Here is a 288358-nt window from a genome sequence, read left to right as displayed (position 1 = left end):
CTCGGGCTGACTGTTGAAGATGTCAGAGAGGCTCCAGAACCACACAGCCCACAGCCGCTGTGGCGGGAAGCTGAAAAAGGCCGGGGGGAAGGAAAGGAAGAATGGAAGGAAGGAAGCAAGGAAGGAAGGGCCGGTTGCTGCCGGCTGCTCCCGCCCTGTCCCTGAGCCCTGCCTCTGGGCCCTGCCCCTGGGCCCCGCCACAGCGCCCCCTGGCAGTGACAGCGGCAGCGTGACCCTCAGCCCCGGCGTGTTATAGCAAATAACCGTCCGCCACCCCCAGACAAGGGGCGGAGCTACCTGCTAATTTAAATAACTCGGTGGCTCATTTGCATGCCGCCAAGATGGACGGCCCTGGGATTGGCCGGCTGCGAGGCAGCCCCCACTGCCGGCCCCTGTGCCCACGGAGGGGGCGGGGTCACCCGAGAGAGGGGAGGGGACATTGGGCTTATTTGCATAACGGCCCCGCGCGTGCGACGGTGGGAGGCGGCGTTGGTGCCTGGAGCGAGTTCCGATTTTGAATCTACGGCGGCAGCACCTGGAAGGCGGGAGCTGCGGCAGGCGCCGAACGCAGAGGCAAGAGCTGCTGCGGGACGCGGGAGCACAGGTACCGCTCGCCCCCCGGGGCCGCGCGCGGCCGGGCAAAGCAGCACTCGGTGCGGAACGCTGCCCCGCGCGGAGGTGGCGGCCGCGGCGTGCGCATGCTCCGGGGCCGCAGCTTTGCACACGCGCCGCTGCGCGCACCCACGCTCGGTCGGAAGCGCAGCGCAGTTGGGCGCGCGCTGCATGGGAGCACGTGACCCGGCTCCAGTGCAGGCGGCGGCGCGCATGCGCAGTGCTGTTTTCGCGCAGAGGTGGCAGCAGGTGGGGAGCGGGGAGCGGGGAGGCGCCCTCCTTTGCTCCCCACGTGTGGAGGGATCCCCGCGGCAGCTGCTGCAGCTCACAGGTAGGTCTGGTGTGGGGCAGGGCACTGCTGGTGCACTCTGCTGAGTCCTGCAGGCGCAGAGAGCAGAGCATCAGCAAGTTGTCTGTGTTCCATATGACGCATCGGCGAGGTGGAGGCGCCACCTGCACCGCGCTGGGCAGGTGTTTGGGTGGGACAGTGGTGTGGCTGGCTGGCACCTCAGAAGCATTTCCTTCCTCTCTGCCTGGACTGGGGATGGTGTGGTGGATGACAGCGGTGGTGCTGCGTGCCACCAGTGGATCTCCTCACACCTGCAGCGGGTGTGGATGTTGAGTGTTGCAGTGGATGGGGTGTAGAAGCAACGAGGAAAAAAACATTTTTTTTGTTACTGTGCTCAGTGGTGCGCTAATGAACTTTAGATTACAGTTTCTGAAGCGTATGGGCATGCACATCTACTATAAAGGAGGGTGTTTGACGGGGGAAGACCTAGCTGTGCCTTATTTATGTGATGTCATCAGTAATCAAGGCCAGAGTGGCTTCTCCAGGTTGTCGTGGAGGCCCACATCAAACAAAATGGCAAAAGTTAATAGGTTAAGTAGTGTGGTAGTGTAAAGAAGGTATGCTTGAACTTCTGATTTTCTTTGAACTTAAGCATTATGAAATGTAGTGTTCATGATTAAGTGCCTCACATTTTAATTCATGTGACTTTAAGGCCTGTTAGAGGTGTGGCACTGTCCTCAAGAGGTTTTTTCGTTTAACACATATATATGCTTCTTAGTAGATCTCCTAATCTTTGATAGATACCCAGTGGAAATGCCTACATTAGATTATATTGTTGCATAATAGTAATATTGAAATAAATCTACATGTTGTAATTTGACCGTTAACACAGATTTGTTGAATGGAAAAATCAGATGGAATTGTTGATGGAAAAATATTATCTCAAAGGAGCAAACAGCTCAACTGTTCTAGGCAGCAGTCAATAACCTTACAAATGCAGCCATCATGCAGTCACAGAAAAATAACACTTGAACATCTAGAGAGCTTATTTAACATGCTAATTTGTGGAAGTGAGAGTATGTTAATAAATACATTTGGTCAATACCCCAGATTGTACAAGAAAATACAATATAATGAATAAATTTATTGGGATTCACATCTGCAAGATAAAGATAATCTGCAGGCATGATGTTTGGCTCTCTTTTGCAAGTTAAAATGTACTTGGGGCCAGTATTTGTTATACCAGTTTGATCTAGTTACAATTATTACAGTTATTAATATCTACTTCATGTTTTTTAAAATAAAAATGTGAAGAATGCGCTTACCTTCTGTAAGCTCTGCAGAAACAGCAAATATCAATGTGAGAAATACGTTTTTCTGATTAGGTACTGGTTTGTGCAGTCCTGTGGAAAGGTATGAAGGAGAGTATTACCTTGAATATGCAAGAATTCTTTGGAGGGGAAAAAAACTAACACAAAACTTACTGCTATTAGATATGTGAATTTGGGTAGGTAATTTCTGTTTCCAGGTCCCTGAAATGAGACTAATGTTACTGTCAGACCTATCATAAAATGAATTCACTAATGACTGCATGAGGGCTTCTGCAATTCATGAATCATGGCAAATACTCCCACTATTTATTCCTCGAGTTTGGCAGTTATCTTATTTTGTATACTCCAGAGGTATCAAATCAAGTTCCTATGTCTATATAATCCAGAAAGGAAATGCACTAATAATTTTGAAAAGCAACACATTTTTTTGATAAACGCCAAATAATTAAAATACAGAAAATCTTGTGTTGTCACTAACTGTTGTAAGTGCTCATTGTGTGTTCTTTTTCAAAGACTCTTAAGAGGTCTTTGTGTTCTCATAGTTATTTTCTCAGTTTAGGAGACTTAATATGTTGCTTGGAATACAAGGCGCTTTATCAGCTGTAACCTTGCTACCAAGTGTAGCAGTGTTGAATCGATAGTTCCTGTGATATTGCGGAACAATATTGTAGTTTGCTTTACGAATAATTAATTTAACAAGACTATCTTGAATGTTGTGTAGGCTTGAAACTGATCATAACAGAGTTGATTCAAATAAGGATATAATAATTACATAAATCACTTGAAACAGTCATTTTGATGCTCTTATTGAGGGACTTCTTAAATCTGATTTTCTATCCATTACAAAGTCTGTTTTCAAGAAGATGCTAATCCCAGTAGATAGGCATACATGCCATACTCTGCCAGGTTTGCTGATACGTCCTGCTTTAGCTTGTATTGCTATGCCGATTTCAGGTATTTAGGAGATCAACATTAACTGTAGTATGTTAGTTTTCCTGTAAAGGCTCTTTTAGTAATGCTTCTGTTCAGGACATAGAGACAGGAAATATGCTATAATATAGACATATGCTTTTCTCCCAGCACAGGAGTTGATCTTGCTAACCAAGAGGCTGAACAACCAATGAACAAAAATGGTTTAATTTTAAATACTACTGATTTTACATAATCTGTTGCAAATAGAAACATTTTACACATTAAAAATTTAAGAAATCTTATTTTAGTAACTGATTCCTAATTAGTAAATAAATACTCATTTTTATTGTGTTTGATTGTGGGTTTTGGGAGAAGGCATTTTTTATGTTACAAACGGACAATATTTCCACAGTGAATAGCAGTTGACTAAACCGGATACTGATTTTCTTTCCAAAATGAAAAAAAACCACCCAAGTTTTTCCCCATCTAGATTTTTTTTAATAGTATAATCACTAATTAGGATTATCTGGGCTTACTGTCAGAAATTGTATTTATGCCCAAAATCTCAAGATTATTCATAAAATGGAGATATTAAGGCCAAAAGACCCTTCACCAGTATGTTGCTCTTCCTTAGTTTGCAGGTTGAATGCATTTTTTTCCATTTCCTCTCCACTTGATGTTTTTCTGTGTTGTGGGCTAGTTATATGTTTGTTATGAGTTTATTTTGGAAATTACTGCAGTGACACAGATGTACATCATAGTTTTCGTAAGAGTTATTAGATGAGGAAAATGAGTTGCAAGTTATAAAACTTACTATGGTATGTGAATGTTGTGGGGGTTTTGTTTGGTGGGTTTTTTCCTCCCCAGTGTATTTTAATGTAATATTTCTCTTAAATGCAGTGAGAGCTAAGATTGTTAATATTTTTCAGTTAAATCTGCAACTGGGCTCTTTACTTCTCTTCAGTACATGTCATTACTTTGAGATTTACCTACACAAAATGATTGGGAACTCATAAGTTGACCAACACAAATGATGGTTTCATGATGTATATTCATCATTCTGGTATTTCAGATATACTTACTGCACTGTGCTCTACTGAATGAAAAAAATGCTCTCCTGTTTCCACCATACTGTAAGAAACTGTTCATCAAGCAGCAGTGACTTATCCAAACACAGAGATAGGATTGTTGTGGAGGAACAAAAAACTAGATTTTTTTTTTCCTGACAGCTCATTAAGAAGCAGAGAGAAAGTTAGGTTGTTATCTGAAGTGATCTCTGTAATCAGCTGTTTTTGTCAAGTTGGATAGTTGTAGAGTGTCTTAATATCCGAATAAAGTTTAGATGTGAAATGGGTAATGCTATTTAAAATTTCTATAGCTCAGTCTTGTTTTGGATATTAAAGCCTGATGTCTGATTGCAAAGAAGATAATTGTAAAGTATTCTAGCTTTGAGATTTTTAGTCAGGAGGATCTGGAGCATAGGTTTTGTCAACCTTTGAGTTCTGGTTATCATTTTAAAAGCAAAATTTCGCATGATGTGCGACTTAATTTTCATTTCCCTGAAGAGATTTTTTTGCGTCATTTGTGGTGTGTTTAGGTATCTTACCTTTTTTGTTTGGGGATTTTTGTTACTTTAATTTTCCAATAGGGGAAATAGGGGTCAGAAAATCCTTGAGTTCCTATGTAGAATGTTTAAGTCTCTGGAAGTGTCTGATCATTAAAGTTCATTGTCAGTAAACAAAGCATAATACCTTTAATCTTCTGATAACTCATCATATGGTGCTGCCTCTTGGATACAAGCCATCTCCTCAGGCAGTGCTCCAAAATCTCTGCCTTTTGGCAGTCCATGATTTTTTCCAAAATTCCTGGGAGCTTGTTGCATGATGAACGCTACTCAGTTACTCTATATAGCAGTGGTTGCTAGAGGGGATGTGTAGAGAGGATGTTTCCTTTGAACATCCAGTGTAGCACAGGCAACTGTGGTGCCAAAAGGAGATGTGCTCCTGTAACAATAACTTCTGAAGTATCTCAAAGCCCCTCCTATGCTGGTGGTATCTCTTTTTTCACTTGAGATGTAGTGGGCATCTGTTCTTTGATACCCTCAGCTCCAAAACCCTAGTAGTCAATCTTGAGTTTCTTCTGATGTTTTCTGCCAGAGGCTCCAGGTGAGGCCATGCTCCCCAGCTGCAGTGTAGAGTATATTTTGCACAGCTGGTCCTGTCCTGACAGGCCCAAGAGTTACTGCATGAGTTATTTCCTGTTTGATATGCTCGAAGGCTTGTTGTTGCTCAGGGTCCCACTCAAAATCATTCTTCTTTTGGGTTACTCAATGGAGAGGGCTCAAAGCTGACCCTAAGATGGAATATGCATTCTGCAGAACCCCACAAGGCCTAGGAAAACTTGTGTTTCCTTCTTGTTAGCTGGTAGAGACACAACTGCTATCTTGTCCACATCCATAGGCAGGTGATGGTGTCCATTCTGCCATTTCATTCTCAAGAACTGAATCTCCTGTGCAGGTCCCTTGACTTTGCTTTTCTCTATGGTGAAATCAGCTTTCAGAAGAACGTAAATTACTTTTTTTCTCAAATACTACTTTTGTCTTGTTGCCACACACAATGACACCATCAGTGTATTGTAGATGTTCAGGGGCATCACCCTTTTCCAGTGCAGTTTGGATTAGTCCATGAAAAATGGTAGGGCTGTGCTTCTACTCCTGGGGCTGTTGATTGCAGGTGTGAATCATCCCTCCATGTGAAAAAAGACTGTGGCTTGCACTCTGCTGCCAAAGGGATTGAGAAAAATGCATTGGCAGTGTCAATTGTAGCATACTACTTGTCTGCCTTTGACTCCAGTTCATATTGGAGCTCTTAACATGTCTGGTACAGAAGCACTCAGTGGTGGCATTCCTTCATTCAGGCCACAATAGTCTACTGTTAACCTCCACCCTTCATCAGACATCATCAGACTGTTGCACTGGCTGTATGGGACTATTAAAAGGTGAGTGAGTCTTGCTGATCACTTCTTGGCTCTCCAGTTGACGAATCAACTCATGGATGGGAGCCAGGGGGTCTTGGTTTGTGCAATATTGCTGCTGGTGCACTAATCCGGTCGCAGTTGGCACCTCTTTTCTTCAACTTGGAGCAGCTCCACAGTGAAGGGCTCTTCTGAGAGGTCAGGCAGGATAGACAGCTGTTTGATTTTTCTCTGTATTCACAGTGTCTACACCAAAGCCCATCAGTACCCCTTTGGATCCCTGAAGTACCCTCTTCTGAGGTAGTTGGTGCCAAGGATACAAGGGTCCTCTGGGCTTTTCACAATAGAGTGCTTTTCCCACTTGTCCTGTTAAGTTCACTTCAGCCTCCAATACAGCCAATTCTTGGCATCCTGCTGTAACTCCAGAAATCTGGATGGGTTCTGTGCCCCTGTACCCCGATGGCACCAGCATACACTGCACCAGTGTCTACCAAAGACTTAACATTTCTGTGGGTCTGAAGTGCCAGGCCATCAAATCCACACAGTGCAGTATACCCAGTCATCCCATCCTTCCTCCTGGCTGAAGGCAGGGACCCTCTATTCCTGTTCCTGGTCAGAGCATTCATTGTTTGACCCTTGCAGTGCCAGACCAGAAGTCCCCTCACCAGGAGCAAGTGAGGTGATTTCAGTTCTTCTGTGTCTGGTAGAGGGTTGATTGCCACCTTGTGTCTCTACAAGCACTGTGCTGACATCTTTCTTGACCCTTTCTTAACGCTGTCTTCCCTCTCAGTCTGCATACACAGGCTTCCAGCTTAAAGGTGGGTTCTCCATCCCACTTACTCATGTCCTCCCCCGTTTACACAGGAAGAACCACAGTGCACCATGCAGCATGTGCTAGGGGCCCCCTTTCTCTCTGACTGGAGCAGGAGAGGACTGATTTCCTGGGGCACCCCTGACAGCCAAGGTGCTGGCCTGTGGGTATAAGGAGGTACAAAGACTTTCTTCAAAGTTTTGGAGCCAAGATGACACTTTCTCCACAATTGATATATCTGTATCCAGGCAATACATTGCTGCCAAGGCGTTAGAATATGATGGGGCACTTCAAATCAGATCACCTTCCTCCACATGGCTCACGTGCACAGGACATCCTATGGATCTTTGGAGACCTCATCAAAGTCTAGATCACTGCAGATAACTTCCAGTATCACTATTTCTCTCAGGTACTGGATGCCTTCATCTGCGGTAGTCTGTGTTCCTGGGAAGTTCACAAGATCTTCCTTGAATGGATACCATGCCCTCATACTTGAGAGGAGCTGTCTCCAGAGACTGCATATTGCTGCATCTTTTCCAATTTTTCTCTCAGTTCCCCAGTTTCTAGCAAGGAATCTTGGCTGTTGGGCTTCGTTGCCTTCTAGTTGCTGACTGTTGGCCCCATCATTGGGGCAGCCAGACAGCAATCCACTCACCTGGATGGTGGCTGTAATATTTCCACACATCTTGAAGTTCTGAGGAGGTCAGGGACTGGGTATTTTCTGCTTCCTGTCTAAATTCTGTCACTCCTTCCTCCTATTTGTTGAAGGACCAGCCTCTTGATCAAACCTTTCCTCCTCTTCCTCCTCCCTTATTAATCGATGATACGGACCCATTGTTTTTCTTGTCCACTGTTTCTTTTTCACTCCTGGGCAATTACTCTAGTTGTTTGTGTCTCTATCTCAACCATGGTGACCTCGGATCCAGTTTGGGTCCCTGTCTCAAGCACAGTCCTCTGAGAGTACTGAACTGTGGCTTGATAGGCACAGGCCAGGCCCATTACAGTACTAAAAGCTGTTGGTTTTCACTGGGGTAGACAAGGCACCCTTCTGTCAGGTGGCACGTCTGTCAGTGTGCCAGGGTTTCTTGCCTGTTCAGGTATGTGAAATCCCAGGTTATGGGAGGTGATAACTGTCCTAGGAATCTGGCCAAATACTTCCACACATCCTAGACCCTGGGACCAGCTGCCTCAGGGCAGATTTCAATATTGCCTCACCTAAAAGTTGCCTTCTCTTACACCAGGATGAGACCAAATTCCCCAAAACCCATAATATGCCAACAGTATTAATTAATAGTATTAAACAGGTCATGTAAGGGTTAGCAAGGACCTTGGGAGCCTACATAACAAAACCATCCACGTCAATCCTGGGCAGGGAGAGGAAAGTGTATTCCCTCATCCTCCCCACAAAATAGCTCCCCCACCACAGCAAGGCCATCGATGCCAGGGCAAAGCACATAGCCATTATTTCTATTAACATCTTCCCAAGCTTAGCAAAATAGAGATAAGCAGTTCAACCAACAAACTCCATGACCCACCCAGCAGCTTGCCACTTAATAACTACTATAGCTATAGCACACTTAATATAAAACTGCTGTTGTCTCGTGCCCCTTGTTGGGCACCAGAAAGGACTGTGGTGAGTTGACCTTGGCTGAACTCCAGGTGCCCATCAAGCCTCTCATTCCCTCCTCCCCTCAGCAGAATGGGGTGGCTGGGGGGCACGGTGAGTAAGATTAAAAAACTTAATGGGTCAAGATAAAGGCAGTTTAATGAAGCAATACCAAAGGTCACGTGTGTGGAAGCAAAGGAAAAGAAAAGATGTTATTCTCGACTTCTCATTAGCAGGCAATGTTCAGCCACTTCCTGGGAAGCAGGGCTTCAGTATGCATAGTGGTTGCTCCAGAAGATGTCATAAATAATAAATATTTTTTCTCCTTTCTCACTTTCTCCTCCTTTCTTTTGGCTTCCATGTCTAAACAGACATCATATGGTATGGAGTATCCCTTTGGTCAGTTTGGGTCAGCTCTGCTGGCTATGTCCCTTCCCAAGGTCTTGCCCACCCCCGGCCTACTGGTGATGGGGGGAATGTTGGAGGGGCAGCCTTGATACTCTGCAAGTGCTGCTCAGCAGTAGCCAAAATGCTGGTGTGTTATCACCCCCTTTCTAGCTACCAGTACAAAGCACAGCACTATGAGGGCTGCTGTGGGGCTCAGACAGACCCAATACATTGATGTTCATGAGAAGGTTGGAAAATGGAAGCTCTGTCTTCAATTTTCTAGTCATAAGTTAAAATTTAATTTGCTGAGGTGATACTGCATTGTGTTGGCATGTCATCAAAAGAGGGCAGAGATAAGCTTGTTCGGAGTTTTTATTACGTGTTTAAGAGAAATCTAAACATAACAGGTTAGGTTTAAATTCTGTTCTGAATCTTCTTAAAATGCCTGGTTTTCTAACTTACTTTTTATTTTAGCTAGCCTATATAGCTGCCACCTTAAGCAACAATAAGAAATTGTAGTCCCATGTAAATACAGGAATTCCACATTAGTGGAGGTTAATTAATATTTTCTTGACCAAAGCCTTCTCAGACGAGTTATTTCACTCCTAATATTGTGTTTAATTAAATGTCATTAATTAGTTTGGTTGGTATTTTTTAACATATTAACACACCTGTGTATGTTAACTGAAGTACCCTGAAGCGAACTCAAGTAAAGGCATATGGTTTCTTACCATTCAGCTAGACTTTTTGCAACTAGGTGTCTGTAACATGTCAGTACCTCTGCATGTTCATGAAGCTTTCTGACAAGGTAAGAGGACTGACTGCTGCAACTGGAGTGTGACGTGGATTCTGTTTCCTCTGGCTCGGTGAAAGTGTTCTCTGATTTATTTATTTTTTTTGCCAAGTAGTTATGCCTATTCAAACCTATTTAAGTCATTGAATTTCCATATATCAAGTTCCAAGATGGAATTTTAGAGAATGTGGTGGTGTAGAAGTGCAGATCTTGGGTTCTGGATTAGAACCTCCCTAGGTTTTTGTTGAACTTCTAAGACTGGACATCAGAATTAACCTTCTGATATAGGAACCTTGTAGGTGTAATAAACATAGAATTCTATTCAAAACATTGCTACTGTGGAAATGAAAATATATGTATGTTTGCATACAAATGAAATATTAAGTTTGGATTTTGAAATGTTAAAAGTTACTGTCAATCCCTGTAAACTGAAGGTGTTCTATGTATTAAGTTCAGAGTAAGCAACATGGGATTGTAACTGGCTAATAGAAAACATTTCTTTTGAACTTGTTGTAAACTTGATTTCTGATTTAATAGTAGTTCTTGGTGAAGAAAAGCTTTAGTGTGGTGGGTAATTTAAAATTAATTTTAATGAAGTTGTTCTCCAGGCTTCACAAATTTGAACTTGTCTTTTGGACATTTGAACTTCAAGCATACTTTAATTTAGTCCTCTACATCTGTGCAGTATTATCAAAGATTATAATAATCAGTGTAGCTGTTTACATGTATGTGTCATGCGCTGCTTCTTGCATTGAAGATCATCCTAATACAAGGACGAAAGGAAAAGCCAGATGGTGCATTTCAACATTTTTAAAGTTTGAAATACTGTGGTGCTGATAAGTCTATCAGACAACTACTGCTGGCATGATTAATCAGTCCTGAAATAACCAACTACAGCTGGCAACACACATGCACAGTTATATAAGTTTATAGATGTTTTCATAAAAGAGGTAGATTGGAGGGCATATTTTCCCACTTTGGGGGGGGGGGGCTTACCATGTTGGGTTGATTGTGGGTCATAGGCTGTATTGTGGTAGAAGGTTAGAAATAATTGAACACTAATTCAGTTCAGGATCACCCCATGTGCTCTTGCAGGTACTTTGTTTTAAAATAGCCATACTTGTTTTTTGTAGAAGAGGTGTACATGGTGAAGTGAGGCAGGTATTGAAGAGTTCCCTCTAGAATTGATCCACTGTTGCCTAGAGAAGAGCACATGATTTGTATTACTGAACAGATATTAGAGATGAACCTGTATCATATTTAGTCTGATTCCATTAAAATTGTATATTTGTTTGATAACCCCCCCCCTACCCACCCCACAGATTCCCAAACCACTTATTTAGGAACATACTACTCAGTATAGTTACAACAAGATTCCAGCAAAATTCCGGATGGGATTCTAGATATGTCTCTTCTTCAAAAAAATAACATGACATACCATATCATTTATAAAGAATGCTATACTTGATTTCTGTGGGTGCTGAAGTTCTGGAGTGTTCTTGAGGTTTTTTTGCTAGCTTCCTTATTTCTAAAGTGAACTTCCTTCCCCCACCCCCCCTAAGTAAAACTGTTTTATTGGGCAACTAATATTACACAGTTTTTCAAAATAGGTGGTGCTGTGAAAAGGTATAGATCAGTTTCTTAAGGGTTGGGTTTGTTGGGGTTTTTTTGGGTGGTGCTGGTGATTATTTTTTTAAGACTGAAATGAGGCTGCTTTTAAAAAGTATTCCCTAACGTTTGTTAGTTCTATGCATGATTTGGCTCTGTATCTGTGGCTGTTAATATGTGACATAAATTCTGAACTGCCTGGAGTCACGAGGGATTTGAAGTATGGGATACAAATCCTGCATCACAGACCTAGCAGGGCTGCCTCTCTGTGGTTTCTGGTTTATTTTAGTTTTCTCTTTACCAGCGGTGCTCCAAGCAGCTGCAGTGTTGCAGCTGTGCATTAACAGTTTCCTGCCTGTCAAAGAAACCATGCCTTTGCCGCCCCTCTGCCTGTGCAGTTTGTTGCAGTGTGGAAGAGAAGGAGGTGCTTTGCTGTGTAAATATTTTATCCACTGCTCAGTTGTCACTGGGGCTGGTCTTCAGTGCACAATGCAGCCATCTTAATCAGATTTTCAGTGCAGCTGAGACAGTGCAGTTTCAAAATGGCTGACAAAGTGCTCTTCATTGCAGCAGATTAGCTTGACTGTATGCAAATGAACAGAGCTGTTGGCATCATATGCTGCAGACCTTAGAGGTAAGCACCAGCTCTGCTTTGCTAAGACACAATTTCAAACTTTGTTTAGGCAAAACTAACCACTTCTAAGCTGTATAAAATACCTTAAAACTATTCTTCTTTTGTCAACCGGAGGGTGGGTTTGGTGGGTTTTTTGTTTTGGTTTGGTGGTTTTGGGTTTGTAGGTTGGTTTTTTTTTTTGTTTTCCCTCTCATTGAATTAATTCGTACACCTTTATCCTTTCTCACTTACAGGGTAGGTTGGGTGGGACCAGAGAGGTCAAAGGTCATACGCATGTCTTGCAAATCAGTTATTGAATTTTGGCTTACTTCCTTACCAGGCCAGAAGAGCTCTCACTTTATGTTGCCCTTTTTCAAAAAGCTCACCTCAAACATAAAATAATTTTTTTATAAACTTTGTTACATTTTTGCAACCAGGTGGTTAGATTTACATTTGATCATCATATTTTCAACATGTAACGTTTTCCAATGATAGGTAAGAACTACAAAACCTGTGTTAATACATTGGAATAGCAATGATTATGTAAATTAACTATTGTGCAGGTGGCAGTTATTTGCTGCTCAAGGGTAGCACTACTATAAATTCTGCAAAAGTACTACAAATGATACAGTGGAAGCTTCAAGGTAAATTATTCTTTCATTTCTTTTGTATAACTTAACTGAAATCTGCATTTCAAAGTGCTGGTGGTTTCATATGGCCTAGTGCAGGGGTCCTCAAACTACTGCCTGCGGGCCAGATACAGCCCCCCAGGGTCCTTAGTCCAGCCCCCGGTATTTACAGACACACACACACACCCCGCCGGGGGTTGGGGGTGAACCAAGCAGCCGCAGATGACTGCCTGCCACTGCATCCGCGCGCCGCCCCCCTGGTTAAAAGGTTTGAGGATCCCTGGCCTAGTGTTTCCTGTGCATGTTACTGGTTGGTGGCCTAGCTACCTGTCATGCTCAGCACTCACTAGAAGGCAGTTCATAAGTGTCAGTGGCTAAGGGTGAAGTACTGCTCAACTTCTTTCCACTGGGGAGGAGGAGAAGAGAAAAGCAGCAGGAGAAAAAAGAAATTTTTCTTCACAATTGACTCATTTTCTTGTTTTTTGTCTGTCTCAAAAAGACCTAGTTAAGGTCTTTGTGGGATCTTAAGCTGGATATGAGTTAATTTGAGGGTAATTAGAGAGTTACTTGAAGTTCTTCAGAAAACTATCAGGAGCAGAAAAGAGTTGGATAACTCACAGGATGTAGCTCATAGTATTTTCCTGTCTGAAGCTGAACTTGGTGCTAAGGATGTGTAAAAGGCAGTACTAACCGCCTAAAAGTTTTTAGTCCTTCCTCAATGTTTTTGCACAGGAATTTGATGCTCTTAGCATACTCTCTAACAAAGCACTTGATGGTTAATTTAGTTTTTAAATGTTCCTGTAACTTACCTGCTATAGTTAATGATGGAACGCTGTTTATAAAGAAACAAAGTATTCTGGATAGATAGCGCACATCAGGTTCTTAGGAGACCCGGTTTCTTCATGTTTACCATGTGCATTTGATATGAAGAAACAACAACAACAAAAAGTAAAATACAGAATTTAAACCCCAGGTGGACTGCTGACTTCAGCTACTTGTAAATTTGTAAGTAATTGGTTATAGGATTTTCCTGCTTTAGAATAAAAAATCAGTGGCAGGAATAATGTGAATGTGTGGTCGCAGGTAATGATGAAATGCAGGTACGTAGGTAGTTTTATTACTTGCTTTATTGCTAGTAGAATTTTGTTTAGTGGATTTGATTTAAGGCAGATTTTAGTTCATAGTGGCTTTTCTTGATTGGGTAAGATTAGTTACAGATCCTGAGAACATTTGGGCACTTTGAAATGTTGGAAAACTCTTGACAACAAATTCTACTTCAATGCATTTGTCTTGATGTGAAGTTTTGCCATATGTTCAACTCATCTAATGAATGCAGATTAATAATGTAGTGAGATTTCATTCTTCCCATCCTCCAAACAATATTTCTGGTTTGCTGCAAGATATTCTGAGTCAAGTCATCTTGACCCCAGTCTTATAAATGATTACAGAGGTTTGTGTGGGTTTTAGTAAGTTATTGTTGTTCATTAATTCCAGATGTTAATAACTCGTTGTTCAAAGCAAATAGAAACATTTTTTTATAATGAGATCCCTGAGCTACTTTGTAATCATTGAAGGGGATGAAATTTTATGTCTAAAACCTATTTACCATACACAACCAATGGTGGTTCTGCTCTTGGCTTTTTCTTGGTTTTGTGTTTTTTAGTTGTTTTTTTAAAATGGTGCATATGAAAATGTTTTTATAACATTTTCATATTGTCAAGTGCTATTGGTTCTGTTGGTTTGGTGGGGTTTTTTAACCCCTTTAATGGGAACAGAAAAAGGAAAAGTAGTGTAGCTTTTGACATTCACATGTCATGTGAGGAGTACACACACATGTAAGGAGTGGTTCTTCGCATGTATTACGTTTGAGTAAAACATTGCATATGCACACCACATCTTTCACACAGTCCTTTTTGTGCCTTTTTTGTTGCCCATGACTTTTCCCTGTGAGCTGAGTAAGCTTACTCCCATTTTACAGAAGAGGCTTGGAGACATTTTCCAGGGTTCAGAGGAAAGCTCTTGTCTTGGTGCCTTCCCTTCCCTTTCCTTTGGTTTTGGTTTACTTGGCTCTTTAACAGGCAGTTCTCAAAACAGCATCGTTCTTGGAAGCGGTGTACAGAATGACTGGCCGAGCAGGGAGCTGCAGCGTTTTGTTCTGTGAGGTGGGTGGGTGGTGTGGTTTGGGTTTTTTTATTTGACTGGTTTTGGTTTGGGTTTGTTTTTTGGTTTTTTTTTTTTTTTTTTCTTTCCTGAAGTGGGTGTTGGAATGCATGAAGTATGGTAGGTTTTGAAACCTGTGTTGCATATGGAATGTGTCCTTGTTTCCAAAAGTCCAAGTAACTCTAATGTTTGCTGTACCAGTAGTACTGATAGCTGACAGTATGATCTCTTCTCTGTTCCCTCCCACGGTGTTAATAGCGTGTTCTTTAGCAGTCAAAAAGAAAACTAAAAGCACTGATTTACCTGCATGGAAACAAGGCACTTCAGTGGATAAAAAACCCCCACCAACCTACCAATTTTTTATTAAATACATAAATTAGATGTTAATGACTTAAGTTAGAAATAGTTGTGTATAATGAATTAACGACTTCAACTGAATTGATAATTATACATTTTTAATGTGAGATGCATTGTCAGACTCTGCTCACTGTTCTTGTATCTGCATTTTCTCCACTTCTGACATGTGCTGCATTCTAGAACAGTTAGCCTTTGTACTACTGATAGGTAAATTTGAAGGATAGGTTTTCACAAGTAAATTGCTAATAGAGTAGCAGTCTCAAATACATGTGACTTTCAAAGAGAAATAGCCAACAATAATTTACTCTGAAGGAGTGTATAGAGTCACATTTTTTTCAATTCATTTTTTGCATTTGGTGTATTTGATTATAAGGAAACAATTCTACTATATTTTCATTTGTGCTCCAACTATTTGGATAGTTGTCATTACTAAATCATACTTGCTTGGATCCATTCTAACATGTCTTGATTATTTTTTATGTTCCTCTTAAAACAGAATTGTCTCAATTCATACAGCTGCATCTTCTATTTTGGTAGATATTTTGGGAGCAAACAATTTCAGGCAGGATTCAAAACAAACTGGAATGGACTGCTGCATTAACGCAATACTGCTTAATGCATGCAAATCACTCTCAAACAGCTGACTTGTTTAGTTCCCTAGGTACTAGAAATAAATGGTTACCAAGCACTTAGAACTGTTTGGAATCTTAAATACTTAATCACGTTATGACTACTGTTAAACAGTTAAATTAGACCTTTATTTTTAGCTTTAACATTTACTGTGTTTTACTGAAGAATGTACTGTCTTCAAAGAAATTATGAGTAAGGCAAGCATTTAATTTTTGTTTGCTGCAGTGTCTCGATTTGCAGGTTAAGATCTGTCAGGTTTGCAGTGTTTGTTTAGTAAGTGACAATTCTTCATGTAAATTTAAGTGAGCAAAACATGTTTTTTCTGAAGTTGATAAGGAGACAAACAGTATTTCCCTTCTAAAAGAAAGGGAGTGCAACATTAAACTCTGTTACTGGCTGGAAGCTACCCGTTTTAGACACTTTTTCACCCCTTTAAAGCAGATATAACTAGTGTCAGCCATCAGCTCCCCCCTTCCCCCCCCCCTTCCCTGCCCCTTCTGTTGATACATGCTTCTGCTGTAAAATATCTTGAAATAAACCACACTGGCTAAGGTAACGGCTTGATAGACAGTTCTCTATTTCAGAAATGAACATAATTTTCTGTGCCTTTCAAAAACCAGTGTGAGAAAAACTTGGGAACTACCAAACTTCTGGCTGACTTCCATGAATAAAATTTGTTCCGTTTCATGCTTTGGGGAAGAGAAGTCAGAGGGGAAGGGGGTATTTTGAACTCTGTGTGTGTTGCCTACAGAAGGCCCAGGGCCTTTTATTTTCTTTTGCTCTGGGTGTTTTCTTTAGATCAAGCTACTAGTGACAGATTTTATCTTGTTTGTTTGCTTGGTTGGTTTTGGGGGGTGTTTTTTTTTTTTGTTTTTTGGTTGTTTTTTTTTTTTTTTCTTTTTTTACAAACTTCGTCAATTAAATGCTTTCATATTTGAAGTTGTGTCTGAATTAGGCAACTTATTCCGTGGCAGATTTTTCTTACCTTTCTATTCTGAGATGAATCAACTGGCATTTAAGATTTGAGGGTGTTTTCTTTGATACATACCAATGAAGCCATACAGCTAATAGTAAGGCTGGTTGCATTTGAAATAATTACTAGTTTTTGACTGTAACATTTGCTTTTTAAGGTTGGCTCTGATGAGAGACTAGAAAATTCTGTGTGTTGGAAGAAGAGTCCTGTTAACTGGCTTTGAGAAAGCAGTTATAAAAGCTCTCAGGTGTTTCCACTGACTGCATGCTGAATGTGGGAAAGGCAGGCAGACATTCTGGCTTTTTCTGTAGTGGCAATCACTAGAGAATATAATGGAGTATGCCATTGTTTATCCTCCCAGGTTATGCTCTTGCATTAAAAAAAAAAACAAAACACCCCTAAAACCCAAAAAAGACATGCACACACACAGCCCCCCCCTTCCCCTCCCAACACCCCCCCCCCCCCCAAATAAAAACCACAAACAAAACTAAACCAACAACCTCAAACCCAAACAAAACTGGAAACAAAGATCCCCAAATATCCCATCTTGGAAGCAGCTTAAGAGGTGCCTGTGCTAGCTGTCAGGGTGGGCTGGTCAGCTCGTACATGGCAGGAGGATGCTGCCCTTGGTGGGGGCTTAGCAAGTCCTCCACTGGCTTGGCCCACCTTGCACTACGCGGCAGCCCTGTGCCCTGTACAGCTGAGTTGGCGCGTTCCTAACTACTCAGCCAGCTGCGCCTCCTCTCCGTAAAAACATTTTGTATTTGAAAACGAGCTTTATTATAGCTAGTGGTGTAAGAGGCAGGGAAAGCACAGAGAGGAAGGTACAGCCTAGGGAGTGTGGGTGACTGCGGGAATGTTCTGGAAGCGAGGTGGTGCCTCCCCCAGACGGTAGGTTGAGAGCTCCCCCTCGGGGCTGCCGGCAAGCTCTGGCTTGGAGTTCCCTGGGCGGACTGGAGCCAAGAATAGAAAATTCTCCCAAGTACAGTCTTTTATTTTGCAGTTTCTGTTTTACTGTGGTGAGAATCGTGCTGTTATTCTGGTATTTGTGCACAAGGCTGTAGAGCTGGGGCAGGGGGTGGCCATATGTGGGGAACACAAAGGTTTTTTGTTTTTGTTTTTTTAAAGCAGCATTGGTGCCCTTTATTTTTAAGCTCAGGGGCTATTCATCTGATGATTCATTCTGCAAATGACAACAGCATCAATAAAAGATATGTTCTGTAGAGTGCTTAAATGTGCTAACATACACAAATCTGTCTGAAAGTAAGATAAATCAAAAGATACTGTGACATAAAAGAAGAACAGTACCAGATCACTTGTATAGTTAATGACTGTCATTTTAATGTGGCAGTCATTCAGGAAAAATAATTAATTTTCCCTTACACATCACTTTAGGCTTTTGGATGCAACAGCTGAGGAGGAACTGTAACCACCAGTGAAAATTAATTTGCATTACTAAATACTTTCAGACACAAAATTGCTATCTTTTTGACATTACAGATGAGCAAATTGTGTTACGCTCAAATAACCTAGAACCAGCCATACAGCAAATTAGGTTCACAGTGGAAAAGGGGGCATACAACATAATTTGACTATATATAGCCTTGACACTGTTGGCGTTCTAAAGAGGAACAATGCAGGGAACCGGAAGAGATCGGTGGTGAAAAGCAGGCTCCTCTGGTCCTGAGGGGTTCTGCCTTTGCAGTGCTGGAATCAACAAGCATCGGTGTCTACATCACTTTCCTTTTCCACTGAATGGTGCCAGGCTGCAACTACAGCAGTGTTGCTAGGTGTGTAGCTAGCCAAACATTACTGAGGATTTAACTTGATTTTATTTAGGGTTTCACAAATTGGTTTTTATACTTGCTGTACTAAATAGTATGTTTATTTGCTTTGGGTGGTCTCATGCTCTAAGAGTTTCTTACAAGGCAGCAACTGAGGGGAAAAAGGTTTACATCCTTTACATACACACACTTAATGGTAAGCAAAGCCTGGCTTATTTTTTTCCTCAAAAGGTAAAGTGACTTTTAGAATAAACATTTGTAAAATGTAATTAATTAATGTAATTGGCCTTTTAACTGGAAGTACAAAAGTAAGAATTGGGAATTAACTATTTGAAATCAGAGTGAGGCTGAAATCCAAGCTTCTGCTTCTAATTTTCACTGTATCTGTTAGGTACTTGAAAAGTTAAAGTCCATAGCTCTGGATGGGGGATTTTTTTCTCCATCTGCCTAATGAAGAAAAATTAAATGTGAAGTGGAAACAGCATATTAAATGGCCAGACATGTTACCTGTCAGCATTAGGTTAAATATGGGTCTGCCTTACTTGGAGCTGATACTTGTTATTGGTAGACTGTGAAATATTGGAAATGCCAGTTTAAGAAGAGTGGGTTGCTGAGCATTGAGCATACTCATGTTTTTGGTGTTAATTGCTACTATGTAGGGCTCGCCAGAATCACTGTGAACACTGCGGTGTGAAGCATCCTACTAGGACAGGCTTCAGGGTGAAATTTCTTTTGTAGAGACTGTTGTCAGTTTTCATTTATATAAATAGTAAGAGCAGCACTTGACTTCTGACAGGGATCTGGATTATTAGTAAGCAAATAACTAGATGATATATTCTAGAACCCGTAGTAGTCTGGTGGGGGCAGGGGGAAGCTTTGCTCAGCAATATCCTGATGTAATGTAGTCTTGAAATGAGGCCCCCTTTATGCAGATTTTTACTGGACCAGCTAGCTGTAACTGCAGTCTGGCTCCCCGTCGGCAGCAACTAACATGTGTCATGGACTTCTGTGTACAGATTGCAGGAGCACTCTGGTTTCTGGACTGAAAAAACAGCACTGATGCATGTGAAAAGATGTACAGGGAACCTAGGTGTAATTAGATTGCTAGTACGTGAAAATACTGAGGACATTTCAGCTTCTTTTTTTTTGTGTGTGTGTGCTGTTCTGTAATAAATTTATGCTTGTTGGTACTACCGTGTGGTATGTGGGAGGTACTTCACTGCACATAGTTGCTGCAGTGCTAATAGTTGGCAGCACAGAAGGCAGCACAAAGAGTCCGACTGAAGGCACTTGCAGTTGCAAGGTTCCCTTGGAGGCTGTGGCATGCTCAGTGAGCTGCAGGGGCACTCCTGACACTTGAGCCACTTGTGTGGAGAAGTGGGAGTTCCAGCAGGCTTTAACAAGTAGAGGTACAACAGCATAGCTCAGACTGGCTAAAAAATAGTACTCATTCTGCTATGTAAACAAAACAAGTTCTTAGTATCAAGATGGCCGACCTGGAAGTCTACTTGTAGCGCGTGATATGCAAATGAGCTACATGTCAGTGGCTTACTCAGAGGAGGAAGCTCATTTTGCACATGCCACCTTCTCACCAGGTAAGAGAAGTAACTAATTTTCTGCATTAATGTTGTAGAGGCCTTTGAAGTTATTTTTCCACTTAGGTGCCCATCCCCCACTTTGGCATAATGCCAGGAATTAAATTTAAATATGAGGCATTTTCTGGGAAGCCTGGAAGTCATCTGTTCTTGCTGTGATTATTTTTGTGTTGCTGTTGTTACAGGGCACATGAACTAGCAGTTACTGTGAAATGTTTATTTAACTAAAAATGAAGACTTTAAAAAATACTATAAATTTGAGTATGTAGGTTTTGCTGCTGATGTTACAGGTTTTGTTTGGTTCAAACCTCTACTGTTTTGCCACTGTTATTTTTGTCTCTATAGTGACACCAGTTGATGCACGTGGAGGCTTAGCAATACTTTAGCTTATTCCTGAAAAGGGTGCGGAGCTAAGAAGGTAGAATACATGCCAGTAGCAGGGGTTTTGGCTTCATGGTCTTATGAAGAAGCTTCGTTATCCTGGTTGTGGTTTGAATTTTCTTCTTTTTGAGGTGGTAAAGTTGTTAAAACTATTGGACACTGAACTGTTGTCCATGTATCTTTTAGTATAAACACACATTCTCAGGTGTATTTATATGACCTTTTAAAAAGTGTATTTGTAAATAGGGTAACAGATCAGAATGTGATATTTATCTGATCTCCTCCTGAGAAGAAATTAAGTTTGCCTTAGAGCACCAAATATTAACAAAATGACAGTGTTGTTAATTACCTAATATACTGTATTGTATTGTGGTTATGCATGCAGTGCGTGAAATGACAGCATGGGTTAGATGTGCTAGTTCTGTGCAAATGTATTTGCGTTGTTTCTATTTTACAAGTCAAAAAAGTTGTGAAAGGGTGGGAGACTAGAAAGGATTCATGGTGAAAGAAAATGACTGGATCTGGGAGGTCTCTGAGCTAGAAAAAAGAGATTAATTGGAGATGCATGAACAGGCCAAGGAAAACAAGGTCACTTAAAGGTAGACAGCAGCTCCACATAGGGATGTGCAACTGGCAGTAGACAGGCCTGGTTCAGTTAAAGGAATAATGAGATTAATCGAAGAGAATAAAACTAAAAAGGTAGAAGGGCAAAGCAGGCAGGTAGATTATAGTCCCTAGCACTGCCATTTTAAACTCAAATAAGTATTGGAGCCATTCTGAAATAGACTATGAATTAAGGCCAATAGAGAAGATGTAAATATGCTAGGAAGGAGAACTCTTTAACGGGTTGATATTGAGGAGGGGCAATTTTGGTGATAATAGAGAAAGGTATACTTCTGCATTGACATGGCACAGTAGAATGCTGCATGCCAACAACTTAGACCAAATGAGCCTTTTTTGGGGGTATGTACTTACTTTGAAACCTTTGATAACTCCTTTTTTTAGTGATAACTTAAGATTTGACATGAGTGGCAATTTTGCTTGTCATTTAGAAGTCTGGTTATATGCATGTCCAGACTAAAACCAGTACAAAAATGATACGTGTGTGAGAAAGTATGTAAATAGGTATATGGTAGATTTCCACAAATTGCATTAGAAATCACAGTTAACAACTATAAAGGTTGTCCGTAAAAGACAAATTTTGTTAAAATCAGTCTGTTTTCATTGTAATGTGAAGGAAGCAATTCAGGGCCCCTCCTTTTCTGTAAAGTGTAAGTGCGAGGATGGTAGAGGAGACATGGCGTTGAGTGGGGCATGACAAATGTAGAAAACTGATTAAAAGAAACAAGTGTTCCCGAGACAAAACCTTGACTAGTAAAGCAAAGGATAACAAAAGTGAGACAGAATTCTTTCTCAGTTTTTAACAAACAGTAATGTATGTGACAATGATAACATAATTCATAGTGAAAGAGAAAGTATAAGATTACAGTAAACGTTTTGGGGTTTTTTTAGATAGAATTGAGATTACATTATAATATCTCACAGGTGACTTAAGTCCTTAAAAACTAGAAGTTACAAAGACGATAAAGATTCAATGATAGACGTTTCTTAACAAAGGCTATAAGTAGGTCCTTGTGATCTGTACCCAGGAGTTCTGAAAGAATTGAGTGAGAATCTGTTTCTTTTCTGACATGTCCCTCCCAGTAACTTTAAAATACATTGAAAATTCCAGAAGACCTTGAAGACTTCTTATTTAAAAAGATCAGTCAGGATGATCTAAATAACTATTTAGCTTCACCTCAGTTCTGGGGAAAAATAATGGAGGGACATCTGAAGGATTCAGGAAATGCAGAAGAATAGTATTAGAATTAACGCTGAGGTGGTTTTATGGAAATAAAACTATTTTTGAAAAAATCCTAATGTAATCAGTTTTAGAACAAGCTTCCTTAATGTAAATACCTGCAATGTATAGTGCAATCATGACTTGATACAGTCTTTTTCTTAAATACCACACAATTCCCCGCCCCTGCCACCCCAAACCCTGTATCAGTTAAACATTAGATTGATTTAAAAGCTTCTTAAACCTTTGGAAGGGGAGAGGGGTAGGAAACATGCTCCAAGTAAAGTTTCTTTGACTGGTATTGTAAAGCAGTTACTTTTACAGAGGTCAGAAAGATCGACTCTGCCAGAATCATCTGGATCATGTGCTCAGTGGGACCCACTCAGTTACTATTGCACAGCAAAATCTGAAGTTGTACATTTAGAAACCATCTGTTATATGACGTATCTGTTTAACAGAAAACCGTACCCTGAAATTAAGTAGGGATCATAGAGACAAGAAAGTGAGCTAAAGTCCCAAATAGAAAGTTTATGCAGGGGGGCTAAAATTCTGTTGAATACAGAGGAAGACTAAGGAAGTCGTACACTTTATTAATCTGCCTTGAATATTTATACTGATGATGCGAATTCTTCATTAATAAAGGTTACAGTCCTGTTGTCCATAGGAGTGTTTTTTTACAATGTTGAAAAATTAGGAAGGCTACTGGCAAAAGGCACAAAAATCTCTCTGGCTCAAGAACACAAAACTGTAAAATACTGTAAAAGTTAAACTGTTAATTTATGTTGGAAGGGACCTCTGAAGGTCATCTAGTCTAACATCTTCTTCAGAGGAGAGTAACTTCAAAATTAGACCATGTTGCTCCAGGGTTTGTCAAAGTGAGGTTTGAAAATTGGTGAGGATGAAGATTCCACAGCTATTCTGGAGAAGCTGTTTCAGTGTTTGACCATCCTTGTGGTGAGGAATTGTTCTCTGTATCTGTCTGGAATTTCTCATGATGCAAGCTGCATCATATTTTATCTTGTCAGTGTGCTGTGCATCTCTGAAAACAGTCTGGCTTTGTCTTTTCTATGAATGCCAATTAGGTTGTTGAAGAGAGCAATTACTTCTCAGCTATCTATTATTCATGCTGTACAGATTCACCTTGTTAGTCTCACCTTCTCTGTCATGTTCTCCAGCCCTCAACCATCTTGGTGGTCCTCCACCTGCTTATCAATATCTCTTTTGCATTCAGGGTCCCAAAACTGCATTCAGGTCCTGTACTTCAGATGTAGCTTCACAGGTGCCAAGCAGAGTGGAATAATAATTTCCTTTGATGTGCAGGCTATGTTTTTGTTTATGCAGCCCAGTCTTGAGCTTTAAAAGAAAGAATTAGTATAAAGCAATAATTCCATTGAGTATGTTCCTTCAGAAGGCAAAAATGACTAATAAAATAAGCTATACAATCATAAGTAATGGGAAGCTGGAGGCAGACCAACTAACTAATATTTAAAAATGGTTTGTTTGGTTGGTTTTTTTAATTATGCTGTGAAGTAAGGGAAGCAGTGAATTTTGCTTCTTTGTGTTTTGTCTCTTTTGAGAAAGACATCGAATCTTGATTTGAAGACAGACTTAAAAGAATGGTCAATCTGTGGCACTTAGATGGCATATAGATTTGGAACAGCAGCTAGGTTATGTGGAATAATGCTGGCATGAAGTTTTCTACCTAATCTGAATTTCTGGTTATTTGATACAGATACCTAGTAGGGACTGTTTTTTGACTCGGAGCTGGTTACATGTTTAGTCAAACCATACCTAGCCTTACACTGATGTGATGAGACCCCACAAAAGCTGTTTACATCTTCTGTCTAAGAATAATTTCTGGACCATCTCATCTTGTGGCTCTTAGCAAGGTAAGTTTAGATGATGAGGTCAAGAAAGTTAGCCAGCAGAAAGTTAGTCAGGTGCCTTTCTGGTTCCAACAAATGGATGGCTAAGGGCGTTTAATGGTCTGAGACTAGAAATGGTTCCTTTTATTGTCATGCTTTACAGTGTCTTCCTTAATTCTAGCAGTTTAGAATTTTTCACCAGATCTGTTGCAATGATTCTGGATACTTTTGTTGTTTCCCCCCACCAGCTTCATTCTGAAGGAACAATGGGCAAGGCTTAACTCCATGCAGCAAAACTGTTGAATGAAAACCCTTATGGTCCAGAAAAATAAAATACCTAATAATAATCAGTCATCCTAGTGGTGCATAGTCTGTGACTTTTATCTTCCTTTAATTTACAATTGTATTTCTCTTTTGTTGTGGGTCTTTTTCTCAATTTGTGGTCAGACCTACTCTAAAATTTCACCTTCTGTGATGTTTTCCTTTTGCACTTAAATCTGCTTTGTTTCGTGTTGTGGTGGTGGTTTTTTTTAATCAAAGAGAACAATATTTAAAGCTGTGGATGGTGCAACTTTTATACTGCCTTGTTCTAGAACTTCAATGACATGATTAGTCACAAGTGTTAGCTATCAGTTGTAGTACAGGCCTGCACTCTGTGAGTGTTGGGGTGGGAGGGGAAGAACTCTAGTAGATCTGAACTCTACTTAGGAAAGATCAGTTCATCTATGCTGCAAACAATATCTTACCTTTACTGAAAATAGTATACTCATGAAGTTTTCCAGCTTTGGTTGAAATACAGCATCAGCAATTTCCAGTGCCTGTAGTTGGTTTCAGTATGGGGCCAGGAAGGGGAAATTACGACGCTCTGTCACACATGGATTTGCCAGCACAAGGTGTGATGGAAAGAGAATTCTGAACATGCTGTAGACCAGGATTTTGTGCTGGCTGTCCTGATGGCATCTATTACATGTTTGACAGCAGCAGGGTGAATGAAACTAATGTCTCGTGAGCTAGTTCTCAAAGTGAGAAAGCTGTAGAATTGCATCTGCTTTCTTTTATTGGCTAGGCTAGGATAATTTGAGTATCAATGCATGCCAGCACAAGACCTGCGTCTGTGTTCCAGGAAGCACTGCTGATGGTAGAAGGCAACTTTTGTAAATAGGTTGTATTCTCCAGGCTAGGAAATGATCAGTCAACTCAATAAGGGAGGAGAGGCATTGGAAAACCAAGTCCATGACTGTTCATTTGGCACAGAAAATCCAGCAATCATAGCAACTGTCACAGTTAAAATGTTAAAACATTAGTGCCCCTTAAAGTAGATGATGCAGGTTATCAGTTGGTTTGGACATGCTGTTCATTATTTCTAACTTAGAATGGGAAGTGAGCTTCCTCTAGCGGGAAGGCTTTGCTTCCATAGTCTAAAGAGAACTGATTGTTTCTCAGAAAGAACTAGCATTCTTTCATGGAACAGCAGCCTGCAGAATAATGAAAGTACTTCAATGAATACAAACCTGATAAAACACTGGCTAATACATGAGCTGGGAAAAGCTAACATTATTTATCCCTTAATAGCTACAATGCTGTTTGCTTGTATGCAAAATCTGACCAGTTTTTAATCTCTTTAACACAGTCTTTTGGTTTGGTTTGTCTTTAATGAAAGCAGCATGTGTCCCTGACTTATTAGTCCCTGTTTGTTGCTGATTTTTCTTAGAGGAGGATGGAAGTACTTTGGTGATCAGTACTCTAGTTATGGTAAAATGGAGGGGAGAGAGAAAAAAAACCCACCACAACCAGCTGGGTAATTAACAGTTCTGTTCCAATGCAGCATATGTAGTAGTTTGAAAAATGTTACTAGGATCTTTTTCGTCACACGTTGAAGGATTGCTGTAATACTGCTTTAGCTTCTGCATCCTTTGGGAAGGCTTATACTGTTGGCAGCAGCGCTCTGTTTGAGAATTGTGCACTTTGAAAACAAGATGGAAATTCTCAGCATTCCTTGACTACTTAAAAAAAAAAAAAAAAAAAAAAAACAAAAAAACCAAACATGTTAGTACCTGTGCTCAAACTTATAGCTGCAGTTGGTTCTGAATAAAAAAAAAGAGCTTGTAATTGTTTGAGAAATTATTTGGGTGTCCAACACAACTGTCATGATGCTCAAGAGGGCTGGTCCATACAGAGTGCCTGCACGGGTACCGAGGTCAGTGAGCACTGTGAACCCGAGTCAATACTATGAACCTGAACCCACAATACTAGTATGTTAAGATGTGGAGCCTAGTGCTTTGAAACTTTAGCATAAGCATACTAGGGCTACCCAAAAACACAACAAGATGTAATCCTAAAATTACAGGGTATCCTTAACATGAAAGGCCAAATGCTTTAAATGGCAGCATCTACTTGTCAGACCTCTTTCGCATTGTGCTGTGCTATATGACTAGTCAGTCAAACACATACATGCATATGTATTGTGGTCTGCATATAATGTCAAGAGATTTCACTAAACTTTTGCATGTGGGTAAATTGTTGTGGGTACGAGAACATTTCTGTGGACAACAAACTAAGCAGACGTTTTCTAAGCTATATAGCTTGCTCAAAGAATTGCTTCCTGATTTGCAATATGCTTTAAGTTCTAAGGAATAGAGATGGCTTTGATATAAAGCATTTCCAAGTTGAGAATAACTTATAGCTGGATTCCTATGTATGATTCACAGGTAGATTGTCATATGTTCTCAGAACATGACAATGTCATGTATTTTACAAAAGATGAAAAGAGGTAGCAGAAAACAAGCTGCTTATCAAGCAGGTGTTTTGTTTTATGAATCACTTCTATTACAGTGCATCAAATCACTTTTTTGGGGGGGGTGGGGGGAGAGAACAATCACCAGCTTAAAAGTGTTACACAATTAAAAATATATCATTGAAAGTAAAGTATTCCAGATGAGTGGTTTCTCAAGGTCAAGAGGTAATTTGTTTTCAATTTTTAGTAGAAATGTAATGAAAATCCTTTAATTCTGTTTCAGAAAGATAGGGGACTTTGACACCTTAAAGATTTTAATGCAAAATCTTTTTCTTGGCTCTTCTGAGCTATCATTGTAGAAATTAGATGGAACAAAACTGTAGTGGTGGTGTTTTTCATTCATATAATATGAACTTTGCATGTGAGAGTCCAAGTCGTTGCCCTGCAAAACTGGGCCAGGCTGATGATACTGATCTGCTGAATAGCTTTTCATCCCAGTCCTTTTCAGAGGTTTAAATGAGCCTTCCTTTATGTACAGCGTGAAACTTTCATTCACTTGTAACTGTTGCCAAGCTAGTACAGCCCATGTAATCTCTGCCCTTTGATGAAGCACAGGGATAATTTTGAATTGGACTTCGCTTTCCATGTATTAAACATATGAAGAAAATGACATTTTAGGGGTTTGGGTCACTTAAAAGTATACCACAAAATATTAGCTTTATTACATGGCTTAGATAGTCCCCAAGAGACTTTCTCTACTGCAGTCAAACCATTTGCTGGGAACTTGGAGAAAGCAAGCAGGCATTTGCTGTGAGTTTCCTACACTTCTGTAATTTTGCATCAGTTAGTTTTCAAGGGTAGGGTTCACTTCACAGGCATAGTCATGTAGAGCCGTTTTAGGTGCTCTAGAATGTATTTCTGCATCTCAGCTGTGATTCCAGGAGGGCACTGGCATCTCTGGTTCCTGTGTTATGTCTGCTAGCTTCATGCAGATTCTTGAGCATCAAAACCAGCACTAGTTGCCTGTTGTTAGGCTACTGAGTCTCATCCTTTGTGTTCCTGAACTTTTAAATTTACCAGTTTACTATAATCTCCATCTCTGCATCCTGTTTTCCTTAAAAGTTGGAAGGACTGAGCACTTCAGAACTCTTCAGGTGAAATGCAACATTGTAATTCGCTTAAACTAAGATGCATGTGTTTGGGTAATGGAGCACAAGTAGTTCTGTTTTTCCCCATCACTGTGCTCTCATAAATTTGAACGATTTGATATAGGAAATGGATTCTAGAAGCACTGTCTAAAATTTTTGGTGATTGATGTTTTCTAGAAACTATTTTCAAAGGAGCAGCATTCTGATCCTCAGCAAAAATGCTGAAGACCTGAAATAGATCTTTTTGCTTTGGTTATTTGGGGGGTTTGGTCATGTTTATTTAAACATCCTTATGAAAAAAGACTACACAAACAGTGGCATTTGGAATGAACTTGCAACTTGTGGAATTTCCTTAGAAGCAATGGATTTATTAATGAAAACTTTTCAAAATTAATTCACTGTCTAAATAATGTTCTTAAATAATAGGATAGTCCCTTACTTGGTAAAATACGTCCTTCACAGTGTTACAATGGCCCTAGGATCAAGAATTAAACCCAGGATATTCAGTCTCAATGTTAAGCTTCACAGAATATTATGCCGGATTTGACAGTCATCTAACCTTACCTTTTCCCTCAAATAATACCATGTACTCTTACAAGAAAAGCATTTCGTGTAGTTTTGTTCCAATATTACATAATGTGTATTTTCAGATATGAGCAATCTTTCTGTCATTCTTTATATTACTTGAAAAGTAATGATTTTGTGAGGTGTAGATTTTAAGATTATGAAATATGTTCCATATCCATTGTGAACTGGAAATACATTGTCTTCCTATAAAAGCATAAGCTAGATAAAAGCTGTATTCAAAATAAATTTATTTGCTTTTGTATTTACTTACATTTGTTACTGAGTCTTCTGCTTGTACCTGCTGACTAGCTAAAGCTTTTTTCCTAAGAAAATCCAAGAGATGAGACTCTTCTACATGACTCTGTCATGATTCCTGACTTCTGGCAGTAAAGTTTACAGAAAAAAAACTCATCTCTATCTCACTTTACAGTCAATAAAAAACTGAGGCAGGCGATAATTCTGATTTGATGAGGCTAAACTATTGATCAGTAGTGGAACTGAAATGGAAACATGCTCATCATCAGCACCAGTCTGGTGCTTTATTCTCCAGGTCGTACTACCTTGTACTGAGGGAAACTACACATCCTCCTCCATGGTTTGTCGTTGTACATATGCATACACACACAAACAAACATACATGCACTGTGGGTACAAAACAACTATTAGGGTAATCCCAAAGTGTTACTTTTGGGTTGTCCCCACCCCCTCTGCAATTTTATATGATTGTGAGGAACAGTCATTTGGTGATTTTATTTTATTGTTTTGTTTTGTCCAAAGTCATATTGCATCCATAGGGACATGTATGTGTTGTCCTGCAGCAAACAGGCAGACTTTGCACTGAAACTACATTGTCTAGCAAGGCGTAGAGAGTTTGTTGCTACTGCGTTATAGTCCCAAAGATTTTTCTTTTGTTCGCTCGTTTTTTTTTCTTTCAGTGCCTCTCTGCTTTTACAGACTGGTAGATCTTTGGTAGTGACGTTTTGCTCATGTTTTGCTCAAGTTTGGCATATGGAGACTTTGGAAGCTCCAGGCCTTTGGCCTTCACTGTACCTGGGATCTAATGTAAATCTTTGCACATTCTCCCTGACTTGACAGATGATGAGAATGTATCTGATTCCACTCAGAGCTGAATTCAGTATGCACACTATCTGCTTCATACCACCTTCACTGCCAGGGTAACCTGGAAGATTATGGACTTAGTAGTATTATGGATCTTCATAAGAAATTAAAGCCCTTCCTGTGGAACACCAAATTTGAAGAAGTCTTGAATAGAGAAGCTGAAAAAGCCACACCTTCAAAAGCAGAGAACAGTTTTCCAGAACAAGATGATCATGCAAGAGTCTGCGTATTTTGACTTAATTTTTGAGACTGCCTCTATGCCTAGTCTGTTTATTGATTATCTTTCTGGGAAGTGTAACTTTTAGAAGTGAAGGAAGCCTTATAAACAAAATAGTTATAATCTTTCATGTTAAATGTTCTGTTGTTTTTTAGGATTTGATTCTTGGCATGGGAGACTGTTACTTCCTTAGGTGTTCTATGAAATATTCTGACTATTCCACTGCCCATGTGACTTTGAGGCAGAGAAATGGATCACACCCATATAGTGTCTTGATACCCACCTTAAAACATGTTTCAGATGTTCTTCAGAGTTACGTTCAAGGATATCTTTTAGGATGGTCAGACAAAGGACATGCATCACTCTCAAGTGAATATGTGGTGGGGATTATGAGATACTGCTTCAGTCACAAAGAAACTGCCCTTCCCACATGAGAGAAAACCTGCTTCAGCTTGTCTTGTCCCATTTTGTAATTTTCAATGGCACCATCCTCAACCAGAATTGGAGGGGCAGACATGCGCTACCAAGACAGGTGTATGTCTCTTTCAAGCCTTCAAACAGATTTTCTTACCTCAAGGTAATTCTGATAGGTATAGGAAGTTTTTTCCTGTTACTGTGCAGATGAACACATTTTCTGGACAATGCCAGAGGCAAGGCCTGTCCTTGCTGTCCTCAGACAATGCAGGAGATATTTTTTTTATAGCAGACAGCTGGTTTGGGTTCATTGCTTTATCACAGGAGCAGCACAAGCACCATGCTGCTTTTTCAAAGGCAGACCAGCTTGCTGGTACTTCTGCCTTGTACTTTTAGCTTAGATGTTGGGAAGCTTTTGGCAATACAATGGACAGAAAAATAACAGTGGACATTCCAAGATGAAATATTTGGTGTGCTGCTGTGATAATCCTATCCATCATAATTTTTCTATTTTTCTCAAATTACTTGGTAAGCCACAGCAAGTTATCCACATTGTTTTTAAAAAAATATGTAACTGCCATGTTATTTGTCAGCCTATAGAAGAGCAGTTCTTTTCTACATGGTGTTGAATTGCTTTTGTGTATTTAATTGATCTATTTCCTCTGCTCTATTTGTGATGGTGTAGTAGAGATGTAAACTCTGTCTCTGCCCTAATAGCTTAGCTTGAGTCCAGATCTTTAGATGAAGTCTTTTTTTGTGTGGCTGTTAGTTTGAGGAGTGGGGGAGGGAGAGTTATTGAAGAGGGTCCCCTGTGGAGAGTCGGCCAAGTCACGACAATCACACCAATATGGCTACATGCTGTGCTCACTTTATTAAACAAACAGGTCATATTTATAACTTAAACTGACCGCTCACCAGACTTTACACACAGGTGATTGGATAAAAGTCTCTAGGCCACGTGGGGTCCGTGTCGCTGACTGGTGAGCATGCTGCAGGCGCCTTAGAGTGTGCCGATGAGAGCGTGTTGATTTCACGGTTCCCAGGACTTGCTCTGCACCTGGCTTCTTGTTTGTGCATAGCTTGTTTTCTTTCTCCCACTGCTTGTTCCCAGGACAATTTGAAGCTGCTCTGCAGCTTCAACTAACAGGCCTGGGTTGTCCAACCCAGACAATGGTAACATATGTCTTTAAAAATCCCTCTACAAGTTATGGCAGGCATATATGTAGTTCAAGTTGTGTTTTCACTGACTAGGATCTCTGAAGAATTATTCTAAGTTTTCTTTCTTCTTGGTCACAGTACTTAACCTTATTTGCAATGTTTCCCTTGATATTTTTTTTTTGAGCAATTAGTTTCAAGTGCTGAGGCATCTGTACATATATTTGTTTGAGTCTTAATTTTTATTTGTGCTGAACCAAAACTTCATGGATGTTTTCTCAGTGGGTGGGTTTTCATTAGAAAAAACCCCACAAACATTGCATCTACCCAAGAACATCCAAGTTGAATATTGGATTGTTCCAAAGCTTGCAAAGGTGAATCAGTTAAGGATGGTCGTAGCCTCTCTGTTCAGTAGAAGCTGGATCCATTTTCTGGAGTATGTCTCTCATTAAATATTTTTTTCAGGGCAGCCGTTTGGAATTAGGTTAAATATCAAATGTCTAAAGAAGATACTGTGATGAGTAGAACATGATTCTTTTCAGAACCTCCCCACGTAATGTTCTGAAAGTAGTCCATTGGTGAAGTGAGGTGACTGTGGACTTCTTCAAATATAAATCTATAACCATTTAGAAAAGTTTTATCAGTAAGTGAAATTTGTTCAGATGCAGATTTTTCACCATCTCTGGCTTAATTTTTTGACTTTCTAGCAGTTTTAAAGGAAGACAGAGGTCACTGATAGACCTAGGATGGCTTAGCTTGGGACAGCTTGTGTATTCACTGTTGTTCAGCTGCACAGATTTTTGTGTAGCTTTCTGAATTTTTCTGGTTTGCAGTGACACTTCAAGACAAATTTTTTGCTAGTTTTGGTTTATCATTAAATACCTCCTAATATTGAACAGCTCAGACACATTTGTGGCAGTAAAATTGCCCTGATGAGCCAAAAGCATGAGGTTATTTTTAAATTATTTGTTGTTGAGCATGGAGAAGGGGGTGTACAAGGACACAGAAACTGAGTTCAGTTTTGAGTATGTGGGCATACATGATGGAAAATGCATCTAGACAGCTTAGCTTAAGGAACTTCACACATAGGTAGGCCCATACCACACACACATAGTTGTGGCTTGAGTAGACAGAAAATTAGCTGGAAATAATCTAAGCTATGAAACCAACATTGCTTAAGGAGCCCTTGTAACTTCCTAGTTCTAGCTGTTTCTTCCTAGCCTTTGCTATTCTATTCATGATGTTGGCACAGCAAGAAACTGGATCAGAAAACTGGTATGAAAGGCTGCTGGGGGGAAGCTGGTTCAGTGGCTCACTGCTGTGGGTTTTTTTCTGGTTTTGGCTGGGACAGAGTTAATGTTGTTATTAGTAGCTAGTGCAGTGCTGTGGATTTGGTGTAAGAACAGTGCTGATAGCAACAGCTGAAAACATCAGTGTGCTAGGTAGTGTTTGTACTAAGTCAAGGAGTTTTTAGTTTTCTTAGGCCTTGCCAGTGAGAAGGTGGGAGGGGACACAGCCAGGACAGCTGATCTGAACGAGCCAAAGAGGTGTTCCATACCATGGTATGTCATACAGAGTATATATAAGCTGGGGGAAGAATAAGGAAGAGGACGTTTGATGTTAGGGCATTTGTCTTGCCAAGTAACTGTTAGGTGTGATGGAGCGCTGCTTTCCTGGAGATGGCCAAGCATCTGCCTGCCGATGGAAAGTAGTGAATGAATTCCTTGCTTTGCTTTGCTTGTATGCGTGGCTTTTGCTCTACCTATTAAATTGTTCTTATATCAACCCTTGAGTTTTACATTCCTTTCCCAATTCTCCCCATCCCTCTGGGTGAGGGGTGGGTGAGCAAGCGGTTGTGTGGTATCTAGTTACCAGCTGGGGTTAAACCACGATAGTTTTACAAACTGTTCTGTCACCATAGTAGAAATAACATGTGGGTGGAAATGAAGGGCTGAGGAATATGGGTGTAGGATTTGTCACTGCAAGAACATGCATTGATCCTTTACTTCAGTGTCAACAATCCTGTAAATACGTGTGGTAACTGTAGAACAGAATTTTCAGTGGTTTCGGGGAAGGGATCTTATTTTATGGGACAGAAAAATGAATTCTTGGTTTCCAAGGGCATTAGATAATTTTTGTGTGTTGAAGCTTAGCTTTTGGTTTGGAGGGTGTTGGAGTCTAATCTCTCTTCATGAATTTGGAAAGTAGTATTTTTATGTTGGCTTTGCAGAAAGCTGTGTCCATGTAGAATTACAGTGAGAAAGACCTATAAATGTGTGGAAGTTGTGGTGGTAATGTGAGGTGGTTCTTTCTCACACTGTCATTTTGTCTGACTGAATAAACACTCTTGTATTTCCAAGTCTTGACTTCTGTTGAAATGCTTCTTGCCTTACGTCTGTCTTCATTTCCTTAGCTTACTCAAATACTTTGTAGAACATGAAGAAAGCCGCAATCAGAGAAGCAAACTAGATTTTGTCTATTCTTAAATTTGAGCACGTAGATGATTCTTCTTTTCTGTTGTTGAAGTCTCAGGTCCTCTAAAGGGTTCTAACAGAAGCAGAATTTTTTTCAACCTTTTTGAGGAAGATCTTCCAAGAAGTGCTGGTAGACCCTCTGTTGTAAACCTCCTCTGCTTAAGAGAGAAACAACTCTTCCTTGCCTGAATAAGAGTAGAAAGATGGAAGAACTTGAACAGAATGAAATAGTTACTCAGCTCTTCTGAAGCTAATTTCTCATTAAGGTGCTGATCAACAGGATTCCGCGGCAGAGTAAGAGGCTGTAAAGCTCATTGCTTACTCTTCCTATTAACCTTCATCATCTTTGTGCAGTTTCAAAGTGAACCAGAGCTGTGTCATGCCAGCAATGTCAGTCCCGTTGCATCCCATTTGAGAAAGAACTCTGACGGCTAGTTTTGGATCTCATGGTTTAGAGTCTGGTACTCTGGTCATAGGCTGAACACACTCCGACTCTGACAAAGGATCTCCACTGAACAAAGCAGAGGTGTCTAGGAGCCCCTTGTGAAGTCAGTATTTTGAACATGCGTAAGTCTTCCAAGTTAAAAAGAGCGCTTGAAAGAATAAACCCAGAGTCCTGTCATCAGAGAACTCCTATCTCAAATTCTGCTCTACATGATAAAAAGAACTGGGAAGGACTAAATTTGGATCTTGCTAAGAAGCAAAAAATATGCAGCCCCAGTGTTGCGATTTAACCCCAGCCAGCGACTAAGTACCATGCAGCTGCTTGCTCACTCCCCCTCTCTACAACACACCCCCCCACCTGGTCGGATGGGGAGTGGAAGAGGAAAAAGGTAAAACTCATGTGTTGAGATCAGAACAATTTAGTAATTGAAATAAAGCAAGGGGAAAAAATATAATCAAATGATACACAGAACAGTTGCTCACCACCTGCTGACCAATGCCCAACCAGTCCCTGAGCAGCGATTGGCCCTCCTGGCCAACTCTCCCCCAGTTTATATATTGAGCATGATGTTCTTTAGTATGGAATAACCCATTGGGTAGTTCGGGATAGCTGTCCTGGCTGTGCTCCCTCCTGGCTTCTTGTGCATCTCCTTTTTGGCAGAGCATGGGAAACTGAAAAGTCCTTGACTTGTTTGCCAAGTAATGCTTATTCTAACTAAAACATCAGTGTGTTATCAATATTAGTCTCATACTCAATCCAAAACACAGCACTGTACCACCTACTAAGAAGAAAATTAACTCTATTCAAGCCAAAACAGGACACCCAGCAAAAAGGATAGAAAAAGGATTGTCCCCTTCTTCAGCTACTCTGCGATGGAGAGTGAGAAAATCCACCAAAGTCTGATTGACAAACTCAATGAGATAAACAGCAAAAGAAGCAGTTTTCTGTCACTGTCATGAGGATTTTGCTAAAACATGCTAAGCGGACTCTGTTTCTCTCTATTAGCATCTTGGAGAGAATATCCTAACACTGTCCATCAAAGTCTACCTCCAGTTCTGATCCAGTTCCAGAGAGAAAGGTACTTGGCAGGGCAGAATGTGTCATCCTTATCAAACTATTCAGTATTAAAAAAAAACCAAAACAGTGTTGGTAAGGACGTATCTGCAAAAGTGGAAAAGCATTCTACTCATCCAGTTGGTGGTAGAGTCCTCATTCAGTATCATTCTTTTTTAGAATAAAAAAACTTCACATTTGGCATGAAGGCTTCTTCCAGGCAAAAATGAAAGACTGATATGTATTATAATTATACTCTTTAATTCAAAGTAAGATTCTTTATCCCTCCACAAAATGTATGTGCTGATGCAGAAAAAAAGACCTATTGCCAAGCTACCTCATAAACAGAATAAAAAACTGGTATTTTTCATTATTTCAAGGGTTATCTGTGATTTACACTATTGTAGCCACATTTAGTATTATAATCACTTCATTTTTTGGACTTAGCATACTAGCATAAATAAGTAATCCAGCATCTGCTAAAAGGTGGGGGGAAATTTAACCATTAATCTAGGCTTGATGCCAGAAAGGAATCCTCAGATTCTGTATTTATAGTCAATTCAATTTTACACTAGTTCATTGCCATGATCATACCTGTGAGGTCTTGCCATTTGAGGAAGAATACTGTGAGCATTTTAGGTTTGCTGTATTGTTAATTAACATCTTAATGTCATCCTTTTGGATGGCTTATTTTTGAAGGGTTTTTTTGGAATCAAAATGTCACAGGTATAAAGTGTTCCATTAACAGTTTTCTCATAAATGGGTGTGAGGGGTGTCTATCCACTATCCTGGCATACTGTCTCCAGTACTCACAGAAGACTTCACAGAAATGTGTATTATTTTCAAGGGAGAAAACAGAACTTACCAGGAAAGTTGTCTGCTCAAACCAAATAGTTGGTTTTTTTTAAATGACCATTCAAGGATCAATAGTTTCTTGTGCAGACGGTTTTTCACTGTACAAGATTTTAAAGAAGCTAGTAACAGCTTCCAAAGAAAACTGATTAGAAGGATTCTTGGGAGGTTATCCAGTTCAATCTTCTGCTACCCACTCCTCAGTGTTCTATTATTTAGCAAAATTCTTCCCCAAGAAGGTCCCAAAGTGACAAATTAATACGACCTGGTTAATAGTCACCTTTTGGTAAGTAAGATAGTTTTGTCATCACAAATACAAAGTTGGAGAGAGATGGTCACATATACAGAATCATCAGGAGAGTCTGGAGTTGGTCTGCAAAATGATCAGGAAACAGCTCAGCTATGTTATGTGCCAGCTCGTGAAGAAAGGCTGTGTACTGATGTCTTCAGTCATTCAAAGAGAAATTTAGCCTTTGATTTTTTTTTTTTTAGGATAAGGTGAAACTGCAGGCCTTTATTTACAGGAAACAAGCAAACAAGCATTGTGGCTTGCTGGTTCATCAGGCGAAAGTCAGCCTCTGGAGGAGCTATACTCAAGGTATTACTTTTGTTTTTAAAGGTTTCAGAGTAGAACCTTTGTGGAGGTTGAGCTATTACAACTGAACTTAAATGGTCAAAATTTAAGACAGCTTTCCTTCGAAGTTTTTATACCATTTGTCAGTAGAGAGGTACTCCTGAGTATAATTCATACTGTATGCTTCTGGCATCCAACTCTGGGTGGCATTTGGGAAGCATTGTAGACAAGAAAAATGAAGTTTATTGTAGGTGATCAGAGTGGCTCTGTGCAGATATATTTTTTTCTGTATAATTTTCTATGGAGTTTGGGAAGGCAAGCAGTCTAAAACAGCTGTATAAATTCTACATGTACTTCTGTGTTTGGAATGATAGTGCTCCTGGATTGTTGCTTCATCAGCTGCTTTTCTCACTCCTACAATGGTAAGATTAAGGATGTTTTTTGTAGAGCTATTTTGAGCTCTTCAGACAGCAGTTTGGAGAAGTCTTTTATAGACCAGGTATTAACCACTACTGAACTTGCTGGCAGTATCACTATAGCCTGGCCATTGTTTTTTAGGTCCAGGCTCAAAATATTTGTAGATGGTAGATTTGTAATGTAAAATCATTGTCAAATAATGTATCAATTAAGCTAAACTTGCAGCTTCTTTTTTTGGTATTGTATACTACTGTGAACGCTAGTTTGATCTTTTATGCAAACTGTCAATGCTTTGTGATTTCATAATGTTGTCTTGTTTTCTTTATTTTTTAAGATTTGCACTAGCAAGCAAAACAATTACATCATTACTAGAAGAAATGTGGTTTGCTTTAGTTTACTTCCATCTTTTCCACTTAGGAATGCAACACTGGTATTGGAGGTGTCTCTAGACCTGCCCTTTCTGAGCAGGAGGAAGCAATGGTCCTAGGAGGACTGTATTTCTAGATGTATTTCTCTGGTTCACTAGGCTAGTATCTATGATCTTCCCAGTCAGCATCAACAAAACGTTGCTGGCTGGCTACTTCTGTCCCCAAGTTCACTGCCAGCTACCATGCACAGTTGATGGTGTTGAGTGACTGCAAACTGAGACTCATAGCTGTCTTTGAAAATAATTCCACAGGGAAAAAACTTAAAACTCATCGTCCTAGGTGTGAAGTTTAAAGCCAGGAGTGCCTTTGAGCATGTTTCTTGTGCGTCCTGCATAATTGCAAGCCTCATTGGTGTCGTTAGTCAAAAGCCTTTTAACTCAAGACATAGAAATACTTCTGGAAGTCTAAGCTGATCTTAAGCTGATCTCATTTGAGGCCTGTATCTTATTCTAAAAGGCAGAGGCCTTCATTTTTCAGGTGGAAGATCACTGCAGTCTTCTCCTTTTTGTTTGTTTTTTTTGTTGTTTTGTTTTTTCATTTGTATCCTGTAAGAATCCAAGCCCAAGAAAACCTGCAGCCTGCTGTGTTTGAGAGGACATTTTACGTACAACATTTTTCTACTTTCTTCTTCAAGGACCTTTGTCTAAGAAATTGAGGAAACACAAAGATGGATTCTTTCTTGGTCATAGAGAAGAGATGCCTTCAGACTATAGATTTTAATTTCATTTTCTTATATTTAAAAGTCCACGTTCTTTTGTAATATTAAAAGTAAGCTGTAATTCACAGAAAACACTTCAGAATCCTAGTACTACTTTTGCTACAGGTGTGACTGTTGACATTTGATCATCCTGCAACAGAAAATGATAAATGCAAGCTACTTGGTAGCTAGAGCACCTTGTTTGTAGAGGCTGGTGATTGCAAGGTTAATCCAAGTGACATAAGCCTTGTAAGTAACCAGCTTCCACTGAATAATTTTAATGATCTTTATGGTTTAATGATCACAGAAATCCAGTCTTCAAAGGGACCTGTGTCAATATGAATTTGCAAGAAAAATGACTAACTGAAGGAAAGCTTTTTAATAAAGAGATAATACCAAAAGTATACTTAATTTGCTGGACTTACACATGCAGCTGAATGAAGCAATATGCCGGATTTCAGAAGTCCTCCACAGAAGTACCTCCATGCAAAAAAAATTTTTAGAGTGGATTTTATCTAGACTAGAGACTTTAAAATGTCAGCTGCAAGCATCCCATCAAACCCTCTCTTGTCAAATGGGTGAAAAAATAACACATGTAACATTAGCCATCCTTTACCCTTATCAAGGCGTTTGGGAAGGACACTTCCAGCTAGAGATGGGCAATGTAGCTATATCATCTTTAAAATCATGGGATTTCTTTTTCCCTGAAGATGCTTAATAATGTTCTGGGAAATAAGGTCCTCTAACTGATCTGCCAGGCAATCCTGCCTTCCTGTGAGAGAGCTCAGGTAGTGACAGCAAAACAGCAGTGGGGTTTATATATTCATGGAAAGAGAAGAACCAAGTCCTTCTTTCAGAAAGCCATTATATCTGGATCGTGAAGCAAGGTAGTGTTCTCTGACTGGTATTTCTGGGAGGTTATCCAGAAGTGTCTCTGAACCGTCGCTTTCCTTGAAGACTACAGTTCATATATGCCTCTCAACCCAGAAGATCCCAAAACAAAACAAAGGCTGCAATAAACTTAAAATTGGTCATGCAGTTTCTGTACAGACAAATTAACCACTTCTCAGTGTCTGTCTGGTTGATGTGGTCTGGCAGTATCCACCAGAAGGGTCTACTGTAAGTCCTGAACTAGACTTAATTATATAAGAAATAAAAATTGAAACCCTCTTTCTCTGCAGTGTTTCCTTTGTCAATCTGATACTGCTTTGAAATGTTCTATGACTTTCAACTTGATAGCACGATACAAAACTAGTAGTTGACTTTATTAAGATTTGTATTGCAAGTTGAGGAAGTGCAATAGCTGGATCACTTTTGTCTAAATTTTTTTTACTCTGCATCCTTGAGACATCTGTGTAACATTAGTTGGATTTGTCATCTATTTCAAATGGTTAACTAAGCAGTTGCTTTTTTCCCATGATCAATTTAAGGCTGTGATTTGATGAGCCTAAAGTGCACGCATGATTCCACTTAATTTAGTATTTCATAAAAATACAGCTATGTACAGTTCTCATCCCAAAAGCCTACACCTAATTATTAGAACTTCATCCTCTCCTCTTCAATCCTTACTGAACCCAAAGGGAAATGTCATGGCATATAGTTCACGTAACAGAACCGTTACTACAAGACAATCTGTGGAATACCTAATGCTTAAATGCTGCTTAATAAGGTCAGGAGAGAGTTTGTGAGAATGGGAATCTGTATGAATATTGACTATAAACTATTTGAAATGGTGTTGCATAGCAATGGTAGTGCTTATTCTGCTAGAATTCTAGAAAACTCATTGCCTCTGAATACCATTACTGTATTCAAAGTCTGCAGAATAACCGTACGGGGCATAGGATGCTGTGCTGTAAGGCATTGTTCAGTAAGAAGCCTCTCTGGGTTAGATGACAATCTGTGTGGACAGTCTCTCAAGGAGCAGTTACCTCACAGCAGTATTATCTGCAGAAATACACTGACTGCATGGATTTTTGCAGTCTCTTTTCTTTTTCCACCACTGTGGAATCTGCTGCTTGATATCTGCATGTTGGTAGAGTCACTGAAGATTATTTGGATTGGTCTTTTTTTTTTTTTTATAAGATAGGAGATCATGTATAGGTTCATGTGTGATATTCTTTGACTGAGAGGGTTCAGTCTCATTTATGGACTATATGTATTCTATAAATAGAATAAATGTAGATAATATGCTAAGTGCTCTGGGGTTTGAATTTTTTTATTATTGTTGTTACTATGTAAGGCTCTAATTTATGTTCTTGCTTACCTTATAGTGGAGAAACTAGAAATCAGAAAAGGAAAGACAGTTGCTGAAACTGAGTGGGGTTTCTGTAGCACTACTATAACTTTTTTGCCACATGAAAATATTCTAAGATATTTTATCTGCAGTAGATACACATGGATATTTACAAAAGCATAGCAGACAAGAGGTTTTTCCCTCTTTCTGCTGCTTCCCCCCCACCTCCCCCATTTTGCTCTGCCTTTGATTTTTTTTTTTTGACTCCCTAATGTGTAGACTTGGGGGAAAAGTCTGTATGGGAGAGGATCACCAAAACAGAATTGCATAGGCAGATTCCTGTACATAAATAAAAAGCACTCACCGGTGCCTGAAAAACCAATTCAATTGCATTTCATAAAATGGTTGTGAAAACTTCGTTTTTTTCATTTGGTATCTGATGTTACATAATCAGTACATTATAGATCTTTAGAAAGGGAGAAGAATGAGATGGGGTTATTAAAAGACTGTTAGGTTCTGGTGAATATTCCCAAATGGCAAATGTCAAAATTGAGATGAAGCTAAGAGATGTTGCTTAGCAACTGTGGTAGTCTCTGGTGGCCACAGGTGAATACAGTGAGTGTTTACAGCAGCAGTGCTGCTGTAAAGTTGATTGTGAAGAAGGATTTCTAAAAAAGCTTGTTTTCCTCATGAAATTCAGTAATGACTTCTTCCTCATTCCGATGAATCTTCAAACTGCCTTTGTCAGGGATGGGAAACAACAATGTGGCAATAAATGTGATTTTGCAAATTGATGATTTCCTAGTGGTAAACAACACTCTGTATAAAGTATGTTGGTATTACGTTTTGTAATATCTTAGCAGTAAACTCTAGTATTTCTGTTCCTTGACTTGTCCTTCAGAATTAGAGGCAGGATTATACTGGATTACTTGTACATAGGCTATTGTAGCAGAACTGGGAGAAAAAAATATTAACTGTATCAAAGGATAAATTGCTTTCAATACCTTTTTTTCCTGTTGCATCAGCTGTAGTATCCTCTGTGACCCTTGCAACGCTCCCTGCTGCGTATCTATTCAACTGTATTGTGTAGTCTTAGAAGTTCAGCAAACCCTACTGGCAGCAGCTTCACTTTCTCTCTCCCTTCACTTAAAGATTTCCTAGTGCAAACATATTTTGAAATAGAATTTCTTACTTAGGCAGCTTGTGAACTGTTTTGAACATTATTTGGAAATGAAATTTTGCAGGTGGAAGATTAATATGAGTAAATGGAATGTGAAGGTTGAAACCTATATGTGAAAGTACAGTCTAAATTTGCAGAAATGTTAACAGTACTCATTTTAATCAAGTTTTGTAGGGGTGAGGATCTGAATCAAAAATTCATTGCATTACGTTGCACTTCCAGTTCATCCTGATTTTTTTTTTTGCTTCAGTTCTTTGAATTTTTTAAAAAACAACAACAAAACAACCAAAAAACACGCAAAGAAGTGCTATGTTTTTGACAGGCACTTTGAAGTCTGTGTCAGTTGCTCAGTATCTTCTAGTCTGGACTTGTGAAAATACCCTTCCCTTTGCAGAATGGTGTCCTGGTTTTGGCTTAGAGTTAATTTTCTTCTTAGTAGCTGGTACATTGCTGTTTTGGGTTGAGCTTGAGAATAACTTTGATAGCATAAGGATGTCCTAGTTGTTGCTAAGCAGTGCTTACTCTAAGTCAAGGACTTCTCAGTTTCCCATGCTCTGTTGGTGAGCAGGTGCACAATAAGCTGGGAGGGAGCACAGCCAGGACAGCTGACCTGATACCCAAAGGGCTAGACCATACCATGGAACATCATGCTCTGTAAAAATTGGGAGGAGTTGGCTGAGAGACATGGATCGCTGCTCTGGGAGTGGCTGGGTATTGGTCAGCAGGTGGTCTGCAGTTGTACTGTGCATCACTTGTTTTTCTTGGGTTTTATTCCTCTCTCTCCATTTTCTCCTTTTTCATTATTATTTTTATTTTAATTATTAAACTGTTCTTACCACAACCCCAGGTTCTACCTTTCTTCCTGTTCTCCTCCCTGTCTCATGGGGGAGGGGTGGTGGTGCAGCAGGAGAGCAGTGAGCAAGCAACTGCATAGTACCCAAGTTCCTGGCTGGGGCTGAACCACAACAAATGGGATCTTTTAAGCCTTGCAGTGTACCTTGCCCTTAAAACAATGACATTCATAGTAGTGTTTATTTGACATCCTGTTTAGCTACATTTTTATGTAGGGTATTCCTAAATAAAAACAAATTCTGCTGCATACCCTCTCTTCATCACTTCTGCTTCACCCTCAAATATTAAAAACACTGTCTTTGTCTACTTGCATCTTGTAGAATTTTGTAAGATCCTGTTAAACTTGGTATTCCTTGAAATGTCTTCAGGTATATTTCTCTATATTTTTATCAACAGCATTTACTGAATGAATGGCTTATTTTATCTCACCATGTCACAACAGTACACAGTCAAAAAATGAATTCAAGAAGAAGATGCTAAATGAATCTCTAATCATATTGGTTGACTAAAGAAATGGAAATCGGGTACTTGGAATTCAGCTCTCAGGTCTGATAGAAGTCTTGTGTTATATCCTATAAATTATAAATTACATTTCGGAAGCAGAGTCTTCAGTTTATCAGTGTTTTGTGTATCTGACCAGAGGTGCTAAACAACCTGAGGTTTTTTTTCCAGGGAGGAAGCTGGCTAAAGATAAGTTCACTGCTGTTTATTTCAGTGTGATCTCATACTGACTGCATATTGTTTTTAAGCTTCCATATACAAGAATTATATTTAAAACCCTATGTAAATAAAACTAGATCCTTAAGTTCACAACCTAATTACCATCTTCTAGACTTTCTATTATAAGCCAACTGATCACATTTGCTCCAACCATATATATCTATATAAATACAAATATATGGAGTATATAAAATATATGTGTGTGTATGCATATAACATAATCAGAGTAGAACTTTTAAAATGGTTTAGCTTACTAGTAGAAGATTGTGTAGCTTGAAAGGTATCTTCTTAATTCTGCAGCTGTGTCTCTCTTACTGAAGGTGTAGCATTCCTGCAGAGGACTGGTGGACTAGTCATCTGTCCATCTTCTAAAGGTCCCATTTTAGAGGGTTTTTTAATGCCTAGCAGCTAATGCTGATCTTTTGGTCACAAAATCAGTCCTAAGGCAAAGTTCATAGAATAGCCCAGGCTGGAAGTCATCTCAAAAGATCATCTGGTAGGGAAGCCTAGATGCGATACCTAACACCCTGTCCAATCCCTTGAAAACCTCCAGTGACGGGGATTTTACCACACACCTGGGGAGGCTGTTCCAGTGAATCATTGCTCTCCCTGTAACAAAAAAAAAAAAAACAAAACAAACAAAAAAAAAATCTATCTTGTATTGAGACACAAGTTCTTCCTTTATATGATTTTGTTGTTGTTACGCACCAACTGATTTCAGCCAAACTTTGAAGGTCTCAAAACTGTAAAGTTACCTCCTACAAGCTGTATGAGAATTGTTGGTTGGATAGAAGTAGAAGGAATCAAGTCAGTGTTCCTACTGAGGTACAGGTAGGGCTTTTAGACAGTCACTTCTGTTTAGTAGCAGCTGGCTCATCAACTGGCACATGTATAACTTCATAAAAGTCAGAGGACATGCTTTCTTTTCTTTCCTGAGAGAACTCCAAAGCCTGTATTGACAAAAGTAAGTTATGCAGAACTGGAAAAATCTCCTATTTTCTACTTTTGTTTGCTATTTTTTTAATGTGAAAATATGTAGAAAAGAATTCCTGATTTTCTGTGTATGTATGTTTTTTTCTGCCTGCTTGTTATTTTTTCTTACTCATAACCACTTTTTGAAGGTGGTCTGCAATGGTATCAACAGAAATAAAGCTTTTCCATCTTGCCTTTTTGTTCTGGACAATACCAGAGAGTAGAAGTGTAAATGCTTACATTGCATCTTTTGGAGTCATTACTTATTTCTTCAGATAATACCAGTTTCCTTTAGAATAATCTAACCTCATGCAAGACCTGCCATTACAAACAGAGTCAGTTTGGCAAGTAACTAATTTGCTCGTGTTTTACTGTTATTTTTGATCAAGACACAGCATAAATGTAATGAAGGTAGGAGAGACTCGAGAATCGCACATTGTGTGCGGGTTCTTACTGTTGTGCTTGGTTGGTTAGGTTTATTTCTAGGCTTTTCATCAGATCTTGAGTAGGCCAGTTAGCATGCCTTCTCTATGGCTCAGTTCTCCATCAGTAAAGTAAGTGCAAAATGTATGCAAGCAGTAGAGAAATAACCCAGGTCTTTGTTTAGCAGAGGAGTCAGAAAGTATCAAGCATAATAAAAGTTAATTTAACTGCTGGCTCACTCTGGTCAGAATTTTTTTCATAATGCAGTTGGAATTCAGATTCCTATCTCCCATCTGTCTCTTTCTGTCCTGTCCATATCTGTGTCTCCCCTCCACCATGGTTTTTACTTCCCCTACATGAACTAAGTGTTTTTCTTTCTCTGGCAGCTAAGTCTAGGAAATACTGGTGTTCTCAAGGAAGTGTGTGCAAGGACAGAAAAAATAAACAGGGTAAACCAGCTTTGTTTACAATTGGTTTTGGAGGGAAATTTTACTGGCTTTTTGTATGCATTAAAATTTATCTGTTTAAAGGCATTACTGTTGAATTCATGCATAACTTATTTTCTGTACCTGGTTTCAGATTTGGTACTTCAGTGTCTGAAATTCTTCTTTAGGGATTCAAGGAGTGAATGCAATCAGTTGAGATCAGAATGATCATATCTACAATATTTATTGAAAATTATTTTAGTATTATGTGACAGAATTTATGCATGCCTTGTTCAAGATCAATATTTGATACCTGGGTTGAAGACAGGTGTGACTGCAGGTAACCAGTCAAAGAAGAGACTCATCTAATCCAAACTGGTTTGCCAGTAGGTGTATTTGAAGTGCTGTGCTCCAAACTTCTCTACTTTTATGTGCTATTGTTTGAAGCTTGTGTCCCCAGATGGTTAGATGGGTCTTTGAATGGTCAGCTCTCCTGAGACACGAAAGCTGCATCAAATTTGAATTCCTACTGTGTTTATACATGACTTTGGCAACTTAGTACAACTATATTATAGTATGCTTAGGTTAGTTTCATTGTTGTTCTGTGTATTTTCAAATTATCTTGGACGTTACACACTCTAGAAGTTATTTTAATCCCAAGATACTACATGCTGATAAGCTGCACAGGAAGGTAAATTTATTATTGGTATGTACTGTGGAGTCATACTGTACTATGTAATGAAAAAACACAAATGATTACCTGTAAGCTGGCTTTAATACTTAGTGAAGATGTTTAGATAAGCAAAATCTCCAATTGTTTGGTATGTGCCAAGCAGAGCTAGTGTTTGGGGAGTTTTATTCTGTGGGGTTTTTTCCTAATACTGTTTCTCAAATTGTTGTTTTTTTTTTTAAATCGGTTTTCTGTCTTTGTAGCAAAAATGACTGGGGGGGGGGGCAACACACACTTTAATGCTGTCAACCTCTGCTAAAGATCAGAAATTTGAGTATTGAGATAATCTGTGACACCTTAAGGGGTTACTTCTCCCTGTTGGTCCTTGTCACAAATGACTATTCTATTTGATTGTCAAATGCAGACACATGAATTTTGCAAATCATGTTTATGTAAGATGTAATTGGTTTTAGGCTAAGTCATTTCAAGCTTCAATAGTTATATCCCTTAAGGATACTCTGCCACACTAGACAGGGACTTTTCTCAGCAGTGTGACCTTTTTAGTTGATGCAATACTCACTTTGTGTTTGTTTGGGATAACTGAATATTAAGTAGAGCCATCCAAACCAGCTGTAGGTTATAAATATACTCTTCCTTAATTCATTTTCCTGGTATGTTTAAAATAGATACCAGGTAACTAAATTAATGGGTAATTCAAATAGATATGTGAGTAGAGAATTTCCACAGAAAATTTCTACAGCTCAAATGCATGTAACTCTGGCTTTATGTGACCAGAAAATCTTGAAAAATATTATGGAATAAAGTTGGTCATCCAGTTTAAAGCACCAAAGTAACGTTCACTAATAACGTACTTCATGGTAATAAAGTCAGTTGGCAAAAAGCTTAGTGTCTATATATATTTATATGAGCCAGCATAAATAATTTTTTTCTGTTTTTTTAATAGAGATTTACACATACTGCAGGATGTTCATGGAAATGTTTTTAAAGGGATGGGCTAGTATGGATTTATGTATTTTCTGTACTAATACACATGGTATTGAATTCATAATACTGAGTATAATCAACATTTGTTATCTGTAATTGAGCATATAGGCCTGGAAATATTTAAATAAAATTGCACATTAAGAGCTTGGTATTGTCCACAGAGCAGAGGGTGATTTTGTCTCCATTTCTTAATACTCTGTCCAAAAGCAGTGTGTGTTTTGAAGTCCTTCCACCACTGTATAATCTAGCACAGCTCAAAACCAGAGGTTAAATTAGATCTTTAATCTGCTTCTTTACTTTATTTTGGAAGCTTTTGAGAAATAATTACCTAATTATTGCACCTGTTGCTTTTTTCAGAGTAGTAGTGATGAGCATTTAAAAATAATAAAGACATACACTTGAAGATATGAAATACTTTTTTCATTATGGGAACAGCTTCCTTGCCCTGTCCCTAAAAAGCCTGAATAACCAGATGAAGCTGACTTTATGGGACATCTGTAGTGCTTTGTCAACCTCTGGGTCTCCCATCCATTACAGCAAGCCCTTGACATACATTCACACCCAGAAAAACCAGGGCTGTTCTGTTGCACGTTCTGGTGCAGCAGCCCTGATGTTCCTGTGATTGTTTTGTCAGCCAGTTCAAGGAGCTGAGTTTAATAAAGCACTGATCCTACCAAACATAGCTCAGTGCTGTAGTTGTACAGGTAATACAAGTTGATATTGAAAGACTGATATGCAACACACTAGTCTTGAAGCTGTTCTCTGTTCCTCCTTCCGCCCCATCTTGTGCTGGCTTAACTGTTAAAAGCAGCTTCATGGTTAACAGCATCAGACAACTCATCTGGGCTGAGATTTATTTTACTTGCTGGGTTGTTTTGTATTTGCTGGGGTAAACTAAAAGGTTAGCTTCAACATGACTGAGGTCCCTAACCTGAATTCACATGCCAGTGCTTGCTTCATATTCTTGCTTTATTTCATCCTTCATATGCAAACGTGACTGCATACTGTGTAATGTAATAACATACTTTATGTGGAGTGAACGCAATTTTGTTCTTAATGTTCACTCAAAAACATTGATAGGAAGAATAAACTTTAAAAAATTTTAAAAGCCAAGGACATTTTCCCATCAAGTGAGTGATTACTTTCAGAACATTCCTCTGGTCCTCCTTCTGTTCAGAAATCTTTGTCTTGGAGTGTATAACTGAGTTGACATGAGTATATTAGCATTAGGTATGCGTCAGCACCTCAGAAATCAATAGGGCATCTCATGCTTTGCTGCTTGTTTAAGGTGCTGCTGATGCAGATAAATACAACTGTGCCACATACAACTAATGTGACATTATTTCGAAATCTGTACCTACTTGCATTGAATTTTAAGTGTGGCAAGAAGATACCAATGAGAAAAGAGTCTCTCACATGGTAACAAATCTTAAGATGTTGCATTTGGTCTCAAAACAACTTGGGTAAATGGAGTATAGCGAAATCATTAAGTCATCTGACTATGCAGCAAGTATAGTGAGAAAAGGGAGGGGGTATGTTGAAGGTTCTAGAAAGGAAGAATACAGCAAGAATCAATACCATTTCTGGCTACTTTCTGTCATCAAAACACCCTTCAGAACTAGTTCTGTTGTTCTTAACATTTATGTCCTTGATTGGAACTACATAAAGAAACCATCTTGGCGATTGTTGGCTTTCTGTTTCCTGTTCTTTGGTCAGTTTAGCAGAGAATTGAAGTCTGCCAATCTGTGTCTGCAGAACTTGTCCGAAGCATGCTGAAGTTGAAGAATCATCTATGCTATGATGACTTTTGGCTTCCTTCACTTTAACCTTCCTATTGGGATTTCTAGTTAATTTTTGTGATTGTTTTGTCAAGTCATTCAGAAGCTATCAGCCATTGTCAGTGGTCACTGTGTGACCCATCAGTGTTGGCCACTTTTCTTCCATCTCACCTTATTTAATTGTGACAGCTTTGTAGAAAACACATTTTTACATACCAGAGGTGCTTATGTATACTTTACATATCAGATGGTGCTTTTCCTGCTGCTGAAGTCCTGGATTAGGCAGCCATATATGTCCCATGTTGCACTGGGTGCTGCTGTCACCCATCTCGCTGCCTTGGCTTTCCACTTGCCTTTGACCCGTTCCATGAAATGGAAACCTGGGGGCAGATGTGGTCAACAAAAAAGCCTGAAAACCTCTTTATTTGCTTCTGCTGCAGTCAGAAGAGTTTATGCTGTCAGTTCAGTAGTACTGAAAACCAAACTTGTGTAGGCAGTATCTGTTTTGTAGGTTGAAAATGGTAAAATACTGTACATGTAAATCACTGCCGTAGTTATTCATAATAGAACATGTATTTACATAATAACTCTAAAATGGTGTGCTGTACTTACCCCATTTTGTATGTAGGTTTTATTCTCAAGATGTCTGATCTGTTTACAGAGCTTCTTTTCTCGGTTCAGTTTACATGCATTCCCCTCCCCCCCCCCCAGTTTGAGCACACCAGTTACACGGGTGTGTCTCTGGTGACGCACCATTTAGCAAGGGGTAACTCAGAAGCCAAGAAGTCTGTAACTTCCCGTGTTTGAGTCCACATGTGATGACAATTCAATGACATCAGTTGCGGGTGAGTCAATTTTCACCTCACCAAACTGACATGGGATACCAGACAGATCAAGAAAAATTGTTTCTGCTCCAGCTCACTTTGAAATGAAGGTGAGACCGAAAGATGTGCAGATTATAATAGTTAATATTTAGATTTGAAAATGGAATTACTTAATATTTTTTCTATTAAAAAAAAAAAACCAAACACACACCAAAGACCCGTGAGAGTTCAGTGTGCCATACCCGCACATAATGCCTCTGCCGTTGGCACAAAGCAGGAAGCTTGGGCGCCCCTTCGTTCCTCGTGTTTGCAGAGTGACCGTTTCCGGCGCCGCGCCGGCAGCTGCAGCGGCGCGGCCGCACGTTCCGCGGGAGGGGGCGGGCCTGTAAGTGCGTCTCGCCCGCGCCCGGCTCGCTGACGCCCTGCGGCGCTCGGTTTATTTTTAGTCTGTTGCCGGGTGGATTTGCACGGGCCCCCTGGCGTGGCTCCGCCTCGCGGCGGCGGATTTGCTTATGCAAAGCAAGTGTCCTGTAGCCAGTCCCGAGCAGGCATGCAAATTCCCCGTAGTCTGCAGCCATGAGGCGAGAAGTCTGTCTGTGCTGGTCTGGGAGCTGGTGAGGGGCAAGATGGCCGCAGGGGCTGCCTGCTAGCCTCCCTCCCACCGTCACAGGAGAAAATGTGGCCTTTCATGTGAGAAAAAGGCAAATTGCCTTCTTGCCCCCAAAATCTGAAGATTGTAGAAAGTCTCCACCAGGCTTCAATTAAGTGAATTTATGAAACTGTTGGTTGCATCACATACTGAAGACCAGCCTCCACCAACCTGAGGCGATGCGCCGGGCAGGAATTCAGCAGGGACTTCTGTATGTGGAACTGGTCTGAGCAAGGAACAAGCAAGCAAGGCAGCAGGTGCACCACACTCCCTTGAGAAGGGATATCTTCCCTAGAGGAAATACTGGTAATATTTTATGAAACAGCAGGTTCCTACAGCCAACTAATCAACTGCTGTTTTAGTTCCATTTTAAATTGTTGCTTTTTTGTTACTTCTAAAAGGCACTTGTGTATGCATGACAAAGTTTTAATGCAGCATCACCTTTTTTCTTGCAAGTTTTTTCACTTTTGTTTCTTCTGGCATTTGAGAAGTAAGCTCAGGGTACCACTGTTAGCATTCGATAGCTCACCTCTGAAGTCTGATGTCACCAAGTTGCAAGTGTTTGAAAGCTGAAATTACATCACAGCAGCTACTTGCATATGTAATATGTGAACCAGTTTAGAAAACACTTTCCAGAATGTTATGGGGAAATATATAATTTTTTTCATTGGAATAGTGTTATTCTACATCTTATCTAACAGAACACTTGTATTAAGAGATCTGTCTTAAAAGGATGTAGTTCTGCATACGTGAGTGATAACTTGCTACAGCTGTAGCTTGTTGAAGTTTCACATCAAAATTTCACCTATAAAAGGGAAAAAATGCTGTATTTTACAATGCACAGAAAACCCTAAACATGAGCAGAACATCTTGCCTTTTAATGATTTTTTTTCAGTTTCTCATTTTTTGATTTGCTTGTACGTGAACAGTTAATTCAGGTTGTTGAGGTTTTAAATTTGGAATATCAGAAGTCAGGTAACTTTTTAGTTGTAGATGTGTTCTGGAAGTTAGTGTCCACTTCTATAGAAGTATTAGCTCCTCTTACTTAAGGATTATGGTAACTGTTAAACCTGTTCCAAAGGTGGAAAGGCAGTATAACATCTAAACTGCATATAATAGAAGTACTCTACAAATATTCAGCTTTATATAAACTTTAGTAAATCCTTTTTTTTTCTTTACAGAAAGAAACATACTTAGTCCTTTAGCTTGTGCTAAAAAAAAAAAAAAAGGCAAGAAAGCTGAATTTTGCTTTTGTTACAGATTATTTCAAACAGCAGTACTTGTTTAGTGTTAGGAAACGTCACAGCTGAATTGAAAGCTTATGTTTTGAGTTGTTGATGAAAGTTGAAATATGACACTTGTGGGAAGTACCACAGTTGCTCCAGCTGAGCTCCACTCAAGCAGTTAACTGATGTAATGACCTAAATGGCTGTTAAAATGTAGTTTACAGAAAAAAACAGAACTCTTCTTGGAGAATGAGCTTAAACTTCACTTGCTAAAGACTGGGTGTTTCTAAGGCACTTGAGTTGTTTGTTTTAATGAAGCATTGTATAGGAAAGATTCTTGCTTGTTTTCCATTCTTCCATCTTCAAAAGTATGCGTTTTATGTATAGCAGTTATCAAGGCATAAACTGATGAGCCATGTAAGGACAATTCTGCAAAGCCACCATCAGATGAAAGATCTAAGTTGTGTAAATAGACCTGACAGTTCTTTTTTCCTATGAGGAATCAGTTTTTTCCACAAGGCATGGTAGCCTCATGGGAAAAGAACTCTAAAGTGACTATTTTAATATGAGAAACACGTTTGTGAGCCAAAGTCAAAGGTGCTATTAGTCTTTGGAGGCAGAGAAAACACAGGACAACTGCTTAATTCACTGTGATGCCAAAGTCGCAAGAGTGTAGTTTGAGTCTGTACATAAAGTTACCAATCAAGTACAGTACACAAGACCACATAACCTGTTTGAAACCTCTACTGTGAAATTACTCTGGTTTACCAAGCCTGTAACTGTGCGTTCAGGGTGTTTTTCTTCAGTGTAGATACACATGTGGACTTCAGAAGGCGGTTTGCAAGGGTGGGAGAGAACGGCCTCTGTTTTCAAGGTAGAAATCATATTGCACTCCTGAAAAAATACTGATTTTTTGATGCTTCTGTTGGGACACTAGAAAAGCATGGGTGCTGCACATTATGTCAGAAAAGGAAAGGTTACCAGCTGGCGTGCTTGAATCCGGGTTGAAGCTCAGTAGTGGTTTTGATTCAATATTTAACATCGTATTAATTCAGTGGTTTTAATTAACATAGACTAAAAATGCACCTGCATGTTAAACACTGCACTGTTCTTGCGGCCGTGCACCCCCTGTGCACTGCACTCGTGTGTTTGTGCTTTTGTGCAGCTCCAGCTTTTAAAGTGAAAACCCATAACTCATTTCTTACGTCATTTACCAGCAATTTGGAAAATGTTGATGCCGCTCGCCTGGGCCGTGGGCCCCTGTGCGCGTGTTTGTGTCCTGGCCGACCTGCCGATGGCCTCGTGGGGTTTGTTGCTGGGCAGAATTTAAGGGGCTGCTGTGTGATTGGCTGTCGTGCAGCTGCTCCTTCCAGCCAATCGGAGGCGGGGGTCGAGTCCGCGCTCCCGCAGCGCCGAGGCGAGGGCTGCGGCCCGGCACGTCCCGCGGGGAGAGGAGGGTGCGGGGTCGCAGCGGGCTCCCCTTCGGGCGCGCTCGCGAAATTACAGGGCACTGCTGCAGGGAAGAGTGCTGCTTGTTTGTTAAACCGCAAACATCAATAATGGATATTAAACACAGGGGGGAAATAGAAGCTAAAGTTTTGGATCTTTTTCTTTTAAATTACAGTGGACCTTGTTTTGCTGTTATGTGCGCTGCGTGAAATAGGACAGGATGGTGGTGTAATTTTTTCTTAGAAAATGGCATGTTCGTCTTGGCTTTGTTCAGCCAACACTAACATAATTCTAGTCTGAAAGGAAAAATCACTCAGGTGTGCTAGAAGAAATATAATTTGCACTTATCATATGTTCTGTTTATTAAATTTTAAAATAAAGGTATATTTGTATGTGGATCTCAGTGGGCTGGTGGTTTGCGTCTTGCATTAGTGGTAGGAAAATTATTAGCACACTATTTCCACGCATATTCTGTAAGAATAGATCACAAATGGAGGGTTTTTTTCAATTTGAAAACAGTTTTTAAATTTTTGACAATTTATATCGACATTTCTATAGAGGACTTCAACTGGAAAGTGCTTTTTATGAATTACTACTTAAAAGGTAGGTTCTGTTCACCACTTTCATTCTCTGGGACTGTCCATCTAGAACAAAATACTCCTGACCATTTGCTGCCTCACTTGCTTGATTTGGCTATGCTACATTATAAGCAGACATGCATATTGAAGCAGTGTTTTTCATGATTCAAGGCTTTACTTCCTTCATGTAGTTAGTGTGCTTTGGCAAACGTGTCATGCTTGCGCTTTTGGTTAGCACTGCGTGCACTTCAGGAACCCTGCGCCAATGCTGTTCTAGACCGGTGGTATTATGCAAACCCCATTGTGCGCTATTGTTTAGATTGCAACTACTCCCTCCCCCCCCTTCCGCTCCCCCGCCGTTTCCGTGATCTTTTCTTTGTCTGCTGCCTGTTACCGGGCAGGATTCAGGCAGCTGCTTGCTGATTGGCTAACATTTCCAGAGGCTCTTGGGTTGCTCATATGAGCACACGGTTATAGGCTAATCCGTAGCAGCTAAACTAATACCTTCCCTTGTAGTTTCACAGCAGTGATCTCTCTACAGACTAATAATATTAAAAAATAAATAAATAAAAAATAGTGGGAATACTTTTTAATTGGCTAAGAGAGGAGTCCTTTGCATATTCCTAGCTACACTGGGTACATTTTGGTTTTACCATGTAGAACACATTTGGTCAAGGGAAAGAAATCTCCAGGTATTACTGGAGGGAGGTGCCTATTGATGTGTTTGTGCCTCTCCTGCTGAAGTATCTATGACTTTCAAGCTTTAAATGAAAAAGGGAATTTTCCTAAACTATATCTAAACAAATACAATTTGTGTGGTGGTCGTTGAAAAAATTATTATTCAAAGCAAAAAAAGCAACCAGAAACCTACCAGCTACACACTTAACTCTACATACCGGAGTAATTTTATCTGTTCCATACAAATGCCTTTCTTTGAAATAAAAATGCCCCTCATTGGCTTGAAGCCTGGACCTCTCACTTCCTCCTTGTGACTTGGTCACATGATGAGTAAAAACTGAAAATACCCAAGCATCAGATGAGGGAAGTGCATAGCAAATGTAGTTAAACATTGTTTTAATTGTTAAGTGTAAAGGGAGATTACCAACATACATTCATTTAGCACAGTACTAATTTTAAATGTTTTATTTGTGCAAGACTGAACTCGCGAAACCGGCTCTGGAGTTGGTCTCTGAAGGGCAACTTCCTTACCCCTTTGAAAGACTGGAAGGCAGTATTTATCAGATGGCTGCTGATTGGCTTGCACCGGTATGACCAAACCTGTCTGGACTGGTTACCGATTTATTTGTTTCTTTTACTCTGATCTCACATGAGATCTGTTACTGGCTGCAGTGTGCTCCCTTGTGGGTATGGGCTGGAAACACTTTAAGGCTGTCTGCAGTGATACATGATATTTAGCTGTTAACCGGTGCTTGGTATTCATGTTTTAATTTTATCTGTGCTTGTAATTTTGTCACTTATGGTCGCTTTTATTTGATATTGTTTGGTTGCAGGAGATTGTGGGATTGAGCTGAAAATATGCATGAGTTACTCAAATAACCATCTAACAATGGAATTTTATGAGAAGCCTTTTTTCCATATAGGTTCACTGTTGAACTGTATCAGAGCTTTGTTCTTAAACTAGATTTTGGATAATATCCTAAGATACAAAGTAAATGTAATTTTGGAATATATTAAAAATTCAAGCTTATTCATTCAGTATTTTAAGAAAAAAAGTAAGGATGCATCAATATAAAGGTATTCTGATGTTTGATTTTTTTGAAGACTTGGCAAATTTAAGAAGGAAGTGCCCTTCATTGTGCTCTGTATTTATGATATTTTATGTTAAAAATATGAATGAAAGACTGCCTAGATAATTAAGGAAACTAGAGCAGAAAATACTTGTTTATAAAGTTATATTTTGTGATTACTCAAGTGATGCAACTATTAGTTTAATTTTAAGTTGTCTGAATATTTTATTAATCTATTAGTGTATCTTCAGGTCATAGGAAAACAGGATTGTGAATTTTGTAATATAAGAACTTTTACATTCTGGGTAATGCTTATAAAAGAAAGCATTGCAGTCCAGGACATCAAACTACTTGTCTGTCTTAATTTTGATACAAAGGCCCTGTATCTTTGTAGAGTATTAACAGAAGACTGGTCAGCTATTACGACATCTTTCAATTGTTCAACATTAGTCGAGCCTGGAATTTTCTGTTTTTTTCCAAATTGGCTCTACATCTGTAACAGCATGCATGTTGCTTGTAGGGGATTACATGCATGGAATGCAAATTGGATGATTAGTACTGTTACATGACAGTCTGATATATGCGTTTATAGTGACATGAAAAAACATGCTTTACATTCCAGGTTCTTGGGAAGAAGGAAGGGATGTGCTTTCAAAAACTGCATGCACATTTCTGAAATACTAGAGGTTTTTATATGCTGCTTCTAACTTCAGGACTAGAATTACTGTGCTAACTGTATTATCTTCTGGAGGAATATGAAGACAAGAAGATGTAGCATGTAGATAGCTCTGGAAGGTTGTTAACAGCTCACCCTGGAGTTTGTATTTCAACTGACTGTAAATGGTTATGTGATGAGAGCATTTTCTGAAAACAAATAGGTGTTTCAAATCAGTGTTTCTGTAGGTGTTATATTTTGCTCCTACTAGTGGCAATGCAGTAACAGGCAATCCTGCTCAGAAAATGTAGTTCAGACTAATTCATTTTGTATTGGTATTATTGAGAGTCTGTAAATAGAGCTGATACAACCTTTTGTTCATCTGTTCCTGAGGTGTGAATTGAAGTGTTATTTAAGCACCATCAGTTACTGGAGTAGAAGGATTCAGAACTGAAGTGGAAGGGAATCTCAATGTTATGTTAAAAGGAAATGCAAAACGGGTAGAAAACCCACCGTTTTAAAAAAAAAAATGTTTATTTCTATTTTGCTCATATTTTTATCCGTTTATGTTAACTAAGTATATAAGAAGCCTTTTGTAAAATACAGTATGTCATGATCGTAAGGTATAGAGTTGTCTTGGTAGTTGGATACATATTGTACCTTGGAATACAAATTCATATCTTACTGTATAAAATTTTAGTTGGGCAACGCATAAATATTAAATAATGTCCTTCATAAACAAACTGTTCCAAGTAAGCTAGGAAGGATCCAGCAGAGAACTACCAGAATGATAGGAGGCTAAAGCACATGACTTACAATGAGATGCTGAGGAAGATTGACAAGTTTAATCTGAAGAGAAGGCTAAAGGGTAATCATAGGGCTGCCTAAATAGAACTTGTAGGCAAGGTTAGTTACAAAGAGGGTGGAGTCATTAGAGACAGTGGAGTATCTGTTTTGTGAATTTTATGGCTTGGTTATACAAACCCATTGTTGATCTAAGATATGTTGGTGATAGTTCTGCTTTTTTATATATTAAAAAAAAAAAAACCAAGAAAATATATCCCATCTGAAAAGACAGTGTGGTTTACTAATTAATTTCTCAGCTCTGTGAATGAAAGTAGGTTGGGGAAAGATGCAAAATTAACTGTATTAAATATTTAAAATGCATCCTTTGTGTAATAATTCTGCTATATCAGTGATATAAACATTTGCTTATCTGGTGCTTGTGGAAAAAATAAAATTCATATAGAGATAACTGCCTCAGTCATTTTCTTTATTTTTTTCTACTTGCTGTAATAACTTTTAACTACTATTACCTAAGTGACTTTTTGCATGTTTTGTCAAACTTAAGGCGTAACTTATGGTGTAGTAGCTTCAGTAGAGTTAAATTTGTTAGCATCAGCTGATTCAAGATCATAGTTGCTGAGTTTCATTTAGGATATACTCAGTTCCTTAACTGCTTTCCGCTTCTGAACAATATTACCATATCTAATTCTTTAAAACTGGGTCCGAAAACAAGACCACATGGGGGAAAAAATATAGTTAAAGAATCCCTATGGATTTCTTGGTTTTGGTGAATGGAAACAAAGAAATAAGATTTTTGTTTTATTTCAACAGAATTATTTTAACTTCCTAGGTGATGCATGATTTAAGTCTGTTCGTTTGATAAAGTAAATTGTCACACATAATTTTTCTTAATTTTTTAATATATTATTTATCTTATTTTTCTTGATATTTGCCTGGGTGGATGGAATAAATAAAATTACATGGAGGGCAAAAACGTCATTTTTCCTTGAAAAAGGAAATTGTTCTAAAGGGAGGTACAAAATCATAGTTTATATGAGCACAACTGATCTAGAGAAATATTATTGCAAATTGAATGAAAATGCTCTGAAATTCCAAGTTCAGTTAACCATTGTATTAATATGGAGGATGAAGGTCTATTTTACCTATACAGGAGAACAAAAGTATCTTAATGACACATGCAGAAATTCTTTCAATATATTGAAGTTTTCTTAAAAGTTACTTGATATAAAAATCTTTTTATGTACCTCAGTTGTTAATTCTATTTGAAACATGAAATTACATGGGTTTATGAAGATAAAATAAATGTAAACTGGTGGACTAAGACTATTTTGTACTTTTTTACAAGAAGAGTGGCTGCTGGCTCTTACATTAGTATAATTTCTGTTTCTAGCTAGAAAAAACTCATTACGGCACTTTGCTATAATAATACAAGATGCCTGGTCTAAAATGTGTAGTTGGAATATTACTACATTATGTTATAGTATAATCTCAGTGGTCTTTGCATACATGTGTTTGTGCAGCATACATAGAAACTTGTATTTGTTTTTCCTGAGGACACACAAAATTTAAGTCTATTGTGGGATGTTTGTAGGTACAGTTAAACCAGTTTCCTTGAAAACATGCTAAATGCTACTACAGTCTTTTTTAGGAACACTGTAATATGATAATAAAATATTACCTTGACAATTTTTTCTGTACTTTGTTTTTAAGGGTCAAGATGGATAGCGCAGATGAACCTCAGAAAAAAGTCTTCAAAGCACGAAAAACAATGAGAGTAAGCGATCGACAACAACTTGAAGCTGTCTATAAGGTTAAGGAGGAGCTGTTGAAGACAACTGAAGTTAAACTGGTAAATGGAAAGCACGAGAATGGAGATTCTGATTTAAATTCCCCTTTAAGCAATACAGACTGTATGGAGGACAAGAAGGAAGTTAATGGCCTAGTGGACTTGTGTGTTAATTCTGAAGAAGGAAAAACAGCTTATGATGAAAACAGTGAAGCCAAAAGCCCTGAAAGTAGGGCAGGGAACATAGTTAATGACATGGAACTCAAACCTCCAACACTGTCTGCAGAGAAGTCTGCACTGTCTCCTGAGCAAGATAAAGATACTGATACTGCTTTAGCTTGTGAGGCTGAAACTGGAGTGCTTGCTAGCAATAAAGATAACTTCCATGAAGAAAATACAAAAGATCATTTGGACCAAAGAGAGAGTGACAGCCCATCAGAAGGTGGAAGTAAATCAATCTGTGTTACTAGTGACCCTTCTGAAGAGAAGGGAGAAACATATGATGTAACTGTTAATTCCAATTCATCTGGTGAGGAGAAGAGGACAGAAGTAACTGTTGAAGATGCTGTTGGAGAAGAAGCCATCTCTAGCAGTATCGAAGCTGACCAGGAACCAAAGGACAAACAGGACGGCACTGCTGATCTGTCAGAAACCACTGTTCAGAAGACAGTAGATGAGCCAAGTGAAGGTATCTTGGACAATGCTGACTCTATGGAAACAGATGAAATTATTCCAATTTTGGAAAAACTAGCCCCTGCTGAAGACGAACTGAGCTGTTTTTCTAAAAGTTCTCTGCTTCCAGTGGATGACACAGTCCCAGATTTAGAAGAGAAAATGGACAACAGTTTGGGTTCACCATCCAAGCAGGAAAGCAATGAAAGTCTGCCAAAAGAGGCTTTCTTGGTACTGTCTGATGAAGAGGAACCCTGTGATGAGAAGGAGGAATGTGCTGAAGCGATACTACCAAACAAGTCAAGTCTTCCAGGTAAGAATTTTCTAAATGGGTAGTTTTGATTCAAGTCTGGGACTTTGTTCATTTCTTGGAATGACAGACCTGTGACTTTTTTTTAAATCAAAAAGGCAGTCTTACCCACCAATTCTGTGTTACATAGTCTTGCAGTTTTTAAGGATGGAATTTGAGGCCCAGAAAGAAATGAAAGTAACACCAAAAAAAAGTCATCTTCAAGATCTGGTTTGTTTTGGGGTGGTTCTTCTTTCATACTCTGCAGACTGGGGTGGGGTGGCGGATGGAAGAAGAGGAAAGAAGAATAATTGCCAGACATGGAACAGAAAGATTTGTGGGAAGAAAAGTGTCTTCATTTACTGTTCTTGAGGGGAAGAAAGAATTTCAGCTTTCTTTAACATGTAAATAAATAGTAAGAATGAAAACATGCTGATAATCCAGGTGTGCCACAAGTCCCATTTGTTTCAAATTTCTCTTTGCCAAAAGACAGTATTGGAAAGGTTTAATGAATAACACAAGTCATGTATAGTTTTCATGTCATATAGCTTTTATTCATTTAACTCATAGTAGTTTTTCTCCAACTTTCATCTGGTCACTATGCAAACTGGTTAATGTTTGAAAGCCTTAAATGTAGGAAGCTGGTAAGCTGGTACTTCAGTCTCTTCACGTAATTATCAGAAGAAATTTTTTTTTTGGTATTAAACTGAATGGATGTCTTCTACATTATCGTCATACAGTTTTGTAAGCATTTTTTTTTTACATAGAGCACTCATTGTCATACTTATATATATTATGTATATATACAACTACATGTATTTCTGAAAAATAAACCAGGTGAATAATTTACAGGTAAGTTGACGCTGCTCTTCTATCTGTAATTAAGAAAGCTGATGTTTCAATGATCTTGGGGTTTGTTTCTCCCCACCCCACCCACCCCCCTAGTTTTTTATGATAATGATGACCATGCTACCCCAAATGTGTTTACACATGCTTGACTGGGTGGGAATTTCATAGGTTAAACAAGATCTAGGTGTCTTTCAGTCTCTGGGATGTTAGTAACTATAGTTTCTCAACTCTTGTTTAACTAATCATGAAACTATTTCACTAATTTGTGATGGCATTCTGAGTCTTCAGTCTCTAAACAGCTAGAGAAAGAGAGAGATAAGAATGTGTCTGCTAAGCCATGTTCTGACTCTTCTGTCTTTTCTGGTATTTACTTTTAAATTTATGCCAGTTAACCAGGAAAAGGGTAGGTTCCATAGTTCCTTCTAAGGATCTTATTTAGGTGTCAGGTGTTGCACTGAGATTGCAAAAGTAATACCATTGTTGTGCAATTAAAGTTTTCCAGAATTTATCTGGATTTGGAGGGTGGCAGGGAGAAAGAACATTGTATGTACACGTGTCAAAACTGGAGTGTATTATTAATTCCTTTTATAAAATGTACATTACAAACAAATTGATGATCCTTGTTCTTAGGGCAGTTTTAAGGGTTCTTTAATTGGACGTGAATGAAATTAGGATATCAAGGTTGCTTTTTTCATCTTGCCCAATGAGGAAAACACAGTGTGGGTACAGAGGAATTTTTATTCCGGTACAAAAAGACCAAAATGAATATTAAACATTGGACTATAGTTGCAGAAGTCTAAAATTGTGTCTGGTGATATTATTTTTTTTCTGATTTTCAGTTCTGGTGATGGGAAAAATTCCTTTAACTTATTGTTTTATTTATTGGCTATAACAGTTTGACTTTTACAGTTGCATGGCTGTAACTGAGACTGTTCAAGAAAACTGGCCACTATGAAATATATTCTGTCCTTATCCAGTAGTTACCTGTTAATTTCTGCATTCTAAGTTTCATAAAGCTTGCCCATTAAGTTGCGGAGAATGGAATTGTAAGTTTTTCTGAATAGTACATTCTGTGTGAAATAATTAAAGCAAATCTTTTGGGACCCATTTTGTACTAAATTTAACATGGTATGAATACAAAAATTTTGCAGTCCTTTCACCAATTTTAATCTTTCAATAACAGATAATAGCAAAGTGGTTGCAGGGGCAGGAAACAATTATATGAGAAAACAGGTAGAGTTGTCTTAGAAGATAAAGGTTAACTTTTAACTTTTAGAAAGAGTTTGAGAGAATTAAATCTGTGGAGGCTGCATGGAGATCATTTGAAGGTGCTGTATTGGAGGGAGGCACAGGTGCAAGCTGTTTGATTAAAAGTACAGTTTTCAAAAAGCCCAGATAAAAACTGGCACGGTTACCAATGATGTAAAGAATGACACTAGAAGACTTTCTTCAAATGATCAGATCAATAGAATCTTTTTCTCAAATAGAATTACTAAATATAACATCTATGTTGGCACTTAAGATTTTTGTAATGAAAGGTCATGCATTAGAAAATCTTGGAGCTCTTTGGGTAAGTAAACAAGCACATGCAAGGAAGACCTGATTGATGTATTTGAATTTTTTGGATATCCAAACACAAGTGATTTCTTATGAAGAACTTTTGGAAACTGGACTGTCTTCAGGTAAGTTGGAAAGTCCTTGTGAAGGAAATGATCATTTGAAGAATGGAAATCTACATTGATCTGTTCCAGAGGCTACCTGTCCAACAGAAGTAATAATTTACCTAAAGTGAAGGGTGACTAGCAAGGTGACAGTTTGTTGATGGTACTATGGTACTGATGGTACTATGAAGAACTGTAGAAGAATCTTAAAATGCTGAATGACTGGGGTATAAAAATGGCAGATGAAGCTCATTGTGGTTAACTACAAAGTGGTACAGATGAGTATGAAAGTGTTCATAACTTGATAGGAAGACAGAACTGACTTACTATTCAAGAACAGTTTTCCATTATAATAGGTATTTTTGTGAAAACATTCGTACAGTAGCAGTTGAAGAAACCAAATAAAAAATGCTGGAAGTAAATTAAGAAATTGAGGAAAACTTCACTTATGGGACAGCAAGCTCTTAAGTGTTTTGTATAATTCTGTTTCTTTCCCCCTGCTTATATTAAAGAAGACGTCACAGAACTGGAAAAGGTACATGAAAGAGTAACAGGGAAGATGATGGAATTGCAGTGTAATTTTAATTCAACCCTCTGATGGTCTTTATTCCAACCTCCTACTCAAAGCAGGTCCAGTTATATCGGGTGGCTCAGGAACCTTGGCAGTTTACTTCTGTGCATCTCCAAGGATGGATATACCAAAGCTGCTTCTTGGGTAGCCTCATATTTAACTAAACACAATAGTGGAAAACTTCCTTCTGAATTGGAATCTTCTGTGTTCCAACTTGTGTCCGTTGCCTCCTGTCCGGTTGCTGTGCACTGTAAAGGGTCTCTGCCCTCCCATTATGTAATGGAAGGCAGTGATCCAATCTCCGGTTAAGTCTTCACTTGCTAAGGCTGAGCAAAGCCAGTTCTGTCATCTGCTCCTCATATAGCATGTACTTTATCCCCTTGACCTTTCTGGTGACCCTTTTACTGGACTTGTGGTGTTGCCAGTGCCTTTCTAGGACTGGGGATGCAAAAACTGGACATAGTGCTCCATATGTGCATTTTTCAAGTGCTGAACAAAGGAGAACCATTTCTCTTATCCTGCTGGACGCATTTCTTGTTAATACGGCCTGAAATACTATTGAACTTACTTCGTATTGCCAGCTAATGTTCAAATTGTCTTCCACCAGGAATCGAGGCCCTGTTCTACAAAGCTACATTCTAGTCAGTCAATCACCAGCCTGTCCTGTTGCATAGGGTTATTCTATCCCAGATGTAGGAGCTTCACATTGGCACTTGCCGCACATTGCGTTAGACCATTTTTCCAGCCTGCCAGTGTGCTTCTGTATAGCAGCTATGCACTGCAGAATATTTACTGCCACCCCTCAGTTTGTATCTACAAACTTGTCAAGTGTGATCTCCTGCCCACTGGTTCAGGTCATTAGTAAATACGGTAAACTGTGTGAGCCCAGTATGGATCCCTGAAGACTGCCTCGAGTGCCAAGTCACCAGGTAGAATATATACTATTAATGTCAGTTATTTAAGACCATTGTAAAAAGCTATTAGGTCTGTCAGGCATGATCTGCTGTTACTAAATCCAAGCTAACTACTGGTCACCTTCCTCTCCTTTGTGTGCTTGGCAGTGTCTTCCTGTGAGTCTTTGGAGTTTTTTTCATAACCTCCCCAAGATGCCAGGTGAGACCATCCAGACTGTAGTTTCCCTGACTTATCCTCCTTGGCTGTCTTGAAGATGACTCTGACATTTCCCTTTTTCAAGTCATTGGGAGCTTCCCTTGGTTGCCATGAAGATGGTAGAGAGAGGCCTCACAATGCCAGCAACCTGCCTCCCTCCCTCAACGTGCTTGGGTACATCTCATCTGTTCCTGTGGAATTCTTTATACCCACCTGGTTCAAGTGTGCCCTAGCTTTATCTGCTTGACTCTGGATAGCACTTCTGCAGACTGCCAGGGCCTCCCTCTGCTCTCAGGCACTTAGGAGGGAAGCTTGCCAGTGAAAAATGGAGACTTCAGAAAAATCGAATACTTCAGTATTTTCAGTGTCCTCAGTCATTAGGTTGCCTGCCCCAATGAGCAGTGGCCCCACAATTTTCCTTAGCCTTCCTTTTGCTGCCATTGTAGTTACAGAAGTCCTTCTTGCCCTCGATATCCCTCACTAGCCCCAATCCCTGTTGAGCTTTGACTTTTCTTACTCCATTCCTGCACAACTGGACAATATCCCTATATTCCTCTTACTTCCTTCTCCTGTGTAATTTTTCTTTACATAAGATCTCTCTCAGGCGGTCCCTGTTCACCCATACTGGCTCTACATTCTGCACATGGAAATGAACTGTTCTCATGCTTCAAGGAATCTGTCCTTGAAGAACAGCCGGGTCTCCTGGGTCTGTTTGCTTTCCAGGGCAGCTCCCTTTGGGATACTAGCAAGTAGGTCCTGAACAAGGTGAAATCTGCTGTGCTGAGGGCAAGGACTATAATTATATTTGTCCTGCTGACCTATTGCAGATTAATTCCACAGTCTCATGGTTGCTGCAGGTGAACCAACTCTTGACCTTCATGTCCCAGACCACTCCTTCCTTGTTTGTGGATAACACACCCAACAGAGCATCCCCCCTAGTTGACTCGTCAATTGCCTGTTTCAAGAACTTTTTTTGGCATACTCCAGAAACCACTTGGATTCTGCCCAGTCATATAGTCCTTCCAGTTAAAGTACCCTGAGTCAATCCTAAAGCTTGTGATTTTTTAAGATGGCTGTATTGACTTTCTCTCCTTAATCCTAAGTAGTCTGTAGTACCTTACACAACAGCCTGTGTTGCTTTGCCACCTTTCCTTGCCCACAAGCGCTCAACTGGCTCATCACCTGTCCCATGGCAAAGCTCTGGGTACACCTCTCCATAAAGCACAACCACTTTTCACCTTTTCCACCCTGTCTTTCCTCAAGAGACTGTGTTCATCTGGTGCAACACTGAAGTAATTTTGGCTGTCCCACCATGTGTCTCTAATCCAAATGAAGATAGAATTTTGCAGTTGTATGGACTAGTAATTCTTCTTATTTCTTTTGCTGCATTCATTTGTTTACATATATTTGAGATGGAGCCCTGTGTCACAGTGCTTTCACAGAGGACAAGCAAGTACCTTCCCTGTCATGCTGTTCCCCATGTGTTTCCTCAGTATATCCCATACCTCAATTTCAGGTTATGACAACCATTCCCTACCATACCTAGTTTCAGGTCTTCCTCATTAGGTTAGCAAGTCTGCTTGCAGAACTCTTGTTCAGCTTTGTCAGATGGATTCAGTCCCTACTCAGTAATTCTTGATCATCAGAGATTACCACAGTGGAAGGTATGAAAACCTTGCCTGCAACATCTGTCATTCAGCCAGGTGTTCATGTTCTGGGTGTATGCACTGTTACTAGAAGTCTTTTGTGTGTGTCCCGGTTCATTGGGAGGATTGGTGATTTGGGCCCTTATGCCCTTCACCTGTTTCTGCAGAGATCCATTGTCACTCATGGTATGCTTAGAATTGCTTCTGGGTAGTATTGTTGATGCCCATGTGGATAAGCACAAGGGGTAATAGGCTGAGGACCAGATGAGCCTTTGCAGTCTCTTTGCAACACTGGAGATGCAGGCTCTCAGCAAGAAGCTAATGTCTTGAGGCATCAGGCCAGGTTACTAGGTGGGTACCTCCTGTGGGAGGGAGTCCCTGGTGACAATCACCGGTCTCTCTTTCATGCAGGTGGTTGGTTCAGACTCAGCTGGCTTTGATGTCTCCATTAATAGAAGATTTTCCTCTTAATGTGTTCTATCAGTGCTATACCTGTTCAATAACTGCAGATTTGCAGGTAGAGGAGGAGTCTTTGCTCTGTTGCTGGAAGTCACAGGCTGCTTACCTCCTCCATTTGTAGCCATTTTGGATATAGACTCTAGTTGTCCCTGTTTCCTTTCACTGTGGGATTTGGGGTTTTGTCTGTGCAGAATCATAGTTTATCTCCTCTTTGTCCATTCTACGGTCAGCTCATCGCCTCCTACAGCTTCTTCACTTTCTGACTCTGATCAGAGAGAGAACTTTTAGACAAGGAGGGACTGTATTTTATAGTAGGATCTTTCAGTGTGAAAAAAGGGAGGAGAGAGATGACAAAGATCTGTAGACAGTAAGTGGTATGGAGAATGGGTATTTGCTGTCTTCCTTTACAAGAGCATCATGTATCAGATGGAAGAAAGGAAAAAAACTGTGAGGCAGGATCAAGGCATGGAAGAAGAGAGAGTTTTCCATGTGGAGAACTAGAGCTCCTTATTAGCAGCATTGTGACTGCTAAAAGTTTACCTGTATTCATCTCTGGAAGAGCGATTTTTTTGAGGGCTATCAATTACAGAAGCCCTGAGGCTTTGAAGGTCATTCACCAGCAATTTTTCAGAAAGCTGAGGAAATTCTCTGGGACTGCGTAACTATGTTCTTTTCACCTTATATTCTTTCCTACTTGATCATCTACTGTTGACATGAAAGAATCGGAGATAGTATCTTGGATTAGATGAGCTGTTGGTTTTACCTAGTGCAGCTGTTGCTATGTTCACTCTCTGTGCACTCAAGTTTGACCAGATGAGTATGTCTGCCAAAGCAAATGTGAAGTCTTTCTTTCTCAGAGTTGCTAGCACCTGGACTGCATTCTAGACACCTTGATTCGAGACTTCTCTACAGCAATGGCATTTCATGTCCTCCAGGGATAGTTTGAAAGAGAACTTGTTACTGATCTTTGTTATGGGAGTCTGAAGTCAAGCAGTACATCCAAGTACAACCTGTTAAGAATAAAGATTGCAGTTAATATTTAAGAGAGTACAACTTGTCTTCTAGAAAGTAGTGTTTGAAGAGAACTTCAGAGCATGTGAATGGCAGATAAACAATTAAACATGAACTTTTGTTTCTGTGTTGTGATAGAATTAGCCGTCAAAATTCTTGAATTAACAAACAGGAAAATAAACTATACCTAAATGGCACTGATTAAACTACTTGTCTGCAATAATATTTCTACTTCTGATTTTTCCTTGAATAAAGGGATAATGAAAGGCTTTCAGACACTTGCTGCAAAAAAATATTACATCATTTGGGAAGCAAACTTTATACTGGAAAGCTTAAAAGAATATAAGTTTTGTTTACCCAATAGAAGATTAAAGAGGTCTAAAATATCTGCAAATAGGTGCTAAATAATGGTGGAAAGAGGTTTATTTAATGTAGCACACAGACACAACTGCAGCATTTTTGATCCACTGGATTTTGCAAATGAGAAATGAGGAACGCTTCTGCCCAACAGGCTTCGGAGAACCAATTGATGGATGTTGGATTTATCAGTTGCAATCTTGAAAATCTTTAGGGATTTTTTTTTTCCAACTAAAATGTGGTAATAAATAATTTGTCCTGGTTTTGGCTGGAACAGAGTTAATTTTTTTTTTTAGTAGCTAGTACAGTGCTGTGTTTTGGATTCAGTGTGAGAACAATGTTGATAGGACACTGAAGTTTTTAGTTGTTACTGGGTAATGTTTATACTAAATCAAGGATTTTTTAGTTTCTTGGGCCCTGCCAGTGAGAGGGCTGGAGGGGCACGGGAAACTGGGAGGGGACACAGCCAGGACAGATGACCTGAACTAGCCAAAGGGATATTCCATACCATATGACATCATGCTGAGTATATAAACTTGGGGAAGAAGGAAGTGGGCACATTTGGCTTTATGGTGTTTGTCTTCCCAAGTAACCTGTTACATGTGTTGGAGCCCTGCTTTCCTGGGGATGGCTGAACACCTGCCTGCCAATGGACAGCAGTGAATTAATTCCTTGTTTTGATTTGCTTGCATATGCAGCTTTTGCTTTACCTATTAAATTGTTCTTATCTCAACCCTTGAGTTTTACACTGCTTTCCAATTCTCCTCCCCATCCCTCTGGGTGAGAGGGAGTGAGCAGGTGGCTCCGTGGTGCTTGGTTGCCAGCTGGGGTTAAACCACGACATAACTGAAGAAGAGAATACTGTGCTTTGTGCTCAAATCACTTGATAACGTTATATATGTGTATATATATATATTTTATGATAGGCAGGAAGGAGTTGTGACCAAATAGAGTGGTTCAGGTTGGGAGGGACCTCAAGAGGTCTGTAGTCTAGCCTCCTGCTCAAAACAGGGTCAGCTGTGAAATTAGACAAGATAGCTCAGAACTTTATCCAGATAGGTCTTGAAAACTTTCATTGATGAAGACTGGACAACTGCTCTGGACAACCTGTTCCAATGACACTCTTCAATGTTGGAATTGGTTTTCTTTCTGTCAGTTGGAATGTTTCTGCTTACATGTGCTGTCTCTTATCCTTTGCTATGCACCTTTACGATCAGTCTGGCTCAGTCTTCTCAGAAGCCACCTTACAGGTATTGGAAAGCTGTTTTTAAGTCCCCATTAAGCTTTATCTTCTGCATGCTGAACAAGCCCAGCTCCCTCAGCCTCTCTTACAGGTCATGTTCACCAGCCCAGTAGCAGTCTTTTGCTCCTTATTGAGAGATGGCATAATGGGTGCCAAGTAAAGGACAATAACCACTTCTTAAGATATACTGGCTCTGTTCCTGTAAATGTAGCTCAGGATGCTGTGGTTCTCCTTTGCTGCCAGGGCACGCTGTTGGCTCATGTTTTCCTTGGTGTCTATGCAAGTCCTCGAAGTAGAGCTTCTCCCCAGCCATGTGGACCCTAGCCTGTGTCATTGCAAGGGCTCTGGCTTCGCAGGTGTAGAAATTTTTTATCTGTCCTTGTTGAGTATCACATAAAGCATTTGTCTTCCCATTCCTCCAGCTTTTCAAGGTCCTCATGATTCCTTCGAAAATATGTGAATCTATGGTTTCTTCCTGAACAAAAATAGGCAGATCCCGTTATGTTTGATGGGGAAAAAAATATCTGTGTTTCTGTTTTATAATAACTTTTCGGTTAAGTTTGATCAAAACTTCACTGCTCACAAAGGCTGTGGTTTTGTACTTTCTTGTGATTACTGTCTGTGCACATCAGTTCTAGCCAATGTATGAGGAGAATGTTGCAGTGACAGGATTGTGGAATTGTGAAGGTATGACTGTGTGGTCCAAAGTAACTTGCAGATACTGTTCAGATGTTCTTAGGCTTACTCACTATTTTTATTTCCATTTATATGTATATTTTGGCAGAACTAACATCCAAATGCATATCCAGTCAGTCACTAAGCAGATCTAAATGTTTGCAGCTGTAGAAATTATTAAAAGCTATTGTCGACTGTTCAGTGACAGGAAAACACCTAGTTAAAGAAAAAATAAACATCAACAAACACCTGTGCATTCAGATCCACAGCTATCAACATGACTTAAGACAACTCTGATAAATATGGTGATAACTTAATATTTTTTCCCAAGTAATTGCATTCATTGCTTCTGCCTGTCTAGTAGCAGGATAACAAGATCGCACCTAATCAGTGAAAAATAAACTGATAACCAATTGTAAAATTATCTCTGTATTATGGTTCAAACCTTCTTAACTAGAGAGGTTTAGCTGGCCATCGTTTTTAGTTAAACAAGCTAAATTTGTTCACAGAGTGCTGGAAGTTTGTAAGGGAGGAACTTCCTTGTCCATGAAATTGCTTTGTTCTCTGCATAGAACTCAAAAAGCTCAGCTTTGAAGCTTGTAACGTGGTATTTTAAAGATCTTCTAGGTATGTGTATCTTTCCACAGAATATTAGTATCCTTCAGTTGAATATTTTAAATTTGTAAATTGTGGAAAAAGTACTCTTAAATTTAACAACTCTCCTTTAGATTCCTAAGTAAATGAGTCCTTTTAATTGATAACAGTTAAATACATGAAGCTCATCTATAAGTCTTAAAAATCAGGTGGTATAGGCAGTATGCCCTTTTATTACCCTAAAAGTAAATCAGATTGGGTATGAAGAATTTTATTAATATTATTTATTGCATATGAATATTATTTCTTGCATAAATTAACAAAATTTAAAATCTTGTAATTTGGGGGTTTGGTTTTCTGACTCATTTTTTCTGATTAGGTGACTTAAATTATTCAAATGTGCTTCATCATAGAAGTAAAATTTAGTGTTAAGAGAGCATCAAACATATTTTCATGGCTAGAACTTTCTCTAACAATGCTAGTAAACTGCTGTAATAGCCAAATGAAAATAGGAAATTGGAGAAGTGTACAGATCAAGACGTGCATGACTTCTGACTTATTCTGTTGTGTTTTGAAGAGATTTTAATGTAATAAAATAAGTTTTATCTAGCGAGCACAGGAGGTGACAAATACAGCCTGTATGAAACACGTAATGGAAGCTCATGGAATGTATAATAAAAGTTTTCAGGAAGTGTTGCATTTTTTCATTTTAACCTGTGTGCATTTGAGGGTGTTATTTCAGACTTTTCTTTATTTAAGAATTTCCTTAACTGTATGTTTTTAAATGACTAATCTGAAATTGTGATACTTTAAATGAAAAGTCATATCTGTTAAGAAAATAAGAATCCAGGCCTTTTCTGTCATAAAGGTTATGGGTGAATTTGCCAGTTGTAAATACACAAAAATATTAGTATTTTGTTACTGACATTTTTATGCTTTTTCTCTAGGTGAAAAAACTAAATTTATTGAGAACTAAGTACATAAATACATAAATAAAAAATTATTTCATTTCAGAGGTAACTTTAAGGTATTCTGTTGATTTTAAAGCTAAACAAATCCACAAGTGAATCTTACTGTGTTGTATGGTAGTTCAAACTTTTGCTCTGAAGCTATCTTCTCATTTTTTCATCTCTGCATTCAATCTGTCATACTTACTTCTCCCACCTTCCCCAACATGGTTTTTCGTAAGTATTCTAAAAGTTTGCTAGTCAAAGTAGGATGCTTATGAGACTTTTGTAGGTCCAAGTAACACGTGGACTTTTTTTCTTCTATTTGTAGAAGAGGTGGAGGAGGAGAGAAGAAAGGATTGCGAGGAGTATAAAGAAGGAGAAGAGGCCCATGGAGAAGGGGAGAAACACACAGAGAGAAGTACGTAATGTTAAAACTAATATGCTTCACTGGTGCCATATGTTAAAAACACAGAATAATTGAGGTTGGAAGGGACCTTTGGAGATTATCTAGTCCAAATCCTCTGCTCTAAACCAGGTCAACTAGAGCAGTTTGCTCAGAACAGTGCCCAGACAAGTTTTAAGTATCTCCACAGAAGGAAATTCCACAGCCTTCCAGTGTTCCACTTCCAGTGTTTGACCACGTTCGCAGTTAAAAGTTTTGATATGTTTGAATGGAATTTCCTGTATTTCAATTTATGTCCAATTCTTTCGTCTTTTCACTGGTACTCACTAAGAGTCTTGTTCTGTCTTTTTTTACTCTTCATCCTTCAGGTAATATACTCACATTATAAAATCTCCCCTAGCAGCCTTCTCCAACTGAACAGTGCCAGCTGTCATTTCCTCATATGAAGATTTTAGTGTTGGTACCAGTATAATCTGCTGGTGTATGTTACTAGTGACAAGCTCCAAATGGACTTTGTGCCGCTAATCACAGCTCTTAGAGCCCAGCAGTTGAGCTAGTCCATTTATCCAGCCCATACATGAGTTCATCTCTGAGGATGTTTTGGTGTCAAAAGCATTACTAAAGGTAAAGCATCCACTGCTCTCCCCTCATCCACCAAGCCAGTCATCTCATCATAAAAGGCTGTCAGGCTGATGAAGCGTGATTTCCCCTTTATAAATCCATTCTGACTCTTCCCCAGTGCCTTCCTCTTAATATGTTTAAAGACAATTTCTGGAATTACTTGCTTCATCATGTTCCCAGGGATTGAGTTGAGGCTGACCATCGCGTAATTCCTCAGGTCTTTCTTGCCCTTCTTGAAGATTAGAAGAAAGCAGATGTCACTCCAGTCCTCAGGATCCTTCTGCTATTGCCACAACCTTTCAGGGATTGAGAGTGGCCTTGCAGCCACCTCAGCCAGCTCCCTTGGCACTTGTGAGTGCATCACTCTGGCTTGGATGGACTTGTGTATGTCCAATTTGTTTAAATGTTAACTCTGCTTCTTCACTGAGAGCAAGTCTGCCTTTGTTCCAGACTGTCTCACAAGTCTCAGGGAGCTGGCATTGCTGAAGGCAAGTCTTCTCATTAAAGTCTGATGCAAAAAAGCATTGAGTGCCTGGGCTTTTTCTGTGTCCTTTTGTCACTTGCTCCCCTGCTTCATTCAGCAGGGGGGATGTATTTTCCCTAGTTTTCCTTTTGCTGATGGTATACTAGTAGAAGCCCTTCATGTCCCTCACCAGATTCAGCTTAAGGTGAGCTTTGGCTTTTCTAACCCTGCTCCCACCCATGTAGTGCCTTTATTTTTCTTGTAGGTCACCTGTCCCTAGCAGATGGGGGCCTCCACCCCCTACAGGCAGGGAGCCACTTGCTACTGATAAACGGTGCTACTGGATGGCTCATGCATGGCCAGTTCAGATATTTCACTGGGCACAGCTCTCAGCCCCATATCTGCTGTGAGGACACTGAACTAAATCTGTCATTGTCCTGTACATCTGCAGGCAGAGCGGGAGCTGCTGTCCTGGTGCTTCCAGCCCTTGTCATCACGGGAGTCTCCACTTCCCATCTGGATAAGCTCAGGCTCTGACTGTACCTCCTTTGGTACAGCTGGGGCTTGCAGTTCTTGAGGCCTCAGGATCTTGGGGTATATCCAGTCAGTCTGTCTGTCATCATTTCTGATGCTGTGCCATCCCCTGACCTCCTTCCATAGCTCTTCTAACTTGGCAACACAGCTCTTTCACTAGGTTGCATCTTCTGTAGCCAAGAAGCTCATCTGTCAGCCAGAATGGGCAGCCCTAGATAATCCCTGCAGCACAAGACTTGCAAAACCATATCTTCCCCCAAAATAGCTCAGTGTGGGTGGAGTCTCTGACATTACCAGTAGAGTTGTTCTGTTCCACTGGCTGCTGGGAGACCACGCCATGTGCCATGTCACCACTATTACTGAATGCAGGGACCATTCCCCTTCTGTGCACCCTACTGTGCAAAGGCCTATGTTTGTTAGTTGCTCTTTGAGAGCTGCACTCTAGCCCCAGCAGTAATACAGGCCTCTCATCGTACCTACTGAAAGGGTGTTTGAGCATCCATAAGGAACCAGCTGGAACTGAAGCACAGAGCACCCTTTGATTAAGAACAGCTGATGCAGCTCATCAGAAGCTGCTGGAGTTTTGTAGAAGTCACAGCCTTGTTTAGGTGTCCTTTCCACTAGTAGTAAGCAGCCTGAAGCTCTTCAAAGAAAATCTAGCTGCAGTAAAATTAGATGTTAGCATCTGCTTAAGAACAAATTAACTTGAACATTAAACATGTTCTGTAAAATATGTAAATAGCTCTTGCATGTAACAAACTATTTGTATTATTCAGTGGTTAGGCATTTTCTAAACAGACTGATTGGAAGTAGGAAAGAATTGTATGGAAGATCCTAATAAATTTGTCTTCAGTAGTCTGGGACTAGTGTTCTAACTACTCAGATTTTTCCTTTTATTCCTGCAAGTTTTTCTGATGGATGGAAGAAAGCTGGAGATGTAGCTTTTTTTCCTACCCACCCCCCTTCATTTTCACACTGTCTACTTGAATTCTGGGTAAAAAAATGAAAAACTCATACCTTAAACATTTATACTTTTTTCTTAATAAATATGATTTGTAAATATTTAGCATTCTGCAAATGTTTATGAAGAGCCCTATGGCCCTGTAAAACTTAACTAACATTTAACCATGTATGCTTTCACAGACTTTTAAAAATAACGTAGGTTGTCATGCAGATTTTAAAATACTACCTTTAACATTTAGTACATTAGTGCATTTTAGTGCAACTCTTAAAAACAACAAAGTCTGAAAACATCAGAAAACCAGATCAGACTGAAGCCATCAGAAATCTAACCATCAAAGTAATCAGATTATAAGAAATTAGTGAAGTTAGAAATAAGTCTTGCAGTGTATGTAATACAAGTAAAGAAAAAATGGCAATGGAAGATAACTATTTGTTATGCTGTTTCAGTCTCCAGTGAATCTTCATTGATGTACTACTAATTCTGTCTTTCTGTATCATCCTCAAGTTTGGGGCTGGGGGCTGTGGTCTTTGTTTTGGTGGTGGTCAGGTTCCACAGTATGCTGTGTAGCTCCCTTCCTGATAATGTACCTCTCCTTCTTGTTTCGTATGTGGACCTCTAGAGGACACACTGCCAGGAGCTAGAGGAGGTCTCTTTTGTGCTTCATCGTTGTGTTGAAAATGACTTTTATAATATAGTTCTGTTTTGAGCTGGTTCTTTTGTTAGATTTCTACTTTCTTTCTTATCCAAGAAGTGAAAAAAAAAGGTTTGAATGTTTTTTCAGTCAGGGATTGGATGTATAGGTTAAAACTTTATGGCAGATAGAGAAAGTTCGTTGCTGACACAGCCAAAATGAGATGTAGTCTTACTTGGCTGTAATCCTGAAAAGAGGATTTCTTTTTCAGAGGAGGGTTTTGTTTTTCTTCTCAGAAGCCATATTTCATTATAGGATGGTGCTGGTAGGTGCAGGAAGAACAGGAGGCAAGTTCTGGGGAAGGGAATGGTGGTACTGGAGCTATTCTGCATTTGGGGTGATGATTTGCTGAATCATAAAGCAAACTAACTAATGAAGCAGCAAGGACCTGTTGTTCTGCTTTGATGTCATCAAACATCATGTTTTCCCAAAGGCTTTCTTACTTGTTTCATATGGAAAAACTTAAACTGGGGACAAAAGAAACTTCATAATAATCACAGCATTCCTCAGATACCTGTCTTTTTTCAAGAGTTCCTCACAAGCAGTTGTATCCAATCGTTCCAGGTGAAGTGTCAAGGAGAAAGCGTTCCAAATCTGAGGATATGGACAGTGTTCATTCTAAACGTCGTCGGTACATGGGAGAAGATTACGAAGCAGAGCTCCAAGTAAAAATTACAGCCAGAAAGGATGTTGACCAAAAATTACAAAAGGTAGAATGGATGTGCAGAGCAAAGTTGGCAAGCACACACCTGTCATTTGTCTTACTATGTATGAATTTAGCTATCCTTCCCCCACACTCTCCCTGCCCCTCGCACCCCCACCAAACACTTTCTCTTTTTTGTGGTTGAAAATTGAACATAAATCAAATAACAAATGTGACTTAATTCATATAAAGTCCTGTATAGCCCTACTTTCAAGAATACACCAAATATTACATTTGAAATATGTTACGTTTGAAATGCGTTAAATATTTAAACTCTTCAGTCTTATGTGACTATAGATTGAGAATCTTAGCAAAGGAGGTGTTTCAGCATGGTAGACATTTATATGTGGCACTTTATGTCCCTAGGCAGAAAATCTGTCTCCAAACAAGTACAATTGACATACATTTTGCAGATTTTTTTATAGAGCTGTTATAATTGCCTGATTGCACTATTGGCATGTAAAGAAACTTACGGTCTTGAAAAAAAAATTGTTCCATTCTTCCATTAGGTAGTTAGCTAGTGTGTGTTGTAATTTCATTTATGTAGGATGCAGAAAAATGAACCATATTTGTTTTTTGTTTATTTTTGTTGCCTAAGGAAAAATTTTCACTGCAATCAGTAGAGGGTGGGAGAAGAAATTTAAATAAGTTATCAAGTAAATTTTGTGGCAGTCGGTCTCTTTCCATTTTTAGCTTCTGCAACAAAAGCAGTACTGCATTTCTGCCACAGGAAAATGTATCTCAGAAATAAAATTTTGATGAATGTCTTTAGTTTCTGTTCTTTGAATACCAGTGTCCCTCTCGAGAACAGAAAAGTAAGAGGAAAAAATAATTTGTATGAGCACAGCACTTCATGAAAATCTCTTCTGTTGTTAAGGTTCTTACATGTAATAAAGTTTTGTACACTTACCATACTGCAATGAAATTAAATTCTTGAATTAATGGCAAAGAGGGACTATTTATATTTGCCAAAATCAGATGTAGAAACTTTCCTTAACTGCAACCACATGCTTATTGGTGACTATAGATTCATTTGATTGACAGGGCACAACCATTGTCATTGTTCTGTTTGTAGCAGGATACTTGTTGAAGAGTTGAGAATGTTTTCATAGATGATCTCTCAAATTCTGGGATTGCATTGGTTTTTTTCTTTTTTTGTTTTATAATGATTTTGCAGGTTATCCAGAGACTGTTAGAAGAAAAACTTACTGCTTTACAGTGTGCTGTATTTGACAAGACTCTGGCAGACTTGAAAACCCGAATAGAGAAAGTAGAATGTAACAAGAGGCATAAAACTGTGCTTACTGAACTACAAGTGAGTGTTTGTGTGTTGAACTGCATGCTGGAGTCAATTTAAAAAAATAAGCTCCTTAACATCTAGTAGTAAGTCTCTTGTAGTTGTCGGTAGGGAAGCTGTTTTAACTCCACAAAGGAAAGGGAGGGAGAGCAGCAAATACTAATGTTGCTTTTGAGTCGTAAAATTCTCTTCCCTACTCAGAAAGAAGCAAACAACCAATGAATCATCAAAAAACTTGAAAGCAAATCTTCCTTCTGGCAAACTGAATTTTTAGCTGTTAGGGAACTGCCTTTCCACTCTTCCATTCCATTTAGACATTCTCCAAATTTAGAAATTCTTCAAAGATACTTCTTCAAAAATGTATTTTTATATTAGATTTTAGGTACTAGAAAATATTTTAGATGCTAGAAAATATCTACTGCCTCTATGAAGCTAGAAATGTGCTTAAAAACAAAAAAGTGCAGAAAGGAGAGGACAATAGCACTGGATTTTATAGAATGTTCAAACAAGGAAACATCACGTGATACTTATACTTACCTCCAGAAACTGATTTTGTTCTAGCAAGGAAATAAATAGCTAGTGTTGAACACAGTACACTTTCTTGCTTTCTTTGTAGCAATGAACGTATGTAGTGGTGACATGTGGAACATCACAAAAATAATTTTTGAGGTGGCAAGGACAATTAAGAGCTTATGTCATAACTAATTCAAACAAGGCCATTTTACTTACAACATAAAGTGGAGTTTGCCAGACCAGTTTGTACTGCATAGCTCTTTCCCCTTGCTACCCCAGACATTTTATGTTACTTTTGTTAACAGCTTAAGACTTTCAGTATACTTGTTTGTCAGTGTCTTTAGCCGTCTAACATCTAGTGTCAGATTAACATCATAGAAGGCTGTGATTGTGTTGATGTTAATATAGTGGCAGTCTAAGCTTACATGGTTTTATTTGCAAGGTGCTCCAAAACAGCTCTAGGTTGTAAAAGGTAACAGAAATTAAAATGTAATTAAAGGCAGACTATAATTGTAGCCTGTCATGTTGCTTTGTAAAAATGTGAAAGAGGTGATATTTCTAAATGGACCAGCTCCTTTTAGATAAAAAGTTCTGAAATCATGGTATATGAAACTTGCCAATTTTTTTTTTTTAATTCCATTCTGCTAGTGCTCACCTAGTGTTTTTAGGAATTCTTAAAAAGAATTTAACTTCTTTCCATGGAGGAGAAAAAAAAAAAAACACCTGCTTAGAACAAGTGGCACAGCTACTGCCTCCAGAGTAAGTAAGCCATCAGAACTGCAACCTAGACAAGGTACATTAGGATCTTGTAATGCTGAGGTAATTACTGAAAGAACGGTCACCAAATAGTGTATCGAGGGAAGCACAAGAGGTAAAAGACAAGAGGTAGAAACGGTGCTTAAGAAGATAATGAACCTGACAGCTAAACATCAAATACCTGACAGTAAGATGTGTGTGGTATGTAGTGTATCTCTGAGAGGCAAAAATAGGATAAATGGGGGAAGACAAAATAACATAAAAAGCAAAAAGGGTTGCATTTTTCAATATGGTTGATACAAAAGGCATTAAAACAGGTGCTCACAGTTGCCTTAATTCTTGCAGAATATTGCGTGAACTTCTGAAAGATGGATTGTTTGTGCAGTTGTGAATAGGAAGGAAAATAATTAAAGTTGTCTGTAAGATACCTTGTTTGTGATACATGTGTATTTTTCTGTTGCTCTGAAGTAATATAGTTGTACTGTATTTCAGAGAAGAGTTACTTCCCCTGATATGAAAATAGCCTTTGACTTGATTTCTTAATTATGTATCTCTCACTTTGTATAATCTTTTTGATGGTTCTTGGGGAGGATATTTATGAGTTTTTCATCTTCTTCCCATTTAGGCTAAAATTGCTAGATTGACGAAGCGGTTTGGAGCAGCCAGGGAGGACTTGAAGAAAAGACAGGAAGTAAGAACTAGATTTGTTATGTTTGTTTTTCTGAGTTAGCCTAAACCTTGTGTGAAAAACGAAGAAATTTTACATGCAGAAATAAATGACCTGGTTGTTCAGTGGCATTCACAAAAATTTGTCTTGTTTGATTAAAGGCAGTGATATGAAAGAATAGTCTTAACATCTGTTATGTAATTTTGAATTGTACAGAAGGTTTTTTAGGTATCATTGATGTGAAAGCACCATAAATGGTATGTAAATAAATCTAACTTAGTGCAATATGAAGAGTGCAGAGTAAGTAAGAGTGAGTCCCAGTTAATTGCATTTTGGAAGGGGAGGAGGGGAGAGGAATGGATACAAACAATAGTATTTCTCTATGTCTAGAATATTTTGGATTAATTAATGTGAAGAAGTGGAAGCTATAAGTCCATTAATGTTCAAGAAGAAATTTTTACGCTCATGCTATACAAACCTGAAGGCAAGTGACTTATAAAAGGGAGGATGTAGGAGTGGGAGGCACATAGGACCAAGGAGGTTTTGAGGAGTTCTAAAACATGTCAAGTTCTCCTGCAGTAGTGGCTCCAGAAAATCTGTATCTCACACACAAATGGATGAATATGAAATACAATGAAAGCATACGTTTGCAAGTTGACTTACGGTTGTTTTGTTGTGGCTTCTCTCCCCTTGGTGTTTGTGGTTGTGTTTTGGTTTTTTGTTTGTTTTTTTTGTTTGTTTGTTTTTTTTAGAATTCACCAAATGCACCTCTGTCTCCAGGGAAAGCAGCAACTGACACTGCAAACACAAATAATGTGACATATCGGTAAGCAAACCACATCACTGTGACCATGTTAAAAATCTGCAGTAGGACACTTGAGATACCTGATGTATCCCTATATTTAATACAATACCCTATATTTTATATTTTTAATTAAAATGCTTTTCCTTCATTGCTTTTCAATTGTAGAATTCTGGTTTCTTTCACAGAAGTCATAAATAGACAGTATTGAATCTATTCTTAGGTAAAGTGAGATGAGCGGTGTTTCAGTAGTTAAAAAATAATAGATAAAAAAGGAAGTTTAATTGCAAGGAAGGGAAAATTGTCATGGTGAAGGCAAACTTGGTTCAAGCGCTTAAAAATTGACAAATAATTCTGCATAATTTTTTTTTTGTAGGGGAATATCCAAAGTTAACTTGCATGGGGGGCAGAAAATAAGTGGGTTTAGAAAAGCTTGGTTAAAAGAATAGCTGTAAAATAAGGGGGGAGTTCATCATTGTACTGTTAATAGTTATGCTTGGTGTGGCTCATTGAGAAATGCTAACTGTATCGTTTGTTCCCTAGACATGCTGGCACAGTGAGACAGATGCTAGAGTCAAAGAGGAATATAGGAGAGAGCACACCGGGAACTTCTCAAGCCCCTGTGAACGCTGGTAAGAAACTGCCTATGAGCTGTAAACACACTTAAAAGTTTTATTGGTTCCCATTAAATAAGTAACTAGTGGAGCAAAACTGGGCTTGATGATTTTTTTTTTCTTTTCTGACATCAAAAAACATTGGTTTTATCTCCCTACCACGTTACCAGTTTATATTTGTGAGGTGTGCTTACTGCTTGCTGGGTATGGCAGCAAAACTTGCATCTTTTAGTTTCTGAGAGATGAAACACATGGCTCATGGGCCATTTTTTGTACTTGATCATAGTAGGATGCTGATATCTTCCCCTCTGCCTAATGGCTACAGAAGTTGGGAGGGGAACTAAATGAAGTCATAAGCCTCATTTCTTTAATGGAATCTAGTTGGAAATTGGTATTTCTAGACTAGAATTTTATAAGGAATGTAGAATCAAACCCACTATTAATGACATTAATTGTGGTCATACCATCCTTGCTTTTAAAAATAGTTTACCTAACACTGAATGCTGAATCTCTTCGACTGAATCATCTAATAGTAGGCATATCCTGACTTTCTGTAGTGTATTATGCTTCTGATCTTTTGATGTAATCCAGGAACTTTGTCACATAAAAGCGAGTATCTTCTCTAACACATTAATCCTTGGTTTCAGTAGAACCTTCTGGCTATAGGTTTCTACCTATACAAAGCAAGTTAGTCAAAACTGACTTGGCTTTTCTTGTGTCAAAGGACCAGTTGTTTGATCATTTCTGTAACTAGTGTTTAAAATGCTATATTTCGTGTGTTTTCAACAGTTAAATCTTGGAGTCTTCAAACCTGTTTGTGTCACAGTTCTTTGTATATCGTATTTTTGGGGCATATATATATATATATATAGTTCAAACAGAAATACGTTATTGACTGTGTCTTTAACTAGGCTTTTGAATTTCAGAGTACTCACCAGAAAAAGAGTATCTGTAGCCTTTCTTTTCAAAAAAAGTTAATCATTATACCATGTGTTTCACAGAATCATAGAATGGTTTGAGTGTGAAGGGACCTTTAAAGATCACCTAGTCCACCCCCCCCGCCATGGGCCAGGACATCTTTCACTAGATCAGGTTGCTCAAAGCCCCATCCAGCCTGACTTTGAATACTTACAATGATAGGGCATTCAGACTTCTCTGGACAACATGTTCTGGTGACTTACCACCTTCATCATAAATCATTTCCATTTGGAGTGTTGGAGTGAAACTTCCCACTCGGTTCAAATACTTTTTTTTTTTTTTTTTTTTTTTGTGTAGTGCCAGCTTGTACTCTTGCTGCTCCTCCAGCAGTTGCCAGTGGACATCCTAAGCCTCAGACTCCAGTGACTTCCACGAGTTCTTTGACAACAGTTCTTCCCACAGCTAACACTGCTACAGTTGTAGGCACTAACCAAGTGCCCAGTGGCAGCACTCAGTCAGTGTCTGTCTCGTTGCAGTCTTTGCCCGTAATCTTGCATGTACCTGTTGCAGTGTCATCCCAGCCTCAGCTCCTGCAAGGCCACACAGGGACTTTGGTCACTAACCAACAGTCAGGCAGCGTTGAATTTATATCCGTACAAAGCTCATCCACAGTTGGCAGCCTTACCAAAACTACAATGTCTTTGGCACCAGCTAACCCAACTAAACCAAATAACAGCCCATCTGTGCCCAGTCCTGGTATTCAGAGGAACTCTCCAGGCAGTGCTGGGCCAGTAAGCACAACGTTGGCAGTACAGGCTGTTACTACTGCACATGCTGTTGCCCAGGCCACAAGGACTTCTTTGCCCACAGTGGGTACTTCAGGACTTTATAATGCTACCAGCAGTCGAGCCCCCCTACAGATGAAGATTCCTCTCTCTGCATTTAATAGTACAGCTCCTACTGAACCTCCCACCATTACGGCGCCCAGAGTTGGTAAGTTATGCTTGAATGTTGACACTGGGAAAGGAAAATAGTTGTCAAAGGGAAAATTGCACTCCTGTGGAAATCTGTGAGCTTATTTTACTGATATGTTTCTCCTGCGTTGCCTTTCTGTTGAAATTGTCAAGATCAAAATCATCTGTCATAGATGTGTCTCAGCCATTGTTGAAAATAATCTCTCCTTAGAAGGAGTCAGCAGTGTGGCTTTGTAAGCTTTTGTTTTATTTAGAACTTTATTTATATAATTCCTAGCACGAAGTCAGAAACTCCTATTTTACCATTAACAATTTGGCATTTATCTTTAATACAGTCTCTCAAAATAATGTGACTGCCTTGCTAAGCAAAGACATACTGAAAGGAAAGTATAATCACTAACTTTTTTTTCATAATGCTTAAAAGTAAATAAAATGAGAGCAAAACGCAACTGAATACTAACCTAATCCCAAAGTAGTACATTTATTGTACTTAAAATTAAGTCTCTGAACACAATGAATGTTCAAATAACAGTATCGAGACTTAACTATTTTAAAATACTTTCTTTCCATCTTTGGCCATGCCGTGATGATTTTCTGCATTTCTGATTGTACATATCTTGAAAATTTTTTTCTAAGAGGTCCTTGAGGTTTCTAAGTGAATCGGAATTACAGCAAGTTTCTCACTGGCACAATGTAATGTTAAAATGAACTGAAGCAGAGCTTGACATCAAAACTAGTTTTATTTCTCCTTCCGATTTCTAAGTTACCTGTTTTAAAATGTCTTCTGTAGAGTTGGACAGCTTTGTATTGATTTTTAGCTCTAAAGCTAATATAATCATTTAACAAAACATAAAAAGGGTTGTGACACATGAGGCACAGTGACCAAAGGAAGGGCCTATGTGCATCTAAAAAATGTGCCTCATTTTATGCAGTCCACGTAGCCTTAGTGTATACCCTAGTGGTTTTCTCATCAGAATTTTGAAACACTGCTTTGAGCCAGCACTGTTGCTCATAAGCTCTGGTTAAACTGAAGTGAGAACAGAGAATTTGGATTTAGATGTCTACATCAAATATTCAAGCAACTTCTGTTTAAACTGCTAGTTTAGATATGTGACTGAGCTAATAAATATACTCAGTCTGTCTGGATAAATTCTCAGTTACGTATTTTGCAGTCTGTTTAACTATCCATTGTTCAGTCAATTCTTTGTACAAAAATGTTGAAAAATTTTAATATTTTTCAATTTAATATCTTGTCAGCTTACATAGGGAGGAGAGGTTGAAGTTACGCTTTGTCCTCAGATAGGCAAGGAAAGTGATCATAAAGTATTTTGAATACACTGTATTCTTTCAAGGAAGGGAACGTACACTGCTTCTAGGCTGGAAAGTGCTGTTTTGGTTTTCTGTATCGTCTGTTCCCTCTGAAAAATTATAGTATTCAAGCTTTTGAATACTTACAATTGAAAATTAGGGCTGAAAAATGTTAAATGTGCCACATACTGAATGTTTAGTATCAAACAATTTTGAATATTGGCTCCAAATTTGTATAGTGGATAGCAGTATTAAGTACTGATTAGATACTGCAAATGAACAATTTCTTGACCCCTCAGAAAACCAGACAAGCAAGCCACCAACAGATACTTCGGCAAACAAGCGAACTGCTGAGGGAACAACACAGGTAGGTTGCTGATTTTTTTCTATATAAAATTCTAAAGTTACAATCCACAGGAGAAAAGGTCTTTACCTTTATTGCTCATAATGAAACAATTTTAGTTTCTTTTTTTTGTGCCATCCTTTCTAGTTTCTGTCCATTTGTATTTTTCTTCTTCCTCTGATCCAGAGTATTACTTGAAGCATGAGCTTCTGATAGTCTTTTCAGAAGTTTTCTGATGGGGTTTGTGTAAGCAGATGTGTTAGTAATTCGGGAGCACCCTAAAAACTTGTCTGATAAAACAGAGCAAACGTACAAAAGAAAATTCTGCCCAGTTTTTGTCTGAAGGGCTCGAACTTAAAGCTGTACAAATATTTTGTAAATTATTGCAGTGCTCTCATTTCCACACTAATCCAGAAGTTAAGAAGTATTTGAGTTCTAATATTGCTTTGCCGTATGTCATAGAAAAAAGAAAAGGAAAAGAAACTTTCTACAGGAATAACTACTTCATGATAAAAGAGAACTTGCATTACTTCTGGATTGCTCTTCTAAAATTTGTTGCACTTGCTTTGAAATTAAACTATTTATAATTATTATAATAAATTTTCTTTCTGCGTACAGATATTTCACAAAGCGCCTCATACTTACATTGCTGTTAACTGGCAGTCATTTTATTAAGGAGAACAAAACTAATTTCTTCTAGCCAAAATTTCAATATTTAATAGCGTTTCAAGGTACAGTTAAATCTGAATTGTATTTTAAAGCAAGAAGAAAACATACTGGACAAGATTCTGTCTTTCACCTGTCACGGAAATAGTCTGGTAAAGATAACCAGTATTGCAGAGTCTAAACTATGCTTCACTCTACCTATTTATTAAGGCATTTCATAAAGAATGGCCGTTTGGAACTTCATTTTTCAAAGATACCTGTGGATTATAGCTATTAAAACGTTTGTCAGTACTTGATATGTAGGAAATTCAGTACCAGAATGTATGACAGATGTACAGTTTTAAGATCTAATTTTCAGTATAGGATGCGTATTTTGGGATTTTTCTTCTTCGGTAGAGCCTGAAACCCGGAAAAGATTTTGGAAAAACATGATTGTGTGTGATAGCGGTACTTAGCAATGGAAGGTGAGCAAGGAGGAGGGAAATAAAAGACACATGATGCTTTCCGGTTTTCAGTCTTCTGTTACAGCATATGTTTCTAGGTTTGCTTTAAGTCAAATCAGTTAAAGCATGTGTAATGCCATGGTTAATAAAGAAGGACCTGATGCATTTTAATTGGCTAGTGAGGTATGGAATTGTCATGCCATATCATATGAAAAATCCAGTTAATGCCACCTGCTTTTTGTTATGTAAAATCCAAAATATTATGTATTACTCCGCACTTCACAGCTCTCAGATCAAAAAGTAGTTCGCTGTGTGCCGTATACCTGTGGCATATTTGATGGTACAACTTTGATCAATTGTTTCAAAAAGCAGTTGAAACAGGAAGAGACTTCATCAGAAAATAAAGAAGCAGTAGAAGCAGCACAGACGAATTTTAACTTCCCCGAGGATGTCCTTTTTGGCTTGGAGGAAGAGGAAGAGGATGCTAAGAGCATCAAAAACACCCACAAGCAGACTGGCTGGGCAGCTAACCTATTAAAACAATGGCTGGCCAAAAATGGCAAGGATCCTAGCTTTGAATTGGTCCCAGTAAGTGAACTCAATGATATCTTAAGAGAGTTTTATTATACAATAAGGAATCACGATGGGAATACCTACAGTGTGGCAAGCTACAAGTCCATGCGTGCTGGCTTAAACCGGCATCTCAAAATGCCACCTTATAATCGTCAGATTTGCTTAATGAAGGACAAAGAGTTTGCTAGTGCAAACATGGTATTTGTGAGCGTGCTGAAGATGCTACGCATGCAGGGAAAGGATGAGACTCACCACCATCCTCCTATAGCTGCTGAGGACTTACGTAAGATTAAACAGTCTGGTGTGCTGGGATTGCACAGTCCACTGGCGCTCGTCAACAAGGTGTGGTTTGATTTGCAGTTGCATTTTGCCAAACGAGGGAGGGAAATTTTAAGAGATCTGGCTCCAGATGCTTTTGTTGTTGAGAAGGACAAGAATGGGCGTCGATATGCTATGTTTAGGTATCCTGGCAAAGGAAAAAATGGAGAAGATCCTCATAAAATGGGTAAAATGTATGATATGCCAGGGGACCCAAACTGTCCTGTTTTATCCCTGGAGCTTTATTTGTCTAAGTTGCCTCCGGAGCCCCCTGCCTTTTACCTGCATCCTTTAAAGCTAACGTCAGAGCAAATGCAAGAACAGCCTGTCTGGTACAAAAGAGAACCGATGGGTGTGAACTACTTAGGTACCATGATGCCCAGGATAAGTGTGGCAGCCAGGCTCTCTCAACGATACACCAATCATTCTCTCCGAACTACCACCATCCAGCTACTGTGTGAAGCAGGACTGGGGCCTAGAGAAATAATGGCAGTGACAGGCCATCGCTCAGAGTCTGCTATTAGACACTACTGGGGAGCTGCAGAAGTACGCTACAGGGCTTGGTCAGATACAATGGAGAATAACACCCCCAATTACCTATATAGCAAGATCCCAAATGAAGTGATAAAAGAATCACTATCTGGTGCCTCCACCTCTTCTATAAACCATGTTGTTCTAGAACAAAGCAAAATTTTATTCCCTAAGAAATCTGTGGTACCACCTGGCACTAATTGTGTGACTTTAGTCCCTGAGGGACACCCAGCTCTGAATTTCAAAAGCCCTGTCCCGGTGAACCACAGTTCCAAGGTGTTTATCCCCAAGAACACGGCCAGTGGGAGCCTAACTGCCAGTCCCCTTCAAGGCTGTTGTAATGAACCTGTCTTTATAAAGCAGGTGATAAAACAGGAACCAATGACCTGATGCTTCTGTAATGGAACTGATTTCAAATGAATTGCTAAAATGGAAAAATTAACAGATTTGGTTTTTCACTTGGTCTACTAAGAAAATTTCTTAATGGTCTAGTTCAGCAAGAAGTATCCTGTTCACACTCCTGAAGTGAGCTATGGAACAGAAACTTAAACAGAGTAGGGCTTGGAGTTTGTATGACACTGTGGCAGCTGGGACTCTCCAAGTGGCTGTGCAGAGCTATTTTAAAAAAAATTAAAGAAAGATATTGATTTCCACTTAGCTGAAGAGCTATGCTTTCTTCACTGAGTGCATGGCTTTTATATTTTGTGAAGAGTGTGTTTATTATAACATTCTGTGCCTGCTGGCACTAATGTAGCATCCTACAAATCAAATACTTGATTACTAAAGAGCACGGAGAAAGTAGAAGCTGAATGAAGTACGCAGATACACTACAAATACATACATATGCATGAAAACACCTGGAATTGCTTGACTGCTGTCACCCTCTCTGTTCAAATTATTATCGGACCTACCAGAGAATTGTGCCTTTTTTTGTTTGGTTGTTTTTCTCAAATGTTCTTCTAAATTGATTCTTTCTGTGAGCTACAAATTTTTATTGCAGGTCTTTCCTTTTCCTATCTAATATTTCTGGCTAAGATTTTAGTCATTCTGTTCTCCAAAGGCACTAGTTGATACAAATTATATTAAAATTGGGATCTCCAGTTGTGCACGAAATGGGGAAAATGTTCTCAAAAGAGTTGAGGACAGGTTTGTTGCTTAAATGGCAAGTAATTAGAGTTGAAGTGTTGTCTCTGTATGTTCTTAGCTTGTGAGAGGATTTTTTTGTATTTCCTCTCACCTACCCTTTCCATTACATTTCACATTGTCTTTGCAGTATAGTCTTTGTCAGTATAGTATGATTCACAAGCAGCACATCCTGTTCTTCCACACCAAACCCGATCCAAATATTTTGAGCTTTAACTTCTTCAGATTAGTTCCCTGTAGTAAACTGATCCTATCACTACATTTTCCATACGAGATTTTTACAGATCAGAATTTCTCAGGATAGTGGATGTGAATTTTGTCAGAGAAATGAGACTGTAGTTTTAAAGGCTCTCTAATGAAAAAAAACCAGAACAACCTAGTTTGTCTGCTATTCTGTGCCATATTTTTTGTCAGATTCTGACAAATCGAGTATCTTCCTGTAAATAAAAATGGAAAACTGGTCATCAAATCACAAATTATGGTAGGTCCACTTTGGAAGAAGAAAGAGTGTAGTATTCAAACCTGTTTTCCATTATATTAATTAAAAAAAAATAAGAATGGCTTTGTCTTTTTGAAATCTGTGTGCATGTGTGTGTACACACATGTCCACACACACACAGTTTGTCACACTAAGGACTTCACTGGAAGTGTTCATGTTGCTCAGCAGTGGACAAAATAGAGAAAAATCCCAGCTGAAATAAAAAGTGGACAGTGATAAACTCTTTAATTCTGTGGAGGACTTCCTTGCTGGGAAAGGCTTTCAAATAATGAGATTTATCACTTTGTTATAGTCTGAACAGAGGACTTGATGCCTGAACTTTAGTTTTGATCTTGGCTGATAATGTTTACCTTTGTGGCCTTGGGTAGGTTATTCATACTTACTGCATCAATTTTCCAAAGTATGAGACGAGCACAGTGTTCCATTTTTTGATGAATCATGTTAATGATTAAAAGGATTTGAAAGTGCTATATTCATCGTACATATTGTGTTTACAGGTTTTTATTTGCTGATATGATGATTGAGGTAGTTGATCAGATAGAATCGTTAATATAAAAATTAATTCTGCACAATCCTGTAATTTCTTAGTTGCAGCATTAAATTACAACATTGATGACTACAGGAAGGAAATCATGGATCCAGGATTATCACTTTGTCAAGCCTAGAGTAAATCAAATGGAAATGGTAAAGAAAGTAATCCTTTCTAACAGCTATAAAGAAGAAAAATTGAAAAAAACAAAGGGCAGAAGTTCTCAAAATACAGGAGAACTATGCAGTAACTTATTCTAGGATATTTTAAAGTAATGTAGTTTTCCAAATTTCAGGATTTATAGAACTCAGAATTCAGCCAGACTGGCAAATTTAATTTCTTATTTGAAGAGATTTATTCCAAACTCCACAAAATATTCCCATCTTCATCTCAGGTGATTGCTTGTTCAGGCATACTGGCATTGAACATTTATCCTGCAGAAACAAGAAAAGTATTTTGCCAGAAGATGATTCTATTTTGTTGCCTCTTGCTGCATACTTGGGACCAGAGCATGCCCTGCTGTGGTCCCAGCTGCATCTAGGTGACTTAGTGCAATAGCATATTGCTAATTGTTTCATTCCTTAATGCAAATCTAGTTGGTGATTTAAATGGAAAAAAGGACTCTTTTGGCCAATCTGGGCATGTCCCTGATGCTTTTTAATTATCATTTGGCTTATAACTTGAATTTCATTCTGTTGGCTCATGATAGGGTATTTTTGGCTTCTCATTTGTTAAATGCTAATTCTGTTGGCACCATTTATACAGTGTTCTCTTACGACCTTCACCTTCATTTTGAACCTGATACTTCAAAGCTACTGACTGCAGTATTACTACCTATTTATTTTTGTATGGGAGACATTTTTTTTTGAAAATGAGAAAAAAGCATTCCTGGTGTGGGCTGGAAGTGTTACTGCTTCACAGGAGCTGGAGTCAGTGTTCACTAAGCTTTCTGCTAATATCTGATTAATTGTAATCAATAGAACATATTTCTAACCTTCCAGAACCAAAAAATCTTTCTCCTGTTCCCACTCCCACCCAAAGTGTTAAATGACTCTTTCCTACACGTATTTTCTTTCTAGAAGTGCTGAAGCAGGCAAGCAGAATGGGTGTTTTGCTGCTTTTGTAAAGTCAGCTTTGGTTATGTGTACAGTAATATGGGGAGCAGGGGGTCTTTTGCCCTTTTTTTCCTCCTTTTTTTCTTTTTTTTTTATTTTTTAAACTGTGAAATAAGATTTCAAGTCAGTCCTGTTCATTGCAGTACACATTATGCTGTATGAATATTATGAATTCTACCAAAATGGACATGCGTCGGACTCCTTAGTGGCAGTATAAGCAGAGAACTTCAAACAGCAGGATAACTGAGTTTCTGAGTGTGGTTTTGTTTTTTTCCTCTTTCCACTATAGGTAAGGCATGTTGGTGAACCAGCAGGTTAAGTTGGTTAAACAGTTAAGACAAACTGTTTGTCTAAACTTCAGTTTAGATTTAAGCTGTAAACTTAACACAAACTTGTTAATCATTTAAAATTCACTTCAAAAATCTGAATAAAACAAATACACTTTGAAAGAAATCTATCATCTGTCACTTTTGATTTTTCTGTTTAGATCTTTTCCTAAAATCGTCCATTTCAGTTGGGGAGAAAAAACCCAACCACCAGTACTTAGCCTTAACTAAGTCAACTAAACTAATTTTTTCATTAATGACTACCATACATTGATTAAATTCCATTTCTCTTGATGGAGATTACTCTGAAAACAGTGGGGAATGACTGGAACCTAATATAATACAACCATATGTTTAGCTTGGCATCTAATTTTCATAGTGAAGCTTTGATATTGGTGCTGTAAATCTAGAACTTGTATTTTCTGTGCTTTTTCCTGGTAAGTTTGGAAATCTCTGCTTTTACTTCAAGGAGTACCCTAATTACTTTTTATTTTTATGAAGTTGGCACAGTATCTTATGGTATGTTAATTATTTTTTTTATTCTTTTATTGCTATTTAAGTAATTCATCCCCACCATAAGGTACTGTGATCTACAGTGCGGGGGATCTGGAAGGGTAAATGTTTTATACTATGTGCACCTTCTCTGTGACCCTGAAGAGCTCCATTGTGCACGGTGTCAAGTAACTGAAGGCACTGGAAGATTGCTTTGAAACTTAATGTTGTCTTGGTTTTGTTTTGGTTTTAGTCTGGTACATCTCTTGGGTTATCCTGAACTATACAGCTTCTAAATAGTTGTATATTGTTTAGATCAGTATGCTCAAAGTTTTCAGTAAGCAGCTTGAACATATGATTTTGCTGTATGACTGCTTCTCCTTTTTCAGCCTTCCTCTGCTTCTTGCTCCAGAAGGAATGGCTACAGGGATGCAGGAGGGGACATCTTACTATGTTTGTGTTAGTCTCTCAGCTTCAGCTTTTTTCTGCATACACAGAAATTTAAGGTTTATTATTCAATCCCAGTCATTTTACCAATAGCCATTCCAGTGCCTCGGGTCCTAGAATTGCATTTCTGAAGACATGACAAGGACTTTTAATGTGTTGGGGTAAATATTACTGTTACAGAGGCAAAGGTGTTTTTAATTATATAACAGATCTTTAGAATGGTTTTTAAGTATTTTATTATGAATCCCAGTTATAGATACAGGATCTATATATATTATATATGATATATAAATATAGCTATGGTATACCGAGAGACTCTATGAAAGCAATTTTTATTACGTTGTGACATAAAATAACTGAACACATTTGAATGGGGTTGGATGTGTTAAAAATGGCTGGCATAAAGTCAATCTGTTCAAGAATGATTACATTATATTTACTAAAACACCAGGTCAGGTGAATAGTATTTTTTTCCCTGTTCCCCACTCCAGGTGCGCCTTATGCTCTTACAGAGTAAATCTTTTTTCAGTCTAAATTTCATCTGTGCATTTTGCCTTTTCAGCTAATACTAGTTTTTAAAAAAAAAAAAGTAAATCCACCAGTGTTGTATCCATTTCTCATTTTCTGACATGCCTTGATTTGTTTGGTTGAACTACAGTTTAATTGAAGCTATTTTGCTGACTTGGAAATTCGTCTGGTAAAATGTTAATCAAGTACACTTATAACTCCTATCCCTTTACTTTGTAATGTGTAATAAACTTTGTGACTGTTGGGAAACAATGTGAACAAAGTGGGTATGTCAGCCTACAATTTATAAGCAGCTATTAAGTCTATGTTGTTGAAGCATTCTTGATTAATATGTTTCCTTGCATTTCATGGTTTTGTCACTGAAAATAAACATGCATAATTATATATGTAAAATGGGCTACTTGATTTTTGTCTCTGACCCTGGGGTTATGTTTGTGCTGTTTAAAATGCAACTAGCTGTCATCCGTGAGGTGGAACCTTTGCCTGAGACTAATTGTAAATCTAAATTACAAAGATGTTAGCAGGAGGACAGTTTAAAAGATAAATTAAAAAAAAAATAATAATAATCTGAAGAATTCCCAACAGGACATCACATAGCTGAATTGGGTAGTTGTTGTAAGGAACAAAATTCAAGTGAATCCATTCTTGTATGACTTCTAAAGTGATTTGGCTGTCCCTGAGAGCTTATCTATGTTACCTAAACCACTTCCAGTTACTATGAGCAGCTTTCAGTAAGTAAATATACTTGTGTTTTGTAGGCTTCAATTTGTCATTTGGAGCAAAAAATTGGAAAGGAATACTAAAACAATCTGATGATGTCATAACACCAGATGTGGATAATAGCTTTTAAAAGCTACATTAAACTAATTAGGAAAGGAATATAAATATATTTGCTGATTAATAAGATGATCTTCCATCATCCAAGATGGGCATCCCCCATAATACTGTTGGGAAACTGTCAGTGGGCTTTGGGGAAACAAGGTATATGTCTCACCTTAAGAGTAAAAACCAGTAGATGTACATGTGTGTGCATGCATGTATGTATGTTTATTATATACCCTTTCAGCTGTTTGAGGAAAAACAAAATCACAGCAGTAGATAAATACTTCAGGCATTTTATCATGTTTCTTTATAGCTTTTAGTTGGAATTATGATTGGTGGAGCCTAAACACGAATCTCTTGATAGACTTCTGAATTTATGAATCTTACTAATAGGGGTAGCAGAGCCAATATCTACTCTTTGTACTAAAGTAATGAGAGGGTATATAATACATAGGGATTACTAAGACTGGTTATTCTTTTTTTTTTTCCCATGCTTGTATTGTTCTTGTTCTGTAGGAAGTGTTGCACAGTACCAGTTAAGGATAAGTGGAACAGAGCAATCTTGTAAATGCAATACGTAAAATGTCTGTTAATAGTGTTTGAGTGTAATACAAGTATGCAATCACACACTTAGCAAAACATATATTGCAGCCCTGTGAAATTTTGCTTGTGCAAACTATGATCTTGGTAAACCTCTAACTTTATTGCATTAATGTTTTCATTTTTATTGTGGTAAGACATGGCAAATACATTTGGTACGTGTTCAAATAAATTTTCATGACAGCTTTTCAAGGCTGGGATAATTATTTCAATTCTGTGGGAGTTACTGCATTGGAAAAAAAATAACTGTTGAGGAGTGATAAGTCTGACATTAAGGCAGTTAATGACTGGAATATACTCAAAAATGTGTTCAAAAAATTTTTTTCCATAGCTGCTTAGACTGCTTGAAATTTGTAGTTCTGTGTATGGGTGACTAAAAACATAATATGGGCCTTATAATTATGCATATAAACACAATATCACTACCCTCCCCAAACACACCCCATTCCCAGAACATTTTTTTAACATTGCTTTCCATAATTTAATATCAATTTTGCTATTATATAACGCCTTGGTGCGTCATGTATGATTGTGGTGGTGTGATCCTTCATGGACTGTCTGTTTTACAACCCCCAGAATTGTTTCTGTTTTGATACTGTAGAAACTGTTAATAATAAAATTGTCTGCACTGTGTCATTGTACCGCACATGATCTTCAGAATTTTGATCTTTACTACCCAGGAATTAATTTTTATTTTGCACTGTATTTTTTGTTGCATTTCCCCACACACACTTCATTTGTCACTTCTACATACTGAAATTTGCCTTTTTGAAAAGCAGGTGGCATTACAATGAATAGCATTGCTATCTCTATGTGATGAACTGAACCATGGCGTTATATAATACCAAACCCTTTTTTTTAATTGTATGTATTATATATGAATAGAGAAGAGCATACTCGGAACTTTCTCCAAAATACCGACATACACCTTTTGGTTTTTCATGTTGTAGAATACATGTGCGTGTTGGTGTATGTGTGCTGTTACACAAAATGATGTAACAGGTAACATTTGCTGTTCAGTTTGAGTTTTAGAGATTTCCTTCCCAATTTTGTTCAGTAGTTTGCTGTTGACATGTATATGCTGTGGTGATGTAACTACTACTTCCTGTGTGAAATTTCAAAATTTTAGGTATAGTGGGAGAGACCTCCTTTTCTCAACATGATGTCTACTGTATGTGCTTTGGCCTTTAAATTCAGTCTCTTTGCTTGTATTTGTTTTCCTCATGGAATTGGACTAGCTTTTTTTCCTCCCATCATCCCCAACCCTTTTTTCTTTCTCTTTCTTTTCGAAATTACAAATTATACATCAACCTAATCGCAGCAGTGCTGATCTGAAAACATTGCTTGATAGCAAAACTAAGATGATATTCTTTCTCTACTACAGGGTGTTTTACAACAGTGTAAAATGGTCTCAGTGCATGGAAAAACATAAAAAGATAGTAGCTGGTCTCAATCTCCCTACTTTCCCAGAGGCAGACGAGTAAACTGCTTCAGAGTCACTTCAACACCAGAGACAGCTCTTTATTTTATTAAGAGGCTGATTCCTTTCTGGTTTTTCTTTTATTAATTTAATGTTGACTAGTGTGTAGAATAATTATTAGATACTGAAGTCAGTGACATATGGGACATAATGACAGTCTTCCAAAAGAAGAAAGTTCGTTCTTAATTATAAAGCCTTTACATCAGTTTTACTGCAAATCTTCACTGTGACTTCAGATTCAGGTGACCCTGTTTCACTGTGTTTATGCACTTTTAACAAGTTTCAGGATTTTTATTACCTCTAAGAACTTTTTTCTATTACACTTCTTTTTTAAATTTCTCTAATACCCGTATGGCATTGGTTCTAGAAAGTCACTGTACCATTCTTTTCTTCCTCAAGGGAAAATGTATTATTGCTGATTTTTCCTAGCACTTCCTCCCATAAGTATATCTTACTTGTCAGTGCATCTATTTCTCAGCACTTTCTTTAATTGTTAAAAAGACTTTAGTGGTTGGGATTGGAAGAAAGGAGCTGTTACGTTGTTACAATATGTGCAGTAGAAAATGCATGAAATTCCGAGTGTAGGTCATTTTTACCAATCTTTTGTAGAAAGCCCGGAACTGAAGCATAATTACTGTAATATGAATAGAGATTTTATGTACAAAAATCAAACAAAGTCTGTTTCTAGTAGTTTTCATGGTTAAAAATAATCTGAAAATATTACTGAGAAGAATCAGTACTATATGTCACTTTTCAGCAAAAATGTTGCAACTACTAGAACACGCAGAAATACCAATTTCTAATACTAATTTAAGTGAGAAAAATGCACAAATATGAATAATTGCATCAAACATACTTTTCATTATTTTATCTTCCATATGCACTATAAAGCAGTTTACGGTCTGATTGATTAAGTGGTGTTTAGAAGATGTTATGACTTAGCCTCTGTTTCAGGACTTAGCAGGTTTCACTTCAGATATTTGAAAGGGATGAGGATTTACTTTTTTGGTTTTGCCCCTGTTGCAGGATCTTTTAGTCACTGTTTTCACAAGTTACATGCTTGTCATTAAAGTACGTTTCCTTCACACTTGCCAAGTGAGATGCTTGCCTGGGGCGTTTGGCATACAGACAGAGCCCAGGGATAGTTACATATTGGTAAATGTGGTAGGTGTGAACATTACTTTGCAAACTGAAGAAGCTGGGGCAGAGGGCCTGCAGTTTTTCTTCAAGATCTTTCAAGATTTTCTTTAAGAACAAACTTTTCAAAACAGATCAAGATTGTAAATGCAAACCATCTTCTCCTTGGCTGGCTGTTTGAGGAAAAATGTGCAGTGCCGGGTGAGACTAGCAGAGCAGCATTACAGTACTTACACCATCCTTCCATATGTATGCTGGTGCCCATTTAGCTGTAATTTGCTTTTCCCCTGCTGCCTTTTTTCCTTCCCCTGCTTCCTGTTCCCACATTTGTTTCTGCTCTTAATCATACATTCCATTCTTCTTTCCCCTACTTCAGCTAGTGTTTTGCCTTTCGACACCAAGTTGGAATACATCTTCCAGAGCTGGATCTACATTAGATTTTAGTATGAAATGTCCAGCAACAGCACACATTGTTTTTATGCAGAACATATTAATTACAAATGGAAGTTCACCAACAAGATGAAGAATAAAGATGTGGCTGTATTAAAATTAGGAAGTCAGGAAAAGATGAAGTCTTGTATTTTTCTTGCTTTCTTCCTAAAAAAAATTTGTGTGTGTTTATCTTTAAAAGTGTGATATTTCAGAGCAGTATTTGGTAGGTTTAGGTTTTTTATTCCATTTTAAATATTTTTGTTGTTGTTGCATTGTTTTGTGTTAAGATTGTTACACTGCTGGCTGCTGTGTGAAAGCAGAGAAAGATGTGAAATAAGGCAGCTCAGGTACAGTTGTGGTTAACTAAATGGTTCAGTTCATGATGTTGCTCCTTCCAGGTTGCACAAAGTTACCTCATCAGCTATGGACAAAAGAGGTCCAAAATGGCAGTGTGAATGACAATATTTTGGAGGATTTCTGCTTACTTGGAATTTAAAGGCATATACGTTCAGATATGTGAGCAGTTAAGGAGGATGGAAAAGGGAGTTTGGCAGTTTGTATTTCTTTTAAATCTCAATATAAACTTTCTTCTGTTTGATTACTGGAATTACCTAGATGCTGTTGTAAATAATCAGATTTAAGTGCTACTTCTGCTCTTACTGGACACTGGTGCTCTGGTTCTGACAAATGATGAAAAGGTGGTTTTGGGGGTTATGGGGGTTTTTTGCATTGGGTTTTTTGTAACTGTGATCTTTAAATAGAGAACCCTTTATATTGCTGTGGGTATTTTGTGTCTGTTCCAGCTTATATGATATTCTAAGGTGACTGAGTCTTCTGTTACTCAGACTTGCTAGGCAATATGTGAATGAAATCGCCAGGCATGTTTTGGGTTCTCATTAAATGGTTTTATTTCAGTAGCGTGACTATGCTGATGAAAATGTTACGATTGCATCATCTTGCTCTTCAGCAGAGATCAGCTGAAGCAGGTTCAGGCTGTTGGCTTCCTGTGTTTGGAGAAAGCTGAAAACTGATAGCAGATCAGAATGCCTTGACTTTGCTTTCCTCCGTTACCTGTTTCTGCCCAGATGCTTGCTGAAATCTGATATTAGGAGCTGAAAAACTTGTTCTTATATTTCAATTTTTGACATAAATGTGACTGTTGTTCATACATGACTGAAAGTCCAACGTCAGGCTTCCCTTTGCCTTTACCAGGGCTCAAGTCTTCTTAAGCTGGTTTCTAATTTTGCTCAGAGCAACACATCTGAATCTTCTCTTCTGATGTGTGACATGGCAATCTCCTCCTCAGAATCCCATTACCTTCTGTTTACAAAAGCAATAGCAGTTGTTTCTGTCTGGCCTTTCCTCAAACATAGCTCTGTTGTAAACTGGAGTTTTCACAAGTCCTTTGAAATACTCCTGAATTTCTGAATAACATAGTCATGATACTCAAAAGGAGTGTTTTTATTTTCTTTATGAGTTGGGCACAGGATTTTCTGAAAACCATATATTACTTGCTTTTGGAAGGGATAATTCCAAATGGTTCCATTTGTAGGTCTTAACCATTCAGGTGGTCCAGAAACACCTGGGACTGGGAGATAAAGCTGCTGTCTCAAATCACGGAGATGCTTAATTTCACCATGAGAAAGTAGTATGGACCAGTCTTCTAATACCTGATTCCCAGTTCTTCCTGAATCTTCTTTTCTTTCCTGGATTTCAGATACATACAAGTACCTGGAAACTATGTGTCAACACCACAGGATATAGCAATGGATACTCCCCCTCCTGTTGAACGTAGGTGGATGCTCTGAATAGTCAAAATCCTGACCTTTATGGCAGGCATAATGAGCTGTCTGTTCTGTATGGGGGATACTCTAACTACACCACACACCCCTAGCTAAGAAACACGAGGTGCAGTGTTTTCAGTGTTTCCAGTTCCCTTAAAATTTTCCTGTACTCCTAAATTTCATTCAAGGGAGATGCACGGTTGGTGAACTAGGGGGATCTGGCTGGGTAGGCTGGGGAGTCAGGACTTCAGGGAGTGCTGTGTGTGGAGTACCACATCTTCTTGGACTAGCTGGAGTGTGTGCCCTGGAACCAGGACCGGGGGATGTACCACAGAGCACCACTCAAGACACTGCCCTACAGATCTGCAACTTCTAGTGTGAGCTGTGGAAAGAACTTCACTACTTACAGATAGTTCCTGTTGAGGAGATTGCTACCAGGGTTGTTTAGTAGAAAACATTGATTAGTGTGGCTAACTAGAGGTTGGTCTTCACTCCTGAGAAGTGCAGGTATGAGACCTTGTTGGCTGATTTGATGTATCGTTTCATAGTTGCCTGTTTAACTCAAGATTTTGGCCTTCCAGGCACACCAAAGTAAAAAAATGCATGCAGTGACACTTGCTGACTTGGAAGTTCGATGAACTTTCTCAACTGGTGTAGTTAAGTAGGGATTCAAAACAGTTAGCTCTCATACAGAGTATTTTTCTAAGGATTTAGATGTCCCTGCAGAGGAAGAATTGAAAGGAAATTATACTCAGATTAATGTATTTTATAGTGGGGATAAATGAATAGCTTAGTGTTTTTTCTTTTTCCAGTTCTTTATAAATCTCCCCCTCCATTTTTCAATCTGCTTTCTGCTGGCAGAGCGCACCATATTTCAAAATACACATTGTTGACTGGGAAGATTATCAAATTGGAATGATATTCCTCTTGACTTCATGCTAATCAAGTAATCATTGATTATTTGATTGGGCCTTTTATCTTAAGCTTCAAGTGGGTAAATCAGCTCATCATAATAAGAAAACTGAAGCTGGAAAATTTTAAATAGAAATCACTCAACAGAATTCCATGATGAACAAATCTGAAAGATGTTTCTCTGTATAGCAAAGATAGAGTCCTTATAGAGGTCTCTTCTATTGCCTGTGAACATAAGTAGTTAGATATTTCTTACTGAAATTGTGTATCATGTAGGTTAATAGCAGAATTTCATCAGTGGCAGCATCAGAACTTAAGGCAAGAAGAAATCAGGTTGTAATAATGCATAATGAGGATATCAGTCGTGTCAGGCATTCCACATTCAGTGACTGATAATTTGGAGACAGCTTTTGTTTGCATTTAGTAATCACGTATCTTTTTTTCTTCTCCTCAAAACCTTGCCTGTGTGAGAATTGTCTTTAGGACCTCCTTAAAGGCTTAGTTTTACCCAAATGAAAGGTCATAGAGCAGTCTCAGCGCTTAGGCTTTTTGCATCTGTCCCCATGTGACTGCACAGAGAAACAAGTAATCTTCCTAGGTTTTATCATATTGGCATTTGTACAAGGCATGTGGAGCTGGTAACTATTATGCTTTTTTCATGTTAGTTGTTAAGAGATGTGATAATTATATTGGCTTTCAACCTTTAATTTTCCTAAGGAACCTGATTTACTCTAATCCATAAATTGGTAGCAGTTCAGTTCAACAATGAATTATCATCTCTTCTACAAAACCAGAAAAACCCTAATTTTTGCAGGAAGCTTAAGGAACTAGAAATTGACATAATTCAGGATCTTTTTTCTGGAAAGTACATTTAAAAGCCCAGAAATATATAGGACCTCCCCCAGTATTTTTTCCATCACCTAAAGGAAAATGTTGGTCCCTTCAGTCTGAACAGCCAAGGGACAGCAGTTGATTCAGAAGATAATACTGTTTGATGGTACTCTAGGGGTGTTTTATAACATTTAGTCCTCTCAATAGCTTGAACGATCCCTATATCCTCTCTAAAGAGACGGTTACAAACGTAGAATAATAGAATGCTAAAACTTATGATGAGGGATGACAATTCTTTGAAGAGCTAGAGAGTTTTTTGATGGCTTTTGATGACACGTTTTAGAAGCACACAGGTCCCAGTGTAGCTTGCTTTCTTCATTACTGTGAAGTCAGTTTCTTTATAGGCACTTAGGCTGAGCTGTCTCAAGATAAGTAATACTGTTGTCCTGGTGACTGTTCTGCCAAAAGGTTGTACTACTATAGAGGAAAGCACAGATTACAACCGGAATGAAATGTTAAGAGTCATGATTGAAAGATACTCTGTAACATCAAATTTTTACTTATTTACCTGTAAAATAACAATATGCTATGGGTCATCAGGGTTTTTTACTCCTTACAAAGCTAAAAATAGTCTAATATTTGATACCACAATACAGTCATTTGGTTATTGCCTCGTTTTCAAGTCCTGGGAAATTTGTCTGAAGTTTCCTCCTCCTGCTCATTTCATCGGTTCCTTTCTAATAAGTGTGTCAGTTCTGAGACCTGTCCTTCTGAATGTTCAATTTGTACCCCTTTTCCACCTGTGTTCCCCTGGATTTGCTTTTGCAAAATGAAGGAGTTTTGTCTTTCAGAGCGGGAAGGTCACAGGAAGTGATTCAGGAGGTGTCATTGATCTTACACTGGATGAAGAGGATGATGGTTCTTCTCAAGGTAGGTGAAAAATACTTTGCTAGCTGCAGAGGTAATTGAGCTTCAAGTATTACTCATCCTGTGAATGACAGAAAGGAAAAAAATTCTGTTTCAGCTTAGTGTATTTTATTCTTTGGTGTTTCAGTTAACAGGATTGCTGTTAAAGAATTCTTATAGGCATTAAATAAAATTTATTATTAACTTGCTTTTTTACTGTAAAACAGTTTATTTAGATTTTTACCTTTCCCTTAATGTAGGCATTGTCGCTGTCTATGCGTAAATCTGTTAGGCTTGGGAAAAAACTGGAAACATTTGAATTCTTTATTATATTTTGGAAAGTTCTTCCAGATGTATTTCACTTTTCTGTTTACTGATTAATTAAAGACCTTTTAATGTTACAGATGTTATTCAGGCAAGAGATTACTACAGCTTCTGATCCTTTGTTTAACTAAAAAAACCTTGTGTGCAAGCGTTTAAATACCAAATGCCGATCTGTTCTTTGCTTTAGGACTGTATGCCAAGATTAAATATAGTTGTGCTCTTACATCCTTTGGCAGTTCAGATGCACTTCATCTTTTAAAAGAATACTTTTTTTTTTATACATCTTGTGTAAATGTAGGCAGGTCTTATTATAATTAGCATTGGTTTAACGAAGAATCACAGTATTTCAGAGATGTAATGAGCCTGTACTTAAGACCATGTATTGCGCTGTCATCTTAACTGAAAATTTTATATTTCTTCTATTAAGAGATAACATTTTAGTTCTGCATGGTTTCTAAATGCATGCCCCTGTGCTGCATTCTGAAGTCCAGTCACCAAGAAGTTTCATTCCTCTATAGAACCTCAGTAGCACTCTCTAGCTAGTGCATTCATGTTCTACACATACATTTTTTAATAGCTTCACTTGTTCTGCATTTGTATTACACAAATGTAGAAAAATCGTATTGGCATGTTGTAGCAGTTCTTCCAGTGAAGAAGAAATGTAATATTACCAGCAAAAGTAGGGGCTGCATGTGGTATACATGTATTAGAGACGCATGATGCAATTCAGGTAGCTGACAGTCCTGTTCTTTTGCCAGTAGAGGTTGTATGGTGGACACTGGATTGATCATGAGACAACAGCGTGTTCTCATTTAAATTTAAGTTCGTATTCCCCCCACATTGATGCTAGTGGGACCACAGATGAAATACAGTGTCCAATTTTGGTTTCCCCTTCCTTGAATTCAGAACAATTGTGGTAGCACTGGGGAGGGCCCAATAGGTGGTGTCAGGGTGGTTGGGGCCTGGAGTACGTGACCTGTGAGAAGACATCAACAGACCATGGCATGTTGGGCAAAGAGTAAACTGAGAGACAGTGGAATAGCAGCCTACAACTGCTTGGAGGATAGTTATAAAGATGATGGAGCAGCAGTGCCAGATGATGTATCGAGGGGCAGTGGCCGTGAATGACAAGTTCAGGAGGTTCAAGTTGAACTTGAGGGGAAAGCAAATCACAGTAGGAAGGTAGTGGAGCACAGAGGGATGGTAGAAACTCCTCTTTTGAATATTTTTAAGATTCAGCTGTGCAAAACCAGAACTCATTTGAATTAGAGTTGGTGACAGTCCAGCTGCAGCAAGAGGTTGGATTACGTGACCACCAAAGATCCTTTTAAGCCAGGATTTTGATGGTCTGCGAATTTTTTAGCTGAGTGTCAGAATAACATAGGGAATCAAGATTTTACAGCTGTCATCTCTTCTGAGGGTTAGTTCTTAAAAAGATGGCTGCACTTGGACTGTGGAAATTTGTCACGTAAGGTTAAACTCCCCAGTACTACTAAATATTCTGTAAAAGACACCCACAGATCTAAATGGATTTATATGTTCTAAAGTAGTATGTCACAGTATTGTAATGTATTTCAGATAATCCTTTTCTGTCAAAAATAACATTTTCCAGAGAGTTTTTTCCTCCATAATAGTATAAAGTATGTCTTCACCTCACAATGACCATAAAAGATCGACACCTCGGTTGCATGGGCAGCTATAAGAATGCTCCTCTAGATAGAAGTGCTAGCAGCCACGGCAGAGTTGTAGCTGCATTACAGTGTGGTAACTTAATTCTTTCTCTTGCCTTTTTTTTAGGGGCTTGAGCCAATATCTTAACAGTTTTCTCCTGTGGGATATTCTGAGATTCTTTCTCCTTAGTTGTCGCGTTTTAGAAAATTGTCCTTTCATTAGGAGGAAGGTTAGTGGGGTACTTTCAGGCTGGGTTAGTTCCTCTGTGTCTTTTCACTGCAAAGCAGAAGTGAGACTCTAATAGTCTGCAGCCTTGCAGATTAGTTTGTGTTTAGAGTTTGTGTGGGTTGTCAGTACCTTTCATATAAGCTGTATAGACTAAAACCCCAATAAAAGTTTGAATTTCACCATGCAGTAAAAACACCTCTAGGATTTTTCAGCAAGTGTCTTGGGAAATAATTCATGTTCTGATAATAACATTCAGGTTAAAAAGAGGAAGAGTGCACTTCTGACAGTTCTTGCATAATCATGTGCATGTTTATACCTTTTGCCAAATATTTTTTTCACTGCACTTTGTTTACAGCAATTGTGGAGCAAGTTTTACTTTGTTCTGGATTTATTGGCACAACCTCAGAATAGAAAGTACCTCCAGCGTTATGGTGTTATGCTGGAATACCAGTTCAGTACTAATTCAAATAGAAGGGTAACACTTCTATGGTGTTCTTGGGAGCATCAGATCCTGATTATTTTGCTTAAAGCACTGTCACCCACATACTAAGTAAACCTAGTTCTGGTACTTACAAAAGGTGTTTAAATAGATGTTAATATCTGAAGAGATGTCTGTTATGTGCTTCCTTTTAATTGTCTTCTGGTACAACTAGGAAACAAAAGTCACGCTGTTTTGGTAGTACACAGCTACGATGTGTTTCTGGTTGAAATCACTAAAGATTCAGGTTGAGAGTAAATATTAACATTGTGGTAGATTTTTAACCTTGTTCATTTAATTACGCTCCGTCCCTTCCTTTTTCCAATGAAGTTCCTGTTTGGATCAATAATTAGTATCTGTAATACTGTCTACCAAAGTATGCATAGAGGGCAAATTAGACTTAATCTTTAGGTTAAGAATAATGGAATTTTTAGGTGTTTTGTTTTCGTGAGCTTATTAAACTGAAATCACAGTTTCTGTATTGGATCATGGAAGAGCAGACCTGTATAGACTGTCATCAAGCCTAGTCTTCAGTCATGGTAGAAGACAAAACCCTGTGTGTTATTTTTGAGAGCTAATCATGTTGGGGGAGAAGGGGGCACAGATGGTATTTGTTTAGTTGTTTTTCAAGGTGGATTTTTTGTTTGTTTTTTAGTGTCACAGTGACTAGGACCTCTAATCATGTGTTTGAGCCCACAGTACTCATACAAAACAGTGTACCTGTCCTTCAACAGCTGTTGGTTTGGCATTTTGAAACTCTTAAACACAGAAACACCAACTTCCAAGCCCTTTTTTACAGCACTTCATTCAAATAGTGCTTCATGTAGTGGGGAAAAAAAGTATTACTGTCACATTGTGGAAACACCTATTACAACCTAGATGCGAGTTTTCTCTCTTTATCAGACAAGCAACACACAGATGTACCATAATTAACAACATATGCAGGTTTTCCTGATGATCTTCACTGCCCCACACGTGATTTCCTAAATTAATAGTAGAAGTTCTTATCAATTCCTAAACGGCTGATGTTGCACTCTCTACTATCGTATTCTTTTTTATAGCTCTCAAGTCTTAGCTTTGTTCCTGTGTGATACTTTGATGCACCTCCATACTGGTGGCATCTTCCAGTTTAGTACACTGGCAACTGAGTTCAGTGCACACCTTCTGACATGGCAAAAATTATGAATGAAAATGTTGTGTAACAGTTGTGAAACAGTGTTGTTAATTTCTGTTCAGAACAGATGATGTCATCCTTTTATCAGAGAGTAATCTACTTTCCTGTTTACAAGTACCTTGTATAGTCCCCTTGCTGTCCTTGTTATTAAATACTTGTGTAGCACACTGCATCAAATTATTTCATAAAAATGCTAAAACAACTAATAGATTTAGCTGATGCCTATCCCTAGTCTAAAGTGGATTTGTAATCCAAGAAAGATACACAAGTGTACTCTTCAAAAACAGCCACGTTCCACATTTTTTTATCTTTTTTAGAAAAAATATTACATACATACAGTATCGTTATTTTATAAGATGTCTTGTCCGATTAACAAATCTGTAGTTTTCTGTATCATTTTTTGTCTTAAACTTGATCATGCATATGGTATGTTTGCTGTTCTGTAATCCCATTATACCACTTCTGAATTAGTATGCTGATTAAAACTCCTTCCTGGTATAACTGCAGTGTTGTAGGCCCATTTTCTGGCATGGAAATTAGCCCCTCTTTTTTTCTATTTTCTGTATTAGATTTGGAGTTTTGCTTATAACTCCAGTAGTAATTATTTCCATTTTATGCTCATTTCTGTAAGTCAGATTGTCCTGTCTCCTCCAGGTCCAGATCTTCAATGAGTGTGATGCTATGTTCATTTAGCTTTGGACCTGTTCCTGTATTACTTTTAACCTTAGTCCTGTGCTTACTGTGCACCTAGTCTTCCTGTTTTCCTTGCTGATTTGTTACTTACATAGCTAAATTAGCCTTTTCTGTTTGTTTCCATTTATTTAGTGAAGCCTATTTGGTTATCTTTCATCATTTCTTGCAGCTGTTGCAATCCTGACCTAGTTTTCAGCAACTGGAATCTCAGCCAGGCTTTTGATTTCTCAGGGACAAATGAACTTGCTTCTATGTGACACTAAAAACAAAACCATAAAAGCTCTCACATTTGTCCAGACTGTCATTTTTTTTACTTGAACTACATTTTTACAGCAGTAGTGTATCTGGGTTTTTACTAGTTGGATCATGAGCACACCTTCTCTAGGTCATGGCTAAGAATGCATTTGCATCATTTACGTTATCCAATAGCAGCTGAAATGTGCATCAGTCTGTAAATATTCAAAGTAAACAGGTGTATGCATCTCTGTAGGAATCTCTTCAGAGACAAGTGATTTGTTGGAAAACGGAAAAGTCTCATACTCGTACAACATAAAGGAAGCTTGAACTTATCACAAGACCTGTTAGTTGATGGAAGAGCAGAAAACATCTCACCTTTTGTTTTCAAAATGAGCATCCTTTTACTGCTCCTTTTATAGACTTTAAAAGAAGAAAGGAAAGAAAATTATGTTTAAGAAGTTTCTCCACCCTAGGTATCCTGTAGCAGAGTCTCGGGTAGAATCCAAATTAATTTATTCAGTTAAGCAGTGTGATGGAGCTCAAGCTGGGTGCCTCTGGAGAGGGACCCCAAAGAAAGAAATCCCTGGGTAATTGTATCCTTACAATCTAAGTTTTCCCACCCCTCACATGACAGTTCAGTCCAGTAATAAAGTTAGTGTCTGGGATCTCCTTGGTCTTCATTGGGTCTCGTCATTGTCTCTAGGCAGGCCATTTCTTCTCTTATCTCTGAGGTTGCAGCTTCTGCTAGCAGCAGTAGTGGCCTTCCTTGCTTCCTTATCTCTCACCGTGAACCAGCTCTGAGGCCTCCTTTTACTTAAGCAGACACAAGTTTCAGCCTGTCTAGGTGAAGGTTTGCAGCTTGCAGCCTAAGGCTTCAGCAAATTTAGCTTCTAATGCTAAGCCATTAACTCCAGCCAGTTTCAGTCCAGTATTACTTAACAGTTTTCATCAAATTACATCAGTGAAGTATCTCAGCTATTCAGTCTACAGAAAGACAATAATGGTCTGCAGTTTATATTGTATTTTATTTCTGAGGTCTTTAATTGTACTTAATTTATCATATAGCAGTTCATGAAGGATACTGCTACTTCAGAATATTATTAGCTGGTGTTAAAGACAGCTCAGTGAGACCATCAAAATAGTCTCCACCTGCTAAAAAACCCAACACTTTGAGCTACGCTGCCATTACCCCTGTTCTTAGTGCTTTGAAATCTAGTGTATGTAACAGTTTCTAAATGTGTTCTTCAATATAGTGTTGGTATGTTTTCTCAAGAGTAAAATACATATTAACATCTTTTTTACATTATGTGTTCTTTTACTAAATCAGTAGCTGCTCCATGGACAATTTTATTAGGGCAAATCTTTTTTTTGAATGAGTGCCCTTAAAAACTACTCTTATCTTGTATTTTTTAGTTTTTGGTGGTGCCTCCTCTGCCTGCTACTATTCTAATCTAGCTGAAATATCTGGGAAAGAGCGTCTCAATTCTTCTTTACTCAACTTGTGCACAGGCTTTATTACATACAGACTTGCACTTGAATATTTTATGTTGTCACAAATAAACTAAAGCCGGAGGAGAATACTGCCATAGTAAACTACAGATACAGACACTATTTGTTACTTCTCACAAGTCAGTAAGTCAGTTGAGGAGGGTGTCAGTGTAAGAAAACAAGTTCTTAAAGTTTTCAAATAGTAAGCGATTCCCCTTTTTTAAGAAAATAGCAGGAAAATTCAAAACAGCAACAAACAGTTTGAACAAAGTAAAGAGTCACCAAATAAGAAAAGGGTGTAAGTATCAACAGTGGTAGACAAGATATATTTATGCAGCTCTGTCACAAATTGAGTACAGCAGTGTTTAGGCCTTTTTAAGGTTTTAGGCTGTTTTTTTGGTTTTTTTTTGGCATAGTGTTCCATTAAATTCAGGTTTCCAAATTTTGCTGAAATATGCAGAATTCATTATGATAGAATGAAATGTTACGGAGTATAGAGAGGGTAGATTGAGATGATGAAAGTGAGGGGAACTGAATGAATTTTCTACAGTTTTGTTTGCGGAATGAAAAGATCAAAGAAATCTCATGCTAGGAGATATTCTTTGCCACTCTGTTAATGGCAAGGGGAAAAATTATTTAAAAACTCTGTGCTGTTCTAATTTCTGTTTGCAATTGTCTATAACTTTATTTTGTTTTAAAGCAGATAGCAAGAAGCAGAACCAGACACCTGTTACAGGATTGAGCATATCTACCCAACCCTTGGCTCAACCTTTGCAGCCAAACCCTGTGCAGCAGCCAGGTGTGCCAACAAGTGGACCTTCCCAGACCACCATACATGTATTACCCACAGGTAACTCCGTTTTACATCATAATGTGAATGCAGAGACTGCTTTTTTTTCTTAAACTAGACTCTCGTGTGTTCTACATTGTGGTAATCTTTCAGGTGAATATTTAGAACGTTTGAGTCACTTTTTAATCTTCCACTCCAGTCAGTTTCCCCTTTTTTTTTTTTTTTTTTCCTCTTAACTGATAAATTATAAGGAAAAGATAGTCCTGTTGGTTTGGAAAGAATTCAGGATCAAATTAATTTCATGGAGAGGAAGAAATCCTACTAAGGATGGTCATGGAAATTATTAAATATACTGTTAGTGAAGAAACCTGTAGCAGTTGCATTATTTAAGTAATAGGGGGAAAAAAAATTAGCAACATCACTCCTAGCTCGGTCCACCTGCACTTGGCAATTAATCTTTTTGGCAGAGTGAATGGCAAGGCTGACACTGCAGTTCCATCCCTAGTTAAATGTTATTTTGCCTGTGGTGTGACTTCCCCCCCCTTTCCTTTCTAACATTTTTTTTTCTTTATTTTACTCTCTTCTTCTGTAGATGATTGCTGAAGATTAGTTGGCATTGGAATTGTCTTGTGACTGATCTGTTTGATAGACTCTTTTGTGGCAGGTTTTATATTCTCCACAGCTGTTGCTTACGTTCAGAAACTTTTTTTTCCTTTCTTTCTTCTCTTTTTTTTTTTTTTCTTCCCCCAGGGGTGTGTATTACATTTATTTTTTCTGTTTGGAATTTGTATATTTATAGGCATTGTTATTTCTGGTGAAAATTACTGTTTGGTTAGGCTGGGTTTTTTGCGTTATCAAAAGCAGATAGAATTTCACAGAGACAGTTTTCCAAAGGAGGTATGTACTCTGGAATAGGCATATCAGCTTAATGTCATGGAATTCCATTCTAGGTTGTTGTCTGTCTGTCTTTTTCCAGCTGTGACAACAGTGAATGTAACTCATCGACCAGTGACTCAAACTGCTACAAAACTTCCTATACCAAGAGCCACTGCTAACCATCAGGTGGTCTATACCACTCTTCCTGCACCACCAGCTCAGAATCCTGTAAGAGGAGCCATCATGCCAAGTCCAGGTTTAAGGCCAGTCAACCCACAAACTGGAGGTAGAGTTGCTTTCTTCATGCACATTTTAGTACAACACAGCTTGATATGATCTGCGTGATGGATGTGTGATTTGCTTTTCTGTTTTGGGTTTGTTGGTTGTTTTTTTTTTTTTTTTTTTACAATACTCATGCAAATTACAGAAGTTAGGGGTTTTTTCCAGCTTACAGATTTGGGAAAATCTTAGGCTTTTAAGTAATCATTCCCCCTGCAGCCATGTGGATGAGGAAAAAGTGCATTTAAGTCATTTCAGGCACTAGCTCTGCCAATTAAGTATCTCTGGATGATACGTCCAATACTTTACAAGGCAGCAGAAGGTAGTATGATCGGATGATGAGCACCACTGTTTTGTAGAAAGGTAGTTAGAGACCATTTTGTTACTGTGGAGTAAGATTAAAACACCTAAGCACGTAATAAGTCATGATTGATTTCATATCTAAAAGTTACATTTGTATCAGGCATCCTAATGTAATTCCTTAACAATTTCTTTTGTCCTGTGCCCAGCAAATCTTGTTTTCTCTAGGCCTGGACAGATGAAATTTCTCACCAAATGTATCAGAAATTGATGCATGCTTGAGTTTCCTTGATTAGAGATGTCAGCAAGTTCATCTTGACTTTTGCAAATGTGTAACTGGAATCTTCCCATAGCAGTAAACTCGTTTTCTGAAATTAGTAGTAGATGTCAAAAATAAAGACCTTAAAGTTAAATGATAGTTCACATTTTGTTACGAAGCAGTGGATTTTAACTATTCTTTTAGCTACCCATAATTTCTACACTATAGTTATTTTAACAGCAGTATGTTAAACATTAATTTCCCTGTTGTAGTGCACTGAGTATGAGCCTACTTCTGTGATGTACAGGTAGTGATTTTTTTTTTTTAGATGCTGTCTGTATAAGCCAGACTCGCAACACTGCATGCTTGAGCCATGTAAGACTGTATGTATGTAGGTTCGTGCAGAATTGATTTATTCAATGTTCTGAAATGATAGTTTTTGGAAAGGAAATATCCATGTATGTTTGTAACAATTTAATTCTAAGCACGTCTTGCTACTGGATTCAGGTACAAAGCCATAGGCTGTGAAAAATGAGCTGTGCTAGCTTAAACAGAAGTTGATCAGACAGTTTTTGAGCTCTCTCTATGAAACATCAGGGTGTACAGAAATTGCTGTTCTTTTTGGAGTACTTGTTCATATTTCTTAAAAGTTCTTATACTCCTGTGCCACATGCCACAAGTTCAGGTTCTTCTGACCAGCAGTATCTTCTGAGGGGCATGTCTGCATCTTGTGTTCCTGTTGGCAAAAGGCCATAAAAAGCAAGGTTACTTCAGCCCATGCTTAGTATTCGTCAGCGTTACCCTTAGCTACAAGTTAGGGGGGTGTGATCTACCTGTTGTTTTGGAAGGAATTTTGACTACTTAACCATGCGTTCACTTACGTTAATTATTTCTGATAGTATTTTCTTCTTTTTGTATCAAAATACATGTTTTCGTCAGAATCTACTACTTGTTAGAGCAGTTACTATAACTACACATCACTAGTGTTAATATCTACAGAATACCTTTTAGTGTTAGACATGCAAGATCACCGATTGTGTTGCTGAAGAACATATAATAGATAATGTGCTATTTTAAGGCCTTCTCTAGGAGAACTCAATAAGGTAGGGAATTCACGTGGTTTTTGGGCAAGGTCACCCAACAACAGATCTGTGTAATGTGCATCAGACCTGATGGTCCAATGATACAATGAATGCTTATCCCTCAGTTATCTGCTTACAAATTCTCAGAAATCAAGGCAGATTTCCACCAAAACAATGAATGCAACTTGACCAGGCCCTGAGTAACCTCAAGGAAGAGCATTCATTCAGTAGAAGGTTGGAGCAGATCATCTCCAGAGGTCCCTTCAAACCTGGACTTTCCTGTGATTCTTTTACAGGCAGTTCTGTTAGTCTGGCTTGAAAAGTACGTCTGTATGTTGTACAGAACTGTTGTCTGACAGGCCCCATAAAACATTAAGAAAGTGATGATATTGTGCATTCCCTGTACCTCAGGACAAGGAAGCCAGATGGTTAGCCCGAGTAGGTAAAAGACTAGTTTCATTAGAATACAGATTATTTCAAGGCTTCATATTTGCATACTGGGTAGAGAGTTTTCACAGGTTGTTAACAAAAAAGCAGTCTGTTTCTCGATCCCTTTTAGATCTAGTGAGTTTTCGTCTTTCAGTCAGTCGTCTTTGTTATACAGCTTTCAGAAGTGCTGCTACTGATGTGCATTGGTTAATACTATCGTAGAAACAGTCTTTAGTGTCAGTAGCCGATGCTTCAGGAGTAAGATCTCTGCACTTGGTCTTTGGAAGATTAACTGTGAGAGCTCATCCAGAGTTCTTTGCAAACTGTAGTTTTGTACTTCTGCCTCAACTTAGTAGCATGCCTACCTAGAAACAATGCTGAATTTGTACCTTGTATCTTACTGAGGCATTTCTGTCTGTCTGTCTTCAGGTTGTTGTAACTTACTGAGATAGCATCACAATCATGCTAAAACAGCATATCTGGTTGGATTCTTATAGATGACAAATAGCCAGTTTGTGTGACTGTCCTACAGGAGTTTGCACATCTTCATTAGCTTGCTAGATAGATGTGCCAATAGGAAAAAGATGTGGAGCAGCTACCTAGAGTTCAGCACTTTATAATAAAAGCATTAAGATTTAGCCGTCTGACCTCCCTGCCTCAGACTCACAAATTACATAGACTTCTGATACTCATCACCTATGGTCATAGCTTGATGGCTGTTTATATAGAGAAGAAATTACCATACAATAGCTGTGGTTTCCTGACACGTGTCACGGTGCAAGTTTCTCTTCTGGAGTATTAGAATGATTCAGCCTCATACAAGTGTGGAACTGGGGGGGGGGGGGGGGGGCGGGCTGTCGGCGAGGAGGTTGCCCTAAGTCTTGTATTTCTAGACAGAAACAGAGGGACACCCTAGGCAACCCATAACAATGAGCAAAAGCTTTGAGCCCACAGAACATATATGTTCCAGCAGTAAAGCTTGGTAGTTTGCAAGAGTTCCGGATTTTACCTAAAAAGCTATAAAATTACCTAGTTTATTCCTGCCAGTCACGTCAGTTTGTTGTGGGAATGAATGAAATGGTAACACCTGTGAGTAACATCCATTGTGGTATCTGTTCTGTGAGGGAAGGCAAGCTTCTTATACAGTGACAGCTTTTTTGGGTTTGGTGCCATGTGCAGCCTTCTGGCATTTGAATACTGAGTGGATATCATTCTGCTGCAGCAGCATTTATCTTTTCCTTTCTGAATTCCAAAGTGATGTGATTTTTCTTTTCATATTTAACCTCCCTGTATCTCCCACACTTCCTCTCCCCACCTGTTTCTTTCATGCTACAAATTATTAAAACATCATTCTGTCTCCTCTGCAGACAAGCACTTGCTCTCTTTCACTTTTACAGCTTCAGAGGATGGGAGGTGGTTTTGTTGTGCATTTCTTCATCAGTCTGCTGGCGATTTGAGGAGAGTGTCAGTTTGAAATTTGGTGTCATCCTGCTGAACGAAGGAGCTGGTCTTCCAGTGTTCTGTTTAGCTGATTTTAAGTATTGAATACTCAAAGTATTCACTGTGCTTCTCGTATAGGTATGACGGTACGAATGCCTCAAACAACTGCATATGTTGTGAACAACGGACTAACCCTTGGATCTGGAGCACCTCAGCTTACAGTGCATCATCGACCACCACAAATGCATGTTGTGAGTAGTCCTTTGAAATAACTTAATGCAGTTTACAAGCTTGTCTCTGCATTAATGTCTTTAAGGTTGCTTCTTAGTGTGGACTCCAGAATAGTGAAATGCTTGTAGACACTTTGCAGCCAGTTCACATGCATAGCACCACTCTATCACCTACAGCAACTTCTGCCAAGAATGGTAAAAGCTGTGCAATCTGTTAGCTTACCTCAGAGCTCTCCAGATCACCAGTAGCACATATTAAAAAATGGTGCGTGAATGGTCTGCACGCAGAGTACCCTTGTGGAGTCAGGGATGCAGAAGAACTGCCACTAAAAGTTTAGTCATGGTTTGGCTACAAATTAGATGACTAGTTTCTCAGTACAGCTGTTTGCAAAACTGAGGTAGGAGAACAAGGTACAGACAATATCCTCAGTGTTGCCAGCTCCCAAATTTCAGAGGGTGTTGCAATCACTGTTGGGAATGATTTACTTCTGCAACACCTCAGACCCTTTTTTGTAAGTATTTCAGAATTATTGCTCTAACTCTTTTCATATGGTTTTGTTGCTGAGACCAAACCAAACATACTGCCTGCATACTCACTGTTGAGCAGTCACATCACTCATGATGTCCTGAAATGGTGAATATATTACCAACAAGGTGGCTCACCATTCTTTCAATCTAGACACCATTCAACTTAATGCATTATTCAGTGATAAATAATGTGAATAAATCAAGCCAGTATCACACAGAACACTTAAGATGGCAAAAACTGCTTCAGATTCCAACCTGAAAGGCCCCTGGCTTGAAGAATTAACAAAATTGTATACTCACGGTAACCGCATTCCTAAATTCATCTGAACTAACATAAATGAGAGATCTAGGACTGTTTCTGTAGTATAGGGGGGAAAATATCAATGGAAAGCCACATTTGCACCCTTATTTAAAAATTTTCTGGAAACTGAGGCTGAGCTTCTGTGATCAATTTAAAGTGGTAAAATCCATGTGGCACTGTTACCCATTGTTCCTTTTGACTGAAAACCTGCCTGTTGAAAACGATGAGTTATCAGCTTAATCTACTGTCTGGGGTGTTTTGGGAATGTAGGAACAGCAGCTCAGATGTAGATCAGCGCAAAGTCATTGTGAACTTGCCTGCTCAGCCTGGCAAAGGGCACAGTATTCAGTCTATCACCTCCTGGGTGGGAAGCAGAGGATATAGTAACTATGGCAACCATCATCTGTACAGCTAGGGATTTGTATATGAATACTAAGAACTTACGGCATCCTTGGTCCCACCCTTTCTCACATTTGCTGCCAGTCTCTTGCCTGTGCACACAGGACTTAAAATTGTGGTGGCTGGGTGATTGCAGGCTCATTTGCTTCCATTTGCCCAGGGAATGATGAATTAAAGCCTCCTTCTACTGCTGTAGACTCTGACCTTTCCCTTAACTGCTCTTACATTGCTTAGGAGCCACCACGCCCTGTACATCCTGCCCCACTCCCGGATGCACCACAGCCACCACGTCTGCCCCCTGAAGCTGCCAACACTTCTCTGCCTCAAAAGCCACAGCTGAAGCTGGCACGGGTACAGAGCCAGAATGGTATTGTGCTGTCATGGAGTGTCATGGAAGTGGACCGGAGCTGTGCCACTGTGGACAGTTACCATCTCTACGCCTACCACGAGGACCCGAGTGCCACTATGCCGTCCCAGTGGAAGAAGATCGGGGAAGTGAAGGCCCTTCCACTGCCTATGGCATGCACTCTTACACAATTTGTGTCTGGCAGCAAGTACTACTTTGCGGTCCGTGCTAAGGACATCTATGGACGATTTGGACCCTTCTGTGACCCTCAGTCCACAGATGTGATCTCTTCCCAGAGCAGTTAAGCTAGAGATCTTTGGAGCCTTTAAACCTGTCCTGCTACCAAGAATTACCCCAGTTTTGGGGGGTTGATCCCATGCATGAAATTCACTTTGAAATCCACTCTCTGCAGGATTATTTTAGACAGTTGTGTGATACACTACATGCATTCAGAACCAAAAGAAAAATAAAGTATCGCCTGCGGCAAGAGAACCTGTTTTTTCTGGATAGCTCGAGTCATGGGCCATTTGAAAATTCCATTTTCCCTTCCGTGACAGCTGTTCCACCTAGATACCTACGTACCCTTTATCCAAGGGCACCCTGTATGCCTGGGATTCTGCTTCAGAGTGGGAACAATAATAAATTATAGTTTGTCTGAAGCAAAATATACACATCTGTAATATCTGTCAGGGCACTAACATGAGGGCAACGACAGATTTGCCTCTTCCCCCCCCCCCCCACTCTGTGAGCAGGCTGTGAAGTGAAGGGTGATTTAGGGTACCACTTCTGTACTGGAACATTGAGTGGTCTGGTCTTATTTTACAAACTGTAATGAGCTCTCTGAGGGGACCGAAGGGAACTTGAGTCTGGCCGAGGAGCCAATATGTGTGTAAATTTGGAGGTGCTGGGGGGGAAAAGAAATACATCACTCCACTACCTCCTACCTCTCCTAAGTAAAAACACTCCTCTACTGTCACCATCCTCCCCCATTCACACTGGGAGCATTCCCAAGTCAGATGTGAAACTGGATTGTAGAGACTGTATTCATACCTCTCCAGCTCAAGATAATTTCTCTGCCCCTCCCCTCGTACATCCAGCCCTATTTTTTAGATTTATTTTGTGCCTTAAAGAATAATTCCAGAAATAAAATGTAGCCAGATACCTTGTGGTGTTCTTTTATTTGCTTGGAGTTACTGTTCCCTTTACCCTTCAAGCCTTTCATTAGTGCTTCTCGTTTTCCTGGTCTGCAGTAACTATTATTTCTGTAAAGACCAGGAAGTGTAACATCTGCTGATACCGGATTTGTTTATATCTGCTGCATCATTCAACCCTTTCCTCACTGTAATTCTTGAGTAGTTGGTTTTGTCCTGTCAATAATCTTAGAGTATACAGACAGTATTTTCCACGAGAAACTTTTGCTGTTCTTTTGGAAAAGCTGTATGCTGCAGTTCAGCCAAAGAAGAAACCTCTGTGTTGTGGCACCATGGAAGCTTCTAGCTGTTCACACTCAGTTTGGATGTTCAGTTAGTACAAAAAGATAACCAGTTGGCTTCCCAGTGTTAGTACAGAAAGTTAAGAAGTTGACTTCCCTGTCCTCTCTCTCATCGCCTGCCTGCCTCTGCAGAAAGCTGACATATCTGAAGCAGTGTCTATTTTAGACACTGGCCTAAAAATTGTGAGCAATTGCAAATGTTAATAGATGCTTTCCTGATGCTTCTGAGCTGAGAAAAGAAATGGGTATATCTACCCCACTGTTGCAGTCATGTTAAACTTTTTGCAGAACCAAATAGTAACACACCTGGACAAGAAAGTATATGTAAGCTTTTTATTTTGGCACTTTTCAGTCGCATCCCTGCCCAGCAGAACAAAATAGTGGATTTAGAAGGGAAAGTCTTGGGTTTGGTGTTTTTTTCATCCACTTTGCCACATAGCAAAGCTGTGGAAGATGACATTTTTTCATTTCAGTGCTTGCTTTCTTAAAACCAACATTTTTAAATATAAAGCAAGGTTGAAAAGGGGCAGGAAAATTAAGTCCCAAAACATGGCTGGTGAAATATGCTATGAGATTGTGGGTTCTTTAGTTCTGTTCCCTTTGAGAACTTTTGCAGTGCAAGAAACTACATTGCCAACTTTTGTCTATGCTATTTTACTGCACTCCATGTAGCTGGGTTTGTCACTTCTGTCAGGAGAGTAACATAACCTTCCCTTTGAGTAACAGTTGTCCCTGTATTACTGGTGCCAATAATCAATAATGCCTTGAATTTTTCTATGTTGAATTAAATGTCTTGTCTGGCTATTTCAAGGAATAATTACTTAATGCATTTAGTCTACTTATGGAAAGTTGCGTCCTTACAAAGCCAGTTCTGTAGTAGAGGTTAGAGCAGTTCATTCCAGTTGATGGCTGTCAAGTCCTCCTCGGGCAATTTTTTTAATGTGTCTTTGAGATGGTACCAAAGGGCCATTGGCCGTACCAGTACATTGAGGTTTTACAGTTTGAAAGTTAAAATAAATATTAGAATACAGCCTAGAACTTACACTGCTTATTTAGCTGTGATTCCAGCCCAAACTATACATGAGCTTTTCTACGGTTTGTGCGTAGGTCAGGATTGTTTTTAGCTTTGTCTTGCTTGGGATAGGCAGGGGCTGTGAGGGTCCTGTGTAAGGTGGTGGTGGTGGTTTTCTTTCTCCAAAGGAGGCGTTAGGGTTGGTCTGGGTATTGTGTTTGGAGGTCTTACAGGCGGTATCTTTACAGAAAGACTCTCGTCTTTATTTGCAGAAGAAAGATACAGTTCTCAACTGAACTGATTGTAAAAACTGGTTTCTGGCTTCATAGATCCATTTCTGCTGTGTATGGCAAAGTGTGGTTGATTTTTTGTGAACAGATTAAATAAGCCACCTACTGTTGTTGACTGACCCCATCACAGCTGTGGGGTGAAAGCTGCTTTCTCTTTTGTTTCATGCTAGCAGAGCTGTTAAAGGTTCAATTTCAGAATATTAAGCAAGTAGTGGTGGCAAAGTATGTGGTAAAGCACGGCCTGACCTTCACATACCACAGCTCTGTTTGAAGCTCTTAACGGTCCTTAAATCAGTGAAACACAAAGAGAGAACTATGCCGTTTCTGCAAAATCGTGTCCATGGTGGAGCAGATCTCTGCAGTGAGTATTCACCCCTTACACTAACAAACCAGAGTATTGTTTCATTCCTCAACTCATGGCACTTTTCCCTTTGTTGTGGGGTGACTGGTTGTTTTGCTGTCCTTTACCTCCCAGAAACAGTAAAACTATTGAGATGCTAAATTTCTGCTAGCAAAAAATATTCAGAAATAATTGATTTCATTTAACAGACTTTATTTGAAAGGATTACCAAAATATCTGGGACCATTCAGTACAGGTCTGTTAACACTGTGCTTCTAGACTGGACTCCTCCAATAATCCACTTCTAAATATGCTAAAAACTATCTGGCTTTTAAGTGGAGGGGTTTGTTTTCATTTCTACTCTGTACTTGGTCCAAGTTTTTCCATCTTACTTTCAGTAGGCTGGTATAAAGTTGTTTCTGACTTAGTGTTTTGCTGTTGCCACAGGGCACATGACATTTCAGCAGTACCACCCTCCCCATGTTTTAACAAACACGGCATTGATTCTACAGCTGTTTTTCTATCCTCGTTTACTCTCTGGGTAAGTTTGATTTGTTTTCTCTGTGGGATACAAGGGCATCAGGATGTCCACTTAGCTCAGTTTCTGGTTGGAAAGGGGCCTTGCTCTGGAGTGCTGATGGCAAAACACCATTCCTTTCCACTGCCGCCCTCCGAGTTACAGCTCACTGGCCTCTTTTATTTCATTATATGTCAAAAACGCTTTATTGGATTCAAATAACTAAACCCTAGGAAGGGGGCAGACTGTAGGTATAGCTATGTGTGCTGCATCTGCAGTGGCAGCTTCAGAAAACACGAGGGTGCACAGGCACATTCCCCATAGCTTGTACTTATTTCAATGCTCTGACCAGTTTCCTTAGGAGTAGTAGCTGCTCTTAGACTTTGCTCCTTTCAGTTATTTGTGCTACCATTGGCCGCGTTAGATCATGGAGCACAAGCACCAAGACACCCAACCCAAAGTTTTTAGCACAAGGCTGGAAATGGAAATGCCCATGGTGTCTTCCCTGTAAAAATAAGGTGTCTTAACATTGCTTCCTCTGAAAACAATGGCAAAACCCCTCGTGCCTTCAGTAGGAGCGTGATTGGACCCAACAGCAGGATCTGAGCACCATTTTGTACTGTAACAAAAATAGTCACTTCAGCCCTTCCTTTATGCTGTTTGTCTTAAATGTCCAATAAATTAGAACCTGTATTATATGTAGGGACAAGTCAAATCCGTTCCTGCTCCCCAAACAGCCATTCCCCAGTATTAAAAGTATTGCATACACCATACAAAATGAAGCTGTGGTTCTGCCTTCCTATAAACTCTTAGTATTTTTATTTAGTTAAAAATACTTGTCTAGGTTTTTCTAAACAGAAGCTTTATATATTAAATACATATTTTTAAAATTTGTTGGTTTGGATAGTGGTGAGCATTGTAGGAAAACACTGGAGGGAGAGGAGTTCAAATGACACTGAGCCAGCCCTGCCCCCAAAATCTGTATTCCCTTCCAAACACCTTCTGAGGGGAGAAAGGAAAAATAAGGCTAGCTAAGAGAAAGCAAATGTATGAATTTTCTTTTCATCCCTTCTAAGTACCTGTTAAAATGCCTCTCTATTTCTCATTGTGATTACGCAGGCTGAGCATTGTTTTTTTCCTTTTTTTTATATATATACACACACACATATATATATACTTGAAGCGCTGTCTTAATTTAATGGGGTATAGCTGTAAATAAGATAACTGGGTAGTAGCTGTTTGGGGAATCCTGTTCAGCTTTAGTAATTTATTGGCCGTTGGAAGTCAAACATGCAAAATCCTTTGTTAGGAAACTCAAAATCTGATGTCTTGTTTTGTTTTGTTGCTGGACTTGTAAATACAAAAAAAAAAAAAAAAAAAAAAGGTAGGACTGATTTACTGTCCAATTAAAACTGGGCAGTTACAAGCTTCCCCCATTTTTGTATGTACTGTAGATTAGTGTGTGTGTCTGTGTTAACTGTAGTGGGGTTTTGTCTGACAAGCCTGAAATTTATACTTTGAAATAAACTACTGGGTTTCTAACTTTTTGAGTCATATGTGCTTAGTTCCAGACATCTCAGAAGACAACTGTTTTTGACAGAGCCCATTGCGTGCTCCTCCTCTCCAGAAGCATTGCAGTCTTGCTCAAGTAATGTTGTGCAGCAGCAGTCAGTCCCAGAAAGCCAACTGCGTAATGCTGCCCTCTCAGCCTTTTCACAGAAGCAAAAAATAAAAGCAATGCAGTAACTTCTGGAAAGTCTCCTTCCAGGCACTTGTGCAAGCAAAGAGGGACTCTGCATCCTGGACAGACAGAATTAAGTAATTTGTACCCCAAAATTACCCCAGAGGAGGACAGAAATGGAAAACAAACTACAGTGCTACTCTCCTCTCCTTCCAAGGGGTGGGGTTTGGCCTCTGAAAAAGATGGTCATTCTTTAGGGAAGAGGCTTTGGACAAAGTACAGGAGATGACTTTGGTTTTTCAGAGCACCCTTAAGCATTAGAGCCTTGCGCCTGCAGCAGTGGTCCCAGCATGCCCAACCAGCCATGCTTCTAAAGCCGGGGGCAAGCTGGTGTGCACAGAACCAATTGCATCAGTCAAGGGTAATGAAATTAGGAGTAATAAAAAGGGTGGTTTAGTGCAGGAATCAAGAAAGTCTCTGCCTTCCACAGGTGCTTTTCAAGGGTAGTAGCCAGGTACAGCACCATGAAATGCACTGTGCAACTTGGTTGAAAATGAACAAATCTGCTTTACTAGAAGGCAGCTGTGCTGCCAAGTTGTAGAGAATTCAAAGTAATTAACACCTGGAGTTACTGACATGCCTACCCTGAGTTAGTCCTGAGCCTGTACATCAAGGTCATATAATTAATTTGTAATGGTAGTAATTAGCTTCCCTGCACTTATTAAACTTGCCAAAAGACAGACTGCAAAGCGATGCCTGAACAGAATCACACTTGAAAGTCCTCGGTTTCTTCAGAGTGCCTGTTTAGAATAAGTATACATACTGCACATAGTTTAGACCATTAGTTTTATTATCAAATACAGCATAGCCAACTGCTGTGCATAAGTACCACTGTAACTGCGGCTTGCACTGGCATAAAACAAAGTGAACATCCAGAGCACTCACCTTTTGGTGCAAGGAAGCTTTGCCATACACGCAATGGCATGTCTGGGAAGATGTGCCACAACCCCTGAGCGAAGCACACCTCTGTAGCCCACTGGTGCTTCTACTGTATAACGTAAGGAAAAATTAAAAAATAAACCAACCCACCCACCCCCAAAACTAACTACACAGAGGAATGGGCTGAGAAGTAACCAGACCCAGCAGCACAGCACCAGGACGCTGACACAGCAATGAAGCTGGTTGCTCCCTCGGCAGTACTGTGTAGTCTTGCCTGGACGGGCACTGGTTAGACCTTGCATGGGTGCCTCCTACTACAAGGGCAGAGTGCTGCTGCCAGACCTTGCCCCCTGTGAGAGCTAAGGCCATGCAGGGTACGACCAGCCGTGTTTATGTGCTGCCCTGGGAGGGGTGAGCAGGGGTGAGTTTGTTACTGAGTTTCAGAAAAGGGAGATGGTAAAGGAAGCAAAATCTTGCATTAGTTGTGGTAATTCTGGTGGTCTGACTGATTTCCTCTTCACTTTTCATTATTGCAAGAGAGGTTTATTGCAACCCCCTTACAATTCCATCTCCCCATCAAGTAAGTCCCTCTCCAGCCAAGCCTGAAAACCTTAAGTTTAAAAGGCAGCACCCATAGGACTTGGAAAAGTGGAAGCAGCTCATCAGCCCAGGCTGGCCTGCTGGCAAAGGAAGCACAGAGGACAGCACAGTAAGGAATGCAGTGAGCTTTGGCAGTTAAAGGAGGGGGGGAAGCCATATGCGGTCATATGGATTGGAGTCTTAAAGCTCCTAAGATGCCCTTGATGTAAACATTTACTCATGGAAGAGGGCTCTTAAAAGTAAGAACTGCTTTCCCACAACTCTGGGTTTGAGCAGAAAGCATGTCATGCCTCAGGGCAAGAGGCTCAAGGCAGGAAAAAGGCAGATCTCCCGTGGTAATGCATATTTACAAACAAGAGTGTCACACTTGCTGCAGCCTCTGCTCCCCACAGGGGGTAGCATCCAGGTGTGCCCCGGATCAAGAACACTGCCCAACCCAGTAATCAACTGGCAATTTCCTGGTCCCTGGGAATGAACTTTTAAACAATACTTTTCCATTAGTATTTTTTTATGTAAGATCAGGTGAAAAGGCAGTAAATACAACCTGTAACATTGCAGTGTTGCCTAGTAGTGGCAGCCCAGTAGCAAACAGCCAACCATCCTCCAGCCACTCTGTACTTCCAGTCTCAAACAAGCAGCTGATGCTTGGTTCTCTGCTTGCTGTCAGCTCAGATCCCTGTACTGCCTTTTGTGACTCAGCTCCATTCCTTCTTTTAATTAGGTATGGTCCTCAATGCCTGCTACAGCCTGTCCAATCTGTGGCAATGGCTCTGTAGCTGCCAGTCCTCAGTACAGGAGTTTAAAACATGCCTCTGAAGGCAGCGATCAGCTGCCAGCACCTGAGGGATACACAAAAAGTGCTTAGTTCACATTTAGTGCTTAGCCAAAAAAGCATCGAGACTGCTGCCCTGTAAGGCTGAAGCTGCAGAGTCCCCGTGAGAGCTCACAAAGCTGACAAACCAGGCCAAGGGTGAGCCACCCTTGATGACCGGCTGGCAGGAACAACAAACAGGCCTTCACAGGCCCCAGGCAAACAACACAAGGTAAGTGACACATGGCAGGTAGAACTTCCTTGCACTTGGAGCTACCATGGCCCAACACAGAGGTAGTGCTGTTTCATCGAGTGCTGCTGTTCGTGCTCAGGGGGTCATCATGCGTCCCTGGTGTCCCACTGCCCTTCATTCAGCACAGCTGGAACAGGGCAGGAAGGGGTGGCAGGATTGCAAAGCATTACATGGAGATGGTCTATAAACACAGAGTTTGGGGTAAGGATGAGCTACACGGGACAGGGCTCACACAGGGGCCCATGTCCCTGCAGTCCCAGCTGTGGGTGAGCAAAACACCTTCACTAACAGAGAACCTCAGGGGCAGGAGTAAAGGGAGGGGGTGCAGTGTTTAAAACTCTGTGACTAGGGATGCTTCTTCCTCACCGCCTCTGGCAGAAAGCGCCTGTGCAGCACCATCATCTCTTCTGGCTCACAAGCAGCACCAAGCAAACATCACGCTCATCCTCCTCTAGCACAGGCACAGCTGTAACTGGCACACAAATGCATACACTTACAGTGTGGCTGCGTGTGGCTGGGTACCACAGCTGAGTAATTCTGCCCAGTGAATTTCACCCAACAAAGAGCTGTACTGCAGAGCAAAAGGCAGCTCTGTGGCAAGTACTTCAGCAGATAAGTCATTTTACACAGTGCTCTCCAGCCTCTCACACTTACCTCTTCCTGCTCCAGCAAACAAATTGCTTCAGTCCCTGCATGGATTTTTCATCCTCAGCAAAAGCTTTGCTGTAATTTCTGTCTCCCTCTTCCCTTGGCAGAAATCAGCCCTATCATGACAACCAAATACTTAGGGCAGAACCTCACCCATGGGGCAGGAACTTATTCCCTTCCTCATCACACAAGCTAAACCCTAGGGTCTTGATCAAAACCTCACACTGTTAAGAATTCTTTACTTTAAAGAAAACAAGGAAGAATTTGAAAAACAGAGCATGTTAATCTACCCACACAGTTAACGAGACATGGCCTTGGGAGAAGGAATAGACACCATAAATATGTCAAGCCAAGAAGATCAGCTCAGAGAGAACCAAATGGTTAATGAGACCAAACAGAAAATTACTTAACTATGTATGAGCTATCCTAATTGGCATACTAAAAGATTCACACTCAAGCAAAGAGAGCCCCCTACTAACAAAGCCCCCTCCCCATAGAACGTGCACAGTGAAAAGAAAAAATACTGTACCTTTAAATAGACAAGGATGGTAAGAACCAGCAAGAATTAAGTGTGACTAAATGTAATTATAAACAATTGTTCAAAGTGTACAAAAAGTTTTACCATGTGTTAAGAAATGTGCTAGCTTTGTGGATTTACCACCTAGCACCCATCTCTGCGCAGACATGCAACAAACTGATGTCTCTGCTCTGTGTGTGGATCAGCCCTTACTCACCAGATGAAGAACCTGGATTTGGGATAACAACACTGCTCATTCTTCACCTTCGGAACAAAGGGCAGTGCTGTGCACTGTTGTGCTTGGACCATCAAGGCCATGAGGTAAGAGCTGTTAATTTTGTTTTACTTCATTACATGTATTACATCTAGCACAAAACAGCCCACTGACTTGATGCCTCGGTGTAAGCACAGGTAACTAAGAATAATACATACAGCCCTGGCTCTCACAGCCATCCCAGTGTCACATTCCACCTCCACAGCTGAGGGAGCAGGCAAAGAGGTCACTGAACAATGGCATGGGCCCTCAGCAAGAGATCCATTGCGCAGACACACACACAGTTCTGCTGCTGCTACACTGCAGCCTTTGGGCGTGTGTGTGTGTGGGTGGGTGTGTGTGCGCGTGCATGTGACTTGTACCTTTCCAAAAGCATCAGGCTGCTTTCAGCAATCAACAGGCACATCCCTTCACTCCCTTTTTGCAGCCTGACCATTTCATGCTGCTTTGGTGAGAGACAAAGGAAATGTTGCAAACAGCACTTGAAAGCCATGCCCTGTAGAGCTGGCACACCAATCCCCCGCAGGGCATGCAGCCTTTACTCTCTCCACTGGTGACATTTCTTGATGAGAAGCAGTTTGCAGCACATCTTGCAGGCACTACTCAGACAAAAAGCAGACATCAAGCTAGTGCTGAGATAAGGCCGCTATACACCAAAGCAGCCCCCTGGCTTGGCCCAGCCCTGCAGGCAGGTCTCATGTTGCTACTAGAGATAGATCACTCTCATTGATGACGTTGCAGTCTACTCTTGCTCTGGGCACAGCTGTGATGATGGCTCAGTTCACCAGGAAGCAGTGCCATGCCTGCTTTCCATCAATCCTAGTCAAAGGAAGGGCCACCCAAAATGCTGAGAAGAGTGGAACATGCACTGGGCTGCACGGAGGTGGCCAGTATCAGTACACGGTGCCTGGCAGGCAGGATAGGAGAAAGCAGGTAAGGCACAAGGATGTGGACATCCAGGTCTATTTATTACACACAGGAATGAAAATTTCAATTAAAAAAATATCCATTTGGGAATATTGATGCTGGTTTTACAGAATCGGCCTCATGGTGACAAAATTAAAGTTGTATGACTCTGGCAGGCCCTGATGTCGCGTGTGGTTAAACCGTCTCCAGGTGAAGACAGGGAGACCACCCTGTACTGGGGGGCCATTGATTGCAGTGGCTGTGAACAATGAAGCCAGGCGGAAATCTGACACCTGCAATAAAGGACAGGAGTTCAGGGCAAAAGGGTTGCCTGGTGTTTGACATGCATCCATAATCCCACAAAGCAGAAACAGCTCCAGAAGAGTTTATAACAGTAAGGTAAAAATGAACAACGGGAAATGCATGCTGACCAGGCAGCATTCCTCCCCTGCACAGGGGCACCTTCAGCCACAGAAGAGGCAGCTCTGAAGGGCAGTAGCAAAGCACAAGCCCACACCGCTCTCTAGTTCTCCAGGATGAGAGGCAGCACACCTGCCTTCAATCCTCCCTGCGTTTGCACATCTCAGAGCTGGAGCTGCAGCAGACAGACTAGAGGGTCTGACCTAAGCTTTGCTGCATGTTAAGCACTTGGGCTGTCCCCTGGGGCATGTTAGGGTAATTCAGGAAAGGACAAAGGTAGCACAAAGTTAATATTGCTGCCCAGGCTCTGCCCTCTCCCTTCATTACCTCCCAAAAGGTCCCCAGCCTGCTCCATCTTCCCAAAATCAAAGACACCACAATTCCCCTTACTGTTCACAACTGCCAGGTTTTGCCTCTGCTCTGGGCTATTTCTCTCAATATCCCTCTTGGGTCCCCTGTTCTCTCCAGCCCAGCCCACTCCCCTTGCCCAGCTGTCCTGGAAAAGGTATGTCAACCAGCATGCACTGACCTACTCCCTTACCAGACACCTCTACACAGCAGTTTTCTGCATTCATCTCTGACTAACCAACTCTGGGAGCTCCTGTTGGCTCCTACTGCAGGCAGCTGGCCTGGTCCTGTACAAGCCGACTGGACACACAGCGCTGGCAATTCCAAAACAGTCTCCACAGGGCCCATCCTAGCAACCAAACTCATAATCCAGAATCACAGCAGGCTGGGTCCCACAGGATAACACACTGTACGACTTCCCAGCACACCTGGGCTGGACAGCTGCTTACCCAGGTATTGCCCCCCACAGTGAAAATACTACACAAGCTGCCTAGAAAAAGCGCTGCTTTCACCAGGATGGTGAGTCTAAGGGTTTTCACACACACCCCTAGAAAGCAAAGTGATCTTCACCAAACTTTGCTCAAAGCAGTTTCACAGAGAGGTGGAGCCCTGGAGCCGGGTGACTTACTACAGCCAGGCTTTTGTAAAGGTAAAGCTAAAATGAGGCTGAAAACACATTCCTGTGGGCTCTGGGGAGGCACCCATACAGCCCCCACCAACCGGAGGCTGAGGCTGTAAAACAGTCACCTTCCCAGTGATGTGAAGACTCATTTCAGCCTCAGGCTCCTCCTGCTGCAAGGCTTTGGGGTTTAACCCCTGAACATAATTCTTTCACACACCTCGCCCTGTATCCTCTGCCTTCTGTCACTGTACCAGGACTGGTGTCAGGGACAGGAAACAGGACTCTGCACAGAATTACCGTCTCAGGATCTGCCCAATCACTGCGACAGCATGAAAAGAGAGGACAGGCCTGGACAGGCCCTAGTGCAAGGAAACAGGCTACAGGTCCGATAGGAGCACAAATCGGCTGCAACAACCATTCAGTGGGTATTGAAATTGAGGTAATTTACCTTGGAGTCATAGCAGCCTGCAGGCACTGGAAAAGAAGGATTCAGGTCTTCCCGGCAGCAAATGGTGTTGCAAGGATTGTGTTCAGCATAAGGATCATGCTGATAGTCTGGGGAGAAACGCGGTAGGGAGGGAAGGAAGGAAGGAAAGAAAACAATTTAGTCCTCTTACAAAAAGCTGATGCAAAGTGACCGAGCTACTAAAATTAAGTGCACTGGCAGAAATGCAAGTCTATCACACTGATCTCACACTCCTCCCCAGGTACCAGCTAGAAGGCAGTGCTCAAGACAGAACATTAAGTAGACAAGCTCCTAATCCAAGTCCATACAGCTATTTCTTCATGCCAGGAGCACTGCTGCCAACTTCTAACCACAGACATCTGCAACTTGACATGATGAAAGTTTGCAGGAATTTTGTCAAAGAGAAAAGCAGAAGAGCAGTGAGAACCTTTGTTTTCCTGTTGTGGACTAAAGTAAGTGGCAAGAGGCAAAGCCTTTGAACACCCACTGTAGCAGCTGCAAGCCAGGAGGGGAAGGTGGACAAGCCTCAACACCTACGAGCGTGCTGCTACCCCACCCTGGGAGAGGTCTCCCAAACCTCAAGCCCGGTAATCAGCATGCTCCCTATAATTGGCAAGAAAAATAGAGCATCTAAAGCAATCTTTACTTAGAGATGGGCTTAGCCAAAAGCTAATTAAGCTGGTTTTAATCCACTTAAGAACCCCCCTGTCAAGGAAAAGTGGAGTAGAGCATTACCTACCAAAGATCATTTGCCTGAATAGGGAAAAAAGACCGGAAGCTTTACACTAAATTTTCTGGTCTGATCTGACTTAACTGTTGCTTGGAATTTAAGGCTTTCAGGTTTGACAGGCTGTAGATGTATTAGGTAACAGCAGTCCACAGAGTCTCTTGGAGCACAGGAAGCTCTCTGGAAAGGTCAAACAGCAAGCCCAAGGGCCCCTGTTCTAGAAGGAACCCAGTCTTGTTTCTGTTAAGAGTAATTTTAGCCTGGTTTCCCACCTTGACAGTAAGCTTGTGTTATCTTTTTGCTTTGTGTGTACTCTACACCTAATATAACTGATCTGAATGTGAGACTGCAGTTTCCCCCATAATCCAAGAAATAAAAGTAACAACACTTTATTAAGATCAGTTCCACAGTACATAAACACATGTCTTACTATTGTATCTCATGATGTACTTCATGCTTTCCAAGCTGGTCACCTTGCCCTGGTCTCGACGGAAGATTTTTGCTCTTGGAGCAAGCTCATAAGAGAAATCCATGCCATACTTCTCAACATATGACGCATACCCACTGAGATTGTATATCTTCTCATGGAAAGGGATGTTGTATGAAGGCCAGTAACCTGCCAGAGACAAAACGTAATCTCTTAATCACTTAGAAAAGCTGAACACTCTTGCTTACATGAAAAAAGAAAAATAAGCCATTTTCTCTGCTGTATTGCCTTAACTGCATGTCGAGGAATAACATGTCTAACTGGTTTGAACACCAGAAAATAAGGCAACAGTCTCTGGCATGACGAGGGTTGACTCCCAGTATAACACCACTGTAGACTGTACCCAGGCAACCCGCCCCCAGATTTCCACCCTGAGGACTCATCCTACAAAACAGCTGAGACCAGACTCGCAGGAGTCTGACATGAACATGCAGAGTGGCCACAGCCCTCCTGCAGAGGTTTCCCTGCTCAACCTTAGAGGAGTGTAAGCTCACTTACTTCCACCAAGCTTCCCAGCAAGAGGATTGGAGTCACTCCCTTTTCGACCCCCTTCCCATCTCACCAAGGAAGACTGATAGACCATGCCAAGATGTCAGGGACATATGGACACACACAAACACACGCGGACCACAGCACTACAGGGGTGAACAGGAGGCAGGTTAGCAAAGAATATATGTGCTTTGTGCAGTGGTGGCTGGAAAGCTGTGGTTGCACACAGCAATAAGGAAGGATGGGGGAATAGCCATACATTTGCCTTTGAGGGTTAAGAAGTGATTGAGCAGAGCAGAGCCAAGCCCTGCCCTAATTTTTCCAAAAGCAAGTGTGAATTTTTTTTTTTTTTGGTGCAGTTTTGTTAACTAAAGAGCAACCCAGAACTCCAGAGTGTGTTTTAGGCAGGCAACATAAAACTGCCTGAAACAAGACCAGTGTAGAAAGCAGAAAGGCTTGTAAAGAATCAGGAGATCATCCAGGACAGAATCTGGGTACAGCAAGTCCTGGAAGAAGTAAGAATAGATACTCATACTTTAACACTTTTTTTTTTTCCCAAGGCAGGCACCAAGAAGTGTTTAGGCAGACAGTATATAACATGAGCTAGTCCCAAGAGCAGCATACTTTTAGTTTCTCTCCAAAGCACTAGCATTCCTGTTCTCAGTGGGGAATGTTGCTTCTAAAAATCACACACACCAGGTTTTGGCTTACAGATTTACTATCTAGACACTGGTAAATGAAGGACTGCATGTATTAACAGCTGCATGTATTAACATCAGCCCAGCGCAACACAAGGTGTCTGGCTACAAGATGGTCAAGAAAATCATCTGGGACTTGGAAGGAATGAAACACTCTGGGAGTTTGGTTTCTGTCTGTAGGACAGATACGCAGACAGTATAAGCACTGCAACACTGCCCGAGTAGAGGCCTTAGCAGCTTGGGTCCTGCCTAGCGTGCAGCAGACAGGAACAACCTGTGTGCTGGCATTTGCTTACATGACCTAGAGCCTACCTGAAGGAAACAGGTTGTGTACTTGTTGTGTTGTAATACAGGCAGTCCTCCAGAAACGAGCGCGCTTGCCAGCCACTGATGATGCAGGCCAGAGGATACAGACACATCAGCTTCCAAATCAGTAGGGTTTAGTTGTGGTTCATAAAGATGCTATTGTCTGAAAATGCAGTGCATACAGACGACTCCCTTTTCCCACCTGGAAAAACTTTTTGTTTAAATTGCCAGAACAGGGGAAGCTATTGAAGGTCTCTTCCAGCAAGAGCTCTCCTGTGTCTCAGGCTCTGCAGGACTGAAAATCCCATGCAGACACTGCAGTGCACAACCTAAGGCAGCTACCCAAGGGCTGTTATAAGCCACTGAAATCTGCCTGTTAGGCCTGGCAAGGTGCACCCAACCAGAGACTGGATGCTGCGTTATCCAAAACATACAAGGTGCATTTAGATACCTGGGAAAAGCCATATTTTAAGTATAAAAGAATATGCAATTTCTAATACATGCTGCCACCTTCAAGAACAGAGCAGCCACCCGATCTCCTAGGGGGGAATAAGTGGTCACTGTGCACCCAAGCCCAGGGGTTGGGCTCAGTCCTACAGGGAATCCCACACAGTAGCCCTCAAGTCACTGCTGGAAAGGAACTTGGGAAACTCTCTAAGCCTGGCCTCTCTGCACAGCTGCAGGACTGCCATGACATGGTTGCATTGCTTCAAGTGCCAAAGCTAGAGGGTCTCTATTAGCTTGTTTGTCTGCACCACAATCCACAACACAGCGCAGAGAAGCCCAAGACATTTCACCATCTGAACTACACACAAACACAGGAAGATAAGGTGCAACAGCCTACTTTCATATCTTCAGTGGATAAAGGAGCCAAAGCATAAGGGATAGACTGAGATTTTTCCAAATTATCATTAAGAAAGATCTCATAAAACCATATTGACATCATGCAATCCTCAAAGGAAGCTAGAACTTTCCAAGGAGCCAGACACAAGGAAAAAGTCCAAGGGAAACTACCCCAGCTGCTAACATAAATGCATTTTCAGTCATTCTGATGATGAAAAGCAATTCATCAATTCACCTCCTCAGCATGTGATTAGAGGAGAGAGCACAAAGCACCAAACATACACTTAAATTTGTGGCGTGAGCTCAGGCTTTTGGATGCTGACAAACTGTCTCGGAAACACTTGTGAATCAAATCTGACAGTGGGTGTTTTGCCTCACCCTAGATTTTTGTTTGTTTGTTTTCCATCAAGTGGTTGCTAGTCTTCCTAGGGGATTAAGCAATCTTTTAAACAGCAAATATTTATCAGATAACAGAGCTCCAGAAAAGTTTAGGAGCTGAATCTAACATAGAACTTCTCTCATATTGAACAGCTCACCTCATCATAGGGTGACCCACTCACCAAACATTTCAAGTAGCCCACAGCACCACTGTTACTTAGTACTGCTTCAGACTCACCGTTTTCCTCGTGGGTCTCTAAGACGGGGCAAAATAATACCAGAAAGACAGCACAAAAGCAAAGTTTATTCTTCCCTCCCCTGATTTTAAGAAATACAGATATTCACCACACTTCTGCCACAGCATGCAGGAGAATTGAATGCAACATAATGGACCTGACAACAGAGGGATCCTCACACAAAGCTTTCTAACTTGAAACTCAGCACTAGTGTTCAATAAACCCTTCCTAGGGACAAAGAACAATTCTCTATCAGCTGGCCCAAAGAGATGGCTTTCCTAAGCCAGCAACTGCTATAGGAGCTATTACCTTTCCGGAGAATATTTGTTTGATCAGAGTACTCCACAAGGGTTGGGATCTGCTCAACAATGTACAGTGTACCTTCATCCAGGCTCTTATGCAACTTGACCTTCTTCAGGTCCAACACCATGTACTGATTGTTGTAGGTCCCTAGGTATGAGAGCAAAGAGAGTTACATGTCCTGCCTGGGGAAGGAAAAGAGTACAAGGGAAAGAAGGAACACATCCTTTTTTCCAAGATTCATGTGAAATTGTACTTACCAGAGTTGCACCTCGAGAAGGTTTCTGCCCACGTTTTGCCACCATCTGCCATCATGTTAGCAATGCGGACCCTCTGCCAAGCTAACAGGGATTCAGGCACCACTTGTTTAATGAGGGTTTGGTTGAACACGCTGTTGGTAGTCTGCAGCATTACCAAGCCACTGCCTAGTATGTAAAAGTCATCCAGGGACACCAAAAAGCCTTAAACAGCAATAGTACAAAATTTGTTATCTTTGTGAACCTTTTACATACTCATAGAACAAAACAGAGAAACAAGCCAAGAGGATGTTAATGAGTAAACGTGTGTGTTTGAAATCAAATTGTACAAAATATTAAAGATGAGGTGGAGACTTTTGTGAGTGCTTGAAGTCCACTTGCCAGCAAAGTTTCTCGTTTATCATGCTGTCAACACACAACATGTTCTTTGTTTAGAACATGTTTGCATCCCAAGCTTGGAAGTCTCTCCTTATGTAAACCTATGTCTTCTTACGCTGAAGGATTACATACACTCACAGGCACTTAAAGTTTCTAACAAAGAAATTCCTTTAAGAAATACAACAAAGAAAACCAGAACAGAAGTACAAACTCCAAAGACATTTTCATCAACCAATTTCAATTTTAGATTTTTATTCTGTAAGGACAACAGTTATTATTTTAAATTAATCCCTTCTGGACTAAATCAAGCCAGGCAGAAACATCTTCCTTCCAGTTTAATCTCTTCCAGTCTAACTATTATTAAAAGCATCTCCGAGAAATGGGCACCTCTTAAATCATAAACCACATCCTGTATATAAGAGAAAGTTTTACCTACTCCTCTTTCTGACATGTTGTCATTTGGGGGTTTTATGCCTATCAGCCCTGCAAACGCAACACAACAGTGGATCTCTGGGCATGATTCCCTTCCAGGTCACATGCCAACAGAAGTACTAGGTCCAATTGCAGATCCCACGCCAGGAGGTGCTATACAGAGCTGCAAAGGTCAGCTATAATGCCACGGATAGCACAGTGACTACTTACAAAGCAGAAATAACTTGACTTTGAGATTCCCCAGCAGATACAGGGCTGCCAGGTTGGGAAACGTCTCTTCTTAATGAGTTTTTAACAGTATCATTCTTGAAAGAGTACAAAATGCCAAAATGCAGCGCAACAGTCTAATAGTTGACTTCCACTATGGTATCTTCTACAGCAAGCTTTATTAATGCACTCCACAAACGAACTAAGGTCAGCAACCTGTAACAGCCAGAAAGACAACTCGGCTCTATCTCCTGTTCATGGGCTTTCATCAAAAGGCAAACATCACTTTTGCTTGAAGGAGGTCTAAGGGCTCCATTTCAGCAAGATTTCTTTAAAGTCTCAAGATCTCAAATCAGAATCAATCCAGGAAAATACACTTTGTGGTTAGTTGTTTTCTAAAAATATGTCAATATAAAACAGGCAGAGCACCCTGCCATTTTGTTGTTCCTAGAATTTTATTCTTGGAGACAGAAAAAAAAACGTCAGTAAGTTATGTGTATCAACAGCACAGTTCTCTCTCCAATAAGTAAAGACAAGAAAAGAAACACTCTAAACCTGGCTCTGTCAGTCTATTTTATACAAAGACATGGGATACTCCAGCACTAAGCAGTTGTGTAACAAGTCAAGTGCTTGCCCAAACTTCAACAATTGTGATTCCAATTGAATGCCAATTCCCACATGGGTGCCAATGCCAAGTGCCCTACTTCAAGATAAATCTAATAGTTTTTTCTTCTTTTTCAATCAACAGCCGAGATAAAACAGAAAAACTCAACTCAAAGCAAGTGTCAACACAACAAATGACGCTAAATTAACTGAAGTTTGAACTTTGTAATTCAAATAAATTGCAAAGCTCAGCTAAGCTGAAAAAAAGCCGATTTCCTTCTGGGCCTTAGTATTTACCAAGTTTTATTCTAAGATGTTTTATAATACAGTGTGTCCTTCATGATTCTCCACATCATTACTAGCCTAATTATTCCAAGGCAAGATATACCATTTTAACTTAAGGCATAAACACCCATGAAACAATGGGAAGTTAAAACACATACAACAGTTTATCCACAGCAAAGACATCCACAAAAATAAAACCCGGGTGAAGCCTAGATATTTGATGTCCTCTTGTGTCACTCCTGTCTTTTTAAGTATGCATGAGAATCTGTTGTAATTGAAAATGCCCTTTATGTCAACCATTATCTTACTGTACAGTTCATCTACTTTTTTCTGTAAACCTGTCTCCTGTTTTTACCAGCAACTATCAGTCTTTTTTTAATTCCCTCCAATGAGCCTGACTCTTCCTACGTAGAAACAAACAAAAGCACTTCTGATGGCATCTTCTGGGTCTGAGCCATTTAGATTCAGTTTCCAATCACCACTGGAAAACTGACATTTCCAGAGTATGGAGTTTCATTCATCATGACAATATTAATTAGGCAAGCAAAACAAAATGTTTTTGAAATCCGAGCCACACTGTTCTGCAGAGTCAACACACCAAAGAGTATGTGGAGGGGTAACATGGTCCTGGCAGCTATTGTTCCTGAAGAGGTAGGCTGCTGTTTTCTGAACCATCTGAGATGGCATCTGCCTTTTTGGTGTTTTAAAAGGCCATTGTGCTCATTCAAGTACAGAAAGGGTCAGTATTACAGACTGGAAGTCAGAGCCATGAGGTCTAGCTATCACCTCACAGAGATTAACGTAGCTCCTGGCTGAGATGCTCCATGCTCCGGGCTATAAACACACTTGACAATGGCAATGGACACGTCTTCTCTGGATTAGTTTTCTTAACCCCATCAGCAGCTGCTTCCCAGTCAAGACTGAACTTGACCAACCATCTTCCTTCCACTTGCAGACGTCTCCTAGGCTCTAAGAAATAGCACGTCCTACACTATAGCTCTGGCGCCTCATCTTCAGACACTTTCCCCTGCTTCCCTCCAGGTTTTAGACAGATATAGGAGGGAGCAGGGAAGCAATAATTGGTCTGGCAATACCTCCTGAACAAGCTGGTCCTCTGAATATAAGGGCTACTGCCCTTTCCATATTTTGTTCCTCCTAGCTCTTGCTCAAACTGCAGGGAAGAATAACCCTGCACTAACACCAGACTACTTCAAACCAAGAGATACGTTACTTCTCTCTCCTGCCTTAGCAACACATATATAGCCATCCATCAAGACAACCCGTGCCATCTTGTTCCCATGTCACAGCCTGTATCAATCAAGCAACATCCCGACAGCAGACCAGACGAGCAAAGGTGCCAGTGAAGATCTTCTCAACTGTTTTGCTTTAACAGCTAAAAACAGAGTAACATGTGACACCACTATATAGATACCACTGTATATACTTTTATGTCAAAGTATTCTCTTAAGGGAAGGTTGATGGCTCAGCAAGGGCACAAGATGTCTAAACTCCTGAATTACCAAACTCTGATTTAGTATTTAGCCATATGTTAAAGAAATCTGTGCACAAAGTTTAGGCCAAGCTGACTCTCTAAAGTGATGAATGCAGGGACTTCTAATCAAGGGAGTCAGCTTTGGGAAGGACAGGGACAAAGAATGGATGGTGAAAAGAACACCATTATCTTAAGTTATGCAGAAAGAAGCTTCCAAGTGAGGAAGTTCTGTCACCAAGAGGAGACAGGTTGATAAAGTATTACAATTCACAGAAAGCTGGTTGAAAGTAGGACAAAGGTAATTGCTGCAGTGGAAGACAGCAACCTCTGACTCAAATAGCCCCCATGAAAGAAGGCAAGCCCCTGCTTGGGGAGCACATGTAGTGAGTAAAAAAAATCAGCAGTTCTATCTGAGGATGTGCACTAGTTTGCACTAGAAACAAGAAAATTGTAACCAATCCTATATGTGAACGAGTATGTAATACACTATGAATGTGCAAATACTCTGCTGTATATAATGCGTACCCTTAAGTAACTTGGTGAGCACACCCCAAGGAAACATTCCCCCATGCTCCCAGCACTGTACTAAAGAATGCCTGCCTTCTAAAACTTCAAATCAAGTCTTAGAGGGTTTTTCTCCATGACCAATTTTATGGAATCACATACTTAATGAGACCGGTTCAGCTCAGAGAAAGTAGGTCACTACCCAAAGCAGAGTGCTTGGGCCCAAATGGTAGATTCCCTTTCTTAAATGGAGTTAAAACTGTTCAAGAGGTCCATCCAAATGGACATAAATCTTCAAGAGCTGCAACCTCTCTGCTGTCCAAGGAAAACTGCAAGTTTCGTCAATTAGTTGGGCTCATTTCCTTGAATGCCTCAAAGTGGCAGTGTAAAGCAGTGACTGCACATGTGGCAGGGGGTGTGCGGGGAGCTTTCTCTCTGATCTGTTACCGGATACTTAATGCAAAACACAGCACCTACCTTGTCACCACATTTCTTCCCCCTCCAAATGAGTATAGCTTCACTCAACATTTGTGAGCAACTGTAACGTGTCTGTACAATTTATCTCTGCTGTGCACAGATTCACTAACCACATTAAGTATTTATGTCCAGAACTTGAACAAGACGCTGAAGTCAAGGGTGCCCATGCATTCAGCTCAGAGACATTCCTCCTTTCCAGAGGTTGACAGACCTGTCCTACATGCAGCTCTGCACAGATGCTTTCAACAGAAGAAGCAGCTAAGACTATGAGCAGATTTCTAGTGAGGATTAGGATTAGCATGGAAATAAAGCAGCCAGTGGCTAAATCAGTCTGCAAAAGGAGAGATTACTACTCCCGTTCATTTCCACTTGACTGTGCCTCTGCAGCACTACTGTTGCTCTGAAAGGGAGAAAGCAGCAAAAAGACATGCTGTAACAGTGGACATTTAAGCATCCTGGCAGGAATGTAGGGAACTGCTGGGGAAGCCAGGATGGACTCTGCAATTCCTGCCTGTCCTCCAGCCTGCTCAGTCACAGCAGAAGCAAGGAAGCGCAAGGCCCTCTAGCTGTATCATAATGCACACACTGACATGCATCATGGTTAGTGAATAGTCTTAGATACTCTAAACTGAGTCAGAACAAAAATTAATTTTTTGCAGTGTAGTAGCCAGTCTTTTCAAATTCAGTAAATAAACAATCTGGACAATTTTACTCTTATAACCCCAGGAGAAGTCAGGGAGCTGGCACATTCCTTCTCAGAAGGCAAATGACTCCTTGAAGCTTTTCCGACACAGCTTTTGGATGGTAGAGGAGTTTTACTTCGTAACCAGTAAGCTGGATGACAGGAACCTTTGAATTACTCAAGTTAAGTGTCCCTGAAGGCCCGGAAGGACATCTGTCTTTCAATGCTCTTTGCTTCTTCCAAAAGGCAATACTTCTGAATAGTAACATGATCCTAAAGCACATGGGACAGCTTACTAGCTTAGACCCTAAGAACCAGTAGAAAAGCTATCAGGATGGAGAATATGAGTGGGAACTTGCATGCAGGGAGAAGTTACAACTACCAAGTTGAACCATGGCCAGGACCTGCAGATTTCATGGTCAGATGGCCTGAAATGATAAGGCTTCATATCATCACAACACGGAGCAGAGGAATTTGGCAGTTTCCTGCTTCTTGTGCAGTGTCCCTAGATCATTACCCGGCCAGTGTTTTAGAGCTTACTCACCCCCTAGAAAATTGCAAGTTTGTAAACTACACCCACCACAGATAATGCAATTTGCTGCAGTCAATAGATCATGCTTGTCTAGTTCTTGTGATAGCATCCTGTGTCTCTCAGACTTCACTGCAGCCATGGCAAATGTTTTGCAACATTTCTCACTCAGTTTTGTTGGTAGAAGTATGCATTACCACAACACTCTGACAGAGTCTACCTCACACAAGTAAGCTTTAAAAGAAGTCATCTCTGCAGAACTCGGTCTCAGGGAAGCACACGGATTTTGTACACTAGTGAAGAGACCCCAACCATTTCAGCATAATAGTAGCTAATTTTCAGGTATCCTGCCATACAGCGATGCTTTACCTGCCTCATCAAAACAGAAGACTTTTGTGGATTCTTTGTATAAGATGAAATAAAAGGAACAACCCAGAAACATCACCACAGACACCCACTAAAAGTAAAATAAGAAGTGATCTGCATGGCTAATCCTGATCACCACTTTTGAATCCACAGCAGAGTGCAGCAAGCAACACTTGCTAAACAGAGCCACATTCTCCTGAAGGGTAGTGCTATCCTCAACAGTATTTCTGCTGAGAGAGAAGAGGTCCAGAACAACCTTCCATACATTCAGATGATGAACAGGCCAGACAGAAAACTTGGCTTTCTACCAGATTATACAGGCTTGGCAAAATTCCTTGCAACAAGCAAGTGGAATTTCTCCAAGGGAACTGAAGATAACCCAAGCTCTTAAAAGCCTGTATAGCTTACAGGCATTCACCAGAATACCTCTACTTGTCCCTCAGAGCAAAAATCTCATGTTGTCAGAACATGTTGCATTCCTGAGGGTCACTGAGGGCAAGAACCCTACAGAAAGAAATACTTGCTTTCAATGTGAAATCAATGTTTTTCAAAACACTGTTTCCCAGTCAGTCTCAGGAGTCCCTGCCGTGAAGCACCCTTGCCTTTGTAGTAAGGCAAGCACAGTAATTCAACAAAGCACATTTTGAAATCATTAACCAACAACATTTCATCAGAATGAGAGAGTTAAGAAGTTTATGAAGATTGAGTGCTTGGGTATTTTTGAATTTGAAATTCCATCTTTAAAAACTTATGCAATGTTGACTCACTCTTAAAGGATCTTAGATTTGCTTTGGTTTTTCATGTTAACATTTCTTGGTGCTACTCTAGCAGAAGTATATATTTTATCACTGAAACATTAACTTCTGGAGTTTTCTAACATTCTTCCAGGAAACTTGAGAATATTATATGCTGCCTAATATTCCTATGAGAGATTTTAAATATTCTGGCTGGCTATATTACTAACACATGAAATAAGCATTAAAAAATACTCCCTTCCGCAACAGCTTAAAGAAAAGCTAGAAGAGGGAGATGGGGGGGGGAGCAGAACAACCGAAAAAGAACTGAAGGTTTGCTAACCCAACACCAAAGAAGTCAATACAATTGACAATCCCATTACAACATGAGTCATGCCATGGTGGTAAACAGAAATGTTTAAAACTTATTACCAAACCTGCAAATGCTATAGACAGGATGAGAAGTTCAACAGTTGAGATGACTGCAGACTACATAAGCAGAATTCAAAGTAGCATGTTTGTGCCAGAGGTAGAATATTTAACTAGTACTATTCAGAGCACTGAAGGTGATTAATCAACAACAAAAGACAACAACAACAATATCATGTTCAAGCCACAAAATTGAAGACAGCATTTGGTCCTCTTGGTGGCTGAAAATTTTAAGGTAGATTGAAGCCAGTGCTTGTTGAGGTATCATCCTTTTTATAGAAAAGACATCTGCAAGACAGTAAGATGATTCACACCATCTTGGATATCTACATTGTTTTGTTTTTCTTGACTTTACCTGGGTAACTGCTGAATGAGACACGGCTGGTTCTAGTGTCTGGATCAATTATATTGAAGTTCCAATGCTTGTATATTCTCAGTGTGGCTGCATATGTGAACCAGCTGGAATGGGCAAAATATATATTCTCATATCCAGGTAGAACCTGGAAAAGAGAAGCAGAAAGATAAATAGTTTCAGACCCTACTATACACTGCATGTTTTGTACTTGATAGAAACTGGGAGAACAACTTGTTTTAAGTAGTTTGATTAATTGCATTGTTCAGGAAGGAGCAGATTCTTGTGCTTTTAACTGTGTACTTAACAATGAATTTCTGAAACCTCTGGAAATAATTCTTGCCCACATGCTGTTTTCAAGTAATTGGTTGTTATTTTTCAAAATGAAACAGCTTAGGATTTTTGGGGACACCTCCATCACATGGTATATTTTGGTTTCATGATTTCTTACTGAATACTTGTATTTACACATTCAGATTAGCTCTGCAAACACATCCGACCTATCTTAAAATGTGCTGTTTCTGTGAAAATGCCTCCACGTGACTTTGAAGTATGGAAGCAAATGCAAGTAAATTCAATTTGAAAAGGTAAATATATATATATACTGATAGTACATCTTTTCAAAGTATTTCCCTGGTTCTAAGATTTGTTGTTAGCTCAGAAAACTCTTGCTGTAGGCAAATGCTTAAATGAATGCTTCTCAATTTAAGGTGAATATTGTTGCTTTGGGATGCATGAAGTCTCCATATGCCGACTAGATCAATAACTTTATCTTAAAAATTTAAATTGCCACTATGATGTATCAGACACTTGTCTTAAAAGCATTTTTTTTCTGTCATTACTCCCACTGGAAAGTTGTTCCACAGTATCACTGCTAACACTTAGAAAACATCGTCCACTTGCACCCATTTGTTCTCATGCTAGCACCGTCCTTTAGTTCAAGTATTCCTCTTCCCTTCCTCCCTGCTTATTTGCCCAGCGTATTTGTAGACATTCACAACACCCCCTTTCAGACTTCACTTGGCTAGGTGAAACAAGTTACCCTTCCTCTCTGTGGTAGTTCCCCATTCCCTAGCAATTCCAGTGCCTTATCATTGCCAAACCCTTTGGTTTTGTTTTGGTTTATTTTTTTCCCCTGCCCTTGAACACGTGTGAGCAAAACTGAACCCAAAATCCTATAGAAGCGTAAGTGACAACTGCATAAAAGCACCTTGATTGACACGAGGTTTTTTTATGCCTACACAATATAAACAATGAAGACTCCAGAAATGCAGACTCGTGACACTGCAAATCAACAGTCATAGTTGATAGTCATAGTCATAGAAGAGATGACGTTCTCTGTGCTTACCTTGATGAGTGCAGAGCAGTGACCCATATCCCACTGATATTTCCCATGGCTTCCTGGTTCCACGTTGCATTGTCCACTTCGTGCTGAATACTCAAATAATGCAGGAATGAGGTCCAAAAGGTCTCCAACTGCATTCAGAAACTGGACATCAAAGACGCTCAGTGGCTGAGGAAAGGGAGAAAAAGAGAAACCATTAAAAGCACTTTCAGACAGAGGAGCATCAAGACAGCCTCAACTGTTAAGATTTTTTTTATTTTGCTCTCAAAAGAAGCTCTTGCATGGTCTATGAAATGCCTGCTCACGAGGCCCAGATGTTCAAACTCAGTGTAGCATTAAGCACCTAGGTATATTTGAGGGTCTGAACCTTGCAGCAGTATTACCAATGCTAACATTTCTGAGGAAAAAAAAATAAATGCTAGCTGTAACTTACGAAACTTCTGTGTCTTTGCAAACAGTATACCAATCAGTCTGCTGTTACTGTTAAGCTGGGGTAATAGTAGGATTTAATTTTTTCAAAGGCATCTAGATAAACAAAGAAAGAGCCTTACATTAACAAACACTCTTTGGAGTTTTTGGATTTTTATAAAGACTCTAATTTAAGGCATCCTCAGGACTGAGGAGGTTGAGAAAACGAATGAGGGAAGCAAGATATGTTAACAATACTAATCAGGTATGGAACAAGCTAAAGAAAGGGTCAGTCAAAAGGCACTACACCATGTGCTTTCAGAAACCCCTTATGGCTGGAACTAGCTAGGGTTAGCTACACAGAGCTCATTGTGCAACATGCTTTTCAGAACCTGCTCTTAGTTTGCCTCTTCAAAAGCAGTAAGAGCTTAACAGTGGTCTAACCTCAACCTCCAAAGGCCCTGCTTGCACTGTGCCTTTACTTAGGGCAAGGCTTACTGAAAAGAAGTCAGAACACACATCGCTGTAGGGCTATGAATAGTAATTTTAGAATGGGGCATAATTATATAGCAAAGAAACACATTACTTGCAATATAAATCACTGTTATTAAACCACGTAGCTGATCCCTCTACAAACCCCAATGAAGGGGAGACAAGGACATGGAAAAAATAAACAGCAACAAATCCATTTACTTTTTATTCAGAAGACTGAATTGTGTGTTATCCATCTGCTGTTTTGGCAGAGAAAATAATGAGCAGGAAAACCCAAAATAATGTAAACTCTTGTCCATATATCCCAGGGGAAGGAATTAAACCTTCCCACAATGCTTACCAAGACAAGTGAGAGAAATAAGCCATCCTCACAACTAAAATCATGCGTCACAGAAGGCCCTAACAGCAGCTATAGTTTGAGGAAGAAATCCAAAGCAAATTTTCATATATGTTACATTGCTTTAGCTCATTGTGGTTTTGCTGCAAGTAACCAAACAGGGAGCAAAGGCCACAACTGACAGAGATCAAGAGATGTATCTTTTGATAGTGTTAAGCCACTCAGTGGTATGAATCATTTCCAAACCAGCCCAAACAACTGCTGTCTCTTTAGAATTTATACAGAGAGACCTGGCACTGTCTCAGTGCAATTCTTCCCCATCCAGCTGCACTTAAAGATCTGCAAGCCCACCACATGATGAGAAGTTGTTTTCCAATGTCCAATTTACACAGGCATTACTGTACAGTACACCAGGAGAGTAGCAAACAGGATTGTATATGAGAATGCTTGGCCTGCCCCAAGACATTTTAATTGTACTTGACATCCATTTGCTATCACTCCATATTCTCCTCTCTAAAATCTGCCTTCATTGCAACATCTACAGGTAGCTACAGATACTGCTGCAGCATCACTTGGAATAGCCTGTATATTTTTTAAAAGTTTCACATTTCTCTGCTACCTTAGTCATTTCAAGTCAAAAATTCAGTAACCACTAGGCAGCCCATTCAAGCTAGAACAAAGGTGCCAAGCAAGGAAGCCATCAGAACTGAAGGTGGCCAGACAGCAAAAGGAAGGACCCACTCAAAGAAAGAAGGAAAGGTTTTCTAAATTCCCAGGGCTCACTGGGTGATGTCTGGCTGCCAGCTCCCAAAGCCAGTCAAAATATCAGAGAAGTAAAAGAGGAACTAGACTATTAAACACCTGGTACAGTTCTGTTTTCATTCCTCTTTTGAGGGGCAAGCAGATTTTGTTCCAGTTTATTTCCAAGAATTCACTCCTCTGCTTGGATAAACCTGGCTTTGTGTTTAAGATTGTCTGATACTCAGTGACATCACACAAGCACAGTGCACAGAGCTTCTCTGGAGTCTCAGTAAAAATGCATGCAAACAGAAGACTTTTGGGAATCTGCAATGCAGGCCAAATCTGGGAATTTCAGAACTGGCCTGAGACATCTGTCACAAGGTAGAGCACCCCAGTTTGGGAACAACTACAGCTGATTTCCAGGATATATGGAGAAATCTTCTCTATGAGGAGTTAATCAGGGTCCGCTAGCAAGAATTAGACACAAAAAGAAGTATGCATCATAACAAGTGCATAATATAGGGCATATTACAATCTTCAGTAATCACCTTCTCCTATCTCACACAGCAATGTCAGGAAAACTCCTTGTATGCATGGTTTGCATCCTGAGGAAAAGTGAATGAATGAGTTAAATTGACAAGCAGAGAGGTGGTATATCCACTACAAGACAAAAAGTCCTTTTGTTAGAATGTGAGGCTCCTCTAGGGTACCATCCTGAAGAGAAAAAAAATCAAACTGAATGAGTTACATCAGCTGTAAGGAGAAATAAACTTAGAAAAGGTACAGCAGATAGGAAAGAACCAACCTTCAAAGCTCATCTACATGAGAGATTAAAATAGTCAAGTTACTCTGTAACCACTGTTTTCCAGCAACTCCCCCATGCATGAGTATTCTCAATACAAAATGAGGAAGTACAAGTAGAGGGCTGTCCTAGAATCATTGTAGTATTTAAAACTCTGACACCTCCTTATTCAAGAGTAATTTCCCTGTGTAGACAAGCCCAAGATTAATCACAGCGTTGGTAGAGCATTAGGCAGATGAAAAGGCTTAATGTTCTTTGAGTGCCCCTCCTTCAGAAGTTGTCTTGACAAAAGGGTTGGGTTTGTTTACTGGATATAAAATGTTGCTAAACCAGATGGAATAATGTCACACTTTAACATGAAAATGTATTCAGATTTTGACATAATTCTTAATGATACCTGTAAATATCAGGTACATATAAATACACATATTTACAATACACAATTTACAATACAGATTGCCTTCATGCAGTCTTAAATGGAAGCACCTACCTAAAATAGCCCTGCTGGAAACCAGACTCTATGCAATTTAAAAGAAGTTTAAAACAGTACACTACAAAACATTTGCTTCATACATATAAGGAACAAAAAAAAATGTGCTAGTACTACTATCAATCAAGCAGCTCAGAGTCCAAACCAAATTTTCTTCCTGTAGTAAGGCTCAGTTATTTGTGGCAGACACAATGGTTTTACCATTTCAAGTGAAGTAGACTGAAGTTTAGGGGAGAAAAGAAATAATGGAACATTTCAGAGTGACCTGTGTGCACATAACTTGACTCTCATTTAAGCACTATATGGATTTGGCATAGCTTTCAACTACCATGTGTTGTACAGGACAATGGGAAGTTACATCTTTTCATTTGTCTTCCACAAGAAGTGCCTATCAACTAATCCACCAGAAACAAGAAAATACAAATGCTGCAATCCACACACAAGAGATTCTCAGTATTTCTAATGTTCGTTACCAGCATGAATCCAAACTACTGCATCACTAGAGATCAAAAAATAGGACTATCATCACGGGGAACAAGTTTAAGATAATACACATATAGACAGGATTCTTTTTTCAATGAAAGTAAAGTAGTATCTACCAAAGGAAAGAGGGAAGAAGAGACTGTCAAAGCACTAAGGAAAATATGCAATAGGAATGAGATTTCCTTTTAAAACCATGCAGAATTTGGTGTGGGGGTTTGTAGTAACAACTTTAGTTACTTCTTTTTCTTTTTCTTTTTTTTTTTTTAAGATGAGAAATGAGAAACAGAAATAATAAGTACTTGTTACTGTAGTTGTTGCCCAAAGAAAGATCAAAAACATTGGATTAATTGAACCAAAGCATATTACTTAGAAATAAGAAAAATTCACCCAATAGATGGGGGGGGGGGGGGGGGGTGTATTTGCCAAACATTCCACTTACTAACAATCTAAGGTATTAAATAAAAGAACCTTTTTAACATTCTTATAACATATACTGCAAGAGCAAAGTTGAAAACAGCCTCTTTGCAGGGCTGATGTTCTTTAATCATAAGGAATAAGGAAGATACTGCTGGCCTTCTTCAGGAGTTTTTTTGTTTGTTAGTGTAATTTGGCTTTTTAAGTGCCAACAGTTTATAGAAGCTGGGGTGATTCTCAGATAAGTGGATGTGTCAAAATTAGAATAGTAGTCAGCAACACTGCATCTGCACCTGTTTTTATTGTCTGTGTAAGCTTGGAGCAACAATCTTCAAGCTTTTTATTTCCTTAAGAGGATCCTAACAGCAGCAGACATATTCAAATAGCGCTGTTGTAGCCTAATCTCCCAAAAGTATTTGAAAAGTAGCATTGTAAGCAACAAAGGCAACTGCCTGTACTTTTGCAGAGTTGTCAGGTACCATTTTGACGCCAAGGAAAACCTAACACCCAGGTGCAAGAGCAGCTGTCCAAACTGTGCTCAAAGGCAAGAGACTGATGTTAACTTCCTGGCTCTGGCAAACAGATGGAACTGCAGCACCATCTCAAGTGAGAAATACATACACAGGGAACATTCTTGCTTGAATAAAGAGATATGGATCTCAACACAGGTGATAATGCCCAAAGCTAAAAATATGAATGATATAAGAAGGAATCAAAATAAATCCTACCAGCTGCTCCAGCCACATTTGTGAAAAGAAATAATAAATATATCCACTGCACATAGTTCAAGAATAGAGGGAACATACTTCAGACGGAATCACATGCCTGAACTTTCACTAAATGCACCATTTTTATATAGGCATGCTGATGAGATCTCTGAGAAGAAGATAAAAATTACTCAGTCACTTCAGAGGTAAGTGCTTTCCAGTATCAAATACAGTTAAATAAGTAGCAGGGAATACATATTGCAGGTAGGACATGCCTACTATAAAGAAATAGCTCAGACACAAACTAGCACTTTCCACTTCTCCCATCAGAATCTAAAGGACTCTGAAGCAGCCAAGAATGTAAATGAGCTTTGCATGGCTCTTCAGATACAGGTGTTATGAGAGGGAATTAATGAATAAGTTTCCTAGAAAGACAAGGTTTCTTGGTATCTTCCCTAAAACTCAGACCCATCAGGATGGGTTTTTTTTTTCCATGATTGTGAATACTTTAGCCTGAGCTGGTTCCCCATTCATGAAAGCCCCAGAGTAAGTTCTGCACAAGAAAGATGAGCATTTTACTAAAACCCAATTGTTTATAATTTAGGACTCCCACCTCCCCTAAAAATTCTTGATATTATTAATTCAAGACAAAAAGGGTCAACTACAGTTACTCAAGTCTTCCCTCTTACATTGAGGGGACCTATTAGACATTAGACTCAAGAACAGCATTCTAATCACCACAGCTCTACTGAACTAAAGGAGCTCTGCTATTTCGCACAAGCTGATGATCCAGAACACAATTCTAATTGATTTTAAAAAAAAAAAAAAAAAATGAACACCACAACAAAAAAACACAATTAGGAACAAAAAAAACCCCACACACCACCCAAAACCAGCCCCACCGCCCAAAAACCTACCCCATTTGGCCTGTCACAGCATTGACCGTTTATTTTGTAATGGGAGACTTAGAAGGAGAACAGGAGAAGTCATTTAGCAATGTAAAATATTCCAAAATGAGAGGGTTTTTAAGCTTTGAAATCAGATACTTGGAAAATAAGAACAAAGGCTTCAATACACTCCCTACATGCTGATCCATGCTATTGCAGCTAGTCTTTATACCTAGAGGGTCACTTGCTCAGTAACAGTTGTAAAGTGAGGACAGCAAGCACTTTACCAGGGTCTGTCTTCCAACATTTCACACATGGATACAAAAGCCTCCCACAAACTAAACAGCACATGAACGCACAGCGTTCCAAGTCCAGTGCAAAGGATCTCTGGTGACATAACTTGAGCGCTCAGTCACATTATATACGCTGAACAGCCACTGACATTTTTGTAGAATGGCATGCAGAATGAGTACTTGCCACTAACTATGCTTTTTTTTTTTTTTTCCCCAAATAGTAGATTGCCTTCTCCCATCTTTGTCGTCTGACATCCCACCCCAAGCTACTGAAAAAGAGATTCAGTAATCTTACTGGTTTTTTGTGTAGTTTAGCCCACTCGAGGGCTCCCATGTACAGACCATCCAACTGTGCAATAATATAGCCAGCATGCCTCCAAAATGGGTCATCCTTATTATTTCTGATTTGTTGTCTTGTCCATTGATCTTGCTTCCTGCAGAGGAACAAACAGGTTGGGGGTTTCTTGTTTTTCTTTTAGAGTGTAATTGATAATGCAGGGAAGAGACAAATGTATTATAGCCCAGCTGATCCAACCTTCCTAGTGTTTTGAGGCAAACCATGCTCTGGCAATCCTGCAGGCATAGATGTTACACCCAAAGGATATAAATGTTCAGATCCATGGAACATACCCTGCAGCAGTGTGCCTCCACCAGACTTCAGTATCAGAGAAGAATTTGTACTCCACCTCTGGGGGGGACTCTGCTATGTCAGATCTAGCATCCCCATATAGGCAGTAAAGGGAAACAAGCATCTGATAAGTCAGATGAACCATTCCCTTTTAAACGTCTATTTAAGGGTAAAATAGGCTGGCCTTTGAAGAGCCTGTTTCTCTCTCCTAGGTACAAGCACAATGAAGGCTTTCTGCTGGTGGTGCTCAAACACTGCCTAAGAACCACTGCTATGCCTCTTGGTAAAATGTGGGAGGTGAAACACAACCATCCTGTGTGCCAAATCCAATCAGTTACTAGCCAAATAACCCAGGTTTAGGGCATGAGGCAACACAAGCTGAATGGACCCTAGGGCAAGAACAGCCAACATTATAAGGAACAACCAGAGTTCCCTCCTTTGCTGTGCACAAAGGGCCACAGAAGAACCACAGGTGTTAAAAAGTAAGTCAGGACTAGATTCCAGCCTCTTCCACCCTCCTGTATCTAACCATCCAGTGTTATGTACAGCAACAAGAAAAAGAGAATGAGCCTGGCTAGGAAGCAAACTCTTCCAGCAGTATAGGGGTGATAAAACCAGCTTTCTGGAAGTAACAAGATGCAAGAAGTATGTCAGAGGGAATGGGGATATGATCAAAGCATACAGGACAACACAGCAGCCCCTATTGCAAAACTGCTATAAAGGACAGCAGCAATGTAGGAATCCAGGATATAGGCAACAGGAAAATTATCCAAGGCCATCTAGTACTGCCCCCCTCCATCCAACAGTGCATCTTGGGGGATACAGCTACTATGCTGAATCATTCTGGAAAAAAGCCCCATTGATGTGGTAGCTAACCCATTTTTCTCACAAGAAGGGCAGCAATGCTGAAAAATGATAGCAAAGGAATGCTAAGAATTTTTTTTCCCCTCTTCTTTTTGGGAAAGCCAAACCCAGTCAACCTTATATATGTGCACCAATAACAGAATTAGTCAGATATATAACCCCTTGTGGAAAATACAAGACAAGGGAAAGATGGAAGAACAGTCCCCAGAAATAACCAAAGTTTCACAGAAGTATTTGTAACAGAAGAAAACATAAATCTAAGGAGATTTAAATAACTGGTAATCACTTTCCCATCACCTGGCCTGGTTCTTCTCCCACTTGTACTTTCCCACCAGTGTAGCTGCATTATTTGAGCAGTATTATTTTTATTTATACAGCTGAAGAGAAAACTGAATCAGGACTTTTGTGATTAGAACAGAATTTACAGCAGTGGTAGAACATACGAAATGCTAACCTAACAGAGGAAAGAAAGAATACATAATGCTAAAAAGATTAAGGTGCCAGGAGACTGCACACTTCAGTGTAACATTCAAAATACCAGCTTTTTAGAAAAGGATTTTGACTAGAATGACCTTCAGAATTCATTGGTATTAACCCACACCCCTTTGTAGCAATGGTTTTAAACATTTCTTTGAAAGAATCAGCATTAGGGAAGGACATATGTATATTTAGAAATTTTTTTCATACTACTGGTATTCAAGTGGAGGGAAAGGAAGCATATATTTTCTTTAGCCCATAAGGAAGAAAATAAAAAATCCTCCAAAATTCTGTCATCCTCCAAACCCAAGACTCAAATAATTTTTTTTCTAGTAACAAAATACATACGCCATAAAATTCTGAACTCCACTTCGAACAGCAGGATTCTTAATTAACTGTGGATACATATTTGCAGCATGGTCATACATTTGCCTGAAAGAACAAGAGTAACAGAAGTTATTCTTTTGTGTCTTCCCTTCCTTTTTCTTACCAACCCGTTGATCAACAAGCACAAGAGATAAGCACCACAGTCCACAAAGTAAGCTTTTTCTAATCACAGAAATTACTTCAGTGCACAATAAACAGCAAATGTAACACAAGTTGATTGTTTAAATTGCTATACAATGGAAAGATATGCAAGAATGTGATTGAACTATGTCATAGAAAACTTCACATTCAGCAAATATTTGTAGGCCAGAAGCATCTTGAAAGTGTTAACACATTAATTTAAAGCACAACAGAAATAGTTTACTGGACAGCTATTCCACTTGGAACCAAAAAAACCCACACAAGTAAGGAGAATGTAATTTGCTGGTTCAGTTGTGAGAGATAATTTCAGCCTGATACTTAGCAGGTTTTACTTACCATTAACCATTTTCCTTCCTTCCTGATTAGGCTAAATATTTCTAAAGTGAATATAAATTGATCCTACATGTTCCCACAGAAACTCCCTCTCAGGCCAGCTCTGAACCAATTCAGCTTTATGGACACCAAAAATTATTGTGCGGGAGGTTTTTTGTTGAATTCAGTTAACTGTTTCATCTCCATTAACTAATAGGAACAAAAGTTGTAAGGGTTCTTTGAGTTCGTTGGTACTTTTGTTTGTCTTAAGCGAAGTCCTTTACATTTCAAGATGGAATCAACGGCCAAAAATTGCTCAGGAGCCCAGAAGTTAAAATCACCCCTCCTTAGGTGAAACATAATAGTCTTATTCAAGCCTAAACAAAACTTCCAACATTTCTGAATTTGGGTCAAACTTAATCAACATTTTTTTGACCCACTGAATTTAAGAAGAAAGAAAAAAAAAAAGAGAGACAGAGAGGAGAAAAATATTTAGTTCTAGGTGGAAATCTGCAGGAAATTATTTTGTTGAGGTCTGGAGTTAACAGAACTACATCAGTCATCAGCAAAGTTAGCTCTTATCAAGTGCTGAAAGAAAACAGAACTAAGAAACAGATACCAGCCTCAAGGAAGGTACATGCCAGCAGGACAGAATTCCCTGTATTAAAACTCAGGAGGGCAGCTTCCTCTGAGAGGGATGCAGACAGGAGCTCTTCCCAGTTTTTCTCTGGGCATAATTAGAGAATAGACCAGAGATGACTGAATGGTTTGCTGATACTCACATTGACCCTCTCCCCTCTCTTTCTGTCCCTTCCCTGTTCCCAGCTATTTAAGTACTTGATAGCATGACCCTGCTTTCTTCTTAGCTCTGGTACCATTCTGACTACCAAATGTAATTGTCTGCATACATTCAGGCAAAACACTAACCCAGAAAAAAAGTTAATTATTTTTCTGGCAGTTTGCAGCTTGAATTAGGTTGTTATGTAGACATATAAGCCACAGAGCTGGTGCAAGAAGGCAGCTCTCTACTGTGTTCGCAGATGAACCGATGCATGAAAGGGCCTGATCAGTGCCAGGGCAGACATAGGCTGGAGAGACTGGATCTGTGGAGGGAGATGCTGGGGCAAGAGGGGGAGCATTTGCCAGCTTTGCACTGTTACACCTTTTATGAAACTGCAGCTACAGTTACCAGTTTTAGTTCTAGAGCTTCCCATCTCCCATGTAAGACAAGACTACATGCCATAATCATAACCCACTTCTTGAAGAGGACAAGAAAGTTGAAGAGACATAGAGATTTTATCCACTTCTGCTGTCACAGAGAATTTAGCAAATAAAAATCCCAAGTAGTTTTTGGAAGGAAATTATAGCATAACATACTCCATACTACAAGTCAGAGCTCTCATGGCACTAGGGAAGAGGAGCAAAAAGCAAGAGACAGTCTATCCGGCAGATGGTCTTTTAGGAATGAGAACCAGATGTAGAGGATAAAACCAGCCAAGAAACTAATCACTGCCTAGGCCAGGACAGATGATCAGGCTTCCAGGCTCTACTCTCTACATGTTGCACTCAAAAGGTCACGCAACACAAAGCAGATTTTACACCAGTAGTATCTTTAAGCTGTGTTGACTGATGCAGAGCCTGGGTTAGTTCAGAATCAGGGGACTGAAAACAGTTTAATGGCCTTCCTTCTTGTGTATGCTATCAGAGCACAGGCAATTCCTGGAACTGATTTTTCTGTTTTAAACACCCAAGGTTATTGAGAATTTTTCCCTTAGTTCCTCTGTGTAAATTTTTTGCTTTAACAAAGCTTCCATGTGCATGGCTTGCATGTTTTGTAAGGGTATTATCCTCTGAAGTAAACTGGATCATTATAGGAAGGTAAGTCTTTGCAACTTATCTAAGGCCAAATGCAAGGCAATTTACAAAGCTGGGCCAAGAACACTTAAGTCTCAAAACAGCAAAGCAGAACCCTGCTTCTTCAAATTAGGCAGGAAAGTGACAGGACTCAAGTCAGCTGAGGTTATATCAGAAAAAAAGTAAAATTAATGTTGTTTCAAACTTAAATACTGCTCTTAGGCACCCAGCATGCCCCAGTTGGCAGCAATTAAAAGTAATGTCATGGATTTGGACACACTCTGCCATTGCCCAAGTAAAGTAAGGCCTCATTAACAACACTTCTCTGTTGGTAATGGAGGAAGAGAATTCATACCCAAGAAAACCAGAACAAACGTCTTTGGCTGGATGATAGGACTGGACCTTACAGACATGAATGGCTGGGGATAAAAAAAAATACCTGCCTCTCCAGCCACTACAGGCACTAATATTAGCTGTATCCAACCCCTAACTATGTGTTTTTAAACTAGACAGCTACTATCTGGATCAGATGCCAGCACTAGAAAGATGAATCATGCTCTAGAAAAGGCTTGTGTTTCTACCCTCACTGGTAAACAGGTCTGACTAGCTTAGCTCTTGCTTTTTCTATCACAGACCTATACAACTAGAGCCAAGATTAATTCTTCCCCAGTAATCTGGGATTGGACAGTTCTAGTTTGTCTCATATTTTCATGTTTTGGCGTAGTTTTTTATAAATCCAGCTGTCTTACATTCTGCTTAGATTCCTACTAAGGACAAAGCAAACACATGACAAAGAGAGATAGTCACTCTTTTGCTTACATGAGGAGACCTAGCTGTGTCTAGAAAACTATGCCCTAAGTATAATACAAGAACTGAGCTAGCTGAGACTTTCTAAAGGTCTCCAAATTGCAGGTACTGTCAAGCTGGATAAGCTGGAGTTCCTGCTCACCAGACAGCATCTGCAGGAATACTTCAGCCTAGGATCAGGCATGCAACATATCCTTCCCATTAATGCATCACATCAGAGCTCCTCCTAGTAGGACTTCAGGGTTTCTGCAAAGAGCCACGCTGGCTCACTTCTGCTTTATGGAGTCATTACTACAAATGTACCAGCGAGACAGCTGGAGACCTTGGAGTTGTTCAGGCCACAGGTAGCAATGTGCTAGAGGGCATTTCAATTACTAGACGTACCCAATGTTTTCACATTGGAGGGCTGTGCCTAAGCCACCCAAGGTGGTGCTTATGCTGGGAAGTGACAGAGTCTTCACTCCAGTAGCTACATGGTTGCTGATGCAAATAAAGCCTTCCCCACAGTTAAATACATTGTTACACTTCCTCATTGTTAGCAAGTCCTTAAAAAGGATGGTTGCATAGCTACTGAGGTCACCAGTGTGTGCAAAAGCGGGATGAGTGTTTAGAGACATCTTAAGTCCTGATGGTGCTAGAGAGCTTCCCTGAAGACAGGCTGAATGGGCCAGGCAGTCTGATGGGAACAGAGTTACAAACTGAGAAAGGCTGTTTCCCTGTTTTACTTCAGAAGACTTCTGTAACTGTCCCAAAGAAAGAACATCTACCTGCATGTTAATTAGGATTCTATGACTCTCTAGACAAGATAAAGAAGAGAAATGGAGCTCTGAAAGCAATCTTAACATTTGCAAACTTAGTGAGTTCTCACTACTATCACAGTTCAGGAAATTGCAAACAATGTGTAAGAGGATTCATTAGTTGCAGTGTGCTGAATAAAAAAACCACGAATGTTATGCAGCTAAAAGCTGAAGTAATAGGTTCTCTGCCTTCTCAAGAGCCAAGGGAGTATATCACTAATTCATCTCTGCTCCTTAGCTGGAACATTTTCAATACATATTCTTAGCTTCAAGAAAAGCCCTCTTTATCCAAAATAGCTTTACAAGACCTAACAGAAAAAGCTTATATTCATAAACCCTTGTGAGAAATATGCTCCCAGTGTAGTTACAGATGTACAATGGGAAAAAGACACAGCCAAAAACCAAATTCAGACAATATGTATAATATTTGATAGTCATTTCAGTGATGGTAAGCATTTTCAGGTTTGGCTCTGCCAGAGGATTTCTCAGTGGATTTACTCCAAAAGTTTCCTCAGAAACAAAAGGCTTTGGCTAGTTCTGTTGTTGCATCTTAACCCACTCTCATACTCAGCTCCTTTGAAACAGTTGAATTTCCTACTTTGCTTAAAAGCTGAAGTCTCAAACCCTATTTTTCTACACTGATCAACCCTCAACTTCACATTCACAGACTTCAGGATCTCTGTTCATTACTGTTTCTGCTATATCCGCTTCTCTATAAAGGGCCACTCAGTGCTGGAGCTGGTAGCCCTACAGTAACAATGGCTAGGGCTAGGAAACTGGAGAAGGCAAAAGCTTTGAGCAAAATAATTTTACAAGTACCTTCACTTCTGTGACTCTTCACTTAACACCCATGGAAAAAACAAAGGGAAAATCTCCCTCCCCTAAACCTAAGCATAGACTAAAATATCAGATAAAATCCTTGCAGACTGTTTCACATCCAAACCATGTTTAAAGGAATGGGGATATACTGGTTTGTTTAAAAGCCAGGAAGACAAATCTAGAATGCATTTGGCTCTCTGTAGTATGACAAAGCTTAAACTTAACCACTTAGAAATGAGTACACCTAGGTAAAACCTTAGTGAAAAAAAATATCTGTTGAATAATACCTAATTTTAACAATATTCTAACACTGGCAACCCCCAGAACCATATGTGGTTTACATAAACTGAATGAATAGCACATAACAGTAACCTCTTATGCCAAATAATCCAACAACATACATCCAGATCTCTCATGTACTTCATTGCCTTTCCTGTCTGGAATTCACGTTGTGCACTCAGAACTCTAGGATTCCTTTACTCTTTCCCTCAGAAGTGTTTTACTATTGACAAATATTACAGTATTGAATTTCCTTTAGGCTCTCCAGAGACCTAGCTGCCCCTCCACAGTAAAGCCTACTAAAGAGTCACATTATCACGCCATATGATCAGAGAACTATCCAGAAATCTAAACTGATCTTAAAATGTCTTACTAATTAATATCATCTTGTCCAGCAGCCTTATCTGACAACTGTTCAACAGACAACCTTCCCTTGCTGGCCTGTTCAACGCAGCCTATAGGTATTTATTTTAGTGTTCCAGAAGCAAAGCTGGTAATGTCAAATTCATGTAATCATATCCATCGCAAGCATCTCCCAACTATTCCCCAGCCATGCATCAGAATTTGGGAATTTTTCTTTTCCTGTGACTAGCTCGATAAAGAAGAAGATGGAGCTGGTTCAACAAGAAGCCACGTTACATTCTTAACTATATCACCAGCTGTATCCTACCAGTTAGTATGTCATAATGCCATTCTGTCTTCCAACTTAGTAAAGAAAAGAACAGGGTTTGGTTTTGGAGTTATTTTTTGTTGGTAGTTGTTTGATAGTTTTTTGGGTGGATTTTTTTTTTCCTTTTAGAAAAAAAGTGCTCTGGATTCATAACAATTACAAAATTCTGTCAGCTTTCATAGATCTGCAGTGTGAGAGAGATTCAGTCCCTCGTCTTCTCTTCAAAGGCTTTCAGGAATACATTGACCCTTCTAGACACACACACCAGTCTGCCTTCAGGCCTATCAGTTGGTTTTTTAAAAAAAATTGTCCAAGACAGACTAAACTCTCCATGCTTTGAAGTTTTAGTAGCTGCTCCCCAGCAGTTTCTTGGCAGTGTTTGCTGAAAAAGGTCCTTAAGGAAGCCCTGCAACCCTTGCTAGCAACATTTCTCCCTGTTTGATCTGCTCTCAATTGTCTCATCTGTTGTTGGTCTGTCACCTAACTACAGACTGGGAAAATAACTACTCTTTCCGCTACCCTTTTTATAATTATTTACAACATAGGGCTTATGCACTTCCTTACATATACACTATTCTGTGACTACATTACTTAATCAGTAATATAGATACAGTACTTCTCTGTCTCACCAAGGTGTTAGGAGAGCCTGCAGGATAAGAAGCAGAAGGCACATCTTGATTCCATTATGAAGTAGTTATACTTCATACTTGCTACTAATAAAAAGAACAGCATACAACTTCGCAGCATGTGGTCACTTTAAATAGATGGGAATTCAGGGAAATGAAAAAACAAACAAACAAACTCACAAGTACAGAAATCCACTAGAAGTGTCATAAGTTGTGTTACTTCCTGAAGTACTTACGGAGCTGTGAGATAGCCTTCCAAGAAGCCAGCTGCATACATGATATCTTCATTGCTTAAGGTCTGCCTGCCGTAGCCTGCTCTGATCTCCAGAACTCCCCAACCTGTTGTCAACATAGTGTTGTTGTAGAAACCATAGGCATCTCCACTCCTGTCCAGTATATTCTTGAGCTGAAGTGTTTTTTCAGCTCTATTCCAGTGCACAGTTGCATAGTGGATTTCTATGGTGGAGAAAAGGGGCAAGGGAAACAAACAAACATTAATAGGTATTTCCTATCCAATACTGAAATGTCAAGACAATATTTTGGCAATTTTAAAATTTGACAGCTCTCCATCAGGTTTAGTTCTTATGGAGAACAACACTTAATGTGTGGCATGACAGCTAACTGGAGTTTTACCAAGACAAAAACTTACAGTTAATATTCTCATGGTACTCTTCTGGAAATTATCTACAACTCTTTCACTGTAGAATTCCAACATAGCTGAGACTTGACATAAAATTCCAGAAGTATTTCCTTATCTGGTTCAGAAGAAAATCTATACAAATCTTACTGAAATTAACTTTAGAAAACAGCATGCCTTAGCAACTGCAAAGGATCATAAGCTACTTTTGACTTGGTTTTCCACCTAATGGTTCAAAAAGGCTGCAAAAGTTTCCTAAACTGTCTTTCTGGTCAATTAACCCTGGAAGTGGCATTACCCAACAGGAGCACCAGAACTCAGTGGATCACAGCCTTAAAGACAAAAGCACCACAGGTATGCAATCTTTTGTAAGACACACAATCCCCATCACCCAGCTGAAACAGAATTGATCCCAAGTACAAAATTAACAGGAAGAAAAGGCACTAGACTGCTCAGAGTTCTGCTTGGACTGCTGTTTAAGAAATGTTCTTAATTAATTGGGCTTTAATCCTGCTCAGCTGAAGAACAAAGAGCAAGATAAACTGCTTTACAAAAAAAACCCACTACACCTCAAATTCAACCTTCCCTAAAATGGGACCTGATTATATCAGATCTCTGTTCATGACTGATCAAATCATTACTACGGTATTACAAGTGAAAAGAGTTCAAAAATCTTGAGTCAAGAGTTCCCAGAATTATTTGAACCATTTTAAGGGATAAACTCAAACAGAACTACTGAGAAACCTGCAATGGTTTTATTCCCCTGACCCTTCTCCAGCGTGTGGCAACTAGTCCTGCCAGTTTAGAGCAATGAATTAGAATCTGGTTACTACTCCTTACAACAATTCATTTTGTGTATCATGCCCATAACAGCTGCAAACTAGAAAGCTAGATCTAATTCTGGATGACCTTACACAACATACTTATTATGCATGCTATAATAATGGAACCATGTAAAGAGCAATATAATGCCAGCACAACACTTTATGGTCTTCAAAATGCTGTAAGTAAAATGTTTGTGATAAAGCAGCAAGTTTGATTTCAAATTAAGTACACCCACTTTATTCAGTCCTCTAAAACATAACATAAATAATCTATTTTTATGAAGAGCCATGACATATTTGAATAAAAAAGAACATTTTCCAAGAACTAAACTCGTTCTCCAACTAATCACTTTTTCACAGAGCAGTTACTCAGTTGCTTTAAGCCAGTTTTCATCTATTTTACCAGACTGTTGAATAATCTGTGTCATTCAACAGCTGGAAAGCTGTTATTCTCCTAGAGTTCCAGCAAGAATAGCTAAAAGTCTTTCTTAATGAGAATCGTAGAGTGGCAGAGTTTGGAAAGGGACCTCTAGAGGTCATCTTGTCCAACCCTGCTGCTAAAGCAGGGTAATCTACAGCCAGTTGCCCAGGTTTCATATCCAGACAGCTTTTGAGTACTTACAAGGATGGAGGTTTCACAGCTTCTCTGGGCAACCTGTGCCAGTGCTCACTCACCCTCATAGTAAAAAGGTGTCTTCTAATGTTCAGAGGGAACCTCCCGTGTTTCAGTTTGTGCCCACTGCCTCTGGTCCTGTCCCTGGGCACCACTGAAAAGAGCCTGGTTCTGTCTTCTTTACACCCTCCCTTCAGGCATTTGTACACATCCATGAGATCCCGACTGAGCCTCCTATTCTCCAGGTGGAACAGTCCCAGCTTTCCCAGCTATTCCTCATGTGAGAGCTGCTCCAGTCCCTCAATCACCTTCACAGCCCTTTCCCATACTCTGTCTGAGTAGCTCAATCTCTCTTGTACTGGGGAGCGCAGAACTGGGCACCGCACTCTAGGCATGGCCTTACCAGTGCTGAGCAGAGGGAAGGATCACTTCTCTCAACCTGCTGGCAACACTCCTAACACAGCTCAGGAGACAGTTGCCCTTTTTTGCCATAATGGCATATTGCTGGCTCATGTTCAGCTTGGTGTCCACCAGGACTCCCAGACCCTTTTCTGCAAAGCTGCTTTCCAAAGTCAGCCCCGAGCATATATTGGTACATGAGGCCCTTCCTCCCCTAGTCAGGACTTGGCATTTCCCTTTGTGGAACTGCATGAGGTTCCCGCCAGCCCATTTCTCCAGCCTGCTGAGGTCCTTCCGAATGGCAGCAAAGCCCTCTGATGTATCACTAGCAAACTCACCGAGGGTACACTCTGCCCCATCACCCAGATAGATCATTAAGGAAGATGCTGAACAGTATTGACCACTGGCATACACGACTGTTACTGGCCTCCAGCCAGGCTTTGTACCACAACACACTATGTCAGTCTTCATGAGACACTTCTCAAGCGAACAGGAAAAGCGTTAACTAGAAACGAATTTTAGTAGTGAAGGAACTGTGGGGGTTTTTTCTCCCATTCTATGAATAGAAGTTTTTACACAAATCTATTTAGAGATGAAGTCACTTCAGGGTCTTGGAACACAGTGTTTAAAAAACATGTTTTTCATCTGCCAGGTACTGAGGCTATTTAAAGGACTGAGACGTGACAAACTTTGGATAGCTTTTCAAGCAGCTATAACATTAGTTTTCTGTTATGTCCTTAACTATCTTCTAGTAATACATGCAGTAATTGCTACTTTAGATTAAGGGTAAACATAGGAATCACTCAGACTGAAAATATCTATAAATAGAAGAGCAGGCTGGTAAAGGTCATCATTAAAAAGAGTCAAAGGCAGGCCACTTCACAAAGCTAAAACTTATATAAGCAAAGAGGTCAGGGAAAGGGAGGTCCTGAGAAGAAGTGGTGCAAGTGGTCAATGCAGAACACAACTTGTCTGTCCAACAGTAAATGGAAAGACTGATTCCAACCAAGAAGCCCACTGTGAGGCAGGGGAGAGGCTGGCCACACGCCCAGTACACAAAGACAGCTGAAGAATGGGTAAAAACAGCAAGAACCAAGTAGGGCAAAAGATAATCTTCTTCCCTATCTCTTCAGTAGGCTGCAAAAAGGTGGTAAGTAGTCAAGAGGAACCAGGGTAGCTGGGCGTTGTTATTAGTGCCCACAGACTAAATATGTCAAAGTATGTCAAAGAAACTTTCTTCTGCCTAAAGCAAAATAGCCATCGCTTTCTTTTGTAAAAGAAGGTTGATCCCAGTGCCAGACAGACCTGACACAGGTACTCTAACACAGTAGGCTGTGTTTCTTTGTTTTATGCTCTGCCAGAGCATGAACATGCAAAGCTATTTTCAAAAGTCAGAACAAACTTTTCAATTACCTTTGAAGTTTGCCCTGCCCCAACTTCACTACGTGACAGATTTAAACCAAAGGAAACCAGGAGCAGAAGAGGATGGGAAAGCAGGGGAAACATTAAATTACAGGATAATTTGCAACAAACCTGGAGAGGCCTTTAGAGGAACAGCATCAAGGCAGCTGTCATAGATGTGACTTAACAAGAATGCTGGAAAAGACCATTTCCCATTACTGAGTTACTATTTTTTTCCCCAACTCATCCAATCATGGTCCCATTTCACCTCACTAATTTTTATGTCAGTTTCTGCAAATCTAACTGCCCTGGTCTAAAGAGTCAAAATGCCTACATGCAAAATCACTATGTTTATTTCAAGGAACATGTATATAATCATATAGTAATTGTTATAATTTAGAAAATAAGTCTTTATCTTACTACAGATAGAGTTAAAACTACAAGTTTGTAAATCTGTGTACACTTAAAACATGCTTTACAGTGTGACTGAAGCATTTGCTATCACCCAGTCTGTTACAATTTTAAGCTGCATTCATCTAAACTAGCAGCACTACCTTTGCCAAGAAAGCCATCCAGAACTGAAGTGTAACAGGCAATGTAGATATTCAAGAAGCAACTACACATTTCCAAATAATCCCATATGTGTCCTGTAACTACAGGAACCTTCCCCTTGAATAATGCTAATATTTTCATGTTCATTTTTGGAGAGCGAAGCAGGGGTCCAGGTATCCCTTACACCAGCAGCTCTATTGGTAACTTCTACCATATGAATCCAAATCAACTTCTCCATGAATCTCCAAGTCATCCTCTTATCATTGCGGTTAGACTTCCCAGTGTGTAGCTGAGAATGCTGACAAGTATTTCAGCCTATTAAAACTGAGAAGAACAGAAAAGACTGGGACAATCTGTGCTATTCCATAAAAGTATCGCTCAGAACAACCTAAATAACAAGCCAAAGCACACTATTTACTGCAATGAATGACTCAAAATCCCTGGGGACAGGGTAGGTCAGTGGAGTTACCATTCCCTTCCATGCAACCAGCCAGGAGAACTGCATAGCATCAGCAACACACAGTTCCACCACAACCACCAGTATACTGTATGGTGGGAGACAGAACTGGAGAAGTGCAATAACAAAACAAGCATGGAAATGAAGCGTTCCTTCTCCTTTCTGCAGTCAGTAGGAACTGGGAGGAATATTTCCTCAAATTGCCTGTTTTTAAAAGATACATCAATGATTTTGTTAAAGATCCAGAAATAGGGACTACATTTGGGAGAGTGTTAAGAATTTCTTCAACAAGTAAGAAGTACCTGCTTTTAGCCAAGTTTATACCCTAAATAACGGAAAAAATGAAAATACTTTGGCCATGGCTAGGAGGTAGTGGTAATCCCCTTGGTTTTTAGGCTAAAATGACAAAACCATTCTCTGTCTTTTTGGTTCAATACAGTCACTTGCAAGGTTATGTTAAAAGTGGAAATTGTCTTTTATTTGGTGGCAGCGGGAGAGTGAAAATGCATACATGTTCATAAGAATATGGAGAAAGCAATTAAAGGAAATACTAAAGTAGAGGACCGAGGCAAGATGAAACAAAGAGGAAACCGGATACTGAAAAGGACATGAACGAGTAGCAGTAACTTGTAATGAAAGAACAGAATAGTGGAAGAAAGCAGTACAACTAGATGGCACAAGACCATCTAACAAACACTATTTGATAACTGTCACTGATATTTATTAAATAAACTATACCTACAAAAATAACACCTCACATGCCTTAAGACTACCAGTAAAATTTGTTCGGCAATATGCAACAGCTGCTTTTCCTTATGCTTTCCCAGCCATAAGCTGTTTTAAAGACATACATATAACTAGGTAGGCTACTGGACTTTCCAACTGAGAAATTAACAGAACTCCCTTTTCCTTGTAGATGAAAGAGCTGCAGTGTCTGGGGGTGAGAATTAATATTAGTATTTTTCTTGGTCTGAGAAACAAGCCAACTCACCAGCAACGAAGCATGGATTAGGTTGCATGTAACAACCTAAATTAACAACTGTGAGCATCTCCTAATAACAGGAAAACCAGTGGCTTCCTTAACTATTATTTTTTATATTTAATTTACATGCCTATTTTTATCTCCACCTTTTCAATTGTGAAGGTTTTTGTAGATGTGTTAGTACATATTTTGTAGATTGCACCTATACACTTTCCACTAAATGAGGAAGCCATCACTCTGCTGTTTCAGTGAAAACCAGTTTTGCACAACTTAGAAACAGAAAAAAACCTAGTACAAAGTTGCACATCTCCTGTTTTCAGTATAGCTCTCCTACAGCTGATGTTCAGTAGTAAAGATTATATTAGCACAGTACAGCATTTAAATATTTCAGGTCAACCTTAACAGGGAACATCTGATGTTTCTGCTCAATTTTGTCCTGTTTTCCCATTAAAACTTTTAGAACTATCCTTTTAACTATTCAAAAAAGGTTGTACACCTCTATGGTACAACTGAGACTTCCAAGTACAGTTATGATTAGAATCCATTACAAAACAAATGTTAAGTACTTCAGGACTTCTTCAGAGATTAGCTTAAACCACACGAGAACTTAACACAAACCCCAGTAATTTTCAATTAAAGGGGTAAATGCTTTCTTGTTCTGCTTGAATACAAGCTATTTGTGTTTTCTGTTCTACTGGCCTTAATTCATCCTATTTCCTCTTACATTTCAGATCTAAATAATTTGCCAGTTTGCCTCTAACAGGTCCGTCATTATTTGAAGCCTAATCCCCTGATTTGTTCTTACATGAGAGAGAAGTAATATTCAAATGTGAACTATTAAGAGTTTGAGTCTTGTATGGTTTTCATGTTCACAAGGATTCTTACTAGTAAAGCTTAGCTAATGAAGCAAACTTGCCAAAAGAGTTATAGGTCATTCAAAGAGGAAACAAAAATAAGTTTCGTAAGTAGCTTCACTAATCTCCTAGACCCTCAATTTAAGTCATTTTTACCAGAGAACATTCTTCAGAAACAGTTTCCAAACTGTATGATGAAGAATCTTCAAGGCATTTGAAATGCCAAAAAAGAATGAACCAATTACAAAAAAAAAAAAAAAAAATCACAATGCTGAAGGCCAAGTTTACTCCATGAAATAGCCTAAAGGCATTTCTATTTGCTCCTTAGTGGTTTTCTACTTCCATTGTGATATGAGGAAACAGGCAGGTACTGCTGAAAGTATTTCATACTCTCAACTTCCTTTCACTTCCCCTGCATCATTTATGGTTGACCCTTCCCTCAGTCCTGCTAATGTAGTGGTAAAGTTTTGGCCAATTCAGTAAAGTTTGAAAGGCAGATCTGCAAGGTGAGGTAGGGCTGTCTGCAAAATGATACGCTTGTAACATTTTGGACACATTAAAACAACTGTTAACTGAATTTCTCCTTGTTTTGTGGCAATTAATAAATGAACTAGGAATTTCCGAGAAGATAAGCACTGAATCCAGCCTTTAAGATCTCCAGAATTCATTGAAAGCAGTAAAAGAGGGAGAAAATCTCCTGCTGAGATTTGCTCCCCAAAACCCTACTATTGCCAACAGTACAAATGGCATCCAGAATTCTCTAATGGACATTCTGCTCCAAATGGCTGCTGTCTGTCACCAACGTCTATTGATCTTCCAGAAGCAGCTTCACTTTCACATACTCCACTCTTGCTCAGCATCCCTTAAATTCCCTCATTTAAAGACTCCTTTCCCTGCCCTTCCAGTTGCTAGTAGATCTGTTTCACACTTTGAAAAAAAAAAATAACATCCCTCACTAGCATGTCTTTTCTAGCACATGGTTAGATACCACAGTGCATGGTGCCCACAGCTGCAATGATTCTCAAACCAAGAAGAAATGCAATTTTTAAGTGGAAAGCCAAGAATCTATAAAAAACTGTGAAGCTCACCAAAATATGCCATTATGGCATTTGCCAAATTCTGTTTCCATCTAAATCTGACTCTGAAGTTGCAACAAGAATAAAGCCCTAAAATCAGGAGACAGAAAAGCTGTAACAGTCAACAAGCTCAAAAATCATTACTAAAGTTTGTTACTGAATTAGGTTAATGGCAGTCTTACAGCTTTGACTTTAAAAGTATTATATTATGTAGGCATATGATAAAAAACAACGGAGAGCACAAAACTAGCATGAAGTGGTGCTTGTACCATAGAAAACAATTTTAGTTTTTCAAGGCGAACCAGATACTGGTAACGTACTTACTCTAATGGCAGCGCAAGTTAACGACTCTGGCAAACATCAGATCATGCAATAGGTTTGAGCTCTGAAACACGCACAATGCTCTACCCCACAGGGTAGCAATAAAACCCTGTTACGGATGCAGGTTGCAGCATGCTGTAGGCCACCGCACCAGAATTAAGCGTCCATCCCAAATGATTCCCGTGCGTGCACATTACATCAAAAACCAGCACCGCTGGGAGTTCAAGGCACCTTCTCATCTGTGGAACCCGTAGTTTCGTTCCCCTCGCCCATTCGGGGAACTGGAAAGGTGTTTTGAAAAGTATACAGGAACGAAGTGCCCCGCACTCAACATCCACCAGGCACCACGGCCCAGCCCGCCCTGACCGGGGCACGAGGCGCCCCCGGAGCCAGCCCAGGAGGCAGCCGAGACCCTCCCCGCCCGCAGGGCCCCTCCGGGCGGTGAGGGGCTTACGGCCGCGACGGCCGGCCCCGGCACTGCCCACGGACGAGGCCGCCCGCCGCTTCGCGCCCGCTTCCAAGGCGGCATGGGGAGCGTGTTCGCCCAGCGCCAGCCGGGGAGGAGGCGCAGCGAGGAGCCCACGGCGGGGCGCAGAGCCCGGCGAGTCCGCCGGGGCGGGCGAGCCGCGCCGTCTCCCGCAGCAGCCACGGCAGCGACCCAGGCCGGGCTCCGCCAGTAGGACAGCCCCTGCCGGCCGCCTGGCAGCCCCGAGGCTGGGGACAGCCCCACTGCCTGCCTCCCTTCCCGCCCGCCCCGGCGAGAGGGCTCCGAGGTGAACCTCCCCTGCCGCCCCCTCTGGGCCGGCCCCCGCCCCTGGCTCGCCTCACCTGCTCGGCCCCCCGCCGCCGCCCACAGGAGGACAAGCCCCCAGCAGCAGCACACGCTGCCGCCGAGCCGGACCATGCTGCTGCCGCTCCCCCGCGACTCCGCCGGGCGCCGGGAGGCGGCGGGACTTTAAGAAGTTCCATCGCTCAGGGCAGGTCTCGCCGCTGCCCACGCCTCCTCTGGCGCCCGCCCCGGTGGCTGTGCCGGGGCGAGAGCTGCCCCCGAGCCGGCCGCCCTCTCGCCTCCGCCTGCGGGATGTTCCCCGCGGGCAGCCGGCTGCGGCGGCCGCTTTTCTCGCCCCATTTCCCGCCCAAAGTGTCGTGGCGGCAGCTCTGAGGCGGCCGTTGGGCCCGGGGCTGCCGGCTGCCCTGCGGCCCGACCACCTCCCCACCTGGCACGTTGGTGGCGATGGCAGAAGGCGCTGGGGAAAGCGTTAGGTCAAGCTTAGCAGAGAGCCCAGGGCCCCAGCGTCTTTCCTGGGCTCGGCACTTGTTTGGAGCCTGCCTGGCCCGGGCGTTCCGTGGGGTGCAGCCCGGGCGGAGGTCAGGCCTCACCACAATGCTGGCCAGCCTGGTGAGACACAAGGCAGTGAGGAGGGAGCGCCAGGCTGGCCACTGGGCTTGCTAAGAGTGATTATCCCAAAAGGCTTGAAGGTTTATCAGGAAAGGCCCCCATTAAGCAACAGGAGTTAGGTGGTGTCTCGTCAAACTACATGTTTTGCATCAGAGGAAGAGCAGCTTTCAGTCCTGTTGAGAAGAAAACTGCTGTGCATGTCCCAGCAGAAAAGCTCAGGGACAATCCTTTTCCTGGGGTCTACAGATAGAGACAGCTTACTGTGGGATTTTCCCCTGCCCCTGTGATTCAGATCATTTTGAGAAACTGCCTTTTCTTCTTTCCCAGTGTTGGATATTCTACTGCTGTCCTAAAACATCCATTGTTGGGATTACGTGTTTTGGTAATTGTTAAAGATAGTTCAAATTTGATACCGCTGCCTGTAATAGCCTCATATAACAAGGTCACATGCCAAACAGTTCAGGCCAAGTAGCAAGCCTTGGCCTGAAGCCCAGGGTAAAGCCATGTAACACTGCTGCTGGCTGAACGGATCCTTATCGATCCCTGCTTTGTTTTGGGGTACTTTTCCCTAAGAGATAAGGATAAAATACAGTACTGTTACTTTTTTTTTTTTCCTCACCAGAGAAAAATAACTCTTAAATGTCAAATCATGAATGGATGCTGTGTTGGAGGCACATTTTCAAAAGGCTTTTCCAAATGAGAAATTCACCTCCATCACATGCTGCTCTCAGTTTGACTGTATTGGTGAAATAAAATACAAAATTATATTTTCTATAGAATTCCCTGTATAGGATTACCACAGGGGGAAAAAAAATACACTCTGTACAAGTCATGGGCATGGCCAGGAACTGGAGGCACATGTGAACCAGGATAGAGAGCACAAATACACAATGATGAAACAGAAGGGGAGTGTGGATGAGTGATGAATGGCGCTCCTCAGGGGGCCGCTATTGAGACCAGTGCTGTTCAGCATCTTTGTTGATGGCATGGACAGTGGGATGGAGTGCACCCACACCACCACCAAGCTGAGTGGTGCAGTCAACACACTGCAGGGAAGGGATGCCATCCAGTGGGACCTCAAGAGGCTTGAGAGTTGGGCTGGGGTGAACCTCATGAAATTCAGCAAGGCCAGATGCAAGGTCCTACGCATAGGTCGGGGCAATCCCAAGCACAAATACAGGCTGGGTAGAGAACGGATTGAAAGCAGCCCTGAGGAGAAGGACTTGGTGGTGTTGGTTGATGAGAAACTCAAGATAATACAGCAATGAGCACTTGCAGCCCAGAAAGCCAACCATATCCTGGGCTGCATCAAAAGAAACATGACCAGCAGGTCAGGGAAGGTGATTGTGCCCCTCTACTGTACTCTCATGAGACCCCACCTGCAGTACTGTGTTCAGCTCTGGGGCCCCCAACATAAGAAGGACATGAACCTGTTGGAGCAGGTGCAGAGAGCCACGAAGATTATCAGAGAGCTGAAGCGCCTCTCCTGTGAAGATGTGCAGAGAGTTGGGGTTGTTCAGCCTGGAGAAGAGAAGGCTCTGGGGAGTGGGGAGATGATATAGCAGCCTCCCAGTACCTAAAGGGGACCTACAGGAAAGCTGGAGAGGGACTTTTTACAAAGGCACGCACAAGGGGTAATGGCTTTAAGCTGAAAAGGGGTAGATTTAGATTAGATAGAAGGAAGAAATTCTTCACTGAGAGGGTGGTGAGGCACTGTCCCATCCCTGACAGTGTTGAAGGCCAGGTTGGATGGGGCTTTGAGCAACCTGGTCTAGTGGAAGGTGGAACTAGATGATCTTTAAGGTCTTTTCCAAACCAAACCATTTTATGAGTCTATGATTCTACGCATGACAAAAATGAGATGGCGACAAGGGTGGAGTCTGAATATGACCTAACAGCTACAAAGCTCATGATGTGTATTTGGAAAGATTCACTTCCACATGCTTCCAGCTCAGTGATTTGCAGGATTTTTTTTTAATGTGAGTTAAGTTCCAATGAATGGTGATGGCACAGCCAAAATCCTTTCCACTTGGAGAACAAAAGTATATCTCACACTAGGTTTATAATATAATGTTTCACTGCTTAAAAAAAGCAGGAGAGGTGAATGACTAGACCTTCAGTGACAGATTTCTTATGGTAGAGAGCTCTTTGATCTAACATTTGATGACAAGATGCAATGGTAAGACATTGAATCTAAGACAGATTCAAACTAGAAACCAGCAGCAAACTTTTAAAATGGGTAGTCAAAATTGGTTTTATTGTCATGTATGGTGACAGATACATGCAAGGACAGAACTATGTAGAAAACAAACCTACCAGAAGATAGGTCCATCAACTCATTGCTAAAGTAACTATTTATCTTCAAAGAATTATATGAAATTTATGAGCTGAAGAACGCAGGAAAGAGAAGGGCTACTGAAAACTAAACACTGTTTAATGGTCTCAACCAGTGTCAGCGGACATTTGCTGTAAAATAATTTTTATCTCAGAGGTGCCAAGGATAGAACCCATAAAACTCTTCTTCAAAAAATAGCCTTACATCAATTCAAAGATCAGAGCAGGTCTGCCTAACATAGTAGTGGTGGGCTTCTTCAGGCTTGAGGAGTCCAGCGCTTAACACTGCATTACAGCTACACTGGCTGAGTGTATAGCCCAGTGGTGCCAAGCAGCACAGCATTTGCACACTCAAATGCAAACACAGAGAGCAAGCTTGTCGATCGGCACCGTGGGGCAGTCAGTAGCAGACTGCACTCTTTTAATGTACAGATATTCTTTTTAACACCTACCAGTTTTAGAATACAAGTAATTTTTTTCTATCCTCGTTCCAATGAACACTTCATTAGGACACAGACTAATATATATATTTTTATATATATATATATATATATATATGTATTAGAATATAATAGAATATGGTATGGTATTAGATTAAGATCAGTTACACATAATGCTGTGGCTATTGGTTACATATTATCTGCTGTTTCTGTGTATACAGTGTTCCTGAGTGTGGGAATTTACATTCTTTAAATAAGAGTATAAGCCCTACAGCACCTCAGTATTTAGTTTTTCCAGTATTTCATTTTTGCACTCCAGATCTGTCTATTTACACCTAGGTTGTTCTTTTTGTGTGTGTGTGTTCTTACAAAGGCAGTTTAGGTTGACAAAGAAAAAACAGGCAACTGGCTTGTGCTTTTTTAAAAAAATTAAGTTGTTAACTTGGACAAAAATGCTGTACATAAAAGAACGATTTTTCACCGAATTTTATGGTTTGAAAACTGACCAAGATTTGACAATGGTGAAAGAAGTATCTCTGCTTTGAAAGCTACCAATGCACAAAAGGCCTTTGCAAAAATTTCACTCACTAGTTGTTATATCTTCATATGAATGCTGATTTTCTTTTACACGTGTCCCTTGTGCTTTGGTTGCTTTTTAAAGCTGTTTATTAGTATAAATGCCATGATATCAGTTAATGAGTGAGTCATCTGAGTAAACCTGAGTTCTGCCTGGTTGTGAAATTTCATCCAAAAGTTGAATTGAAAGTTTCTGAGGTTTAAGGAGTTCAGATAAGTTTTTCCTTCATTTCTGTTGCACTTCTGATTTGGAGGCAGAAGCAGAAGTGGAGAAAAGATATGAAAGTGTCTGGTTTTGCAAGATTTCCAGTTTCATTTTGCAGGCCCAAGAGATTCAGAAAAGCTTTAGAAACCATACAACTTCTGGAGTAATCTCCCAAGGTAAATAACAGAAGTGTTGTCTCTTGAACAAAGTCAGCTTGATTTAACAAAACATGTGAGACACAGGGGAAAACAACAGAAGCAGAAAAATGGAAACATATCCAGGATTTATGTATATGTTTAATGTTATTTTCAAATATATTACAGCAAATCTTTCTTCAAATAAAAATTACAAATTAAATACAACATTTAAAAATCATGTCAAGTTAAGGCTTTGCTGTGAATATTTTTAGAAGTGGATTATTGAACTGGCTATCACATTTAAAAAGCTAACCAAAACAAAAAACCCCAAACTATTTTCCAGACTCAAGTGCAGATATTTTCATTTACCTCAAATCAGGCTGCATGTGTCCTACTGAAGTCATCCAACAATTTCAATGTTACAGTGGAGAGAGGTTTGATTTACTCATAGCAGGTCAGATGGTAGAAAGGATGCTTGAAAAGGTATTTCCTTTCTGCTATAAGCCTCCAGCCTTCACATGAAGTAGTCCAGAGAGTTGCTGCAGCTTTTTGAGTCACAGTAGACATCCAGTTCTAAAGATATGTGGCAGAATTCTCTGTGCTGACCAGTTGCAGGTATTCCAGGGTACCTGATCGGTAGCTAGCTACCCGTGAAAGCTCTTGCATCTTGGATCCTTCATTTTCCCTTTTCTGAAGAATATTGGTTATCATTTCTGCTAAGTCATCTTGTAACCGCTGCTGGTTCTCCCTGAAAGCAACAGAACAGGAAAAAAAATCAACAGTTCACACATTTTTAGTGATCCCCAGATCTCCAGTGTCTTTTAAACATTTCTATCCCAGGATTATCTTCATTACATTCACACACCACTGATAAAATGTGTGGGTAGAGCCAAATTCAGGTTCTGGATTTGGGAATAGAATTCAGGATTTCCATGTGATTTTTCCAGTTGACATGGATCAGAATCTCTGAACAGGAGGTGTGTAGCTGTGTCATTATCGACCTTAAAAAAATTGATCATTTGCATAAAAAGTAAGACATTAATTAGATTCACTCCTAATCAAAATAGATTCTAGCTCTCAACACCATTACTGGCACCAGCACTTGCACCATTTAACTTCTAGTGGGCTTCAGTAACAGAGTTGTGACCTTTTCATAAATTTCTGCAGTGTATCTGGCTTTTGCTGGAGTACCCCCCATATAACATTTTTAAGGGGCAATTTTATCAGTCACAACATATATGAGGAAGTGAAAACAAAAACATCGCTGACCACAGTGATCCAGCTCAAGAGGTACTTTCAATAGTTGAATTGCAGAATTGCCAATTTTATAATTCTGATAGTCTCAACAGATCATAGTAATTAAAAATAAGGAGTTCTAAGTTTATAAAAGAGATGTATCATAGAATTAGGCTTGACAGTATTTCTGCTCAGCACAGGGACAAACACTTGTACTTTCCACTAAAAAAAAAAAGAAAGTTTGTGACATTCTGTAGTAGATTAAAAGTTTGATTGTTTCTGTTTTGCAAATGTCCTGAGAAAACCTTTAGCTTTCTCTTAGCCTCCTCTTCTCTTTTAGGTGCATAGGAATTAACAAGCAAAACATTTTATTTGTGCAATGAATACATTGTGTGAGATTCAAAACTTTTGCAGTAGAAGTAAGTGGTAACTTTACGTATGTCTTTCACTATAAGGGAATGGTGATATATACCAGCATATCTGGCAGATACAGTTTGCAATATAATTGCTTCAAGTTGTACTGAAACACAGTCATTTCAAAGCAGATGGCAGCAAATTCCCACTTAGTAAAGAGCAACTGTATGCAGGATTTTAGAGCAGAAAGTGAGGAACTTACACATCTAATGAGTTTGCAGGAAATAATGCAGTACTTGTGTGCAAAATACACATGAAGTAAATGCAACCAGCTACCCTGACTTCAATTTTGCATAGTTTATAACAAACAGCACCTCCACTATTACTATATTTAATTCAATACTAATACAAAATGATAGCTCACTTCCAAGATATCAACCTCATTTTTCTTCCCTGACAACTTATCTCTTATGTGTTAGAAAGTAAGTTTTTGTTCCATTTGGAAAGACTTCGTGCCTGTGCAATACTACAGTAGCTTTCTCCACCTCCTCTAGCAGAATACTGCTCAAAATCCTGCAAGTTTCATCCCTCCTATGAATTCCCCTGCAAGAGCTCACAGGCATAACAGGGATCTGAGCATTCAGTTGCAGTTATCCTCTCACTGTATTGTCACATGCAGGTGCCATTAAGATTAAAATTTTGGAAATATTAATGTTTTTAATTTTTCTGTCCATCTCTTGCACTTAGCACATCAGCAATTGATAAGTCTTAATTCCCTTCCAAGGAAATGAACAAGTTGAGCACTTATATACACAAATAACCTTCAGCACATGCATAGTTCCATGTCGTGAATATTTACACGTTTATATGCACATATACTGTTAAGCCTCTAACTGCTGAAGGCAAGCTGAGTGGTATAAAAAACCCCACAAGTGCCAGGGAGGAACAGTGAAGGCTAAAGTGCAAAGACTGGGAATTTCTCTTCCCTTTTAACATATAAAGATCATCTTACACAGAAGGAGGTGTTGGAAGATTGTATTTCTTGTCCTCAGTACCCGTCAACCAGTAGGTAATCTCTGTTCCTCTGCCCTAAATATGTATGACAAAGAAGAGAAAGCACAATTTCAGGATTAGAATGTAATTTCCTGTTGTTAATTTATTTAAATAATACTGCATTGCACATCGTGCTGTGTTTGTGTTTGCTTGTTTTCAGTAACTGATGCTCACAGCAAAGGTTTAAAAATCAGATGTGAGAAGAACAAGAACGGAGATACAGCTGTGCACCCACTCCCTTGTTCCATGACCTGAAACACACACCGTGGGAGAGGTGAGCTGTGCTGCCTGCCATCAGATCCCAAGCACAGACATCTGCCAAGTGTAATAGACTGAAATAAATGGATTGGTAGATAGACAGATATGGGAGCATGAGCAAATTAACAATAGATTCCTCTTCCCTTCCATCAGATGAATTCACTCCACAATTTTCTATTACAAATGGTATGTTTCATTTATTCTCCACATCTTTACATTGCTTTAATTTATGATTTAGGGAGCTCTTCATTGTTTTGTCTTTATAGAAGTATCTTCCACCATTAGAGACTGTGATACCAGTTGGTCTGTAACCCTTGTTCCCCAGCTGTTAATCAAGTTGTAGGGTACTCTCAGCTATATAATATACTTCTATATTATCCCTCTAGTAGTCTGTGTTCATGCATGCATATTGTAAAGGTTACCTTCAAGTATGTTTCTCCTCTCACTTCATACTGGAATTGGCAGTCTGTTCTTTTCAGGATGTTGATAGTGGAACCACTTACATGAATCCTTAAAGCTAAAAAATTAAGAGGCAATGAAAGCTCAGCCTGAAGATGTACCACATAATGATATTGTATATATGAAAACCGGTGCTATAGCAGAAGCTCCTCCAATTATTATCAACATAAATTCTGAGAGTCTAATTATATAAGAATCAGTTACATCAATGCACAAAAAATCTGACTCCACTACATAGCACTGTATCTAGGGAAGAATAGCTGGTACAGCCATTGACCTGAAATACAGGTGACTATAGTATCTGTAATATTCAGGTGCCAAAAGAGCATAGCTGGGAGTAACCTACACAGAGAATAGTCATGTGAAGGCACTGTGCAGAAGGAAGACAAAATGGCTCTTGGCACAGTTCCTTAATGGTGAAGTTGAAGACCTAATTGCTTCAACTTAAAATATATAGCATATACAGTCAGCATATTTACACAACAAAGCTATAATACAATTCTAAGTTGAACAAATATCTACAATTCATAAAGTAAAATTAAATTCCAGACACACAAGTATTATATCTTCCAAAGGAACTCAGCCAGTGATCCAGCCTATGTACTCCCTGTTACCGGCACTAAAGCATGAACAAGGAACAATTCTTCATTGCCCAGCTGAACAGTGAAATAATTGGTAATCAAAAAAAATAGGGCTTCTGCATCTTTAAAACTTCTGCAAGCTGATTAAAAATTGTTCTCAGCTGAAAACAGACACTTCAGTCACAAACTAACCAATAACCTTTGGCCTTGTTACACTGACAGCTAAAATTAAATCCTTACGCAAGCCTGTGGATTCCATCCGTGAAGCTGTGTTCACAGTATCTCCAAACAAACAGTAACGAGGCATTTTTATTCCAACCACACCAGCCGCACATGGACCTAGAAGTGGGATGCAGGGAATGGAAAAAGGTGGATCAAGAGACTGTTTTTGGTGTCTCACTGTTGCAGAGTACTGCAGGGACTGCTGGAGCTCTGCGTTCCTCACCAATGGCAATACTCTGTACCTCACTTCCCAAAGTATCTCCTAGTCTCCCCTTCCACTCCAAACCAAACCTAGCTCTTAGTCTTGCATAATCCAATAAAAGCATAAAAAGGACATAGATGCACAGTGCTAATCGTATTTAAACACAATTTCTGCACAGAAAAAGTACAGTTACTAACTGTCAGGTTTGGAAGCAAGAGAAAAAGAGAATAAGCTTAATTATGGAGGGGTGCATAGTGGTGCCTGAAGCAGTTCCCCAGTGCCTCGGTTACTTTCACTGATGTGTTCCTCCCTTGGTAGCTAGTGTTCAGTTGTTTTGTTGAAACAAGAGGAAATATAAAGATAAAATTTCCCAAAGTGCTTGGGATTGTTGAGCTCTTTGCAGTTCCCCCTTGATAAAAAGTATTTTTATGGATAAATTGAAACATTTATTCCCACATAAGCTTGACAGAACTTTTGCCTCCAAAAGCGTAAAATGCAGGCCTGCATTTTTTGGCTAGACAAACATAGCTGGCCATGGCTGATCTCTACTTTGGTCAGGGAAAAGTGATCTATGAAGGCTTATTTCATACAAGTAGCTTAATCATACCATGAACAATGGCAATTGCTCTTCCTAGCTACTGACTTAAGAATGAATGGGCTATTTCACTTATGGGGGAACAAACCAGTGGCTTATTTACTTCTGTTGCTCTTCCACCAGGTACATTGTTTTCAACCTAATTCCTCATGAGGAGAGCAGTTAACGTGTGATGTACTACCAGACCTTCTATGGATGTCTGTTCTGTTGAGAAACAAGGCAACATTGTTACTGCTGGTCTAGCACTACTGTGTACCAGAGTGAATTCCAATGCGGATCCAAACAGGCAGACCCGGCAAATGTCTAAGCTCAAAAGATCCCATGAAGCTGAGGATGTCCAGAGCCATCATGGAGATGTCTACTGCATGTCGGTTGCCATTCCTCTTTGGTAAACCACTGACCACCATGTAAGCATCACCAATGGTCTCCACCTGTGGGAATAAAACTAGAACTCACTACCTGCAAACACAGCAAATTACACATTTAGTTGAAAGCAGAAAGTCTATCAGATCCTGTTGTTCATGATTAAACATTTTTTTCCCTGGACAGCAGGATCAAATAGTTGAAAGTAGCTGACACCTTTTTGACTGTTAATAACTGTACCCAGCATTCCAGATAATGAATCTGTGACCAGCCAGTATAGAAAATTTGGTATAAGCAGGCACACTAAAAGCATATTGAAATGAGGTAAGCTTGACCTGGTTTTCTCTCTTTTGTCTTTGCTTAGAAGGCAGATTCGCAAATCCACCACAACATTCAATTTTATTTGTGTCCCCTGGTTAACTGAGCAAAAGCAAATCACCTTGTAAACATCATGATGGTCAAGAATGTGGTCAAAGTTCTTGTAGATATCATTCAGCATATCTACCACCTCCATAGGTGTGCTGTATTTGCAGAGTGTGGTGAAGCCAACAATATCACTGAAGTAGATAGTGACTTCTTCGAATAGCTCTGGTTCTACCAGGCCAGTTTCCTTCAAAGACTTTACTACCGGCCTGTGGAAGCAGAGAAGGCAGGAAGAAAGATGAGTAATGTTTCATATTAAAGGTATTTGTTCATGCAACCCAACCACATCATTGCTTTCTGTGCAAGAAACACACAATAATTTGCTGAAAACCGCCACTATAATTGCATTTTAGATGCCCATAATGCCTTTCAGCCAGGGACCTCAAAGCACTTACTAATGTTAATTAATGCGCTACAGCCTTACAAAATCCAAGTGTGTTAATAGCCATGAGGAAACTGAGGCACAGACAACTGAGATTCTTGGCTAAGTTCAGAAATAGGGATATTGAGTCAAATTTAAAACTGACATTCTGAATCTTCTGACCTGTAGACCTACATTCTACCTACATGATAAGTAAAAACAGACATATTTTTCTGTTTCATTAGCACAGAAGTAATTTCATCCTGATAATTACGTTGCCTCATCCTGATTTCAGATGAGATATTGTAGTCTGATAATTTCATGGAACAAAGATTCAATACCATGACAGTCAATATTTGTTCAGAGGGACCTTAATTTTCTTGCATTTCTAAATCCAGGAAAATAATCTGTTCCTAGTGGGGGTATCTGAGGAGAATAATTGAGAGACTGAGAAGGTTATAGGTGTTGCACAATGCTGTGTTCCATCTACAATGAAACTATTATAGAGTGGCAGGAACAACAGTGTGAGAAAGGAAACATGGATTCCTTGTTGCATGGTGCACGCAACGAGCTCATTTCAAATTTTCCCCAAAAGTGAATTGAACAGATTTTTTTTAAGAAGAGTCATAAAATCAATACTCTGACTACTTAAATACCCTTGAAACTAGTAGTGACATACAAGGGTAGTTTTACTATTCCAAATGTATGCAATACCAAAATCACTGATATTACCAATATTATAATATCAATAATATTTGTCCTGTCCTGACGCATCCGTCTAGCCCAGTCTGGCCCAGACCACCTCAGTTTCTCTGTTGCATTGCTAAATCCCAGCCTGGAGTTGGACTGCACTCCTGCTCTCCAGCTGGAGTCACTCTTTCTACATAGCAAGGTGCTGGAGCAGAACTCTGTGATGTGGGATCACTGTACATCTGTGTGTTCCCAGGAGGGCAGTGAAAAAAGAGTTTTGTGCTGGACAGGAGGATCCTGTCCATTAAGAGAGGCTGAGGAAAGTAACAGGTCCCAGTACCATCTTGACATGAAACTCCACCATAGGGTGGAGACCTCAGAGACAGATTGTTCTTCTTTCCTTCCTAGCAGGATCAGATTAGAGGGGAAGGAAATAGAAGATTAACGTTAATCCCAAACCCCACTCTCCAAGAACCAGACGATATATGTAAATAAAATGCCAGTGAAAATCTTCCTGGCCAGTTACCTTGGAAGTAACATGAAATTAAGCCTGTCTGCTCTGTCTCGCTCTGCCTTGTATAGCTCTGTCCTTTCCTCCACCAGGTGCTCCAGGTTCCGGGAATACAGCTGTAGACGCCTGATCAGGGTATCCATGTAGCTTTCATTTGTCTGGCCATGGTAGTTACTATGAATAACAGAAATACTCAGGAGACAAGTAAGGTTGATGAAAGCACATTGTTGAAAGTCAAAAAGAGACAAAAAAGGAGCAACAGAAAACTTCTCCAGTGTAGCTGGAAAACTGCTTCCATGTAGTTAGAATACAAAGTGCCTCAAGTGCATCATTCCATTTCTTGCTTGGAGGGCTTACGTATACAAACTGAAAGTCTGTGATCCATGCCTGTCACTTGGAGATGGTAATTCTTAAATCACCCTTAAATCACCTAGCCCTGCTAACATCAGGTCAGCTCCAGGTTACCTTGGGTAATCCATGAACATTCATTTGTAAAAAGTAACTAATAAGCTCAAATCCTGAGAGGAAGCTAAAGATAGTAGGTAGAAAAATGTATATAACGTTTAAATGGAGACTTCAGCCAGAAGAATTAAGACAATTTGGGGGTGCCTGTGTAGAAGATGGAACAATTCAATGGAAGAGTTAGCAGCCCCTGGGCTGGTTTTACTCACAAGATCCTGCAGACTCCAGCCTACTAACTCCTGGAAGCAGAAGTACAGTAAGTAACAAGCCACTCACAACCCCTGTTTGTCTGGCCAACCTGCACTCACCAAATCAGTCTGAAAGTAGATGGGGCCAGGCTGACTAACAGTTAGATTAGTATTGTATCCAACTGGACCTTAAAATCACTCTTACTGTATACAAATATTTATGTCAGGGATGCACCATCTTAGAGCCTCCATGAGGAAAACACTGTGTTGCATGTGGCAAGAGGCAAACTCTTTGCTTTTGTAGAATGGAGGCTTAGGAGCTGAACCAGGACATCTTTCTATTCAGCTGCAGTAGGATTATTCAGTCAATACATTCAGTTATGCTTAGTGCAGTTGTCCTTCTGCCCACGTAAAGTATAAAATTGTGTGAGTACTGCTGGGGTTTGTTGATGAGAAAAGCTTTAAAAATTGGAGAGCAATTTCCCAAGAGAACTGATTAAAAGCTCACTGGCTGGACATTGAAATAATTACTTCAGACCAAACTCTGCAGGAACAATGCAGCATTGTCCAGGTGAAAGGCCTGTATAACCCCACAGGGTTTATTCAACTATGGCCCCTATTATCCCACAACTTTATACCAACAAAACTCTGTAATTAATATTTCTGGTGAGTTATAACACAGCACTTCTGGTCAGCTTAATTTGCGACCATCCAAACTCATTTATGGCACAAACCAGCTCATCCAAACTTTCTAATCATCCTCCAAACATTTATGTGCGTTCATTTCCTGAAACTTGGATGACATGAGTCACTATCCAACTCTCAACTAGAGACAGGGGGTGAATTACTTGAATCGTTTAAATCTCTAATTATCCAGCTTGCTACTTTCACAATGTACCAATCTGAGGTATAGTGATTGTCTTACCCTCACGCAGCTAACACATGCATAGATTCTCATGCACACACATGTACGTATACATACACACATGCTTGCCTACTTTTCTGCCAAAGAACAGAAGAGGATCTAAGTGAAAACACTCAGTTTTTCCACTGACTGAATCATAATCACATCAGCTTACACACTTAAAAATACGATTTTTTTAATACTTAGGAGGAGTTTGGAACCTTCTAAAAAATGGTACTCCTGCTGCTCACCTGAAAATTTTAGCCAGAGTACTCTCGATTTTCTTAAAGTCAGGCCTTTTCTCCGGATCTTCCTCCCAGCAGCTCTTCACTAGCATATACACCTTCAAACAAAAATTTAAGGGAAGTCCACCTGAGTAAGGGACATAGAAGGATAATAGTGCTAAACAGCACTGGTTCATTAAGGAATTTCCGGTTACTCTTGACTGGCAACATATTAAAATGTGTGACTAACCATTTTGAATCTATGGTTAGGACACTCACTGCAGGCATCTTAAACTTAACTCTGTGGTGACTAGTGACATGATCTTAACTTGAATTTGCAATGCATAAATGAAAGCCAAGTAAATGGATCCAGTCTTGCAGCTGGTGCCAGGTACAGTTATTGACATGGAGCTAAATGCTGTGTAATTATATTTCCAGTATCTTGAGTTTGGGATTTTTCTAAAACTGGTGATTTAGCCAAAAATAATGGGGTTCATTGCTGAATATGTGGACGTCTACAATACAGTCATTTTCACTGGAGCAAGAAGCCTTAGGGGTATATAGTCAGTGGAAAGAGGTGTGATTCATCCCACCTGAAAGATATCTAAAATAGGTCAGAAGAGTGGCACCATGTAAGTGTCCATTTCTTTCCAGTGAAATAATTTTTCTTAGGTTGTATTTAATTTCACTGGCAACAACTATAGAATACTGGTTTTTTCCCATGATATTAGGGCATTTGGCTTAAAATGTGCATAGCTTTCATCTTCCCATGATCATGACCTCTAGTTTGGCCAGGACTTCTGCCCTTCACCCAGAAAATGGCTTAGTTAATCAATAGCTTACTTCCACCTGTCTTTCTCCCACTGTTTCCAAGGACAGGTCTGGTCGGAAAGGCTTCACTCCTTTGCCACTCTCCACTCTGTAAAGTTTCTCTAACACAGGAAAAAGATGGAAGGTTTAAAAAAAAAAAAAAACAAAAAAAAAAAACAACATAAGAAGGATGTTGCTTGCAGATAGCATCCTATGATGCTACAAGTTACTGTACAAACAGAAGCCTTGAAGACAGTTCTCTCATTTTGATGCAAATTTCAACTTTGGAGCTTTTCTAAATATCACAATGTCTAATTGTGATATTTAATAATGTCTAAATATCTAAATGTCACAAGATCAAAACAAGCTGGCTTGAATGCCCCTGAAAGCAAAATGAATAGGAATGTACATGAGTATTTATTGATCATGGTAGACACAGTTATAGCATCTTCCCAAATGAATGTTAGGCATTATTAGTGTGCCTCTCAGCATGAGGTATATAGCTATAATAAAGAACAATGTGAAAAGCCCATTGTGACTTCATCAAAAGTGTGGAGACATACAATTTTTATCAGAGCAGTTCATCCTGCAGATGTTCAGCTTCCTTAAAACTAGGCTATTAATGTATATTGTTTAAAACCACTGCATTTGTTAACTCACTTTGTCCTCTTATTCATGAAACCCATTCTATGAAAGTTATTTGGAATCTGAACAGATCAGAATGCAGGCTGCATTTGCACAAATCAATTTAAGCACAGTAAGTGAAAGCTAAAGCAAAAATATCTTTGTCCTTCTCCTCCAGACCTCAAGAGTTCCAGAGGGAGTTAAATAAGACAAGCAGTTTTTTACCTTTGAGGGAGAGAAAGAGAAACTGAAAAAGATCTGTGAACAAGGATGAAATACATTTATTAATAATGTCTTATTATGTTTGGGACACAATTTTACTGAAGGAAGCATATAATGAGATGAGGAGGGTTTGTAATTGTGATGGTATGTGCAAGTCTAGGGCAGCTAGGGATGCCTAAGCATGCCAAGTGTTCATGATCACCTTAAAAAGACGCAGCAGCTTCCAGCTTTGTGGTACAGAAATTACAGACTAGAGAAAGAGCAGACTTGAGTCCTCCAAATGCTACGGAGTGTAGAGACTCCTAAGAAGACTTCTGTGGGCTAAGAGACAGAAGAATCTGTGTAAGTCTCATGTATACAAGAGGAATGTGTTGGATTTCCACACTGTGCATACACCTGATAGCGGAAGTAACAGCAACTATTAGCAACACTGCAATTAGCCAGTGGCATAAAGCAGTGAAACAAGGAGGCAGCTTGAACTGAGCATTGGTACATGACAAGATTTCACAGTATGAGCAGCAAATGAGGTGTTTCTGCAGAAGAGTGGAGCAACCAGCTGGCCTAACAGCTGTCTTGCAAAAAAGTCAGTGAAGAGAACTATGACCTAGTTACTTCTATACATTAGAAATCCAGTTCTGTATGCCCATTGCCTTTGTGGGACTTCTTTTCTCTCATTAGTAGCAATATTATTTTATGTTAAGTTGATTATACATATTTGCAGGCTGAGCAAATTGTCTCACTGAGTACCTGGAAGCTGAGTTTAATTTTCCTAAGATGGTGGATGGAGGCTAAGTACAGGGGTTTTTAAACAACTCTTTTAAAATCTGAACACAGTCCTTGCTACTGCCAGTGAAGTCCTGGCGAAGCGGTTATATCAGTTGTCCTGAAATAACAATGTCATGTCTTATAAATTGCAGAGATTAAATTCTGATAGCCTAGCCATTGAGAGACTTTCTGCAGGAGACTTAAAAAGCAAATTAATCTAACATGCAAAGGGGACATTTCTTTGCCCTTTACCATTGACTCTAATTTGGTATTCCTTTCCCTTTTTTTATGTTAGATATTTGTAAATGGTCATCCCGAGTTTGAGCTACTCTCTTCCTAAATTAGATGATGCCACAAAAAAAATTCAAAAGTGTTTGCATGAGTATGGTCCACCATTTTGCTGCCTCATCTTGGCTAATGAATGAATCCAGACATTTAAATGAGGAACCACTTCAGCAATATATAATAACACTCATTCCTTTCTGTTACATGACATTTGATGAACTGCTGAAACTAGGCTGAACACATTTACTCAAATTGCCTATTCAAAAATCAAGAATAATACCAGAATCCATTAGATCAGCAATATATATCTTAGGCATCTACTAATGCTTTTAAGGAAAAAGCTCTGGGGAGAAACCCACCCTCCTCACTGAATGGAAAACTTGAAATTTCAGCTGACGTTCACAAAGCAGATTTTTGTTCAAGTTACACTGCATCCAGACTTACCAAACAGGCTTCAGGCTCAGTAAGTTTATTGCTGTCTTACTAAACATGCTGATATATGTGACCATCTCCAACAACAGCACCTAGAGGTGCTAAAAGGTGCTAAAAAGTTTTTCAGTTGGATGGATTAACCTAATGCTATTTGAAAGGGACAGTCTTTCTAAAATGACAAAATGCAGTGTTAAGAAACAGGTCAATGTTGAAACAAGGAACCAGATCGTGACTGTGACAGCCAGGGTCAAAAAGCAGTGAGGATGCCACCACACCTCAGAAGAGCCCAGAAACACTGTCTGAGGCTAACTTAATAACCATTAACATAACACAGAAAGACTGCAACTGCTCAGCACAGTTAAAAAAATGTAGTTTGCTATGGATTTGCTTTGCAAGTCAAAATGGGCAAGGAAAAGCATTTTTCATTCCCTTATCTATTTTTGTGATATTTTTTAAATCCTTGCATTCATGAGGATTGTGCCTGCCTCTTCCCAAGAAAAAGGAAAGATTTATTTTCTCTACCTTATCTTAAGCATGGAGTCCAAAGAATTTCCTTGAAGAGGAAGAAACACATCTAATATGTTTTAGGTTTATATTTATATTAAGGAGTTTGAGATGTGAAATACTGTGTTTCCTCAAATATGAACATAAATTTGAGATAATGTAGGATGATGAACTTGCCCCAGAAGTTGTTCTCAAATATAACTCAGGAAAAGGGCTATTAGGCTGTCCAGCTGCTGCTCTAGATGTTTTAACAAATGTGAGGCAGATCTATCAGAATGATTCAGAGGTAAAGGCAATGTCTAGACTTGTTGTTGGTAACTGTCACTAGAAAAATCCCAAACCCACACATGCTTTTATGTCAGTTCTAATATATAGTAATGCCTGTATTCTGGGAACTGGGATTACCTGGGCAGTTAGTCATTCACGAACAATGTCACAAAATGCACAAAATGGAGTTTAATGGGTGCACTACAGAGGAGATGCTTTTTTCTGCCAGAAGTTAAATGACTAAAGTTAATTTTGACAGGCTTGAATAAAGTCTAATTGCCAGTTCTAAAATGCCAACTGTTCTTGTGTCATGCTGCTTTTTTGTTATTTTTGTTGACATTGCTGATTTACAATGCCTAATATGAGTGACTTATTACATGTGCACAACTCATAATAGAAAAAACTTTGTGGCCTTTGAATGTTACAGTGACTCTGGACAGCATTGTATAATGTTAACTTCTGTAATGCTGTAACCGAGGTGAGGAGGGAGGAGAAAAGACAAGAAAACTCAGTGCAAACTTTATTTGCAGAAAAAATAAGGACACTAACTGAGATCCTTCAAACAAGCTCTTCATTCATCACACAGTGAAAGAAGCAGCAGTTCAAGCAGCTATCAGAGACAATGCCTTTCACAAAATGTGGAGAATGGGCCAGTTACAGCTACACCAACCTGGAAGGCTGCAATGGAGGAGAAATTTGTGGATTTACCTTTGTTGTCCCAGCAGTGTCCAGTGTAGAAGGTCTCCCTGCGTAGGATGATTTCTTGAGCAATGATCCCATAGCTGTACACATCACCCTTCTGAGATACATCAGCATGACGGAGATGCTCGGGAGCTGTCCACAGGTCTGAAGATCCAGAGAGCAATAGGGGACAAAATAAAGGAGAAAGGGAGAGAAGTAATTCAAAAAGGGTGAGCCTTCTCAGAGCATCCATTGCTATAGTGGTATCTCCTTTTACTCTTTCCATATCAAACCCAGAGCCCACTGGTACTGTTTATTTCCTACTTTAACGTTTCTCTTGAGAAGCTGACATCAATACAGGTTAGATAAACCCTGATGTGGTAGTTTTCAACTGTCTGGGATTTGCTGACCCTACTATTTTCCACCTCCAGAAAAGTTATGGTTGTCAGCACTGAACTTGCTTTATTTAACTACCTTTCATGGGCTTAATAGCCTATGCATTTGTAGAAGACCAAGGAATGCCAGTGCTATTAAAGAAAAAAACAAAAAAAGCTGAGCTAGATGCATGTAGTTTGTTATGCAAGATGTCAGATGAGAGGACTGTAGTATTTCCCAGCAGCCTTGATACCATGAATCTACTGAAATAATTCTCAAGTGCTTTTGAGCCTGACATAATATTACCTGCTCATAAGGACTTACTTTCTACATAAATTATTAATCTGCATTTCTAGTGCACCATTGTGCCTCAAAACCAGAATGATATGACAGTTTGTTACGACATGCTGGTGATGTGTCATAACAGTGACCTGAACACAGTGACCCTGAAGACAGTGTTATGATATCAGGCTGCAATATCCAGCCACAATGCATCTGTAGATCTCTTGTGAAACAGTGAGGTTTCTTCAAGGAAAGAATTCTAGTAGCCAGAAATTTTGAGGCCACTTACAAGCAATCAAAGAAGAGAAATACATTACAATGTAATAATAATAATATAAATTTAATTATGAAATTTGTAAAATGAAGAATGAATAGAGCATTTACATTCAGTGCTCTTTTCTTACTCTTTTTTTTATGTTCTAATAGCTACTCTTGAGCATGTTTGTATCTGAATGTAAAAATTTTCTCTCAACCCAATTGCAATGACAGTTTCTTCTCAGGTCATATGCTGCAGTTACGGCACAGTGCTGTGTTTATTATACCCCAAGCTCTACTACACAGATTCAGATGGGTTCGTCTTTTCACTCAAGATCAAGTAAGAAGGAAAAGATGAGTAGGAGTGCTCTATTTTAGAAAAATGTCCTATGAATATGACATCTCATAGAAAATGTAAATAAAAGCTGTTAAATTATTCCAGTCTAATTTAACACATATTCCTAAATTCCTACATAAGGAATGAAAAACATTAAGGTTATCTTTGCATATCATTACAAATTTTTTAAGGATGAGCAGAGTCACAAGAGTTAATATTTAAATTAGATCACAGAGCATTGTGGTAACATGTGCATCTGATCAATTACAAGATTGTGGTACTTAACTCCTTTTTTCCTTCACACAAGTTCAGCATTACTGCTGAAGAGAGCTGTTTACATGAAGGCCTTGGATGCTGAAAATGTTTCTTGCATCTCAGCCACATGAAATCTGTTTCTAAACTATAAGATGAAAATTCACCTTTCCTTTCCTCCTCATCTACACTGCCTAATTTCTTTCTCTACCTGCTAAAAAATCTCTTTTTGTTATTTAAGACAGGGGTTTCAGATATCGTTTGTATGATGGCTGCTACAAGAAACAAAATCATATTGTATGTTTTGTACTGTGTACAAGATGTAATTAGGCCCTACTAGACTATGAATGTAAGAAAATCCCATTTGGTTGTAAACCATGAAGGGGAGCCCAGTTGGGTACTGTTTTTACCTTTCCTTGGAGGCAGAATTGAATTACAGCCAAAATCAGTGATCTTCACTACCATGCGATTGTCTACTACACAGTTTGTGGATTTGAGTCGACCATGGACTTCAGTTCTGCTTGAGTGCAGGTAGGACATCCCCTGTGGTTGATAATAAAAGAGGAAGAAAGCAAGACTATGTGTGAGACAGTCAGCTGTTCTTAGACTCAACAAGAATGTGAAATATTAGTGGAATATCTGTCCAAATAATTAAATGGTCTTCATCAGCAATGTATATCCATAAATCACAATTTCCCATCATGGAGGGAAACAAATTTTGTTTTGCAGAGCAGACTTTCCAAGACGACAGTAACAGTCAATGTTAAGAAATGAGGAGATGGATCATTAGAAGGATCATGTCATGGAAGACCATCCTTCCTGTTAGTTAACGTAAAGTCTGAAATAGCATCTTGGGTTTTTACGAGATTAGAACACAATTAAGCAATTAGGAAAAATAATTTCCTTCCACAGAAAATTTGATTTCACTTACAATAAACATGCTTTTGATAAATATAGTACAGATTTGTTGGAATGTCACACAAAAAAAAAGTGCTTCTAACTGCTTTTTCATCCAATGGCCACCATAGGTGTAAGAGGAATTGCTCTTTATGTCTGTCTCATCTTTGAAGATTACCATACACCAGAGATTGGTTCAGAAACATTGCAGCAGATCCTCTTCTGCAAAGCAGAGGGCTAAAAAAGGAGTCAATGCAGAGTGTGTTAGGTGATGCACTAGGGCTTATGTAAGGCAGGGGATCAGAACAGACAATCATAAAGATCTCTTCTGACTTGACTAATTATAGTTCTCTCTGTGCTAGTCAATACATATCAGCTATCCATGAGCTAAACTCAGAAGTGGGCACCATGAGGACTGGCCAATGCAGTTTCAGCTATTATTTCCTAAGCTGAATTCAGACTCTTGAGTCACTACACACACAGGTATACAAAGGTGTGTAGTTTGCCCCTTTTTACTCATCACCTCTGAATTTATCTCATTTGTCTAAAACACTTGAATACGGTGCAATACATGAGAAGGGGCCAGCACTGAGGCACAGCAGCAAAAGAACATTAGTAAGTGGGCGTAAACTAGAGAAGGGAGTAGGTATGCTAATTTGCACCCTCTTGCTATTATTTATTGTTTCATCTCTCTCTTCTAAACTACTTTAAGTTGACACCTACTTATAGCCTATTGCTGGTTGTTTTTCTTCCCATAGTCGTCTTTCCCTGTAGCTCAGTATATGAAACACAATCTATATTCTGTGGAAGCCAGAACAGGTATGTCATACCTGTTTAGTTTCTTCTCTGAATGGTCTTCCACTTAGACTCCTACATGTATAGCTCATCCTCTTGTAAGACAACTGGTAGACAGACTTGAATACACTGTATAACAGGCTGGGTTTTCTCCAAATAACTGCATATCTGTAATTGGGAACGGATCAGCAAATGCTACAAGAGATCACTAAGACATGAGCTGAGGTTTTGGCACAGTAGTTATATGTCTGAGACACGAGCAGTCTGCAAGAGATGCAATCCCTGGAGAATGTTGCTGGACTGGTTACCCTGGACCTATCTAGACCATGCCAAAATTTGCAGAGATTGTGCATGCTATATCCAAGGAAAACATTTCTTGATTAAGCATTTTTTATCATGCAGCCCTGATGACACTATCCAGGATGTTTTGCCTGCTTTATGTCCTATTTCCTCCAGCTGTGCCTTTTTCCAGATCCTGCTTTCATCAGCCAGAAAATATACCCATTGCTGCAGCAGAATTCCCAATCAGATTCAGTATTAAATGGCAGGCAAAGGTAATTTTGATTTGCTTATACCAGGGCTTTCTTGTTAACAGTTTCTGGAGGCAGAAGTTATATAGACGTGCCTGATAAAATTAGTCTCTTTCCTTCCACCTACCTGAAAACACAGAACGTATTAAGAACCTGCCATGTGATTTTAAAAATTAATAATGACTTTCAGTGCAGTAGTCCTAAATCCTTGAAGCATTCCTCCATGCTGAAACTCTGAAGCTTTAGTTCTGACTGAGAACCTTTTTACTGACACAATGCAAGAATATTACAATCCCTTGCACAATATCCTGCAGCAGCCCCTCATTTAATAAATAGTGTTGCAACGACAGTGTATGCACTAATAACTGTAAGGCTTCATTACTGCAATTCCTTCTTAGCAGAGCTTTCATCAGAGCTCTTTGGTCACATGTAGCCAAATCCATGTAGCTACAGGTGGTGCCATCAGACCTAGAGACAGCAAAGATAGAGAAAGAAAAAAAAAAAGAGAGAGAAAAAAAAAAAGAGGAAAAAAACCAAAGAAAAAAAAGGGTAAATAGGGCAGATTTAGGGCTTCTTCCCCTTTGCTTTTGCCTTCCCCATCTCTTCTAGAGGACTAGGGGCTACTCGAGGAACAGTCACTGCTCAGCTAGCTGTACTAGGGGACAGAAAGGATCCAACCTCTGTTCAGAAACACTGATGCAGCAACCAGATGAAGAGTACACAAAGTACAAGAACTATTTGGGCAACAGTAAAAACAGCATGTAGGGGAGTGGTGGTGTGGAGAGGAAGAAGTGTATCAAACAGAAGGCAAAGGAACTGCAGGAGCTGGTAATAGGGATTTTAACAGCCTGAAGAGCTGGGACTGGACTTTAAAAGGGCAGATACTAAGATGAGAGGAACTGGAGCTGAAGGGCTATGAAGTGACTTATGTAAAGCAAGAAGCCATTAGAGTAAAAATAGGGTGCCTGGAGGTTGGGAGACTTATTGTTTGGGAAAAGCGATACAAGAATTTCATGGAAATGTCTAGGTCCCAGAAGCTTCACCACAGTGTCAGATCAAGGAATAGGAGAGGCTGGCAGATCGTCCAAATAACAGTAAGTTTCCTGATATTCCTAGGTACGTACAAGTTTTCAGGAAGATTTTGTGAACCGTCTCTACTAATATGGCTAGTAATGGTCAGGAGCCATTCCACAGAACAGATGTGGTGTGCCACCCATCCTCAGACGCCATGTCCCCATCACCAACAGTGCAGTGAATGACTAGTTGTTAAGTCCTGGTCTCAGTGCAGTCCCTGGGCATTTGGCCACTCCCTTCAGAGGGACCAGGATTTCTCTCTCCTTCTAATAAACAGAGCTGCTACTGGTCCTTATTTTCTAAGGAAATATCTGGAGGTGAATTGCCAAGTGTTAAAAAATACCCTGGTTTTTTTATATGCTGTGAGGAGGAAGAGAAACTCCACTGATGCTATTTAAAATTAAACTTAATGCTGAACATTAACTGAACTTGAAAATCATTAACAAGGTCAACAAACTGTGACAGTTTGTATTAAGAGGGCTTTAATAAAAAGCAAGATTTTCAATATGTTTAGAACAGTCACAGTGGAGTCATTCATCACAGAGACCAAATCTGAACTGATGCATGTAGGGAAATGGGAGGACTGTCCCAACTGCAAACTAGCAATAGGAAGAGGAGAGCAGCTGAGCACTAACAAAAAGGCAGAGCTAAATCTCTACATTACATGCAGAGATGTAATGAACTTTTATACCTGTGAATTATAAAGGCTCTTTAACTACCAGCTAAACATATACAAGTCTCTAATGTAGAATAAAATTTCCTTTACTGTGTATATTGATTCTTCCTACCACAAGGACCTAAAATGCAAACATCTGTTGAAAACTACTGAAAAACAGTCTTGGTTTCTTCCCTTTTAAACTGCCTGAAATTGATAGCTCTGGTGACTCTAGTGAGTGAGAAAATCAGGATGCAAAATAAACAGTTTGTGTAGAATCCCATCTCTAGATACAGATTACAATAATTCCATAACTTGAAAAAACAGTTTTCCTTTGTATGCCTTACCTGCGGCCACAGGACAGTGTGTTTTGCAGGTCTTGTGACTACACAGGCCCTACTAATCAGAGCCACTGGTCAACAGACTGTAACTCTCTGATCTTTGGGTCACATTTCTTTGGGGCATACTTCATTTCTTTATTTATAAATAGCCCAAAGCCAGCTCTGGCCCCTATTTCCTCCTTCAGTTTGACAACTGCTGGCTTCTCCTGCCTCATATACCTGTCCCCAGAGGAGGAAAGAGCGGAAGGGCATACAGCTTTAGCAAGGAAAGATCTTGAGAGCTGCCCTTCTCCAGAAGCTCAGTTTTACAAGACAGGACAGGTTGCTTAACATTACACTGTCAGCAGCCTGCTTACCTTGGCAATATCGTACATGACAGAGATTTTAAATTCCCAGTCCATGAAGGTGCCATCAGGGTAGGAGATTTTATCATTTAAAACATCCTGTCAAGAGAAGAAAAGAACGGTTCTAACCTACATCAGGAAAAAAGTAGATAATGAGACATGAGTACTTAAATCACACAGCCTCTCAACCAGCAACTGAAAGAGGCAGCCCTTCATTTTTTACAGGAAGTACATGCACTGAAGCAGGACTTGACTAAGAAAACAGGTAATATAAAACATGTTTTAGGTTTACACAGAGCTAGAGAAGTGGGGACTGCAGAAAAGAGGATTTTATGGTAAATTGAAAATTAAAGGTAAATTGTAAATTTGCTCTTAAAACTGAGTCTTTAATAAAACAAAACAGCTGAGACAGAAATGAGCAAGGTGTGCAAGAGGAAGGGAAAGGAATTTCTGTGTTTTATGCTCACAGTCCATTTCCTACCAGTTTACTTATGGCCTTATAAATTCCGACTAGACTGTTCCTTTATCTTAAAGTGCCATTCATTTGCAGTTATTCGAGCCACTATGATTTCCATTGCTAAAAGTAAACCTCCATGAGTATGCCAGTTTACAAGGGAAGTATATAGAGAGCTGTTATTTTGCTGCCTTGCTGTGAATTTGTTCCAGAAACCACCGCTACTGATGAGAGCCTTTGTATGAACTCAGAAGCAGAGACAACGTGTGCCTGCAGAAGAGTTGATGCCACCATTACTTCATGATTAGCACTGAAACAATATCGATAGTAATAAACCATAAGTCTTTCCACAACTTTTGTGAGGCATCAATTTACCACTTCTTTTTATAAACAAAAATGAAGGATTGTAGTCCCTTACAACACAGGAATTGCCATATTCCAGCCTCAAAGTGTTTATCCCTTATTAATATCGAACATATTATTTTTTCTGTCCTTTCACACTCTGGGGGCACTGTGGGATCCACAAGGATATCAGCAGAGACAACAGCTACAGCTTCAAAAATAAAATGTTATATCCCATATGCTCCCTATAGGGGACACGATACAAATACCGGCTGTTGCTGTTGCCTGGGCAGAGCTCTGCCTGTACTTTCCTTGCTTGCACCTCACCTCATCCTCTGGCTGCTGAGAACCATCAAACAGATGGCAGCTGCAGCAGCACCTGGGGAAAGGCTGGAGACAACTGATCAAGGGAAAGGAAACTCAGAGCCAGAAAGTGCCACCACCACCAGTCCATAACTGCTGCATGAGGGCCAGAAACACAGACATAGGGATTTTTTTTTTTTTTACTTTGAAATTTGATAATTTGGGCGTGGAAGGAGATCTGCAAAATTATTTACCCGCAGCGAACCTCTTTCACAGTATTCAATCACTCCAAAGATCATGGTGTCTATCTTCACTGTGCCGTAGAACTTGGTCAGGTTGTAATAATCAATCTGTAGGAGCTAGAGCAGAAACATTGCATCTATTTTTAAAAGCAGTCATTGTCAGTACAGGAACACAGGTCAAGGATACTTGTGTGATATGGCTTTATCTCAGGCCCTGATAAAATGTGTGAGTTTCCTTTAAACCAGTGTGTACTAAGGCACTGAGTGGGAAAGGGTTAAGGCCCAAGAACAAGTAAGATGTCTTAAACGCCATACTTACCTTAACAAAAGAGGCTTGAGTGGTTGTGGGATGGTTGTGAGATAAGGAGGTGACTGAATAATCTCATTTTACAGAGATGTGCAGGACCATAAAGAAAGTTACAAAAGAATAGCAACAATAGAAGACCCCGGAGACCACTCAGAGACCACCAGGAGAGACGACTACACTTGGGGACCAGACACTTGCATATGTTAATGAGTTCCAGGAAATCTCATGTATATGTAAAACTTTATGGTATATAGCCTCTGAAAGTGCCAGATTGTCGGAGCACTTACGGTGTGCTCCATATACAGTGCTGCCCCAGCGCTGCAATAGAGAACGCCTCAGTAACAGCGCTGTTACTGTGTTTTATTATATCGGACTCCTCACCCAGCCACACCTAGCTTCCCACTTCTGCGAGCTTAGAAAGCAAGGGGGGTTGGATGCTATCGATCATTGTATCAAGTGAAGTACTTGAAGACATTTGTCATTGCAGAGCCTTCTGGATTAGGGAGATAAAAGTGGCTGCTGTTGGATACTGCAAGTTAATTCCAGAGCCCACTACAGTCTCAACTATTGCCTCTCTACTCAAACCTCCCAGTTGACCAGAACAGCCATTATGAGTGACAGGATGTCATGAATCAGTCAGTAAATGAGCAAGTAATAAAACTTTAATGATGCTGCGTAGTATTATGGACTTTGTCCATTTATATAGACAATTGTAGTTTACTTTGAGGTATTTTTAGAGCTTATTGAATTCACAGTATAGCTGTGTTGTGTAAAAAGGAAAGCTATTCATTCAAAAAGATGCAGCACTGCAGCCAAATTAATCTTTCACTTTGGAAGAGTCTATGCACAAGTCAGCAAAGAGTTACTTATATTTAAAGAACTGCACTTGGCATTCAATAATAACATTTAACTACAACATTCCACTCCTAATGAATTAGTATGATATGAGCAAAAAGAGCGCATTGCCTTCTAGCATCAGCTATCAAAATGTATTTAGCAAGGTCATATATGACAGAGCATGAGTTACTTCATTCATCCTCAGCTTCACTGGCATACAGTTCAGACTCTAAACTGGTGATGAGATCATACACACAAAGAGAAAGTTCATCAAGCAATATCCTCAGAGGAACTCATTACCCATCCACCTCACAAACATGCACAAGCATATGGCTGTTGGAATTGACAGTAGAAAGCAGTGACTTCAGTCATAGGCTCCATCCCACCCCGCAGCATCCAGTTGCTATGTGTAAGTTACCTTGTTCAGTTCTACTTTTTGCTTCTCTGAGAAATTACCATCACTGTTTTTGAGATCCTTTAGGATCACCACCTGAAGAAAAAATACCAGTGTAAAAAAAAATAATCATAGGTTTAGTACAAGAGCAATTCATCCTTTTCCAAGAAATGTCCATACAAGAAACACTTCAGAAGCACCTGCCTACTGCTTTGCTGTTGGAATTTCAGTTAATCACCTAATAAGTAACAGAGTTATATTTCCTCCAGAAAATGTACCAAGTAGATAGGAACTATTTAGAACTGTCAGTGATGCAGATTTTAACTCAACACTAATATACCTCGTTCAGGCAGTTAGCTATGCTGAATGTACAAGTATTGGCATGTAAATGGCCTGTCCTCCATTAATCTGTTAATCTCCACAGTACCAAAATGTATCGGATTTCTGGTTCCTGTTTCTGCTTCTGCAGTTTCTGGACTAGGCTAGGGTTCATGGAGTCTGACATTCTGTTTCCTGTCAGTAAGCAAAATGCAAAGCACCTGACAGGGAATAAATGGCTTATTCCTTCCATAAGATCAAGCTATTTTGCAAGGTCGGGGGGAAATGGAATTGCCTCTGCAGAGGAACAACCTCCTCCCAGAAAGAGCCCTCCTAAGCTGAGGAAGGGAGCGTGGGCACTGCAGTGAGGTTACCTTCTTGTCATATTTTCCTTGGCGCAGTCTCTGGGTGGTGTCACGTCTCTTATCTTCATCAATCTGAGAACAAAGAAGAATAATTAACTTGCAATTATCATCTACTCCTCACTCGGCAGGTCCACAGAGATAATATTGTCAGTGTGTGCCACACAGAGAAACATAAGCCTCTCTAGGGAGGGCCACTACATGCCACAGAAGTGTGGGACATCCCCGCCACTCCCACAGCTGCCCGAGCCTCTGCTTACTGCTTTCATGCTTTTAGGCAATACAGGGGCATAACAAAGCACAGGGAAATAATTTGTAACAAGAAGAGACTGGAAATCAATACCCAGTCATGGTACCCCATGACAAAATGAGCTTTACTGATGGGGAATTGATATATTCTATTAGGAAGTGATAGATGGGGAAAAATGTCTTTTTTCTTCAGTTCAGCAAGTGAGGGTTAAAAAATGATGTATATAATATAATTTTAACAGATCCTAGTTCTACCAAAGCCATAGCTTGCACTTTAGTTAGAGCATGCCAGCACCTCAGCGCTGATGATCTTTCAAAGACAGAATCCAAGACCTAGCTTTGGGCATTGTGCTTCTCTTCTTACCTTCAAACTAACATGACTTGTCTCACTGGTCTCCAGAGGCAGGATTTCCTCAGGCGGTATATGGGACCATTTCTTCCACCGGCGCTCATTATCTCTCCTGTATTTCCTGCAAAACAAGCAAACCCATTCAGAATATCCTCCCAGTGAACTGAAACGCACAACAGGAGATTAGGACAGGGAAGTTTCTAGTGTCAGGATGACACAAGGATGGGGTGCTAGGCTGGCAAGGCTTGAGCACAAGCCCTGTGGCTCTAATACAGTTTTCCAGTTTAAGGCTGCTCTAATTCCCCTAGCTTTGGGAAAGCCTAAATGTTCATTCAATTCCATAGACAAGCAGAAGAACAGAACAGATCTAGCAGAACAACTGCTAGGCAATCGCCAGAGTCTCAAGGGAGGTCAGAACAATTTAAAGCACAAAAGATTGTCAGGATTTTATATAGTTTTCTTCTCCATGTTATTGAATGTACTCTGAAGAAAGGTCCCACAAACAAATACAAGCTAAAGGAAGTCCTGCCATCAACATTGGGTGGTAAGAACTGGTGTGAATACAATGCCAGGACAGAAGGTAACAACGGTGTTGAGATGAGATGCCTTTTCGTGTGTGTCCCTTGTATTCTGCACATTTTGTAAAAATGAGGGAAGAGCCCTTGGAATGGGGAGAAGGAAACTGCCGTCTCCCTTGCAGAACTGCAGAGCAAACACTGTCTTCTCTTAGAGAAAAGCTGCAAGGCAGCTAGTACTCATCATATTAACTGCTTAACTCATGCAAGTTCTTCCCCTATTAAAAAAACCCACTGGACTGACTGGAGAAACTGCAGGAGAATCCTAACACAGTGGTAACTGCTGGCAAATGCTCCAAGCAGAAGAACCCATGGTATTGACTAATAACATAAACTTTCCCTTCTCCAATACATTTTAGCATACATATGTATAAGAAAAGACCAAGAATTGCAGTGAGAACTGTTTTTCTCAGTTTAATCCTGTAAATTATGTTGCATCACCAGGATGCACTGCAATTCAAACCAGCATCAGCTGGGGATTAAATGGAACTAAAATCTACTAGGTCTAATATTTAGTTATGTGTTTTTCAGGACTTTGCCTTTTCACTTAGCAGTCAGAACTACACAGGGAGTTCTATCATAGTTCAAGTGTCCTAGAAACTTGGGAGATAAGGAAGGAATAATGAGGCATTTTGTTCATTTTTGTAGCTTAGTCTCTCTTCTGCTTTGTTTGTTAGGGGACAACCTTTGGTAGCAATTGTAGTTGAGAAGTTTGCTATTATTTCAACACTAGAAGGGCAAGATTTATTCTAAAAAATCCTCAGGAATCTCTTCTATATTTGATGCTTGGGAGTATTACAATGATATGTATACAATAATAATCTAATTATCTAAACAGAATCTTCAGACTTTATGCATCCACAAATATGGAAGAGTTCAGAACTTTTTACAAGTTCATGCTGTCTCCAGACAAATTTTATCAATTTTCATAGCCATTACAAACTTTACCTGTCTGTTTATATAAGTTCTTAGATACGGCAATGATTAGCTCTTCCATTTCTTGAGTACAGCTGGATGAGTAAAAGTTGTATGCCTTAGTCTTTGATTTTCTCTTGTGAAAATCTTTAGTTAGCAGATCGGTCCATTCAAAATAAGAAAGCCTGGGTAGTGTCTGTTTCTAATCAAGTTTTCTTAAGACCTGATGTTGTGGTTTAACCCCAGCTGGCAATAGGTACCACCCAGGGGCTCACTCACATACTCACTCCCCAGCTGGATGGGGGGGAGAATCTGGAAAAAGTAAAACTCAAGGGTTGAGATAAGAATAATTTAATAATTGAAAAAAAAACAAAACCAATAATACTAGCAACAATGATTGTAATGAAAGGAGAGAGAAGGGAAGATTAATAAAATCCAAAGGGAAGAGGGAAAACCCCACAGTAATGCACAGTACAGTTGTTCACCACCCACTGACCAATGCCCAGCCAGTCCTCCAGCAGCATTCAGCAGGCCCTGGCCAGCTCCATGCAGTTTATATATTAAGTATGATGTTCTACAGTATGGAATGTCCTTTTGGCTAGTTTTGATCAGCTGTCCTGGCAGCATCCCCTCCCAATTCCTTGTGCCCCTCCAGCCTTCTTGCTGGCAGGGCCTGGGAAACTGAAAAGTTCTTGACTGACTATAAACATTATTTAGCAACAACCAAAAACATTGGTGTGTTATTAACATTGTTCTTATACCAAATCCAAAACACAGCATTGTACCAGTTACTAAGAACTAAAAAAAACCAAACCCAAAAAACTCTATCCCAGCCAAAGCCAGGACTGATTTATTCACTTTTTCTGAATTTCTCTGATGTATAGCAAAGAGGGATGCTGAGCTGCTGCAAACAGATGCACAGGTAAAACATTTTTTTTTTAATATGAAAGAAAACCATATACTTTGGGAATGGTGTGGCGTTTCTTCTAGCAAAAGGAGACACTATTGATTTCTATTTCCAATTTCTCCATCATGATAAAGGTGAACTACGTTATACTTGTGAAATTCTAGCTGTTAGAAAAGTTGGTATGCAAGGAGTTGGACTGAGTCAGAGGAAAATGAAAGGCAACGTGGATCCATGCAATGAAAACACCAAAACTTTATGGTGTTTTGACTCCTACAGTGACTCAAGACAAATACTTTATTCTAGATTGAACTTTTATGTCACCAGTAGGTTAAAGAAACACAAGTGAACCCCAAGGAAGCTAAAGATGAGCAGCAAAGTGGAAAAAGTTTGAAGACTGGTCTGAGATATGTTCCTGTGTATGTATAGGAATCAGAGCTTTTTAGCAGATGCAAACACTCTGAGCCTTACTGCGTCTTCTCCCTTGATTATTAACCTGACGTAACAACACTATGGATGCAAACACTACTTAGCATATACTTCACACTGAGTTCAATCACGCGGGTATGTAAGGTAACCTAATGAATGGTTGTTCAAGGAGAGATCAAAGGCATTGCCCTAGGAGGAAATCTGTTCAAGGACAAACAGAATGCCAAAGGGGCTGGTACCTTAGAATCAGCAAAGAGATGATCAGAACCAGAATCACAATTCCGGTGAGTGTAAAGACAGCAATAGTCAAGACGTGCGGACCTGCAGAAAAGAAAAATTGAAAAATAAACAACTTGACAGTGGAAAACAATATGATATTTAAGAAATTGCCCTCACCCACACGTGTAGTCACAGTAGCTGAGCAGGGATATTCTTTGGTCACATCCAAGTTGAGAGGCTTTGGTGAAGCCCAGCACTGCCCAGAGATGACACATGCCTGCCTCTTTCACTGTGGGATGAAGCACAACCCAGAGCAGTGCAGTCTTACAACCCCTCCTCCTGAGGCATGGGTACTCTATAAGGATACCCATGTGGGAGATAAATTTAACAGCACTAAATCTTACACAGCTCAGCAGCAGTTTCCAGGTGTTCTCTTTATAAACAAACCAGAATAGTCCGGGAACAATGCTAACTTTTCTTAGTAACTACATTCAAAAAAATTAAGCAGCCAGACTTCTCCTTGTAATGACTTCGTAAGAGTGGATGGTGGAGGCAAACCTTGAGTACAACTGTCTGTGGGATAGGGATGTAGTTAAGCAGCGGACTGAAATCAGTCACTGGCGGACAGGAAACGTTGTTTTTCCCCAGTGAAGGGCTTCATGCAAAATAGGCTCCTCATTGACTCCTTTAGATAAAGATTTCTCTGAAATTGGGAGCAAGGGCTGATCTCTACTGGTTTTATCATTAAAGGCAATATTCAGTGATAACTTTCTGATTCAGGTTTTATAATGTTTGTCTTTTACTTTCCAGTCCTGCTGGGTACTCACCCAGTGAGAAAGACATGCCTCTTTGACAGTGAATTTTCCACAGCTACCCATACCTTCATCACCCAGATTCTTTACTGATATAATTTGCTTCAGGATGGGATACACCTGAAGCTTCCACACAGACTTTCAGTTGATACAGAGTACAGCCACTTGTGGATTTGGAAGGCATTTCTCACAAGAACTTTTTATCCAAGAAGAGGTCAGGATGAAAATCATGGCACAGCTTTTAGCACATGCAGACTTTTCAACATTTCACCCATGGATTCTCCCCTTATTGGGGAGTTGTTTAAAGCCATTCTGCAGCTGTTGTACACAGAGCTTCAGAGATTGTGGATTAATTTCTGAACACTTACGTAAACACTATGTTGGGATAACAAGGGCTACTGAGTGTACTACTCTTCAATAAGAAATTCATATGCTATAGAGGGAAATTAATCCGGTGGCAGCACAAAGCTAGTCAAGTGTCCTTGGAAGCTGCCAGGTGCCAATCAGTTCAAGAATCAGGCTGTTCAGGCATCTGAGGACTTACACCCAAAATCACAGAGCACACAAAGGTCCTAATCCTGAGCAGACAGGCAGGGTGGACAAGGCTGAGAACTGACTATTTAAGGTTGTAATTTTGATTGTCTTAATGTGGAAAAAGCAAACTGAAGCTTGTCTTAAGTCAGTTCTTAGAGGTCAGGGGTACTTGGAAGGAAAATTGCAGCCACCAACTTTCTTTGAAGAGCAACGGGCTCGTAGTGCAGGACTTCATCTGGTGGCCTGATATCTAGAGTGTACCTACTCTACTGAGCAAGATTCTCAAGCAAAGGAGGCAGATGAGAGTCTGGTGTTGCAGATTGCCATGTTGGTTATGGATAGTAAAAGAGCAGAGCTACTCAGCCTTACTGAGGCTAATGTTCTGCCTGTGACCAGAAACAGAAATAAAGGCACACAGGAAAAAGTTAGTGTTAAAAATAATAAATAAGTGAAAAGCAACATGATGCACACTGCCTGCTTTCAGAATCAGGCAGCAAGTGAGCAGGAATTTTCAACATACTGATGTGTCTGCATCTGACGTAGGATTAATTTTAGGAACTCCTCTGGAATTTAGACCCAGCTTTCTGGCTTTGATTTTCTTGTTCTGCACATCACATCTCCCCACTTTCTTTCTGTGTGTTCATCCCAGCATCAGGCTCAGGGCCTCCTAGTAATGTAGCATTAGTCTGATGCTCTCCTTTGAAAACTGTGAGTGCTACTGTTTCTCTCCACAAAGAAAGGACATTAAGTCACCACTATCAAATACCAAATACACGAGAATGTGAAAAACCATTTCGTATAAATTCCCTAAAACTCAAGGTCTGTGAATCGTGACTTCCTGCTTAACAATCAACAGGTTGGATTTTCCCATGGAAGTGCTGCGGGGCCACGATTTCCCGTTCCTGAGGCTCTGCTACCACCTCCTGGCTCTTAGTATTAAAACACTCAAAGGGGAGTGCATCACAAATTAACTGTTTTCAGGTCCTCTGGAACCAGACAGGTTTGTGTATTGAAGGCTGACCTTATCCACTTTTAGAGCGAGGATTACAACTTCCTGAATAATGGGAAGGTGTGGATGAACCACCTTTATTACAGGGTGCCGGGAGGAACGAGGGTAGCAGAACTGGGTCAGCTGCATTTCGTTACAGCTTAGGAAGGAGCAGGGTGCTGGCTGCTGTGTCTGTTTACCTCCCTGGAGGAAATGTATCTTTCTGGTTGGAAAGTTTTGATGGGCTTTGGCAAGGCGTGATGATTACTTAAACTTTGGCCTTAAAAAGTTGCCCTTTGAGGGAATATATTTATTAGAATCACAGGGAAGGAAGGTTTATTTTTTTAAAAATGTGAAAACAAAAGAATCAATGCCTGTGGGAGGCAGTTTTACTTTGGTTTAGTATAGCTTGGCCACAAAGTCAGGCCTTGGTTATGTGTTGAATGTTAAGCTACTGGTTTGTAGACATTGACTTTCTGGAATTCCCATTTTTCTTTTGCTGCTGTGCAGCAGCTTCAAACAAAGACATACTCAAGGGAATGTTTTAAAGATACAAAGATCTACAGACAACACAGCATGTTGTGGGGCCCATGTGATGGAAGAGAATGGGACTGGAGTGCACCAAGAAGACTGGGACCAGGCAGCACATGGCTCAGGGAGCTGGTGCAGGGAGACCCTGTGGGCAGCGTTGCTGTCCCAACAGAAGCAGGACTCATGATCATACCAAGGGAGACCAGATATTTGACCAAAGATGAAAAATGAAAGCTCCACTGAACTCCCTCTGCTCTTCCCAGAGCTGTATAACTAGAGTCTCATCAGTGGTGATGCTTGCTCCTAACAGCTCCCACAGGTTCCTGGCAATGAACCACTATTCCTGCTTCTCTTGGTAGGGGTAAGCCCTAATTTGAAGCCATCTGATTTACTTTACTGAGGAATAAAAACGTTTGAACCCATGCACTGCCCCACCGTGAATGGAGTGTTTGTTTCTCTAGTTACTGCTTTGCCTATTCCCTAATGGAGTTAAGCAGTACAGCAAACTAATGGAGACCTTTAACAGCAGCGTCTTTGGACACTCATTGATGGGAATGACTCAGGTGAACACTAACCCACTGTGCACAAACCTTTGCAACCACTGCCACTGCAATAATTTTTATCCTGCATATCATACTCTGAAGCATATGCCTTTCCATTGCCAATCAACATGTGGTAACAGTCTAAATGGGGAAACAATCCCAATCTGATCAGACTGACAAGGCTGTACTCTGCTATGTTGAATAGCAAGGGGGTTCGTCTTTTCTATCCAGGAGTCACTGAAAACTCAAAAGAAAAGGTGGTGGTGATTTCTGGGATTTCAGATTAAAGTTTGGGTGTGAATAGAGCAATAACCTAGTTTTGCGCTGTCTTTCTGCAAAAAGCCAGCTCTTCTAAGAGACCACTCCAGAGAAGCACCCTGAACCTGCACAGTGCTTTATCCTCTCCCCAGCTCCCTATGATGAGGATAAAGAGACAAGCAGAAGCCACCATGGTACATCAGCAATACAGAGATGCCGAGTCAGATAACTCATCATAACCTTAACTCTGCTGCCTTTCATGAACAGTCTTTCAAGCAATTCACACCACCACCATCTTCTAGTGAAGGCTATATGTTTGAGGGTGACCTCTTCCAAAACATACCATCATATGCCCCACAGTCAATGGTACTGTATGGAATCTACGAGAGACTTAGCAGTGCCTAAACAGAAATGCAGGTTTAGAACTGGGCAGGATGCAGAGAACATGAGGGGCTGGGCCAGGGGAAGGAAAGATGCTGTCCCATCCCCAGCTGCTGGCATCACTGGCTGGGGGCAGTGTGAAGGTAGCATGCTGGATTGCACATCAGGTGGATCTTAGGACTGTGTGACTTGTCTTCAAAGAACAGGTAGGTTTAATGGGTGTCTCACCAGTGCCTGGAATATCACTGGGCAGCTTGTGGTTCCTCCAGACAAAATCCGGACTGGTAGTCATCACATGCGTCTCGTTCTTGTGAGTGTTGAAATACAGAAGAGTTCTGAACTATGGGTGTAGGAGGGGAGAAATGCATTCAGCAGATGTGCTCTCCCTCTTTTGTCCCTTGCTTCAAACTACCCTTAATAAATGTGTTGCCCAAACTCAAAAGTAATTCTTGCTCTTTCTGCTACAGTGGTGCATTCCTCAGCTTAGCCGTGTTTGGCTGCCATATTATTCCTCATTCCTCCCCTCTCTCTGAAAAGAAATGTATCAATCCCACACAATACTAGTTGTGCTTAATTTACTGAATCACCAGATGACATCAATCCTGTCAGTCTCCAGCACACCTCTCATGACCCCATCCTGGCATGCACAGCATGCCTTGGCACACCACCACTTCTGCTGTAGTTATTTTCATAATTCTTATGCTATAGTACAGGGCATTTTGTTTCTCCTTTCATATATAAGGTCAAACAGTTGCTTCCTGGACATACATACATGATTTGCAGTCTGTGGTGTGTACAGCACGGTCAAATTGGTATCGATGTCTCCAAATTCATCTAGAGTCACAGGACCCAGTATACCTGTGGACATAAGGAATTAGTCAGAGGGCTTGCATTCTCAGAAAGACAAACATGTGGCAGGAAGGATGGGAAAAATAAAAGGATTTCTGCTGCTCAGGATACTTTTCTTCATGTACATGCTAAAATACTTATCAGCTGAATGTGGTGCTACTTCTGCCTTAATAGCATGCTACATTTTCTCCACAAAATCCAATAAAAAGGTGTTGAACTGACTGCACCAAAGAGGAAAGTCTCCCTCTAGCTATAGAAAAATGTTATTTGTCAGGTTTCTTCAGCATACCAAGAATGTCAGAGTAACCTCCCTTGTAGGGACCATTTTAGAAGTGAGAAGGGAAATTGCCTGTTTCCACCCACAGTTTGAATCTATCACCAAGAAAGGAAATACAGGGATACTTTCATTCCTCTTACTTTTGAGAGCTGCCTGCTTGGCTCTAATAATATTATTTTAACCATTTTTTTCCCTCTAACCTCCTGACTCTGTATGTCAGCAAATGTGCAGATTGAGAAATTGCCTATGTAGCACATTCCAAGGATTTTAAGGTGGAACTTCCTAAATCCCTCAGCATGGTTTGACTTTGCTCTCATGAAGTCAGTCATTTCAACAAAAGCACAAGCTTAGCCAATACCCATCACTCCTGAAAGTCTGACCTTTATTTTTGACTCTTCTTTTTCAGAGAATCCTTTTTGATCAGCTTCAGATTGCTTTTCTGCTGCTGTTGCTGATGACTTACTTTACTTTACCTGAAGTTCAGCATCATCATTATTTTAGCTTGGGAATTACCTTCTCCCTTTTCACCTTTTCACTGATGAAAATCAGATCTCTCATGTGAGGCGACAGCTGGGACTTTGCTCCCAGAGAGGTAATGTCACTTTGTGTAAGTCTTGCCTCTGTCTTTTCCTAATGATCAAATTCTGTGATTTTAAGCCCATGGCCTACAAAAGCCCACTGGTGCTAGAGAACCTGTGAGAGGAAAAAGAAAGTTGACTAAGAAGAACCAACCCATTGCTAGCTGACTTACACTGCCAGCACCCAGACCTACAATGGCTTTGTAAACTGCAAATAGGCCAAAACTACTTCGTTGAAGCTTAGTTAGGCGGACTTCAGAGTCATTTTGAACATCAATAGTATTTCATACATATTGGCCTCAAGTCAAGACTAGGCCTTTGAGGGAAACTTAGAAATGCCACTCTTGCAAATTAACAACCTGAGTGCCAGGCTGCCCCTGGAAGAAGCGCGGACTCTGGAACCCCCCTGTATGCTTCACTCTTCCAGCTCTTTTCTCGTTCTCCAAATAGTCTCCCTATAAAGAATTCAGCTCTTTGCCAAAAGAATGACACCACCTTCAGGTCCTCATCCCTGCCCTCCATCTCTTCTGGCTGGGAAGCTCTCTCTCTTCTCCTTCCCCCACCTCTCCCTAGGCAGCAATATTCTTTTAATGTGCTTTGTACTTAAAAGCAGCAGGAAAGACACAACAGCCCAGAAAAGGAGTCTGGTCCCTCAAACAGTCTGTAGCTAATTGCAGTGTTTCAAATGATTGTTATTTTGACTTTCTGTCTCATCTGTGTTGCATGCACTGAGGTTATTACACACAAATGCTATATAGTGCTTCTGCTAATACTGAAGATAACATCCTTGGTGAAAATGACAGAAAAAGAGAAAAAGAGCAGGAACAAAACTCATTGAAGGGTTTGGACTAGTTTAATGTAGAATTGACATACCCTAAGAGTGTTTAAAACCAAACTTCTTTCATCAATTTAGTGAATCCTGCACAGGACTGTACATTTTTTACCTTCAAAAGTGGTATTTCGGAATTCATTGATGAAACTGGCAGGTGACACTAGGCTCTGGGAGAAGATGAATTTCTTCAGAATATGTCCAAACAGCAAGACTGCATTAAAATAGCCAACAACAAAGTCATCTTCCACCTAGAACAGGGGAAAAAGAAAAAATAGCAATTTGAGAGTTCATGTTTCTGCCTTGAAGCTACATCATCTTCGGTGGTCTCCATTTGGCAAAAACTCCAGCATGGAAGACCAGAATCTGCTGAGCACTGACTGAGTAGATGGGCAATGCCACATCAGTATTCTTGCTTGGAAAAACCAAGGGAAGCAAAATATATTTTTGCTGTATGAAGACAGGGAGGTGGTGAAAACTTATGAGGCCAATGTAAAGCTCTGGCATGCTGATCCCAGCACAACAGATTCAAGAAATCCTGCATTGTAGGTTCTGGGCTGGTCTGCTCAGTGAGACCCAAAGCCCGTAGCTTTGGATGAGACTTTCTGTGCAGATAATCTGATGTGGTGCCAGCAAGTCTGGGCTTCCAGATGGCCACAGCTCAGGGGCAAGGAGCTGTGCCAGAACTTCCATCAGCCTGCCATAGAGCTGGCACCCAAAAAGCATTGAGCCCAGGCTGGGGGATCTGGTAGCACTGTAAATCCAGCTTCAGGCTGCCTGCTGGAGAGCTGAAGCTCAAAGCCACAAATCCTGGGAGGAACTCTACATGTAGAGTCTGACTCCCAGGCAGACAGCAGGAGTATCAGTTTCACTAAGCAGATACAGGGTTTGCATACTTTCTGCTTTTCAGGAAATTAAAAAAATACATATTTCATACAGGAAAAAGAGAGTTCCTGTTTTTAAAGTTTAACTGGAAAGCCCCTGGACAGAAACAGCAATGGTTGCCACTGCTTATATGTATCTGCACCAAAAAAAAAAAAAATCAGTCAACAATTACTAGTTCTGACCTTTCCATGCTCACATCTCAATTATACCTATAGACCTTCCTTCAGTGATGTTTTACAGCTATATATAGGATTGTCAGTCACTCAGAAGCGGAATCAGAAGGCCGTGTACCTGTAAGACTCCTTCATGCCCCATGAACACGACACTTGCAGACCAGATTAAAAGCTTGACTTGAACTTCACAAAGCAGGAATATGCCTGCATGTTTGCCTTATGATATTACATATTTACATCATCACAGCAGGACAAAATGTCATCCTGTGATAATGTAAGACAATATCAGCGTAGAAGCATGATGGGGGATGATTATAGCTGCATTTTTAGTTTCATTTCCTAGTGCATGAGCATTAATGACTGAATGCAATAATGAGATACAGTGTGGTTACCAGGATGGTGTCCTCAGTCTTTGTGGTATTTAAGCTGTAATTAGCTGGTGGCAGAGTCAGGACAAGTACATTCTGCATGTAATGGGCTGAGTTGTTGTTCCTGAAGTACGTGTTACTGCAAAGTGAAACACAAGACCCCACAATCAGCGACAAGGGCAGTAGTAACCATGACAGAATCACTCTCCTCTCCCCAGTGGCACGGTTATTTAACATGTTAAAACAGTAGCTCTACAAATAAAATTTCATCATGGACAAAACTCTTTATGTTGTTCACACCCTAATGCCAACTTCTGTGTTTAACTACATTAAAAGGTAGTATCAAAGAGATGTGGCAATCTGAAACTCAGAGGCTGCAGTGAATTATTGTTATTATTTTAACTGTTTGGTTTCTGTCCTGTTTATTTCCTCTTCGTTCAAGCAGGAGTTTATATTTATTAAAACTGAGTCTCTTCTTGGAATCCACAGTACTGCAATGTGTAATTTCTTCACATTATTGTGCATGTTTCTGACCTCTTCTGCACTCCTTGGCATGTTCCTCTAATTTTGATATTTCCTACTAGAATTGATCACAGCATGGTTTGCACTAAAAGCAGTTAACAGGAGGGCATGAAATGGAGAGGTGCAGAGCACAGCTTATTGCTTTATTTGTTTAATTCAGTGAGGTAGGAAAATCAGAGGAAATTATTTGAACTGGAAAACTATGCTAAAACAAGCAGAAAATGTTGTAGCTTTCAGGTATCTTTGGTTTCATCACCTTGACAGGCCATCTGGAAGTGCTTCACAGACTGGCCACCACTGGATTCACAGGCGACAGAAGAATTTCATAATAAATATTAATGTCAGGTGGCAGCTTCTGTCATTGCTATAGCTTAATTGATTAGAAAAAAAATATTATATAAGCCTTCTCTCATTATTCATCATCCTTTTATTTTTTGAGTCAGTACTGTATTAAGGAATTTTTGGAGACCACAGGCTCCACTCCATGGCCAACAGACGGGATCCTGACACCAGAGCCCTGTCCCTGCCTTTCCCTGAACCTTCTCACTTTTACATTGTAGTTCTCACCCTGAAGAATTTCAGAGTGCTTTTTATTCAGGCTTGGACTTAATTATCTGGGTGAGAAGGAAACTTCACTGGACTCCACCAGACAGGATAATCCTACAGCATCCCATATCCCCTGAGGGAGGCTTAAACACTGTGTGTCCTGGCTGCCAGAGGGCTCAGAACTGAAGCAAATTTAAATTCATCCCTTTGTTTGAGAGACTTGACTCTTGGAGAATCATGGGACCTGCCTACTGTCTTCTCCTACAGCTTGAGTTTGGATCTAACATGTGTCTGTATTTTCTTTCTGTTTTATAAAGAACATGATTTGAGATATTCAGCAAAATAAGGGGTATGTAGCAAATTTAAGGAGGGCAGCACACAAAATGGGCTGAGACCCATCAGAAGGATGCATATCACAGCAGAGAAGCTCATAATCACCGTCACCTATTGTGAGGCAACAATTATACATGCAACACCAGTAAGCAAAAGCACTCATGTACCAAGTCCCCATTGTGCATTTGCAAAGAAATAGGAATTGTGGCCAGTCACTTCAGGAAAAGCAAGCAGGGTTTCCTAGTGCATGGATAAAGTAATGGAAAGTCTAAAGTTCTTAGAAGCACTTCTTTGAAGCTCACCATATACATTTTTCAGCATACAGGACAGAGAAGATTGTTAGAACTTGAATCACAGGCTCCAGTTTGGACTCAAAGGTTAAATGACTGAAGTCATTAACCCAGAGTGCCTCAGCTGTGGTCTGCCAAGGTCAGTTTTGGATGCGAGGGCTGGAAAGTCCCACAAACCCTGGAAGTTCCTGGATTATTTTGCTACATCAACAGTGAAATAAGTAAGATTGAATTTGCCTTGTGATCATCCATATCGTCAAGCTGCCAGCACAGTCCAGGGCACGATTTCAGTCTAGGCCAACTAGTTTTCTCCTAGACTGTAACTTGCTATGGTGACCGGAGCATACCCAAGAAACAGTTTGGGCATCTACACTTAGCCATACAGATGTGAGTTGTGCTGTGCCACTTAGGCTTAGGGCCAGAGATCAGCTCTCAGTCCTTGTATACAGACAAAGCTTCTGAGGCTGCCATTGCTAAGGCCAGCTTGTATCAGTCCTTATCTATAACAATTTTGTAATTAGTAATATAAAGATTAAAGAGAACATCAGAAAATTTAGGTTGTATACTAAGAAACAACTCTGAAAAGTTAGATTTACATAGTTATAAAGGTATTGAAGAGATGGTTATAAAAAGGAAGAGTTATAAAGTAGAAGAGACAGTTGTACACTCAAATAATTTAAAAACATAATAAATAGAGCCCAGAAAAATATACTGTAAGCCACATTTACATAGTTGTCTGGTTGGGCAGAGTGTATGAAAAAATGTACAATATCACATATGAACAGCTCATGACCATTCTGACTCTGGACTCAGTGGTTCTTTCATGGCTTCCTGCACTGAGAAGTCCACAGGATGATGTTAACCCTACCTGCTCCATCACTGCCTTAGAAAAATATTACATGAACTAAAGGGGATGTTGCAGAGAACGTGCCACAAATTAAACACTAAGCAGCTTAGATAAAAGGCAAGACATGAGGAACAAGAGCAATGGGAAATTGTTGCAGCACAAGCAAACTAGCAGGCTGCAACAAAGCTTTTACCATTGGTCAGATTCTACTGTCCATGCTGTTTCCCCTTCCTCCAGAGGCCAGACTGCACTGCTCCTGCTCCACCTAACCCACAATCCTCAGGGCTATTTAACTACTTAGCAGGAACGAGCTACACCTGCACATTGTCCATGTCAATCAACCCCCTGCCTTCAAGGCAAGGCCACAGCTGCATGTTATCAATGCCAATCAACCCACTGCCTGCATTCCTCTACAGGAAACATTCTGAGAAAGCACATTTCTTCAACAAAACAGTTCCACTCGGACTATTTCCATTATCACTATCCTTCAGCAAAATGCAGAGAAAAGAGGAAAAGCAAAGGCGATACTTACTTGAAGAGATCTATCAGGATGATTACAATGTCCTGATCCACTTCCGCTGTCCCTAGGTCTTTGCTGACATCAGCTGGAGAGCCGCACATGATGATCACTACAGATTGGGGAAAAATGGAGATGGACTGGTGAAAGGTACAGACAAGAAGAGGGCATTTGCCTGCTCCCCTGTGCTCGAATAGCAGGCAGTAAAGCAATGCTGGACTAAGGTACGTTAACTGCACTGTGCTGGGACCCAGGCACAGAGCTACAACCTCTCTGCAGTAAAACCAGGATATCTGAGGGGAAGTGGTAAAAGCTGTCTCAACACCTGCACTATTTTCTGTCCAGGCGCACCAGAGCACTACCGTTACCTCACTCAAATAAGTATTAGCAGTTCTGATGCAATAAGGGCTACTAAATGTGAACATTTATCAGTTACATGTCATTCAAGTAATAGTTTCCTTGGCTTATTTAGTACTCTTGCACTTGCTTGGCCTGCTGATGCCAGGTGCTTAGTTTTAGGAGAAGATGAGGTATTTACTCCCCCATTTTTCTAATTTAGATGCATCACTTCCAGAAGTACCACCCCCGATGGCACAAATTAGGCTTATACATACGTACCAGGGCTGCAAACACAGAAATGGTAGAGAGCTAAGCAGTCTTGTAATATCTAAGGCCTTTCTTAGGAGGAGTTGTGATTTTTGGATTTCTGAATCTTTCACAAAATGGAACTTGCGCTTAGGTGGGATAATTCATCCCAAAAACTCTCTGGAACCAGGATGTTCCCCTATATTTTATGTGGATGGTGAGAGGAATATAGGAACTTTGTGCCATTTTATGTTTGCATCCATTCAAAATGGTATATCTACATTTCTCCACCATTTATGTGGAAAGACTATGCCTAAAACGTAACTGAGGGGTAGGTCTGATTTCCTGGGAAAAGCAACTTACCTGCAGGGGACAGTGCACCCTCAGTCCACCCCCCGCCCACCCGCCCCCACCCCCATCCCCATCCCCATCCCATCCCCTTACCATTGCTTTTCCGGTTTGGATCTTTCACAGTTTTTCTGAGATCCGCTCGAGTCCTTAAAATTTCCTTCAACTTCAGGTTCTTGGAAAAGTGTGTGATTCCAGCATCTAGCGCGTTCATGTACCTGACACAAGGTAGCACAGATATTGTCAGAAAATTGCTAACTCCTCACATTCTCCTAAATAAGCCAAAATGCAAGATAGGCTGTTTACAGCACACAAGAGTGTTTGTAAGGCAGTATGGAACATTTTTTTTTTCTGCAGCAATAGAAGACAGAAAATCAATACAGGGCATGAAACACTTAGAAGTGTTCAGAAAGTCACCCAGAGGTATTTCAGCCTGGTTGTACAAAGAATGAGTTTGGAGAATACACTGATGTAATAAGACATTAACAATTAAGAAATCAGGAATATGGAGAAATTACACTAAGTGAGACTAACTGGGAGGCAGTCAGGAAGCTCTGCTGTTTTAAGACATCAGTGGTAATCTTAAAAAACAGGTTTAAAGGAGTAAATGGGAGCTGCAGAAAGAACTGAGATAAAAAACCTCACCTGTACCCTGACTGTGAGAGAAGCAAAGGAAGGAAAGTAGCAACCAAAAAAACCCCTATACTGAGCAAGTTAAAACTTGAAGGGGAAAAATGAGACAGGGGGAAAAAAAAAAAAGGAAGAGCCAAGTGGGTAAAAGCTAGCTAACAGATGAAGCAAAACCGGCTAACTCCTAAATCCTATTCTTGCCTCAACATGTGTTGAGGAGAGACATTCTGTCTGAAATAAAGTTAATGCAGAGGGAAAACCAAAATAAGTCTCTTTGTTTTCAAACTACTTAACTTTTTATCTAGCAACACTGAGGTCATAGTCCTATAAACTACTAAATATCTTTTGCTTCCCCTTTTTTTTCAGGAACAGAATCATTAACCATTTATTCACAGGAACATATGCCTAGGTGAGACATAACCTGATTTTATTATCACTGTTTTGTATTCACTTACTTTTATACATGTAAAGGGAAAACAATGAGCTCATGCAGCATAACTTGTGCTTTAACAAAAATGAATTTTTTACATTAGACAGTTCAAAAACCTTCAAGCTCACAATTTCTATTAAAGCCAAATGACATGCATTTTTACAACTATATTAGAATGAGAAATGGGCAGAGATACAAAATTAATTTTAAATGTTGTTGTTAATTCAACAGTAAAGAAAAGGAGCTTAAACAATTCTGAAGTCATAAAGAAGATCCTGAACAGAAGTATTAATAAAGACAAGGTAAGAAACACTTGGGAAATAACTTACAGGCACTGACTTCCCTGAAAGGTTTGAAACCTGCAGGATTAAAGGGATTTAGCTGAAGTGTGTGTAGTGCATTGGCAATTATAGCTGCAAACATGGAGAAATGGAGATGGTAGTATGAGAAAAGTGAATTGCACTGATGTTTCAAAGCATCAGCAAGAGGTAATCATAGCAATTACACCATGTGATCAAGTCACTATCTATACTAAAAAAGATGGAGGAAACAATAAAAATCCCTAAATATTTACATAACAGTGAATTGGAGATCAGGTTTTAGGTCACTTAATTAAGAAAAAAAAGTTATATCCTGTACACAAAATATTTTGTAAGTACATGCTTATATCACTCTGAAGCCAACACGGCTATAAATTTTGCTTAACATTCTGAAAGTTCCTCAAGTTATGAACTAGAAAGATAAATAATAGTTATTTACATGAATTCTTGACTGCCCTTGAGCTACATTTATAAAATCAGTAGGAGAAACAAGATGACTTTTTAAAATTAATTGCCATTTTATGCCCCAAAATTGGAAGAAGAAAATCAAAGGACCATAGAAACACTCACATGAGCTGAAAATTAAATAAGTCAATAATATAAGAGTAATGATAAATATCAGTATATTAAAGGGTCTATTTGACTAAAAAAAAGCCTTTGATTTTAGGCAAGGAGAAAACCCAGCACTCCTGATTATCAATCACAGGCTGATGTTTCAGATCATGAAGTGAAAACTGTCTCCAATGCTCCAAACTGGTGAAAGCATAGCTGAAACTCTGCAATCATTGTGGGTCATTATGTTCAAAGATAGAGTTGGAACTTTGTAGATGTTTTGGAATAACAATAGTGCCCACAGATTGGAGCCACTAATGTGGAGAAACAGTAGAAGAACTTGGTAATACCCCTGACATAAAAAAGGCATCTATGGAGAGCTGGATGGAGCAGCTTCTCATGTCACACCCTTTACATCAAGGATGCAGTAAATAGGTATTTCCAGCAGGGACTACAGGTGGACTATGATGTCCACAGGAAAAAGCCAAGGCTTGAGAATACTTAAAAGTAGACTGAATGAAACAGTCAGATATGAAGTACAGTTAAAGGGTATAATTCTTCTTTTCCTTCTCTCATTCTTTGGTGGTTGTAGGGAGCTCTCAAAAAGTCGGACTCAAAGGACAGCTTGTAAGAACCATGTCCAAGGATGGAGATGGAGTTTATCAACAGCCAGGTCAGAAGAGGATCCGGATCTTACCAGAGGCATGCCTCCGAGTTTTCATTCCTCTTGTAAATGTAAGCAGATTCCCAGGTATTGGTTTTGAATGGCAGCTGAGATTCTTTCCAAAAATAATAGAAGAAGTCATTCACTTTCCTGGCTGGGGTCAGAAGGCGGGTTAGGTTTACTTTGTAGTCACAGGACAGTCCAAAACTTCCTACAGAGATCAGAGGCAGGCTCAGTATTGTTTCAACTCTGAAGGGAGAAACAAGAGGACAAGTCTAAACGGGTTGCTGTCACACCAAGGCAACTACCACATGATTTCCATCTTCCGCTCCCTCTCCTCTTGTGCCCTGCATTAATTTAACAGTGATCTGAACTTGAAACAGAAAGCTCCTCAAGAACACAAGTAGATTTCAAATCAGTATTGGCACTGAAAAGCCCTGTTGAACTGGCCCAGGCAGCTTCTCTCACTGCCCCCAATTCTCCTAGCCCTTTTGGGTACCATTGTGCCATTTCAGCCCAAGAGCTGTGACAGGAGTCCAAAGGCTGAAGGACCCATCTACTTCTGCTGCCTGGCTGCCGTTCACATGGGATGGATTTGATCTCTTTATTAGGGCAGTGCTGGAGGGTGACAGCTTTTTGTCATCAAAAAGACTTTACTGCTACAACTCAAAGGAAAAATCTTTTATGTTTCACTATGGCACATTTGTGGAGCAGTACAACAGCAGCACTCAGGGAGAATAACTAAGGCAACCCTTGCTGGCAGGGAATTTGCAAAGCAAAGATATTTTTCATCTACAGAGACAGTAAGTTTTTAAGTATAAAAGTATTTTCCTAGGTGCTGCAATCTTATCAGACTAGAATCAAAATATTTTAATTCTTGTATAGTAAGTAGTTTTTTACAACAGAGAATTTTGCCTGCAAAAACATGATGTTAGAGTTGTTGGTATTATTGTAACAAAACTTTATTTTTCAGGGAAAGCCCACTTACCAAATTACAGGGTTTATACTTGTTGTAACAGAAACAGACACAGATGATGTAATAAGTAATGCCAGGGAGAGTATTTCACTAATGAAACGGACATTTTTCTGACTGACTTAGAATAGAATAGAATATTCCAGTTGGAAGGGACCTACAACAATCATCTAGTCCAACTGCCTGACCAATTCAGGTCTCACCAAAAGCATATTATTAAGGGCATTATCCAAATGCCTCTTTAAGACTGATAGGCTTGGAGGGCTTTGACCACCTCTCTAGGAAGCCTGTTCCAGCATCTGACCACCCTCTCAGTAAAGGAATGCTTCTTTATGTCCAGACTAAACCTCCCCTGGTGCAGCTTTGAACGATTCCCATGTATCCTATCACTGGATACCAGGGAGAAGAGCTCAGCACCTCCCCCCTCTCCACATTCCCTCAGGAAGCTGTAGAGAGCAATGAGGGTGCCCCTCAGCCTACTTTTCTCCAAACTAAACAAACCCAAAGTCCTTAGACGCTCCTCACAGGATATTCCTTGCAGCCCTTCCACAAGCTTTGTTGCCCTCCTCCAGACACATTCAAGGACCTTAACATCCTTCTGAAATCATGGAGCCCAAAACTGCACACAGTACTTAAGGTAAGGCTTCACCAATGCTGAATACAGCAGGACAATCACCTCTTTTGGCCTGCTTGTTATACTGTTTGCTGCACCCCAGGATGCAGTTTGCCCTCTGAGCTGCCAGGGCACACCACTGGCTCACATTGAGCCTGCTGCCAACCAGCACCCCCAGAGCCCTTTCTGCAGGGCAGCTCTCCAGACATTCCTCTCCCAGTTTATACATGTGCCTGGCATTACTCCATCCTAGGTGCAGAACCCAGCATTTGGACTTGCTAAATTTCACCCCATTAATCATTGCCCAATAATTTCCTAAATTAGAGATGATGAAAAAGTTGGAGGTAGACAGCTGGCCTAACCACAAACCACACTCGTTACTTCTACCATTCTGTAGCAACATCCCAGTAGCCACTGTGCTTACAGAGCTCTTGCAGTTAACACTCAGTGTCGCTTACCATCCATTTGACAAGCCAAAGATGAAACCCAGAGAACTACAGCCAGCACAGGCACTCGGCACACTCCCCATACTTAACGTGCTGTAAAGGAAGGCACTTGGTCTGATTGGCAAAGCTATTGTACCATGGACAAAAGCCAGCTGCCTGTTTGTTAGTGTTCATTGCTTTGCCTGCTGTTCATACTTTTCACTGGTTTAACTGTGTCAGAGTTCAAGGAAAAGACTTTGGCATCATTCTGGGCAGCTCCATATCCAGCAGATAGAAAAGCAAACATAGAGTTAGGAGGCATTATGAATAATGTATAATATTTTACCATGGTCCTATACATATGTAAGAACTTATTCTTTTGATTCTCCTGTAAATCCATCACACATGTTCACTGGTAATATTGTATTCACTTCTGGTCATGCCACTCAAAATATAGAGATAAAAGCAGATAAAGCTTGAGTGTCTCAATCTTCCCAGTATCTCTCAGTGAAACCAAAAAGCTACCCAAGTTTAAAAAGGGAAGTGATTCACACAGGTAACCATACGGATTTCTACATCATGACTGATGGGGTTTTTTAAACTGATTTATGCTAGAAGTCTGCAGGTTTGTCTTACACTTTTCATAATATCTGAGAAAGAACATATTAATGTATAATATAATAGGGAATAGAATTATACAGGTTTATGTATCATATGATAGTAGAGACAGTCATTCTTCAGGAATGCTTTGTCAGGCAGAAGAGTTAGGATGAAACTGGCTGCTCTGTATCTAAACACTCTTTACTGAAGATGGCTGGGGTTTTTGGATCTTCTCTTGACACATGTAACTCAAACCCTTCTCAATGACTGAACAACCACCCAGAAGGACACCTGTTGCTGCAATGCTGTGATGTTTACATACCTCAAGCTAACATCTCTTTCCTGCTGCAGTTGTTGAAGAGTTAAGTCTTTTGAGCCCTTAATCGATCAATCGACTTACTGTCAGAAATTAGAAAAGCTTCCCTGCTAGCAATGGGATTTCTTCAGGGGGCTTTGGAAGCGGGTTTTCTTCTCCTTACCAAACATAGTGACTATGTATAAGAGTCTTACTGCCATGACAGTACACCTCAAGGTGTCTGATGTATCATAAACCCCAATGTCTCTGCTGGCTTGTTGAACACAAAACAACTTTGTTCAGCAGTTGATATCTTTAACATCACAGTATTAGGGGGACAAAGTGATACTTACGAGACCATTTGGTAGGTGGCATAAGTGCAAGCAGGTCCTATGACAACACAGCCAAGCGCGTTACTATTCTGCAAGGGATCAGAAAAGATCAGTAGTGGGGACAGTGTAGAGGACTGGCAGAGATAGGAGGATGGAACAATGAAGAAAACTTTAGGATTTAAGAGGGAGTCACAGAATTTACCCAGCAAAATCAAGAACAGAGTAGCAAAGGAGCTACAGAAAGGAACAAACCTAGAGTGAAGGAGGGAGGAATTACAGAAAGCTAAGAAATGGCAGAAAACAAAATAGTGCCTGTGAGTATGACCTCCATTAAGAGACAGACAGCAAGTTAGGATTAAAATGTTGCAATTGTTACAATTGCTCATATGAAATTACATACCCCAGCAGGTAATGCAGAAGACAGAGGAGTTGGAGTTACAAGGTACTGTGTTTCAGAAAAATGGTTATATACATAAAGCTTGTATGGAAAAAAAAACTTCCATGACCACCAAATCAGGCCTGACCAGTAGCTTTGTGTGTCATGAAGGACTTCTTAACAAAGACATATGAGCATGTGCTCACTGGTAGATCTGAGAATTCACACTGGATTGACAAAGCTTCACTCAGAGGTGACAGCTATTAGATGCGAGAAAATTCACCAAATACAGCTTCTTGTAAGGCACCGATTCTAACTGAAGCTTTTCCTCATATTAGAGTATGCACATAGTTTCTCCCATGTGACTTTTGTGATTTCTAGTGAGAAGTGAGCACTTCATCTTTGCCCTCTGGGCATAGTTCCATACACGTTTCTTTGCTATCACTGCCAGCCTAATAACCTCTTTGTCCACACATTCCCATACCCACACAGCTCTCTCTTTGTGTGTTTGTGTAAACTGATGATGAACCAAATCAGGGTCTGATCCACTTGGAACGGACCTTTTTTTGCTCTGCTTGAGCTGTTTGAGTTTGGCTTTTTGGGGTTGGGGGCGGGGGGGAGGTTGTTTGGGGTTTTTTTAATGGATTGCTTCGGCTATATGGCCACGCAAGGAGCTGTGCAGGTATAAAAAAGAGGACAACTTAAGCATAGGAAAAGGAGCTTGAAGCTGAAGGCTGCTTTAGCCGGCACTGCCACCAAATGTCTAATGACAGCCTCTGGGAAGCATTCATAGAATCTCTCTCCAGTATTTTTCTGCTTGTCCTCACAAAATTTACAGGAACATCTTCTCTTTGAAAACTTCAGTTCCCTGTCAAATTTGTTTGGAATTGAACAACAGGATCAAAAGTTAATAAGGAAAGACAGAGAGACACATGCACACATATGCAGAAAGAAAAAAGTCTTGTCTTCTTAGGAAATCAGCTTAAAAAAGGCTGCTACTCACATAAATTTCCTTGATGAGCTCCACACCTTCACAGGTGCTGGTCCGACAGCCTTGTGAGACATAGAGCGATGAGGTAAAAGTGTGGAAAGTGGCATTGACTGTAACGTTTTCTCCTGCAATGCAAATGTAAAAGTAAACAGCATCATGAGTTAATTAATTAATTAATGTCCAGACTAAACTTCCCCTGGTGCAGCTTTGAACTGTTCCCACATATCCTATCACTGGATACCAGGGAGAAGAAGAGTTAAGCACCTCTCTCTCCACTTCTCCTCCTCAGGAAGCTGTAGAGAGCAATTAGGTTGCCCCTCATAATGCTGAGGAACATTTAATTAAACCACTAACACACAGTATCCCTTTTCTGACACAGGTCTGAGCAGTCTTATGCTACGATGTCTCCCACCAAAAAGCTGCTAGAAAGTTCACCTATCATTTTAACTCCCACTACTTAGGATAAGACTGTAAAATTTTCTCCAATGTGGACTGCTGACTTCTTCTGATGAGTGTTAGTACGTTCAGTACAAAGTACTTTTAGTGTTGGCCAATATTAAAGACTTTTTTAAGGCTCTGTGCAAAGGAATTCAGAGACCACTTTCCAATAAAACTGGAAAAAATATCTTCAACTAGAGGACAGAAAGGCAATAGGTATCATTTCTTTGGAACCTCTTTTTCCCATTATATCTAGGGAGTAACAGTAGATTGGTGATACTAATAGGAGAGGTAAGATAGCAAAATAAATAAAAGCATCATCTGCAGTGACTCTATATGAAGGAAAAACATATGGACTGCAGATTCTTCACACTTCAAGTCATAAGGTGACCAACGGATGGGATCAAGAAGAAAATTAGTTTCAGAAAGTAGGAGCTAATCCAGCCACAAAAGGAAGCAAGGGCATATCAGTTATGGTACTAGATCACTGGTCTTTTCTGACCCTGTTCAGTAATTTCCATGTTCCCAGTCCCAACTGAAAAACTCCAGGAAAGCAAATATGGCTCTGCCCATCTGTAGAGTACTTCTGTTTTTACAGGGGGTGGTCACTATTTCTGTATGATCTACATAAGGTAAACGGACAGGCAAGGAGCCTGCCTGAGGAGCAGTTTGCTGAAGGTCAGATGAGCAGGAAGCGCGGCATGAAGTGTGACAAGAAACCAAAGCAGCAGAGGAATAACCAAAACCCTTTGCCTTACCTGTTGTCTGCAGTTCATTTTGTACCCTTTTCAAGGCTTCCTTCACAGCTAATTTCAAATTTTCAGTAGTAGATGGCAAGTCCGAGTAATTCATGAGCATCACATTGATCACATAATTGTTGTTGCTACACTCATTTGAACCAACTTGCTGCAGCAGCCAGGGCAAGAAAAACAAAGGCCAAAGGGCCAGACTCAACATGTGTTTCTTCATTATTGCTCAGTTTAGATCCATTGTGTGTGCTCTCTCTTTTCTTTTTCTCTTCCAACCCTCTTTCTTTCAGATACCTTACATTGGTTTTGTTCCTGGGCAGGATAGAAGAGATATCCACACCATAGATTCAAAGACAGGCTATACAATTCTTCTCTCAGGCTCTTCCCTGCTGTCTTCACCTCTGCCCGTCCCTCCTGTGTACTAGGTGGCACTTCTGTTTGTGAAAAACTAACAACAGCAAAATTCAGTAGAGAGGCTAAAGGTTGCTGTGAATGTTTGCTCATGGAAAGGCTCAAGCTATAAACCTGAAGCATTACCTGAAACCTTGCCTGATAAGGGCACTAAGTCTTCATAACAGAGATGAGCTGAGAGAAGGAAGGTGACGGGACAAATGGACTGTAAAGACAACTCTTTAAAATGGAAATAAAATACAAGGTCCGTTAAAGCCTAGAGGATGACAGATGGTTTCTTCATGTTTGCATTGCCCTACATCTCTGGTTACATTGCCACACCATCTCTCCTGACTGGGCTCATAAATCAAAGATATATTTTCTTCTGTGAAGTTACCTATTTCATTCCTTCAGCTTTTACCATTGAAATACTTTTTGTGTTTTTTCAGTCCTCCAGACCAAAGCTTTTGTTTCTACTTACAGAGTAGACTCAGCACAAAGCTTGTCCGCTCATACTCGCCCAAGCATTGCACACCAAAGCACCCCACATCTGCCCTAGACGCATTGTTCCCAGGCAGCACAGGTCTCATTGTTCATTCCCACCTTGTCAGATGGCTCCTCAAATGGAGGACAAACATATTAATACTTTATGTGATGCAACCTCTTGCATCAGGTAAGGATTACCAAAGCTGAAGGTTATATCTCAGACCTGTAGGACCAAAGCTAAATTTTAAATGGCATTGCTAAGAGGCACACACTAGAGGACACAGCAGTATTGTTCCTGGGTAGGGCTCCTGGCTTTTCTGAGTATCTTTCCTGAGAATGGTCTCAGGGAAGGTAGGTAGAATGAAGGGAAGACAAAAAAACCCACAAGCCTTATGGATAAGTCTGGGAACAAAGGAGAATTGCAGGATAAAAGGAATCAACAGGCAAAATGAAATAAGTACTGAGTGTGGTTGGTCTGAATTTGGGGTGTTTGTGCACATCTACAGCAGCTTCTGTTTTTCTACTGAAACCTGGACTGAGGCTGTCAGATAATAAATCAATTTACTTTTATTACCTTCCTGAAATAGTTTTAAGACAAACAAGGAAAACAATCGGCAACAGGGTAACTGCTTTTGGTGTAAGACAGAACTGCAACTCCGTGGTTTCTTTCAAAGCCTTTATTCAAAAGGTGTTGAGTCCGCTTCAAATAGATTTGCAGACTTTTTACATGATCCTATTTTAATACCAAATTATTATTGTTTGAATCTCTCTTATACCAAACAACAGAGGATACCATGAGCCAGCATTTAAGAGCAGATCTTGAACACCTCAGCATATCTAATCTAGCATTTTTAATTAGTAATACAGTAATTCTATATTAGCAGTCTGTCCTGTAAACATCTGGACTAGTATGGCTGGCTAGAGCCACAGACTTAGAAGGGAATACAGCTTTTCATCCTAAGATCATCTGCTCATCACTGCCTTGTTTGATAGGTATTTATAAACTTCTTGAAATTTATTCCATATAAGTCAATAACAGATTTGACCCAAACTTCAGCAGAGCAAGATTTGCATTTTTACACTGTTCTTAGCCTATCTGAGAGAAACAGTTAGCTAGCGTGGACAGTGCAAGTAGAACTGAGTATTTTACATTGCCAATCACACAGGGAGTATGTAATGGCACCGAGGTCTCCTTGGTTTTATATCTCTTCATGTATTTGGTTGGTTTTCATGGCAGTGTAAAAATGTCCTTTAAAAACAAAAGGTAAAATCAACTGCAGCCTTAGCACAGCATTTCTTTTTACTCTTTCCTTTGCCCCCTGCCTTCACAGTGCCACAGGGGGTCCCCAGCCAGAACATGCTATAAATGAGTTGTTGACCTCTCAACTTTATAACTGCCTGCTGTGTGTAGCCTCTCAGTGTCAGGTCCCATGATAGGAGCACGCCTGGAGCACTGAGTGACATGGAGCAGGAGGGAATGTGGCAGGAGGCTGCAGCCGGGCTGAAGCAAGCACTCCCTGGAACCTGCTGAACACCACACTTTCCCTTGTACCTCTGGGCTTTGCACATCAGACTCAATTGCCTGGCAGACTGATCAGTAACATCTGCTTCATGGCATAAGAGAGACAAAAAAAGCTGTGGCATCACACTGTAAACCTGAGAATTACTGATACTATAGATGATCATGAGGGTGGAGAGAAGAAAAAGTAAACAAGTCATATGTGTGAAGCACAAAATCTGACACATCTGCCACAAGCAAAAGGAAAATTCTGTATATTTGTGTTTGTTGCTGCCTGTGCCTGAGAGATCTTTTCCCTGGGGCATAGAAGAGGTGAGACACCAGTGCCAGTCCGTTCATAGTGCCCTGGCTGCAGAATGAAGCTAAACTCCCAAGGACCCCAGCCAAATTCATCTAATTCTTTCACAATGTCCAGTCTAGCAGTCTATAAAACCAAGAGGTTACCAGTGACACAAACCAACCAGATACCCTAAAAAATCTTCCATATTCCTTCAAGGCACTGCCCCCGCTATCTCAGTAACTTTTCTCCAACCATGAAGCAGCTCTCATACTTCAAGGATTAGTCAGGGAGGGATACAGTTCAGAAATCTAGAAGTCAAATTATGTCAGAGGAAAGGAAAAAAAGCTTTTTGACTCCTACAGGCAACTGCACCTTTAGTTAGAAATACTGTTTTATGACAGAACTACAAGTAATGGGAGCATCCTGAAGGCAATGCAAATGACTCTGCCTTCCCCTGGAAGAATGCGAAGACAGGGAGAAGCAGAGCGAAAGACTCAAACACCAGAAATATCCTGCCTAAAGTAAGCTCTCCTGACACCCTCAAGATAAGCCACAAAGCAGATCCCCAAAACATCTTTGAATCACAACTTCCTGAACTACTTATTCTCTCTTAAAAGAGTCAAGGTTTAATCACCTTCTAAGGAATAAGGTGCTAAGAAACTGCAACTGACATCCCCAGTGCATTTTTTCTAGCTGTGGCTTCTAGGCATCAGCTACTGTTATCATCTTGTCAGAAAGGTAAAAAAGATCCCAGAATTAAGTAACTTCACTATATGCAAGCATGTATCCAAAAAGTCAGTTCTTAGATGTACATCAGTTTGAGTACCTCATCTTTGTAAACCTAGCACTATTAACCATTGATGGAGATCTTGCCTTGAATCATTGAATACAAACCCTGTCATTCATCGCTTGCTCTGCCTTCAGAAGCACAGGGATGATTAAGATTCAGATGGGCAGGCCCTGCATTTATTTGTCTGAAGAGTCCCTCACCACCATTAATAATACCTGTTGTGCTGGTTTTGGCTGGGATACAGTTAATTTTCTTCATAGTAGCTAGTATGGACTGTTTTGGATTTGGGCTGGAAACAGTGTTGACAATACAGGGATATTTTAGCTCTTGCTGAGCAGCACTTACACAGAGCCAAGGCCTTTTCTGCCCCTCACCCCACCCCACCAACAAGCAGGCTGGGGCTGCACAAGAATTTTGGAGGGAACACAGCCAGGACAGCTGGCTTCAACTGACTAAAGGGATGTTCCATGCCATATGATGTCATGCTCAGCATATAAAGCTGGAGAAGCAAGAAGGAAGATGGGGACATTCAAAGTGATGGCATTTGTCTTCCCCAGTAACCACTACACATGATGGACACCTGCTTTTCTGGAGATGGCTGAACCTGCCTGCCCATGGGAATTGGTTAGTTAATTCCTTGATTTGTTTTGCTTGTGTGTGCAGCTTTTGCTTTACTTACTAAACTGACTTTATTTCAACCCACAAGTTTTCGCACTTCTACCCTTCTGATTGTCTCGTCCATCCCAGCAGGGGGGAGTGAGCAAGCAGCTGTGTAGGGCTTAGTTGCTGTCTGGGGTTAAACCACAACAGTATTTTTTGGTGCCCAACACGGGGCTTGAAGGTTTCAAGATAATGACAGATTTGATTGGAATGTGCTAGATTGAATTTATAGCCATTATTGGTGTTTAGCTATTAATCGGCAGGCTCCTGTGCTTGCTATGGGGCTTGCTTGCCTTACTGTATATTAGTCTAGGGCTTGTTAGTCACTGCTTTTTGCTTTTGCTGCTTGCTGTACCGCTTATCATCTTACTCTGCTGTACCTGGGAACATTTTGATAACAGCAACGGTGATGCGCCAGGGCTGGCAGATGGCCAGGGCATCGCTGCTCTTCCTGTGCTGCTGTATTGGACAAGCTGGAACTCCAGTGTGAACTCGAGTGGACAGGGCTGTGACCTGTGGATGAGTCCACATGGGAGCAGGACACCCCAAAGTGTCTGTGGCCATGGATAAGCCCATGCCAGAGGAGGTATATCTCAGTGGCTGTGGTTATGTCAGTGCCACAGCAGGTATAGCTCCGAAGGTATTGTGGCCCAAGGATAAGTCCACACTGGAGAAGGTACATCTCGAAGCATCTGTGGCTGTGCAAAGTCTATGCCGCAGCAGGTATACTCCTGAACAGACTGTGGTGCATAAATAGGGCTCCATCTGGAGCAGCTACAACCCTAAGGGACTGCAGTCTGTGGACAACTCCAAGCTGGAGCAGGGGCAAGGTGAAGAGTTCATTGCAATATTAAACCCAATCGTCTGGTCCAAAGGGACTGGGGTGGAGATTGTAATGGAAATAGCTTTAAACTGTTGTAACCCATGATTCAAGTTGCATGTTGTAGGAATTACTCTAGCAGGAACCACCTGAACCAATAGAGGACAAGCTTTACAAGAAGCAGGGCAAGTGCAGCAGAGACTGAGCTGCATGGTGCTTAGTTGCCAGCTGGAGTTAAACCATGACACCTGTGCATATATTGCATAGCTACAAAAAACATAATAGGTCTCTGTGGGTGTTCTTATAATCTGTGTTAGATTAGAAATATAAATTCAGATTAACTCACTGAGAACTGTATCACGGGTTTTAGTGAAAGTGGGTTTAGTGTGTGATTCTACAGCACCATTTGTTTGTTCTGCCCTCTGTTTTATTGTATACGTGAAAGTATCAGCTGCCCCCAGTCAATCAAACTACTACTGTGGAAGTTGGCACCAGTAAGTCCTAGTAGGTCCGAAGACAATGTAGACATATTGTCATCTCATCTTCAATTTCTCTGGTACCAATGACAACCAGTGTAGCATTTTTCAAGCAACTATTTTGTAAAGAAACATGCATTGTAATACCATTGTGTTATTTTGCAGAACAAAATATTTTGACAGTGTCCTTTAAAATAGACACTTTTTTCTACATATTAGCACAATTATTTCTTTTCTCAGTGCCATTTAATTACTATTATTATTATCAAATTCTAAGTTTCAAAATTATATATTATTTTTTATTTTCTCCAGAGCTGGAAACTTTGACAGTACACAAGCGTTACATTAAAATAAAAAAGATGCTGCAAGTCTCCAGCATCGCAGAATTGGGAAATGTGAAGGACATTAAAAAAAGAATCCGAAAAGATATGTAAATAAAAAGAACAGCAGATGCATTTATGTATTTAATTCTCACTTACTTAAAAAATAAATTCCCTTGGTTTCAGTGGCCATGCTTATGTTGTTGAATAAAAGAGGTTGTAAATATTGTTTCTGTAAAATACGGAATTTTTAATGTGAAATTTGCATGAAACATTATATGCTGTAGTAGTTGATCATATTTAGCCAACAGAGTAAATGTAGAAAAACTTCAAACAATGTTGTTTTCAAGTTCTACTCACTATTACTAAGCCTGATTCCAAATTATTTTGATTTGCAGGGCTTTAACAGCTTTTACCCTGTCTTTAAAAAGATTTAGAGAATCACATTGAAGAAAAATAAAATAAAAATGTTTCCGTTTCCTTTTTTACCCAGTTTTGTTAGAGGTTGGAATCACAAATGTGATTACAAACAAAAAAAGAAAACATTACAGTATTGTAATGTCTGTGCTTAGTTAACATAGTAACTTACAGGTTTAGACTGCATAATATAAAGATGCCTTCTTTAACTTTCAATATTACAGAGAAGACCAAGGACATGAAATACTTTTTTTCTGTCTTAAATTATTTTTACAATATCTCTACTATCGAGATTTAGAAGACAGTAATGTAAATGGTGACAAACATAGTTGTATATTATACATATACAGCAGCTGTATACATATATATGGTTTACATGTATAGCAGCTGCATAGCAGCTATATTGACTTTTCAAAACTGACCTTTTTTTCCTCATTTACTACACAAGAACATAAAGAAAGACTTTACAAACATTGTTCTTTGGGGCTGAAACACTCTACTGATAAACAACAAGCCTGTAAACCAGCATGCAAATATGTGCGTTGTGTTGCATGATCCTGATAGTACAGCATGATCCTGATCCAGTACAGATCCTGATAAAAGTAGAAGTCCTTGCTATATTGCCATTCCCATGGGTTATCGAGAGTTTAGGTCTGTTCTTGGATTTCATAATTGCTGCCACATTAGTGGAATTATACTGCAAAACACTGACTGTTCTTATCAGAAGTTACCAACCTAGTAAGAGGAAATCTACAGACAATGATAAGAAAAGTTGTAACTGGAATTGCATCATACTCCCAGCAGCTTGGGTGGTGGCCTCATCTTTCTATTGATCTGTGTTGCCACGTACCAGAAGATGAAGCTAAATATGTGATGTATCATAAATACCTGACTCAATTAAGGAAGTCTTCTTCCTTTTAACCCTTTCCCAACACATATCCATGTTGAAATGAGTATTATTCATCCACCTGACTTGGATATTACCAAATTAAATAGTAATTTTTTCCTCTTTTTTTCCTTCCTTTTGCACTCCTCTAAAGGATCTTGTTTCCAGAGTGACAGGACATGTTTTTCTTTTCATCATAACAGTTAGCCTCTGTTCTAGACTCAGCAGGATACAGCTCTGTCAAGTGACGAATATAAGCTGTCTGTAACGTGCAGACATCTGTTCTGTTTTTCCTTATGAAGGTAAATGGCTTGAGTGTGTAATAATTTGTGTCTTCAACACATACTTCCGTTTCCTTAAATTCTTTTTAGTAAATATTATACACATCTATACTATGGATTGGATGGAGTTATGACATGTTCAAGCTAGTGCATACTTGATTCTGTAAATCCATATGTCAGTGGAATACTGTGCAGATATATCAGCACATGTTCCGGACCAGTATAACTGCATTCTCTGGGGTGTAGCACTTGCAATGATGTGGCTTTCTGGCTTGGGTAAGTTGTGTGGATCCAGCAAACCATGCATTGCCTTTTCAGTTCTGACACTGACTGGAACTAGATCAGCAGATTATCTCGCCTCACCTCCTTTGGTTCTACATACATAAACTTCCAAAAACTTACCTAAATGTGGTGCTGAAATCCAGTAAAAAGACAGCTTTTAAGTTACTTTTATTAACTTGGCTGAATCTTGATGACAGGTTGGATGCTGGAAGTATAAGGAAAATTCTAAAGACGCAGTTCCTGTAAACCCATATAATCACAGACATAAACACCAGTGAAAACTAAAGAAAGAGGTTTCCCTGCCAAAATAAAGATAAAAATTACGAGTTTTCATTTCACTGTTTGGAGGTCTTTCATTGACATTACTGTTGTTTGCTTTCTTGAGCTAGGCACAGAGACCTGACAAGAGCATTAAATGCACACATGATCTGTCACCTCTGTAGGCTGGTCTTTGCTGTCACCTTGCATGTTTCACCTTTCCTCGTCATGGGTGGTCTATCCAGGGCAGATTAAGGTTCAGAAGTTACTGACTCTATAAAAAAGAAGCAAATATTCTTCAAGTTCCTTGCTTTTAAAGGAATCATTTCCCATTGACTCATCTCAGGGAATTCCTTTGTAGCTTTAGCAGGGGAGCATTTCATTGCTCTCACTTCATTTATCTTGAGATGTCAGGTGCATTTTCAAAGATACAAGAGGCAGAACAGGGTGAAGCACGATTACTAAAAACACATGATCTTACCCGGACATTACAGAAATTGAAGCATGTGATTGTTGCAAAGGTCATTTCCTAACCTCTTGCTTTGGTTATCTGATGATTTTTTTCTCACTTCTTGCTTTTCCTTTCTCCCCCTTTTTTCTTTTCTTCCCCTCCTTCCTCTCCTTTTCTTAGACTTTCCATTCTCTGACTTTTTATTTAAACACTGATTACCCTCTTTGATGCTTATCTTGGTATTTAGTCACAGGTGCATGACTTTCCTTTTGCTGCTATCAGTGTAAATCAACTCCCTCTCTCCCAGCAATTCTGTGAGGGAATAAACATGATCATTAATCATTTTACAGCTCATAGCCTCCAAAGTAATGCCACTGGCTAATATAATCGTGATGGTAATGTCCTGGTTTCAGCTGGGGTGGAATTAACTTTCTTCTTAGTAGCTCACAGAGTGCTGGGTTTTGGCTCTGATGTGAGAACAATGTTGGTAACACACTGATGGTTTTAGTTGTTGCTGGGTAATGTTTATGCTAAGCCAAGGACTTTTTGGTTTATTGGGCCCTGCCAGTGAGAGGGCTGGAGGGGCACAAGAGACTGGGAAGGGACACAGCCAGGACAGCTGGCCTGAACCAGCCAAAGAGGCGTTCCATACCGTGGGGCGTCATGCTTGGTATAGAAACTTGGAGGGTTAGCTGGGGCCTGGGGATCGTTGCTTGGGGGCTGGCTGGGAATCGGTCAGGGGGTGGTGAGCAGTTGTACTGTGCATCATTTGTTTTCCTTTTTCCCTTTTCCTTTGGGTTTTATCCTTTTCCCCACCTTTCTATTATAACTGTTATTATTATTGTTGTTGTTATTGTTATTGCTTTTACCTTTTTATTCTGCTTAAATTAATATTTTTAATTATTTAATCTTAAAATTAGTTTTAAAGTTAAAATTAATTTAATCTTAAAAATAAATAATTAAAATTATTAAATCTCAATGCTCGAGTTTTACATTCCTTTCTGATTCCCATCCCCACCGCTCCCGGTGGCGGGGAGTGAGCAAGCAGCTGTGTGGTGCTTGGTTGCCAGCCGGGGTTAAACCATGACAGGTAAGAACTGCAGCAATTTTCCAGCATTATTAATAGAATAGCTGAACTTCTTGACTTGTCTTTAATTTATGCAGTGTCACCTTGGTATTTCATATGAGGAAAAGATTATAACATCTCTTCTGGCTTTGGTCTGCATCTAAATAACAGTTTCTACACCAGACATGATAAAAATATTTTGGTCAATTTGATGCTGATGAGAATACAGAAATAAATTACGTGTCCTGCTACACAACTGATGTTAGTGAATATTAGCTATGAATGGAGACTCCTACTGCTCTGAATGGGGTTTAGACCACTCCTGTACACAGAGTCTGCACCAATTGCCATAATGCCAAATTCTAGCATTTTGCCCCTGACTTATATTGCTCACACAGTATGTACAGGTAGCACCTCTACAAGTCAGGAGAACTTAATTTTTACACTGTGTTCAATCTGCCCACGTGCTAGGTTAAGCAATTTATAATTAGCAACCCTTCTAATGGCAAAGTCTATGGTTTTGATCAATTACAATCACAACCAAACTCATCACCTTGTCCTTTAATATTGTGGTAGACCTCACCTAAGAGGGAATGATCTGATTGGCAGAGTCACATCTTTGCCTGCTGGGAATGTGCCAGAACTCTTTGAGTTATGCTGAAGCAAATAAGAAGGATCCCTGCTATTAAATGTAACCTATAGTTCTGTTTTACATATAATGGGTCCACAGTTTCGTATTTGGAATTATGTCCATTTGGAATAAATTTTTACTTTCTCATCTTGCAGATAAGTTGAAGGTCAGTTGAAGCTAACCCTTACGGAATACATCATCTTTTTGGAGGCAACGAAAAGACATATAAAGAGGTGTGTGTGTACAGGTAGTGCTTAGGGGACTAGGGGACTTGCCTTCAAAGCATAGTTAAGATTAGAAGATGTCTCCCATCTGAGTTCCTCCTGGCAGCAGGGAAACATGCGCTTCTGAGCACTCCCTGCTCCACATGATTATAAAACTTTTGGTCAAGAAACTCCCCCCCCCCCATCCAGATAGATGCTGGAATCCCACTGGTGCCATGCAAAACACTGTCTGCAAATAAAAAGGAATTGTTCTGGCTGCTATCACTTTTTATCTCAGTTGACACTGTTCTTCTTGTGCCCACAGATAATCTACTGGCACTGCACATCTTTTAGCTCTCACACATTCCCCAGCTTTGGACCCACCACATAAGAATTCAGGAAGCCACTGGGAAATGGAAACCAGTGGAGCAGCTGAGAGCTTTGTTCCATTTGAGTCAATATTTTAGCTGTATTTATTATGTTGATTCTTAGAACAGCAGGATCTTATGAAAGAATCTATATTAAAAATGCAAGAAAGCAATGCAGGAAAATTGTATTTTCAGTTGCTTTTTTAAAAAAATAAGAATCTTGCCTAATTGTACTGTCTGCTTACTTGCTTGCTTGCATTTCAGTCAAAAATATAACATATACACCAGTGACAACTTCTGCTCCTTCTATTTCTCCCCCTTTACCCAGATGACTTTGGCATTTGTGTAGTAAAAACTCCTCAAACCAAAATCTTCAATTTTCCTAGCTTACTGTATGGAGCCAGAATACTCTATGGCAGTACTGAAAATTACTGCAAGATATTTACAACAATTATTATTTTCTTTCAGTTTGAAATAAAGTACTTCGGAGGCATTGTTTAAGATCTGAAGGAAAAAAGGCATCTTAAAATATCCCTGTCAACCTAGATGTTTTTCTTGATTTCACAGAGTTATGAGAGAGGAGACTCTGAAGTCTGCTAGCCTGCTTGTGGGAAAATTACCTTGGGGGAGTAGGGTGTGTGGCGGGTGGAATTAGAGAAAATTGGGGCCTAATAGAAGCACAGTATTATAGAAAGCTTTCTAGGGTAAAATACAGCTATTGCTTTCAGGATGGTTGGCATGCATGAAATCTACCTTACCATGGCTCCCAGAGCAACACAGCTTGCCATCTCAGCACCGGCTAATAGGAGTAATGGAGAGTGGAGCAGAGATGGAGACCCTACAGCCAGGCTCTGTTGTACTTACTGCAGGAATGGGAACTTGATGGTACCACACAGCTGATAAGCTGTATAGCAGTTGTCACATGAAGAATATATGAGAAGATGTCCGCTGCTGAGCCAACCATTGCAGTGAAATTACTTTCCTCAGATGAAGTAAATCTCATTGTAATAGTAATGCACACCTCCAACCCTAAGATACCTGCCTCCAAGGTACTACTACACCTCACTGGACACATGCTAGCAATCAGTAACAAAAATATATATGACTGGAGTAACTCAAGCTCCGCCTAAATGTAAAGAAAAAGGACTGGTCCTGGACTGAAGCAAGTCCAAACAGGGGGGAATTGTTGTCTAAACTCCTGAATTGCCACACTGATTTAGTGTTTAACTACATGTTAAACACATCTGTGCATGAAGTTAGGTCAAGCTGACCCACTCTGCAAATGAAGGGACTTTTAATCAAGGGAGTTAGCCTTAGGAAGGATGAGTGACAAAGAACAGATGGTGGAAAGAACAGTTATCTAAGAAAGGAGCGTTGCATTGGTTCTCTGCACTGGAATTGCTAATGGTGCAATTCAGGCAATATAAAAATGAAAGTTTGGGCAATTCCACTGCATGATGTTGCTCTGTAACTAGGAAAGATGTTTCATTTGCAGAAAACTGCATTGTCAGAGTCACTGCATGAAACAAGCTGTGCTTGAAAATGATCCAGAGCTGGCCAGAGAGATCAGCTGCTGTATGCAGTTAAATGTATACAAGCCGCATACCTAACATTTTATGTTATGCTCTCCATCTTTATAACTATAGAGATATAGATTGAGTGGCAATGTTTACCAGAGAAGTATGAACACCTGTGGGATTCCCTCCCCGCAGGGCTGTCAGGGGAGAGTGACCAACCCACCGAGCCCAAGGGCAGCAGCTCTCTGGTCAGCTGAAGCCGCTCTGGATCACCTCATAGAGCGAGGCGGGTTGCTGGCTACAAGCACATGAGATTCATTGTGGCATGCCAGGGAAAGCATTTTGGGATCGCACAAGTCTTATTAGGGGATGTTTAGGCAAAGGACCAAAGGTGGGGAAAAGATGAGATCATGGGGGCTTGGGGAGGACCCAGCCCGGGACACAGGACTGGGCGAGAGGGGCTGGTGACCTGCAAACCGATTGCTCGCCAGATGTTTCTGCGCCTAATCAGCGCAGTGTCACTTGTCGCCATGTGAAAACCCCATTTCTAACTGTTTTCCTGGGTGAGGGGACTCTGTCCCGCACGTGTCTCTGCGTGCAGGTTTAGCTGCCAGCAGCCAAAATTAAACCACAGGGCACTGGGGCCTGCGTCGCTACGGAGCCCGCTGCCCGCTGCAGCGCAGCGGAACGTAAGGGGCGGCGCCAGTCGCCAGCCGGCGCCTCTTCGCCGCCGCGCTCAGGTCGGCGCTGCTGCCTTCCGCCGTCCCGCGGTTACCCTGGCAACGGCGCCGTCGGCGGAGCGAGGAGCCCGGGCCCGGCGGCAGGATGGTGAGTGGCGGCGCGGCGGGGGACGCGGGCCGGGGGAGGCCCCGCCGAGGCCCGGCTCTGACCCGGTTCCGCTCTGCTTTCTGCCCAGATGCTCTCGCGGGCCAAGCCGGCTGTGGGGGGTACCCCGCCGCCGGGGGACAAGCGGCGGAAGAAAGGGAAGAAGGTGCCGCAGCTGGAAGAGCTCCTGGCCCAGAGGGACTTCACCGGCGCGATCGCCTTGCTGGAGGTAACGGCCGCGGCGGGGCAGAGACCCCCGCCCCAGGGCGCCGCCGGCACCCTGACTCGCCCGCTCCCCTCGGGAGAGCGGTGCCGTCGCTGCCACGCCTGCGCTCGGCGGGGCGGCGGGGCGAGGGGAGCCCTTCACCCGCCCCGTGTCCCCCTCGCCCCGCGCCGCGCCCGTTGGGCCCAGCGTGGCAGCTTTCCCCCTCGCTTCGCAGAGCGAGGTTTGGGACGTGAGGGTTGCCTGTGCTTCCCTCCGAAATGCGAGGGCAGCTCCGCCTCAGTTGCGTCCACAGCTGTCAAACAATCGGTGATATAAGATGGCCTAGTATTACTTTGATTATCTGTGGGGTTTTATAAACTGTGTGATAGCTGACAAAATTCTTACATTCTTCTCTATAAAGTTTAAACGGCACGTGGGTGAGCAGGAGGAGGATGCCGACCTTTGGATTGGATACTCTGCCTTTCATTTGGGTGACTACAAGAGAGCGCTGGAGGTAAGGTGGGGAAATCCTGCTCCCTGAGGTTGGAAATCAAGATGTGATAAAGTGATGACAACAGGAGGAAGATGTTCTATAACACGGCATGGTTCTGCTAGCCAGCTAAGGTACAAATGTACAGTAATAAGGCAGATGCTGTGGAAAGCAGTTTGGATTGGAGAGGAAAAAAGGAAAGGTATTTGCCTACAAAGATAGACCTTTTTTAATGTTACCTGCTGTCTGATTTAATACTAGGCTCAGTAGCGTAATTTGCTTTTTTATATATTGCAGTTCATATCCTAAATTTTTTATTCCCTTCTTGCACCTAGCTTTCCACAGTTTTGTTTTTCAGGTTTAGTTATGTCTTTGTTTTCATTGTGTAGCTTATCTGTAATATGCATGCTTTTTTCTTTAGAGGTTGATGCCTCTGGCCATTTAATGTACTTTATTGTTCCTCTTTATGTTTGCTTGTATTAAGTAATTCAATTAAATGAAACATTCTTATTTTCCAAAAGCTTTAAGTCACTAAAAGACATGTTGATTATTCAAATATGCATACATTTTTAATATTTGCACCATACAGTGCTGTTGTGTCTCAGTGTATGAGTCAATAACGCAATTCCTTTTGTGTCCATTTATGTCTCCAGTGAAACTCTGTTGCCACTGCCCCTGGGATCCCTTTATCTTCTCGGTTGTGCTAGCCTATCTCTCTGTAGAAGTCCTAAAAAATTTTTGTTGTTTGCCTTGCTCTGTACCTCCAAGGGCTGGAATCAGTGGAATCACACCAGAAAAGGAAGTGTTATGGAGTGGTAATGGTGATACCCACAAGGCTGCATATAAGCTAGTGAAGATTTGAAAACAACTCAGTCTGCCTGAATACTATTTGTCTCATTGCTGTATTCCTACAGATGTGAATTGCTGGGTCCTTACAGTGCTGTATTATACCATTTAAGGCTTACTGGGTTTGGTCAATGTTAGCTGGGAGTGATCTCCATCATGATTCACTGTGAAGTATAACTGTGAAGTCTAGCTGGTTTTGCAGTCTTTTAATTTGCTTTTTTATGGAAGAAATATTAAAAACAGATGATCATTTAAAGTATTGACAGAAGAAAATAACTACAGAGAAACAGATTATGGAACAATGATATTTTCTCTCTTAGATACATTAGGTGTTTAACTGTAGTAATACATGGTCATGTGCACAAGTTTCATGTGAGGTGGAAATAGAATTTCAAAAGCTTCCGAGTAAGTTCAAAAGGCATTTTCCCCCTTAAAAATTGAAGAGGAAACCCGTTGGAGATGTTAGAAATGCTCAGTGAATCAAACTGACTATATGGTATAGACTGTAGAATAGTAGTATAGGACATAATAGTAACTTAATATCCATGTTTAGAGTTGTGGAATTTAAAGATTATGAATGTAACAATCAGTAACTGAAATTAATTTATATCTAGATGTTAGGTGTTAATAGGGAGTGAAAATTTGTATACACATGAAAAATAGCTTGCAATTTCTTTGAAATAAATTCTACTTGGAACACCCAATAGGTGTTTTTATAGCCAGAGCAGATTTTAAATATTTCCTTCAACAAAAATATAACAGCATTATTTATTTATTAGCGATTAGGTTTTGTACGTGGTTTGGATTCACCACTGGGTGATGCTGTTGATCCAGGCTTTTAAAAGCTGCAACATAGTCATCTTTTTCCCGGTTTTCTGCTGGAGTAAGGACAATAAAAGGTTTGCGTGCATGGTTTGTGGTTGATATGTATGTGTGTGCGTTTTAAGTGAGAGATCGCAGGCCCTATCTTTGCGAATTCATGACTGATCTTTTGCACAGTGATGAGTCCTGATAACTTTATCATTCTGTGGTGGCATATGGGAAATAAGCCTGTGCATCTCAACCTAGTTTCTTCTGGGACAGAACACTGTAGTTATAATTCCCAAGCCTGTAGTAATCAAGGGGAAGAGTGCTGACTGTGGAGGCTGAATTGCCTTCCAGTTGTCAGCTTCAAGATTGAAGTGTAATTCTGTATCTTCTCTGCTATGTTACGGAGGCGTTGTTGCTGTATTCTCAAGGACAAACTCTTTGATTATCTGTAACCTCTAGATCTTGGAGCGCTCTCTGGGGAGTGCCAGGAGCACTATCAGTAAAATACTATGGATAGAAGATTCTGTAGAATTCTCCAGAGTGACATTACACGCAATCGAAATGATTCACGCTCCTAAGTGCCTGCAAGCGACAACACATAGTCTGTGTCACCATATTCCCAGTTAATGGTTTGTATTCCATACACTTGATGAGGGTCTTCAGAAATTATACTGCTCAATAATCCTTTTATTTATAATTATACTTTCATAGTGAGCCAGGTGTGCTGTTTGCATGTCAACTTTTGGAGAGGCTTGGGAATTGAGGTGAGGTGGCCATCATCCACTACTGGGAGAAGGAGGGAAAAAATGAAAAACGCTCAGACCTCCAGCTCCAAGAATATCTTAAAGGAGAATGACAGCAAAATGTCTGGTACATTCACATGAAAGAATTTATATTCTCTTATCATAGGCACAGCAACAGTCAGGTATACTCTAGTAGAGTGCTAACCTCAGCTTCACTAGGGTCAGACTTTTCCCTTCTTAGTAGATAGAATCCTTTCTCAGAGGTTATGCCCCTGACACTGGTCTGGTGGGATCACCTCTACTGCTGTAAACCAATTTACAAATGGTACTGCACTAGATTTGACTCTTCCAGCAGCTGTGGTAGCAGTCCCTCCCTGGGGACTGTCTAGCATCCTTCACTGACAAATTGATTTTTACTAACACTGAGTGGCTAGTGTCTTCTGGGCATCACATGGCAACTAGAACTCCCATAGTGGGTGGCAGCATCTAATTAGTTTTCTGGAGTCTTCCATACCTACTATCCCTAATGGGGAAAAAAAACACCTGCCTTCCTGCCATGACTTGTTCATAAACCCTTCCTGAAGAATTTCCCAGTGTCACCCAAGGACCAGAATCAGAGCATCAGTCTAATGATTCTGTTTCTGAGCTGCCTGATCTTATAAACTGAAGCAGCCGGGGCCTAAGAAAGGGAGGGTTATAAGACATGTTTGAGGTATGGAAAATTTAAGAGAAGTATTGGCAAGGGCAGGTGTGCTGCTAGGCTGCGTTCAAGGACAGGTTTCACGTTGGCATTCAGCACCCTCTGAATGGGCTTAAGCATACAGGATGGTGGCATGGTACGGCTGACAGACATGGTTGTGCCAGTTTGGCCCATCAGCTGCACACCTGAGAGCAAAGCATGATCCCTGTGCCAGAGCCCACAATGCATTGTTTCTCTCAAGGTCTCACAAATGACAGCCAGGCATTCTGACAGCGTCTCCTATCTGCACCTACCTCCTAGTAGAGAAATCAGGATTCGGCCTCTTCACTGGACAGGACCTTCTGGCTACCCTGACTTTGCTTAGGATAATTTCAGTCAAATTGTAAATCATGAAAGGAATAGGGCTGTACTAGGGTAATGGTTAATCCATGAGCAGTATCTGGTCTTGTTTAAGTACTTTGCTGCAACTATGAGAATACAGGTACACTCAAGTTCCTGACAGCTGAAGCTAGAAAGTAGAAGATGGATTTTTGACTTCAGCCAGTTCTGTAGGCTTCTCGGTCATGACTTTAGCCAGGTTACAATGAGTATCTCCACTCTGAGCACCTCCTTTGAGTACCTATGGGGCAACCCTGTAGGCTGGCCTGTTTGTTGGCTCTTCAAGATGTGTTTATGGGTTTGGAGAATCCAGACAAGTCATAAGGGTATTGAGGAGAATCCTGCTAGCCTCAGTGTTGTCATTAGGTGTCCATAGCTGTATGCAATCAACCTGGTAGTCTGCTTTTGAATAAAAGTGCATGTATCTTGTGAGAGGGGCACAAGGTACAGGAGGGTGAAATAGCAAGAAGTTGTTTTGCTCCTGATTGACAAAAATATGCCACAGGTTGACTGTTGGGAACGCTTTTGGAGTATTTAGTTTGTTTGGTTTTGTTGGTTTTGGGGAAAGGAGGAGGGAAAACGTAGTCTTTGTGAGACTGATGTTGAATGCATTTTAGTGAGGAAGGGGGCAACAGCACGTTGTCTGGGTTCATGGCCCAGAACTACAGAGTAAGGAGTACTAGTAGTCCTCATTTTTATTTACTGTGTTTCCATAGATTAGCACTGGTACTGCTAGAGCACTCTTTATTTATTGCTTGCTTTGAATGGCAAAGCCAGAACATGACTTGTGTTTATGCACTTTGTCTTTTCTAATTAATCTGCCTGAAGCCATAGCTGAAAGAGACCTTTGGGTGCATTTAATCTGAATGAATTTTGAAAGATTCCAGATGGTCCCAATAAACAGCAGCAGCCTGTCTCTCAGAGGTCCGTGACAGGCCTATGTCAAGATTTAACTGGCCTCAGTAGGAAAGGTTGGCCTCTATGTAAATATTTTATTTATTTATTTTAAATCTTCTTGAAAGACAGTGAGTCCCTGAAGTATTAAGACTGATCTGACTTTTAAGGGCATACCTTACCAATATCTTCTCTGTTTGGGACTGTAGTTCACTTTCCCTTGGCAAGAGAAAAAGAATAAATCATTATGTTTCCAAACTATAAACTTTTGTTGTCAGCATGTTTCTGTTCTTGGGATTCACTATCCTTTGGGCATAGCTTATGTTATCTAGTGCTGTATATACATCTGTGCCTTTCCCCCAGAGATAAGAAGTCTTACACCCACAGTGGCACAATCTGGTAAATTCTCACTAGGCAAAGGGAAATTCCAGTTCATATGTTTGGAGGAAGAATACAGAGTCACCAAGGGGTTGTGTTGCTGGGAGGAATGAGAGGCTTATGGTGGTTGGGAGTGTGTGGATGGCATTCTTTCAGCCATCTTTCAGGTCTTGTTAGAACCTTGCACGACCCTGCCTGCTTTGCTTTGTGCTGCCTGTTGGACATGACTGGATGGAGACCAGGAACAGCAGCAGGAGGCACTTCCACTGGGAAGGTCCTTTGTAATAATCATCAGAAACCTGACAGAGGGGAAAAAAAATGGCATGGCGAGGTTTCCCTGCCTCTGTTTTCATTTCTATTGTTACGCAGAGAAAGGATCTTTATATTCAGGAATATCACTGGTAGCTGCAAAGTTTTTTCATTAAAAAGAAGTGGATAAAAGGATTGAACTGTTAATTTTTTACCATTTCACAAATAACAAGAAATGAAGCAGTTTATGTGGCAGTTTTAAGGCATATGTAATGAATGCAAATGAGTAAGAAATATCAGAATATGTTAGCTAGTGGTTTTCTATAGCTGTTGGCTGTAAATCTTAAAATGGGAAATTATGAAGTTAGGCACAGTTTAGTAATATTTACTGTAGTTACGTCTTTGTCTATTGGGAAATCTTGAATTTGCCCAATACTGACTTGTAGGCTTGTGTTTTAATGCAGCAGTGTCCAAACAATTTTGATCACGCGCCCCTATCAGTAAAAAATTTTCAGGCACACACTCCCAGTATACGTACATATATATATTTATAAATTATATACATGTACTACTGTAGTAATATATTATGTAATTATAAAACATACACAAAAATAGAAATTAAAAAAGGATGAGATAAAGATAGAATAGATGCTATTTTGAAAGTACTTATTTTGGTTATTAATGTTACAAATTTCTTTTTTCCCTGCACCCCATGGTATTGTTTTGCTTAAGTGCTAGTGTGTGCACACCTGACTTTGGAGACCACTGTTTTAATCTATAAAAAATATGCTGTCTACGAGTTTATAAAAGCATGGTTAACACTTGCCTCAGTAAGTATTCACAAAGATTTCCCTGGCGTTCATGGTTCCCAGGCTTTGACTAGAGGAGTTACAAAAACATCAGAGGAGACTGAGGAAAAGCTGGTTGTGTTGATGCCTTTATAACTTTAATATATGAAACTCTTTAAAAAATATATATGTAATTTTAATATAAATATAACTTCAATATTGACAGAATTCATGCTTTTACAGTGAAGATTTACAGCAGTGCTTGTCCCTGTTGTCTGTTCTATTGCTGTAAACAAAAAAGAGCTAGGGACATATCAGATTAAAATGTAATAGTTTCATTGTGAGAAGTGCAATGAATGTGAGGATAAGTAAATTGATCTAAATAATTTAATAATATGTTGTAAAATGGTGGGAGAAAGAATGATATTTAATACAATTCTGTGCTATTACACATTTTTAAAAAATCAACCTTCTCTTCTGTTGCAGGAATATGAGGCCTTAACCAAACAACCAGCTTGCAATCCAGATGTTTGGGTGAACCTTGCCTGTACATACTTCTTTCTGGGGATGTATACGCAAGCTGAACAAGCAGCCTTGAAAGGTGAGATATATAAGTCTCTGATGGAAAGGACTACTTGTTGACTTAAACACTTAGAGTGATTTCCAAAGAAAAGTATTCAATGCTGCTGGGTTTTTTTTTTTGTCCCCATAAGAATAAAGGATACTTTTGAGCAAAGTTTTTTAGTTTGGGGGTTTTGTTTGGTTTCTTTTTTTTCTTTTTTTTCTTTTTTTTTTTTCTTCATTTTACATGAGAGTTGTGATGTAGTTTGTTTCCTAAAAATACCTTGGGCAGGTGGAGCAGCTGGCACTGAAAATGAAAGAAGCATCTGGAAAATAATTTTAGTTATTAATTCCTAAAAGCAAAACCCAGCATATGTTGACCAACAACAAAAAGTTACTTTTCGATTGATTCCATATTTCTGAGCCAGTGCAGATGAAGCTAATCAGTCTACTGAAATTACCAAAAATAAGCATCTGAGAGAGTTCAGTATTCTCTCTGATGTGGACAAGAACTCTGTTTATGCAGTTTGAGTGACTTATTAGGTGGTCTTGTTGCCTTCTAAGTCAGATATTAAATATCTGGTTCTTCCAGGCGTGGAGTTCACTGCAGTGACATTGTTACATGCTACTTTAATCTGAAGGTGCATTTAAAGAAAAGGAGTAGAGATGAGATTCCAAGGCAATTTCTACTGCCTAAAAATGTTTCTACAGTTTATTTTGTTATCCGTCGCTTTATATTTATCTTAGTGATTTATGTTTTTTCCCATAACCATAGCATCTCACTGCTTTCTAAGTAGAATTACTAGTGGTGATGTTCTCAGTCAACTTCTGACTCTTGCCTTTTTAGGATAAAAACTCTTACTGAAGTGTGGATTTTCTCTTTTCATTCTTTCTTTAGTCTTCTAGTCTTGGGCTGAAAATAGGGTGGGGAGAAAATAACCGTGTACTTTCTGCTACTGTGGAGGAGTGCCCTTCAAAAAGGACTGTTCTGTAGTGGTTTTTTAGAAATAATTAGATTCCTGTATCCCTTTAAAATCATCTGAGAAGTCATGCTGAGCTCGAATCTTGAAACTGGGAATGTTTTGTTTCCAACTGTAAAAAAAAAAATCATGCGGAGCTTTGTGATCTGTATTGTCCAAAAAGTGTGTAAATTTCTAATATTTACAGATAATAATCTCTAATGTACCACAAATTTGATCTTTGGTGATTACAGTCCAGGACTTGAACTGAGATCTAAAAATAATTGGGCAATAGAGCTTGAGGTGTCAGTGTGACCTAAACCATGGGGGAAGCAAGCAGTTGCATCCTGTACCAGTTGGAGTCATTGTCATCAACTTCATATCATGTGAATTAAAGTAATCCATTCTAGAGATGACAGATACACATCTGGGCATGCACCTTCATTACTTTATTAGTTGTGAACTGGAAGTGAGGGACAGTTAATTTTTTTGTGCCACCTCAGATTTGTTTGTAGTAGCATGGTGAGTGGCAGGGTAGGGGGTGCAGTTAGTGGTACTCAGGTGCTGGAGGCAAGGGCAGGAATGTTGAGAAAGGAGTGCAAAATGTCAGGAGTGTAGCAGAGGGTGTATTTTGCCTGAATTCTTGCGTACTGCTTGCTGTTTGTTGCTGCAGTTATGCTAAGCCCCTGAAAGTAGTGTAGTGCTAAAGCAAATGAGAAAGAAATAATTTATTTTCAGCTATAATTCTGAATTTCTACAGTCATAGAGTCTGTATGTGAAAGGGAACACAAATGTCAGCTAGCTTTCTGGAATAGGTTTTCTACACAAACATATAAATATCTAGAAATCAAATAGAAGTTCCTTCTTGCAATGTACTGTTGCTGTTGCTTAAGAAAATTATTAACTGTCTGAGGAAAAATATGCAGGATACTTAAAAATTAGGAAATTAGCATTAAAAGCCATGATGTAATTACTACGTTTCATACAGATATATAGCCTGCAATCTCCAGTGGAGCAAGGTTTTACATTTATTTTATAATAGATGTGAAGTATTCTTTTAGCTTGTTGTTACTTAATTAAAACTTCAAGGTACACTTTCTCAGGAAAGAATAAATCTGTGTATCAGAAGTCATATAAACCAGAATTACTGCAAATATAACCTAAGTAGTAGAGCAACACAGCAATAAAGAAAAATCCTTCTTTGAACTTTTTTCATTACAGTTGTACTTTACCTCCTCTAGGCTTTCTTCCAAATTCCTTTCAGATATTTTTGGCTTCTCCTTTTTCCCTGCTGTGCCCTTACATGACAGTTACTAATGTTCCTGGATCTGAGGTGAAGGTAGAGTTACTTAAAGTCAGCTACTGTTGTCTCATAGTCATCCCATAGTGAAGCTGCCAAGTGATAGGTTGTTTTGTTTACTCCTTTTGCATCCGTGCTCTCATATATTGGCTGAATGTGTTTTCCATGCTGTGTGCTAGCCCATCTAGTCTTGGGAGAATGAGACTGAAAGTCATCTTCTTGGTTTAATACATAATATTAGTAAAAATAAAAAAAAAAGTACTAAAATATTAGTAAAGTACTATTTTTAAATTATAAAATTATAAACCCAAATAATCCTAGGTTGCATTCCCAGTTCTTGTGCCTTGCAAAGCACAAGGACCAGAAACTCAGCACACTTGCATGGTGATCCTGGCAACCAATTCCTAGTGCTCTTGGAAGCCATGGGCTAGCACTGCATCAAGAAAAACAGAAGAAATTACAGCATTCTTTTAAACCACAAAGTGTGCACATAAGTAGGCTGCAGTTAAATCTGTTACGAAAAACAGTCTTTTTAGGATAAATGGAATTTTACAATTAAATTTAAGATTTATCCACATACAGGGTTGTGTTGCTGAACCACTCATTAAAGTTCTTTTCCCCCCTCCTTTTTTCTTCCTTCCTTCTAACTTCCTTTCCTTTCTCCCTCCCTTTTGATGGACAAAGCTTTGTAATTACTTCACTTCTTCACAGCTCTGTGTGTCGGATCAGAATTTGGTTTAACTGAACAGACATACTTCTCATTTCACAGCTTATACTGGAAGGAGCAATATTGTACAAAAACAGAACAGAGATGGGTTAGTAAGAGCAATGACATTTTCCAAACCATTTTTGCTTATGTATGTCCTAATGTTTACCAGGTGTCAGATAGCTGTCACTGCTGAAAATGTGCAGTTATAAGTGGGCATGGAAAAGTTGCTGGGTTTTCTTTTTCTTTAGACTGCATGTTCACCTACATGCAAAATTATCTGCTTTCTCTGTGTACTATATTTCTTGAGAACAGTAGTTCATTTTCATTGCATTTTAGCTGTGGTTTTGAAGCAGCGGAGTTTGATATATGGAATTTTCAACGTGCTCAAGTGCAAATATCAATTTAAACATATTTAAACTTTAAAAACTATTAACCTTATTTGCTTGGTTTGCTTTTTGAAGTATAATGGAAGCTACACAACAGGAATAATTGATAGGTTTTTGCTTCAATAATCTTTAACTTACTATGCTTAGGCATGACTGAAATGAGATGTGTCTGTATATGGTAAGTAACTGAACATAGCTGAACTGGCTTTTAAGTGTGTTAGAAATGGAAAATTTCAATGAATGCCCTCTGTAAATTTCATTCAAGAAAATTCTGAACAGTTGAGCTATTCAAGTGTGTGTAAGTGCAAACCTCGCTATTGGACCATGGTTTTTCCAAGCACTTTTCCAATACCCTTGCATCTTCCCTCCACCAGTGAGACTGTGGTTCTGAAGCACAGAGGGCTTCATTCAGCTACTGTATTCAGGTGGGCAGGGTGCTGTTTCTCAGGAACAGGAGAATAAGTTTGCCTGTGCTCATATTTTCTGTGCTGTCAGGCTGGAGCTTTCTCAACCCTGTTCCATTCCTACCAGCACCTGCTATGTGTGTTTAAGATGTGCTCTACATCTGTTAATGTGTGAAGTGCTGCCATAGCATATGCATTATGCCTGCTGGATGGGTCTTCTTAATGTTGGATGCGTGACCAGCCCTGCCTTGCACTCTTATGAGAGGAAAAAAATGCCCAATTTTCCATGACTGTTTCATTATCTTACTGCCTGTGGCAGCAATATGAAACCCACTAAGACTCTGAGCTGCCATTTCTAGTGAGCTTAACTTTTTGTTTAACAATTAGTGAAGGTAACTCTCTTCACTCTTATTGGAGCTGTTTATTATATCTTAATAAATACTTCAATAAGTCCCTGTTCAGTGTCAGCACATAAAAATATACAGAACACTTTTAAGATCCGTGTCAAACTATGACTTCAGTGCCTGGATCATCAGCAACTGATCATGACAAACATTCTAGCATAGGAAGATCAGTGTGTTTCCTAGCTGGGGGAGATACATCCTATCCAGCTACCTCAGCAATGTCTTCAGCACAAGATCAATATTAGAGCTGGAGCAGGGTGCAGGTTGATGCTGTGCAGCATTGTGATCGTGTTTGTTATGATCACTAGATTGCTTAGTACTGATTTTAAAAAACAATAAAAATATGTACAGTCATCTTCTTGAAAAAGTAGCACAGGGTCAGATTGTGCTTCCCTGTGGCACTAATAGGTCTGTGACAATGAAATTCAGTAGCAGCAAAGAGTAATAAAGGTACAAGCCTAATGTCCCTTAAAGTCATTATCTCTGATAAGACAGTTGTATCACTTCCTGCTCCAGTGATTGACAACAGTTTTATCCAATATTCATAACTAGATTCTTTCTGGAAACTAATCTGACCTTGTTCATGTTTCCTTGTCTTCCTGAAAAAATGCATTTGGCACTGGGAGAAAAGAAACTGCTGATATTGAATGCTTCCATGGTTCTGTGTACTATATCGACAGGACTACATTTTTGGGGGTTTTGACCCTCTCCTGCTCTGGCTAACATTAAGTAGAAGTGTCTTATTTTAAAGAATATCAAATAGATAGGATCATATAATATCTTATGAAGCAGGACATTTTGTCTCCCTCCATATATCCACGCACACCACCAGAATGCAGGTTTCATCTTTTGCCTGTAAATTACATGTAAAATAATGTGGACTAACCCTCCAGCTTTTGCCAAGAAGTAAATAATAATTTTGATGTTGGATCAGATGCTAGGTTTGCAAAGGCAGCAGTGCAGTCATTGGTTGACCAGTGAAACAAGAATACCTCAGTTTAGGTTCTTGAAGGGAGTATTGCTTGCAAGTCACAATTTGCACAGTGAAATTAATGCTAAAACCCATTTAAAAAAAAAAAAAAAGGAAACAAAACCTACTCAAAAAAGGAACACTGGTGTCTTTACCCATAGTGCTGTGATTATACAGTATGTTATTTTCACTGTAAACCCCACAATCTGTCCTGCTTGTATTTTTGGAGTCTTTCATGACCAAATGTTTTGAATTGTGAAGGGTGGTTGTGGTTGGTTGAAGTTTTACAGAAAAGCACATGTGGGGTCCGTGTGCAACCCTTCTAAACTTTGACATTAAAACGTATCAATTAATGCTGGGGCACATGTGGAGTTACCACAGATCGTTACTGACAACATTTGGAAGAACATGCATTTAAATTAAGGGACTCTAACTTCCTAATTCAATGAATTAAATTGTTTCTAGAATGCACTGTCATGTCAGTTGTACGCTTACTGCTTATACAATATACAGATTGTAGATCAGAAAAAAACTTTCTGTTCTTTAATAATTAGGCTAATGAGAATTCCCACATACATCCTAGATTGAAGACCATTTAGCTTAACAACTTGATGCTCTGTAAGTAATACCTCGCAAGGTTGTTAGGTTTGTGAGAACACTGTCATACTGCCTTTGCCTTTTGGGACTTCTGTATTGTAGCAGTTCTTTAAAGATACAGTTCACTGTCCCCTTTTTTTCTAGGAATATTGTTAAATAACGTAGCTTGGGAAGGAGGAAAAGGGAGAAATATTTGCTGTGTCTATCAGAAGTAGGTGGGCAGCCTTATACTGCCAATATGATGACAATGACTTGGGTTTTGGCATTGTCGGCTGTGTTATAAAGTTTTCTTTCTATGTGGAGAAAGAGTAAGTCTGGAAATCTCTCCCTAAATTGCTTTTAAAAAAACAATCTAACTTACTACTAGAAAATTCCATCTTGGAAGGAGGGAGGGAAGAGGTTTTGGTGGTTTGAGCCCTTTTTCATGGTTTAGGATGTCAGAAGAATTATAGCTTTGTGTTACATGCCACTGCTTTGCTAACTCTGCACTTTTGTGGCCTCAAACACAGCAAGTAATTCTGCTTTTTGTAAAGATTCCATGTACATCCTTTCTGTGGAACACAGGTTGCCAGCTGGTTGGTCTAAGCAAGAATGAGAGTGCTCATTAACTGAGTAAGCTAAAGAAAATACAGGAAACAAGGGAAGGCTTTTTGGAAGATTGCTTGCAAAAGAAATTAATAGCTTTGTTGGACGAGGACCTTTGTCACTGTCGGTGAAGCTCAAGGCTCTCTCTAGTGACTTAAAGCTCTACAGTTAACAATTTGTATCATATGGAATGAGTTAAATGGAATTTCTAATCCTGCTAGAGCAAGAAATTTCATGAACTTTGTGGCTCTAGAAAGGTGTCTCCCTTATATTTCTTGCCATATCTTAGTTTGAATCTTACCTGCTCTGACTGCAGTATTCTTTCATGTGCCTTTTGTTCTGAAGGACAGAAGAAATATTAGAACTAAATATAATATAATGTGCATACATAACAGCAATGGGTTTATGCAGTGCACTGGAAGTGAAGGGTTCCTAGAATTATGAATCACAACTGACTTCAAACGTGACACGTTGTAGAACGAGCCTTGATTGTGAGTTTATCTGTTGTTGCTTTTTATTTTGTAAAAAATGCTATACTGTATGTTGCAAAAAAACCCAGGGAATTATCCAGAAGGCCCTGCAGGGAAATAATAATGCAATTCATAAAAGTTTTAAGGTTCATGAAAGACAGAGGCCAATGAAAAGTTATTTTCAACAGGAAGCAGGAAGGCCTTTAAACTGCTCTAAAATTGGTAGAACCTGCCCCAGGGCATGATCTGCAAAGGCTGTGTCAGTGAATAACTGTACTTGGGCTATTAATGAAAGAATATGGGTGCATGCATATCTACTGAGAAAGAGAGTTAAAAATAAAGAAGAGACATCCTGAGTTGTTCTTTGCAGCAATATTTACTGAATTTTCCTTTCAGCACCTAAAAGTCGTCTCCAGAACCGTTTACTCTTTCACCTGGCACATAAGGTATGATGTATTTTCTTCACTCATACTTTGTTTGTTTTCTTTTCAGTTTGGTAATGTGTAATTTATGCTGGCAACCTGGCAGAATAATTAAAATGTCTGTGGTGGCAGGAGAACAAACATTTTCAGTAACCACGCTACTGTATTAAAATGTGGAGGAGAAAGTAAGTGTGAAAACATGATCTCAGAATAGATGCCCTCAGCATGTATGTAAGGAAAGTCTCACCAACGCAATTCACATAAGTCATACAACAGGAACCTGATGGTATTTTTGATCATGAGGAACCTGGAACTTGAAGACAATCAGAAATGTATAAGCCACTATTTTTATTTTTCTTTGAAGTATACCAAGTTTTCCTGACTTGTTGCTGTCTTATACCTAGCAATTTGACCAAAACAGTCTGTCTGCTATTACTGATCCTCCGAAGTCATTCAGTATCCAAGATGTCATGTTGTTTACAGCAAGTTTACTCTAATTCAGCAATTGAATATTTGTTTCACTTACCACACATAGCTATCTTCCCTTAAGTTTGGGGTTGTACCATCCTGTGTTATACTTAACAAGTATTGTGCTACTGAAGAGACTGAGTTGGAAGAATAAATCCTGAATGTTAGCTTTGATGACAGATTCTCTTTACTTATATCTCTGTTAACAGAGAAATCTTAAAACATTTTTGTAGCAGCACTGGCACTTACAGATGTCTGTGATAAAGAGAAGTTGAATAATACCCAGTTCATCAAGTTAGTCTTTGGAAATAAAGGGCGTTTACGAAACTATGAAGCCCATTGCCTTTAGTTCTGTTAAGCAACTTCTCTTGCCTTTGTACTGGAGTATCATTTTGTGACCGGCTTAAAGGGAGGAAAAGAATTTGAAGAAAACTGAGCAGATAGATAAAAACAAATAGATAAGATAGAATTTGTGTGTAAGAGAAATTCATAATTACTGTTGAATCAACAGAATCAGCAAAGGGAACCACTGGAATAAGTGATTTGAGTAGAATGATTAGGTGAATAGCCTCAACTTTACTATTGTAATACAAATATAATGGGTGCTCCTTGTTTTTATCTTTGTATGTGTGTTATGTGTTATACAGCAATGCTTTTAACAACAAACCATTTATTTAAAGAAACTGGAATTCTAAGGGGCTGATTAAAGAGAATTTGTTAGTGCTGTAAAGAAGTTTTGTGAAAATTAGTGCTTGCATGTTGGCAAGTCTTGTAATTTTCTGCTATCCATGAGATTTGGATCTACAAACAGCAGAATTTCTGCTGGCTCAAATAATAAAAGTCAAATCTTGTGTTGCAAAATTCTGTTTGTGAAATAATTAATTCAGCTGTTTCCCCTCTTATCCATCAAGGCATGTGACATGTAATTATGTCTAAATCGCATCTTAAAGGAAAATGTATACTTAGTTGTAGCCTCACGTAACAGAGGTTTTCCAGATGTTTAATATGCATCACCTGCTGTTTGCCAACAAGGACAAAACTAAACCATCGAATTAAAATGTTTTTCTCATGAACTCTTCTGAGAATGTGTCACAACTCTTTTTAGTTCAGCGATGAGAAGAAACTGATGAGCTCTCACCAGAATCTGCAAGACATTACAGAAGATCAGCTTAGCTTGGCATCTATCCACTACATGCGGTCCCACTACCAAGAAGCCATTGATATCTACAAACGCATTCTTCTTGATAATCGGTGGGCATCTCTACTCTAAACCTTAAAGCAGTGTCTCTGATACTGCTGGTATTTGAATTCCATTTAGTTGCTTGGTTTCTGAAATTAGGAATTTCCTCCAATTACTATGTCTCTTTCCCACAGCAAAATGTGCATGCTGCAGCCCTTTCAATTTTGTTCATTGCAAAGCATTATAGAAAAATGCATGTTTAAAAAGAAGTCTGCTCTCTGTTGCTTTATTTTAGTGATATTTTTGTGTAATTCATTCTGAGATCTTTTTTTTATTTCATTGCTTACTTCTGAAATGATACGTGGTTATGTAGCTGCTTTGTCTTCTTTCCACTTTGATGTCCAGTCTGATGATCCTTGCTTGTGATTATTGACTTCTCCTTCACCTTTCTGAGAGTTCAGTGCATAAGTTTTACAGATAATTCCTTGCATTCCTTTAAGCCTGAAATTCTTTCCATTTCTATTTATCCTGCTATGACACTTGTTGGTGATTTTTCCTAGCATATTCTGTAAGTTTTTTTAGTTCAGAATTTAACAAGGAGCAAATTGAATTCTTACATGGCTGGAAGTATTGTTTAGTAAAATAGAAACTACTGTCCCAGACTACCTAGCTGTCGTTTAGCAGTAACTTCTCTTGAATGCTTTGGAAAAGCCCATCATAATGTATATAAGTATGTCATGTAATGCTTGCAGAAGAGATTTTTAAATTTCAAGTCCTGTAGAAGCAATCACTCAAAACTAAATGAGTAACCTTCTAACAATTACCCTTTTACTCACTGTTTCCACAAATGCCTGTCTTAATTCTGTGTCTAGTTCTTCTGGCTTGATAGCTTGTAATGGCAAGGATTTTTCTAAAATAATTGTACGTGGTGTAAGATAATAAGATCCATTAAAATATTTTCAAAGTTTTATGTGCATATGAAATGTCTTTGCATCTATCGCATAGAAAATCCTGTTCTGCAAGGCCAAATACAGTGCTCATGTTCTGTATATTTCCTTTGTGTGAAGTTGTCACCATTTCCCAGATTTGCGAACCAAAAGTTACGTAGGTGATTCTTTAAAGCTGAAGTAGCTGCCATTGAAAAAAATAATGCAAATCTGGATCTGTGCAGTCCTAGCTAACTAGAGCTTTAAAAGCTCTAAGCATTTCTCAGAAACCCCAGTTTTGTTGTGCTTGTAAAAGATGTATAGACCTGTGAGAGCTTTATCACTGATGTTAATGTTCTGTAGTATAACTATCTGGTGGGATTTAAATGTTTTCTTTAATCCTTTTTCCTGCAGGGAATACCTGGCTCTGAATGTATATGTGGCCCTATGCTATTACAAACTGGACTACTATGATGTATCACAGGAAGTGCTAGCTGTTTATCTTCAGCAAGTTCCTGACAGCACCATTGCTCTTAACCTTAAGGCTTGTAATCATTTTCGACTTTACAATGGGAAAGCTGCTGAGGTATCTATCAGACAGCCCTTCAGTTCACTTTTATTTTCACTGAAAATTCTGTACAGGTTTCTTTTCCTTGTTATCTGTCTTAATCAGTAACATTGATAACGCCCTTTATCTGGTCATTGTATCCTTCTCTTAGGAATGCCCCCATTTCAGTTTCCCTGGTATTAAGCACTTCACATCTGTGCACAGTGGTCTTAGTTTTCCCAGTTAATTTTTGACCTTGTGTCTATCTAAAATTATCACATAGAAGTGGGAAGGCAAAAATCTTTCAGTGATCCAGCACTGCTGGAGATGTCTATCAGCTTTGGGGCTCATATGAAGCTCCATTTATGCTTCTGTGCTTTTTTAGTTTTGTGTTTAAAAATTTGGAATATATGTAATTCCAGGCAGAGCTCAAGAACTTGACAGACAGTGCCTCATCGTCTTTTGAGTTTGGCAAGGAGCTCATTAAGCACAATCTGGTGAGTAATGTATTTCTCAGATTTAATACGAACTGCACTCATTTGTAGAGCTTTTCTTGATGATTCATAAAATGGAATATTTTGGGAATTGCAGACCCAATTGAATCTTTGCTGCCATATAAGTCCTATTCCAGAAATCCTACCTGTAGAATCAATGTGCCGTCAAGGGTATTTTGTTTCCCTGTCAGTTTGAGACTATGTCAAGAAAATAATAATGCTGCTGCTTTTACTTCCAAAGGCATATTAAAATAACTTACATCCTGTAAGAATACCTTTGCAAGATATTTTGTGGAGCCCAGTCAATAAGGACACTGTAGAAACAAGTCATAATGCATGACCCCGTACTCTTATGGGGAAACGGCCTTCATCCAAAAAGTACTTAACAAGGGGTTCCTAGGGAAAAAGGTGCTGATAAAAGCTAAAATACTTGTGTGTTCTGCAGTAAGAGAGTCATTAATCACCTGTTAATTTTCCCTGCAGTGGTATTATTGGTTTGTTGATCAAAGGGTAACAGTAGATTGCTCTTATTTAACGATGAGCAGTTGCTTGTCCTTGGTTTTTCAAGAGTAGTCACCACAAGCTAATGCTTTCTTCCATAAGAGTTAAAACTCCTTTCAAACTGGACTTTTGTAAGTTAACATTCTTTATTTTGAATGGGGGTCTTTTTGCTAGTGGTTTATTGAATAAGTATGTTAGATTTTCTTGGAGAAACTGTCATATGAAACTGAAGTATAATTGACTGTTCCTGATCATTTTAGGATCTTGTGGCATTCTAAATAAATGTAGAGTTGTTAACCTAATTTTTTCATATGAGTACATCATAAGCAAATTTTAGTTCTGTATGGCTTTCCCTCACTTTTGTTTTAGACTATATTATTCTTTAAAATCTTTGACAGGTAATGTATCACTCCTTTGAAGTGTTGAAAGCTGAAGTTAATTTTTACTGATGGATTAAATACTTAATATTCTTCAGAATAAAGTTTCTTCACACATCACAATTCTATAGTTATATTAAAGCAAGGATTATGCTAATGTCAGTACCAGTGACCTTTTCTTACTGTTCATATAGGAATTTAAGGATTCATTTCCTTGAATTAAGACATCATATGTTGATACACAGTTATCAATAATGCTGTTTTCTCTGCAGGTGGTGTTCCGAGGAGGAGAAGGGGCTTTACAGGTCCTGCCTCCTCTGGTTGATGTTATTCCTGAGGCAAGACTGAATCTTGTGATTTATTATCTGCGGCAAGGTAAATACACCTTTGTCTATTTCACAGCTTCAGGGATGATAGTAATTTGCCTGATCTCAACTGACTATTCAATGAAATGCTTTTTTTTTCCTTGCAGTAAAATGTAATTTATTTCATTTTCTGTTCCTCTGGAAAATAGTGATGTAAGAGTTCCCATGGCTTGCAGAGAAGTGCTTTAATTGTGTGCAGTCAAATAAATCTACTTTAGCAGGGTACTGGAGGTTCTTGGGTTGTATGAGATGGCTTTGGAGATGGTGGTGCTTATATGTTTATAGCAAGCGGGCCTCTCCTGCCTGAATATGTCCTTTGAAGGCAAGAACAACTGTTTCTCTAAATAGGGCACAAACTGAATATGAGCCAAAGTGACTGTGAACAAGACACTTTATTCCAAATCTACTTTACAACTCGTAAAGAATGCAGGTAGGTAGCCAGAATCAGTTGGAAAGGATTTTCTACTTGTTTCTCCCTAGTTGGCCAGTTCCTTTGAATTTTGTCTGAGTTGAGTTTCAAAGCTGTTCCTGTTCTCCCATTGTGTTCCTTTATTCAATAGTGGCTTGACTGGCTGAGTGATGAGTAGGTATTAACTGCAGTCATCTAATATGGGGAGATGTGATGATTATTTTTCCATTGCTTTATTATAAGCCTTGTCTTCTGTCACCTTTTAAAGATGACAAAGTATGTTTAGATGATCAGAGCATCTGAAACCAGAAAAATGTCTTTTCTTACATTTTAAATAAAATCCATGCCTGCGATTATTTTTTCCCCCAAAATGTTGAAAAACTACCTGGAAAAAAGGAGATACATTCTGCTGGCAGAAGTAAGTCACACCAACTTTATATTCTTTGCATCTCAGTAAGTTCATCAGAGAATCTGAGCTTATGTAAACATAGTAAAGCTCTATGAGCTTTTTTATGTGATCGACTTTGAGTTTCAGATGCTGATTCTGAGTAACTTCTCTATGATTTGTAATCAACAAGGTTGGCGAGATTTAATCTTTGTAGTTGGAATAAGTTCTCTTGGTGCTCAGCTGTATCCAGGACTGCTTCTTTTGTCTGCATGTGCAATTGAAACATTGCCTCATCGTTTCAGCTCAACTCAAGACTGTGACAGATTTTAGAATATCCCACTACTGGTGACTATTAGTGGTTATAGAAATTCTTCTTGTGACTAATACTGTGCAATAATATCTCAGTCTGACGTAGCTGATCTGCATACATCATAGTCTTCACAAAATATGGCAATTCTATCCCTATGGGGTTTTTTTTGATAGTAGAGAATGACAGTAAGGTTATTTAAATTTCATCATGGTTGAAAATTAGATATATATTCTCAAGTAAATTCAAATGGTCACAATTGTATATTAATAATAGTTCACCTGCTTTATATTCTATAAATTTATAGAGTTCTATGTTATCCCAAGTCTGGGTTCCTTACCAGTGTGCAAGAACCAATCCACACACAGAGCTGAGTTACTTGTTTAATGTGTGTCTGCACAGAGGTGTGGGTGTTAGGTGGTAATCCACAAAGCTAGCCCACCTTTTAACACGTGGTAAAACTTTTTATAAACTTTCAGTCACACTTAATTCTCATTGGTTGCTGCTAGCCTCCTGTCCACTTAAGGTACAGGACTTTTTTTTTCCACCACTAGTGTTCTGTGGGGAGGGGGCTTTGTTAGTAGAGAGCCCTCTTTGCTCAAAGGTGGATCTTTTAGCATGTGATTAGATAGTTCACAGATAGTTCCAGTAATTTTCTGTTTGGTCTCATTAACCATTTGGTTCTCCTTGAATTTACCTTGTTGTGTCCCAGCTTGGCATATTTATGGTGTCTATTCCTTCTCCCAAGGCCATGTTTTGTTAACTGCTTCTAAGGATTAACTAACATCCTCTGTTTTTCAAATTCTTTCTTGTTTTTCACTGTAGATATTTACATATCTTCTTTTTTTCCCACCTCTCTCTTTCTTTTTTAGAGTAAATTATTCTTGTATCAACATTATTAGTGAGAGTAGAGCTCTGGAGATCTATAGCACATTTTATTCAAGGTAGGTCCAATTAGATCAGGTTGCTTTGAGCCTTGTCCAGACAAGCATCTAGTCAGAACCTCCTCTGTTCCACCTTGTGTCCACTGCCTTTCATCTCAGCTATGGAATCTGTCCCCATCTGTACCCTCCCATTAGTTATCTGTAGACAGTGATAAGATCTCCCTTGAGCCTTCTCTGAAAGCTAAGCAAATGCAGTTCTCTCATTCTCCTCTGGCATCTACCTGCCTTGGGAGCCCTCAGGTGGGCTCACTCCAGTATTTCAGTGTCTGTCTGGAATGAGGAATCCCAAAACTGGACACAGTGCTCCAGGTGCAATCTTACAAGTACTAAATAGAGAAGAATCCCTTCCATTGCCCTGATGGCATTCTTGCTAATGTGATCCAGTGTGCAGTTGACCTCCTTTGCTGCAAGGGTGCACTGTCTGTCAGGATCCCCAGGCTGCCTTTTAGCCAGAGTGTTCCCCCTGGCCCCGTGTTGTTGCTTAGAATTGCTTCAAAAGCAAGCAAGATGCAGGACTTATGTTTTGCCTCCTGTGAACTTCATGAGATTTCTTTCAACCTGTTGAACTGTTTCTCAATTAGCTGGGCTTTCTCCCCAGTCTTTTATCATCTGCAAGCTTGCAAAGAGTACTCTCTGTCCTATCATCTGGGTTGTTAATATAAGACATTCAGCAGTATCATTCCCTGGGGAATTTGATTAGTAATGATCCACCTTTGGATTTTGTTGTATTTTTGATCACCATCCTTGGCTAGTCCAGCCAGTTTTCCATCCCCTTATCTTATTTAGCCAGTCCTCTCAAGTTTGGCTATGACAAAGGTATGAGAGACTGTCAAAGACCTTGCTAAAGTCAAGGTGTGCAGCATCCACTACTACCCCCCTATCCATACAACCAGTCATAATTTGGGTCAGTCAGTACACTTTGCTATTGACAAATCTATGCCTGCCATTCCCAGCCACCTTTCTGTCCAGTATTATTGTTGCTGATGCCACTATAAGTAGTACTGATATTTTAACCAACTATCTTGCCCAATAATACTGTTAATAATATGTTTCAAATTAAGTTCTACTTACACAGAAGCAAAGTACATCATCTGTAGCGCTTAAAAATCAGGCTTTTTACTTGCTTGTTGTCAAACGCAGTAATTTTCATTAGTTACATTCTCTTCTTCACAGTGGTATACAAATGACTTGCATACTGGAAAAGGAGGCCAGGGGGAATTAGGGTTAAAACCTCTTTCCTGCTGTAGCAGCAAGAGTTAAGAATGTGAGAAATCATTACTTCTAATGAGTAGAGCTGTCTCTCCAAAACTTACAAGGTCTCTGACAAAGGTAGGCAGTGTTAAGTAGTATTATGACAAGCTCTGAACTGGAGTGACTGAAGCACAAACATGTATCACGTTTTTTTCCAACTCTTTAAGATAGTGCCTTTTAGCAGGGTTTGAGGCCAGGTTACCAGTTCTGATCTGCTCCAGTGAGGTTTGCTGGAGGCTTGTATTGGAGCCTGAAGAGCACAGTTGTGTGTTGATGGTCTACACTGATGAAAAAAAGGGCTGCTGTAACTTTTTTTTTTTCTTTAATGTGGTGGTGGTTGGTAAGCTGAGCTAGCCAAAAATAATAAAAAACCTATTTCTATTTAAAAAAAAATTAAAAAAATCATTACTTTCGGCTAGTCTAGTACCTTGTGCTGGCTTACTACCTGACTGCTCAAGGGAATGGGTAGGAAAGCAGAGAGGTTTGATGGAATCCTGGCAGCCTCTATATATACTGTCTTAAGTCACCCTGGAGTATTGTCCACACAGTGTATGATGGTATGTACTAGCAAAATAGTTTTGTTAGATAAGGCTTGTTCTGGTGGGCAGCTGGTATAGTACTGTATGAATAAAATTTTGTCAGTAAAAAGGGCATCTTCACTAGTTTGGTTTACAAAGCTGACCATAGTGCCAACATATTATTTATTTATTTAGGTAAAGTTTAGGATCTTTTCATTTTACTTATTTCTTGGGTAGGAAGGATGTTGTTCTAAACTTCTATACTAGTAGTGCTCTTTGGTTGTTATAAATCGGTAAGATCGGGTAAGAGCTGCTGGACAGATTTTGAAATATTGATAAGGAAAAGTTGAAATTTCCCTTCAAAATCATGTTACCCAATCCTCTTTGAGGGGTAAATAAATATAAGAACAGAAAAGACAGGAAGATGATGGATTTATTACCTTGACCTTGTACTGTTGAGAAGGCAGACACTGGGTTATGAACAAGGGGGCCAAGTCATCTCTACTAGGAAAACTGTAGTAATAAAGAAGCTATTACTCATTCTGTGTTTGCTATTTGAGTTCTAGAAAACTATCACCATTGTGATATAAATTCACAATGATTTATAGTTACCTTTCTCCTCCTGTCTAAATGCTTTATTTCTTAGTCTATGTCTATTGGGGAATGTTGTAGAGATAAGTGACTTGTTCTAATACAGTGTGCTATGTGGGTTGTCATGCATTCTAATTTCTGGTATTTCAGATGATGTGCAGGAGGCCTATAACCTGATTAAGGACCTGGAACCTACAGCTCCACAGGTAATTGGAAACTGATGTCATGGTACATAAAAGCAGAAGTTATAAATTTATATGAAATCTGGCACATACAAAGCTGGTAGCCTGAGAAGAGCTGCCCCATTCCTACTCTTAAAACTCTTGTGTCTTCCATCCATTTATTAACATCAGACTTAATGTCCATGGATGAAGTATTATATATGAGTAACTTAGCATGTTTATTACTGTACCACCTGTGGTCAACTAAGAATACAGCTCTGTTGTGTGCGGATTTGATTCTGGGGAGCTGACCACTAGCGCACAGGAAAAAGCCCCCTTACAACTACAGCTACTTGTCACTTCTGCCCTGGTGATGGTTACCATCCCTCAGATCTGCTAGCTCAGATGCTCATGGGGTTTGTCCTGAAGCCATTTCAGTACAAACAAGCTACATTAGATTAAACAGTTTAAATAATAGGTCTTTTCTAATCTCATCTCACTCTGGCTGCAATGAGTGAAAACTGCAGTGTGTCTTGGCTGCTACTGTAATTTTCTTTTGTGGCTGTTCCAACATCTTTAGCCTCTGATTTATTCCTCTTTGCAGTTTATTTTCCAAAGGTCACATAGCTGGGCATGAAAGGGACCTTTCATGAATCTGTGTCATGATTAGATAGAGTGAGGGAAAAGGAAAACCTCAGGAACACAGATCTGGTGATTCTGTGCTGAGGAGTGTCTTCTGCTGTTGCTTTCCGCTTCTTGTGTTTTGCAGTATAGCAAGACTTAGTAGAACAGTTTTCTACAGCTGTTGGTCCATTAGTCTCCATTTTCCCCATATACATGCCTAATAAAAATAACATAGCATTCTTGATCATATTTTGAAATGAGAATCTTTGTGCTTTTTTTCTGTTTTTCTCACTCACACTTGGAAGGAACTCCCTGCTAAGGCTTGCAGAAGTATTTAAGTAAAATGCTTACTTAGCATGCTGACTAGTACTCTTAGATTGCTTCTTTGCACTCCATTGTTGGTCTTTGTAGATGTCTCTTTTTCCACGTTTACATCTGTGACAGGGCTGTCCAGGTTTATCAAGAGTACCTGCTAAAACAGGTTTATAGCTATAACTCAGAATTGTAAGATTTGAATGAGACAAATGAGTCAATTACATAGTGAGAAAATCTTGCTCAGAGAATTAAACTACAGTTGTATCTCACAGTAGAGATTACGGGGAACTCTACTCCTATTCCTGATTTTAATAGATTAACATGACCACAGAGCACAAACCTTTTGACATTTTTTGCCCTGATGAAAACACTATGTGTTTTGGAGCAAGGATATTAGTGGTTATGGTTAACTAATGTGCATATTTGAAGGGGGATCTGTGCATTAATATAACAACAATGCACTTGATTATTGGTCATATGATGGTGAAGAGGGCATGATAGTATGTTATGGTGTTTCTTCTGGTACATTGTCTTTGAGCATAAGACTTATCAGAAAACATTACCCCTTTGCATCCCACATATTTAGCAGAAGTGACTAGCTACCAAATGGAATGGATTTCTGGGGGGTAAATTTGTACTACTGTGCTGAAACACTACCATAGTAACCAGCTACCTATAATACTGATTTGGGATAGAATTGAATTTAGAATTTAGAAAGAAAATAATGTATACATAGGCTCTTACGTGTCTCCTGAAATCTTCACCTTGTCTTCTCTGATCCTTTTTACCTTTTTTTTTTCAGGAGTACATCCTCAAAGGAGTGGTAAATGCAGCACTTGGACAAGAAATGGGCTCGGTGAGTGAAGCCCATGAGGTTCTCCAGCTTCTCCAACAACAGAATTTGAACAGATCTGTAGGGACTGGACCAAAGTGGAAGAGGCAGCCATTTCTCATTTAGATTGCAGGATCTCTGAGTCCTGGAATCTTCTTCTGTACAGTACTCAGTCCAGAATGAGTGAAATACAAATCCCTGTTGCTAGTCCTGACAATTAACCAAGTGGAATTTGGCTTCTCTGTCCTGCTTCTAAAAAAATCCTTTTTGCTTTCTACAGTGTTCTTGTATATGTGGGCACATACAGTGGCACATTTACCTTTTCTGTTTTTATTTCAGCCCTGGTCTGCCTGTTAGTTGCTCCCCATCTGCTCCTCAGAGTGTATTTTCACTGTGGAAATAATAGTTATCTATTTTCCCAATGAATTTTTTATTTATCTTAGAATAATAATATATATGACCACAGAGTGTTTTAGCGCCCTGTTTCTAAGTCCATAGGCCTACTTTTCAGAGAGCAGATCAGTCAGCCTAAAACCCCAAGTCTGAAATAAATGAAAATTTAAAAAGACATGTTCAAAAACCACAAGAATTATTAGTTCTGCTTGTCAACTACTTTTTAATAGTTATTACAAGTCTAACTCTGAAGTTCTGTGAGAACCAGCTGGCAAAAAAAGCTAAGTATAACTTATCAGGGAAAACACAAAGACATGTAAGCTATCTTGAGTGATTCTCAACAGCTGTGTTTTAAAAACAGAATCAGGACTGTTGACTGTAGCATCAGCTCTGGAACTTATGTTGCAATTTTTTTTTCCCCTTTTCCAGAGAGACCATCTGAAAATTGCTCAGCAGTTCTTCCAGTTGGTGGGTGAATCAGCCAGTGAATGTGGTATGTCTGAAATGCTCTTTCTCCATTATGTAATCCTTCTTACAATATCCAAATGTATACCATCGTATCTTTGTTTAACTGCTGACTGTTAGCATGATTATTGCTAGGCATTTTGTTGCTATAGTATGAGTAACAGAAAGTCTAATTTATAGTCTAAAACAAATTTGCAGATCTAAATTAGAAGGCAAATTGATTCCAAACCTTACTAAAGGAATTTGAGTGGAAAAGAGGTTATACTGCAAACAGCTGGTCTTTACTGATAGACGCTGTGGCAGCTTGCCTTTGACTAATAATCCCCATTATAGAAACAAAAGACAACAGCTTAATTTGATGAAGTGTGCAGCTGAAACTTCACAGGTACAAATCTAGAAATGCTAACGAAAGCCTATCAAGTACATAGAGTCCTAGCATGGAGTGTGCCCTGGAACTGAGCTTGATAAAAATGTAAAGAGGAAAGAGGAATTTGGCTACAGAGAGGAATGGAGGCTCTGGGACTAACCCCTTGGTTGAAATTTTTTTTAAAAAAAAACACAACAAAACAAAAAAACCAAAAAACCAATATATTTTCAATATTTACTTCTACTTATTCAATAATAGACCAAAACAAGACCTTGTCTTCCCTTTCCCTTGCCACAGTAAAACAAAGAATACCAAATCACAAAAGGCAGTAATCGGAACAGAGGAATTCAGCTGAAATGGGGCTTCCCAGTTTCCTTCGTAGGCATTGTCACTAGGACTGCTTCTTTAGGTGGGTAACTTAGGTGTGTTTATGGTGCAGGCAGCTCATGGACCTCAGAGACAGAATGTTGTATCATGTGTCCATGGTGACAAAAGAGAAGTAGTTCAAGAGATAGAGCAGCAGTACTGATGAAACTTTCAGCAATACTGTGTAGCCAGTTTGTTCTCCTTGCAGCTCTTGTACTGTTGAGGTCGTGCAGCAGAGAGCTTCATGTTGGAAGGCTGGAAGTGGTTCCATAGATGAGGTTTCTCTAACACATTTCTTTTGCATTGTGGCTATCTCTTTGGAGTTGTAATCCTAACTAACAGAAAGAAGCAATACAAACTGTAGTAGTGGAGGACTCAGTTAGTGGGCATATGGCTAACTGGTTTTGTGATACCAGTAAAGTCACAAGGTGACTGATGCAATGGTGGTAGGCCTCTTAATGCCCATAAGAGTTGTGCAGGTGTGATGAATGATCACTGCGGACATGGATAAAAATAATACAGAGGTAGTCTGAGAAAAGATCCGCTGAAGTATATCTTTTGAAATATTCAGATATATATATATATATGTACACACATATATATGTGAACTATATATATGTATAATGAAGATATAGCTCAAAGTCAAAGTTGAAATTCTTAGGAAGCTGAAAGTCTTAACTTTACTACGAAATATTTTTAAACCCATATGCAAAACAAGATAGAGAGGCTGAGACTCTTGAGGTATGGTTGAGGGGAAGAAAAAGGAACAGAAATGTAGTCTGATTAGGAAGTTGGTTTAATTGGGGGAGAAAAATGAGCCTGTGTGAAGGATTGGTTCCAACTAAAGGTAAATGGAAACATTACTACTGCAAGCATCTTACGCTCTTAGTACTCCCATGTAAAAACTGCTTTGTCATTTTAAAAATTTGTGGGAGAAAGCTGACATACAGAAGAGCACACAGTTCAAGGTAACTCCTTTCAAGGCGAAATAGTGTGAGGCTCTTGTTGTATCCTCAAATGAAGGACAAGTGGAGGTCAACAAACTGTAGATAGGAAATAGAAGAAGCAAGTGGAGTTCAGTTTAGGTAGGACATAACAAAAAGCAAACACATGTAGGCCAAATATGTGTTTTTTTAAAAAATATTATGTGTTTTAAAAGATAAAGTAGAGCACCTGGTTTTGGAAGAGGAAGCTATAAACATAAATATTTTTTTTAATGTGATAGGAAGGTAACATGTAGGATATTGTTCCTATTTAATTTACAATGGGGTATTACTAAATAGATGATACCAGTGGAGAATGGTTCTAAATGTTATAGGAACTGTCTCTCAAAATAGAGTAAATATATTTTCTTTATCAGTGACTAACATAAAATTGTTTTAAATTACATGCTCAGATAGGAGACTTATCATATTGAGGCTGAATTATTCACCAGCCAGCCTGTATGGGAGCAGTGACTGGCATATTAAAGAGGTTAGAGATTTTATACAGAAAGATAATTAAGTAATAGTTGGACACTTCTATTCTGCCCATATTGACCTAGTAAATGCAAGGACATGGCACGATATAGAGAAAGAATTTTTAAATGCTAAGTTTTCATCTTTCTAGAGAACATACAGATGAACAGGTGACTCTAGAGCAATACAGAGATAACGTAGAACCTGACTTGAAATTTTATGATGAAAGTCGGATCCTGTTACAGCCATCTGAGTATGCTCAAATTCAAAACCCATGTGTTAACAAAAGACAAAAAAATTCCATAGTACTAATTTCAATAACGAAAGCTACATAATAACCTTTCTCATTTATATCAGAAAATTTTCAATGAAGTAGCAGTGAAAAGGATAAAATGCACCTGATTTGAACAGTTGAAAGAACCTTTTGTTTCTTTAAAGAAAGGGCTTGTATTCATAATTAATGAGCTATAGGAGACAAATAATGACATGACTCGGTTTGCCAATGGTACAAAATTAACCAAAGTAGGAAAAATGAAAGCTTCCACAATGATGAAAGCTGTGGAAGAATATGTGAGGCAGGGTAACAATATGCAAATTAAATTTAGCTTTGATAAATGTGAAGTAGTACATAGGGGGGGAAAAAAACCCTTAAACTATATTTACAATATTATCAGAAAAGTTGAAGAGAACCTTAGGAACTGATGAGGAAAGAGAGAACAAAACAAAAATAATGCTTCCCTTTCTTGAATACTGTCTGCAGTTCTGGTTCTTAGAACTTTCTTTCAAAGAAAATAGATAGAACAAGAAAGGGTACAATAAAGACGGCAAGGATGATTAGAGAAAGGGGATAGCTTCCTGAACAAGGAGAGATTAAATAAAGGAGGATACATGGCTTGGAAAATGTTGACAGCTTGGTTATGTTTGTGATACAGAACATCATAAATGACAAGGATAAGAGGAATGGAGAAGAATTAGTTACTGTACCATACAAAAAGCCAAGGAGCATTGACATAAATCATCACACAAGACAATTAAACAGCATAAATTACTTTTTCACAGAACACAACTTGATACAGAATCTTGCAGGGACCAGAAGTTATAAAGAAATTTGTAGAAGAAAAGTCCATTAGGTGTTTAACACAAAATTTTCAGTGATTAATAGGAAGTCCTCAGTGCAGATTGTTGGAAGCTGGGACAAACTTCAAAGGAAGTGGCATTACATACCACAGCATGTATTATATGTGAAATCAGTATATATTCTTTCTATAGCTGTGTAGCCTTACTCAGCCAGCTCTGAACCAGATAGATTTTGGATCCAATATGATTCTTTTTGTGTTCTTACGTACCTTAGCATATTAGCCACTATGCTGTATATTTTTGGTCATTTTTGATCTGCTGCCTTTCTCTTGCTGGATTTAGAATGGAGAACAGAATTCTTGCTGTTGTATACTTGGGCTTTTGTTAAGTAGCCAGCCACTACCTATTCAAGCGTGTACGTCATGCTTCAGCACTTACCACTGAGCCAATCCTTGCAAGGAGCTAGTACCACTAGATTGTCTGTTTAAGATCTTTATCAAGTTACTTAGCTGCTTTGCAGATTTATAATACAAAAGTAGATTGTGCTCACCAGAGTGAGGAAATCCTACCCTTTGCTCACAAATGGGCCTACAAGGCTCTTGATTTTAATGTGGATTGTAAAAAATTAATGGATTAAAATGAAGATGTAGAATGTTTTTACAAAACAAGGTCCTGTCTTTCTGACTTGCTTTTGTTAACTGTAGAAACCCATGACTGCATTAAGAAAAAGGCAGCAACAGATAGCTTAGGAAGAGTACAGTGTCATGCATTTGTAAAGTCATTTGGGGTTGTTAATTAAGCCTTTTGCTATTTTCAGTTAGATCTCTGACTTGGAGGTTTAAGGAACATAGAGCAGGCAGAGTTAATGTGAAAATGCTTTTCAAAACATGTACACACTTAATCTCATATTGGAAGTTACATACTTTTAAGAGGAGTAGGAACACCTAAAACAAACAAAAAAACCCGACCCAGAACAGCAGCTGGCTTTACTGTTGTTTTGGTTTTGTTGTTTGGGGTTTTTTTAAGCTTAAAAACAATTCTTAATCCCAATGACACAAAATGGAACGGGCATTACAAAGGAGGATATAAATAGATTTTTATAGTTAATTCTCATGTTCTTCTCCCAAAGTCTTAACTGGATGGAAAATTAAACAGATCAGATGTCTGAGATAAGTTAGGGTAGAAACGGGGCAAGAGGCACATTAGCAAAAGTAAACGAACATTAACATTTCCATTAAATACAGTGTTTCTGGTGCTTAAGTAAGTCTTATAAACTACCCTAAAAACACTGCAAGAATAATGGAGAAAAGCACCCCTTTAATTTTCAGTGGTCCTCTTTTAGGACCAAGTCAGGCATATCTGGTGTTTAGTGAGAGGAATGAAACATTTCTTCTGGACTTTTCTTTGAGGTATTCTTAGGTCACTCTACATAATTTTTAAAAATCAGAACTTTTCCCTCTTCCTGTATGAGTCACATGGGATGAATCAGAACGATAAAACTCTAGTTTTCCTGTCACTAGTAGTAGTCATTGCTGAGTTGTGTGAGATTTACAGATGTTTTACTTGTTTGGTTTTTTAATGAAATCTTTCTCTAAGAGTATATGGAGGATAGTATACTGGGATAACAAAATTTTCTGCAAAAATGTGGACATAAGAATACGTACTAAAGCTAAAAACTCTCCAATCATATATGGGGAAAGTGTGGCTCTAATATTTTGTTACTGGGAATCATTTTTACTAAAAATGACTTCTCGGTTTGAAGTTTTCTTTGCAGGGTTATTTGTTTTTTTTTAAAAAATAGTTTAAAATAAAGTGCTGTGAGTTTATGAACTTCAAAAATTGAATGTGAGAGAAGGGGCACTTTTGAGCTATCTGCATTCTCATTGCAACAAAAAAAGAGCAGAGGAACACTGAGGAAAACTGTTTCTGTTATTGTCCTGTCAAGGCATATATGTGTCATGATAAGTATGCCTGCATGTAAAAAATGACAGGTAATATACAGGCCAGTTTCTGCTCCCAAGTGAACATTTGATAAATAACTGAATAATTTTCTTAAGCTGGAGAACTAAATAATGTGGTTCAGACATAGGTGAGGATGGATTGTCTCTATATGGAAATGATAGGCCATCCAAGCTCAGTATCTCCTACTGCTAAAAGATAAAAGATAACAAGATTCTGCTTTCGTTCAAAATATATTTTGCAATCTTACATAGTGTTTTCCAGGAATAATTACTACCCTACCTTATGTAAAGGAGAAAGTACAATTTTCCGATGGAATGCTATATTTTGTGCTGTGTATGGAGTCAAAATACTGGTGTTCAGGTACATGACATTTCTATATAAAGAAAAGATACATAATTTCCTACTGTGGATGGATTGATGGTAACTAACTTACAGGAGCAGATTTCTTCAGGGCTGTTGGAGGCCTTAGGATCTTATCTCCTGTCACCTTACCAAAGTGCACAGAGAAGCATGCTCACTAGTGATCATTTGACATAGTGAAATAGCGGTGATTTGACATCACTTGCATTTATGCCTTTCCAGCTGCTGCTTGAGTTCATCCATCTCTGACCAATCTCTGCTAGTTGGGTCTAACAAACATTAATCCTAGTAAGCTTACTTCATAATCCCTAAAAAAGCTTTTAAATTGTTTTTCCTTAACACAGCTTGCAATTACAGAGTAGACAACAGCATAGTATGATGGCAGCAAAGTTTATGATGACGTTGACAGCAGCAAAATGTACTGGCACTCATTTAAACTGATATATCCAACTTGTTTACCACTTGTTAACAATGTGGTAATCCCAAATGCATGGAAATTAATTTTCATATTGTGTTTTATCACTCAGTATTTTTCCTGTGCATGTATTGATTTTTTTTTATGACAATATTTTCAGCATACCAAGTTTACTCTTATGGGAAGTAAAATTAAAATATGTAGAGATGCTTTGACCAGGATAACTGAGAAGCATAATTTTAAAGAAAAAAGGCTAATGAGATTAGAATAACAAACTTGGGCTTTGTATCAGGTGTCTTTTCCTAAGAGTAAGAGTAATTAATGGTAAAAATATGCTGCATAAATTGTGTCATGGAAAAGGGCTGTTACTTAATTTTTCCCTGTGGAATTTGCTGATTAATACAGTCTTGCAATAGTTGAATGCTGTAGAGAAAGCTGACAAGATGAACTAGTAGCTATTCTAACTTCTAGTATGGTCCTTTGCCTGAAAATGCAAGTTACACTATTTTTAGAAGTTAGCTGCATTTATAGTTCCCAGAAATCCTGGCAGTGATTTTTAATTCTACAAATCTGCTTTTCCCTTCTGAATTTTAGATACCATTCCAGGGAGACAGTGCATGTCCTCCTGCTTCTTTCTTCTTAGACAGTTTGGTAATGTCCTGATTTACCTCAACTCAGTCAAGGTTAGTATTTTTATTTAGTATTGGTAGTACTCTAATGCATGGAATCACTACTTAAGGAATTAGACCGTACTGTTAGAGACACTATGTAAGCATAAAAAGATACAGAAACACAGCAGTAACAACAAAACACAGGAGCAACAGTGGGACATAAGTGGTCAGTACAGTAAATGGATCAAAATGTGAAGAAGCAGTTTATAAGATAGCATTGTGCAGCATGATGGGCACGATGGTCTCATCACACTTGCAATTTAACCATTATCAGGCTTTCTGGTGGCATCACAGAAAATGAGGAAGATAATTAAAGAAAGACAATGAAAAAAATGTGGATATTTATGGGGTGAGCAGCATGGAGGTAAAAAAGCAAATGTTTTCTCAAGACTTATCAAATGAATGATGGAGATTATTGTCACTGGTTGATAATTGGGGACAACATTTTTATGAACAAGAGAGCATAAGGAAGATAGGACATTAAGGAATCTGAAAGTAATAATGCTTATATTTTACAGGGAAAGCAGTCACTGAAGAGCTAAGATAGGGCAGTATTACCAAAGCAGTAAGCTAAGAATATTATTTTTTGCAGAAGTAATCTGAGTGGTACGCAGGCAATGTGGCATTTTTCAAAGTAAGAGAAGGAGTCTGCAGTTATAATGCAGCATTATCAGATCACCAGTATTCAATGGATAACTTACAGATATCCAGTTACAAGTCAGACATGAGGCAAAAAAGAGAGGCTGAAGTGTGACTATGGGGTTAACTGATTGCAGCTTCATTCCAGTGATTTGAAACTAGAGTTGTAAGAACTCTATATCTGGTAGGAAGATGAACATGAATCTAAAAATAAATTATTAGGGAGCTATACAAGATGAGCAGAATTACAGTGTTCTAAGGAGGGTGAGATCTAAAGAAAAACGTGGTTGTAATGGTGCCAAAAGCAGCTGATGGTGAAGGTGTAGGGTGTTTAAACTTTGTCTGGAAAGAGGTCATTGAAGAAATGCCATAGTGGCTGTAGACACTAGAATGGCTCCACTGTAGTGGAATGAAGAGATACCCCACACTACCACCACCTTAAATTGGAGTGTGTGTAATTGAAGAAAAGGGGAGCTGGAAACTAACAGTGAGATTTGTCTTGCCTAACTTGAGCCACCCAAAAATCAGATTTCTAGTTATAACTCATCATTTGGTCTCAGTCTATAGCCAATGGTGGCAGATGGTAATTTCTAGATAATTCACCCTGTGTATTTCTTACGCTTATCTTAGAATGGAATGGGTCACCCCATAGAAATGCCCAGCTCTTTCAATTTCCTTTAAAAAGTTTTAAAACTAGTTCTAACCTGAAAAAGTTAAAATTTACTCACCACCTCCAAGGTATATGGGAAACCTTAGAAATGAGAGAGAGAGAAGCGTAGCATCTAGGGAGGCAAATGGAGTTGTCATTAATATTGGGAAGTAAGGCTAGCGTTTGTAAGGGAAAGAGCCAGAAACAAACAAGATGCTAAACAGAAATTAAGAGAGTGAAAGTAGGCAATAGAGTGATTAGAGGATAGCCCAGAGTCGTGAGGCAAGTTAAGTGCTACAGGGAGGGGATTAGGTGACACAATTCTGCATCTGTGAGGGTATGAAGGTAAGTGTTACAGGAAGGTTTGGAAAGAAAATCTGAAGAGAAAAGGAAGAGTACAGAATACTTGGTGTTATTTTGTGTGATGTTTGGAAGAGCCCATGCAGAGAAAAATATAGGTGAGGAATAGATATAATGTTTAAAAACTGTCAGGAGGGAGGCAGAATATGTATGCAAGTATGCAACCCTTCAGTCCTGCTATGTTTATCAACTAGAAGAAGAAGCATTCTTACTTTGTCAGATTTGGGAGAAACAATTTCATTATGTGTGCACAGGAGAGGGGAAGGGTTATCTGACTGCTTGTTTGGGTGTTCTGCTTTGTTTCAAAAACTTAGCTGTTTTGCTGTTCTGTAGAACTACTGTTGCACATTATAATGTATATACATGGATTTGCAAGCTGGAATTGTCCACATATACATGCCTTTGGCATCAGTAACCATATATATGTTTTGATTTGACCCATATCTAGGCAAAGATAATGAATTTTTTTAGCATAGTCCCTCAGTTTTCACAGTTGTAATGAGCGTGCGTTTATAAGGGGGAAACAAAATGCTAAGCTAAGTAAAGAAAATTCAGAATAAAAAGAAGATTGATGCCTTTCATTGCACAGTAATATACTCTTATTTGAAATACTGGCCACTGCCCCCTCAAATGTGGAAAGAAAGTTGATTCAGAGAATAATTAGAAATTGAAATATTGTCTTAAGAGATTTAGAAGATAAATATTATTTTCTATAGAGGAAAGTTCATAAAATATATATAAGGAAATTAAGAAAATAGAATTCTATAAAATGAGGATTAGAATAAACAAGGTAGATATGCCATTTGTATTAGGGGAGTCTGAAAACAAGATACAGCTTGCTGGAATTGCAGCAATTTCACAATGCCTTTTCTAATAAGAATTTTGTCCCTCAAAACACAGTTGGTTTATGGAACTCATTGTCATAGTTCAAGGTAGGGTTGAAATTGCAATTTTGGAAAGTTTCATAGACTCTATCTAGCAAGTTGCAAAATGATTAAGCTTTAAGTAAAATATGTATTTGTTAAATCCTTGAAGGGAATCATAAATACAAGTAATCTGAGACATAGCACTGTTGGTAACTTTTGTCCTTAGTCCTTGTTATTTATCTGCCCACTGCCACTTTCCTTGCATGGTCCTTTTGAAGTAGTTGATCATTCTCATAATTTTTTAGCTGAAACTAGCCACTGCTCAGATTTACTTAGGTCATTGCCCTACTCTTCAGGTCACATGGATGCAAATAATTTTTCCTGTACCATGTAACAGGCAAGGTTTAGGTGGCTTTACAGTTACCTCTGTGACCTCTGTGTTTCATTCACAGGAGTAAACTTAAGTAGAATCTTTGCAGCTCTTTAAGTGGAGCTGCACACTCTGTGAAGATTGTGTGCATGATATTCTGTCAGGAAACACCACCTTCATCCATGATTGATTAAAACTGCTGTAGGCATGAGAATGTCTCAAAGGACACCTTATTATAAATGTGTTGCTAGCTGCCCTGAGGGTGACATTATAATACTGAGGATCAACTGAGAAGACAAGCTAATTCAGGCTCAGCTGAGTTCTGGCCGCAAGGAATGCTTCATTGTTCAACTGGGTATCTGAGCATCTCATTGAAATGGACATCACTCAGACCACAGTTAGTTTTAGGAAAAGACTGAAGACCACTAGAAAGACCACAAAAGAGTGAAGTCCAGTACATACAATGTGGTTTTAAAAAAATTTACAAATCTAGCTGCTGTGAATGTTTTGCACTATCAGCAGCAGTAGTTCATTTCTGCTAGTTTTGGTTTTGCAGCAGGTCTGGTCTCTAGTACTAATACAGCCAGAATAGAATGGCATATTTTTTGAGTTTGATTACTGACAGTCTCTTTTCCATTTTAATTCAAAAATACAGTGGGAACTATTTGAACAGAGGAAACTATTCATGCCTTAAAACTAGGATCTTGCTCACCAGCTTTGCTTAACCTGGGACTTGTGCCGATTCACATGAAACTATCACTGAGGAAGAATACAGTGAAATGTTGTAATTCTTATATGGAAAAACCCATTAGTTCACCCTAAGGGTACTGAAATGTTTTCACAAACCGGGCTCAAGAATCTCCTGATTAATTCAACCTGGTGCTTTCACATAGCTTGTTGTATTTGCCAGCTTTTGAACCCTAACATAAGACTATCTGGGTGAAACCTAGACATCCAGCAAATGGTGGCAACCCGCCACCTCTCCTGCCAAGGCACTAGCTTGAGATGGAGATAGATAGATAGATAGATAGATGTGGGTGGCCTGAATTTGTACCCTTTGACTGCCTGTGACACGGAAGGGGAGAGGTTTGTCCAATGTCCCTACATCACTGAAGAAGATAAGAGAGCACTGGGAAAGCATTTTCCTGCTTGCTTCCATATCTTTTTTACAGTCCCAACTATGCTTTTTATCTCCTCCTCACACTTTAATGAGGGAAGTTTGATCTTCCTACACCAGTTCTGTTTCTTTTATAGATGTTTATATAAGGAAAAACATCTTTCACACACATTGCTGTTATGCAGTCAAATCAGGGTTCTTCACCTGGTGTGCAAAAGCTGAAACACACACAGAGCCAAGATATCTGTTTATTGCATGTCTGTGCAGAGATGGGTGCTAGGTGGTAAATCCACAAAGCTAGCCCACCTCTTAACACATGGTAAAACATTTTATACACTTTGAACAATTGTTTATAATTACATTTAGTCACACTTAATTCTCATTGGTTCCTACTAGCCTTGTCTCCATTTAGAGGTAACATGTTCTTTCTTTTCACTGCATGTTCTATGGGGAGAGGGCTTTGTTTGCAGAGGGCTCTCTTTGCTCGAGGGTGGACCTTTTAGTATGTTAATTAGGATAGTTCATGCATAGTTCAAGTAATTTTCTGTTTGGTCTCATTAACCATTTGGTTCCCCTTGAGTTTATCTTGTTGTGTCCCAGCTTGGCATATTTATGATGATGACTATTCCTTCTCCCAAGGCCATGTCTTGTTAACTGTTTGTAAGGGTTGATTAACATCCTCTGTTTTTCAAATTCTTTCTTGTTTTCTTTAAAGTCTATAATTCTTGTATCATATCCCCCCTTTGAGACTGTATAAGGAAAGAATTTATATTTTCCCCATATATTAGTATCATCTTTTCATTGGTCAGCCCACACAAGATCGAATATCTCCATGTACATTGAATTAATACATATATATTCACAAATATTAGAATTCATACAGTCACAATGCATATCGCCTTCTTTATCCATTAACAAATCTCTACCCAAAAGCCATTCTATTTTGAGTAGTCAAGTCAGCCAATTGTTTTATTAGATTGTGTGTATTTCCCAAAGAATGTTGGATAACCTATTTTGCAATCTGATTTATCTGTTCCTTTCATAGGATTGCATCTTTGGATACAAGTGTAATAATTTTCCAGGAGAACAGTGATATTTCCCATTCCTGTTCTTCTCATCCTCAGTTTATATTAAAGGATGTATTTGCCCATAATTCTCCCCAAAATACATTAGCAGGCATGAGAATCCTGATTAAAGGAGTTCCTCTCTCTGAGGTTTCTAGGAAGTGTGTACAGACCTAGTAATTGGGTTTGTTCACTATTTGTATTCTTTTCTGTTTTGGTTTAAAATGCCTGTTTTCCTCCCAAGGGTCCTTTAATGGCTGCTTCTCAGAGTTCCTGCTTTGTCCTATCACTATAACTAAGCAAAGGATACCAATTTCTAGTACCATTTCTTGTTACAAGGAAATCAATATTCTTCTGCATGCATTCTACTACTACTACAGTTCTTATTACTAGCATGCAACAATACAAAATTAATCCTTAAGTATAATCTAATTCAAGATATGATTTTTCAAAATCCCTTGTACGGTTCATCAACCTTTAGAAAATTTTAATTTACAGTCCCCAGTTTGTTCAGTGGTCCACAGTTTTGTTATACATGCCTTCTTCACCCAGGTATAATGTATCCAGAAGTCGTCTACTCCTAATTTCACTGCTATGTAGGCAGTCACTGGAACAGTATATGGGCCTTTCCATTTCTCTTTTAGTGGTTCATCTCTCCAACTTTTGAGGTAAGCCAGATCTCCTGGTTGAAATTGATGCACTGGTAAATCCAAAGGCAAAAGTGCTCCTTGATTCATGTATCTTAACGACTTCTCTCACCCGAGCAAGGGATCGCTTCTGGCCATCCTGAAAAGGTATCAACTAAAACAAGCAAATACTTACACTGGTTGCAGCTCGGCAACTCAGAAAAATCTATTTTCCAGTGTTCCTCAGGAGTAATTCCTCTTTCTTTCCAGACTGCTCCATGAGCATGAATACCTCCAAATGCATACTTAGGATCTGTACAGACGTTAATCCTTTTCCCTTTTCCAATTTCTAATGCTTGAGTTAAAGCCTTTTGGGCTGATGTATTAGGAAGTAATGCATTAACTTCAATATCTTCCATTTGAGTCACAACTGCATATCCTGCCTGTCTTACTCTGTTACATACAAAGCTATTCCCATCTATGAACAATTCTATATCTTTCTATATCTGGGCTCCCAAATGGTCCATCTTTCAAGTCTGGTCTGCTAGCAAAAACTTGCTCAGTAGTACTTAAACAGTTGTATAGGTTCTTGCTCTGGCAGGAGCAATAGGGTGGCAGAGTTCAGGGAGGTTACTGTTCCAAGATCTGTGTCCTGTTCTAGCAACACTGCTTGGTATCTCACTGGTGGAGTAGGAGAGATCCAGTGATGTCCTTTCTGTTCTAGCACAGCTGCTACTGCATGAGGCACTAGGACAGTCACTGGGGTCCTAAAGCCGATTTTCAGTTAGCAGTGCTGTGGCAGCTACAGCTCATAGGCAAGCAGGCCAGCCTTTACTTCATTTAATTGTTTACAAAAAATAGTTGACTGGCCACTTTCAGTCACCAAGCAGCTCAGTTAACACTCCCAGCGCCACCTGCTGCCTTTCATGTACATACAGCTGAAAAGGCTTGTTCATGTTAGGTAAGCCCAAAGCTGGAGCTTCCATCAATTTTGGTTTTATGTCATCAAAACCGTTCCGAAATTCTGTAGTCCATTCTAACAGTTCTCTAGGACCTTTTATGGATTCATATAAAGGCTTAGCCATCCATTCAAAAGTTGGTATCCATATCCTGCACCATCCTGCCATTCCTAAAAATCCTTATAGCTCTCTTTGACTTTGGCGCTGATACCTGACAGATGGCTTCTTTTCTATCAGTTCCAAGTTCTCTCTTTCCCCTGGGAACTTCAAACTCTAAATATTGAACTTTTTCTTGAGCTATTTGTGCTTTTACTTTTTGAAACCTGGTAACCTGCAAATGCCAGTAGGTTTTCTAAACTTAACTGTTGCTTCCAAACAGCTCGCTCCAATCAACTTGTCATGTCCATACTGAAGCACAGTAATATCAGGGTATTTACCTTGCCATGGCTCCAGTTCCTTTGCCAATACATTACCAAACAGAGTGAGGCTGTTCTTGAAACCTTGTGGGAGCACCGTCCAGCTTAACTGACTTTTCTTCTGGTAGTTGTGTGCTCTCATTCAAAGGTGAAGAGGGTCTGACTCTGCTCATCAACAGGTATGCAGATTTCAGATCCAGAATTGTAAAATAAACATTCGTCTCTGGTATTGTGGCTAAAAGTGTATATGGAGTTGTCACCACAGATGAACATCTACAGCAATCCAATTTACTTCCCTTAAATCTTGGACCAACTCATGGGTCCTGGGTTTCTTTACAGGCAATATAGAAGTATTATATTCAGATTGGCACTCCTGCAACAGTCCATGTTCTAGGAAGGCATTAATTACTGGTTCCCACCCTTTCCTAGCTTCAATTTTGATAGGGTATTGTCTTCTCCTTACCAGTTTTGCCTAAGGTTTCAACTCAATTTCAATAGGAGATGCATTCTTTGCTTTCCCCAGTTTCTTATATGCCCAAACCAAATTATCGCATTCAATACCATGTCTGGGATGTTGTATTCAGGCTTCTCTAAAGTTTTATCTGTCAGCAAGCAAATTTATGCTTTTGAAGCTGTATCAGGTGGGATGTGGAGCTGTACAGAATTCTCAGAGAAAGTTATTTGAGCTTTCAACTTGCATAATAAGGCATATATAGAAATTCTTGAGTTAATTTAGTATTTCAAATTGTGCATTCCATAGGTTTTAAGAGAGGCCATATTGTTCATTTTCCCGTTGTCCCAACAATTGGGGTTGTCATTTTATTTAAGGGTCACTTACAACTAATGATTAGGAAATGAGTTGCTCCACTCTCCGTCAAAAAAAAATAATCAATAATCTCATTCACCAACTTCACTGGAACCAGAGGATCAGCTGGGGAAACTTTGATTTTATCCCCCGGTCCCCTTCATTCATCCTAATTTTCTAACAAAATAAGATTTACATCCTTTTTGTCCCCTGACTCACGCTTTCCCCCCCGAGGTAGGACACTCCTTCTGATGTCCTTCTTTTTTGCATATAGCACAGCTGATTCAGTCCCAAGGATGTTCGACTTTTCAGATCTCTTCCCAACCCCATTCCCATTCTTCCTCTCTTTATTCTTCCTCTTCCTCTACCTATTCCTCTGTTACCTGCTACCAATAGAGATGCTTTTTGTTCTTTTTTCTGCTTTCGTTTTTTACACACTTTATATGCTATCTCTATCAACTGTGAGACAGACATTCCTCTTGTCCTGTCAACCTTCTGCAATTTTTTCTTACAGCTTGTGATGATTGTCCAACTAATAACATGTTTGACATTTTCTGATTAGCTTTCGCATCTAGATTTAAATCCGTCCACTTTTTGTCTACCTCACAACCTCTCATAAAAAGCTGATGGACTTTCTTTAGGACCCTGTTTTCTAGAACTGGTACATTCTGTCAGGGTTTTCCTGATAAAAGCTGACAGATTGTTTCCAGATCAGAGGTAGCAAATGGCACATGTACAAGAACTGGTAAGCCCTCCACCCCTAGTGCTTGTCTCAGAGGTGCTTGCCCTCTGAGATTGAGATTGCTCTTTGAGACCAATTTCAGACTGGACTTGCCCCCTTGTCCTGCTGGAAACAGGACTGAAGTTTTTATCACCCATCTGGTTTAGGTTTTTGTTTGGGGTTTGGGTTTGGTGGGGGTTTTTTGGGGGGGTGAGGAGTGCAGTTTTGGAAGCATCTGATTATTTTTCCTGCATTTGTACCATATAGGTGTGGGACTGTGGGCACCAACAACTGTATATCCTCCGGTTCCTCCCGCAACAACATACAGTCCCATTCTTACTGCAATTCTTTCCACGTATACTCTTCTTCTTCCCCGCGCATACAGCATCAACACATCTCCCCCCATTTACACTTTTTCTGAGTATCTGGTTCTCTATACAAAGTCATAAAGATATCAATATAAGGCACTTTATCCCACTTACCCTGTTGGCAACAAAACAACGTCAATTGTAATATAGTATTAAATTGTAAAGACCCATTTTCTGGCTACCATTCACCATCACCCAATTTATAGTTGGGCCACTAGTCATTACAATATCTTTTCATTTTATCTTTAGTCATTGGATCATCTCCAATTTGTTTCAAAATATACCCCAAAAGGCTACAGGGAGGAACTGTGGATTGGCCTGACCCCATCCTGACCAAAACCAAAACTGTTGGCCCCTCCATAACCTGCCCCAGTGCACACTCAGCTCTGAACCCTCCCTAGTTGATTAAGGCCCCTCTGGCTGGTGTCTATGTGCAACTTTATTTGCTTATGCACACTCAGCTGTGACCCCACTACTCAGTTAAGGCATACTTGCTGAGTGTCTACGTGTAACTATTCTCACACTCTGCTCTGCCTGCCCCCTCTGGCTGGCATCTACGTGTGAGGAATATTAATTTTCCAAGAGTAAATTTTAAAATTGGATATTCACCATTCCAGGAATTTTTCTCCCCCGTTCACCCTTACATAAATGTCTCTATTTGGGCATTGCATCTTTGAGTCACCTGTTGCCTTGACTTCAGAGAGAATCCAGAGGAGTCCCTGATCAGTATATCGGTGCATGCTGGTGTTCTGTCCAGTCTGGTCCACTGTCAGGGACGTCAAGACAATCTAGGCAAGGCCTTAGGGACTATTCCTTCTTCCAAGGCCATGTCTTGTTAGCTATTTGTAAGGTTGATTAACATGCTCTGTTTTTCAAATTGTTTCTTCTTGTCTTTAAAGTAATTCATTCTTGCATCACCAGGAAAGTTTTTCTTACAGTAACTATAGTGGGTAAACCACTCTGCTTTTTCCCATGCTTTTTCATAAGCACTGCACCTCTCCTTGGCAGGGATCCTCAATCCCACCCATGCTTGTAGCTCTGATACTGCGTTCTACCTTATCTCTGCCAGGTCTGACAGTGTAGCAGTGTGGGGCAGTGCTGAATGTAGAACACGCTCAGCTGACTTCTGGTTGTCTGAGTTATACTTCAGTTTGGACATCTGACCATGATCAAATCTAAACTATTTGGGTCAAACCCAAACATCAGGCTAACCTGTACCTAGAGTTGTACTTCCCGCTTTGGCCCATGCAGCTTTTCCAAAAAGATACAGCTATATCAGCCTGATCTGTCATTAGCCAGGCACGTCCAGTCTAATATTATGGGAAAGAAAAACTTGGTTTTGCACTTAAGATAGAGAGAAGGGTGCCTGTAAGCAAGGTTTGAGCCTAAGGAAGTCCTATTACACAGTGTGCTGCCTGGCTACAGCCCAGTACTGCAGCTTCACCTCCATCATGGGATCCAGTGTGTCAGACTAGCATCTGTCACATAATCAGGTCCACAGGATCTTGTGTTGAACCTTGAGAAGTCCTAGAAAAACAAACTCTTCATCTCCTTAAGCTGTTAGAGAGTCAACTGCCTATTTACCACCCTAGTGGTGAAATAAGTGCTTGGGAGGTGAAAGAGACCATGGCAGCACAGCATGTCTTCACATGCCCAAAGTGAAAATTATACCCACAAAAGCTGCCACTGCAATTTTGAACTTAGAGCATTTTCCAGATCTCTCATAGTTAATACTGTGGAATGTTCCAGCTGTGTTTGTAGTCACGAATGTAGGATGGAAAGCCAGTCCATAATTTTCTACCCACTGTTTATAAATGCCGTATGTTCATAATGTAGGTTTTTCTTTTTTCTTCCCATTGTCTTGATATAGCCTGACTCACATTGCAGGAGGCGGGGGGTGGGGGTATTTTTAGTGTTATTTTACCATGGGAGTAGATTTTTTTGTTTTATTTATTTGGGGATTGTTTGTGTGGCATATTTTCCAGAGTTACTTCTACAACGATGACACATTTAACTTCAACTACGCCCAAGCCAAAGCTGCCATGGGCAATTTTAGTGAGGCTGAAGAGGTATGTATTTACTTTCTTTAAAAAACAACAATGGAAACATTTCCCACATACTCCCCCCTTTCCTTCCTTTTCTCCCTCTAGATCTTCATGTTGGTTGAAAATAAGTAGGTTGTGTGGAACATCATCTTCCCCTTCTTAGAGGAACTGAAACTCTCAACGAACACTATTCAGAAAAGATTATCTTGCTAATCTTGTAATGTGAGGTATATGGGGAGTCACGCTGCTTGTGGCGCATCACAAGAGTGCTTGTAGCTATCTAATTGATCAAAGAATGCCCTCTTAATCAGATTTCCTATGCTTTGTGTGGGATCCCAGGCAGTCCTATTGATCAGCCTGACTAGGGCATGCTGAGTAAAAGGCACTGAATAGTTAAGAGCTTCTAGGTGTCCCTAGAAATTTGTGTTTAAAAAACCCCATATTCTTCCTCTGAGAGATGTGGGAGGAAAAGAGGAAGTGCTCAGTATCTTATTCAGCAGCATACAGATACAGCTGGAAGAGATTAACTTCTACACACAGCATTTTTTGTGTCTATGTGCAGAAGAAACTTAATTACAACTAAAATATGCAAAAGCAAATAGCTATTATGAAGATGGAAGCAATCTTTTCCACAAGACCAGAAAGAAGACAAGCCAGGAAAAAAAAAGTAACCACACAGCCTGAAGTGAATCATATAGGTTTGGTTGGTTTGGGGTTTTTGTTTGTCTTGTCTTTCTAACTTTTTAACTCTTCAGGTTTCTCAACAACAGAGCCCCCCTGGGTGTTTTGGGGGAGTTTTTTGGGTTGTTTTTGGTTTGTTTGGTTGTTGTTGTTCGTTTTTTGTTTTGTGGGGGGTTGGGTTTCGGTTTGTTTGTTTGTTTGTTTGTTTGTTTGTTTGTTTTGGGGGGTAGTGTGGGTTTTTTCCCCCCAGCACCCACCCTCTTAACTTCTGTTACCTGAAAGTGCATCTCTCTCTTAAGAAAAACATCCAAGACTGTCAGGCAAAAGGATATATATGTCAATTCACCTGCCTTAATTTAGTTAGCTTAATGAAAAGTCAAGTGAGTATGTTTTAAAACTATGCTGGCAGGCTACACTAATTCCTGAGACCTCATAAAGATGACAATGCTTCAAGTAAGCTTTAGCTGAAGCCAGGCAACAAAATCACAAAGGTGTAAACTCGGGTTTCTTACACATTATTCTAGACAAATTTGTGTTACATTGCTGATGTATTTAAATAACAGAATTATGTAATTAAATTGATTAGTCTGGCCTAATGTCTGATCTTTGATTGTGATGACACTTTCATATAAAGATCACCCTTCCCCAGTGTCTCATAAACTTGTAAAATATCTCCACATATAGCACTTAATAAGTTATTTAAAAGCTTACAGCTTACTTCCCTGAACATAATGAAATAAAACCTATGATAAAGTGCTACTTATAATGATAATTCTGCTTTCTTTTTATTTCTTCCTTTTCCCTTCCCCTTGCCCCAAAATTGAGGATCACCAGTGTTTAACCAATAAAAATGTCAGTAATTTGTGGAACTCGCTGTTCCAGTACATATATCTGCTCCTGTAAAGATATTTTGACTTTTGACAGTACCTGCAGAGGGGCATAAATAGCTTTTTTCTGTGAGCAAAGCCAGAGTACAATTTAAAATGTGTAACCTCCCCCCACGCATCGCTTTAGCTGTAGAATGTAATAAACCTGAATTTGTACAGTAAGCTACAAAAGCTGAACATTTTGCCTCAGAACCTTACTGAAACCAAAATGGTTAGAAAAGGCTTATTGCTGCCCTGAAATGGTCTCTGACATGTCTAGGGAGGAAAGGCTCATATATATGTGAAACTTCTGGTATTTCAAGAAGATGCTAATGTAATTGCTTGCAATGCTTCCTAAACAAACACATTCCAAATAGCTTTTCCCACAGGCCCAGAGTTCCTTTGTGCTGTTTGTGTTGCACGGCCGCCCACTGGCACTTGTTCAGAGGGGGCCGCACCCTGCACACAGCTTGGCATTTTGAAGCTGCAGAAGTCCCTTGATAAGCATGGCACTGTTTGAATCCTCCACCCACCCGACACAGAGACGTCCCTACGCTGCAGTTGCATACCCTAACTCTTCTCATAAAGCAGTTGTTCGTGTGGCTTAAGCATTAGCTGCATGTTGAAACGAGGCAGCTGTGCCTTCTCTTTGTTTAAAAAGTACGTGCATGTATAATCTTTTATTTTCCTTCTTCCTGCAGGTGTTCCTTTTGATCCAGAGCGAGAAGATAAAGAATGATTTTGTTTACCTTAGCTGGCTGGCTCGCTGCTGTGAGTCACTTTACTCTCAACATTGCAGAATACAGATCCTCCTCTATTGCATCAGTCTTGGCAATCCACTTTTCCTAATTGAATTTAATGTTGTAGGTGGATTCAGGACTATGAAAGTGAAAAGCTGATTGCACTAGTTATAGCATGGGTGGTTATTGCACCTTTCATACACCTGGCTATAGTAAGCAATTACTGCTTCAGTGCAATGCTGTTATAGTTCCGTCAATGCAGCTTTGTCCTAACCAGTGAAACTTTTTCTTCTCAGTTGTCTACTCAATTGCTTGAGTGAAGATTTTCTGTCTTTTAAGACTGAGTTACAACTCTAAAATGTTCAGAGTAAAACATAAAATAGAAGCATCATACTGGGTCAGGGCCAAGGGTCTGTTTGCCTCCAAGAGTAGCCAGTGTCAGATGTCTAGGGAAGGGAAGGATGAGGCAAGCGTTCACAGTGTTTTTCTTCCTACCACATTACTCTTTGTGTTGTCCAAACTGCTGTGCCTGAGGGATGTCCTTTATAATCTCCAGCATTTTTTTTTCTTCCAAAAAATTTTCCATTCTTTCTGTGAACCCAGAAAACTTTTACTATGTTAAATATCCTATAGCAAGTTTTATTTAGTTTTTCTGAACCCCAATTCAGATACAGTGCCATATGCAAAATAGTATAGAGGTGGGCTTTTCTAATAACTCAGTCTGAGACTCCTTAGGCCAATTTGTTTTCCTTACAGTGCCTCAATACAAAAATGTTCTCTTATCCAACAGTTTTCAGTAGTTGTACTTGGAATGTAAATATGTATGTTTTGGGACATAATACCATATCGCAGACATGTTCAACATCTCTAATGTGATCTTTCCAGACAGGCACATGACACCTATGGATGCCTATCTGACTCTACTTTTAGGACATGCCAGTTTATTTCCTTGTTCATTAGTCCTGGTTTTGACTGGGTAGAATTAATTTTCTTTTCAGTACCTGGTACAGTGTTGTGTTTTGGATTTAGTATGAGAATAACTCCCCGATGTTTTTAATTGTTGATAAGTAATGTTTACACTAAGTCAAGGACTTTTCAGTTTTTCAGGCCCTCCAGTGAGAGGGCTGGAGGGCACAAGGAAGTGGGAGGGGGCATAGCCAGGACAACTGACCTGAGCTAGCCAAATGGACACTCCATACCATAGAACATCATGCTCAGTATATAAATTGAGGGGGTGCCCAGAGCGTGCAGATTTCTGCTTGGAGACTGGCTAGGCATCAGTCAGCAGATGGCGAGCAATTGTATAGTACATCACTTGTTTGAGGGGTTTTCTTCTTTTGGATTTTATTCCTCTTTCCCTCTCTCTCCTTTTCATTACAATTGTTGTTATTATTATTTTATTTTATTTCAACTCAATTATTAAATTGTTCTTATCTCAGCCCTCAAGTTTTACCTTTTTCCCTGATTCTCCTACACATCCCACTAGGGGCAGGGGGGCAGTGAGCAAGTGGCTGTGCAATACTTAGTTGCTGGCTGGGGTTAAACCATGACATCATTAAGCTGCAATACCTCGTTAGGTTTGAGCGTTTTATATGTGAATGTTTTCTGTGAATTTTTTTGACAGGAGAACTCCCATTGCAAAGGGAATTTATGGTTGCTCAGTAGACAGCGTTCATCCCTCTGATTCTGTGCTGTAGTAGTTCTTTGACATATATGTGGGGATGCAAAACTCTTTGAAGGTGCTACTTATTATGCAAGAAGTAGAATTAACACCATGTTATCAATTAAAACCTGTCTAGCTCTTTCATAGGAGTTGCTGTATGTTCTTGAGTGTGTTTTGCCATTCTGAATTCCTGCTGAAGTTTCAGTAGAGCTGCTGTATTCTTCTGTGTCTGTCTTAAAATTTTGATTTTTCATTCCCTGCTAGAATTCAAGCTGCTAGAATTCTTTGCAGAAACAACTTTTCAGTGATTAATATAGTTATATTTTTGTGTCAAGTATGTAAATTACTATTAGGTCCTTCTGGATAAAAGCTGCTGTGGAAATTACAAAGCATTACAATACATTCATGTTAGAGTATGATTAGGTATTGAGCTGTAAACAATTCAATGCTGAAATATTTCCAAAGGGCAAAAAGTACCAAAGATGCATATTTTTTGGATGCTAGACAGTATTTTTTTGTTTGGTATAAATAGTACAATAATATTAAATTCTTCTTGACGAGAAGGTAAAAAAAAGTGAATTAGCACAGTACTCCTTTTCTCTAGATGAATGGGTTGGTATTTGGAAATTAAGAACTCGCTGTTTGGCACTGTGTATGGTATCTGGAGCTGATGAAAGAAAAATCTGATTTGATGTCTTGCTGCCTCCTGAACAAGAAGTGTCTATAAATCCTGTAATTTGGTGCTACATGTTTATTGTTGATGATTGTCACCTGCAACATATGTATTGGCACAGTGGGCACAGATATAATAAACTAAACAGTCCATCTTTTGAAAGAGCACAAGAGTGATCCATGTGTGAACAGCCAGCTACTCTGTGAGTAGCTAGTAAGGCTTAAAAAGAAAGGAATACTTAATTTAATTTTATTTTCTCCCAGTACTTGAATCAGTCTGAAATCACCAACATCAACATCAGATTCAACAGAATGGGTTCTTATCTGCAGAAAATCAAATTTTAGAACCCTTTGTGTTCAAACATCGTAGTAGAATTTCCACTAGCTGAGATGGAAGATTCAGATTCTTTTGTTTCTATTTATGTATAGCAGAAATTTTTAAAGTTAAAGGCCAGTGAAACTAGTCATACAGGCATATTTAAAACTAGCACAAAATCTCAGGAATTTGGAAACATTTTTTCTAGTAGATGCATAATGACAAGTTTGGGTTTTGTTATTCTTGGAGGGGCTTTGCCACCCCCACCCCCCCTCCTTTTTGGTTTGCTATGAATCATGGGAATTGAATGTTTAGATTGAGGTGGGCACCAAGTATTAAAGACCTCAGTTCTGTGCCAAATAAAATTTTTACGTGTGTAAGAACACGTAATACTAAATCTCACCATCTAAATGGATTGCCGCAGTTCATTGTCCTGCATAAAATAACTTCTCTAATGCTTCCCATTCTGTTCCTTAATCACATGTGAAATCATGAGAGTTGTGCTTATTGCTGTTTCTGTGAAATATAAATTGAGGTGTAAATGCCGTAATTATTCCTCTTGCTGTTTGTATCTCTGATGAATTGGCTGTTATCACTAGTAAGGCCGAAGATAAGGACAAGTTTCCCTTCCAAACCTCATGGTCACAGGGTGAGGCATGCATTTACATTAAGCATAGAAATTTAGGAACGTTTACTCCTCCTGCCATTGAGTATTGTGCACGTCATTTTCTTTTCACAATCCCAGCTATTTTTTATTGCAGATATTATGAATAAGAAACCACAGCTGGCCTGGAAGCTCTATCTGAAGATGGAGACCTCAGGGGAGTCCTTTAACCTATTGCAGATCATTGCAAATGATTGCTACAGAGTGAGTCTTCTCTTCGGAGCTTCATGTATGACATGTTAATTCAGTGATTGTACCAACAGTCTTTTTTTTTTATACTTTCCATCATTGTCATCACTAGTGAACTTTCTTTTATAACAGCAGGATGTCTTAATAATGTAGATGAGTTGGCAAGGATTAGTCAGTATTTTAACCTACAGGCCTTCTTGGTCAACAGCCCACTGATTAAAACATTGGTAAATTAATGCATGCTAGAGCTATCAATAACAGTAACAGTTCTTCCCCTACTAGGGATTCATTGTTAGTAGAAAATACAAGAAACTTTTAAGAAAAAAATCTAGCATAGATTCAGCAAGTAGCTTCATGGTGCATTTTTTTCCTGTGTCAATGTTATTTGTTTCCTTAAAGCTTGTAATGGCAATGGGAGATAGTCCTTTGTTAATCATAAAGAAATGGAAAGAGAATTCCCACAACTACTATTCTATCTGCCCAAGTGGGGCAGAGAGACCTGGTGTGTGTGTAATCACTAGGGGTAAAACTACTTAGAAAAACTGGTGAGCTTAACTGCCTGCCGCGGGATCCCTGCTAACACAAAATATGTCTTCTTCTTTTGAACCTGTTCCAAAGGGGACTTCTAAAGAGATAAGGTTAGACTAAGCAGTCTTAACGTTTTTAAAAGTCAAGCTAGACAAGACAATGTCCACTTCAGTAGGGATGCTATAGGCATTTTAGGACAGGTTACAATATATGCTACCTTACTTATACTAAGCTTCTGGATTAATGTTTACTAGTTCTGATGCTCCGTGCTACTACACTGCTGGCACACCTCCAAATTCAAGTTTATACAAAGCTGTGTTAAATAGTGAAGAGATCTTGGGAAGCTGATTACAATTCTGACTAAATTCTTAACATCTAGTTCTCAGATGGTGTCTATATACAGTGAGACTTAGCTCTGGTTCAATTTTTTTTGCTGTTCTGCAAAGCATAGAAAGAGAACATGAGAGCTTCATCTGCAGGATGGATGTAGAGGCATATAAAGAAATCTTGTCTGAGAGGATTGTAAATGGCACTACAAGAAAAAGAAAAATTTGTTGTCCTATGCAAAGTACTGCCGTGCAAGAGGTCAGTGGACAATAATAGGATGCTGTATCTAGCATCCTCTCTGCCATCTCCAAGGGTGATTGCACTGTGTTGGGACGTAGACAAGTAGCAGCTCAGTGACAGGACAAAATGATGTTCTTTGGAAAAGTGTCATGGTGAGACACAGGCCATCCACTTTCCAGATATATTGGCCAGAGCCAGAAGGTGATTTTTATCAGTTATTTAGGAAGCAACCATTTTATATTTAAATTAAATATAAAATATAAAGACAGTTTGTAATTTTGTGATTGTGCAAATATAGTAGTTCACTGTTGTAAGAAGGCAGATGTGAGAAAAGCAGAACACAGATAACAGGTGTAAAGCTCATGGAGCTGGTTCAGTGGAGCCTAATGCAAGTGAATACACAAGAGCTAGCAGCTATTAGCATAGGCTTATTAGAGATACAGTGACCAAACTTGCCATTATAGAGGAAAGATAGTAAATGGAGTCCTATTGGAAAACCTCCCAATGATTCTCAGTTCAGCCAAGCTCACCAAAGAGCAGCAATATCCGCATACTATCTGTAACATTCTTTTTTGCTGTTTTCTTTCATCTGACAATGTAACATGTTTTCAAAATGCTACCAAACATATAACTGAAAAGTCAGAAAATCTACCTTGTGACCTCAAAAGCACTAAGCAAGTTATCTCTTGCACATCCTCCAAGTATTCAATCCACCATCTCACCCTAAAAGTCTTGTTGCTCAAGCAAGTGGCTATGTCTCTGGTGTTTCCCATAGCTGCGGTCTGTGAAAGCAAGTTGACAGTTAGACCATATGTCAAATCTCTCTCTAGACCATTTAAAGTTTCACTTAATTCAGTTGATTACTTTGGCTGAATTCTTCTCAAAACCTTGTTGTATTCTAGAGGAGAAGCAGCTCCAACACTTCAGATTTATCTAGAGCTCTTAAAAACTGCACTTTCAGGACTAAATCTTTCAGCCTAATTATATGTCTGTGTATGACCATGAATGACTGCTCAGAAGATCAAGGAACTGCATTTCAAAAATTATTATTATGGTGTTATAACTTCTCTTTCTACACTGCCAGCTGTTTGTACCTCTTCCACTAAACGGCAAGGCCCAAGTTGTTTGAGATTATGTAACGTTTTCCCGTTGTTTCTGAAACATTATATTATATTGGAGGTCCAGAGACAGTACCGTAGCTGTAACTTAAGAAGGCAGGTGCACACCAGGCTTCACTCAACAGAATGTTGAATGAACATGGATGGAGCAAGGTCAACAGTGTCCTGAGAAAAGATGTAGCTGGATGCCCCGTTGCTATGCTGACAGAATTTGTTCAGTGAGGAAGCTGGGGTGCACAACTTCTGGCTAACTTCTTGCTGCTTTTCATGCAATAGCCCATCTTGTCCATATAGGGAACAGCACATGACTTGGGTTGAAGCATTTCTTGCTTTATGTAAGATAGAAGGAGGACATTAAACCAGTATCTGCTTAATGGAACTAGACCAGATGCCAGTTTGGAAAGATCAGTATTCAATTTTTTTCTTTTTAGCTGACACAACTGATACTGTTTATACTGACTATCTTTATTCCCATTCATTTAAGTACTTGCCAGTCCGCTGTGGTTAAAATGACCATTTATGTGAAGATTACGTGAAGACTCATTCTGCAGTACCTGTGTTCTCTGACTAAAGTTTCCAAACATAACTCCCACAGCCTGTTCTTTTTTTCTTAGCAGATGTAGGCTTCCAGCTGAGGCTATGCTCCATCTGCCTTCTGTGCTCTCCCATGGGAAGATGCTAGCCACAAATAACATTGCTATTCAGGCTTGCCCGAATGGAAAACAATCACAGTCATAGATAAGGTCCACATGAGTTATGCTGACTTCAAAAGCCACAGTTACTGTGGTCACTCCTTTCACACTGACTGTTGCCAACCAACTTGCTTCTTGTTCCCATTTACAAGTAGAGAACCTAAGGCAAAAAAGATAGGGTACACAGTGATTTTCCTATGCTCAGGAAAATTTTGGTTTATAGTCACTGAATCTTATTTTGTACTGTACTGTAACAGTGAAGAAAAAAATTTACCTCTGAGTTAAAACCAAAAGACATCCAAGTATGTCTCTCTGTATATGATCAAAACAAAAGTGCTGATCATTCCTGACTAACAAAGATCACAGTGCAGTTTGTCTATAATATGTTCAAAGACATAGAGCAGTAATGGTGCAGTACTACCTCTTTCTCTATGTAGAACTGAAATGTGTCTGTTCTGTGTCACTTGCTGCCTGCAGAAAAACAGGAAAATGCACATTTGCTTCTGTGGCTTACTACTGATTTCAGAAAACTGAGCTCAAACTTTTTCATTCCCTTCTGAAAGATGGTCATATAGTCAGAAATAACGTTTCATTTTCTATGCAGATGCGTCAGTTTTACTATTCAGCCAAAGCATTTGATGTTCTGGAGAGACTGGACAGTAATCCTGAACACTGGGAAGGCAAGAGGGGTGCTTGTGTGGGTGTCTTTCAAATGATCTTAGCTGGCCGAGAAGCAAAGTGAGTATTCTGTGTTAGATATGAATTTACTTTACTCTTTTCCTATTTCCAGTTAGCTGTAAGCCAGAATCGTAACCTTACTTTAGGACTACATATCCTCTTCCAATTCTTTATTGACCTTTCAGAGAATAGACTCTCTGGGCCAGTTGTTCTATATGCAGCGTTCAGTTTGAAGTGTATCTTCCACACTAACATTTATAGAATAAAAAATGGAGAATAACTTAAAAGTGAATGCTAGAACTGCAGGAAACCAAAATACATTAGTCATTATACTAAGAAGAGCTGAATTATAAATGTAGTATGTTCATGAACTGATGGAAAAGAACCACGTTTCATGTTGATGGCATAAGAATGGGAAACTGTCCCATGACATTTTAAGTTTCACAGAACAGAACTAAGAAAACATTTACTCTGCACTGTAGGAAGGATGTGACTTCTCTAAACAATGAGTGGACGAGACTGTGTTTTCATTGAAGTTTGCTTTCTGAAGACACTGTCCATTTCAGAAAAACAGACTTACTTGATGAAAGCTTAAAGGAAATTATCTGTGTTACTGATAATTTTGCTTTTGGCCCATTTCACTGGATGGGAGAATGAGAGTAGTGAGGCTGTTATTTAAGAACTGTTTCATTGTGAATATTCTGCTGTGACACCAGATGGCCATTCTGCCCTGGCCAAAGCTGCTGTTTCATACATGGCTGGTGGGTGTGTATTTTGGCTTCTACACCTTCCTTCTATTCCCTTCTCTGCTGGTATAATCTCATTAACTACTGCACCCTTCAAGTGTCCTTTTAGCAACTCCTGCAGTAGATGCAGTAAAAGACACATAGGTTGCTTGTTTTTCAATATGCATACAAGTTCTTGCTGTAAAGTAGCTGGCAAACTGCAGCTTCGTACTGGTTTATCCTACTGGTAACGTTCATTTCCATGTTATTTGTATTTATGTGTAAGGTGATTTGGCAGTATTAACCTAGATGTTGCCATACTGAAGACTAGCAAGTAGCATTAAAGACCAAAAAAAAGTTGCTTTCTACGGAACTACTTTGCAAGAATAAGGATTTAGATATAAATACACACACACATGCATATTAAACTCCAAATTAATTAATTTTGCTGATTTTTTGCTTTTAATTTTTCTCCTTGTTGCAATTGTATAAAAAACTTTTATTTTTTCTCTTTTTTTTTGTCCCCTGGGATCTCACCTACTGTGCGTTTTTACCTATTCCTGATGTGCAGATGAATGGACCTCTCTGTCTAGGAACCATGTTTTGCAAAATAGCTTTGATGCAAGTAGTTGTTTCTTGTATCAGTTGGGTCTTATCTTCATTTAAATCTTTGTGTTTCACCTTTGTAGAGAGACTCTACGGGAAGTACTGCATCTTCTGAAGAGCACTGGTAATTCTCAAATAGAATACGTTGTCCGCATCATGAAAAAGTGGGCCAAAGAGAACAGGGTCCCTGTTTAAGTCAGTGCCACAAAATGAACTGGGTTGGTTACTGTAGTGTATGTGGCCATAAGATGTGGGTCTTGATTTCTCCTGTGCATTCTGGGTATCCCCGTCCTCGCAGGACTTTAAACAATCAAGCAGGTTGACCCAGGTGAGCAATGGCGTAGTGCAGTGAGATTTCAAAACATTCAGCAAGTGGGTTTTGGGATTTCTATTAAACCTTTATCGGTACTTTTTCTGCTACACCACCTCTATTCCTCATTCAAACTTTCAGTATTTAGTAGTAATTCCAGCTGCACCCAAGTCAAAGTGTTTCTCAGATGTTCACCAGATTTCTCCACACAAGGTACTGGACTGCTTTGTGAGGTTTTTTTCAGCAAGTCTTCTGGCCTTCAGAGAAGAATCATTTGTTAAATGACTAAGAAAGATCTACTTCAGCAAATGATGGAATGTGGCAAGTAGAGAGGATGACGGTGACAACCAAAAGCCAGTACTAGTGTATCAGATAATACATAAAGACTGCTATATATAAATAGAAGGGTAAAATACAAACCATATTCTGAGTGCTGTCTTTTTCTGGATAAATCTCAATAACTAATACCTTCATTTCTTAGGGTCTTTTATAAGAATTGTTTTCTCTCTTACTATCTTTTTCAGACCATAGAGATTTGACTGACTGTATTGTTCAATCTTGCTTTGAGGTTTGACACTCAAAACATTTATTCATGTTAATATAATTTGAGTAATCCATTTAGTTTAGCAATCTGATGGATAAAAGAACTGGATGTTTTGAATCACTTCAGCATTTACCACCCTCATTAGCAATATATTTATTATACTTTTGGATTTGTTATACTCTCCTGTTTTTTGCAAACAGTTCAGGGAATACATACTTCTAAAAGAAGGCAATAGTTGTAACATAGAAATTTATTATACGTTTTATAGTGAAAAAACATTTGTATATTACTTTAAAAGGAAAATTTACATTTTCTAAATTTGTAAAATACTTGTGATGGTTATTTTTATCTTTTGGAATGAAACTCAGGATACTCTATTCTCTACTGTCTGTGCTTTGATTAAAGTTCTTAATTGAATCTACAGTTGAATGGCTGGTCTATGTTGCTTCATACTGCAGAAGTTAAAATAGTATATTCATTTTTCTGTGGAAGAGGGCAGATTTGTGACTGGTCATTAAATAAATGCACGTTCAGTAATCAGTCAAAGGCAAGCCAATGGCCTTGGACCTAATTTTATGGTAGTGTGCTGAAAATAAGGAGGCTGGGTGTATATGGAATGTATACACCTTTGCCATATAACATGTTAGTGTCTTTACTGCTTTACGCAAAAGCTGTGGGTGTCGTCATTCAGGTATCTAGAAGTGCATTTGATAGTTGCAGCTACTTGCATTTACTTCTACAAAACTGATCCGTCACACTAGCAACAATAATAGAGCCTTTCAGCAGGAGCAGGGGCAACATTACACTCATTCATAAGAGGTGTGAAAGGAGCAGGATTTTCACTGAAAGCAGTTACAAAATGTGTTTCACTTGTAAAAGGCATTTTTCTTTTCCTTCCCAGTTAAATTAACTTGGAAGCAGGTCGGGAATACAATTATGAGTCTTGGTACAAAGCTAAAAAAAATTGTGTTGGTGGCTTTGTAGCAGATGTTAAACACATCTAATTACTCCCTTTATTGAAGCTTAACTTGCAAGAGAGCTGAAGAACATCCAAATCCATTGCAGACCATTTTACATGTTGGTTGAATCTTCTGAAATGTGTGACGGCATTGCAGCGTAAGGGCTTGGGGACTAATTTTAAAATCTCTGTCTGTGACCAGTGAACAAGTTTTGAAAACCTTACCTTTATTCACTATAGTCACAAAGTCGTATTTGACATGCTAAATAATGTGGGGTTTAGCACAGTGCATTTCATTGCCTGGTAATAAAGCTTTTGTCATGTAAGACATAAAGAACAGGGACTGCAGGGCTTCGACTTGAGCAGTGATGAAATAAAAGATATATTACATATTGTCCTAGCATTTAGGGTCTTGGTAATGGAACAGATGTGTAGGTACTATAAAAATGCAGAACAATAAAAGTGCTGAAATATTGGTGTTTATTTTACCTTAGAAATACATTCTAAGACCATCTATTGTTTAATCTGAGATCATATTCAAAGAACAGAGGTGTAAATAGAAGTTGCCTTAGCTGATACAGAAAGGGGAGTTAATAAAGAATTTCTAAAGCTGTTTCTCAGGCAGAGTTAACAAAATCTTATCCCTGCCCATTTCCATATTTCCCTGAGCTGTGGTTATTTAAGGAGTCAAGGTACTCTATTTAGGACAGCTAGGAGTGAAGTTAAATATGAAGAAAAGCAACAGAAGTGACATACACAGAACAAGCAGGCAGTGAAGAATACATGTGCAGAGTCAGGAAAACAGGAAAGTTTACTGGGGCAGGAGTAAGTAATAGAAAATTGAAACAGTGGCATTTCAGATAATGTAGTGGAAGAGAAACTAAGGCAGAAAGAAATCACTGCATCATTAGAATTTCAAGGAAGAATATGGAAAATACAGTAATTTCTTATACTCTGAATAAGCATCTGATTCTGGGAAAAAAGCTATAGAGAATGCACAGAAGGTACTGTGCTAGCAGTCATGCCATTAGTAGTGACAGGTAGAAAAAGCCAAACCCAAAACAGCATGTAACTGCTTTCAGTTGGGCCCTGACCCATTCCTGATAATAAGGAAGATGACCTTCAATTAAACGTTGTAATACCTGAACAACATTTATGCCAGTAACTTCTAAGTGTATTACACTGCAGGGGAGGACATTTATCCTGCCTGTTGCTGCAAGTGAGTTCCAGAATAACACCTTTTGGCGAGTGTCTGAACTGATACAATACAACAGCAACCCTCTTAGAAGATAGATGCTGGATTCCAGAATTATTCCAAGTGTAGTAATAACTGGAGCCAAGTACTGCGCGACACTGGAGATGGCAAGTTCATTGTGAAGGATCCGTCATATCACCTTCCAGCTCTGTGGACTGTAGCAGGCATTTAGGTTCATGTGGTTCGCTCAGCTTGAAGATTGCTCAGAAAATCATCTACAGTTGAATAAGGAACTTGGCCATTAGCTCCTAAGACTGAGACACAAAGTAATTACATATATTGCTGTTACTACATGTAGCTTCACTATATGGGAGCTATATGTATATTGAGGAACACATCTGAGGGTTACGCTTTGGTTTACTCTTTAACCAGATTTTCCCTGAATTATCTCCAGAAGTAACTTCTGGTCACTCTTTTTTTATTTCCAGAGTTCCTTCTGCCCATTTAATCTATGCATTTGATCATTGATTAAGTAGATAATTGCATGAAAATGTCATCAGTAACCCTTAAAATGAAGTCATTAATTCACTACTAGATAATCTGGTGTGACCCTACATAGTGCAAGACAGTAGATTTCACTGGCTAATCTTTGTGTTGAATCCAATAACTAATTGGGCTTTCCATAAAAATATTTGCCAGGAAAACTTAAGTCTCAATTTGAATGTGGATAATAGAAACCCCATAGTTTTACTTTGTAATTTGTTCAAATGGTTAAATCGCCTTTGCTCTTTTAGAAATTGTACCTTAATTCTAAATTCAGCTTGTTTGGCCTTGTTTTCTAATACTTGATTCTTCCAATGTTCATCTTTGCTGTTAAGTCATTGAAGCATAGCATTCTTTGGTTTGGTTTGGATTTTTGGTGGGGTGGTGTTGGGATTTTTTCATCCTTAGGTATTCCTAAACTGCAAGCAAGTCACCTCTGTCTGTATGAAAGACAGTGTCCCTTGTAAGGCTGTTTTCCTGGCCTCAGATTGTCAACAGATTTTTTAAAAAAAAACATGGCCATGGAGCACTGGGCATACTTTATCACTGTATGTGATACTGTAATATGCTTCTCCATACTGCCGCTTACTAGTCTTCTACCTGTGTACTCAAAGACTCTGTTCACCCTTTCTGGCATACTGTCACAGGGGGAGCTTGCATTAAACTGCTTCTCGACTGTGATGTGACATCTAGGATTTTTCCAGAACTGGTATTTTCCAGGGTACAGTCTACCTTTTGGAAGAGACAGCCTACCTTTACCTCTACAAAAAATATATTTTGTTCAAATGGGCTCATTTTATAGCTCATGCAGATCACTCTGTGTGACTATCTTATTCTCACTAATTACTAGTCTGTTTCTCTGCAGCCTATTGTTAAAAGTGATGTTTTACCTCTATATCTGGATCATCAAGGGACATGTTGGATCCTTCATTATTCCAGGACCCACTAAATTAAACCCTCAATAGATTACTGATGGTTACTTTTCATCACTTGTCATTCTCAACTTATTTAACATGTACCTTACAGATACTGTATTACGCTGTTCTTTTAAATTAAGTATATGACATTAGAAATGTATGTATTGAATTTGTATAACTGCAATATTTTTGTATTCAGCTAAAGTTGTAAAAGATCCATGTCATGGGAGCTAATACTTCCTATTCATTCTTTATTAGATGAACCTTACAGCATCCCAGAAAGATTGATGGAGTCCAATTGTTCAAGGCTGCTTGCAGAATTTGAAGCAACTTTTTTTTGCCCTGTAACCACATTTTGAAGCCACACACCAAAAGCTTTACTTTTGACCTTGTAGAGTTTAAACTTTCATTTGGAACAAATAAGGCAGGCATTTCACATCTCTGGGCAAGGGACAGTTCCTAAATTCCTTATCAGTCTTGCTTCATTGATGAATTACACTAGCATCTATTTATAGATTTAAAAATAAAAAATATATTTAGTAAGAGCTGGGACTTTTGAGAAGCCACAGTGTAGTGTATTCCTCAAATTAAAAGGAGAACTGTTTCAATTCATACTTACACACTGTATTGTGCTTAATTGCTCCACATTATATCATTCTTAGTAATGCTCCACATAATATTATTCTTAGTAATTTTTTAAGAGAATTTAAAATAATGAATGTAGTAAAATAAGTAATGGTCTTTAAAATGTTTATACAAGTAGATCTTCAAGAACCTGGGATTTAAGTTATTTTGACAGGAAATATGCTGTGCGGTAGTTTGTAGCCGTTCTCAGACACAGCTAAATCTAACTGAAAAGTGAGACACTACCGATGCTGGTGTCTCTGAGCTGCACAGTAATGGACCCAGCACTGCTTTTTTCAAGTCCTCAAACCACACCTTAAGCTGGCCCTTACCTAGGGATGAGTGATGAGCCTCAGACTCCACCATCTGTTCCTTGATCACCATAAGCGACTTCCATGCAGTCGGTTCTGTGAGAAACCACACACAACAGAGCAGGATTATATAATATATAGTAATACATTTTAATTATATATGGAATAATGTTGAGATGGTGTATGTCATGTAGAAAAGAACCATGTTTCAATTCTAACAGTTACATTGCGCATTGCTACAGTTATAATTTTCTTTGATGATTTTGTCCTTCTTAATCATGGTGGGATTGTTATGCCATCTACTCTAAAGCTACGGGTAATATTTCTTCTCTCACATCAGTGGGTGAGGCCTTTATGTAGGTAGCCATTATGTGACAAAATACAATGTCTTACTTTGCAGAGCGAGTGAATTAATTCACATCACATGTAAATTTATCTCTTGATAGTTGTGTCTAAGAAAACTTTAGAAAAATTAAATTACAAAACCAGATAAACCAGGTCTTAAACTGCCTGGTATATTCCCAATACTGAAGCTTATCATAATACTGGTATTCTCTACAAGTCCAATCTTAACTTCTGTCTGACTTACTCATGATGGCACATGTGCTGAATGTAGTCATCACTGAACAAACTGGGACGTTATTTACTTATATAAAACAATGGTGGTTTCCCCCACTGTTTAAAGGCAGAAGAGCTGTTTTCAGGTCACAGCAAAGTAATTTCTGAGGCAACCTTTCCAATACTTCCCGCTCAGTTTAGCTAGTTATTCCTGACCAGGTTCTGTTGCTGTGTCTGCTTTTCATTTCTGCACACTCTCGTTCCCTGCCGACTATTTTCCCATCCTATCTATCCACTAATGTCCTATCTATCCACTAACGTGACTGGCCCTACAGGACTGCCACAAAGTACTGCCGAAGCACTGCTGTTTTCCATGCACCTCTTGTTCCCCTCACCCCACCTCTGGGCATTAGTTGCCTTGCTCTGCTTCACAGGCATTCAAGGCAAGATTTGTTCAGATTTGTAAAATGTGCTTAGTCCTATAGAGGACTAGAAATGAGGACAACAGTGAGAAATAACAATCTCTTAAAACAGTGAGGAAGTATTCAGGTAAGTACTCAATGTAAGTTAAGTCTGACTGTACAATTACTTACCAACGTAAGGATGGATTCTCTTAAGGCCAGAACAATGATATTTGAAATAAAGATGT

At 39.7% G+C, this 288358-nt stretch overlaps 4 protein-coding genes and 1 long non-coding RNA gene across 17 annotated transcripts; 2 read left to right on the top strand and 3 right to left on the bottom strand.

Moving 5' to 3' along the window:
- The first annotated feature begins 136 nt into the window (after nucleotides 1–136).
- Nucleotides 137–114308, top strand: ATF7IP (activating transcription factor 7 interacting protein). Of its 10 annotated transcripts, none has more exons than XM_080393099.1 (14): nucleotides 58348–59408; nucleotides 70839–70928; nucleotides 74751–74896; nucleotides 76067–76204; nucleotides 78081–78146; nucleotides 78875–78948; nucleotides 79468–79556; nucleotides 80814–81449; nucleotides 83038–83105; nucleotides 99541–99619; nucleotides 106592–106738; nucleotides 107655–107840; nucleotides 111482–111594; nucleotides 113036–114308. In XM_080393099.1, the coding sequence occupies exons 1-14, from the start codon at nucleotides 58355–58357 to the stop codon at nucleotides 113450–113452; spliced, it is 3303 nt and encodes a 1100-aa protein (XP_080249225.1). In that variant the 5' UTR covers nucleotides 58348–58354; the 3' UTR covers nucleotides 113453–114308. The 10 variants fall into 10 exon arrangements, with proteins under 10 accessions (XP_080249226.1, XP_080249230.1, XP_080249231.1 ...); XM_080393107.1 differs by having other exon boundaries at nucleotides 106589–106738; XM_080393100.1 differs by lacking the exons at nucleotides 99541–99619; nucleotides 106592–106738; nucleotides 107655–107840; nucleotides 111482–111594; nucleotides 113036–114308 and adding exons at nucleotides 137–604; nucleotides 84560–98866.
- Nucleotides 28293–50148, bottom strand: LOC308066228. Of its 2 annotated transcripts, none has more exons than XR_013929079.1 (2): nucleotides 49768–50148; nucleotides 28293–49081 (listed from the first exon to the last, which is right to left on the bottom strand). It is a non-coding gene; the product is annotated as an uncharacterized lncRNA (long non-coding RNA). The 2 variants fall into 2 exon arrangements; XR_013929080.1 differs by having other exon boundaries at nucleotides 49314–49771.
- A 9160-nt stretch (nucleotides 114309–123468) lies between the features above and the next one.
- Nucleotides 123469–162635, bottom strand: PLBD1 (phospholipase B domain containing 1). The gene is made up of 11 exons (XM_080393122.1): nucleotides 162479–162635; nucleotides 153771–153990; nucleotides 147191–147274; nucleotides 145169–145307; nucleotides 138823–138987; nucleotides 137478–137622; nucleotides 130008–130208; nucleotides 129757–129897; nucleotides 126441–126626; nucleotides 125266–125372; nucleotides 123469–123720 (listed from the first exon to the last, which is right to left on the bottom strand). The coding sequence occupies exons 1-11, from the start codon at nucleotides 162552–162554 to the stop codon at nucleotides 123553–123555; spliced, it is 1632 nt and encodes a 543-aa protein (XP_080249248.1). The 5' UTR covers nucleotides 162555–162635; the 3' UTR covers nucleotides 123469–123552.
- A 123-nt stretch (nucleotides 162636–162758) lies between these two features.
- On the bottom strand, nucleotides 162759–224548 carry GUCY2C (guanylate cyclase 2C). 2 transcript variants are annotated; one of them, XM_080393112.1, is made up of 27 exons: nucleotides 214144–224548; nucleotides 212960–213072; nucleotides 211602–211669; nucleotides 208376–208591; nucleotides 205843–205964; nucleotides 204829–204925; nucleotides 201783–201897; nucleotides 200448–200583; nucleotides 198572–198657; nucleotides 198028–198139; nucleotides 193774–193855; nucleotides 190727–190832; nucleotides 190126–190188; nucleotides 189458–189529; nucleotides 187908–188012; nucleotides 186567–186653; nucleotides 182329–182461; nucleotides 180445–180582; nucleotides 176671–176759; nucleotides 175855–175946; nucleotides 174065–174223; nucleotides 172504–172696; nucleotides 171958–172132; nucleotides 170923–171021; nucleotides 170065–170159; nucleotides 169344–169420; nucleotides 162759–167489 (listed from the first exon to the last, which is right to left on the bottom strand). In XM_080393112.1, exons 1-27 carry the CDS (start codon nucleotides 214352–214354, stop codon nucleotides 167315–167317), a joined length of 3216 nt encoding a protein of 1071 aa, XP_080249238.1. In that variant the 5' UTR covers nucleotides 214355–224548; the 3' UTR covers nucleotides 162759–167314. The 2 variants fall into 2 exon arrangements, with proteins under 2 accessions (XP_080249238.1, XP_080249237.1); XM_080393111.1 differs by lacking the exons at nucleotides 186567–186653; nucleotides 205843–205964; nucleotides 208376–208591; ... (1 more) ...; nucleotides 212960–213072; nucleotides 214144–224548 and having other exon boundaries at nucleotides 204829–205808.
- Nucleotide 224549: 1 nt separating this feature from the next.
- Nucleotides 224550–283026, top strand: IFT56 (intraflagellar transport 56). 2 transcript variants are annotated; one of them, XM_080393121.1, is made up of 18 exons: nucleotides 224551–227063; nucleotides 227152–227289; nucleotides 227687–227779; nucleotides 234028–234142; nucleotides 241283–241332; nucleotides 242882–243027; nucleotides 244297–244468; nucleotides 244852–244926; nucleotides 246074–246176; nucleotides 250725–250780; nucleotides 252477–252530; nucleotides 253329–253392; nucleotides 259963–260051; nucleotides 270985–271068; nucleotides 273293–273362; nucleotides 276744–276850; nucleotides 280345–280478; nucleotides 281833–283026. In XM_080393121.1, exons 1-18 carry the CDS (start codon nucleotides 227061–227063, stop codon nucleotides 281942–281944), a joined length of 1665 nt encoding a protein of 554 aa, XP_080249247.1. In that variant the 5' UTR covers nucleotides 224551–227060; the 3' UTR covers nucleotides 281945–283026. The 2 variants fall into 2 exon arrangements, 1 of the variants encoding a protein (XP_080249247.1); XR_013929072.1 differs by lacking the exons at nucleotides 259963–260051; nucleotides 276744–276850; nucleotides 280345–280478; nucleotides 281833–283026 and having other exon boundaries at nucleotides 224550–227063; nucleotides 273293–273404.
- Nucleotides 283027–288358: the final 5332 nt, after the last annotated feature.

The sequence above is a fragment of the Falco punctatus genome, assembly GCF_963210335.1.
Source record: "Falco punctatus genome assembly, chromosome: 6".
Classification (NCBI taxonomy): Eukaryota; Metazoa; Chordata; class Aves; order Falconiformes; family Falconidae; genus Falco; species Falco punctatus.
The sequence above is the reverse complement of the archived record's forward strand: the minus strand, read 5'-3'. Positions and strand labels throughout refer to the sequence as shown.

Excerpts from the sequence above, each read along its gene's own strand:
- GUCY2C (XM_080393112.1), bottom strand. The coding sequence starts at position 214,354 with ATGAAGAAACACATGTTGAGTCTGGCCCTTTGGCCTTTGTTTTTCTTG. Across the intron at positions 200,584-201,782 it reads AGACTGAGGACACCATCCTG|GTGGAAGATGACTTTGTTGT; the intron begins GTAACCACACTG and ends CCCCTGTTCTAG. Across the intron at positions 182,462-186,566 it reads TCATGTACGATATTGCCAAG|GGGATGTCCTACCTGCACTC; the intron begins GTAAGCAGGCTG and ends TATCAACCACAG.
- ATF7IP (XM_080393100.1), top strand. The coding sequence starts at position 58,355 with ATGGATAGCGCAGATGAACCTCAGAAAAAAGTCTTCAAAGCACGAAAA. Across the intron at positions 70,929-74,750 it reads GGAGAAACACACAGAGAGAA|GTGAAGTGTCAAGGAGAAAG; the intron begins GTACGTAATGTT and ends CAATCGTTCCAG. Across the intron at positions 78,147-78,874 it reads ACTTGAAGAAAAGACAGGAA|AATTCACCAAATGCACCTCT; the intron begins GTAAGAACTAGA and ends TGTTTTTTTTAG.
- PLBD1 (XM_080393122.1), bottom strand. The coding sequence starts at position 162,554 with ATGGTCCGGCTCGGCGGCAGCGTGTGCTGCTGCTGGGGGCTTGTCCTC. Across the intron at positions 145,308-147,190 it reads GGAGTTCAGAATTTTATGGC|GAAGCAAGATCAATGGACAA; the intron begins GTATGTATTTTG and ends GTTCCTCTGCAG. Across the intron at positions 126,627-129,756 it reads AACAAATATTCTCCGGAAAG|GTTACTGGCCTTCATACAAC; the intron begins GTAATAGCTCCT and ends TGTCTCTGGCAG.
- IFT56 (XM_080393121.1), top strand. Across the intron at positions 227,780-234,027 it reads ACTACAAGAGAGCGCTGGAG|GAATATGAGGCCTTAACCAA; the intron begins GTAAGGTGGGGA and ends CTTCTGTTGCAG. Across the intron at positions 244,469-244,851 it reads ACAATGGGAAAGCTGCTGAG|GCAGAGCTCAAGAACTTGAC; the intron begins GTATCTATCAGA and ends ATGTAATTCCAG.